At 41.1% G+C, this 282,264-nt stretch overlaps 5 protein-coding genes across 20 annotated transcripts; 3 read left to right on the top strand and 2 right to left on the bottom strand.

Moving 5' to 3' along the window:
• The first annotated feature begins 7,013 nt into the window (after positions 1-7,013).
• gcn1 (GCN1 activator of EIF2AK4) lies at positions 7,014-56,338 on the top strand. Its single transcript, XM_074669748.1, has 57 exons — positions 7,014-7,052; positions 9,061-9,163; positions 9,275-9,338; positions 9,466-9,597; positions 12,344-12,452; positions 12,554-12,652; positions 13,135-13,269; positions 13,970-14,147; positions 14,230-14,304; positions 14,408-14,536; positions 14,620-14,670; positions 14,757-14,855; positions 14,998-15,171; positions 15,256-15,408; positions 15,499-15,591; positions 15,680-15,755; positions 18,650-18,809; positions 18,969-19,158; positions 19,251-19,375; positions 19,454-19,632; positions 21,626-21,719; positions 21,799-21,912; positions 22,018-22,216; positions 22,297-22,449; positions 25,486-25,664; positions 25,900-25,980; positions 26,194-26,337; positions 26,597-26,721; positions 26,907-27,096; positions 27,176-27,246; positions 29,436-29,601; positions 29,704-29,898; positions 29,998-30,244; positions 30,327-30,448; positions 30,603-30,717; positions 30,911-31,090; positions 33,182-33,402; positions 33,514-33,582; positions 33,673-33,811; positions 36,251-36,447; positions 36,579-36,721; positions 36,809-36,926; positions 37,006-37,221; positions 37,324-37,488; positions 39,914-40,075; positions 40,155-40,247; positions 40,339-40,482; positions 40,567-40,836; positions 40,918-41,031; positions 42,711-42,941; positions 43,030-43,223; positions 48,782-48,896; positions 49,250-49,346; positions 49,587-49,735; positions 51,867-51,977; positions 55,318-55,539; positions 55,624-56,338. The coding sequence occupies exons 1-57, from the start codon at positions 7,035-7,037 to the stop codon at positions 55,747-55,749; spliced, it is 8,013 nt and encodes a 2,670-aa protein (XP_074525849.1). The 5' UTR covers positions 7,014-7,034; the 3' UTR covers positions 55,750-56,338.
• Positions 56,339-56,542: 204 nt separating this feature from the next.
• On the top strand, positions 56,543-77,308 carry rab35b (RAB35, member RAS oncogene family b). Its single transcript, XM_074669776.1, has 6 exons — positions 56,543-56,873; positions 61,087-61,137; positions 61,231-61,354; positions 69,857-69,981; positions 72,643-72,767; positions 76,192-77,308. Exons 1-6 carry the CDS (start codon positions 56,822-56,824, stop codon positions 76,318-76,320), a joined length of 606 nt encoding a protein of 201 aa, XP_074525877.1. The 5' UTR covers positions 56,543-56,821; the 3' UTR covers positions 76,321-77,308.
• Positions 77,309-85,209: 7,901 nt separating this feature from the next.
• bicdl1 (BICD family like cargo adaptor 1) lies at positions 85,210-123,872 on the bottom strand. 3 transcript variants are annotated; one of them, XR_012598259.1, is made up of 12 exons: positions 123,025-123,872; positions 121,790-122,005; positions 105,347-105,463; positions 102,860-102,871; positions 101,640-101,786; positions 98,467-98,646; positions 98,157-98,375; positions 97,850-97,993; positions 97,488-97,618; positions 93,701-93,821; positions 93,263-93,375; positions 89,726-89,861 (listed from the first exon to the last, which is right to left on the bottom strand). XR_012598259.1 is itself a non-coding variant. In XM_074669771.1 (11 exons), the coding sequence occupies exons 1-11, from the start codon at positions 123,415-123,417 to the stop codon at positions 89,685-89,687; spliced, it is 1,857 nt and encodes a 618-aa protein (XP_074525872.1). In that variant the 5' UTR covers positions 123,418-123,872; the 3' UTR covers positions 85,210-89,684. The 3 variants fall into 3 exon arrangements, 2 of the variants coding, with proteins under 2 accessions (XP_074525872.1, XP_074525873.1); XM_074669771.1 differs by lacking the exon at positions 93,263-93,375 and having other exon boundaries at positions 85,210-89,861; XM_074669772.1 differs by lacking the exons at positions 93,263-93,375; positions 102,860-102,871 and having other exon boundaries at positions 85,210-89,861.
• Positions 123,873-134,582: 10,710 nt separating this feature from the next.
• citb (citron rho-interacting serine/threonine kinase b) lies at positions 134,583-232,693 on the top strand. Of its 10 annotated transcripts, none has more exons than XM_074669752.1 (41): positions 134,583-134,876; positions 143,026-143,124; positions 146,607-146,750; positions 146,913-147,032; positions 167,215-167,385; positions 167,537-167,590; positions 167,692-167,745; positions 170,549-170,689; positions 173,185-173,310; positions 177,415-177,510; positions 177,766-177,882; positions 178,027-178,136; positions 179,114-179,288; positions 185,315-185,512; positions 185,599-185,652; positions 194,793-194,990; positions 198,603-198,796; positions 199,355-199,490; positions 199,578-199,682; positions 200,594-200,734; positions 201,054-201,161; positions 202,986-203,211; positions 204,642-204,800; positions 204,973-204,996; positions 207,814-207,984; positions 212,132-212,312; positions 212,735-212,823; positions 212,954-213,058; positions 216,065-216,234; positions 216,620-216,664; positions 219,848-219,928; positions 220,027-220,162; positions 221,884-222,023; positions 222,112-222,204; positions 222,302-222,410; positions 222,530-222,658; positions 227,114-227,194; positions 227,276-227,354; positions 227,430-227,618; positions 231,129-231,417; positions 231,505-232,693. In XM_074669752.1, the coding sequence occupies exons 2-41, from the start codon at positions 143,116-143,118 to the stop codon at positions 231,526-231,528; spliced, it is 4,971 nt and encodes a 1,656-aa protein (XP_074525853.1). In that variant the 5' UTR covers positions 134,583-134,876; positions 143,026-143,115; the 3' UTR covers positions 231,529-232,693. The 10 variants fall into 10 exon arrangements, with proteins under 10 accessions (XP_074525853.1, XP_074525852.1, XP_074525857.1 ...); XM_074669751.1 differs by having other exon boundaries at positions 201,042-201,161; XM_074669756.1 differs by having other exon boundaries at positions 143,026-143,141; positions 201,042-201,161.
• Positions 232,694-234,396: 1,703 nt separating this feature from the next.
• On the bottom strand, positions 234,397-281,144 carry mtmr3 (myotubularin related protein 3). Of its 5 annotated transcripts, none has more exons than XM_074669766.1 (21): positions 280,941-281,143; positions 277,780-277,851; positions 276,728-276,784; positions 275,695-275,784; positions 271,813-271,929; positions 255,747-255,829; positions 255,204-255,370; positions 255,023-255,119; positions 253,503-253,616; positions 252,010-252,200; positions 251,642-251,773; positions 251,412-251,523; positions 250,057-250,252; positions 249,782-249,967; positions 249,401-249,571; positions 247,672-247,817; positions 245,716-247,246; positions 245,517-245,627; positions 245,260-245,348; positions 242,380-242,406; positions 234,397-237,995 (listed from the first exon to the last, which is right to left on the bottom strand). In XM_074669766.1, exons 3-21 carry the CDS (start codon positions 276,728-276,730, stop codon positions 237,824-237,826), a joined length of 3,735 nt encoding a protein of 1,244 aa, XP_074525867.1. In that variant the 5' UTR covers positions 276,731-276,784; positions 277,780-277,851; positions 280,941-281,143; the 3' UTR covers positions 234,397-237,823. The 5 variants fall into 5 exon arrangements, with proteins under 5 accessions (XP_074525867.1, XP_074525868.1, XP_074525865.1 ...); XM_074669767.1 differs by having other exon boundaries at positions 252,070-252,200; XM_074669764.1 differs by having other exon boundaries at positions 255,023-255,370; positions 280,941-281,144.
• Between the last annotated feature and the right edge of the window lie 1,120 nt (positions 281,145-282,264).

The following is a 282,264-nucleotide window of genomic DNA, read 5'->3' as shown; positions in this document are numbered from 1 at the left end:
CTCAGTTCTGAGTGCATGTACTCCATCATCATCGCCAGTAGGTTGGTGTATTTTCACCAGAGCAGCTAAGTACAGAGATATTCAACGCTTGTTTTACCAACAACTGTGACGGCATCCTGCAGTATCTGCAAGTTCATACTTCCTTTCAGTATTAGAGCTTTACTCTCCACACAGTTACACTTTTATTATCCCATAAAATGTTAATACAGTCAGTTTAAATATAAGTGTATCTTTTCAGGGTTATAAGGGTGATAAGATATGGTCAAGTCGCAAAAGGAGTCATGAAGTTGCACCAGCTCTCAGTCCATGTGGTTCGGTTGAGGCCATAGAGAGTAGAGGAAAATCTACGCTAGCCAGCAAGGGCCAAGTGTGCCACAAATGCAGAAAATACTTGCCTCTTTACGGTCATTTTTGCTTGTCCCAAGCTAGGATAAAGGGAGGGTTGATATTGTGACATAAATATATCAAGGATCAGCAGGAGGTTCTTTAATAGTTGTAAACAAATTTACATCGATTTTTTACCCACACCCATTTGCTGCCTCCTATGACAGTACAGTCTTTGCTCATGACGTACTTCCTCTCTCCACAGCGTTCATGACTAATTTACATAACAAGCCATTTTAAAGTAATTGTTCTCAGGCATATCTATGATACATATGCATGGAGTCACCTGCGTGACCAAGAGCCTCGTCCATCTGTGACTGTTTTGCATGGGGACAGGGCCGACGGCAGCACTTGCTGCTTGTAGGGAAGCTTTCACATCAGTCTCCAAGTTTCAGAAAAACTGTTAGATTTGTGACTTTTTTTGAAAAAAGTCACCAGATGGGTCTGAAAAGCAGCTAAATTTAGCAATGAAGTTACTAAGTTAGTGCTTCTTACTCTGTCCGTCTTTCTCTCCCGAGCTGTCCCACAGAGCGTACCCACATGCCTGAAGCTCTTCCTTTTAAGGCTGAATTTGCAGCGTTTCTGCGTTTGCCGCTGTTTTCTGGTTGTGCTTTTTTTTAACCAAAGATTCGCGTTTGATGTTCATACAATAGTTTTGCTTCTTGAAGCAAAACAACTGCATGTTTTAGCCGTTGCATTTGCTTTTGAAAGTACAGGGTTCCTGAACATGGTATTGGTCATTACACCTGTCATTTCAGCTGTTGAAGTGAGTTTGGCCCTTGTAAGCCACCGTAGAAAACAACAGACAGAAACCCATGCCCACACAAATGCTCAAATTTCACAAACTGCTGGTCTTTATTAATTAAACACACTCCAACCTAACCAAGCTTAATGTATGGCCACAATGATGTCTTACACGAACAAAACAGTTGTCATCACTCAACCATCACTGTTGTTATGAGGAGCAAAAAAAACAGGAGTGAAGTATGTTTGTGTGCATGTCCACAAGACTCAAAAGCAAAGCAAAAGCACAGGCGCTGCTTGATGACGTTGTTCCTAGACAACATAGTCTACACCTTTACTGCGTCCCAAATCACATACTGTCATTAGTGCACTTACATGAAGTGCACTGCGTACACTCTGCACTTACCAGAACAGAGCACAAAATCTTACAGGGTAGTGTCATCCCAAATCAAACACTGTGGCTTCACACTTACCAGAAACTACAATCACATTTCACAGCTGTTCACAGGTGTTCTCCCGCTTTTCAGTGATTACATCCATCAACCTCTGTTTGATCCATCCCCTTCCTTTACATAGCCAACATGGCAACCATTGAGTGTGAGAAGTGTTCATCGTTCCACACTCAACTTTTGGGCTGTTTTGAGTGCCTCAGCTGAGAAATTAAAGGGAATGATGTTTTTCCTAACTGCCAGTGTATGCACTCAGAAGTGAAGTGCAAGATTTGGGACACAGCATCTGTCAAAGGCACATTTCATTCAACTTAACTGTTACAAAGTGTAAGTGTAAAAAAAAGTGTGTGTGTGTGTGTGTGTGTGTGTGTGTGTGTGTGTGTGTGTGTGTGTGTGTGTGTGTGTGTGTGTGTGTGTGTGTGTGTGTGTGTGTAAAATTGTTTTTTTTTATTAAACCAGACCTAGTAGTACTTCTTATAAGCGTACTTTGTTAGTAGTCATTCAGTTTTTAGCTGTTCTGGGGAACCTGACTGAGCCAGTATAAAGAGCATTTGATTGGCAGGGTAGAGACCGGTCTCCCTCTGTCCTGAGGAGCTAGAACTGAATGACTTGTAACAGCTGAGGCTTATGCAACCCTGTGTAGTCATTTTTCTTCACATCATTTCAGCAGCAGCTGTGATGGAATATTGATGGAAACTGTAATATTGGCACTTATTCAGTGCATAAATGGGTCTTTTTTTTACAGTGCCAGCAGGATCAACCCTGTTGTCTGGCTTCCAGAGAAAACTTTTATTTTTTATGTTCAGTAGGGAGGGCATGCAAATCTCGTTTGTCTCCACCCCTGTAGCCCAGAATATATAGAGGACTCACCTGTCGTACATTTCACCACCTTTACTGGCTTCAAAGGACTGGGGTTGACTACTGCAGCATGTAAGTGCCTTTACACTTCTGATTTAGATTAATTATTGCTCAAACTTTTCACATTATGATAATTTGTATGGGATGATAAAAGGAAAATAAAATCATGCCATTTCTTATTTGTGTTTTTTAGATGTTATATTTTATTTCTTTGCATCTTTGCTTTTTTTTTCAGAGCCATGAGTAGGAACTTCTTGTGCCAAAGAGAACAGCTCCACAGAGGAGACTTCCTGATCTCAAACAATGGGCTGTTCAAGGCTATTTTCCAGGTGAATTAATAAGTGTTTGCAAAAGTTTTCTTTTTTTTCAATGTAGGAACTTAAAACCAAGGATGCTGTCTATCTTATCTAAAGCCTTTGTTGTCAGTGAAACAATCTGTAAATGGTGTTAGAAAGTATACTCGTCAAGTTCCTATAATTAAAACACAACCTTTATATCAAGATTTTTTTTTTATGCTGTTTTGTGTTTTTTTCAGTGTTCGTGGTCAAGTTAGCGATTTTAATAACTGCTGAATGTCTCTGAACTGTTTGCAGGAGGACAGCAACTTTGTGCTCTATACCTGGAAGCCCATTTGGGCTTCAGACACCTATGGAACAGGTGTGACCCAACTGGTCATGCAGGAGGATTGCAACCTGGTCTTGTACAATGACCAACACCAAGCCAAGTGGCACACAGATACTCACAGGCCAAATAAGGAAAACCTGTGCCGTCTCCAGGTGACCGATGACGGCCGACTGGTGGTGACCAGGGATAATGAACAACTCTGGAGCTCCAACTGACGTCAAGAATCAAGTGGGCGCTTGAAACCAAGCGCTCTGAAATTTAATCTGCAATCTAATAAAAGCAGATTCTTACAGGGAAAGGTGCGTTTGTCATTCTTTAAGACTGGATGAGTTATTAAAGTTTCACTTGCATGCTCATCACTGTACAACTTTATCTGTACAAAAGTTTATTAATAAAATTGAATATCAATTTTCAAACAGTAGATTTCTTGTCATTTTAGCTTTTTACCAATAAAATAACAAAAACTCAAAAGGATACACATTCAGTGTGACTTACTGTAAATTACATTACAGTTTTTATTGCCTGTACACATATCTTAAAACAATTCAGTGTTGACACAGATTGTAATAACCAAAGATTATTTAGAGCAATGAATTCCTTGGTCATTATTTTTCTCTCTATTTAAGTCATGTTCAGCTTTTTTCATGTGGATAGACCACTCTCAGTCACTGCTACATCTTTTCTATCTCTATAAAACATCATACAAACTTCAAAACTTATTTGCAGTACTTTTCTTTTATTTCTTTTATTTTTCTTTAATTTATCTCTGAATTGAATTGATCTCAGAAAGTGTTGAAAAGGAAGATTGTGAGACAATCAGCTGAGCCATCACACCTCTAGTTTAACCTTTTACTAAGACCCAGTGTCCACATATATGGACATTACATTTCTGCCTCTCAGACCCATGATCCTTCTTTTTTTTTTTTAAACTTTGACCTGTAAGAAACATTTAGGGACACTGCCCATGTCATCTTTTGGTGAAATTACAACATTATTTACAACATTTTTAAGTACAGCAACACTACTAATAAACAACTAATTGAGAACGCATCACACAATTAAATTATCAAACTTCCTGACAATTATCAAGTTTAGTTATAATACTTATTATGTCTTACTTATCCCAGATGGCAAGGTGAATTAAAAATTGCACACCAGACGAAAGCTTGTGTCTAAAGAGGTTAAATGGCACTTAGAGTCATTAATTCCAGCAGTAACACACACTAACAAAGTTTTCTTTTTTATCAAACCAACTTTCTCATCACAGACTGAAATATGATGAACGTGTTATTAAAAAAACAATTGTAATCAACCAGAAGAAACAAAAGTAATTTATTTTTCAGATATACTAGAGTAGTTGGAATTGTATCCAATGAAGGTGCTTAAGCAAAATTCAATATCCTCCAAATTTTACTGGAGAAATCTAGTCAACTACATCAACACTTACACTGATGTACTTAGTTACCACATATTGAAAGTATAATTTGTAATCTGATCCAAATGTTCCAGCACAGACACACCTTGGCAGTCTTTACTTCCACCCCCCTGTTAAAAACATGTTGAATCAAAGAGCTTTTGTGTTTTAGGTTTTTTTTCCAGAGATAAGCCAGAGCCAGAATTCCCTGGCGTTCATGAGTCAGGTGCCAAACGTCTATCTTATCTAGTGCAGTTAAGTTACCCATATCACTGTTTCACCGTTAGGAAAATTACTCCAGCACATTTCTCTGGGTTAGTGAAACTAGAGTCACTGATGTATGGAAGTACACTATGCTTTAAGGTTAGCTTGCCAATCTTGCTACAGTTAAATTCTTTTTACATCCATTAGTTTATGTAATATAGGCCCTCTGCTATGTTTGCGTAAATTCTCAGGACAATTGATACTAAATTGTAGAAAACAACAGTTAACTCTCACTTTTAGTTGAGGATGCACCACAGGTATCAAGTATCAGCCTGATAAAGACTCATAAAGTAAGAATAAACAAACAAAAAATCATAAAAGCATGTAAACTACTTGAATATGTGGCAGAGAAACCAGAGATCAAAGGTTTAAAAAGACAGTTTGACAGTTTGCCGGTTTACATGCGTGGTGCAGGGAGGAACTCCACGCTTATAATGAAAGCTATGTAACTTTAACAAGGGACCACAAGGTGTCAAACTTTCTCAGTTTCAGTGAACACATTCATGTAGGTTCACATCAGGCTGAGCGGAGAGGCTCTTATGTGTTCACATTGGGCTACACAAATTTACAGTGTGGAGCTGACACAGCAGTATAAGCAAGGCTTAAGGATGTGAGAGACTTTGATAAGGACTGATCTGTGATGGTTTGATGACCCTGGTCAAAGCACATATGTGGGGTGTTCCAGGTCTGCACTGATATGTGTCTAAAATTGGTCCATGGTTGGTCAGTCGGAATACTAGTAAACCAGTGTCTAGTTCATTGGTGCTCGAGGCCCAGGACATGCAGTCTGATCCAGCAGAGGAGGAACTAGAAATCAAACTGTTGTGAAAATTGATGCTGTTTCCCAAAGAAAAGAGTCAGAATATAAAGTTTGGTTGCTTTTGGGCACAACAAGCACGTAAGCATCAGGACCAGATCATAAGGTCATCAGGGGTTTAGCAGAGTCTTTGTTTCATTTGGTCTGTTTTGACCTTGTGGTGCCCTGCAGGAGGGTCTGCACCAGGGGTCATTGACTACTTTTGTCTATAGACTATATTATCGACAGACACTAGGCGGAAGGACACTCTCATGAAATAAAAGTTATTTCTAATTGAAGGCAGGCTATGACACAAGCTACTTTTTAGAGGGCTGAATTAAAAAGGAAATGAATAAAGTAAAGCATTTTTTTCCATCAATAGGATATTTTTCAGTGATGGAAAGCTCTCCATATCAGGCCCACAGGTCACCACCAGTAGCTGTTCATTACCTTAAAGGCTCTATGAGGCTTAATCATTTGGTATTGATTACAGTGACACCTGTGGTCAGAATCGGTAGAGTTTTTTCTCGGAATGGAGGGCAGATCTTTTTTTATTTTTATTTTTATTTTTATTTTTTTTTATCACAGCTTTTCTTTGTTCAGGCAAACTTTGTCAACTTAGAGACTATTTCAACATCTCTTATAGAGTTCTCACAGGGCCTTACATTCACTTACAGCTGGTCTGAAGGAGGAGAAATGAAGAAAACAGTCAAAATTTAGCTCAACTTGTCGAACTCACCAAGGGAGGGATGTGGCATCCCCTCAGGGTCTTAAGACAACCTCAAACATCTCAAACTTCAGGGAGATAGCTATACAGCAGTTGAATCAAAGTAATGTTTTTTCTAACCACAAATATCACCCGACAGTGGAGCAAAGTAAATACAAATCAATGATAACTAATGTTAGAACATAAATATAAATGTCAGATTTTGGAGCTAAGACCCATTTTGCTCTGAAGGAAGTATCTGCTGAAAAGTTTCAGTACTTCAGTTTTGAACAAACTGGTGAACCAAAAGACTTACCATGTTGCTGATGTATCATTAGCAGCCGTCAGGTGCACTGAACTTATGGCACAAAGGGGTTAGGGTGCAAACTGCGTGCCCTTGGGCACACCACTGCACTTTGCACTGGGTGGTAGTCTAATAAATCTGTCAAAAGCACTGTACATAGTACAAGTAAGTCAATCACATGCAGCATTAATGAACAACAATTAAGTTACATTAAAAAAAAGGATATTTAAGAAAATGTTAAAAAAATAATAATAATAATGATAATAGTGGTTTATTCTAAATGCAACATTCATCTGAAAATTTGAGGAGAGTATTTGGGCTTTTATCGAAGAAACCTGTATTTATGAGATTTCTTTTCAGCAGATGAAGGGTTGTGGCCACATAAGTAAGAAATTTAAACCACCAAAAATAAAAAAAAATACAAGATATCAACAAGTGTAACTGACCCGGAAGTGATGACGAGAAGTCCTTCCTGTACCGGGACCGGCAAGATGGCAGCGGACACGCAGGTTTGTGTCTGTATTTGTTAAAAGTGGTGTATCCGGTTATCTAAAGGTTTACAGGTGAAATAAATCGTAGTTTTACCTTGATAAGTACCGCCTCCTTTAAAATCTCAGCGTGTTTTGATGGAGAAAGGAGATAATGGGGTAAAAAACGGGAATAGCTGCCCCGCTCAGGGCTACGTGTAGCCTCAGTGTGGCTTCATCCCTGCCTCAGTTTCTCACGTTAGACCCACAGCACTGACTCAACACTGATAATCGGCCATGGAAAGAGCCCTCTCATGTTTCTAGGTACAACGCGTTGTTCTCACTGCCAACTCATGCGAGGTTAAAAATAACGTTTGAACCTTACATCTAATTTTCGAGGCTCAGCAGCAGCAGACACTGTTCATGATGGTGAGACACATTCAGTCATGTGTGCTGTCATCTCTTACTGTAACTCAACGACATGTTTATTAGACACGTTAATGGCGCATTGTTATATCTTCAACACAAGTTTACCGTTGATTACATGAAAACCGTCGCGTGGGTAAGCTATAAGAAGTAATTTAATTCATGGGTAATTTCAGCAAAACTCAAAAGTGAAAGTACATTCATTCAGTGTTTGTTGCTCTACAAGTTACTCGTCCCGTTAGATAAGAAATATGAGTAAAACATGTAGCAAAAGCTCACAACAGATGGAAAGTCAAATCTGAGCACAACAAATATCAGATGAAGTGAGTCCTCCTCATATTCTTTGTTTTAATCTCCATTGAATATTAATGTTTGGTTTTCCACCTTTTACAGCAGTTACAGCAGCACGTCTCTGGGATAGTGTCTGTATATTTCCCAAGAAATTCAACACTTTTTTTATCCTATGACTTCTGCAACCCAAAACAAAGGCTTTCCTTTGAATGTTCAATAGGTTTGTCCGCTTTTTTTTTGACAACTCAACCAAATCTGCTGGACGAGGTTGTGGTCTGGACTTGAGGGGGGCTGTTCAATATTTCCAATGTTCCTTAAATCTCATTAAGATGGCTTTATTCTAGAGCATCATGGCAAAATGACATCTGTGTAGATATTTCATTTATTTTATTGATATTGTGATGAACAATTTAACGACAGCAGCTAAAACCTTGTAAATCTCGGGGGTTATTCTGGGACAAGAGACTTAGGTGTGCTGAGCACCCGGAGGTCTGCCAAGCAAGATAAATTTTACTATTTTTACCTTTTAACACAATTTCTATCCTAAATTTGTGAAAGAGAAGTTAAACATTTTCTTCTGTAAAGTCTGTGACTAAATATAAAAGAACTCCAATAGGACCACTAAAAATAGAGTCCTTTCTTTCTCTTTACTGCCAACCAAAAGCAATATAACCAAACAGTGCACTAATAAGAGATAAAAACAGATACATTGGTCTAACTTCCATCATTCTAGATAGATAGACCATTTTACCTTATACTCTTACCTGAACCTTAGAGTCTTGTTTTTTTAATAGTTTTAATAATTATTATTTTGAATAATAATCTAATATGTATGACGAGGCTGTACACACCCCCACACACATGTATTTTGGCAACTTTGGCTTTTCTAACTTTGTGAACCAAAATGTAATATAAATAAACTAACAGTGACAGTTTATTATCTTATGAAGTTATACATGTGGTGAGTAAATCTCCAACACTAACAGGTTTTACAGTTTAACTGTAAACCTCAGCAGTGGGTATATTAGGAATCAAACTTTTACATATTGTAACTCGCCACCTGAGCTTTTTTTTTTTTTTTTTTTTTTTTTTAGCCAAACAGGTGTGAAATCCCCCGTAACTGCTGGGCAGCTGTAGATATTTTCATTTATGCTTTGTCAGCTCTGCCCAGCAGAAATTCACAGACCTAATGAGAATATTACCTTTAGTTCCTCTTCTGAGCTTTGAAAAGATTTTAAAATGTAAAAGAAGAAAAAATTCTGTTGAATTTATCTTTTGTGTTTGACTGAACTAAAAACCAGTCGCTTGTTTTCTAACGTCACTTTTGCTCCAGGTTTCAGACACACTGAAGAAATTTGCTTATAAAGTGACAACAGCGAGCGTGAAAGAGCGGAAGGAGATATTCAGAGAGCTGAGACAGTGTATTAAAGACAAAGGTATGAATATATATATATATATATATATATATATATATATATACTTATTTTTTAAACTCTATTTTTAAAGAATAAATAAATTAACACCCAAGCTTCTTTATATGTTCCCAGAGTTACCGGAGCCTGCCATCAAAGGACTGTGCAAGCTCTTCTGTCTCACTCCTCACAGATATCAGTGAGTAGCTCTAGCCACAAATATAAAAAAGAATAAGTCTCAAAACTTTTTAATGATTCAGTAAATTCCTTCTTTATTGTGAGAATTTTGATCGTAAAGTTTGTGCATTGATGTGTGTGTTTCTCAGGGATGCCGCATCACGCAGAGAGCTCCTCTCTGTCGTTGCCCAGCTGGCTGAAAGTCAGCCCAACATCCTGGTCACCAGCCTCCTTCACTGCATCCTCAACAGTGGAGTAATCAACAAACATGGGGAGCCCAGGTACTTTTGTTTCATTCATTTTTTTTGCACCAAACTGTCAAACATCTGGTTATCAAATCTGTGTCGAGAGAGGTAAACCAGGCTCATACACAGAGAAACACAGCGACAATCAAAACACACAAGAATAATAATCGGCACAAATGAGCTGAGATAATCAAATAACTGGACTGGAAATGAATAAATGTTGGGAAAAATAATATATAATAAACACATAAATAAAAGAAATGAAAGAAAAAAATGTAAACATGTGAAGCCATTAATCTTCGTCGATTAAATGTAATGACAAATATCTGAGAGAATTCTGACCGTGTTCAATAAAAAGAAGCTGAAAGTGACAGGATACGAATCAATCTGGGAGTTTAACTTATTTATGTTGTTTACTAAAAGATACTTTTTTGTAAAGGGCAACCAGCAGAGTTATTGCCACTAATGAAGTTTTTAATCCAAGTTAAGGTTGGTAGAAAAAGTATTTGCCCTGACAGTTTTACCATGGGTCAAATAAAAAATATTAATAAGTAAGATTTACAAAGTTATTAAGGTTTGCTGATGATCTCCTGAAACTTCACAGCCATTTCTATGAATAAATTAAGATGCACAGCTCCAAACTCTTTGTTCCAACCTTTGTCTGTAAAGTCTTCTCATGTAAACAGGGTCAGTGCATGATTGGACAGTAGGATGGTCTGTAGAGATGCATTAGGTTGCAGAAGGATTCAATCATGGATGTGTCACAGGTCTGATTAATCAATCCATCAGGCTTTCTTTGCATATTCATACAACTTTTCAAACACAAAAAAAAGACTAACACAAAGGACTTTACAACACCTCCAACACCCCCAGTACATATGAAGAGCACAGCATGAACAAAGACAGTGCTGATAAACTGTGGAAACTAGGGGTGATCACTGATCTTTAAAAAGCCTGACCTGCCAATACCGATTTTTATTTTTTATTTTTTATAACTGACAGCATATGCTTTCAATGTTCCAATCTTATTTTATAGAAAATCATTGAATGGTACCTGTGAGACAATAAAATCTTTATGTTTTAACTTAAACAACCAATAAAGTGTCCTGAGTTTTAGGTCTTAGAGCAAAAAGCAACAATGGCTGGCTGTCAGACCTTCCAATCACAGATCTCTGATCACCGATAACCGATCCCCCAAAATTAAGGAAATCGGCACTGATCGATCAGCCAGCCAATTGAGAAAACACTGAAGGTAGAATACGATGTTAAAACACAGGATAAGAAAATAAAATAGGAAAATTAAGAAAAATTAATAAGATGAGAATATACTAGAATATTAAAGGCATTAAAGTGATACTCCAGGATGGAACAAGTTGGGTCCTATCACAAGGGCAGAAATTACTCCTACAGCAGTGTTTTTGTGCAGCAGAAACCCAGAGCGCTCGCACCAAACACCCCCTCCCTGCTCCTCTGCTGGTTTCCTCTGCACTCAGACGGGGCCATTTTTTACTTGACCAAAAACACAAATAAACGGACTCCCACCGAAAAAATCTGATATCAGTCTGCATTCACGCTTTATTTAGAGAATTTTCAGCGCGTTAGTTTCACACAAAAACACCGCTAAATAAGGCTCTAGTTCTCATCGTGTCTCTTCGTCCTGGCAGACTACCTGCGTTTGTTTATATCTGGCACGCAGCGCGCGGACTGATACACCAAGCCGCGAGCGCCTCGTAGCCAGCTGTGGCTCTGCAGCAGAGGTAGCACCGTTTTACGACACGATGAGAACTAGTGCCTTATTTAGTGGTGTTTTTGTGTGAAAGTAACGCGCTGAAAATTCTCTAAATAAAGCGTGAATGCAGACCGATATCAGAGATTTTCGGTGGGAGTCCGTTTATTTGTGTTTTTGGTCAAGTAAAAAATGGCCCCGTCTGAGTGCAGAGGAAACCGGCAGAGGAGCAGGGAGGGGGTGTTTGGTGTGAGCACTCTGGGCTTCTGCTGCACAAAAACACTGCTGTGGGGGTAATTTCTGCCCTAAACCTTGTGATAGGACCCAACTTGTTCCATCCCGGAGTATCACTTTAAGCAGGAACAGTATCAGAGCATAACAGAGTAAAATATACAATCCTGCATCATTTCCACAACAGTATCAGAAAAAGAACAGTGCTGTGAAATAAAGTTTTTTTTGCCAAGTTTACGTCTTTTGTAGGCGCTCGGACAACACTGAAAACACTCAGTCACTAAATGTGCACAAACACACACACACACACCACACACATACAAGCAGCAGCTGATGCTCACATGTCGGCATGGTGAGGGCGCGAGGAGAAAAGTCAAAGCACTGTTTGAAACAAAGCTGACAAAGATAAGACAGTACTTTACAGCTGTGTCTGTGACAGTTAAACTGTGCAGCCATTTAAAAAAACAAAAAAACAAAAATGAGGCTGAGATCTGAATTTTCATGGTGTCTGCACACACACACACATGCACACACAAGTTTTCCATCAGTCTGTGGATCACGTCGCGTTTTTCGGTGATGGAAAAAAAAACAGAATCGTCTGCACTGCTTCACTCTGACAATGACTGCACTGATTTTTATTGAATGACTAAGATAAATTGGATAAATACAGGTGAGACAGATGTTCATGTGAAAACAGAAAACACAAACAAAACACACACAGGACAATTCATAGGCTGAGAAAGAAAGTAGATGAGTAAGAAGATATTAGTGGTTATCATCCAGGTTCTCTGTTTGTAATGCTGCTTCTCTTTCTTTCATGTTCAGTAAAAGTTCGGGCTCTGCCGCCTTCGTCTGCCTGTCATGGACCTGTCTCCTGGTCCCCAGTGTGTTTTCTACCCAAGAGAAAAGAGAGGGGCCTGTCTGGAAGAAAATGGTCAGTTGAAGACTGTGTTTGTGTTTGAACTGAACAAAAAGACGTTTTATGAATGCTCTCAGTGATTGAACTTCTCTGCTCTGTTTTCGTCTTGGTCGTAGGTGGAGGTCCAGAGCCTTCTTGTGGCTGAAGTGCTGGGTGGAGCCAAAGCCATGGCTCAAAAATCAAGTCTCAAAAGTCTCAGTCACCTCTGGAAGGAGGTAAGTGCTGAACTTCAGTTACAAGAAACAAACAAACTGTAGTATCACAGATTTTACTCCGGTGTTCAGACTAAATGCTTTCTCATCAAAGCGACAAGTCAAAGTAAAATGAAACCAGTTCACAGTGAAACCTGGAACCGTTCAACAAACCCGGTGAAAACAAGTATCTTAAGTGTTTTAGTGTTCTTTTTAAAGACAAAAAGGTATTTTTTACCTTGACATGTTTCGATGTAAACGCTGCCGTCTTCTTCAGAAGCTGTCATCCAGAAAGCTGTGTGGTGTCTTTTTGTCAGCTGTCACCACACAGCTGTCTGGATGACAGCTTCTGAAGAAGACGGCAGCGTTTACGTCGAAACATGTCAAGGTGAAAAATACCTTTTTGTCTTTAAAAAGAACACTAAAACACTTAAGATTTCTAAGAAGACAAGATGAATCTAATCAGTGGAAAACAAGTATCGCTTGTATTTCATTTTCTCTGACAGAACTCTGGACTGGTCGATGAATACATCAGCACACTGCTGAGCTTGGACCAGAGCCCCACCACTTTGGCCATGCTGGGGGTGTGTGCTGACTTCTGCACCACCCAGAAAGACAAAGCTACAATAGAGAAGCACAAGGTAATTTTTTATCTAACAATATACCAAGCAATTATTCGTCTGCATGCAGCCTGACAAGGTTGACCTTGTAAATAGTCAAAGGTGTTGTTTAAAGAGGGGTTTTTGTGTTTTTTAGGCTTCATACTGTCCATCTTTACATATAATGCAAATAGAGGATCCTTAATTCTAGATGAAATACACCAAACTTGATGAGAAAATTCCTGAAAATTAGTTTGTAAACTAGCTTCACCTTGAGGTGTAACTTAATCTTGAAAAACGTTTTCCACGCAATCCAGACTTTGAAACAAGACCAATATAGGTTTTTCAAGATGCTACTTCTTAGCTTCCCGATTGGGTCGAGCAGCACTGGACTGATTTAAGTCTCTATGGCAACACCATGCCGGCTGACGAAGTTTAGTACTGAAAAGAGATATTTATGATGACTTACTCATTTCACAAGCCTAATAAAGATCTTGCGAAGATCTGGTGCTATTTCTAACCAGTTTAAAGACATATTCAGGGATTTCTACGTTGTATGAATGTGTTGAAGTTTGAAAATTTGCACATTTTGTCTGAACATCCAGGATTTTTATTTTAGATTCTTGTTTTAAACATGCCAAAGCAGAATACCCTCTCTTTAAACACCTTTTGCTCAGTTACTCTCAAAAAGTAAATTTACAGTCTGAGAAACAGATCTAAATATATTTTATCTGTTCCCCAGAGTGCCCTGTTGGACCTGTACATAAAGTCAGTCCTCATGAGCAAGACGAAACCCCGACAGCACATTTTGGATAAAAGTGGCTCTTTCCTGCGCCACGTTTCTCACTCTGAGTTCAAGGAGCTGCTTCTCCCAACACTGCAGAAGACTCTGCTTCGTAGTCCTGAAAACGCCATGCAGAGTAAGAAGTTGTCAGTGTCTGGTGTTTTCTGCGTTTGGCAGCGATTGCACAGTGAGTTAAAATGCTGTCTGCTGTTTTGCAGCTGTTTCTTGTCTCCTGTCTGCTGTGACTCTGGACCTGAGCCAGTACGCCATGGATATCGGAAAAGCCATCGCCAGTAAGGCCTTAATGCTTTATCTTGGATGAATTCTACTGCATCCAGCTTTCATGAAAAGACTCTAAGCTGAGGTGTTTGTAAAACTGCTGTGGTGTCTCTCCAGGCCAGCTGAAAGCCAATAACCCCCAGCTGATGGAGGAGGCGGTCCAGGCCATGCAGAACCTGGCACAGCAGTGCAGCGACTTCTCTGCCATGCAGGACATCGTCACACACCTCTTCAAGATCCTCGGAGGTCAGCTGGGCTCTGACTCTCACACTGATTCACTCACTTCTTTGAGTTTGTGTCTTTCTGATGCACGGTGTCTGTCACTGCAGGGTCTGAGGGAAAGCTCACAGTTGTGGCCCAGAAGATGAGCGTGTTGTCAGGTAGGAGGTTTTAGAAAGACGCTGTGATAATCCATATGATAGGACCTTAAAGATGTTAATAAATGAACAAAATGTTGTTCTTCAAGGGATTGCAAGCTGTAGCAACCATGCTGTGTCAGGAACATCCAGTCAGACTCTCAGCTCTGCTGTCACCGTGATGTTCATCCCGTATTTACAACAAGAAGGTAACGTTCCTCTGCCTTTTCTTCTTCAAAGAATCATCAAACTTGATTTTAGGCAGTTTTTCCTTCATTAAATCATAAAAAAAGCATTTACAGCAAATTTTCACCTTCAGTGTCTCTTGAATCTGATTTCATTTCCTTGCAGTCCACGAGGGCACCTTGGTGCACGCCGTGTCTGTGCTGGCCCAGTGGAGCAGTCGTCTCACAGTGGAAGTCCCCTCTGCTCTGATGGATTGGTTTAAGAAGGCTTTCACCCTGAAGACCTCCACCTCGCTGGTTCGACACGCCTACCTCCAGGCCATGCTGGGGGCCTTCAGAGGTCAGCGACACGAAGAGAGACGTGTTTTTATTTTCTGTGAAATACATCAATAATCAACTCCTTCTCTACTCTCTTTTTTTCCAGGCGACACTCTGGCTCAAGCGTCAGACTTCATTCCCTTGCTCCTCCAAACCGTGGAGAAGGCTGTCGCACAGAACTCCCAGCATCCCCTGCTTGCAGAAGGTGTTTCAGCCTCTGTGCTTTTGAGTCGACTGGCACTGCTGGAGTCACAGACAGGTGAGCTAAACAGCTTCTACGTCCTTACTCATCAAAACACCTGAAGAGTCACAGAAGTGACGGGAGCTGTCTGTTTTTGTGTTTCTGCAGAAGCAAAGTTCACCAGCTTTTGGAACATGATCCTGGATGAGAAGAAACCACTTTTCACCACAGAGAAGTTCCTCTCCCAGGCCAGCGAGGAGAGTAAGTGGATGATTCTGACTGGCTGAAAAGCTTTGGGAGGTTTTTTCAGTGTGAAAACATTAAAAAACTTGTTTTTTTTCCTCTTTAGCTCTGCTCACAGTGCTGCAGCTCTGTGAACGGCTCTTCCTGGATCATGCCCATCGGCTCAACTCCAACAAATCACAGTAAGTCTGTTTTTTAAACACCAAGAAAAGTCTTTCCTGAGAAATGGCTGACATAAGAAGTGTTTTACTCAATCGCCTACTTCGTGTATCTTGTAATTCCTTGGTGAAATGCTGTCTCCTGATCTGACTTAGCAGATATTTATACTTTCAGTATCTTTAATAGCCTAAAGTGGGTGTGTTTTGCATGATGTTACCACCATTGATAGCATTTAAAATCTATCTGAAATCTAAGTGTCATATTTTTGTCTTATTTTTAGTAGAAATGGTTTTATGAGACTTAACACGAGACACATTCACCTACCAATCCAGAAAAATGTCTTATCTAAGATATGAAAGACAAAAATTGACTCATGAATTGTTTGTAAAGAGAAGTCAGAAAAGATTACTGGAGTTTTTTGAAAAAGAATAATGCTTTAATGCACGAAAATAAAAAGGTTCATTTTTCTCACCACTTTCTTTGAGAAATTCAGGATTTTTTTTCTTTAAATATCTTACAGGAAGAATTTTTCGGGACTTGTGGTGTGAATGTGGCTCATAATAAGACGAGTGTATAAAGGTGAAATGTGTGCATGCTTATATCCACACACAGATCGGCATATATCAATCGCTAAAATCTAAGTACGTTCTTGCAAGTTTCATGTTGGAGCAGGGAAAATTTATCTGTGGTGGAGAACTATTAGATCATATTAGTACAGAGTATTTTCAGACAGACTAACAGAGGTTCAGATATTAATATTTACATAGCTAAATGTACAAGAATGTATCTAACTAGGGTTGCCACCCGTCCCGTAAAATATGTAATCATCCCTTATTTCACTCTTTAACGTTGCGCCCTGTTTTCAATCAATATGATCACAACTTGTCCTATATTTTCAGTTTGCCTTGAACGCAGCACCATTCTGCTCAAATTTAACATGACTTTGCATCTGCCCACTAGAAACAGCAGTTGGTTGATTTCAAGCGTGGAATAGGAGCCCATCATTAACTGGGTGACAGAAAGTCACAGGAAATCAGAAGTTAACATGTCTGTACCTGTGGCTGCAGCTGGTACTCTGCCCAGTGTCCCATTGAAAAGCAAAGGGTGCAAAAATACAGACGAGAGTGTGAAAATTGAAATGACTGGCTTGACAGAGTCAGTGAAATGAATTCAAAGGGCACGGTAAAATTTGTCGCCCAGTGCTTTCTGTGGCACATGGTGGCCTGTCGGACATGCGACCGCATGCAGCTGGAGAGCAATGTTACTGCAACATCAGGACAAACAAATACCAATGAGCAGTCTCACAGTTCTTCATACCTGAAGCATCTACAGAAACAGGTATCTCAGTCATAACTTATCAAATATGATTAATTCAGAAAAGTGAATCCTACTAAAATCTCAACAGAGTGAGATTATAAAAAGCTGTAAATTATATTTAAGCTCCCACAGTGTTTTACTGAATATATTTTCTTAGATTGGTTATTTCTCATCAGTACATCAAGAACACAGACATTTCATTAATACAACATGAAAAAGCTCAATACAACATTGATAATCAGAACCATTCATGATTTTAGAGAAAACAACAAAAGGAAAAAAGGACAGAGTACATTTTGAAACATATATTGACACATTTACATACATATTGACATGAAACTTTAACTAATACATTACCACAACTGGTGCCCCACTCTACTATTGGTAGACCCCCCCCCCCCCAGAAATAACTAAAAGCATTGTGGCTTCTAATAGATATAATCTAATAGATATAACAGATTATTTAATTGAAGTACAAATGAAGGATGTGTAAATAAAATTTTGAAAACTGCTGTAGTTTGCTTTGTCACAACCACGCTGCTGACGGCTGCAGGGATCTGCTCAGGAATGTGTTTTTTCTGACTCCTTAACGCGACATTTTCCAGCTGCCAAACATCATAGCTGCATTTCTCTCTATGGTGTCAGTCTTCAGCTCAGAGAAGTCTCTTTTTTTTGTAATGCGTCCCTCCATGTTGTAAATTTTGCCGGTTAGACCAGCTGTACCTTTAATTTTTAGGGGGGTGTTGATTTAATTGTGATTGTTTTCAGCCGTCACATTTATCAACACCTGATCAGGCTTACGCCGTGATTGGCCCTGGTACGCATGATTCATATACCACACGTGAACTTAGCTCTTTCAACACCCAAATCTGCCTTAGTTTCCAAGCAAGATTGATAAATGGGGGCCAATAAGATTTCTTAACTTCCCCTCAATAAATAATTTGATGCATTTTGTCCTAATCTGATAATTGATGAAAGGTCAGGCAACAAAAGGATCTGGATGAAATTTTCAGGAAATGTTCAAAATGGGATAAGGAAGAAGTGATTAAATTTTGGAGGTGATCTGGATCACCGTCTGGATCAAGGACTTATCTAAAGGATCCTTTATCATTGTGAGATAGGGCTGTTTTCACCATATGTGTATATAACTCCACCATAAATGGTCGGATTGCTTTGCAAAACAAAACAAGACAAGGTCACCAAAATTTCTGACAGATGTAAAAGTACAATCCAGATCCTGGTAATATTCTGGATACTAAGATCTGGAATATGAAAAATTTTCAACACTGTCAGGAAACAAATTATCGTACGAACCTGCAACTAACACCAAATTGTAGCACACAGTCTGCTGAAAGGGAGTATAGCATTAAAATAGGACTAAAGTGTTGGTGACAATCACAATATGCTTGGTGGAGGTCTGCACTCTCTGAGTGCTTTTCTAGTTTTTTTTTTTTTTAAATCAAGAATCGTCTTCTTAGACCTAAAATGAGGCACATTTGGTCAATCTGTATGAAATCAATTTTAAAGATTTGTTATTACTGTTGTGTTCTGCACACTACACGTGATCACTCATTGATTGCTTCTTGTGTTTGCTCTCTAGGATGTATCATCATGCCATCGTTGGGGTCCTGCTCTCCCGAAGCTGGCGCGTGAGGAAGCGAGCGCAGCAGACGGTCAGGAAGCTTCTCTCCTCTCTCGGGGGATCCAGTCTCGCTCACGGCCTGCTGGCAGAACTGCGGGAGGTCATCAGCAAACACAAGGTGGGCACTGAATAAGCTCCCAGACATCAAACACTTCTCTTGTTGTCTTTATTGTCCTTTATCAGCTGTCCAATTAAAGGAAAATGACACCAAAAATGTCTTTATCAGTAAAGTTGGTGTTTGTTGCATCTTGGCCTCATTTTTACTGTAACTTTTCAGGTTTTGTCCCAGGACGTGGTGGTGTCAGAGTCAGGAGAGCTGACTGAGCTTGGTCGTAGCTACGTTCCCCCTCGTGTGCTGCTGGATGCTCTGTGTGTGGTTTGCTCCTCGGCCAGCCAATGGGGCGACCCCGCCGAGGCTGAGAGCTTAGCCATGGAGACCCTCATCGTCACTCATCATCCCTCCATCGGTACATGAATCATTCAGTCATCCTCTCTGAGAGTTGATTACTGCTAGCTAGGTTTGATGTTTGGAGTATTTTCCTTTTCTCCTCTCTTTCAGTTGAAGCTCGTCAAGGTCTCTGGCCCGTCCTGCTCCACTCCATGAACTTGAAAACTGACGAGTTTATAGAAAAAAATCTGGACGCTATTCTGCCACATCTACTGGAGGCTAAAGCTGACAGCGAGGTGAGAATACTCTCTGTAATACTCTGACCTTAACAAGGTGGATGAATAGAGAGCTGAGGGTTCATGTCTTCTTCTCAGGCAGTGAAAAATGCTGTCAGCGCACTCTCCGGCATCTCCCCCAACAAGCTGCTGCCTCGGGTCATCACTCACGTCACTGAGGGACTTTCAAGACTTGCCCTCCTTCAGGTCACCAGAGAGGAATACGCCATCATGCTCACACCTGAGGGAATGCTGTATGACGACAGCATCATCCAGAGGTAACACTGATGCGTCAGGTCAAGAGGAAACAAGTGCACGACCATAAACCAATAGGTCTTTATTTAACGCACCAAATCACAACAAAACTAAACTGTCTAACCTCAAAGATGACTTATCTTACCCTCTGATTGAAAAAGAGGAGAACACATAAGATACAAGGCTGCTTGCTTTACTAACTAACTAACTCACTGAAATAGCCTGCTCATCAGCTGATCAAAAGTCTAAGACCACAGCTTAGAAAGACCCTGAAAACCCAGGAGCTGATTCCTCTGGAAGAAGTCCTTTGTCAGGCGCTCATTGTGACCTACAGCGTTGTCCTGTTGATAAACCCAGTCATTACCACACAGACCAGGGCCCTCAGTCACAAAGGAGGCCCCTGCAACATTTCCACAGAGCCAGCCGCAGTTTGACACCCCTGACCAACCTAACGCTGATCATTTTTGGCCATCAGGATGACTTCTTCAAGTTTGAGAAATCTCATGGCGTTAATAACACCCTGGGTACTGAGATTGTTCCAAAGTCTGATGCTAAGATGGAGGAGGAGACTCACATCCTTATTATGGAGGACTTGACTTTCAGCTTTACACCTACAAACCCTTGATCCACGTACGGTGGCGGACCCCTCTCCCGGCCTGTTTAATGGTCACGTCTGGCCCTTGTATTTGAAACACAAGAACAGAAGAACAGCCGCCTTTGACGCCCATGACCAACCTGAAGCTCCATTGGTCCATTGAAGGAAAAAGCCCCAGATCATGATGGCGCCCCCTCCACTGTGATGTGAAAACATCTCCAGTGGGATCTCCTGGTCATGTCAGTAACATGGGACATAATTTTTCTCCTCAGAGAATAAAACTTTCTTTACTTTCAATGTCCTGTGAAGACATTTTTTGAAGACAAAGACCAATTTAGTTTTTTCAGGGCCGATACTGATTATTGGCTCCAAATTTTAGTTATTAGCCTCCATGACTAATATTCATTTCCAGTAAAAAACAAAATATTGGCCTAAAAATTTTGAATATTACAAACTTCAACACTTAGCTTTATGTAAATACCTTTAAGCTTATATTTATTAAACAGCAGAAAAATAATTAACCTCCTAAGGTTTTCCAAGGTAAATTTTCCAAAATTGCAATATAACTGAAGTGGTATTATATTGTTGACTTATCTTTATTTTTGAATCAGAGCCAAAGTAACCCATTGTTAAATTGATTTCTCATCAGCTGTCAGATTAAAAGAACGACGGATGCCGATGTGCCTTAAAAATGTCAACTACCGGCATCAATAATCGGCCTTTCCATAGGTTTTTTTGTTCTCAAAGCTTTTCTCTCTCAGATGCTGTCTGATGGTTATGGGGCTGCAGTCAGCTCCAGTAACGGCCTTAATCTGGGTTGAGCATCGTCCTGGGTCATGACGGACAGCTAATCAGTGCCTGAGAATTTTTTCTGCGTCTCCCTCTGAACTTTTTTGACCCATTACCCTCAGGATCTTTGAAGAAATTCAAAGTAAATGTCTCACTACGTCCAACCTCAGCAGTGATGGCGTGTTGTGAGAGGCCTTTCTTTTGCAGCTCAACAATCCAACCACATTCAACGAGAGAGGTTTTTAGCCTTCACCATCGGGAGGTCATGACGGAGAGAGAATACCTGACAGCCTGTTTCACTTGAGTTGTTGTTTGTGATAAACTGCTCCCTCATTTCCTTTTTTTGTTTTTTCTCTTGTTTCTTATTTTCTCATGTGGAAACTTAGACTCTTTTTAAAATCCTACGATACAAAGAGTGAATTTATTCATTTTTCAACTGGTATCCAAATTGTGATCAGGTGTGCAAACAGCATTTATAATATTTACATCTCTTTCTAACTGGCTGATATCTCAAAGCGTCTAGCACTAAAACAACTCTGACACATTAAAGTAGAGGAAGACAGCAGGGCAAAATGTCTTTCTGTGCTATCAGCTCTTGTCCAATCTGCAATCCCTGTCTTTGCTTGCTGCAGTGCCCAGAAAGAAAGCACCAAGAAATCCAACATGAAGAGGGAGAACAAGGCCTACTCCTACAAGGAGCAGATCATTGAGCTGGAGCTACAGGAGGTAAAGTGCTCACACAACCAGGTAATGTTAGTTTGTGCTGTAAGTGGAGCTCACTGAGACTTATTTCTGGATACAACAGGAGATAAAGAAGAAAAAAGGCATCAAGGATGAACTGCAGCTCACCAGCAAACAGAAGGAAATGATGCAGAACCAGCTGGAAAAAGAGGCGGCGATCAGGAAGAAACTTCAGGAGGTACGAAGCTGAATGAGCAGAGCCATCTCTGTGTTATGAGCATCTGAGGCAGCAAGTTCTTCATGGATCCTTGTTGATCTGTTTCATCCTTCTCCTCTTCTCCAGATGGACGTGGAGCTGCAGAGCTTGGTGGGTCTGATTGAAGCCACCCTGACAGAGAGACCACCTCAGATCACCAGAGAGCTGCCGGCTGTCCTGCAGGTCCTCATGCCTCTGCTGAGCTCTCCTCTGGCTGCTCCTCGTATCCAGCAGGTCATCCTGGACATCGGAGTGTGCCTCATGCCCAAACACCTCCATCATTTAGGTACACGGCCTGTGTTTCACGTTATGTCAGAAAACACAGCCTCAGCGTCTCATGTTAAATGTTGCTCCTTTTCTTCTCAGCCGTGCTCGTGGGACACGTGACGCTGCGTCTGCTGAAGCCAGAGTGTGAGCTGGACGAGGCCTGGGAACAGGAGGACCTGGACACGGCAGCCCAACGCACCGTTCTTCTGCTGCACAACGAGACTGTGCCACAAAGAGATGCCAAATCTGGAGGTGGGCGAAGTCACTGACACGTTTGAGTTAAAAAACAACAACAACATGAGGGTTTTTATCTTTATTCTCCATACTGTAGAGATATCTGTTCAAGTCCTGCATCTGAAACCAAGATAGTTACATAGTTAATGAAGACAATGAAGTGAAGAGATTACTGTTACTTAGATTACTTCGATTACTGCCTGTGTTCTCCTGAAGCCGCTTTTGGTCGATCTCCACTGAAGTAGAGTTGAGCCGGTCATCTGGTGTATTGGGGAATACTGAGTTCAAAGTGGAGCAACAGATGCTCATTTTGTGTGAAGACAGTCAGCAGATACAGCAGAAACTTGGGCAACACAAGCACAACACGGTAGTTTGCGACGATTGTAACAACGGTGCTGTTGTCCTGTCGTATGCATAAAGTGAGAAGGGGAGTGTGACATCAGAGTTTCCATTGAAAACGCCAGCTTACTGTTTACATGGCAACGCTGTCAGGAGCGTTTCAGAAACATCCCACTCTGGAGGCCGTTTTCAAAAGTTTGCGTTTAGGTCGGCTAAACACTGTTACTGTGTAAATGCGAGGCAGAAATCGGCAGAAAACCGAGACCCTAAAACTATTGTTGTGTAATCGGCCCCTGTATTTTTGAAAAATGAAGTAAAAGTAAAATATCCATACACTGCAGAAATTAAAATCTAAGCAAGTGTTTGTCTTAATGTTTTGTCAAGATAAAATTTCATATTAGACCCTAAAAGGAGCTGTCTTTGACAAGTGTCTTATCTATTATCATGTTGTTTATACCTCTAGGATAAGAAAATAAAAATAAATAAAAGACAAAATGATGCCCAATTAGCTTGTAATAAAAAAAAAAGATTAAAAATCTGCCAATGCGGTAAGAATATTTTCCTGCGATTTTTTTTAAATAAGACTAATATCCTAAAATGATCAATTTTATTATATTTATTCAGTTTTTACTCCATTGGCAGATTTTTTTACTTTAGTGAAAGCAGGCCCCATATTAGTCTTTAAATATCTTAATATGAGACATTTTTCTGGGCTTTTCAAGTGGATGTAGTTCATACTGAGTCTAAACTTCCAACTTTATGGTAAAAGCATTTCATGGGGACCTCCAGTAATGTTAGAACCTGGTGTCAGGTCTTTGTGTGTTGCATTTATATGGGTCGAGCCAAGTCTGTAAATAACTTGCTGTGTGTCTCAAATCGCATACTTCCATACTGTGTACTCAAAATTGTCAAATTGAGTGTAGTAAGCATACTACATACTCACTGGTTTAGTGCGCGAATTTTGAGGGTGTAGTGATGTCCCAAATGGCATACTGCCTAGCGCCGTACTTACCGGAAATGACGACATGATGTCGACCTCTTCTTCTTCTGCGTCTAATTGTGACCGGCTTCCAGCGCATTTCCGCCAAATACCGCCACTACTTGCCCGCGAATTTTCAAAGCCTTTTCAGTAGTTTATTAAACACAGCTAATAACACGATCAGAATATCAAGATCTTCCCATCTTTCATTGTAATTACAATGGATTTCAATCGTGCTTTGCTACGCGAGCCAACAACATCTCCTCCTCCTCCTACTGGCTGAAGATGTCCTGGTGTGTATTGTTTATTTGTATTTTTACCGTGCTGAGCAAACGGCCACAGCTCTCTTCCGCCATCGCTGCCAGAGGAGGAAATGAGTGCGTTGAGTGTTCACAGCTGCATACTCAAAATCCGGGCCGATTTGAGTACATCATCCGGATACTTTTGCATACTCATTTTTCGCATACTATGCATACTGTTTTTCATTTTGATGCAGTATACTCAAAATTTTGATTATTTGAGTATGGAAGTATGCGATTTGGTGTCACTCATATTTCTGATTGAAAACGCTGCAAAGACCCACTGTGCTTCAGAGGCAGCACCTCACTCTGCAGAGCACAGCCAGCCGTACGTTCTGATAAAAGAGGACGTCCACATCCAGCTTCACTGAAAAAAAGTCCATTAAAAACTTCTGGATATGTAGAATAAACATAGTTATCAATACCAATACCTGGGCTTTAGGTATCGACCGATACCAGTGTTAAATAGTAACCTGCATGTCCTACTGTGGGATAAGACTGGTAATGTTTAGGTAAAAGGCGAAATGTGAGTACATGGAATTACTGAAGTCGACATCTTTTTATACTATGAAATATTTAAATTTTTACCAGCAGTTTAGTAAAAACATTCTTTAGAATGTGCAGAAATTAATATTCAATTGTAAACTTTTATACTCTGTAGGCAGTAAAAAAAAACAAAGAAAGTGCATCAGGTAACATTTCAATCAAATCAACTAGCCAAAAAAGTTAGTTAAAAAAGGGAGAGCTGGTTGCCTGGATCGGTGCAATGGATTGGCCCCTTCTCACTAATACCATGCTAGCTTTACGGGGCACCAATACACCGATACCACCGATCGGTATTGCTGCACCCGTACTTAAAACTCAAAAGCTACAACACAAAGAAGCAGATCTTATTGACTCCTACCCCTGATAGATTTTATCCTTGCTATGGTCATGTGCTCTGAGACAGTGTGTCACAGCCAACCTGTTGCACGCAGAGAGAATGTCTCCAAAGTATGTTTTAGACTGTGCGTTTGTAGACCTCTTGGGTTATTGAGCTGTCTGAATACTTGACTGGGGTATGTTTTGTTTTAAGTTTTCGTGGTTGTGTCAGCCTAATATCTAGTGTGTGACATTAAACGAGTGTTTACATCTGTAAATGAGACAATTTATAGTCCCATATACAGATGACAAAGGGGTGCTTCGGCAGTGTCCTTCCATCTTTTGTCCAAGGTGCTGTTAACCTTCATTTAGAACGCCCTATGCTGTTACAAACATTTTTGAACAGAAAACAATCAGAAAAGGCTGCAGACACCTTTTCAAAAAATAATTACCGGCTGAAGTTACAGAGGTGTTGATTTGGACAGGATTGGTATCACTAGAGGACCTTTGAGACCTCAGATTAAATAGGACATCCTTGTTTTGTAATGTTGAATTGATTGTTTTCTTTCTCTTCAGATTGTGCTCGTCTGTCAGCCCCGGCCTTCTCCTTCTGCTTCCCTCTCCTCAACGCCATGCTCAGGGAGTCCTCCGGCAGCACAGAGGAGACTGAAAACCTGATGGCCAAAGCCTTACAAGTCATCACTGAACACTCTCAGCTTCGAGCTGCTGCAGACAGTGACCTTGTTATTGATGAGGTAATCACATCCAGCTCCCTGTCAGCTTTGTTGTCTGTAACATGCACAGGAAGATGCCTGTAAAATGACTGACTGAAGAGAAACCTGTTTCATGTGCCCCTGTCTGTTTCAGCAGTTATGTCTCATATGCACAGTCTCTATATTCTGTTGGTGCTGCAGATTCAGATTGTATACCACATTCTTCAGTTTGTAGTTTTATACTTTCATGTTCTCTCTTTGTTTTTTCTTCTCTCAGAACGGTCCAGAGCTTCTGCCCCGTGTCAACATGCTGCTCCTACTGACACGAGTCATTTCCACAGCCACCCCCAGACTCCAGGTGAACATGAGATTAGACAGGGTTCACTTCAGTCCAGGTTTAACTTGCATTTGTTGCTTTTACCTTCTTTTTTTTAAAAATAACTTTTGTTTTGTTTCTGCTTTCTTGTTATCATTTGTCACTTTCTCCTTCTTTTAATGTTAATCCCTCTACCAAGTGGTTAATTTGATGTTCTGCAGACAGTTTGTGGAGACTCACCTTTTGGTGTTTCAGGTGTTGGCCTCTCAGTGCCTGACTGCGCTTTGTGCCAGCGCTGGAGGAGGAGACGGCTGCACCGTGGCGGAGCAGCCTGAGATCGACGTCCTGCTGGACGCACTGCTCTCACCCTGCTTCTCCGTCAGGGACGCTGCCCTCAGGGTGAGCTCAGCATCAGCTGATTGAGACGTTTGGTTCTGTCTGTGTTCAGCTAATAAATGCTGGTCTCCAAATGTGAAAGTTTCCTCCACAGATTCAGTTTATAGACAGCACACAGGCCTTTAACAGAGAGCATGGTATTGATTTAAAGATTAGAAGCAGCTCAATACAAATTTAATGTTAATGTTTGTTAAGTGATAATTAAACATCCTCATGTGGAGTCCTGTTAAAGTGTTTTTAAACCTGGTCTCTCTGGGCTCAGGGGTTGCTGGAGATGGAGTTCGCCCTGCCCACGGACAGCTCAGAGGCCAGTGGCCTCAGCGTGCTGCGCAGGCTTTGGGTTGCCAGGTTTGATGTTGAGGAGGAGGGCCGAGCCTTAGCTGAGCAGTACGTATCACACAGTTACTTTCCCAAAACTAAAACCAATGGGCCTCCTTCCTACATTGGTGTCTCTTTTCTCTGTCCTACAGCAGTCTCCATGTGCTCAGTCTTTCACTCTCTGAACTGTTTGTTTCCCTGAGGCCGTTCTTCCAGAAGAGTAAATTAATGATGGGCTTGTTCTTCCTCCTCAGACTCTGGGAGTCTCTGGACCTTCAGCTCGTGCCTGAGATCTGCTCCCTGCTGATTGGAGATGCCACCCACCATGAAGAAGCTGTCCGCTCTGCAGTTGCGGAGGCGCTGTCGAGCGCTGTTTCCCAGTACACAGACCAGTCTGCCTCAGTGCTCAGCCAGCTGACTGAGCTCTACCATAAGAAACTCTATGTGAGACTCTTCAAGGTTCTCCTAAACTATCTCTGTGCAGCAGTGAGTGTGTTTTAAACTGTGCTTTATGTTTTTACAGAGACCCCCTCCTGTGCTGGACGCTCTGGGACGAGTCATCTCTGAAGCCCCGCCTGATCAGTGGGAGGCCAGGTAAATCTCAGCATGAAGAAGCTGTACTTCGACTTTTTTAAGGACTCAGCTCATTAATGCACCATGCAGCACCTTAATGCTAACATCAGACTTCTGGAGGTCAGGGCAGACTTCACCCAGAGTCAAAGTCCTTGAAGTTGAAAATTATTATTTCTCCTTTGGTGGTAATTCTGTAGCTTATATTTTTATAAAATGAACAAGAAGGGTGAGCCAGGAGAAGTCAAGAAGCCACCAGGCGAATACAAAAAGAACTTACTTTTTTAAAGAGGTACAATCCAAACACAAGAGAAACAATCAACACACATGACCTGAGCTGATCAAATACATTAAGTTGAAATAAATTAATTAAAGAGAAAATAAGAAATACCTTATTACTCAAATAAAAAAGAAAAATATTGAAAAAAATATTGAAGGAGATTACACTTCATGAATTGAATGGGATGACAGTTTCTTTTTAAAACTTCTTAGAGTGATGAGCTCTTAACAGCAAGCATTTTGGCACATTTTAGTACACAATATTATCCAATAGGAAACAGAAACAGTTGGTTTTAAAATAAGTAATAAGATGAGGATGATCAACCTGACAGGGAGAACAGTAATGAATATGGGAGTTTATTTTTAAATTATGAATGTGAAGAAAAAGGTAAAAGTATATATTTGTGTATAAACACACACAAACACACACATCTGACAAATATTTTTGCAGTATACTGAAAGAACATTTATTTTCTTTTTAAGTGGGGCAGAGGTTGCCGTTGACTTTGAGTAAGTCTCAAATTGTGCAAAACGTTTTTGCAACAAATACAGTTTCTGAAGTTTGGATGGAAAAGTATTTGACCAAACAATGATGAATGTGGATAGACAAGAGAATATAAAGTTGATAAACAAGCTGCATTTACATTTGAGAGTTTGCTGTGTTTAAAATATTTCATTCCAGTCTTTTGACACTCTTGTAGGGTTGCAAAAAGATGGAAAAATTCCAGGAAATTCTAGGAATGTTTTCTACAATTCAATTTAAGTTGCTGTCATTTTAAATGAAGTTTTACAAAATTTCCAAAGAAATTTTGGATTTTTTTTTTTTTTTTTTTTTTTTCCTTGTGATGGGCCTGATTTAAAATGTTGCATTCAGCACGTTTGCGTGCATGCTTGTTTATAACAAAACAAAATGTTTGATATTTAAACTTAGATATGAAGAGATTAGAGCACTTTATATAAATTTATGTAAATTTAAAAAAATTCCCAACTTCAAAAATTCTGTAATCCTGCAACACATTCAATCTTAAACCTCCTGCTTCTACCTGCAAATAGACTTTTAATTTAAATTTTTATTTTGTCATTATCATATTATTGTTATATTTTATATCAATAGAGCTTATCACGTTTAAAACATCCTGCACATTTCACCAATTCTTCATTTGTATCATGTTCAAGTAAAGTAATTTTGCCATAAAATAATGTAAGTACACCAAATCAGAAAAGAACAGTTACAAGCTTATGCAAAGTTGTTTATGTATATACAAGAAACAACAAAGAGCCTAATATTAATCCCTGTGGTACACCACCAAAGGGCAACAGGCAACATCCAGTCAGTACAAATGAAGCCTGTGATAAAAATTGCTTTTCATCGAGAATCCGCTTGAGACTGACTGCAGAAAGACCAGGAGTCACGTACCCACCCAGCCAAAACAGACGTTAACAGCATTAAAAAGCATATTTACAGCCTGGTTCAAGAAACAGCTTGTGTCTGAAACGCTAATTTCACTATCGGCACACACTGTACTGGGGGTGGATTTTTTTTACTAACTCAGCGGTTTAGAAGTTATTGGGATCGTTTGATTTTCCAATCAGAGGCACAGCTCAGGTCACGTGACTGACAGGCGCCCTGTAGCTGATAGAAAGGAAACTCACAGCCGGCGTCACATCCAATGTGGCTGCCTCCGCAGATTGGCTTCATTTCACAGTGTCAGGAACAGACAGGTGATGTCAGCGGGGGCTTTGTCCATGTTTTGTACAGTCTTTGTATACCACATGTTGAATTAACATGTGGACATACTGCTCCCTTTTTGCACATGCAGCTGGTTAACCATGGGGGTGTGTCAGCTTTACACCATGATGCTGTTATTCATCGAGCAGAAAATCATGATTAGAGTCTTTTAATGTGACACAGAACATTGTCACCCACTCTTCAGGTGTGGAATCGCTCTGGCTTTGAACAAACTGTCCCAGTATCTGGATGAAGCTCAGGTCACTCCTCTCTTCCTCTTCTTCGTTCCTGACGCTCTGAACGACCGTCACACTGAGGTGCGGCGCTGCATGCTGGACGCCGCTCTCTCTGCTCTCAACACTCATGGAAAGGTACGAGCGACGTCTTAAACCTGTCACAGCCCTACAACACACATTCTTTCACTCATTACTTTAGTTTTTCTGCCTTATTTACACTCTTGTGTCTGTTTCCAGGACAACGTGAGCTGCCTGCTCCCAGTTTTTGAGGAGTTTCTGAAAAACGCTCCCCAAGACGCGAGCTACGACTCTGTGCGTCAGAGCGTGGTCATTCTCATGGGATCTTTAGCCAAACATCTGGACAAGAACGATCCCAAAGTCAAACCCATTGTGGCCAAGCTCATCACGGCGCTCTCTACGCCATCACAGCAGGTGAGACTGTCACACAGCAACCAATCAGCATCCAAGCCTTTAGGATATACGTGGCTTTGTGTGACACTAACTTTATCTTGACTTATTTTCTCTCATCAGGTGCAGGAATCTGTTGCCAGCTGTTTACCTCCTTTAGTCCCTGCTATCAAGGAGGATGCTGCTGGGATTGTGAGAAACCTGCTGCAGCTGCTGCTGGAGAGCGACAAATACGCAGAGAGGAAGGGAGCCGCGTACGGACTGGCTGGCCTAGTCAAAGGTCTCGGGATCCTGGCTCTGAAACAGCAGGACATCATGACCACGCTGACCGACGCCATCCAGGACAAGAAAAACTTCAGACGGAGAGAAGGTCAGTGGAGCTTCCCCAGCACGAGTGTTTGGTTTGTGAATTTCTGTGTCATTATTTTGTCTTGACTGTTTTGTCTTTGTAGGAGCTCTGTTTGCCTTTGAGATGCTGTGCAACATGTTAGGAAAGCTCTTTGAGCCTTACGTGGTTCACGTGCTGCCTCACCTCCTGCTCTGCTTTGGAGACGGGAACCAGTACGTCAGAGAGGTGAGAGGACAGATCCTGACCTGTTTGTCGCACCAAAAGAATCTACATTTGATTGTTTACAAACCTACAGAGTTCTTTTTAGCACCTTCTTCTAAAAATGATGATTGACTGTTGAGTTTTCTAACGTAACTCCACCTTCCTTTTTTTGTGCCAGGCTGCGGATGATTGTGCCAAAGCTGTGATGAGAAACCTCAGTGCCCACGGAGTGAAACTGGTCCTTCCCTCCCTGCTGGTGGCCCTCGAGGAGGAGTCATGGAGAACCAAAGCAGGTGAGGAGCTCCCTCCATGGACGGGGTTTCTACTTCAGAGAGAGACTTTTCCCTCTCTCACAGTTATAATGCCATCACACTAAACATACATACAGCTAGTTGCTTAGTTGATAGCTTCGAGCTGAGGTTTGTTGTTGTAGTTCAGTCAGTATAACATATGTACTGTTATCATCTATGCCTCTCCTTCCTCCAGGCTCAGTGGAGTTGCTCGGTGCCATGGCTTTCTGTGCGCCCAAGCAGCTGTCCTCTTGCCTTCCCAGCATCGTACCAAAGTTAACCGAGGTGCTGACGGACTCTCACGTCAAAGTGCAGAAAGCTGGCCAGCAGGCCCTTCGACAGATCGGCTCTGTGATCCGCAACCCTGAAATCCTGGGTAAGAGACCTAGTCTGGGTTCAGACTGGAGACCAGATTGACCACATACTTACATTCATCAGGCTGTGAAATATCTTTTCTGTTCTGTGTGGAGCTAAATCAAGACTGCTGTGATCTATATTAAAACTGATTGGACGCTGAATATCAGAGGTCCTCAACAGGGGGTTTGTGGCCCCAAGGGGGTCCGTGGAGATACTGCAGTGGGTCTGTGACTTTTTTTTGGTTGATTAGGCAATTTTTTATTTTTCAAGTAATAATACCCAAGTACTTCAGTTTTCACTCTTGTTATTGTCTTTAAATGTGGAAACACAGAGGCCTGAGATACTGTCTTTCAGTCAGAAATGAACACATTTAGCAACAGCTGCTCTCTCAAACTGCACACAGGTTCACTCTACAGTCACTTCTAGCTCTTAGAGGCAGACCTCCATCGCTGCTGCTCTAGTTTAACATTCTGCAGACAAATGTAATTCAAAAAGATCCTTGATAACCTGAAATGTCTAAGTTGAGTGGGTTTTTGATGAGCATTTTATATCAGTAACCCAAAAAGGCATGAAAAGGTTTGAGATCCATTGAGTTTTAAACATTGACTGTATATAGAGTGGGCAGTGTGGTTCCACCATTTATCATTGTACGGTTTTAAAGTCAAAATACCCCCGTCACAGGCGCCGCCATTGAAGCAGTTGTGCAGCCAGAGAGAACGTGAGGGATTCTGGGAGAAATTTAGTGGAGCCGGGCGACAACAATTTTTTCCTTCGAGAGTCTAATCACTTCTTGACTCTTCCTCCCGACATATTTTACAATCCACAGAAAAATACACAATAACAGCAGCTGTCAATCATCGTTAAACGTGACATAAAACCTAATTTTTAACCTTGTATAACTAATGAAAACAAAACTTTTCAGAAAAAAGAGGACTTGAATACAAGACACCCAGATAATATCTTCAAATCACAACAATCGGACATGAGAAACTTTCTACGAGGAGTATTAATTTTTTAAAGTTTGACCACACCCCATCTAGAATGACAGAAGGATGGATTTATTGACCTATACTACAGCCAGCCACCAGGGGGAGCAGTTTTTGTGGCGACCTCACTTCGAGCTGGACAAGATGACGCCCATTTTTTTTACAGTCTATGGTTTTAAAGCCCTGTGACTTTGCCACACTGCAATAATTTCAGTTTTAAGCAAATATTTAGGTCTAAATTCTTCATTATAAGATATATTTTTAGGCTAAAAAAGAGCCACATGCACCTGACAAGTCCAGAAAATTCTTATCTGAAGATATTAAAAGACAAATTTCTTATAAACTGTAAAAAATATATCTACCAATGGGGAAAGGAAAACTTTTTAATTTAGGTTTTCATATAAAGTCATTCTTAACTTCGTTTTAACAGGCATATTTTTTTCTTATCTAAATTCTTTTAAACTCTTTGTAAGCATTTAAGGCGTCATTTTTGTCATTTTGTTATTTGAAATGAGTCTTAAAACAGTTTTTCCATAAATAAGACAAAAACCTTTAAGTTTCAGTTTTTGCACTGTGCATGTTGACTTCTCTCATTCAGCATTTTTCATCTTGCCGAATTCAAACTGTATCAACTCAAAACAATTTTTTACTGCCTATTGTGAAGATTCCTCCCTATCAACTCTGTGGGAACTGGATCAAAATGCTTCTACAAACTGTTTGTCTTGAACAGAGATGTTCCAGTGCGACCCATTTTGTGTTGTTTGAACAGAAAAGTAACTTTAAACTGGCCCACCTGTCTAAAAGTTAGGCAAAACCCCAGAAATGGTTAAAATAGAATAAATCTGCTGAACGCAGAGTGTTAAATTGGTTTGTAAGTGTGGCTAACATTAGCAGAGTTAGCACCAGCAGCCCTCAGAGCTTAAATTCAACCTGCGGCAAACAAAGAAGAAATGAGCAGAATCTGAGGTCTACAATAAAAAGTTTTGATGACGAGTTTAACACACAGATCTACCCCTGACTGATGATCCTTGTCAGGTCTCGTCAGGTTAAAACCGTATGAATAATTTTGAACACTGCCTCTGCCTGTCTCTCATGTTTTAAGCGTGCTACTCTTCCCCTCACAGCGATCACCCCCATCCTGCTGGACGCCCTCACTGACCCCTCCAGGAGGACCCAGACATGTCTACAGACCCTGCTGGACACAAAGTTCGTCCACTTCATTGACGCCCCTTCCCTGGCTCTGATCATGCCCATCGTCCAGAGAGCCTTCCAGGATCGTTCCACTGACACGCGTAAAATGGCGGCTCAGATCATCGGCAACATGTACTCTCTGACTGATCAGAAGGTACACATGGTTTACTGAAGATCTACTGAGCTCACACTAAAATCTAACAAGCATTATGTGTTTTAAAGACCCACCTCTGGTTTGTGATTTGACGTGTGTTTCTGCTCACAGGATCTGTCTCCCTACCTGCCCAGTGTGATCCCAGGACTGAAGGCGTCTCTGTTGGACCCAGTGCCTGAGGTGTCATGTTTTAAAAACAGTATTTCATCATTTTTTGTTCCATCTTTTTGAAGATGTAGCTGTAGCTCCTCCTCTTCTTCTCCTCTCCAGGTTCGTACAGTTTCAGCCAAAGCCCTGGGAGCCATGGTGAAGGGGATGGGTGAGTCCTGCTTCGACGACCTTCTGCCCTGGCTCATGGAGACGCTGGCCTCTGAACAGAGCTCTGTGGATCGCTCCGGAGCTGCACAAGGTTGGTTCCTTCAGTCCAGGGGTGTCCACGTGTTTTTCATAGAGGGACACATTAGATTTTGTAGAAATAACCATGGACCAGCAGAAAACTCTATTTGTTAACTGTTTCTTTTGGGGATTTCTGTAAAAATCAGTCTCTCAGTGCTCTCAAAACTTCTTGTTCCATCATGACAGACTGATGAAACCAAACCTCACCTGTCCCTCAGGTGTCTCTTGATCCCAGATGATCAGTGGTCAGTTTTTTACAGTGAAACATGCTGCGTAAACATCAGCAAACTCTGCTTCTGACCAAGGAAATATTTCCATTAGGGGGCGGTATGGAGAAAATATGTCAAGATGTTTTATGGCAGGATCAGGATCTGGATTTTATCAGGATTGTTTTTCAAATTCAGACTATTATTGAGCATTTTCAGTCCCAAATATTTCTGATCCCAAATTCTGAATTATTTTTCTGCTCCATTTCATAACTTTTATCTGGTCTTGTGTTCTCTAATGTGTTTTTGAACTCTCACATTTTCACTTCATGATAAATTCATTCATTCATTTAAAGACGTCAGCTGTTAGAGTTGTTGAGTTTCTGCAGAATGAACAGAGCTTTAGCTTCATACAAGTAGCCTGTGCACAGTCCAGATGTAGTTTGGTGAGACCTTACAGATAGACTTTGGTTTAGTTTTTGACCTTGACAGAAAATGTCAATGTTCACATCATTTAGATCAGGGGCAGGCAACCTTTTCCATGACCTGTGCCACTTTAAAATACACTCAAGTGCCAAAACTTACCTCTTTCATAAAATCAATTGTAAAATAACTCTTTTTACAGTATTTTTGGAGTATTTAAACATTTTCACAGCAGTGTTTCTCCCTCATCTTTCTCCCATCGCTGTATCTTACCACAATGGCGACATGCAGGACTTCACTGATGTTAACGCTTTCACCCACAGCCAGGCTAAATTCAGGAGCATCTTTGTGAAGCAGCAGAATTTTGCTGCTGTGACACAGTTCTCTCTGAAAGGGGCGCCTGTTTGATTCTGGACATGGTTGTGTCTTTATTTGGCGGTCCATCAAACAAAAAACAACAGCAGTCAATAGGAAAGTCTCCTTCATATATGAGAGTGCTCTACTGTGCAGTGGGAAATGGTTTCATTCCTTTTATTGTCTGGTTTTTAACAGTACAGAACATTTTGAACGTGCTGCTCTCTTTAGCATACTATGCTAATACTGTTTTTACTGCATTCAATTTATCTGTCTCATCTCTAAAGTTTTTTTCATGTTTGGTCTCAAAAAGACGCTGCACACTTCATGTCATACACACACCACACTTTCACAACAAAGAGTGCATATCCCTAGATCTTGTCTGGCAATCAGTCCATACTCCCTTGGGTGGCTCGCTGTGATAACACCGCTAAATGGATGCAATCGTGAGCTAGCAGACTGAACTCCCAAGAGATTTGCGGTGATACACTTGCAAGTCATATTTCCACACTTGTTCCACACGTCTAGAGATACACCGATATGGATTTTTCAGGGCCGATACCTATACTGATCATTTGTAGCCAAGGAGGCCAATAACTGATATTTAAAGCAGATATTAATTTACAGTCAAAGTGAAAATATTAGTGTCAAAATTTTCAACAATACAAACTTCAACACTTAACTTCATTCAAATACCTTTAAGCATGAGTTTATTAAACAGATCCCAGACTTAGCAGCATGTTTTATAAAGTGAAATGAAAACTTAAAAAAATAAAAAGCTGAAGTTTACTACAGTAAATAAAGTTTTTCCAAAATTTCAATGTAACTGCAATAACTGTAATAACTGCACTGCTGATTGGCTGTTAACCGAGGCATGGCTCTGCTTGTAACCAATCAGATGGTACTATGGGTGGGACAGTGCTGAGGACTGAATAGTGACTGCAAACAACGGAGCAACTGTATCAGAGCTGCAACAACACAGTTTTAAATTTGTTTCTTATCCGCCGTCAGATTAAAAAAAAGGCAGATGCGGATATGCTTTGAAATGCCAAATATAGGCCCCAATAATCGGTCTGGCCTATAATCAGTCTATGCCTAGTAACGTCACAATATAAATTGTTATTATTATATATTTTTTTAATTTTAATGTAAGTGCATGTGCTCTATTTATTGTGAAGTTTGAAATAGAAATAGTTGTTTTATTATTTATTTTACTTTTTTCTTACTTTATCTTCTACATCGTCGTAATTATTCTCTGCGTGCCAACATAAATAGCCCCATGTGCCAGCTGTGCATCCCATGCCCTGGGTTGCCTTCGCCGAATTTAGAACATGATTCATTTCACTGATTAATAGAAAGATGACAGCTGGAGTCTGACTGTGAACATGTCTGCTCTTCTGTCTCTGAGTATCAGTATAATGATTATACATAAATGAATCAGAGAATAAGTCATGTGTGTGTGTCTTTAGGTCTGGCTGAGGTGATGGCCGGACTCGGCGTGGAGAAGCTGGACAAGCTGATGCCAGATGTGGTTCAAACAGCCAGCAAAGTGGACATCGCCTCCCATGTCAGAGACGGTTATATCATGATGTTCATCTACCTGCCTCTCACCTTTGGAGACAAGTTCACGCCCTACGTCGGGCCCATCATCCCCTGCATCCTCAAGGTAAAGAACTGAGGGTGTTTCTGTCCGTGTTCGATGACATTAAAAAACTGAAGCACACGCGCATGTGATATAAAGTTCTGATTCCTTTTTGGAGGTTTTCAGTCTCTCTTTTTGTCTGTCCTGACCTACAGGCTCTGGCTGATGAGAATGAATACGTGAGGGACACCGCGCTTCGTGCCGGCCAGAGAATCATCAGCATGTACGCTGAGACGGCCATCGCACTGCTGCTTCCCGAGCTGGAGCAGGGCCTGTTTGACGACCTGTGGAGAATCAGGTTCGGATGAAAGACACAACGTGTTAGCAGTGACAGGATAACTGTTTTATCAGACGGATTATGAACTATGTTGTTTTTGGTCTGTAGGTTCAGCTCTGTGCAGCTGCTTGGAGATCTGCTGTTCCACATCTCTGGAGTGACCGGGAAGATGACCACAGAGACGGCGTCTGAGGATGACAACTTTGGAACGGCTGCATCCAACAAGGCAGGACTACTTTTTATTCATTGTTGATCTTCCTTTTCTGCTGATGCTGCATCCTGACCTCTCACCTTTTCTACCCCAGGCCATCATCGGGGCTTTGGGTGCTGAGAGGCGTAACCGCGTCCTCTCTGGTCTATACATGGGCCGTTCAGACACTCAGCTGGTGGTCCGGCAGGCGTCCCTCCACGTGTGGAAGATTGTGGTCTCCAACACCCCCAGGACTCTCAGGGAGATCCTCCCGACCCTCTTCACACTCCTGCTGGGCTTCCTGGCTTCCACATGCCCGGACAAGAGAACAGTAATGCTCTGTTGTATTTGTAAAGCCTGCTAACTCTGATTCCCTGACACTTTGATTGTTTCCTGTCACTATTTGAGCACCTTTCTTTTTTTGTTGATCTAGATTGCTGCTCGGACGCTGGGTGACCTGGTCAGGAAGCTCGGAGAGAAGATTCTCCCTGAGATTATTCCCATCCTGGAGGAGGGTCTGCGCTCTGACAAGAGTGATGAGAGGCAGGGCGTCTGCATCGGCCTCAGTGAGATCATGAAGTCCACCAGCAAAGACGCGGTGAGTCCAGGAAATACAGTCATTCACATCTTCTTCATGGTCTAAAGCGGAGGTCTTCAGAGGGTGATCAAAACCCTTACTTCAGCTTCTGTCTGAAACACTTCATTTTAGCTGCTGTCTCTTTAAGGCTTCCTGCTCCTCAAACCCTCTTTCCTCTGATTGGCCAGCCGTCCTGAGGTCTGTCAGGGGCGGAGCTATGAGCAGAGGTTGATGTTTCAGTCCAGCAGTCAACACTGGCTCAAATTTGGGGAAAAAAATGAATTCACTTTGAAAGTCCTCACTCCTGTAGTTGAATATGGAGCTTCCTGAGAAAGAGAGTAAAAAACTCAGCTCACTTGTTTTTCGTCTTTTCTGTATTGTTCTCTTCATTTTTGTTTCTCTGTCTATCCTTCCTTCCTCCGTCTATCGCTTCTGAACTTTTGTCTGCATGCCGAGCTGCAATATGTAAAGCTACACTGGTGAAAATAGAAGCATCTCATCAATTTGTAATTTATTGATGATAGGTCTGGGTCTGTATGGAGGGATTATCAGTTTACGTCATCATAAAGATGTGCATGCATCTTGAGCGCAGAAGCAGTGTTTACCTCAGATTCATTCAAACGAGTTAACGTTTTTTAAACACTAAATTCAACCTGTTCTCAGCATAAAAATGTACGGTTCTTCTGTGGTCAGTTTAAAGAAACGATACTATACAGCACAGACAACGTCTATCAAGTTTTGACTGTCACAGAGCAACCAGTGTTTTGGAGTTAAAGGATAAGTTCGGTTCATACAGTTTTTACATTGTTTATAGAATGAAGTAGAACAAAATACTCACCCAGAAGGTTTTCCTGATCCAAGCAGTGCTTCGGGAGATATTTAGATCCAAAATCGTGCAGCGGACGTCCGTATAATGGGATCCATCGGGGCATAGACAGCGCCGCTCCAAAAACTGCATTAATCGTCCAAAAACTCATGTTTTTCACCAATATTTCATCATGGTCCGCTCTGGGTTAGTCCTCTGCTGCAGTCTGCGCATGTGCTGTACTTTCTGGGGAGCTGACTCTTTTCTTTGAGGGGCAAATGTAAACAAAGTCTTTGTCAGTTCAGAGGTCATTTGAGCCACACAGCGCTGTCTGACTGTAGCAGAGGACTAACCTGGAGCAGACCATGATGGAATATTGGTGAGTCACCAGTTAACAGGGTCACACTTTACACTGAAACACCAGCGACGGCTGCGGGTAAATAATGAACTCTGGTCGTAGTTTTCTGGATCTTTATCATGAACCAGGTGTCAGACTCAGCAGTCTGTGTGCTCTTTTTGGTTTGGGAGGGTTTCTGATATATTGACACATGTTTACGTCCTGGTCTGTCACAGTCTGGTAAGTGTCCACAGATAATGCAGTCATGAGCATTGAGTGAATGTGTGTTTTAAATTCTTCTCTGGGTACACGCCGGATTTCTCCGCTAAAAACGTCTGTCCACTTGCTAATCTCTTCTGTTCACTCACTGCTATTTCACAAACCTGGGAGCCGTTTACCATCTGTAAAGGTGATGATATTTAGTTTGAAAATGTTTTTTGGTGGTTAGCTCCTCCACGTCAGTTGACAAACCTTTGTACTCCGAAGTGCTTCTGCACCCACGTTGCATGAGCATCCGGCGTTGTTGATAAACAAAGAACCCCTCTATAGGATGTTGTTTGGGTCTGGACCCAGAGCCCAGTCTGCCAGCTGCTGACCCCGGTTTTAGACCACTGTATAATGGACCAGTGAGGAGATCCTTATGTGATGATCGCATCATTTCAGCAAGTCTCATAAAGTTCTTGTGCTAATTGTAGAGCATTAAGATCAGTTTAGGGATTCCTGCAACACGAGAATATGTAGAGGTTTGAAAGTCTATAGTAGCAAAAAAGAGACCAAACTATTTGAATTTTAACAGCCGCTGAATGTTAAATACTGAAAAAAACACCACATAATTCATGGCATTGAATAACTGTCCTGAATTCACCCATTTAGAATACAGATTCAAAAATTCAAGTTTTAACAACAAAAAGATTTGGGTTGCTCAAATTCATTTTGTCAATACAGTTCTAAATTTAACGCTTCAAAATTCAGATCCAAAAATTCAAGTTAAAACATTCAGATCACAACACCCGGGCTACCCTAAAATTAGCATCATGACTCTGCCTCAGTTGTCAGTTTGGTTCACTTTGACCTGAACATGTCTTTTGTATGTCTTTTATTTGCTTTCATAAAAATCTGCACACATTTTGTCTGAACATCCAGCATTGGCAACTTATGTCCATGTTTGGAATGTGGGAAAACAGGATAGCTCTCTTTAAAGTTATTTCTTCTTTGTGTATTCCATCTTTTCTTCAGTTCTCCTGCTTAGACCAGCAGTACAAGAGTTGAGAATAAAGCTTTAACCTGATCGTGTTGTGTCACAGGTGCTCGTCTTCTCAGAGTCTCTGGTCCCCACAGTCAGGAAGGCTCTGTGCGACCCGCTGGAGGAGGTCAGAGAGGCCGCAGCTAAAACCTTTGAGCAGCTTCACGCCACCATTGGTCACCAGGCCTTGGACGACATCCTGCCCACCCTGCTCAAACAGCTGGTGAGTGGAAACAGACATGAGTGTGACCTTTCGGGGTTTAAAAGAGGATCTGAAGACGAGGCTGTGACTTGTTTTTCAGGATGACGAGGAGACTGCTGAGTTCGCTCTGGATGGCCTGAAGCAGGTCATGGCAGTGAAGAGTCGCTCCGTGCTGCCTTACCTGGTCCCAAAGGTAAAGTTTCTGGGTCAGGCTTTCTGTTGGTTGTTTTTGATATCTTCTTGATGTTGATGACTAAATGTGTCGCCCTCTCTGGTCATTCCAGCTGACTGCCCCCCCTGTCAACACGCGAGTGCTGGCGTTCCTGTCGGCTGTGGCTGGCGATGCTCTGACTCGCCACTTGGGAGTGATCCTGCCCGCCATTCTCTCCTCCCTGAAAGGGAAGCTGGGCTCAGAGGATGAAGCACAGGTAGCAAACATGTTTCTGCTGCTCGTCTGTGCCAGCAGCTTGTTGTTAACCGTGGGATGTAAAGACTGAGGCTCTCTGTTTCAGGAGCTGTGCAGCTGTCAGACGGTGATTCTGTCAGTAGAGGATGAAGTGGGTCAGCGGATCATCATTGAGGATCTGCTCGAGGCCACACGAGGAGCTGACCCCGGCCTCAGACAGGCCGCCGTCACCATCCTTAACGCCTACTTTGCTCGAACTCGCCTGGACTACAGCGCCCACACACGCAGCCTGCTGTCAGGGCTGATCCGCCTTCTCAATGACTCCAACCCAGAGGTCCTCTCTCAGAGCTGGGACACCATCAACTCAATAACCAAGGTGAGCTGACGGCAGACTCTGTTGAGATCATTACTTTAGTTTTTCCAATATCTGATTGTGATTGTTTGTTTGCTTGAACAGAAACTGGATGCGAGCAGCCAGCTGGCTCTGATTGATGATCTGCATCGAGACATCAGATCAGCAGCTGCAGACGTGAAGGGCCAGCACCTGCCTGGTTTCTGTTTGCCCAAAAAGGTAAGAAGACTCTGCTTACATAGATGGTTTTATCTTTTATCCACAGCTTTAACTCAGTGTGTTTATGTAGCTTCTAGAGATGGAACAGTTTATGAAAATTTTTTTAAGCCATTTGGTTTACCTGACCTGGTTCTGGGCACGTGTGTCATTTGATTCATGTTTTTGTTTTTGTTTTTTTCTTCTTCCTTTTTTTTTGTTTAACACTTGTGGAGGGAGGTGTGTGAAGTGATTTTTTTTTTCAATTTCATTTTGAAAAAGTGTCTAGCGATCCAAAACACAGACAGTATCAGGGTAACATTCGTTCATTCCATATCCATTTTAGAATTCAAAATAGGAAAATGGATAACGACTTAATCCGTGTATGGTTCGTTCTTTCGTCATTCTGTTTCAAAACAAAATTAAAAAAAACAAAAGAACTCACTTGTTTTTTTGTTTTTCTGTTTTAAGACTAAAATGGAATAATGGAATAACAGAAAACAGAAAAAACACGTTTTTTTGTCCTGGTTTTAAAAATGGAAAAACGAAAAATAATAAAAGATTGTGTCAAAATTGTTTGTGTGATATTTTGATATTACATGTGAACAGCTCTATATAAAAATTAGACAACTAACTCACATTGAAGGTTTATACAGACATGCTCCTGAGCTTTTTTTTTAATATATATATAAGTAACAGATCGCTGACGTTCCACTCCATCTTATCTGCGTGCATCTGCAAACTCCCATGTGTTTCAATGAGACAGTCAGTGCACAGTCTGCTGCTGTCTGATCTGGTGAGTTATTTGTCTAATTTTTATATAGAGATGTTCACATTTAAAATCAAAATATCACACAAACAATTTTGACACAATCTTTTATTATTTTTTTGTTTTTTCATTTTTAAAACCGTGTTATTCAGTTTTTCCGTTTTGGTTTTAGAACAGAAAAACAAAAAAACAAGTCAGTTTTTTCGTTTTTTGATTTTGTTTTAAAACAGAGTAACGAAAGAACGAACCATACACTGATTAAAAATACCATGATAAGTCCATTCTCTCATATTCTAATTTAAATTTCAAAACAAAATCAAAAACAGCAAAAAATAGACCATTATTTGTCTTTCTGATTTTTGATTTGAAAACGAGGAATTGAATAACAAGTCGTTATCCATTTTCCAATTTCGGATTCTAAAACGAATATGGAATGAACGGATGATACCCTGATAAGACAGCCCTCCTCCCTCCCTGTTGGGATCAGGATAATCCTGTTTTTTTGTTTTTTATCAAAGTGATCCAAATCCTACTGAAAAGTTTTGAACAACTCAAACTGAAGGTTTGATTTAGATTATATCCAGGATTGGATTATATGGTCCAATCAGATTTCAAAATCCCTTTTTAACAACACATTTTCAACATTCGATCCAATCAGACAGACCAAACTCTGATCAGTTTACCTTTGAAAAACTGACCAAAGATTCTTGATTTAAAACAGATACTTTGATCATTTATTTATGTTAATGATGTTTTTATAAAAACAGTCACTGATTCAAGCCTCAGAAAGGATTCTCTGCTTCTCACTGATTGAATTATGTGTGTGTTTCAGCTGTAGGAATAAATTACATTCTTATTCCCAATGATTGACAGTCTGTGAAAGGATCGGTCTACACAGAAATAACTGCTGGTCTGGGCTCTGTCTTCTCCTCAGGGTGTGACCTGTATCCTGCCCGTGCTGAGGGAAGGAGTCCTCACTGGTAGTCCTGAGCAGAAAGAAGAAGCCGCCAAAGCTTTAGGAGGAGTGATCAAACTGACCTCCCCTGAGGCGCTGCGGCCCTCTGTGGTTAACATCACTGGGCCGCTCATTCGTATCCTGGGAGACAGATTTGCCTGGACGGTGAAGACGGCTCTGCTGGAGACTCTGACTCTGCTGTTGGCAAAGGTCTGACTCTGCAGGTCTCTGTGGCTCAGGTGGTCTGACATGAAGGATCAGAAACACCCTCTGACCCTGGACTGTGTTCCTCCTCTAGGTGGGCATTGCCCTGAAGCCTTTCCTGCCTCAGCTGCAGACCACCTTCCTGAAGGCTCTGCAGGACTCGAGCCGGGCTGTGAGGCTGAGAGCGGCCGAGGCTCTGGGCCAGTTGGTCTCCATTCACACTAAAGTGGACCCTCTCTTCACGGAGCAGCTGTCTGCCATTCGAAACGCTGAGGACTCTGGAGTCAGGTGAGCTTCCTGAGAGCTTTAAGAAATCATCAGTTTAAAGACACCCTGTCAGTCACTGAGCTGCATTTGTGCTATTTTTGGAAGAGAGTGTGACAGATTTGGCCTTTAGCATCACAGGCTTCAAAGTAGAAGATGTATTACACCACATTTCTCCACATTTGGAATAAGCATCAAGGATTATAGAGGTCAATGCTTCTGAGGAACAACAAAATAAGAACATCAAAGTAGTAATAAAAAGCCCAAATAGATAAGAAATTAGTAAGAAGCTGAATTTTTGGAAAACTGAACCTCTGATGTCAGTTGATCTCGGTGCAATCACCCTAGACCAGGGGTAGGCAGCCTGGGGCCCGGGTACCAAAGCTGGCATGTGAGGCGATTTATGTTGGCAGGCTAAGAATAATAACAATGAGGCAGAGGACAAAATAAACAAATAATAAAACTATTCAGTTGTATTCTATTTAGTGCTTTACAAGAATTAGAGCACACTATAAATGATCCAACATAAAAATTTAACAAATAATGTTAAATAATAGTTTAAATCATGACACAACAAGTACACGAATGTGTCTTGGGAGTGTGTCACTTCAAATCACATGGGAGTTCAGTCTGCTCGCTCGCAATGGCATCTCTTTAGTAGAGTTATCAAGGCAAACAAACCAAGTTCCAGTCATTCTTTACAACATAGTTGGACAAGGGACTGTGGATTTATTGTAGGGATAGACTGATTATCGGCTGGGCAAAGTATCGGGGCCGATATTTGGCATTTTGAGGCATATCGGCATCAGCCTTTTTTTAATTTGATGACCAATGAGAAACAAATTTAAAACTGTGTTGTTGCAGCTCAGATGTAGCAGTCACTACTCAGTCCCCAGCACTGTCCCACCCACAGTACCATCTGATTGGTTACAAGCAGAGCCATGGCTTGGGCAGTTATTGCAGTTGTATTGAGATTTTTGAAGCTATTTTTTCAAGTTTTCATTTAACTTTAGAAAACATGCTGCTGAGCCTGGGAGCTGTTTAATAAACTCATGCTTAAGGTATTTGAATGAAGTTAAGCGTTGGAGTTTGTATTGTTCAAAATTATGACACCAATATTTTCACTTCGACTGCAAATTAATATCAGCTTCAAATATCTGTTATCGGCCTCCTTGACGACAAACAATCGGTATCGGTATCGGTATCGGCCCTGAAAAATCAATATCAGTCTATCTCTAATTTATCGCCTGAGACAGCCGAAGATGAAGTCATATGCACCCTTTGCTGTAGAAGTGTGGTATGTTTGGACATCAAGTGCGCAGCGCCTTTTGAGACCAAACATGAAAACAATGTTAGTAAAGTATGAGAAACAGAGCAACACATTGAAAACTTTCTGTCCTGTTAAAAACCAGGCAGTAGAAGGAAGTTATACCATTTCTGACTGCATAGCTAAGTATGAAAAAACATTAGAGGAGACTATCTTATCGACTGCCTATGATTTTAAGAAAGAAGTAAATATTGGCACTGGGGCGTGAGTGTATTTTAAAGTGGCTCGAGTCATGGAAAGGTTGCCTACCTCTGCCCTAGACGAACAGCCTGGAAGCTATCGGTGGTGACTCTGTGGTCATGGTTCAGCCATGTTATTCCCCAAACTTCTTCTGGCTCATGGCTAGTCCTGTTAGCTCCTCCATCTTTTTTTAACCTTTAATAACCAAAGTTCTGCAGAAATTTCCAGCTGTTTGGCTGTAACTCTGGCACTGTGTGTTCAATCAGGAAAATTCAAACAGCATTGGGAAACTAAGAATAGTACTTTCAAGTGATGTATAATTTATTACAGTGATCATCATTACTGTGACACAGCCCCACAAAGTAAAACAAGGGAAATATTGCAAAAATGCTAAATGGCTGTGACTTCTTGAGGTTTTATCCAAATTAAAAAATTCCAACGCTCACAGAGAGCTGAGCTTTGCCAAAAATTTGTATTTGTTTGTTGTGTTTTTTTTTTTTCGTTACACTGCTAATATTTTCTTATCATGCAATAATTGTTTAATAGATGTTAAAAATTCAAGATTATGTATGATTGGAGAAAAAAAAGGGCCAAAGCATTCGCACACGGGACATTTTCAGATTATTTTAGCCTCAGTAGTTGATAAACAGTCCTCAGCTCTCTCCAACAGCACGACCACTCAAAGAAACCTCAGAGAGAAATCTGACAAGTTTGGCAAAAAAAAAAAAACTGTGAAGTAATGTAAAAAAAAAAAACAGGAGTAGAGGTATCAGGCTGCATACAGGTTCAGTGCATGCACACTGAAGAAGACTTTCCTCTATTTCTCTGACTGTTTTCCATCACTCAGATATCTTTATCGATTTTTTAAATGTTACACGCTTTGCTCGGTGTAATTTGTCTAAATCAATATGTTGAAACAAACTGAGAAGGACACTCTGGGGTAAAATTACAGCTCATGTTGCTGTGCTCTGTGGTGAGGTGTTCACTGCTGTGGTCTCTAACGGAGCAGCAGAGGTCTGAGGGGAGCATTTATGAGGTTTACTCTGCAGACTGAGAACAGGACAGGAAAGTTTCAGACAGAAGAAGCAGAAACCAGTTTCCACCAAGCCAGTTCCATCAAGCTCCAGTTTTTTTTGTGTTTCTCTGACCCCAGACCAGAAAAACTGGTTCCAGCTCCCCACTGGACTAGAAGAACGAGCTGCTTACATCAAGGACTGGAGGCCAAATTTACACGACCCAAAACTTAGCTGTGGCAACAACAAAAACCCACACCAGGGTGTAGAAAATACATAAAGAGTTCATCGTCTCCACGAGTGTTTGACACAGTTTTCCGTCTATAAATCCAGCACAACCAGCAATATCACCTTGTTCCTTATGTTACTTTGAATTTACTTTAGCATAATTTTACATTTTCTTTAGTTAACGAAAACTGAGGAAATAACAGAAAGAAGAGGTGAAGAACAGTTTTTGGTAAATGAGATAAAAATAAAAATGAGGCTCTACCAAAAAACGATAACTAGCTTTAACTGTTTGGTTAGTTTAGAAAACTAAAATAAACTAAAATAAAGGGAAAATGTCTTTCGTTTTCATCTTTGTTAACCTATCTCAAACATAATCTCACTTTTTTTTTATCTGCGTGGTGGCCAGACAGAACAACACTGAGTGACACGTTTTATCTTTGAGTGACACAATTTAACATTGTTATTTTTTGAGGATGGTTGTTCATCCATCCTTGGTAAAAACATTCTTTTATTAGTATGATGTTTTGAGTTTCAATAACACAATGCTTTTTCTGGCATTTTTTAATCTTGCATCAAATAGCTTTTCTTATTTATAAAATAGACTAAAATTAATGCTGGAAGCAAATACTGGACCTGTACTAAAACTTAGCCTTTTCAAAAGATAAAAATTGAGCTTAAGTCGAAAACCTACTTTAGAATCAAATAAAACTGAACTGAAATTGAAAAAAAGGTGTCAAAAGTAAAAAAAAAAAAAAAAAACTAAATAAAAATGCAAAACTATAATTGCCTTATTGGTCGAAAAGCCGAGCAGGGTCTAAGAGTTCTAAGTTTGTGTTTACTCTAAACTAACAGTAGGGCCACTCTAGTGGAAAAGGGGAAAAAGTGACCAAAAGTGTTGGTGCTCAGTGTGAAATCATCTTCTATAAGGAAGGAAGTGCCTCAGAAGAAAAGAAAGAAAACCTGTTAGATACAAGAATATTTTTCATGATTTGAAATTTATTCCTTAACTGTTCAGGTCATATAAAAGTGTGTTCTGCCTTAATCACAGGTACAGGTGTGAATGGACATGGAATTAGTTTGAAACTACCAGACATAATAAAACGTGTTGTCTTACAGATAGAGGTGATGTACATATTGAACGTACTTGATATATTGCTGGTTGTTGCACATGAGATGTATGAAATGACTATATCACGACTATGTTTTAAGGTATTAGAATGTAATTCTCTTCTCCTGAGTTTTGCTTCTTTCACTCCATGCTGCTCTGCTGATGCTCCTCTCATAGCAGGCAGCTCACTCCTGGCCCATTGTTTGGTGTTATTTTACAGCTGAATACCAAAATACAGTAAACTGTGATGTCATCAGAAAACATCTAAGGTTCCGTGTCAGCATCACAACCTTATACAAATGTGTAATAACACACCAAAAAGAGAACTATGAGCTGCAAGGTAAACAGAGAGAGGAGGTAAATCCCCAAACTACAACCATACCCTAGACTCAGAGAAAGAAGTCACTTTTTCAGCATGACCAACCATGTCCAGGTAGCTGATTTATGGATGTAAAAAAAAGATTAAGTCATCCTCAACTTGAATTTACTTTAAAATTTTAACATAATATAATATAAAAAATTAATATAATATAATATAATATAATAAGATATAAAATTATACTAATATTATATGATATTATATGATATATTATGATATGATATAATATAATATAATTTATAATATAATATAATATAATATAATATGATATAATATAATATAATATAATATAATATAATATAATATAATATAATATAATATAATAAGATGTGAAATTATAATAATATTATAAATTATATGATATAATATGATATAGTATGATATGATATAATATAATATAATATATTATAAAAAGATATGAAATTATAATAATATTATATGATATATGATATAGAATGATATGATATAATATAATATAATATAGTATGATATGATATAATATAATATAATATAATATAATGTAATATTATATAATATGATATAATACAATGGGATTCAATATAATATAATATAATATAATATGATATAATATAAGATAATATAATATACATTTTAATATGACTTATTTATTGGAGACACAACCAGAGGAAATACAATGGTATGAATTCAAAATATACAATTCTCTCTTTTTTGCCTAAACAAAATCAGAAACATTGTTTCTGTATTCAAAGAATGATAAAGCATTAAAATCAAGTTCAAACAGTGAGATTTTTTTAACATATTGTTCCTGATTCAAGTGAATTAAAAAGTCACAGAATAAGTTGGTGCTGAAATATAAACAAGTTAATAATTCAAAGTTAAAAGATTAAAAAACAAAACAAACGATGAAACAACAGCAACAACAAAAACAAAAGAAAAAGGAAAAAATCAATAAAAGAGTCCATTTTAACCTGAACCCCTAAAACTTTTGACAATGTGGTAAAACAGTCATTCCAAAATTGATGCAGTCTTGGACAGAAAAAAAGAACATGTGACTCAAAGTGCATGAAGAAGTATGAGATATTTCACATTGGTCTAATATTACATTTAAAGGATGTCAGTATGTGCTTAAAATCTCAGCATTTCAGGAAATAATTCTCAACCTTCTGTTTAATGCTTTGCTCATTTCTGTTGTGTGTGTGTGTGTGTGTGTGTGTGTGTGTGTGTGTGTGTGTGTGTGTGTGTGTGTGTGTGTGTGTGTGTGTGTGTGTGTGTGTGTGTGTGTGTGTGTGTGTGTGTGTGTGTGTGTGCGTGCGTGCGTGCGTGTGTCTGTGTGTGTGTGTGCGTGTGTGCGTGGATTCCTCACAGAGAGACAATGCTTCAAGCCTTAAGGTTTGTCATCCAGGGGGCCGGGTCAAAGGTGGACCCAGCCATCCGCAAGAACATCACCGCCACATTACTGGGCATGCTGGGACATGATGAGGTATGACAAGAAGAGCAGATGCCTCGCAGCAGCTGCAGCTAGAGCCTAGACAAGGATGTGTTTAAATCTGTGGCAGCGTGCTGGTTTGCTCCAGCACTAAGCTTTAAAAGCTGCTGAATGTGTAATAATGACCAATAATTGAAAGCATAGATTGTATGAAAGTGAGGAGAGATTTCACAGTGAGTGGTTCAGACGTTTTCTCTGTGATCACAGCAGAAAAGCGGAAGTCAGGCAGAGAGGATGTGGTTTTGTAAAAAGGGTTTTGAACCTTTATGTGAGAATGAAATATCTGACTGTCTGTGTCTGACTGTCTGTGTCTGTGTCTGTCTGTGTCTGTCTATGTCTGTCTGTAGGATGCTACACGTATGGCATCAGCCGGCTGTGTTGGTGAGCTGTGTGCCTTCATGTCTGAAGAGGAGCTGAAGAGTTTATTACCTCAGCACATCTTGGGTTGGTATTGAAATGCAGATATTGCATCATTTATCACATCAGTGGTTATCTTATTATCAGTCAGTGCCCTCATTGTAGTTTGTTACAACAGACGTACATAGAAAAAAAACTTGTAGTGACAAAAATAGGAGTTTATTTAAGATGCTGTCTAATTTTTTTATTCTTTTTGTAACACGCCTCATACTGTGACATTGAAGAGGTGTTGTGTGTTCTTACACCATGCTCATTTCTGCCCTTCAGCTGACGTATCTGGTGTGGACTGGATGGTGCGTCATGGTCGCAGCTTGGCGCTGGCCATCGCGGTCAAATCAGTTCCTGAGAAACTGTGTGGAGCTGAATATTGTGATACTGTGACGGAGACAATTTTGACCAACGCCACCGCTGACAGGGTGAGGACAGAGTTTCAGTGGCGCTCACTTCTCTGAACAAAAAAATAAAAAAATCTCACATCTATCATAAGCCGAGAAACCTGGTTGAGATAAGTATCCTGCAGAATATGTTTGTTATGATGTAGTTTCCACTTGTTTCAGTCGTTTGTTGTGCTTGTTAAGTAGCAGACTTAAACACAGTATTTTTATTTGACCTTTTTAAGGGGTAAAAGACCCCTAAAAATACAGGATGTTCATAAAGTCTCTTTACAATTTAACACAAATTATTACAGAAACAAATGGAAGGACAAACATGTGGAAATTCTAACTAATAAGGAGTAGATATTGAAGCTTTTTTTTAGATGATTTGATGAGAGAATGCTGAAAGGCTTAGGCCATATCCACACGTAGCCGGGAAACGCATATATTTTTATGCGATTACGCCTGTCGTCCACACGAAACCGCAGTTTTACGTCACCGAAAACAATGTTTTCTAAAACCTCCGGCCAAAATGGAGATTTTGGAAAACTCTGGTTTCATGGTTTCATGTAGACACCGGTAAACAGAGTTTTCGGTTCTTAAACGTCACAGCTGAATGACGGGGGCTCTATGGAAAAAAATGTTTATATGTTAAGAGTAGGGATGGGTACCGAAGTAGGTACTTTTATAGGTACCAACCGAATTTTGTCAAAAGTATCGGGTACCGATTCACGTAAAACCAAAAGGTACCATGTTTAGGTACCTAAATGCATCCTTGTGACTGTGAGGGAGTGGAAGAGTAGACGATTTTCCATGCTGGACATGAACACAGCATCGCAAGGTTATATATTGAAGAATAGATATATTAAACTGCAAAATATATGTATATTCTATTATTAAAGAAATTTATATTTTTTACCACATTACACAAAAAAAGTGCCAAAAATTGGTACTGTTGAGAACCGGTACCGATTGCCAGGTACCGGGTATCGGTACCGTATTGTTTCAAATGTGAAAGGTACCCATCCCTAGTTAAGAGTGTCTTTTGTTGTGTTGGTCATACCATAGAATGATTTGTTGCTTGTGTTTAGTGAATAATAATTCAGAAGATATTGGTCCAAAAAAATCACATTACATTATTTTCCAAAATCTTTCAGCCCTACAACATACCCCTGCAGCAGCTATATATATTAGCCTCTCCTCATTGAGGTGGTTCAGTCTGCTAGCTTGCTTGCTGTCCTCATGACTTGTCATAATGTTGCATCCTGTTTGTATCTTGTAGCTGACCCACATTCAGTAAACTGAAGTGTGTGGGCTGACCATTTTAAGACCAGAATATCAAAGGTAGTGGGAAGTGAAACGCTAAATTCTGAGTAACTGGTCACGATGAGGAGGAAAATCCCTCCCCTCAGATAAAGTCAGAGGTGTAAAATCTAAAGGTCAGTTATAGTAGATTAGTAAATGGGTCTGTTTTGAAGCAGTGAGAAAGTGATATAATAAAGTAGTTCATAAAATTAGCAGCTTAAGTCATTTTCTAAAACATCTTTGCACTAAAACAAAGTTATCTGGTATTATTAAACTGTGAAAAGAGATTTCTGTAGAACAAAAGGTTTTCAGTGAAGGTCTGAACCTGAAATCTCTCCTGGTCTTAATGTGACTCAAAGGGGACTCCATGAAGTGTCTGTTTACTCTCATTACACCAAGATGATAGAAATGTGTCATTAGTGAGCTTTCTTGTAGAAAATTGTTTTTTACCTTTGTACAGAGTCTGCCAAGCTGCTTACCCATCAAGTCTTTAGCTGAGCTCAACGCCTGGCTGTTCATTTCCACCACACACACGCACACACACACACACACACACACACACACACACACACACACACACACACACACACACACACACACACACCACAGTGGTATCAGTCTTCTTCCCCAAACTTTAAAACCACTATTTTAAGACAGAGATGTAGGAATATATAACCCATGGCTGAACACAGAAACAGACCAGTTTAGTCTGGATGTATTGTAATCTATATTTCTTTACCATCTCACAGAGGTATCAAACGTGCAGTCTGAGAGGGAGAGTGTATAACATGATGAATGTATGTAGTGTTACATACAGTAACTTACACAGGAAACCTGTTGCGTCATTGTGTATCTGCTCTCCTGACAGATTCCCATCGCAACCAGCGGGATCAGAGGGATGGGATTCCTGATGAGGCACCATCTCAGAGCTGAGGGAGAAGCTGTTGTTTCCCAGCGCATCATCACACAGTTTGTTAAGGTACATTTTTATCCTGCTCATGAGCCCAGTCTGTCAACTTCCTTTTTTTCTGAACTTTCATTATGGGGAAGTGGATGCCCGGCAGTCGATAGAAAGTGCTTCAGCTGACTGATTCTGTGCTTGATGTTGATGAAAGTTGTTTTTCATTTTTCTCACTCTGGTATTTGTTTGTCAGATAATTGGTATTCACATGTATTTGTAGCTGACCTGGGGTCAGCATATTTTCACTCATAATGATCTTTTAATTCACCCATCAATATAAATTCCCAGGTACCCTACATTTATCACCAAGAACCTGGGATTTCACATCAGCAGAAGTGAAGTGACTTTAACCCAATGAGACCTGATGCAACATATAAGTGTTTATACCTTTAAGGCAGGGTGCCACTAGTAGGTCATTTCAGATGGTGTCATCATTTTCAAGACATGTGACCAATTAAATGCTCTTTGATTTGCTGAAAGACATGTGGAGGGAGTAGAAAGTTGGTGTTAATTTTATTTCTTTTTATGACCAGCTTTTTGACGGCTGCACAAACACTCATACACACCTCATCACATCCAGGCTCGATTACTGCAACAGTCTCCTTGATGGCTCCACCACCAAAGTACTAAATAAACTGCAGCATGTTTAGAACTCTACTGCCTACCTCCTCTAGAGATCCCCCTCCAGAGACCACTTCACACCAGTCCTCCGTGAACTTCACTGACTACCTGTCAAATACCGGAACCAGCTCCAGCTTCTGCTCACCACCTACAAAGCCCTCTAAAAGCAAGCTCCCCCCTACCTCCTTCCAGGTTCCTCAGGTGCTGCACCATCTACCTTCTGAATGTCCTGAAGACCAAGCCCCAAGCCTTGGGTGACCGAGCTATTTCTGTTGCCACCCCTGAACTCTAGAACCCACTCCCAAACAGCATTAAAAATGCTCCAACCCTTTCTTATTTTAAATCTGCCCCCAAAACCCACCTGTCCAGACTCACCTTCCCCAACTAGTTCTGTTTTTTCTCCCTGATCACCTGCTGTAGCCTCTCTGAGTATTTAAAGACACCTTTTAGAAATGTGATGTTTTTTTAGGGCGTATTCAGACCAGCACTGCTTGGTCCATTTTAAACGGACCAGGGTTTGTTTCCCACCCTGCATGACTTTTCATGCAGGTGTGAATAGACACAAACGAACCCTGGTGCTGACCAAACAACCTGACTGAGACCCACTTTTTGAGGTGGTCTCGGTCTGCTTCCAAACTAACTCTTGTGCGGTTCATGGTTCTCCGGTGCAGGTCTGAATACAAACCAAAGTCCGTCTGAACTAACTACAGGATACATGCACCTTTTGGGCCTATAGAGCCACCAACCTAACCGTCTTTGGTTCATACCTGATCCTCCATCTTCTGTTTAGCCACGCTGTTGCTCGCATGTTGTGGGTCAGGACACACAGAGCATAGCGTCTCCTTGCCGGTGTTGTTCAGCCTGCTTTGAAGGAGCTGCTCTTGAAACTGAAAATGATTTTGCAGCTCTAATAAGAGCACAAACACACGTTTCCCTCCATTTCCAGGTCTGTATTCTGTGTGCCGCCTTTCTCAGTGCTGTCCAATGAGAGCACTGATCGTCACACACGTGGATGTGTTTACAGAATATAGTCCACTTGCAAAAAGTACAATCTGAATACGAACCGCACCAAACAAAAAAAATAAAGTCCGCTTTTGGTCCGGACCAAACAAGTGGACCAAAGGACTTTTCTGGTCTGAATACAGCCTTAATTATTGTTATTAGGATGGATGACACGGTCTGACCTGATGTATGAATTACCTACACATTGCATCCATTCTAAATAGGTTAAAGAGGTGGTATTGTCCTTTTCACTCTCTATACTGTCCCTCTGGTACCCCCACAGTAGCTTTACATGATTTACAGCTCAAAAGAATTCACTGTTTTTCTCTCACTGGTGTTTTAGAAAACTCGTGTTTCAGCATCTGTTTGAAACTCTTTGTTTTAGCTGCTGTCTCTTTAAGACTCCCTGCTCCACAAATCCCCTCCCCTCTGATTGGCCAGCCCTCTTGAGGACTGTCAGTGGTGGAGCAATGGGTTGAGACCTTTGTGTTTGAGGCCCAACCCTTCCAGTGTGTCATGAATCAGTTAAAGAGATCCTTATGAGATGACCCCATCATTTCAACAAGTCTTCTGAAGATCCCGAGCTATTTTTAGCGCAGAGTGTTTTGATCAGTTTAAAGACATATTCAGGGAAGATTCAGAAGAAGTAAGCAACCAGCAGATGAGGAAAGGACTTACACAGAGCTTAAGTTTCACACTGAACCTGACACCTGGCCCCCTTTAACACAACTCTTAGATAATGTCTTCAGTTGGGTGCATAATGTTTAGAAATGTTTCCTGTCATTCAGACTTAGTGTTGAGATGAGATTAAGTGCTTTGGCTGTACTTCATGAAGACCTCAGTTTTTTCAGACTAACAAGAATCAGTGTGTGCTGCCTGTCTGTGGAAATATGACAAATGATCCAGGCTAAGTCGATCCATCTAAAGTCTTAACTTTTGATACAAAACTATGAACATTGGTTAAAAAAAAAACAAAGTCTGCCTTAAATGTTAGCTGGCCCCTGTCAACATATGTCCTGTGCATTAAAGGTGTTTATTCCATGTCCTGGGTTCCTTCCTGATTCAACATAAAGTTTAAAGGGACTGTGAGGATTTTTTTATTAATCTTGGAAGGGACTTACTTCTAGATATATGAAGTTTGGTTGTGAGAAGAGAGATCTGTGTTTTTCTCAGCTGAAAACGATTTCTTTGATTAATTTTATAGTGATGGTGGACACAGGAGCCTAACTGTCAGACAGAAAAGGACAGAAGAGCAGAAGAAAGATAAACGTGAGAGTGATACAGTACGAGCTAAAGGCTAACACAGGAGCTAAACTGTTTTTGCTAATGTCCATCCAACCCACAGTCAGCAGTTATTCTGCAGTGGTCTGTTCAAACTTGAGAGTCTATCAAGGCTGCCAGTAGAGATAAATATAGCCAGCTACTAAACTACGGTACAAACTTACAAAGTTTGCTTGTTGTCACATTTCAAACAACAGCGCTACCTAACTGCTGATAAATACCTTTCCTTGTTGCATTGTATTTGGTAAAAAGGTGTTTTGAACAAAGAAAAATTATTTCAAAAACAAAACCCTATCTCCATTCATTTCCAAAACAAATATACGCCTTGTCAAGAGTCGTGTTTTAATAACAGTGTAAATAAGACTCCAGGCCAAAAGGTGTCACTGCAGTCAAAATGAAACAGACCCTCCTTAGAGTTTCTTTTAGTCAAAGTATGTTTTGTGTCACCATACAGTGTCTTCAGAACCAGTCCAGTGACATCAGACTGGTATCAGAGCGGGTGCTGTGGTGGGTTTTCAAAGACCCAGCTACGCCCTCCATGGAACCCAATCTCATCAAGCCCCTGCTAAAGAGTCTCCTGGACAATACAAAGGACAAAAATACCAGCGTCAGAGCCCAGAGTGAACACACCATCGTCAACCTGCTGCGATTACGCCAAGGAGAAGAAACTATGCAGGTCAGACAACACACTTTCCTAAAAACCATGCACATGATTCACTGAAAGAGTCCTTTGACTGACTTCCTGCTTTTTCCTTAACAGAGCGTTACTGCGATTCTGGATTCAGCCAGCAACGACCTGCTTTCAGAGTGTCATCGACGATCCTTGAAGAAAATTGCAGGCCAACCAGACTCCAATGAAGAGATAGATGACACCATTTTGACATGATAGAGCAGGACTGAGAAAAGAAGTGAAATGTCCCCACTATACAACCCCCAACACACTCATCACACATGCCTATGTTGCCTTTAATGGACCATGGCTGTAAAGGATTTTCCAACATTTCCCCCAACCAATAACCCTTTTTGTTCTCTTTTCATTATTTTAGCAATCTTTAAACCCAGTTTGTTGTTGTTTTTTTTAATTTGATCTCCTAATGACTTGGTTATACTCTTGTACCGACTTATCCGAGGCCAATTCCGTTTTGATGTTTCAACGTTTTGCTACCAAATTTACCAAACAAATTCAAACATTTAAATGCTGCTGTATTGAAAACAACATCCCTATCTTTAAACTTCATTTAGACGTTTGTGTCAGAGTTTTTGGGGGAATGCAACCTCTTCTTTCAGCGATACGGTTGTAATAAGGCAATACAAAATAAAAAGTATTGATTTCATGCTGTTGTGTGAGATGTAGATGAGTTTTCAGAGTTGTGTGGGGGTTCGGACACAGTAATCCAGTCCGTGTCAAAAGAGGGATTGGGAAAAGTTGCTTTGTTATACTTTGTGGATCGGGTTGTCCAGAATCACTCCAAATAATTTCACAGGGACCACTTAAAATATGTATGCAGATTATCTCTTTGAAGTTTTTTTTATATTAAAGAAGATTAGTGTAATTTGTAAACACAGATTAATGTGTAGTCTCAGTGCAGGTGTTTTAGTAAGTGTTGTAAATCATCTGGATAGCCCGGGTCTGCTGCCCTTCTAAGAGCATGAGTCTGTGGAGTGGCTCAGCTGTAGCCGGAGCCTGCGCAGTTAGGCCGGGTTAGAGTTGGGTGCAGCTCAAGCAGAGAAGGAAACGGTGTTTCCGGCTGTTTGAAGCGGAGGGAGAGGACTGCTGACGCCGCGGCACCCCGAGATATACGCCACCGGCTCTGGGGGGCTAACGATTTCTCGCATCGCTTGTGGCCCTTTTTTCGTTCATACCGGGGGGTCTGGGGGCCGGTTGTTTCTTATAAACCCAGGCGGTCGGACGGCAAACATAGTAAAGAAGCGACGGGTGTGAGCCACCAGCTACCGGCATGGCCAGGGACTACGATTACCTCTTCAAGCTGCTCATCATCGGTGACAGCGGTAAGCCAACGCCGGGGATGTGGGACGGGAAGTGGGCCTTGTCGTGTTTTCCTACAAAGTGCAGAAGAATAAAAACTGCTGGATATTTGCATTGTGGTTGTATATTTAGTTCAACTTTTGATAGTGTCTTCGTGCACAAATATGATTTGTTTTCTACACGTCCGCCATATTTTGTGGTGGCGTTGACAGGGCGGAGGTTGTGTGTCCGGACTGTGCATGTCAGCCGCTCAGGCCGGATATCGCTACCAGATCTTCAGGGTTTGTCACGGAAGAATTTCTGGCTTTGTTATTCAATTGACAAACACGTTAAATTGAGCACCACAGTCATAGAAACTCTGTAGCATTTGAAGCAACACAGAGGTTCCTAAACTCGTGCAATTTGCTATTTTCGTCCTGATAGCTCTGTTAGCTTAGCATTACACTTACAGGGTTGGTTATTCAGCTCGTTTATATCAGCCAAAGGTCTTAGGATGCTCCAATTCTTATCAGGTTAGGGCTGTTTACATGAACCAAGAGTAGTAACGTGTATTTGCTGTACAGGGAGATAAAACATTTTATGAAAATGCATTCTACTATGTGGCTATCTAGCATGATAGTGCTAGCCGCTAAACAGCGGAGGAATGCTGTACTGCAGTCCACTGTTGGCGTCCAGCTACTCAAAATACTACAACTTCAAACCCAAGTGGGTAGTTTCAGCTTTTTCACACTAATTTAAAGCGTACTTTTGCAAAGCTTAACATCAGAGACCACTTCATGACACCATGCCCTTGTTTGACTCATGCTATATTCACAGCAGACAGAAAAATAGTACATGCAATACGGGAATCCGTGCACAATCGATGAACACAGTCCTCGCAGCAGTAAAGTTTGAAAGGTGACTTTTAAGTTGATGCTTCACCTCCAGGGGTCGTTTAGACTAAGAGGGATGGAATTTTCTTTGAAGGCAGTGGTTTTGCAATGGTTGACTGTCCTTATTCTGGTACCAATCTATCAGCTTCTCACTATAAAGGCCAAGGAATCACAGCAGGCCCTTCACTGTTGATCACACACAGAAGCCACTGTCAGCTCAAGCCTGGAAGCACTATACTGTCCGTAGTGCCACACAGAGATTATTTAGTTTAGATGACTTGACCTCAGCTTCTTTGCAGCTGCATGCGGACAGATGTGCTCATAGAAACACATTGTTCACATCAGATATCCAAGGCGCACTATGGCAGAGTTTAAATGCTTAGCCATAGTTGTTGAACTTTAGGGACGCATCGATTCATCTTTTTAAATTCTGATACCTGGGCTTTGGTTGATACTGATATGATACCAGTATTCATTTATTATTCTCTATTTGTATTCTATGATGTTTAGTAGGCCTGTCACGATAACAAATGTTGCTAGACGATAATTTTCCAAAATATCATTGCCAATAAACGATATTATTGTCAATATTATTTTGATTTTCTTTTCCATTTTTTCATTGATGTAATTATGATAAATGGGATAATAAAGTGAGTACACCATATCAAAAGCAAGAAACTTTAACTTCCTAAGAGTATTTAACTGAAATTAAAAGGTCAGGATCTTTTAAATTAAATAAATTGAACAAAAAATGTAATAAATTTAACAAACAAGAAAGAGAAAAAAATACAATGAAAATGAAATGGACTCTCTTTTAGAAAAAAATATATGTCAATGAAAATAATCAATACTAATCAAAAACAATAAAACATAGACCCTGTCTCTGAAGAAAAAACAAAACTCCCCCCAAAAAATCACAGCAATAAAAACTATAGCCTAAATAAAAGGGAGTTTATACAGTTCCTGAATTGTTTGTAACATGTACTTTTTCCCAGTCAATCCGTACTGTCTGTCAAACATTTTGAACATTTCTGGCTTTCAACCGTATTGAAGGGCTGCATTTCTTTGGCAATGTAGCTGTCTTTGAGCGCCCACCATTTGGTGCTTTTATTTCTATTTACTTTGCAGACCAAAAGCCTCAGTAAGAGCGGATTGTCAAAGAATAAGGCTCCGCTGCACCTCCCCTTCTTCTTTTTCGTCGCCACTATTTTCAAACAAATGCAACATATCAGCTCGTTGGTGTTCATGAGCTCACACTTTGTTCATTCTGATAAAAAATAAAATATTCCCACACTGGGACTGTGGCAGGCGGCTTAAGAACCGTATCTTACGTGCCATCACTCATATTAGCGTGTGTTTCCTCCTTACCCCTCAGGACGCTCGCTTCAGCTCTCTCCGTGTGTATGCGCCAGCAGCTCTGTCTTCACCCCAAAGATCGCATTTTTGACAGATGCTCACTCGGCTATAAATCTGCTAAATCCGCTATAGAACCTATGCACGCGATGTTAGGAAAGATAGACGTAGTGAGCCATCTTCTCATTCAGCCTCTTTGGTGGAAAGAGAAGAGGAAAACAAACATGCATGCACGTGTCAGTTTATCGAGGCTGGCAAACTTACCGAGGATGTTTTTATTTATCGTTCGGTTAATTGATTTATTGATTATCATGACAGGCCTGATGTTTCAGCAACTTTAAGCTTTTGAACTGTACACCTAAATGACATAACGATGTATTTTAACTGTTCTAGTGACAATCACATTGATGATAGCACTAGTACATGGTTTTTGTAAACAGAAAAGAACATGGAACTGAGATGAAAAGATCTGCCCCTTTTCACAAATATTGGATCCAACTTTTTGGTCTGGACTAGATTGATGCATCCTTTTTTAACTCCTGGTCCATGTATAGAGTGGTGCTCCTCAAGCTCAGTTTTATAAAGGAAAACTCGGTTACATGATCCAGGCCCGAAGATTGAGAAACAGGGGATTGGGGATTTAAATTCTCAGGGTGATGGTGGGTTTTGTCCCGATAGCTGGGAACCACAACCTGTTGCAGCTTCTACAGTACTGTTGAGCTATGGGCTGCTCATTGTTTGATCTATAAAGAAAAGCGCTATAACATTGAATCCACTGGAACCTGAGTACTTCCATGTTGGAACCTATTAAGTAGGGCTGCAGCTATCGAATATTTCAGTATTTGAGTATTCTACTGAAAATCCCATTGATTAATCGAGTAATCAGATAAAATATATTTTTGTTTAGTTAAAGAGCAGTTATTTTTCAAATGAAAATTTTTCTCTTTAAGAAACAGAATTTTCTGATACAGCATGTCAGTAAGAACACTTGCTTTGATAGCTCCAAAATCTGTAAACACACTCTGACACATTTTTTGTGCCTTGTACATCTCATCAAATGTTGTGGACCCAAATGGCACCTGTTTCGTAGAATGACCCATTAGTCTCCAAACTCCAGAAAAGAAGCTAGATCTGTTGCTAGTTGCTATTTTGTATAAGAGGTAGCTTGAGGGGTCTGAAAACTCTCTTAATATGGCCTCAGCTCTATTTGAAATACCACTCTTTGATCTTTTTTAAAATTAAACGATTCCTCGAGGCAGAGGAAATTACTCGAGTATTTTTTGTAATCGAGTACCTCGAATCATTCGAGGAATCGTTTCAGCTCTACTATTAAGCATGAAACAACCGTTAAATGGTAAACATGCTGATATTCAGTGCTGTGGGTTGAGTCCTAACATAGCCTGGGCAGCAGGATCACTCCCTAACTTTGAGCATTGACCGGCTGAAGCAACTGCACTGACCCTTCTCTTTTTCTTTTTCTTTTTCTGTTGACCTCTCCTTCCTTCTCTGCTCTTATCTGGCTATTACCTCATGAAATCTGTTTATCATCCGTGATCATTTCTAAAACCCAGATGTACTCGATCCATTTCATGATCAGCCTCTGTAGCTCTGACGTAAGCGCTTAAAACTGGTTGCTCTCCTGCTGTATTGTTGAAACTGTGTTTGTACAAGCATCATCTAAATGCTTTAAATAAACACGTAGGGTTGGATACAGAGTTTTCTCACCTTTAATCCTGAAACCAGGACACTGTCTGATTAAACGCAACCAGATCTTAAAGTTCAGACAGGATGCTGTTCAGGTTTATGCCTAGTTTTGTTCACAGAAAGTTGAGATAGTCTTTTGATGCAGATACTCCGACAAAATCTCAAAGTCTGCCTCGTCTGAAGGAGGAAGTTTTCAACTCTGTTTTTAAATCTAGAACCTGCTGTAGTTTCTATTTGCGTCCTCACACGGCTGACTTTGTGGGAGTCCTTCTTTTAACCTCCATGTGTCTTTGTGTTTCCTCTCTAGGAGTGGGGAAGAGCAGTCTCCTCTTGCGGTTTGCAGACAACACATTTTCAGGTGTGGTTCTCTCCTCAGACGCTGCAGCATTATTTCCAGACTGTGAATTCTGTTGTTTGTCTCTGACCTTTTCATGTGAACGTGTGTTTGCAGGTAGCTATATCACCACAATCGGTGTTGACTTTAAGATTCGAACAGTGGAGATCAACGGTGAGAAGGTGAAGCTGCAGATCTGGGACACAGCAGGGCAGGAGCGCTTCCGCACAATCACCTCAACGTAAGTGGATCCACTGAGTTCATGCACACACCTCAGAGTGGGATATTTTCATGTTAAGCTCTTTATTTTCTGTGTTGAAGCTGAATTTGAAAGCAAAACCGCCTCTGTGTGGTTTCCAGATCAGTTATTATTTGGTGAAGCACTTTGTAGACTCTTTGAATGAGTTGGTGCTGCTGAATAAAACTGGGTGGAATTCCCCACAGACTAATTACAGATGTCAGAGGGAGGCCCTCTGTCACACACTGTAGTGCGAGATGCTGGTGAGGGCTGGGTGTTTTATCCCTCTTGTGCTTGCAGTTTGTGCCACACTGCTGTCCGTCCCTGTACCTTTAGATTCACTCTGATTTAGAAAGGACAATGGATTATTTGAGCGCTGCTAAAAGTTTACCTGACCCCCAAAAAAACAAAACATCGTGACTTAGCTGACACCATGTGGCTTTGTGTCTTTTCAGGAGAAATGTTGTATTTAAATGCTGTGACACAGAGGAGGGGATCTCCTCTGAAAAAAAAAATCCAGACAGAAGTCTGAGTAGAATTTGACCACCCTGAAAACCCTCTAAAACACACCATGACAGTGCAAAAACATTACACTAGAACAATCTAAGGTAGCACTTTCATCCACAACAAGAGCTTTTAAGAGCTTTTACTCTGCACCCTCAGCCCAGAAACAGTTGCAGAACTGCTGCAAGCTCAAGGAGCTGGAGTCCTTAAATGTTTTTAATCTAAAATGAGAGACGTGGAGGCAAGTTGTATGATATGTCAACGTTTTAACTCTTTGGACAATTGATTTCTTGAGTGTGATTTTAATCCATTATCTTGTGTTTTGTTGACTGTGTTTCGTCTCTTTTTGTGCTTCCTGTCTGTGACTTTGTGTTTTTGCTGTAGCATGTCTCAGGTCTCCCTCAAAAAAGAGGTTTTAAATCTCAATGGTACTAACCTTGTTAAATAAAGGTTAAATGAAATAACAACAGCATTAGTAATAAAAAGCTTTCTCACCATTTTAACATGGCTGCTGTTCCATTAAAACAGGCATATCAGGAGGAAACAACTTCATTTGAGACCTCTCAGAGCAAAGAAACCGAAAACCAGATGTTTTTTTACTGCGTGGTCACAAACTGTTACATCCAAGTTTGATTCCTGTGCTGAAAGTAGGGCTGCAGCTATCGAATATTTTAGTATTCCAGTATTCTACTGAAAATCCCATCGATTTATCGAGTAATCAGATAAGATACATTTTTGTTTAGTTAAAGAGCAGTTATTTTTCAAATGAAATTTTTTCTCTTTGAGAAATAGAATTTTCTGATACAGCATGTCAATAAGAGCACTTGCTTTGGTAGCTCCAAAATCTGTAAAAACACTTCAACACATTTTTGGTGCCTTGTACATCTCATGAAACCCGTTTCGTAGAATGACCCATTAGTCTCCAAACTCCAGAAAAGAAACTAGATTTGTTGCTAGTTGCTATTTTGTATAAGAGGTAGCTTGAGGGGTCTGAAAACGCTCTTAATATGGCCTCAGCTCTATTTGACATACCACTCTTTGATCTTTTTTAAAATTAAACGATTCCTCGAGGCGGAGGAAATTACTCGAGTATTTTTTGTAATCGAGTACCTCGAATCATTCGAGGAATCATTTCAGCTCTAGCTGAAAGCCTTCATCACCACTTGTGATGTGCATAGGAAACCGGTTCCTGTTAAGAATACAGAAAACGAAGCATTGACTTGATGCTAACATATGTGAGAAATTGCTTTGTCATGCTAGTGGTTAGCATACATTGATATAACTTCGGTTTTTAAACTAAATTTCACCCTTCATCTCAGAAATATAGCACAGTTAAGGCCTTTGTAAACAAAACTGAAAACTCCTAATGTCAAAATACTTTCAGGAAAATGTTTTTCAAACAGGAAGATTAGAGAAAAGTTACTGCAGGCTCATGGCTGAGTTCATTACAACTACAGCAAGGCTTCAAACAGCTCAAAGCATTGCTGTAACCACTACAAGACACTAGATGGCCTGCTTGAGTCAACAATAAACAACAAAACAATACGATGACGTCACGTGATGTGCAGTTTTTACTTTTTTAATTTGTGTACGTCCAGAGATATCCAAATCTATTGACCAATTTCATGTTTTATTTATGAACTTAGTAAAGTATTGTTGACAGAAACTATAAAATCAGATCAGATCAATGAGCAGAATCAATAAGGGCACTGGTATCAAAATCTTATCAAGACCCACCTCTACTGTTAGGGATCGGTATTTTTTCATTTTTTTGTTTCAGGGTTTCTGTAATTATTTCTACGAACAGACTGTATTCCCATTTCTCAGTGATTTGTTAAGACAAAAAATATCTCTTGTTCTAAAGATATGATTATTGTAATTATTGAATGGAGGAAGAAATCATCTGCCAATGCTCTGAACAACACTAAAGTCCTCTGAGCTCTGCTGTAAAAGGTGAGGGCAGAAGTCTTCGTACATCTTAAAATGCTGTCATTTGGCTGACTCAGCCTTTTCTGAAGAAGACGTGTGCTGCACTTAATGTGTAAACCAAGTCACTCCAAACCAACTGAGTTTAGTCCTCAGGAAGTCCAGGAGCGCTTGTTTGACAGCCGTCATTGGTTAGTCCTGCAGTAAGAAAAACAACAGGACACCAAATGTTTGCAGGAAGCTTCTAATTATCCACATTACTTCAAACTTCAGGGAACAGGGATGGTATTGAGAATCACTACTTTTTGGTACTGGGACATGATTTGTTAGTTACTGTGAAGATAGTGGACAAACATTCAGGCAATGTCATACTTCCTGAATGCAGCTCTATCTACACACGTCGACTGGTCCAACAGCTGACTCTTTACTTCACATCAGTCGACTACACATTTTGTTATTGATCTGAACTAAATGATTTAGTCACCTGGCTTTACCTGGAACATTTCAAAAGCTGGCATCTGAGCCACAAATCGATACGAGTGTGAGAAATATGTCCAACACTTCCCACCCTCCATGTCAGTGTCTGTGCAGGGAAAGACAGTCAGCTGAGTGTGTTTACATTTTTAAAGACAAGAATAAAACTTTAATTTTACTACAGAGAGGTGTATCATTACAACAAATTGTCTGTACAACTCAGAACAAGTTTGCAAATAAGTCACAAAGACAGTTATGATTAGTCAACAAAAGTCTTTTTATGAGTCTCACAGTTTACTGTCCTCACTTTTTAGGCTAGTATGTAAATATAATGCAAGTGACAGCTTTCTTCTAACTCCTAAAGAAATTCAAACAGGTTAGTTGTTACCTTTCCTAATGCAGAGCATCAATCACGTAAGGCTGCGATCATTATTCGTTAACTTCCATGATGATACACCTGAGAGCTGTAACCTGCTGCTTTCTCAAGTCACCTTTTCTCCACCTCCATGTCTGCACTCTCTCCTTTCTCCTGGGGTTTTTCTGTGTGAGCCGTCACAGAGCACATCTTGATTCAGGGTATAATGCCACAAAAAAAGCCGGTTTAGGTCACTATTTTAAAGTTTTGGTTTGACAAACACACACAGAGGAACACTCTGCTCAGCTGGAATCTGAGCTTTTTAGGACATGGACTTTATGACAGGTCTCATTTTAGTTTGGGTTCCTATGGCTCCTCAAGAGGTTTGATCTACAGTGTTTATCAGATCTATTAGACCACCACCCAGTGTGAGGTGTTTTCCTCTGCTGCCCTGTTTGAACAGAACATTACTGATCACTAAAACATCATTTAATGTTTCTGCAATGGCTAATCCACTAGTATGTGCAAGCTCTTCAATCAAAATTATTTCTTCAATGAAAAAAATGCATCTATTGTTATCCATGACTTTTCAAATGTTCTGCTGTACAAGAAAGCAGGAAAATAGCAAAGCACATTAAAATGTTTAACCAAATTCCAGTTCTTAACTCTCATTCCTGAACAGAAAAATATGTTTTAGTGGTTGTTTTGTTATTCTTGATTACCTTCTGGCTTTTCAGAGTATTCCAGTGCGCCAAGCCAATTTTTTTCTTTCAAAAAACTGAATTCAGTTTGAGAAAGAATCTGAGTTACAGAACTTAATGAGGCTGGATGGTTTACTAGATTTCATAACAGGTGGTCTGATAAATGTATTAAACACTGTATTTTTTCCTCACCTGAGATGAAATAACTCGGCACAGAGTTCATACATCAAACATCACAAAACTGTTTGAACTGTGTTTTTGACTGACTGATTGCTGAGTCATTGGCTTTTCCATGTCAGGGCTCTGTCTTTCACTCTGAATAGTAGAGAGTGGTTTTTACCTGCACCCGTCGTTCTTTAAAAGCACCACAGTCTGTTTCCTGCGGTGCTTTCACTGATTCAGTTTGGCCTTTTCCCACTCAGGTGTGTGTTGTCTCATGAGGCCTTGTGTAACTGTATGTACAGCTGTCTGATATGAAGACTGAATGGTCAAACTCCAGGTCCCCAGACTGTCTGACCACTACCTCTAACTATAGGCCCATTTATTTTTCATGTTAAATACAGATCTGGATACAGACAGATCCTTCTGTCTGTGCTCTGCGTTCATTTTGTCCGTATTTCCATTAAGCTTACAGATACGGTCCAAATGGACCAGTACCACCATAAACTAGAAGAAATAATGGCAGAACCACTGGCTGTTTTCCAAACTGCCTACTACACTAGCAGTGCCTACTATTTTGGACGTAACTTAGTATGTGATTGTCAGTATGCGAAGACTTGAAAAATTTGCAGTACACTAAAAAACCCTGGATATCCAACTGATCCAGGAAAATTTCTCATAATGGAATGGACCAATCTACCTGGCATACTGCTTCCCATAATGCACGGCGCTGACGCTGTTTGTCAATGCGGGTGGCAGGTTTCGGTGAATTACCGCCATCTACTGGAATGAGTTGGCATTACAACTTCAACACAACACTAATGTTAGACAGTCCATGAGATAGAAGTGAAGTGATGAGAAAGAAACACCTGTGAATCTTGTCACTTCTAGTTGCAAAAGAGGTGTTTACCTCTACAAATTCATTAAAGCCCATATAAACTATTAATTCACTTTTTTAACCATATGTGGATTATATGGAAGTGTATTTTTCACCAGCTGTAAAAATAAAAATCAAGATTTATTTTCAGTCAATGATATAACTTTTGGTGTAAGATTAGAAATCAAGAAGGATGATTCTGTGTGATATCATTAACAAAATAACTAAATGCAGAGATCTGCCTATAGCTTGTTTTGCACATTTATATTAAAGGCAAAAAAAACATCATCTGTAGCTCCACTTCTGAAACTGGAAACCAGAGTAGTATACTACTAAATAGTACAACAGAACAACAAAACAGTCACACCAAATACTACATGCAAAAGCAGTTGGTAGTTAATAGTGGTTTGAAAAACAGCCATACACTGTAAAAAAATAATGGACGTCGTCTTGCTCAGCTCTAAGTGAGGTCTCCACAAAATCTGCTCCCCGTGTTGGCTGGCTGTAGTATAGTTTAAAAAATCAATCCTACCAGTCATTCCAGATGGGCTGTGGTCAAACTTTGAAAAATTAATACACCAAGTAGAAATGTTTCTCACGTCTGATTGCTGTGGAGATTTGAAATTATCATTAGGCCTCTGTTTCTGTCTTTCATGCAAGATGTGCTTTGGCAACACCTCTTTTTGGGTTGCCATGTTTGTTCTGTAGTTTGTTGTAAAATCTGACCCTGGTTAGGGCTTAACCCCCCCTCCCAGTGGAAGTATTGGTTAACAGCAATGCCAATGTAAAGGACATATGAAAGTATGAGAGCAGTGACGGTAACATAGTTTGAAAAGGACAGATACATTTATATAAAGTTAGTATAAATGGGCCTTCTCGTGATTTATTCAGTCATTTCTGAGCAATAGTGTGAAACAGTGACTGCAGGCTTTGCCCCACAGTCCTCATGTCCTCTTTTCATGTTAACTCACTGTGATGAATTGAGGATTGTTTGTTTCTGATAGGGGTGTTTACTGAATAAATAAGAGGAAAGATGTCTGTGATGTTCTTTTGTTAGTGACTGAAGCATTTATAGAACAGTTTTCATATCCAGCATGCTTCACAGATTAGCTGATGAGACGGTGAATTGCATTTATTTAGCCGAGGATAATCACAGTGTGAATAGCTCCATGCCTATTGAGGACACGTTCAGTCAACACTAAATCCCCACATTGTGACAGTAGGCAAAAACACTGACACACACACTCACTCACACACTCACTCACACACACACACACACACAGTGAGCCCGACAAAAGCTTCATTGTGGTGGTTTGAGCGCAGCTTCTCTGGGGATGCTCCCTCTCTGGGGCCGGGCGCACCATTTGAAAGTCGTCTGTGTCACTCTCACTCGGTGTGTTGTGTGGGACTGATGCTCCTCTTAGTGTGTGCCATTTCCCCAGATTCACTCGCAAAATTTATTCTTACATGTCTGTTCTTTTACCACTCACATAAAGGAATCATCCGGGTTTTCTGCTGCAGGGTTGAACAAGTTGGCTTTCATAGTCTTTATAACAAGTTGAGTGTTTAGCACTATGTGAGGATGGTGGATGTAGCTGCATTGCTCTGCAGTACTCCTCCAAAACACATGAGGGCAGTGTGCTCTGTATAATGGTCAGATTGCCTGTTTCCTTTCCAGTATTTTAAGTTGTGGTTTGAAGTTTAACACTCTATATGGTTCAGGTAAAACTGATAGACTAATGTATATTAATAAAAAAAAAAAAAAAAAAAAAAAAAAAGATTTTCTCACTGCCAGGAATACTCAGAAAGAGGAAGATGCAGTTTATAGAGGCACTGAAAGCAAGAGCCCAATTAGACATTAACCAGCTGCAGTGATGTAGCTTTTATGTAGTTTATTAATTCACAGTTCCTCATGGAGTCAAGAAACGTCTCCTTTTCTCTTGTTTCTTTTAATAATAACCTACATGAAACATCCAAAAGAGGCTTGACTATGGCTGCTTTTATATTCTAAAAAAGATTCAATTAGGCCTGTCACGATAACAAATTTTGCTAGACAATAATTTTCCAAAATATTATTGCAGATAAACGATATTATTGTCAATATTATTTTGATTTTCTTTTCCATTTTTTCATTGATGTAATTATGATAAATGGGATAATAAAGTGAGTACACCATATCAAAAGCAAGAAACTTTAATTTCTTAAGAGTATTTAACTGTAATTTAAAGGTCAGGATCTTTTAAATGAAATAAATTAAACAAAAAATATAATGAATTTAACAAACAAGAAAGAGAAAAAAAATACAATGAAAATGAAATGGACTCTCTTTTAGAAAAAAATACATGTCAATGAAAATAATTAATACTAATCAAAAACAATAAAACATAGACCCTGTCTCTAAAGAAAAAACAAAACTCCAAAAAAAACAACAATGAAAACTCTAGACTAAATAAAAGGGAGTTTATACAGTTCCTGAATTGTTTGTAACATGTACTTTTTCCCAGTCAAGCCGTACTGTCTGTCAAACATTTTGAACATTTCTGGCTTTCAACCGTATTGAAGGGCTGCATTTCTTTGGCAATGTAGCTGTCTCTGAGCGCCCACCATTTGGTGCTTTTATTTCTATTTACTTTGCCGACCAAAAGCCTCAGTAAGAGCTGATTGTCAAAGAATAAGGCTCCGCTGCACCTCCCCTTCTTCTTCTTCTTCGTCGCCACTATTTTCAAACAAATGCGACATATCAGCTCGTTGGTGTTCATGAGCTCACACTTTGTTCATTCTGATAATAAACAAAATATTCCCACACTGGGACTGTGGCAGGCGGCTTAAGAACTGTATCTTTCGTGGCATCACTCATATTAGCGTGTGTTTCCTCCTTACCCCTCAGGACGGTCGCTTCAGCTCTCTCTGTGTGTACGTGCCAGCAGCTCTGTCTTCACCCCAAAGATCGCATTTTTGACAGATGCTCACTCGGCTATAAATCTGCTAAATCCGCTATAGAACCTATGGACTCGATGTTAGGAAAGATGGACGTAGTGAGCCATCTTCTCATTCAGCCTCTTTGGTGGAAAGAGAGGCGGAAAACAAACATGCATGCACGTGTCAGTTTATGGAGGCTGGCAAACTTACAGAGGACGTTTTTAATTTATTGTTTGGTTAATTGATTTATTGATTATCGTGACAGGCCTAGATTCAATGTAAACACTTATTTTAGGCTTTTTTCAGACAGAGGCCACACATATTGAGACATTTCCAGTGTACACAATGGTATGATGATGAAATCAAGGAGGAGTTAAATTAAAGCAGAAATCAAAGTTTTTTTTAAGAAAGGACCCAAAATTATTTCTGTTTGTGTCAATTTTACATTTTAAATGAAAAACAATCAGAATGGATCTAAATCAGAGCTGGAAGAGTGGATCCTTTGACTGAAAGGGAGATCTCTTTTCTTGGATGTTGAGATGTTGGTGGTATTTAATGATAACGGTCTCTGTTTCCTTCTGTCTGTTCAGATACTACAGGGGGACACACGGGGTCATAGTGGTATACGACGTCACGAGTGCAGAGTCCTTCGTCAATGTGAAACGATGGCTACATGAAATCAACCAGAACTGTGACGACGTATGCCGAATATTAGGTGAGTGCACGCTGCTGTGTTCACAAAACTGGTCCAGACTCTTTTTTTAAATGCAGACACCTTTGAGGTTACTTTAGGTCAGTGGTTTTCAGAGAGAGGATGTTTACCTCATGAGAAAAACTAAATCAGACCAAAATAACTGTTGGCTCCTGTGATGTGTGGGGTTGTCAGCTCCACTTACATGTATGAGAGTGTTTTCACCGGTCAGGGCTGCAGCTGAAGGTTCATCTCCCTCTCAGTACACCAAGAACTGTGCATCATTTGCTCATTGTCTGCTCTGTATCATAGTTTAATTCATGAAGCAGATCTCTTTAAAGATATAACAATGTGAAAATAACCACAAATCTCTGCAGCTCTGTGCAGTTTGTGACTGGAGTGAGCTGTCAGCTTCTCCACTTGGTGCTGCCTGAAGCTGCGCTGTGTGCTCTCATCCTGAAGGCACTGAGTTTTATCCATATGGCTATGTGATGATTAGTGCTGCACAATTTGCTGCTATATTTTGCGATATTTTTGGACAATATTACAATTTATGATTGTCATTTAAATAAATAGTGATGTAAGGCTAATGCTTTGGCTCAAAGTGATACTCTGGGATGTAACAAGTTGGGTCCCATCACAAGGTTTAGGGCAGAAATTACCCCTACAGCAGTGTTTTTGTGCAGCAGAAGCCCAGAGCGCTCGCACCAAACACCCCCTCCCTGCTCGTCAGCCAGTTTCCTCTGCACTCAGACGGGGCCATATTTTACTTGACCAAAAACAGAAATAAACGGACTCCCACCAAAAAACTCTGATATCGGTCTGCATTCACGCTTTATTTAGAGAAATTTCAGCACGTTACTTTCACACAAAAACACCACTAAATAAGGCTCTAGTTCTCATCGTGTCGTAAAAAGGCGCTACCTCCGCTGCAGAGCCACAGCTGGCTACGAGGCGCTCGCTGCTTAGTGTATCACTCAATGCAGCGGAGGTAGCGCAGTTTTACGACACAATCAGAACTAGAGCCTTATTTAGCGGTGTTTTTGTGTGAAAGTAACGCGCTGAAAATTCTCTGAATAAAGCGTGAATGCAGACCGATATCAGACTTTTTAGGTGGGAGTCCGTTTGTTTGTGTTTTTGGTCAAGTAAAATATGGCCCCGTCTGAGTGCAGAGGAAACCGGCAGAGGAGCAGGGAGGGGGTGTTTGGTGTGAGCGCTCTGGGCTTCTGCTGCACAAAATCACTGCTGTAGGGGTAATTTCTGCCCTAAACCTTGTGATAGGACCCAACTTGTTCCATCCCGGAGTATCACTTTAAAGGAACGTGCAGAGATTAATGATGGATGTGAAATATGCGTTTCTCAGTTGAGAAACTAGGGGTAAGTATTAGTAAGAATCTCATGATACGATTTGCTTCAACTTGGGTCACGAAATGATAAAATCTCAACATCACAACATTATACTATATAATGTATTTAACTGAAAACAAGTTTTCTATTTTATTGTGTTTGAAATAGAGAAAGTCAGAAGCAGTGTGACACATAAACACTCATCTTGAAAACACAAAGTGCATTATTGTCACTTTTATTTATTTATTTATTCACTTATATCCTTTATTTAACCAGATAAAAGCCTCATTGAGATTAAAATCTCTTTTTCAAAAAGGGACCTGGCATGGCAACTTCAACTACTGTGACATTAAACTAATGTCACAGTAAATGATTGGTTGAAAGACGTGGTCAGTTGGTGAAACTGGTAAATGTCACTTGGTGTAATCATTGTTACCCATAAAAAATCTAATATTGCGCAAAACATGACTATGATTATCATTTTATCAGTCTACTACACTGTAAAAATTAAACTTAAATGATTCCAAACTAACTGACCCAAGAATAGAGAGAACACATCGATGTTTACGGCATCAAAACCCACATTGTGTAGTTTAGGAATTAAATATTTCGAACCTTGAGATTATATTTATTATACAGTTTATGGCCAACAAACATGGAGGTAGCTCTCCACCGCCATCCACTGCAGTTCCAACTGTTTCAACTAAAATATGAATTTGAAGGTTAACAGAAATATTGGTTTTAAGAGTGGAAATATCAGTATTTTTTCACATCTCTATTAAGAACACACAAATTTATACTTTCTGCGTTTTTAATTCTTAAAATACAACTAAAAAAGCTAGCACAGTATTGTTTGCATTAAACTACAGTACTTGTTTAGTTGGATTTAGTTTGAAATGCTGTTTTTTTAAATGCTTTGGTTCAGTTAAGTTTTTTTATATCTTTTTTGCCCTTAATGCTGTAGTCTATTGATCCTGGGCCACTCCCACACAAATTAAAGTTGTGGATCAACCATCAGTGACCCGTTCCCAACCCTGCAGTCTATATTCTCAAACCATGATCCAGATATCACCAAAAAGAGTTGATTTTTTTCTGTAAGGTGGGGTGAGGTGAGAAAAATAATGTATCGACTATCTAAAGCAAAACAAACAGAGTATTAGTTTTGAAGAGAAGTTGTTCAAACAATAGTTTTTTTATTGTGAGAAGAGGCACAGCTGTTGTTTTTTCTTCCAGGGGATTCTTTCTTTCTCACTCTTTGAAAACCTTGATCTGGATCAGTTATTTCCAGCTCTGATCTCACTCCTGCTGATTCACTTCTATTTTTTTTCCTGTTCTCAGTGGGAAACAAAAACGATGATCCCAACTCGAAGGTTGTGGAGACGACTGACGCACAGAAGTTTGCAGAGCAGATGGGAATCAACCTGTTTGAGACGAGTGCAAAAGAGAACATCAACGTTGAAGAGGTACGTCACTGAAACCTTCGTGCGACCGTTTGCAGACAAAAATGTTTGTGTGGACGAGCACGCAGAGTCTTAAGACTCAAATTACACAACAAGTCTGAAAGCCTGTGTGTTCATTGTTTGACCGACGTAATGCGCAGAGTTTGCCTTAAAGAAGTCTCTGGAGTCTTGGTAAATGCTCTCATTTGTGTGCAGATAACTCCTCAGGAGATCAAACACTAACTGTGAAATCCAGTAAAACTGCTCCACAAGCAGTGTCTCCTGAACCTCACTCAGAGCAAAAATAGGTTTTTAAACAATTTAAAAAACACAGTATGGATACTTCATGTGCAGACTTTAGACGTGATGTTTGTGTTTAATGCTAGAACAAGCAGAACAGCTGCTAGCTGAGCGTTTTCTCATACATCTGACACCGCGGTCTTGGAGGTTTGTGTCAGAATCACTGAGTGTTGTGACCCTGACTCGATTATCAATTATCAGTAGTGTTTTTCCTCTTTTTTTTTAGCCAGAAAATGCCGGTCATATGTTGGTTTTAAGCTGGAGAGCAACTTCCTGCCACTGGCCACAGCCAATAAAATCTGCTGAATGAAGAAAGTGTAAATAAGTCCAGCTGACAGAAGCATTTTGCAGAAGTTAGGGAAATTTATGATTAAAGTGTGGACCTCAAGCTGTATGGGGGACTGAAGGCAGGCAGATGTAGCTCTGCTCATGTTAGCCACACTTTCTCCTCAGTTCTGAGTTTTCTGAGTTATTTCTGACCTTTTGGATTAGTGTTCAAATTTCAATTTAAAGAATTTCATATGGTCCTGTTTTAGTTTTTGTTCTGTCCTGGTTTCCCCAGAGTCTCTTTACACAATTTACAGTGCAAAAAGTCCCAGTTTTTCTCACATCAGTGTTTTAGAAAACTCTTATTGCAACCTCTGTGTGAAATGCTTCATCTTAGCTACTGTCTCTTTAAGGCTCTCCACTCCACAAACCCCCTTCCCTCTGATTGGCCAGTGTGTTAGAGGCCTGTCAAAGGCAGAGCTATGAAGAGGCCTCTGTGTTTGAGGCCTGTCCCTCCAACATGTCATGAACCAGTGATCTTCATGCGATGGCCTCATCATTACAAGAGATCTTGTGAAGATCGAATGTTTTTTGGAAAAGTTTTTGATTAAACAGATTTCCACAACATATGAAAATGTAGAGTTTTGAAAATTTGCACACGCTCAGTCTGAACATCCAGCATGTCACTTTATACCTATGTAGAAATATCATACATATATATTACATCTATGTTAAAATTCAGAACCTTTTTAATATTCTTGGAAAATCTTTTCAAATGTCAAGTTTCCTCTTTGAAAGAATGAGGAGTTTCTTAGTGATCTTGAAAAAGTCTCCCTTAAGCGCCCTTCACACCGCAGCGCGGTAACCGCCCAGAAAACCGCTCCTCTGCCGGCAGAGGCCCCTGAAATGCAGAGCGTTTTTCAAAGCGGCTCCTTACGCTGCAGCATGAGCATGGGGTAACAGGCGGCAGTGACGTAGAGGTGATTCGGCGGACATCACAGCAGAGCCCGCCCAAAAGTCCTTCACAACCTCAGACTGTATAAAACAGTTCACAACACTCCCTCCTCAAAAAACATGTCCCCCTGAGTAGTACCTTATAGTTTCTGTTTACTGTATACTGTGCATAAAGACTATGAAAGACACAATTCTGTCATCAAGAGAATCTCCCCTAGGAATAAATTTTAATGGCTGATTCAAGAATTGAACATTACTACAGACTGAAAAACGGAGGGTAAAATAAGGCTTCGTCATCCAAAGAATTCCCTCAAGAAATACGTTTCAATGGTTGGTTCCACAATACTACATCACTGCTGACTATGAAATGGAGGAAAAATACGGTTCAAACCCCTTTACTGTGAATAAATCAAATCAAAATTAATGTTTTTTAATGTTTTGAATGTTTCAATTTTGTTGAAATGTTGTCCCATTCCCAGTTTTTCTTCTGGTTGTCTTTGTAGGACAGTAGAGCAGTATTGTAGAGCTCTGGATATTTAGATACCAGCAGTATTAGCTCCTCCATTGCTTGTTTTGCCCCGTGAAGCCCGCTATTTCTGGGTTTTCTTTTTCCTTCGATGTGATTCCCAGGCGGCTGCCATCAGAAAGTTCTACACGCTGGACTCTGAGCGGCAGGGGAAAATCTGTGCGCGGCAACCGCTTCTGGGTCCTACTGCTGCAGCCAAAACCGCTTGCCGTCTGCTGCCCGTCCCTCTTTAAAATGACTGGAGGCGGCACGTTGCCGCGCGGCGGTGTGAACCCCCCTTTAGACATATGCCTCATCCTAATCCATAACTTAGAATGAGATTATCAGCACCAACATCACAGGTTATTTTAAATTGCTACTTCTTAGCCTCCCAATCAGGTCGAGCAGGACTGGATTAATTTACGGTACGTCAAGGCCCTCTAAGGCAACACCACGCTGGCTGATTGTTGAGACAAAAGATATTATTTCAGGAGCCTAACTGTCAGACAGAAACAGGACAGAAGAGCAGAAGAAAGATAAACAGGAGAAAGATACAGGAGCTAAACTGTTTGTGCTAATGTCCATCCAACCCACAGTCAGCAGTTATTCTGCAGTGGTCTGTTCAAACTTGAGAGTCTATCAATAAATGAAGAGTGAGGTTACTCTGCTTGGTAGATGACTGGCAGGACATAACCAGGATTCACTAACGGTGTACGTTATGGATACGTTGTAGCATCTGGCTGACAGTAGCTACTAGTATAGCCAGCTACTAATCTACAGTACAAACTGACAAAGTTTGCTTGTTTTCACGTTGTAAACACCAGCTCTACATTACCTTAACGTGTTCCGTTGTGTCTGGTAAAAAATAGTGCTGCACGATTTGGGGAAAAGGTGCGATTTGCGATTAGGTGGACAATATTGCGATTGCGATTGTGCTTGCGATTTAATAAAAAAAGTTGTGTCATGATGAGTCTACAGACTTGCTTGGTTATCATGGAGAAAAATCTGAATTGCATATGCTGACATTGCGATTGCGATTGCGATTGCGATATCCTTTTTTGCGACTACGTAATTGCATGTGCTGACATTGCGATTGCGATTGCGATAATCGTGCAGCCCTAGTAAAAAAGTTGTCTTGAACAAAGTAAGAAAAAAAAAGTAGAGAAAAAAAGATCTGATCTCCATTCATTTTTCAAAACAAACACCTTGTTAAGAGTCATGTCTTGTGTGAGACTCCGGCCAAAGGGGTCGTTACAATCCACTTTAAACAGATAGTGCCCGCAGTCCCTTTAAGGACTTCACTTATTGAGCACTGATGTTGTCTCTAGTCTGAAAAAAAACTGATCTGAAAACTCAGAGTTGTTTGAAATGATGTCGCTGATTGTGTCCTCACCACGTGGCTGTTTTTTTCCTCTCCTGCAGATGTTCAACTGCATTACAGAGCTGGTGCTAAGAGCCAAGAAGGAGGTGCTAGCCAAGCAGCAGCAGCAGCAACAGAACGACGTGGTCAAACTCACCCGGAACAGTAAACGAAAGAAAAAGTGCTGCTAGCGACCTCCACGCCATCCACAGGCCAGCAGCGTATATTCACACAAGCATACACACAAGATGGGACTCGGAGCATCTAAATTAAAGAGCAGATAAAGATTTAATAAATATACAGAGAAAGATAAAAACAAGTGGAAAATGTCCCCTTTGGACATACTAATCGTGAAGAAGACTTAAAAATGTACAGATTTTTATTTGACGTCAGATCAAGTTTTATTTGGAATTCAGCAAATGGGCACTATCGACCTGAAGTCCTTAACGGATCCACAAGCTGACTACCAACCGCCATGCCGGTCCAATTTAAAGCCACATAATCCCCGTACCCTCTTCAGAATCTCATCTCTCCTTCTCATTCGACTGCACATGGGACTTTAAGAGTTGAGTCAGACTCTGCGCCTGAGGAGAAGGAGGGCTCATCTTTTCTGGATTCTTCATTTCTAGTTTGATTTTGGACTCTGGGGGGGTTGGGGGGTAAAGGGGGTGGGGCATGTCTGGCTCACAGGGAGGAGTTTTCAAAACGGATGTCTGAGTCAAAGCGAGGTTTCACCGCCTCACCACAGCGTCAACATTTCAGACATTTCCCACAACTTATGCCAAGACAACATGAACTGCTAGATTTTGTTTATTTTATTACATCAGGGGGCAGATTATGTGAATAAGGATGATGATGATGATGATGATGATTGGTAGACGACCTTTAGAAACTGATGCAATGGACAGATGTGATGACTTCTCATGTGTTTTTTTTTTCTTTGTCTATATTTTGCCAAGCTTTGCACCCTCTTCCTCTAACATCGAGTCCTGTTGAGCCACATTAATGATTCTCTGTTTCTCTTTTCTGTGTTTTTATTTCTATTTTTTTAAAGTGCTGTAGAGCAGTCGAACCACTCCTGGAGCTCTTGGACGTCAGGCTTAGAAAGCTCTGTTCACAGTAGTCTTACCATGTTTTCAGAGTTGGCTTTTAATCCTTTTTTCCTCCATCTTTTTTTTTTTTTTTAAATAACGACACTGCCAGTATCATAAAGAATTTATTCAGAGCTCGTCGGAGAGTCTCATGGGACTGTTGCCGCAGTGGCCCCTGGTTTGCCCAGACGCAGGAAGAAGCGGAGTCTTGAGGTCCCTGTGAGGAAGCCTCCTCTTCTCCTCCTCCTCCTCCTCGACGTCTCTCCATCCCGCCCTCTGAAGCCCACATATCAGCACCTCTCGAGGCCATGGACTCCACTGTGGTGGAAACAGACTCGAGCAGCCGCCTGTGGTGTTAGTGAGCATGTGACACGTAGTGAAGAGTGTGGAGGAGCTAATGCCTGACATGCATTTAAGACGATCAATGTTTCACTGTATTTCCTCGGCTTGCAGAGTAATCGTAACCGTTGACTAATGTTAGCGTCTAAAGTCATGTCCTCCACTCATCCCCCAGCTCTCTGCTCAGCTGACGTGTTACAGGAGAGCGTGACAGACCAGGGGACGGTTACCGCCGTAGAGTCCAGCGTTAGCCCGGGTTTGTGGCAGGGATTTACACAAAGTCTGTTGAATTGGGAGAGAAAAACACACAGAGAGCTCTAAGTGTTGACTTTGACCCCCTTCCCTCTCCCTGGACTCTGGCAGCCAGTTTGGGATCTCCCCCATGACCTCCAGGGCCTAGGAACAGTCCTAAAACCTCACAAATTATGGTTTCTATTCATTACATGTATGTATAAATAAATATATTTGTGTGTTTATATTCAGTATAGAAGAAACACACATTAGCACACCAGACTGTGCATGTGTCCAACATGCCCGTGTGCGATGGTTAAAACACACTCGTCGGCTGTGGTTTTGCTGTACACTGGAGAAAAAGAGATGTACTATTCATTTTTCCCGACATGAATTAAATCAGTAATAAACGTTTTAAAGGAATAAATATTTGACACATAATGACCGACTGACTCATGTGTCAGTGCTTTTGAGGCTTGGATTTGTTTTAAACCTGTGTCTTTGATTTCTGCAAATAAACTTGTATGGGAGGACGTGTGCGCTGTTCTTTGGGCTTAGTTAGATCTGTTTCAGGAGGAAGCTTTAGCTTTCCTTTCTTTGCTGAAACATTTAGTTTCTTTCCTCATGGAATCTGTCTTTAACTCTCACCAATCACTTTTTACACCTTTGATTTCACTCCTTCATTGTTTATTAATGAAAACAGGGGATCAAAAAGCTTGTATACAAAGAAAATGACCAGGAGGGAAAAGTTCTTTGATTGGAGAATTGACGTTTCAGATCCCAGCCTGGGGTTTACATTATGAGTAGCGGGGCAGTACTTTGAAGACCAGATCCACAGTCTGTTAAATTGAGCCATGTGGTTTTCCCCCTTACTGCTATCAAACAGAAACCTGTTTTTATTGTAAGGCTTTCAGCTTTTCACTTTTCTCCTTGTAAGTTTTTCACAAATCAGACACCAGAGAGCAAAGACGGGTTTTTCTCCCCGTATGGATGAGGACGTATCTGATTCTGACTGTTGCAGTGTTCGTATATCTGCAGGTAAACTAAGGCTAGAAGTTAGACCAGGGGGTCCACAAACCTCACTAGCAAAAAAGAGCCATGTTACTTCATGTTACCTGGTAGGGCTAGGTGGTATGGCACTTTATTTATATCTCAATATCGACCTTTCACCTCAGCCTTGAGATGATGCTTTGATGCATTCAATCGAACCAGAACAGCAACACTAGATGATATTTTCTCTGTGATGTAATTTGGTTTTTACTACGGTGGCTGGTGGGTGTCAGACGTTTTTCAAAAGCTACTACACAAACGTGAGAGTAAAAACATACATGCAAAAGCCACAGAAATATAAAATCTGACGAAAGGTCATGGTGACTTCAGGAATCGTCAACGTTTTCTCAATGACTGGTGTAGAAAAAAAGAAAAAAACATTTAGCTAAAAATGTTTGGGTCGCTAAAAGTGTTGTGTCTTTTGCCAATCCGCTGACACAAATTGCCACCTCAGTTTTCCCCAAAGTGTTGTGTATCATCAGATTTTGAACAAAAACCTCCTTCCCTCAGTCAGAGCACTGAAGATGAGTCGTGGCTGGATCTTCCAACATGACAATGATCCAAAGCACACAGCCAGAATGACCAGGAAGTGGCTGCGTAAGAAGCATATCAAGGTTCTGGAGTGGCCTAGCCAGTCTCCAGACCTAAATTCAATAGAAAATCTTTAGAGAGCCGAAACTTTGTGTTGCTCAGTGACAGCCCTGAAACCTCACAGATCTAGAGAAGAGTTGTGTGGAGGAGTGGACCAAATCCCTGTTGCTGTATATGCAAACCTAGTGAAGAACTACAGGAAATGTTTGGCCTCTGTATTTGCAAACAAAAGCTTCTGCACTAAATATTAGCACTGATTTTCTCATGGGTGCAAACACTTATGAACCCCAGTAACATACAAATAAATGTAAAAAAAAATCATGCAATGTGAATTCCATATATCTTTTTTTAGATTATGTCTCTAACAGTGGAAATGCACCTATAATGAACATTTCAGACCTCTCCCTATTCTCTAAGTGGGAGAACTTGCAAAATTGCAGGGGATGTAAATACTTATGCTCCTCACTGTATATGTTTAAACCACGTGTCAAATGTCACTCAAGCACTTTTATTAACCCTCTGGGGTCAGGGGGTCAATTTGCAGCTGTTGACCGCTTTTGATTTTTAATATTTCACCTTAAAACAGCTGTTAACCTCGTCTCACTCTGTTTTTTTTTTCAGCACAACTCACCTGTGGGATTTTACAATTATTAAGTTGACTTGATTTAACGCTAGACCTAAAATTGACACACACAAAAAAAAATCTGAGCGGCAAAAAAGTTTTGTATTTTTTTTAAATTGGGGACATCACAGACATGTAACAAACCATGCACATGTTTAGTAAACAACACAGTTACACATATCTGTTTCAATTTGAATATAGGAAATCGCCAGGTATTTTTTGTACAAATATCTACAAATCTATCAGGTGTTAACAAGATAAAACACAACTATTTTGATGAATCGCCTCACTGCTCTGACATTAAAACAAAATCATTCACTACACACCAGTGATGTAATCTGAACACCCATAGAGTAACAAACCAATCCAAACTCACTTTCCCCTTCCACCTCTGTAACTCCCACAACTTCTCCTAACAAACATATTGTTTTGTGATTGGCTGATGTGGTGACTTGTGTGAGACATGGACAAAGTCCATGCAGCCCTGTTATGTATGCAGTAGTGAATGTCATACGCTGTCGCACCACAACAGTGAAGATATTGTGATATGACAAATTTCTATCATCAAAATTTTAGAGCAGTATGTGATAGACCAAGGCTCACCAACACAGCGCCAGTGGGCACCTGGGCGCCCGAAAGGTTTGTTCCATAAATCAACACTGGTCAAAATGGAGCTCCTTTCAGAAATTTATACATATTTCCTACCAAAATTGTTGTGCAAATCATTAATGATAATTGTGGAATAATAAACACTGAAGTGATCATTCTCCTACATAGTGTTACCACTACTACTACTAAGAAGTGATCTGTACAGCTTAGTTCAGGAAGTTTGTATCAGATAATTAACCCCTTGTACCACTTATCTCCCTCCAGTTACCCCTCTGCACCAAATAGGTTGAAGGCCCCTGTTGTAGACAGTATGATATGGCACAGACCTATTGCCTGGATTCAATTCATCCCAGAGCCACAAAATCTGCTTTACCTTCACAATAAAGACGATAAAGCCTCAGGTGCGAGGGAAGCTGCTGTTGACGTTGTAGGAGGTGAGGCAGAACGGTGACAGGCTTTTTTGTGAGATGTGAAGCATATGTAGTTCAGCAAAATGTCAAATCATGATTTTATTTAAGGTCTATTTCATTAATCATCAATAGCCTCGGTAAGAAAAAAAGAAAATCTTGATTATTTTTCAATATTAGGTTTGTATTTTTTAAAGCCACAGGAAGCCACTGCAAAGACGTCACAGAGCTGCATCAGGCTCCAGTGCCGCAGGTTGAAGACCCCAGAGTCAGAATGAAGTCTGAATCCCAGCTGCTCTAAACCCTCAGATCATTTAAAGCTCTACCCTCAGCCATCACTTGAAAAAATTAGATAAAACATTGGGATTTGAGGCCATGTGAGCAGCTGTTTTTCAAGTTAATGTCCTTCTCATTCAAACAGACTGACAATGGCCTTAACATGTCAATGATATAAACTGTGTTCAATAAACACACACTGTAACAGCTCCAGGTAAATGAAGGTGAGTCAGTGAAGTTATCTCAGTTAATCCTGAAGGTTTGATCAGGTCTCTGCCAGAAGAAACTTCAGGGCATCAGTGGTCTACATAAACAGGGACTGGATGTTTTTGTTTTAAAGATAATTTTTTGAGGTTTTGACGTTTTAACTCAAACTTTATGACAAAAGGGGAAGGAAGCAGATAGCAGAAGGTGGGGCCATGGGTTGGATTTGGACCCAAGTCGTCTTCTTAACCTTTGACTTGTCACTCAACCGTTTGGCAGAGCATATTCTGAGTCACTGTATCCCACTGAAAATATGTTGAATTGAGTAAAACCTAAGAGGGCCGTCTCTTCAGCTTGAAATAATTTTCTAATTTTCTATTTTTTTTGTGTGTGTGTGTGTGTCAGATCTTAGAGCTACAACGACATAAAAAAAATACAAAATGTTTTTTTTTTTTTCTTACTTTTTTACATGGAACATTAAAAGGTTTAAGATTAAATAGACTTCATATCCCTAGCATTTAAAAAGTGAAAGTTAGAGGGATAAAAGGGATGGAAATTAAAGGGTTAAAACACATCCTTGATATATGTCATTATACTTAAACTGCTTTACAGATGATGACTTGGTTCAGTCTTGACTGTAGCTCTTTACAGAGGGGCTATATATTGTCCCTGTGGTAGCTGGTACTGGTGTTTTAGAAACCCTTTATTCCAGCCTCTGCCTGAAACACTTTGTTTGAGCTGCTGTCTCTTTAAGACCGTATCCACACGAAGCTGGGTATTTTCAAAAACAACACTTTTGTCCACAAGCAGCGGATAAATTTGCCGGTGAATGCAGCTTGAAGCATGCCGAACCCATAATGGTCAGTGTTTTCCAGATGTAAAACCCGTGCCAGCCAATCAGAATGAGCCCCAGTCGTTCAGCTGTGACGTGACAGTCGTCCACTCGAAACCGTCAAACGAAATTTTCCAAAACCTTCACTTTGGCCGGAGTTTTTAAGAAAACATTGTTTTTAGTGACGTAAAGCTGCATTTTCGTGTGGACGACAGGCGTAAACATATAAAAACATATGCGGTTTCCCAGATACCTACATGTGGACATGGCCTAAGACTTCCCACTCCACGAACCACTTTCCCTCTGGCTGGATATCCCTCAAGCAGAGCTAGAGGCAGACCTTGATGTTTGAGGCCCACTCTTCCAACATGTCATGACTAGGGATGGGTACCTTTCACATTTGAAACGATTCGGTACTGATGCCCAGTACCTGGCAATCGGTATCGGTGCTCAACGGTACCAATTTTCTGTACTTTTTTGTGTTTACACGGTAAATTTAAATTAGCATAGTTATTCTTCAATGTTTAACCTTGTAATGCTGTTTTCACGTCCAGTATAAAAAAATCATCTACTCTTCCACTCCCTCACAGTCACAAGGATGCATTTAGGTACCTAAACATGGTACCTTTTGATTTTAAGCGGATCCGGTACTTTTGTCAAACTTTGGTCGGTGCCTATAAAAGTACCTAATTCGTTACCCATCCCTAGTCATGAACCAGTTAGGAGAAATGTAACAGCGTCAACCTTTACAGCAAGTCCTGTGAAGATCTGGTGCAGACAGATGAATATGTAGCTGATTAGAAATCTGCACACGTTTCATCTAACTATCCAGCATTATTACTTTGTGTCCTTTTTTAGAATCTGAAGGTGCAGAATACCCCTTCTTTAAATGAAAGGAAATCAGAGGAGACGAGGAGCTGATTGTAAATCTTTTATTTGTAAAAAAAAAAAGGAAAAAAAATCAATGCCAAAATACTGGTAAAATTGCATGATAAATCTTTTGAATAGTCTGTTGAAAATGAAACATTGCTGTTAGTAAATGATGAATGGAAGCACTCACATGGAGCACAAAGAGCCAACAGAGACTCTAAACTGAGTTAAGACGAGCAGCAGAAAACATCCTCAGTCACACCACTGTCTGCCTGTCTGTCTGTCACTGCGATACATACAGAAAACAACAGCGGAAGCATCAGGATGTTTACCAAAACAACACAAAAACAAACAACATTTAAAATGCTTTCATTAGGAAAAGGTGGAGCGCGCTGAAGACGCTCCTGACAGAGACAAACACTCAGAAAAGAAACAGAAATCAGGATCTGAAGCTGACAGAACTAAATATGAGATGTTTAAGGGTTTTTCTAACTAAACTCAGCTTCCTGCAGACAGGTGTGTTTATCCTCCTCACCTGTTGATCCTCAGGTGGAAGGAGATGCTTTAAACATTCAGCCTGACCTTTAAAGCCCTCACACTCTCTGATACTCTACTTTCTACCTGATGTGTGTGTGTAAGTGTGTGTGTGTGTTTGGGGAGTATTCACTGCCAACAGGGGCAGCATTTCACCTTTAACCTCTACCTTCAGAAAACAAGCTTCAACTTCTTGAATTATTTTCATTCTGTAAAAACCAGACGCGCCTCTCTTCTATCTGCTGATATAATCTGAGGGATTTTATTCTTCCAGATGTGTGGGGAGTTTAAGGTGGTCTGAGTTATTTTACATTTATTAGTTTAAGGTGGTCTGAGTTAATTAATATTTATTAGTTTAGGGTTGCTTCAATTAGAACAGTCATTTTACTTCTATTCATAACAACTCAGCGTGATGTTTGTCCTCGCTGATGCGTCCTTTTTGAGGTTCTTGTGTTAAAAAACCTTTGTGATAAAATAATGGATCAATCAACAATAATCTCAAATAAACATCTCATTTATACACTGAATTTTCCGTTAGGGTGTGTAGCGTAAGGTTTATAAATTCTGACAATCACACTGCAAAAACTGGACTCTGATCAAGTGTTTGACTCTTGTTTTTTTAGCAGAAATTGGCTTATGAGACTAAATTTAATCTTCATTCACTGTCAAAACTAGAAAAACATCTTATTTCAAAGAAATGAAATCTTCCAGTGGGGTGGTAAAAATGGACAAGTTCAGTTTCTTGCATTAGGACGTTATTCTGATTTCAATAAACTAAACAGATGCATTTTTCCTCCCTCACAGGCACATCTTTTCACTCTTTGTTAAACACTCTAGGTGTTTTATGTCTTTAGATGTCTTTAGATAAGGCATATTTCTGGACTCTTGAACTAGTACAACAATTTCTGAAATAAATGAAACACAAACACCTGTTTAGATTTCAGTATTTGCAGCACAGCCTTTAGTTTCAGACCTAAAGGTGAACTTTTTGGATCAGTTCTAAGACCTCTGAACAGGAAAACACCCAGAGATTTTTTGTTTTTGTTTTTGTTCTTGTTTCTACACCATTCATTAAGAAAGTGTCGACTTTCCTGAAATCACCATGACATTTAGTCAAATTCTATTTGATTTAGAGACTGGAATAGAGCTGAAAAAAGAGCTGTAAAGTGAATCTGTGGTGCATTTTGATATCTTATTGTCACTGCAAAAAAAAGAAAAAAAAAAAAACTGAATTCCAAACAAGTGTTTAAGTCTTATTAAGTCTTACTCTCTCATAAGTAAGGTGGCAAAGGAGTAGAAATTTTCAGGAAAGTTTCCTGAAAATTTCCATGGCAGTTTAAACTATGAGACATTAGAAAATTTCTGGGTTTTGCAACTTTAATCAGTTTTTTTTTTTTAAATTAGATTGCACATTCATTGACATTCTTTAATTTTTCCATTTTTTGCCTTTCTGTGAAAAAAAACATTCTTTGACACTAGGGATGGGTACCTTTCACATTTGAAACAATACAGTACTGATGCCCGGTACATGACAATCGGTATCGGTACTCAGTGGCACCAATTTTTGGTACTTTTTTGTGTTTATGTGGTAAAAGAAATCAATTTGTTTGACAATGAAATGTATTTTTTACAATTTAACATATTAATTCCTCAATATATAACCTTGTACTGCTGTGTTCATGTCCAGCATGGAAAATCACCCACTCTTCCACTTTCTTAAGTTTACAATGATGCATTCAGGTACCTAAACATGGTACCATTTGATTTTGCGTGAATCAGTACCCAATACTTTTAACAGAATTTGGTCGGTACCCATCAAAGTACCTTATTTGGTACCCATCCTTATGTGGCACTGAGGATAACCAGTCATTATGAGACAGCAGCCAATAAGGACGATGAGGTCCGTCTTCTAAATGAGCTGAAAGCACGACCTGAAGAGAGACTACACAAAAGATTTTGGCATTTTGGAACAGGAGTTTTTTGGGGAGGTGCTGAGGGAGCATAACGAATATATGTTGTCTGTTTTAAATACCTGATTCTTTTTTTATTTCACATTTTTGTTGTTCTGTGAATGAAAACTTTAAAGTCTCCAGTTTTAAAAACTGATTAGTGTTGATTATGAAGGTTGTATCAGACAGATTTTCATTTACGTTTGCTTATGACAAATATTTATCCCGATTTTCATGACAGACCCAGTTAGGAAAAATGTGTGATGTCAGTCAAAAAATATTGCATTGGACATGTTTTCAATGCCCGTCTGTTTAAAACAATCCAAAATGTTTGTACATGTCTGTGACCAGTTTTTATAAACTTCTCAAAATTCTCATTAATTCTTGTTGTTTCCCAGAATTTTAAAACCTTATTTATTAGACTTAATATGATCCACATTCACCCACAAGTCCAGAAAAACGTCTTATTTCAAGATGTTAAAGACAAAAATGACACCACAATTATTTATAGTCATCTTTCCATTAGGTAAGAAAAAAAATTGTTCGTTTAGTTTCTTTTAAAAATAACGTCTTCATACAAGGAGCTAAACTGGCAGATTTTCAACACTCAACATTTAGTTATGATAAGATTTTTTTTTTTTAAATAAGACATAAACACCTGTTAGATTTTAGTTTTTGCAGTGCAGTGAAATGTCCAAACCTCATAAACTCATGACTGTCATCCCAGCTTCGCTTCATGCCTCCAAACAGAGAAATGTGAGTGAATCTGCCGCCACCTCTCAGGGTAAGACAAACATGAAAAACAGCCTAAAAACAACAACGTATAGATATATTTCAGTCTAGAAAAGATTTTCATTCAAAAGGTAAGCTTTTTTTCATATAAATATATCGATTTTATCCAAACCTATTTGTCTTTTTATAAAAATCATTCTTTGGGTTGATCCTTCCCAACAACCAGCTGAGATGACAAGAAGACATCTGCATAGGTTCACACAGCTGCACGAGACGAGACACGAACACACGGCATGAGACACGAGACATGAGACATGAGACATGAGACATGGCTTCACCACACGGTGAGTCATTCATGATGAGAGCGTCAACAAACAGCGTCTCACACATGTGGAGTCACAGAAACGCCGCCTACAAAGGAAGCCCGGCAGCTCAGGAATCAAAGTGCCCATGAAGAAGTGAAGCGATGAGGATGGAGGTAGAACGTCTCGATGCGTGATGAACTAAAGTCACTCACATGTCGACCCCTTAGGGAGGACGTTTGATCTGACGTCTGTGTGACTGACCAGGAGATTTAATGAGCATGTTGTCCTTCCTCCACCTCAAGCTAATGTAAACATTTGATCAATTTGGTCGACTAGAAAGATGATGAACATCATGAAGACGATGTTGGACAGTGCCTTTTTGAGAAATGTTGAAACATTAAACACAAGAAGAAGAAAGAGTTTCACAAACAAAGATCGCTCAAAGGTTTATTCACGTGTCAGAGACGAGGCGAGACGAACGGTCACCACCAACAGGCCAAACTCTAAAGTGCTGGTTTTTATACATTCACTTCATCTGAGCGCGCTCCGTACCTGCTCACGCCGGGGGTGAGCTTTCTGTCACTTTGGTTATGACTGAACTTTTCCACAATGATGTGTGTTTTTATTCATATCCTAAAATAAAAATCTTTGTTCATTTGTTTACACATTCAGTCTCTAAAGCGTGATGTGGTCTGTTTATGTTTTGGTCACTGGATTTTCTGTTCAGGACAGGATTTTTTAAAAATGGAGTGGTTATTTATTTTCATTTTAAAACTGTAAAGGAAAGTGAAATTCAAGGCATGTTTCTTTATCAGGGTCAAGAATTGGTCAACAAAACTTAAAATAGATTTTGAAGAAAAGGGAGGGGTGAGTGCTGCACTGGGTCAAAACGTGTGATACTAAGGTAAGATCAGGTGCTCTTCAAGGATTCAAAGGGCAGGGGGATTTTTTTCATTTTGTTTCTGAAAACATGGAGTAAAATGTTAGAAGACAAAAATAACAGACACTTTTTTTGTATTGTGTGACCTGAAGTTGCCTTTTTAAAGTATGAGTGCAAATCGGGCTGTGCTGTGTTTCAGAAAAGAGCACCAACATACGACTTCTACATCTGATTTCCTGGGCTCAGGGTGACATGACTTTGAAAACCTGATGTTGACCGATTTTTGACCTGACAAAACAAAGTTTTTCATTTGCAGAAGATCACAGAAGATGTAGATCACACCAAAGTGGGGCAAGAAAGAGGTTTTTCTTCAAGAAATGTGAGGAGATTTTGTGCTAAAAACTGTAATTCAAGTTTAAGTTTTGAAAAAGTTACATTTTCAAAGAAAATTGAGAAAATGTCTTAAATGGTTACTTTTTTTGATTAAAAAAAAAACACAAAAAATCCAGTTATAGAAACATACACAAACTGGGTCACTATTTTGGGGGGAGAAAAAAGATTTTTCACTGACAAATGCTCATTTTAATTCTGAATCAGATCATCTGTTTAATCCCAGGGTCAATATTTGGTTCCCCAGCTGTCAAATTTTTAATTACCCATGACGCTTAGCAAAAACTAGTGTTTATGTCTTGATCTTAGTCAAATTTCTTAGTCAGGCATTATTCATCTGACAAGTCCGGAGGGATGTTTTGTGTCAAGATACTGAAACGACAAAAAAAGACGCCTGAACTGCTTGTGAAGCATTAGAAAACTGACAATCCGTGGGAAAAATGTCTTGAAACAATTTTTCCCACTTTGTTGGTAGCTTTTTTATTACTCCCTACAAGCAATTCAGGTGTCATTTTTGTCATTTCATATCTTGAAATAAAAAAAATTTGGTCTTGTCAAGTAAATACGGCTTATTTTTAGTCTTAGAGACAAATTTCATTTAAAAAAGGACATAAACACTGGCTTAGTTTTCAGTTATTGCAGTTTGTTTTGGAGCATGACATTATTGAAGTGCAGCAGGTCAAGAAGAGCATTTATGTTTCTTTAAAACTTTACAAAGACAGACTTAAATACAGCACAGAGCTGAGAGCAGCTGAGCTGTGATCTCTGTGTCTCTCCACTCTCTGGTGTCAAAGAGGTCACAGAGCAACCTTTCTCACAGCTTGAGGACAAATATTCACTTTAAAATAAAATACAATCAAATTTGGTCTTTTTGTTCTTTAAGTCACCAGATGTATGAAAGTGCTCACTCTGGGTGACGTGACAAGTTTCTCACTTTGATTGTAAGTTTGGCCTGTTGTGGTAAACTAAAGTAAATCCTCTCAGTAAAAACAAAAACTGCTGTCAGAACTTTTCTGTTTTTGTCAAACGTCCGCTCATTGAAACAGCACGCTGCAGCTCCTACACCTAAAGCTGTCTCCTCGTCTCATGAACGTCCTCTGAACTGGTGAATAAACCTGAGAGCTCACACATAGGCTGGCTGCTCTCAGAGGAGTCACACTGTGATGTCTCATCCTACAGCTTCAATGTTCCCATAATCCTCCAGCGTCCCGTCAACCCGCCCGTCTTTCCCCAGACTCTTTGGCCTGATCACTGGGACACGTCCAGAGACAGTTGGTACATCGTGTTCCCTCTCTGCATTGATGGCAGTGGGCTAGTGGAGATAGTTGTAGGCACTACAAGGAAACTGTCCTCTTCGAGGTAATTTTGTGACCCTGTTACTGTTCTGTCTTGAACCTTTCTATAAAAATAGGAGCCAAAGCCTCTGGGGAACCCTTTCCTCTCTGTCTATCTCTCATTGTCAGCAGCTGCTGATTATCAGCTAAAGAGGACTGATGGGACAGATTAAGTGCAATATAACCCCCCAAACCTCAGCGTTGTCACCCCTGTACTGTTTCCACGCCTTCCTCACCTCACATCACCTCTCCTCACCTCTCCTCACCCGTCTGTGTCTGTCTGCTGTGCGCAGGCCAATCCAGTGTGGCTCAGTTCTTTTTGAAAAAAGAGAAAAGTCTCTTGTCCCGGTCTGAGATGCGGTGAGCTCGCCAGGAGGACTGACCACTGTTGGCCCTGGATGACCCTGACAGGGAGGAAGGCGTGCTGCGCCACTCGTCCTGGTACTTGTCCATCAGCTGCTGGTCAATCACTCTGTGCATATCATCCTGAAGACGAACAGAGACACAGAGGAGGAGAGGGTAAGAGACGGCAGAGAGAGGTCATTTTTCAATCATTTCATTGTTTGCTTTTACTGAACATTTCTCTAATACATAAATGACTGAATGAATCATTCACAGAGTGACCTTCAAGTGTAAATGTAACCGACTGAAGTCAAAGTAAAAAATGCTTTCTTAGGTTAAAGCTTCTGAATATTTGAGTTTCCTCTTTGTCTCGATTTTGACATTTGTAGATGGTCCCTAGTGTGTCCAGATTGCAGGACGGCTTGTTCTAATCAGAATCAGGTCTAGGCTCACATTTTGACCTGACTGTTGTTGGAAAGAGAAGTCAGCTTTACCAGATCTCTGTTTCTCTGAGCAGTTACTGACCTGAAGGACCAACCTGAGAAAGGATTTGTTGTCATTTCATGAGCAGCGTGTTCTTCTCCTCTACATTAGCTCACCTGATCACTGGACCAGAGGTGTCAGCCAATCAATACTTACTTATCCTCAGTTAGGGTGACCATATGTCCTGTTTTGCCTGGATATTTCCTCCTTTTTGGTCATTAAATTAAGTTCAGAGGGATTTTATAATATTCCATAAAATGTCCAGATTTTGCCCATCTTGTTTTAAAGACCATTAATCTCTATAATAAAGAGCTACACTGGACCACTGGCATTGATTTTACAAATTCACCAACCCGTCAAGATGTGGAGCATGGACGCCACGTGCATCAAAAAAGGAAAAACTCAAAGATCAAAACAGAAACCTGCTCTGATCTCCTGCTCTTATTTTCTTTCTCTTTACTTTTGAGCCTTTATTTATATTTTTACATCACAAAAAAACCACACTGAAGAGTACCTCTGTTTTTATATTTGATAAAGATTTTGAGGCATTATTTATATTTATTTAGGAGATATTTACACTAAGGAGAAGTACATGTTTAAGCAATGGGCTCATTGTCTTTTCTTTGTACGCTTAGGTTATAGAAATTTTTCACTTCAAAAAGAAAAGTGAATGATTTCAATAAATATGGTTTATGAAGCTAATTTTGGTTTTTGAGTATTTTTGCATTGTCTCCAAGGATCTGGGTAGGGTTTCAGGATACCCTACTTAGAAATTGTTTAAAATCAGACAAAAAGCTCCTGAAGCAGAAACTGGAGTAAAAGTAATCAGTTATTTCCACCTCTGGTTCCTCTAAATTTCTCCAGGCTGTTTTAGTCTCTTATTAACATAAGAAGTTTCCATAGCACATGACTCTGATCCTCAAACATTTCACGATGTAGTTTGTGACTTTGATTTGTGGCTATGAGTGAGCTGAATAATTTGAACCCCTTTAAGAAATAATAAAATAATCTACTCACATTGTAGCTCAAACATCTGTTGTTTGAGTTGTTTTTCTTTTCAGACCAGAATCTCGTCACTTCTAATGTTTACATTCAGAACTATTGCAGGAAAAACCCACAGGTCCTGATCACAATAAACACCCTGAACCACTCTATCGGTCAGTTTGTTTACACGCACGCAGCAGTCAGACTAAGGTCACAGCTCAATCATACAGCCACAGCGGGGGGATCCAGTCTTTTGTGCTTAAACATGCAGATAAGAGAATAAGACTTCTGGCTGAGAACGACTCACTCCACTTCAGTAGGTGGCGCTGTTTTTTTCCTGTTCTGATAAGCTAAGCTGCGTAAGTATCAAACTAGTTTGGGTTCACTCAAAGAGGAAGAATCTAACAACCCCGGCTAGATGGATGCAGCTGTGGCTCTTCATGTTTTTATGTGTGTACATGCCATGGTGTTTGTTTGTTGTGTTGGAGCCACAGACTGCATGAGTTCAGCCAGGGATTGGAAATGATAAGGTATTGGTGATCCAGTACCTGGTAATTGGTACTGGTACTTAACAGTAACAATTTTAGGTACTTTCATGTGTGTTTATGTGGGGATAAATATTAACTTGTTTGACAACAAAATCTCAAAAATTTTCGATGTAACACATTCATTTTTCAGTATACAAACTTGCAATGCTGTGTTCATGTCCAGTAGGAAAATCCCCTACTCCACTCCCTCACAGTCAAAAGGATGCTTTTATGTATTGAAACATGGTACCTTTTGATTATGACCAATAGGCACTGGGTACAACAGACAGAATTTGGTCCGTATCTCTTAAAAGACCTAATCCGATACCCATCTTTAAGCCAAGTGACCCTATTTATCATGGTTATCGACTTCCTCCTCTGGCTGAACGCCAAGGCATTTACCTCATCCAGCTGTGTCAATAGAGCTATGCTTAGTCTGACTAAGCTGTTTACATGCATTTTAATAGTTCAATCTTGCGCTGATGAAGCTCATTGATTTCTGCACGTAAACGTACTGAGTGTGTTCAGGATCATGCAGAGGGTCATCTGCTGTACTCTGCCCTCCCTACAGGAGCTTTACACCACCCACTGCTTCAGCAGAGCAGACAACTTCCTTCACCTCTCAAGACCCAGCGCCCACATATGGGGACATTACATTTCTGCCTCTCAGACCATTGATACTTTGTTTTTTAAAAGCTATTAGTCACATTTAAGGACACTGCCCACATCATTTTTTGGTGAAATCACAAAATTACACCCACTTAATTAAAAAAAATCCAATGTATTTAAGTTCAGTAACACTACCAACAAACTAATAGAGAACTCATTACACAAATAATTTCAAAGACCAAGTGTGGTTATTATAGTTATTAGGTCGTATTTATCCCAAGTAGCAATGTGAATTAAAAATTGCACGCCAGACAAAAGCTCAGGTCTTAAGAGGTTAAACAACTCCTATGAGCTCTGACAGCACGTCTGCTCTCCTGAAGGCGGCTGGGGTCCATCTCATCATAGACGAACACACTCAACACCAGCGTCTCCTGCTCAGAACACGCATCAGAGCACGTTAACATCCTGTTATGTATCTAATGTGTGCACTTTGTGTAGGTTTGCATCTATTGTTATTTGTATTATATTGGTTATTTTTGTAGCCTTTTACACCAAATGGGACAACAAAAGAATCTGGATCCTTAGTTTCCTGGTGTGTCCCTGTCAGAGTAACAGGCCTTCAGCCACCAGGGGGCGCTGATGCCCCAGCTGCTGAATCTAATAGGAAAGAAGAGATGAAAATAGTTCTTGGAAATATAAATAAATCATGTTTGTTTTTCAGAAACAACTCTGTTACCCTGATGAAACACTGTTTGGAGGGAAGAGCTGAGGGACAGGTGTGTGCAGAGAGGATGGCTTTGCATGGATCCCTGTTAATGGTTCTGGAGAAACACTGCAATGGGCGTGTCTCCAAAGTTGTGTTACAGAAGCATGGAATGGCTCAGCATGGAGTGGTCTGATTGGTGCAGGGTGAAATGGCGAGATGGCGCAGCTCAGGCTCACCTCTAAGACTGGAGGGGGGTACCACAGGGGAGAAAGGGTGGTACGGAAGCTGAGAAAGGCCACTAGATCAGAAACCACAAGAGCCAAACAGTAAAGAGCCCTGAGGAGGCAAACTGTGGGCAGGGAGAAGAGAGAGGAAAGAGCTGCTAGTTACAGACGAGGGAGGAGGAGGGAGGAGGGCTCACACACACCAACACACACTAACACACTAACACACACTAACACACACCCTGAGGAGTGAGTGAGGGGTTAGCACACACTGTACAGACAGGTTAAAACACTTTAAACATGATATTAGGAGGGGAGGAGGGTTAGAGGTCACTCCTCATCTCCACGCTGCTCCCTCACCACGTTTACCTGACGTCACTTCATTCACAGCATCATTAGCAGCTTCATCAACTCTTTACAACACCCTCAGAGGGTCCCCTGTAGACCAACCTGCCAAGCTTCCAGCTGCTGCGACAGGTTCAGCTTCTGCTGGATGGCGTCCAGGAGCTGGCTGTTCAGAGACATGATGTCTATTTTACATTTGGCCAGTTCCATTTCCACCGCTTTCTTCCTGCAACACAGATTCAACAAAGACAAAAAGAGGGAAACAGTAAGTTTGGCTCCAATCTTTAAAGTTAATACAAGCCAAATTTACCTGACAAGTCCAGAAAAAGTCTTATTACAAGATATTAAAAAACAAAAATGACGCCTTAGCTGTTCAAAGTGAGCTGAAAGAAACTAACAGGGTAAGAAAATATAGCTTCTCGAGTTTCCTGAAACAAAACACTAAACAAGCACATGTTGCTTCCCTATTTCAGCTTTTTTCTCTTTACAAGAAATTTATTGAGATCTTGAAATAAGATGTTCTTTCCTGGTCTGACTCTGCTCCTCACGTCAGTTTGTTGTAGGTTTTGATGTGGTTTGTTTTATTTTGAAAGTCACTGGCTCTTTTTAGGTAGTTTCCATGCACTACTTCCTGTCCCACTTGATCTGCTCTACACAAATTGACAGATCACAGCTCTGACATCTGGCAAAATTAGGAGGCATATGTGTAAGCTACAGCCTCCTGAATCAGGGACACAGCTGGACCACATCAGAGCGTATCCAGTGTAAGCTGACTTGAATGGAAACCTATCTGATCCTGTGCAGTGACAGAGCAGAGCTAGACTGAAGACCTGTCTGGTGTTTTTTTGGCTGTTAAAGGGCTGAATGTTTTTCTAAGTCAGTGGTTTGGTTTGGAAGATATTCACATGATGAGTTTGTCCAATCAGATGCATAGCTCACGTGACTGACAGGTCTGGCACCCTGTAAATGTTAGTATGTGAAAACTTACAAAATCTGCAGTATACTAAAAATCCCTGGATGTCCAACTGATCCAGGAAAATTTCTCAGTATGCAACAGACCAGTCTACCTGGCATACTGTTTCCCACAATGCACGGCGCTAACGCTGTTTGTCTATGCCGGTGGCAGTTTTTGCTGAATTACTGCCATCTACTGGAATGAGTCGGCATTATTACTACAACACAACACAAACATTAGACGGTGCATGAGATAGAAGTGGAATAATGCAAAGAAACACCTGTAAATCTTGTCAGTTCCAGTCGTAAAAGAGGTGTTCACTTCAATTCAATAGCCCATATAAACCACTTATTCACTTTTTAAACCATACATGGATTATATAGAAGTTTTCATCAGCTGTAAAAATAAAAAATCCCCTTCAGATTTATTTCCAGTAAACAATAAAGCTTTTAGTGTGAGATTAGAAATCAAGTATAATGATTCTGTTTGATATGATTAACAAAATAACTAAAAGGCCAAGATCTGCCCATTGTTTGTTTTGCACATTTAAAATAAAGGGGAAAAAAACATCATCTGTAGCTCTGCTTCTGAAACCAGAAACCAGAGTAGTATACTATAAAACAGACCTAAAAGAACAGCCAAACTACATACTACAAGCAAAAGCAGTAGGTAGTATGTAGTGCCTACTACATACTAGTTTCACACTAAGCATGTAGTAGGCGGTTTGGAAAACAGCCTCAGTTCAGGAACAGATGGGTGATGTCATGGAGACGTCTTAATTGTACCAGAGATGCACCAATACCTGATCCAAATATAAGAAGACCAATTGAATAATAAAAACAATAGCACAATGATTTAAGCATGAACAATTAAAATAAATTCCAGAGGCAAGGGTATCAGGTATCAGCACCGATACTGACCCTTAAAGTTCCATCAGGTATCGGTGGGAAAGGATCAGTCACTAAGGCTAAACTATGATTTAGTCTACAGGTCATTTATGTAAGTACTGAAGCTTTGATTTAACCAAAATGCTGTTAGAAATTTAAACACTTAGGGCTCTAATTTCGTAGACCAGGCGCAAGCGCAGGCGCACCTGCCCTGCGCTGGCCTTCGCAGCGCGGACAGAGCGTGACCGGCGCACTTTGCAAGTTTCCTGCAGTGCCAAGAGAGGTGCAGTCAAGGCGCAGAGGAGTGCAGAGGTGCATGTCCACTCCTCCCTCCTCGCAAATGGCAGAGAGGGAGGAGAAAATCCGTGAGTGGGTTTAACACAACCGAGCGCTGTTTTCACTAATCAAATGAGCGCCTCTCCTCGCCTTTAAATGCGCTGCGGCCCAGGCGCAGCGTCTGATTGGTCTGAGTGATCCCCAGCACGCAGAAACAGTGCTGGTAGCGGAGACGGTCAGAGCCGCTGTGCCTGCAGCAGGAGAATGGACAGCGGGGCACATCGGAGGACACGAAGCGCGTCACCTTGTGGGCCAGCTCCCCGGACAGATTTAATCTGTTCCTTTGTCATTAATAGGAGAACAAAATGAAGAGGCAGTTACACAGCTGGCTTATCCATTCACAATACTTTTGATCCACCTGCACTCCTGGTTTGTCATCACCAAATAGCAGAACCTTTGGTGATATACTGTATACTCTCCCGGTGTCTCCGCCTCATCCTCCTTACAATAATGTACTCCATCTTTTTAGATCAGGTTAAAAATAAAGACTAAAACAGAGAAATATGGGAAATCAAGGGTAAATCCTGAGTGACATACATTTATTTTGTATCTTTTTTCTTCGTCTTTTCTCTCCCTCTTTTCTTTGAATTAAATGAAATGAGAGAACCAGATATATACTCAGTATCAGATGTTAAGGCTGTTTATTGTTTAATTGTAAGATGTGCATCAAACTTCCAGCTGCTGTCAGGTTAACTTTCCATTATGACAAATGGCTTTAATCTGACATCAGATGTGACGGGACAGTTAATATAGATATAAATGTATATGCTGGTTCAGATGGTTACATTAAATAGTGATTGCTGTGATTGTTTATTGCATTAAAATGTGCCTGACACTCTGGAAACCTGCCTCTGAGGCTTTGTTGACATGTTACAGCTGCGGAGGGTGTGCTCCACTTTGCGCCGAGAATAGACCAGTTTGGAGCTGGCGAGCTTTCAGCGCACTTTTTTTGGTACGAAACTGTCCCCGTGCCAACATGAATATGCCAACACACTGCGTAGGGTGCGCCAGGCTTGCGCCCCCTGCGCTGTGCCACAAAATTAGAGCCCTTATAGTTTAAACAAATATCAACCTCATTAATGCCATATGTACACATTTTTTGCCTTTTACCTAAAACATTACCAGTCTTATCCCACAGTAGGACATGCAGGTTATTATTTAACACTGGTATCAGATCAGTACAGGTATTGGTATCAGTCCAGAAAAGTTGGATTAGTTCATCCCTAAATATTACACAGTCAAAGGAGTTGACATGTAGACTAGAAACCAACTGATCCAGTGCTGTGACAGAGGGGAGCTGAACTGGAGACACATTTAGGCTGTAAAAATAAAATACTTTTTATTTCGTCGAGTTGTTTTCTTGCTCTTTTGAAATAACCTTGGGCTTGTAGTGAACAGCTTACTCAATGGAACAAATCAACACATTCACTAGAAAAAAATGGCACCAGTTGAAATAACAGTTTGCAATTAGCTTATTGCTCTGACTCTCTGACATGTGACTGATGTTGAAGTCAGTCTTTAAGAGTTAAGATGATTTAAAGGAGACGTGTTATTATCTTGGTCTTTGTGCCAACTGAGTCACCCACTCTGAAGAGGTTGTTTCTTCAGGTATTAGCATTCTAAGTGTTGAATTAAAATCATCTTTAATCAACGCCTTTGTTCTGTTGAATCAGCCTGTTCCAGCTTTGATCAAAGACAGTTTTGATGAACTTACTTTGCTATAGCATCGTCTCTGTCTCTGATCGCACTCTGAAGCTGCTCGCTCGGCTCTCGGATCGCAGCCATCGTCTTCAAGCGTTCGTTCTCTTCCCGAAGCGAGCAGGTTTCTAGAGACAGCAGCGCCATCTGCAGGCCACAAAAAAACAACAACATAGAGGCCCAAGAATTACAAAGATGAATTCAGGATGTGATTTATTCTCTTATGAATATTTAAACCAAGGCTTGTTAGTTGTTGTTGACCCACTTTAGCAGGAAAACATGGAGTAAAGCATCTCAGCCTCCACGCTGCTCTCTTTAAACAATCCTCTATCTGCTGTTTTGTTTTTCTTTGTACAGTTGTGTTTCTGCAGTCAGCACCTGGTTGTGTAGCTGAAGCGTCTCCTCTTCATTGTTTCGTTTTTTCTCCTGCTCGGCCTCGTACAGCTCTCTAACCTCTCTCAGCTCCTCTCCCAGCTTCCTCAGCTGCTCCTCCAGAGCCTCCTCGTCGCTTCGCCTCGAGCCCTTTAAACACACAACAGCAATTATTCCCCAACATATACTCAGTGTCAGCTCAAGAGCTGCTGCCAGCCACAGTTTAGGACTGTCAGACACAGAATCAGAGGGTGTGTGGCGTGTATTTCCAGATAATATAGGGACTTCATCCCATCAGTTCATTGTTTTCTACCGTGGACTCGTTTCCGTCCAGCAGGTTCTGCGTCAGCCTCCGCAGCTCCAGCAGGCTGGTGTGGAGGCTTCCAGTAGGCACATCCTTGGCTGAGGACGTCTCAGAGGACTCGTCCATGGAGGAGTCTGTTGACAGTGCTGAGTCTGTGACGTCGTTTCCCCGGAGATGAGAGCACAGCGAGCGAACTTCACAGTAGGCCTCCCAGAGCTGGAGACGCATCTAAACAGAGAGCCAGAGGGAGGGGGGGTGTTATCCAAAGGGAGGAGGGTTAGTGCTCAGTGATGATGTCAGTGACCTGCACACCAACTACCTGCTCTCGCTCCTGCTCCTGCTCCTCCTGCTCCATGCTCTGTTCGATCTCACACAGCAGGCTGGACGGGTGTGGGGTGAGGCTCTGGAGGCTGTGCTCCTCCGTTAACTCCTCCAGACGAGCTGTTAACTGTCTGTGGGACATCTGAACCTCCTGGAGCTCCAGCTGGTTCTGTCGTACCTGATTTAGAAACGGGAGAAGTCACCTTAAGACTGCAGAAGAGACAGCATGTAGAAATTAGATTACTGCTACCAGGAGAAACCAAACAAAAACAAAGTCTCATCACAAAACAGTCAGGATGTTACGTGCATATGTAAACAGAAGATTTGAGTGTTTGTGAATAACTCCACTGAAAATATGGCAAAAAAAACAACATAACAGGTGTTTAACCTGAAAGGATTAATTGTACAGAAAATAAATGCTAATTTCATTCCACAAGCCTGAACAGGATAACGAGCACACTGCTAAAACTGAAATCAAAGCAAGCGCTTTGGCCTTATTTTTAGAAAAAAAAAATGTCTTAATAGAGTTCATATGAGCCACCTTCAACTTTAGAAAAATGTTTTAATTCAAGATTTTAAAACACGAACGGCACCTGAGTTGCTTAAAGTAATCTGCCAATGATGTTAGAAAAAAACTGCTTTAAAGTTTCTTGTAGTAAGTGTTGTCCTGGGGTCTTTTGAAATCAAAATCTTTGCATCAAAAACACAGAATATTCCTTTAATACACAAAGTCTATTGACCCAAATTCCAAGAAGAAGAGAAAAAATCTTGATAATGGGTTGGATTGAAGTCAGACTAAAGGTGTAACACGAAATTGATGATACTTTCTTTGCTTTATGCTTAAAATAAAAGTAAAATCAGGCAGAATCATTTTCCCCCTAGAGGACAGAAGGTGTATGACACACATGGGGGGAATTATTAAAAGTAGACGTCTAAATTTTTCTAATCTAAGTGGCTGATTTCCTTTAACTCTTAACAGACAATTCAGGTGTCATTTTCCTGATCTTGTCAGTTGAATGTGTCTCATATTAAGTCAAAGAGAGTTTCTCCAAGAAATAAGACAAACACTTGCTCTGATTTTGTTTTCTTGCAGCAAGGTAAAAAAAATCATCATCATATCCTGGATCATGTTTTTATCTGGTTCCCTATTTACATGGTGCAGTTTAAACCTGCCATTGTGGATACAACCAGAAAATAGATACGAGTACTGAATTAGGTACCTTTATAGGTACTGACCTAATCCCGTCTGTAGTACCGGGTACCGATTCATGTAAAATCAAATGGTACCACGTTTAGGTACCTGAACACATCCTGGTGACTGTGAGAAAGTGGAAGAGTAGGCAATTTTCCATGATGGACATGAATTCAGTATTGCAAGTTTATCTATTTAAAGAGTGATTATGTTAAAATGAAAAACAGAGATTTTTTTATCAAACAAATTTATATTAATTACCACATAAACACACAAAAGTACAGAGAATTGGTAGCGTTGAGTACTGATACTGATTGCCAGGTACTGGACACCAGTACCGTACAGTTTCAAATGTAAAAGGTACCCATCCCTATCAGAAAATTTTTGGTAGTGTCAGTTTTTGGTTTTGAGCCCATGCAGTGATCTCCACTACAGAGTCATGTCTGTTTATAATACAGTACACCCTCAGGCCCTGAAGATCTAAACCATCATGTCTTGGTTTTGAACCTTTTGTTCAGAGATTTCTCCAAATATTCAGAATCTTTTAATCACATTCTGTTCAGTAGATGGTGAAATCCCAACACTCTTTGTAGTTTAACGCTGAGGAACATAGCTCTTCAACTGCTGAACGTTTTGTAGTTTGTCACTGAGTGGTGAACCAGAGGATCAGGTCTGAACCAGCTCTGAGTGACGCTGCTACAGGCTCAGACTGACACACTAAGCTCCTGTTTCCCCCTCTCCTCTATCCGTCAGTCTACTACTGGTATGGTTTTTTACAGTCTCATTATAACCATCACTACAACGCCAAACTATGGTCTCTGTGTCTGTTTGTGTCTGACCTTGGTCCCTTTCTCTCTGTCTGGCTTCATCCCTCAGAGCCTCTCTCAACATCTTCCCCTCCCTCATTGTTTCCTCTCTCTCTGTCTTTAACCCTAGCATAGTCTCAGCTGATGTCTATCTTACATGAGTCTGGTTCTGTCCAAGTTTTCTGCCTGTTAACCCTTTAAACTTTAAGGTCCCCCCTAATTGGGGGACTTTGCGGTCACTCTGCAACAAAAGACTTAAAAAAAACACTTGAGTAATTACTCTGAGTTGGTGACAGATACCAACACTGACACCTCTGAACAAAGTGTTCCCTTCATTACAACACCAGCATGAATCTAACAGATGTTGTAGAAGCAGTTGTACTATTTTCAGTTTGGGTTGGGTATGTTAGTTTCCAGACACCAAAAAAAAGGCAAGATGATGTTTGGTTTCTGTTAATAAAATAAAATTTGCTTAAGGTTAAGGGGTCTAGACTTGTAAATGTTTTTGGAAAGTGTCCTGAGATAACGTTTGTTATGATTTGTTGCTGTATAAATAAAGACTGGTTGATTGATGGACTGATACTGACATTAGGAGTTTGTCCAATCAGAAGCCCAGCTGACCTGACTGACAGCTGTTAGAGAGGCGGCTCAGAGCCCACCTCTTTACCTCACACTACTTCAACCAAGACAGCGTTCAGTTCAGCATTTTCAACATGCACCTGAAGACGATAGGCTCCAAAACTGCATCAGAAAGAAATACTACACATTTATTTCATACAGTCTGTGTGGGACTCATCCTCTCTGGAGCGTCCTTTTCAAACCCAGTCATGTGACCAGCATTTCAGTGTTGATGGTTTGGAGATATTCTTCCATTTTTAGCATTACACAACTTCACCAGTTTCCCGTCCCAGCTGTTTTAAAAAGTGTCACAGGCATCAAACATAAACTGGGCCTATAAATTTCATTTACAGTTCATATTTTTAACCATTTATAAGTTATCTTTCACTACTTTCAGTTACATAAAAGCTTTAAGTGAAACATACTCCATCAAACCTTGTATTCATGGCATCCAAACCTATTTATAATCTGGTTGTTTTCATTCACCCAGAGTTCGAAGCAGTCTAAAGATCACAGCTGAAACACTGTGTCACTGGTGTCGTTGGTGTGTTGTACCTGTAGATCCTTCTCGTGACACTGCCTCTCCAGCACCAGCGTCCTCTCCCTCAGATTGTCCACCGTACTCTGCAGCAGCTCGTTCTCCTCCAGCATGGCGCGCACTCGATGTTCCAGCTCCATCTTCCTCTCTGACAGCATCTTAATCTGACATACCAAAACCCAGAGTTAGTTTCTGTGGCGTAGCAGAAAAACCATAGAGAGTCTGTGTACCTGGTTAAAGGCTTGACTCTGAGGCGAGCTGAGCTCTTACACAAGATTAAAAAGTACTCCCACTGGCCTTAAGAATGTTTGTTGCCTAGCCACGGTGTAGGCGTACGTTGCCACCCTTGTCTTGAGGAATGTCTTGGTGATATGTGAGCTTCTCCACAAAGCTTGACATTAACTTACCCTTACAATCAATCTGCTCCAGCCGTCTATTTGAGGCCAGCATAGCAGACACACCACATCACCCTTCCTTCGTGGATTGTTAGCCCTGTTATCCCTGTTAGCTGGGAGCTGACGGCAGCTCTCCTCATTAAGCAAACATCAGTCCCGGCTTGTTTTTGATCCCTCCTGTTTCTGACCTACATCTGGTAACCCACTTCACAGAGCCGGGGCTTAAACATGTGGACCAGTTGTTTTTCACTCACACATGAGAATCCACATTTCCTGCTCGGGATATTTTTGGCGCTGATGCAGTTTCTGGTGGCAAAAAGCCATTAGTCATCAGCACATGTCACATAAAGGCAAGAGATTGGAAATGTGGGAGCACCAAGACATTGCGGTATACTCAGCTAAATTTAGAGCGGTAGCCGATTCTCCCAATTATAGCGCAGGCTCTGCAGTCAGGGTGTTTTCTGCCTGGCTTTGAAGAGAAGCTACACAGATAACATGTTTGTCCGGATGCTTTAACAGCCACATGTCTGCCTGGTATCATACATGACACAGAGGACATGACAACATCCACATGCTCTGGAAGCTTAGCATGTTTGAAGCCAAAACTCAGGAAACAGGGATTGCCTTGAGGATGAGGAAGATGAAATGTTAAAGTGTTGAGGTTGTAACAGATACTCTAACCCACCCAGTGAGTTCTTCTGCCTCTGATTAACTCAGTTAATGCACAGGAACAAAAGCAAATCCTGGAGTTAATCTTGATGCAATCCTTGTTTTGGTAGTAGCACAAAGCGTTACATGCAGCATGCAGCGTGGCCCACAGATAGCGCTCGATAACCACTCACTTCTAGCCCTTGCTGCTCCAACCGAGAGGGAGGAGAGGAAGAGGAAGGAGGAAGAGAAGAGGGAGAGATAAAGTTTGAAAGAGACAGTTCTGTATCAGCTGAGCCTCAGACTTAATCTCACTGATTGATAATTGAATTATAATCAGTAGCAGAATAAATTCATGAAATTTAATGATGATGCAGATTACAGGTCTGTAAAAGAAGACTGCAGATTCCTCCTTGTGTGTTGGTGTTTGTTAGAACGTAACACGATGCAGAGAAAAGAAACCGCTCCGCTGTGTTTTACCATAAGACTGTGAACATGTGCAAACGTCTCTTCACGTGTCTCACTCAGTGGAAGGGACCTGTTCCATTTCATAGCATCTCTCCATGTATGTCATGTAGGAGGGAGACACGTGTGAGAGTGAAGGATGCATCGTAAGGGCACAAGGATTTTCATTGAGGGGCCAATTTGCATCATATTTTTTTTCCAAAAAAATGTATGAATATTTTACTTGTGCCAACTGAGACTTTGGGAAATGATGCCAGATGCTGGGTACAGTGAGTCCCTCTGGTGGGGGTAGAGTTTGTTTACGTCTTGTCTTGCTGTTCAAGGCTCTGTGAGAGCTCCATTTGGTGTCCATGCAGTGACAAATGTCCAGAATCTGTCTTGTTTTTTTCAGGAACAAAGACTCCATTTCCCATGAGCACTTGCGCTCACTATCATAAAGACATGGCTCTTGCATTTGTTTTGGAGAGCAGATCTTCTTTTAACTGTTCTTTTCTCTTTGCAAGAAAGATTGCAACACAACAGGGTAAGGTATTTATTTGACGTTACATTGCGCTGTCCTTTGAAACATAAAAACAACTATTTAGTTTAGAGTCCAGAAGGTGAGCAGACAGTCTGTTTAGCTGTACTGACAGTCTGGTGCTCTAAGACATGTCTGTAATGTGTAACGTTAGTAAATCCTGGTTTTGTCCTGCCAGTCATCTACCAATCAGAGCTAACGTAACCTCACTCTACATTTATTGATAGACTCTCAAGTTTGAACAGACCACTGCAGAATAACTGCTGACTGTGGGTTGGAATGAACATTAACACAAACAGTTCAGCTCCTGTGTTAGCCTTTAGCTGGTGCTGTATCTCTCTCCTGTTTATCTTTCTTCTGCTCTGACCTTCTTTTTCTTTTAAACAGTTCAGCTCCAGTGTCCACTATTCCTTGCAAATAAATTAAAGAAATCCTTTCCGGCAGAGAAGAACACAGATCTTTCTTCTCACTGCTAAAGTTTGCCGGCCAGCGTGGTGTCATCAAAGAGACTATCAGTGTTCTTGCTGTAAATAGATTCATGTTCTCCCTGGAAACACCAACCTGACTGCAAACACTGATAGATAGCATTCAGAAATAACCAACTTTGGCTGAATATCTGTATTAAAATCACTTATAAAGTCCTCACAGAGCGTTTAAACCTCTAAAATTTTAATTCAAAAAGCATGAGCCCAGAAATAAAGAGACAGAAATGAGCCCAAACCCTCAAAAAAGTCAATAAAGCAGATCCAGCAAGAAGCCTGTTTGATTAATAAGGAGAAAACTTTAAAGTTTTGTTTTGTTAACCCCCTGTTTGCTGTGTTTTCTGTGCTCTGATCTTCTGCTAAGTCTTGTACTTCAAAGTCAGGCCCAAGGAGGTCAAGGTCCATTTTCATCTGGTCCTCTGCTTTCATCTCACAGTGTAGTAATTTGGTCACTGAAATGAATCTTGATCTAAATGTTGTGTACATTTAATTTTCTGTCAAGGTCACAAACAAAAACAAAGTCTATCAGTAAGGTCTCACTAAACTCAATCTGGACTGTGCATAGGCTCCTATCAAAAGCTAAGGCTCTGTTCATTCTGCAGAAACTCTACAACCCTAACAGTTGACTTCTTTAAATAAATAAGTTTAAAATGTGAGCATTTAGAAAACACACCAGAGGACACAAGACTAGATTAAAGTTATGAAATGGAGCAGAAAACAGTTCAGAGAGCAGGATCAGAAATATTTGGGTCTGAAAATGTTACTGGAGGTCCAAATTGTCAAAATCTGAAATACAATCCTGATAAAAATCCAGATAATGATCCTGATCCTGCCAAAAAAACATCCTGACATATTTCCTCCATATCGCCCCCTAATGGAGAACATGTTCCTTAGTCTGAAGCAGAGTTTACTGATGTTTACACAGCATGTAACACTGTAGAAAACTGACCACTGATCGTCTGGGATCAAGAGACACCTGAGAGACAGGTGAAATGATGGAACAAGGAGGTTTGAGCACACGGTGGGACTGTTTTTACAGAAATCACTTCAAGAAAATGGTAACAAATAGAGCTTTCATGTGTTACTGTTAGGGTTAATGATTATGTCAGGAAGAGCTGCTGGTCCTCAGTCACAAAATCAAATGTAGAAAAGTCTGCTCTGCTCTGAGAAGAAAAGTTAAATGGTTGTTGACATGTTCAGCATCAACAAGCGCTCACCTCAGCCTGTAACGTCTCAAGTCTGGTCATGTGCTGGCTTGTAGACATACTTTTCTCCCTGAAGTCGTCCCGTAGTGAATGGACCTGAGTGGACAGCTGCCTCTCCACCTCTGCAGCCTGGGAAACAAAAACAGGACAGAAACTGTCTTTAAATGTTGGTCTCTTTCCCAAAGTATTACTCACATGTTGGAGTGTCCTTGAGTGTCCAAGATTATTTGCTCCTGCAGTTGGTCAGAGGTGTATGAATGTTTATGAAGAGTTGATAATAAAACTTCAGTATATAGTTTTAAAAACAAAGTAATAGGAATAAGGATAAAAATAAGAATAAGAATAATTAAACGTATAATAATAATAATAATAATAATAATAATAATAATAATAATAATAATAATAATAATAATAATAACATTAATAATAATAATAATAATAATAATAATAATAATAATAATAATAATAATAATAATAATAATAATGATAATAATAATAATAATAATAATAATAATAATAATAATAATAATAATGTACAAAATGAAACGAACAGTAGAGGAGATAAAAAAGAAAGAATAAAAGAGGAGTAAAAAAGAAACGTAAGGAACTAAAGAATACATCATATAAAAGATTAAAAAGCACCACAAAATAAAGGGATAAATAATTAATAAATAAATAAATAAATACATAAAAAACAGTGGAACATTAGAATAGATTAAAACAACAAGATTAGAATTTGAGATAATTCACGGGAAAAAAAGTTAAAGGTAAAATGAAATGAAATAAATGCTGCATTTTGGAATCAATATAAGTCAAATTCACCCGACAAGCCCAGAAAAAAACTGATGCACAAGTTAAGAACTAATGATATCTGCCAGTGGGGTCAAAATAAAATTACTTGCCAAGTTTCTTGAATTAAGACTTTTTTTCATGAAACTTGGCAGAAAAACTTTAAACACCATAAGAAGAGTTTATTTTTTATCTTAACAAACAATTCAGGCATCATTTTTGATTTTTAATGTCTTCAAATAAAACGTTTTTCTGGACTTGCCAGTCAAGTGTGATCATTTTTCTAAAATAAAGAAATAAAAAATGAATGAATGAATGAATGAATGAATGAATGAATGAATGAATGAATGAATGAATGAATGACTAAGTAAATAAATAAATAAATAAATAAATAAATAAATACAGAGGCTTGCTAAGATTTTAGTTTTTGGGCAGGAAACTACCATGTGCTTTATCTTCACTGCCTCAGTGAAATGACTCACTCATCCTGCTGACTGAGGAGACAAAAAATGAAGCACAAAAACACTTAAACAAAGAGACTTATTACCTATTAAATTTTTCTGTATCAGTGTGTAATCAGTGCTCAGCTCCAGGGAAATAAACCTAACTCCATCATTTTTTCCTGGATTGGAGCTGATGTGATGAAGCAAACTTTTCCTCAGTTTAACCGCTCAGCCTGTAGGTGGCACTCCACACTGCGGCTGTCCCTCAGGAAGCTCTCACAGAGACGAGCTTTCTCACATCATTAGCCTCATCAGCTCACGCCTGTCTCTGGGAAACACTGGTTGTATCCTGCAGCTCTGATGTTCGGAGCCTCTGAACTTCAAACGCAGCCTTCTGGAGCTCAAAATAACTGAGTAGTGAAAATGAAATCAGAGGACGTCAACAGACCTTCCCATGACAAAAGCACAAAGTGTTCTCTCATAAAGGGTTTGTGATCTGCGACCTTATTAATCACACTGAAGGAAACAACAACAAACCCATCAGCGTAATGCTCCTCTAGAAAAAAACACTCTAATCATTTTGTTGCTCCAATTTAGAAACAATAGAGTGGACTACTTTGTATGATTAAAAATCAAATTTTCATTCATTAAACAGACGACAGAATTAAAGTATCACAGCTGTATAAAACAATTACAACTGAAAGACAAAAAAACATAAACAGAAAAGAAACAACAAGAGTCTATATGTGACATTTCAGTTTCAGATTAAGAAGAGTACATTTGTAACATATTATCATCATAAGATTAACACCAGAATGTGGCTGGAGAAGAAAAGAGTGCCGAACTTCTGATGAATGGAGTCATTTATCTTCTACATTAGAAATTTTCTCTGATAGAAACTGTGACATTAAATCTGAATGTGGGGAACAGCCGAGCGCTCATGAAACACAGTGTTTCACCACTCTCATGTATGAAAATGAAGTGTAGAGGAGACTGGGGTGGGTTGTGTTGTTGAAATTTTCCTTTTTCTGGTGAAGAGTGAAATAGAGACTTCTGCCGGCCATAGGGATGGGTACCGAATTAGGTACTTTTATAGGTACCAACCGAATTCTGTCAAAAGTTTCGAGTACCGATTCTTTTAAAATCAAAAGGTACCATGTTTAGGTACCTAAATGCATCCTTGTGACTGGGAGAAAGCGGAAGAGTAGACAATTTTCCATGCTGGGCATAAACACAGCTTTGTAAGATTAAATACTGACAAATAATTGTTAGGTTGAAAAAAATATATATTTTGTCATCAAAACAAATTGATATTTTTTACCACCGAAACACAAAAAAGTACCAAAAATTGGTACCGTTGAGTACCGGTATCGATTGCCAAGTACCGGGTACGAGTACCGTATCGTTTCAAATGTGAAAGGTACCCATCCCTAGCCGGCCAGCAAGGTTTTATTTTCCTTTGCAAAGAAAAAGGTCAGTCAACATGCGAGCGTTCAAAGTGAATAAAGACCTCAAACATAGTTCGAGCTAAACATTTATGCTTGAGAGAAACGCCCCCTGGAGGTACTCTTCATGGCCCTCTATCTGCTGCAGGAATCCACATTGAGACAGAGGCCTAGAAGTTGGGCTGAAGGTGTGATGACAAAAGGATCAGGAAGCTTATTGAGGAAATGGGGAGACAGGGTTCTCAAATGGTGAAAACAAAAGCAATGAATTTGCAGTTACACAACAGGGCCTTGAAGCTGGGTAGTAGGTGTGATGACAAAAGGGTCTGGAGGTTTATTGAAGAATCAGGAGATGGGGTGTCTCAAGCAGTAAAAACAAAGATAATGAAATTACAATTACAGTTGTCACACTTTATACTTTTAGTTAGTTACTCAGGTCTTACCCAGAGTCTTTCCTAAATCAGATAGAAGCTCAGGGTCTAATTTTTGAATCTAACAAATCATTTTAACACAAAGGTCAAACCATCAAATCCAACACTGTGACAACCAGCCCTATCAGGGTCTGACTCTGATGTTAGCAAAGGTTATTTCATGTCAAAACTAACATTTATTAAAGAAACATCTGTTACTTTGTTTAAAGAAAAAGGTTTTAAAATCCATTAAATCTTTAAAATGCTCCTCACTGGCCTTTGTATTTGTCTGTTTGGCAAATAAAATGAAGGATTTTATTGGCAGGCATGTCAGAGAAAGAGGTGATTATGTGGGTTTTACTTAAAGGATATAAGACCAAATACTTTAACACTGACATTCTTTCTTAAGGACAAAATGAGGTCTGAATTGCTCGTAACTATTAAAAAAAACTGCCAATGGAACAAGAGAAGAGTTACTTGTATGACGACATTGTTCTAGTCTCAATTAAATTTTCAAGCAATTTTTTCTTGTTCCATTGACAGATTTTTTTACTGGTTACAAGCGATTCAAACCTCATTTTTGTACTCTAACTTGAAACAAGACATTTTTCTGGATTGATAGGTTGAAAGTGGCTCATATCGAGTAAAATAAGACAATTTTTACTTAAAAAAGACAAAAAAACTTGATAAGATTTCAGTTTTTTGCAGTGTATTTCAGCATCGGTGATTGTTGGCTTTCAGTCACCAGCTTAAGTGAGTCACACTGAGACACTAGTGATGCCTGTTGCTGAAAACTATTGCATGTATTTTCTGTAAACAACCTCATTTAACCAGTTTTGACCACAAATAAGTCACTGTTAGTAAAGTTAGTAAAGTAAATAATTAACTGCTGATACTCTGAGTCCAGTTTTTACTTTGCGTAGTTCATTTTTAATTTTCATATGACTGATCTGTCTAAACAGTTGAGTATGTGTGCAACTGGTTGTATGGTTGGAGGTGCCTTAATTAATCACCTCATGTACGCTGATGACCTGGTGGTGTTTAGCCCTAGCTCAGCTGCACTCCAGCAGTTGTTGAATGTGTGTGCTGTGTACGGTGAACAACATGATATACAATACAACCCTGCTAAAAGCGTCATCATGATTTGTCAAACTAAGGAGGACAAGTCTTTAAAGTTTCCTGTTTTTACATTATCTGGGGCTTCTGTAAAAGTATGTGATACTATTAAATACCTAGGACACATCATAACTGATCGTCTATCGGATGATGAGGACATGTATTGCCAGTGCAGGCTGTTATATGCTCAAGTGCCAAATTTCTCCTGTTGCTCTGTAGAGGTGAAATTGACTCTGTTTAGAGCGTATCGTTCCTCTCTGTACACGGCACATCTGTGGGTGGGCTGTAAAAAGGCCAGCTACAAAAGACTTATGGTGGCATATAATGATGCACTCAGGCTTCTCCTAAAAAAGCCGAGATGGACCAGTGCTAGTGACCTTTTTGTGTCTAGCCGGGTTGATACTTTGCCCGCTGTCCTGAGGAATTTGATGTTTAAATTAATGAATCGGCTGAATGACAATGTTGTGATTTTGTTTTGTTCCAGTCCTGTATATAGCACTGTTAGATACTCATCTGTGTTTTGGAAGCACTGGTATGACTGCCTCTTACAAGTTTAGAGGTTTTAATTGTTTTTGTATTCCTGTTTTTAGTTTCTGTAGTGTGGACCATAAGTCTGGAATAAAGTTTATCCATCCATCCATCCATCTATCTATCTATCTATCTATCTATCTATCTATCTATCTATCTATCTATCTATCTATCTATCTATCTATCTATCTATCTATCTATCTATCTATCTATCCATCCATCCATCCATCCATCCATCCATCCATCCATCCATCCATCCATCCATCCATCCATCTATCTATCTATCTATCTATCTATCTATCTATCTATCTATCTATCTATCTATAAAAAAGTTAGGTTGGAGCTGAGGTAATGACCCAGGGCAACATAAGGTTTAGAAAAAATGAAGCCTAAATGGAAATGCTAAAGTTGCTGTTCATTGAGAATCTGCTGCAGAAAGACTGGGAACCAACAACACACCAAGCCAAAAACTCAGATTTTTAGGGCATTAAAAATATATATTTAGAGCCTAGTTCAAAAACAGCTCGGGTCTGAAATGCCAATTTCCCTATCGGCACACACTGTACAGGGGAAGTTTTTCTAACTCAGTTGTTTAGAAGATATTAGGATCATGAGTTCCTCCAATCAGAGACACAGCTCAGGTCACGTGACTGACAGGCTCCCTGTGGCTGTTAGAAAGGAAGGTCAAAGCTGCGTCATATCCAACATGGCCCCCACCAACAATCGTCTTCATTACTCTTTAAATGGAACAGACGGGTGATGTCCTAGAGACTATGTCCATATTTTATACAGTCCAAGTCAAATATGACACTTAGGAGTCAGTATAGAAACTAGATAATGAGATGTTAAAACTATGAGTAACAGAAACAGATTTCATGTTCACAGTTAAACTACAGTACATTATGAAACTGTTAACTATGATAGTTATTAACCCTAAACTACAAAATCATTGTTATTCTGTTGTATTTGGAGCAGTTCTCTGTCTGGACGCAGTTTTCTGGCTCCTTTTTTATGACCAAGGTCTGAGACTCAGCGGTCTGTGTGCTGGTCTTTGTTTTGGGAGGATTTCTGGTTTATTGACCGGAGTTTATGTTTTATATTTTACAGTCTGTACACGTCCACACATACTGCAAACATCAAGTGACCTGTGTGTTTATACTCCTCTCTGGTGTACACACTGGATTCCTTCACTTCCTCCTCTGAATGTCTGTCTGTCTGTCTGTCCTCTTGTGGACGTCTTTCATTCTTTCACTAAAGTGATCTTATGTTGGTAAAAAACTGTATTTTTTGTTTGAACCCCCTCGTGTACAATGACATATTTCACAACATAGCACACCTGTTGCTAAAATGCATGCATAGCCATGACTCAGTTTACAGTTAAAGGATAAGTTTGGTTTATACAGCTTTTACATTGTTTATAGAATGAAGTAGAACAAAATACTCACCCAGAAGGCTTTCCTGATCCAAGCAGTGCTTCAGGAGATATTTAGATCCAAAATCGTGCCGCGGACGTCCGTATAATGGGATCCATCAGGGGCATAGACAGCGCCGCTCCTAAAACTGCATTAATCGTCCAAAAACTCATGTTTTTCACCAATATTCCATCATGGTCGGCTCTGAGATAGTCCTCTGCTGCAGTCTGTGTCACTCCAGACAGCGCTGTGTGGCTGTACTGACCTCTGAACTGACGAAGACTTTGTTTACGTTTGCCCCTCTGCACATGCGCAGTACTCTTTGGAGAGCTGACTCCACTTCCTCCTTTCTTTGAGGGGCAATCGTAAACAAAGTCTTCATCAGTTCAGATGTCATTACAGCCACACAGCGCTGTCTGGAGTGTCACAGACTGCAGCAGAGGACTAACCCAGAGCGGACCATGATGGAATATTGGTGAAAAACATGAGTTTTTGGACGATTAATGCAGTTTTAGGAGCGGCGCTGTCTATGCGCTGTCTATGCCCCGATGGATCCCATTATACAGACATCCGCTGCGCGATTTTGGATCTAAATATCTCCCGAAGCACTGCTTGGATCAGGAAAACCTTCTGGGTGAGCATTTTGTTCTACTTCATTCTATAAACAATGTAAAAGCTGTATACACTGAACTTATCCTTTAACAACCACAAATAACAAGAGATGTACCTGGAATTATCAGGGATATATGAATTAAACATCAGAGGTGGCAAACAATATGTCCAAACTTTTTCAATGAGTAGCATAACTTGTAGTAAGACAACCAGCTCCACCTGACCCCTTGGCAAAGATTTTGTGCAATCAACCACATGCTGGGTACCTGAAACTAAACTCTAACAAAGGTATCAACCTCCTCTTTCTAAAAAAATAAAGAACTCAAATGTAGAATGTTTAATCACCATAAAATAACAATACAAGAACAACATCCACTTGAAAAAATACTCTGACTCCTGTGAGTCAGTGAGTTAGTGAGTCAGTGAGTTAGTGAGTCAGTGAGTCAGTTAGCATTTCACAGTGATAGATTCTTATATTAGTTCAATGAATAACCACAGCATCTCTCTCAGACATGAAGCCTCCTTGTCGTGCTTCTCTGATGCTTTCACTCTCATGTGTTCTCAGTTGAAGTATCCAGATGTGGCTCAGTGTGACAGCTGCATGTCCTTTGCACTGTGTGGGAAACAGCTGTGCGGTCATGGAGGCTGGTGCAGCGTCAGGGCGAAGTGTTAATGTGACCCACTGACACTGAAAACCACACAGCTGACCACAGACTGTGGGTTTACAGTTACTCACTTAATCTGCTGCACATCCCACAGCCGGCATGACGGCAGGAGCAGACGAATCAGACCGCTGTGGCAGAATCCAGGGCAGAGAAGTAGGGCTGATGCTCGTCTACAATCTGACACGTGTGAGCTGTACGCTCGCTTTACAGAGACACGCCAAAACATGGAGTCCACAAATACAACCACACACACACCTACATGTGATGTAGAGCCACATATCAACCTGATGAGCATGCAAACTCCACACAGAAAGGCACCTGTTCACCAAGGGAATTGAACCAGGAACCTTCTGGATGTGAGGGTAACCGCTACAAGTCCAGGCATCATCCTGCTGTGTTAGATAACAAGCTATCAGGGGACACAGAGCACGCTCTGAGCAGACGCACCGCAGGGCCCTCGCAGGTCCTTGGAGGCACACCAAACTATCTTTACCCTCGCCTCTCTGTACAGCACGTCCCCATGGTAACAAAACATGGAGTATCAATTTGCATGTTGTCACAGCAACCAGGGAGAGGTGGGATTGATGAAGCTACGACTTGTGGCTGGTGTTTTCCTTAGTCACATCCTCAGAGCACTGCCTCGTCTAGACTAATGGAGGATGGGCAACCCCACGCTCTGATTGTTGCATAACGGACGCTCAGGTTGATACAAGCTGCGAGTCAGAGAGCAGATCTTAAGAACTGCAACTTCACTAAGATGATAAAGGGCAGATTTTAGTTTTAAAATCAAACTTTGCGTACTTAATTTGTTAAAACCTTGAATTATTTCCCTCATACTTCCTGAAACATTCATTGTGATGAATCAGCAGCTCCAGTCGGGGTCTGACTGAGAAAACTCCAGATGTTGGAGAGAGATAATTGACTGTGGTCATTCAGTACGCTCACCCTCGTGCTTGAGTCAGTGTCTTCAAAGCCGTCTTTAAGCCGGTGTGTAAATGTAATTAGAAAAAGGTTCCCTCCCTGCATTTTCTCTCCGATCAGATTAGGTCTGAGTAAAAGCTGCTCTCACACTCACAGTGCTGCAGACGAGCACACACCTCACATCATATCTACTCATCAACCAATGGGAACATGTCATCTCTGGTTATACTTTTATAGTTCTGCTGACCAGTTTTTTTAAAAAAGAAACACAAAAGTACACTAAAGCAGCCAAAACAGGAATAGTCTCTTTGTTTTTTTCATGAATTCAAGACCAAATGTGCTGACAGAGCACATATCCTCAAAATCTGAGCTCTTCTTTGTGAAATAACATCCACAGCCTGCTCTTATTCATGAAGTGGAGTATGGGTTGGAGTTGTTGTGGTTCCTAACTGAATGCATATGGCCACGCTATTAGCTGGGATTATAGCCTAATCCCCTTAGCACAGTATTTTACTCCATGTCTTACATCACTTCCTGTGAGGTGCCCTGCCTTTTCAAGGGCGTCTAAGTGCAGCCAGCCTGAAGGCTCTGATCAGAACCGATACCTTGGCTGTGAGAGTGGGGGAAGCTGGGAAAGCTTGCTGCTTAAAAAGCTACTCATTCACTCATAATAAGGTATATATTATTAATTTGTGTGAAATAAAATACAAACAAATAAATAAAATCTAAAATCCAGGGAGAAACTAATCAAACACCAATGAATATAAAAAAAATATATCAATCATTAGCTTTAAATACTAAAATAATTCTGTTTTTCAATTTCAAATTAATTTCTATATGCACATTTCTGCATCTGAAAGTAGTTCTTTGTACCTGAGTATTTTTGTGCAAAGTTTTGAGTTACTGAGTAAAAAACAGCATGAGGGATCCAAGCTGTCCATCAACAGTGTGCCTGCAGCTGATTGGCTGACATCCCCGGTCCGGTGATTAGGGGAATAAAGTGGAGAAGGAGAAGAACACACTGCTCACAGTGAAATCACAACAGATACTTGCACAGGTTGGTCCTTCAGGTCAGTAACTGCTCAAAGAAACAGAGATCTAATAAAGATGACTCCTCTTTCCAACCACAGTCAGCTCAAATGTGAGCCTAGACCTGATTCTGATCAGAACAAACCGTCCTGCAATCAGGACACTTCATAATGAACTCTTTGAACTCACAGCAGGCTGTGGTCACATCAATGCTCTCCTGTTGGTTTTACTTCATCTATCAGCACAGGAAAAGACGTTCTGACTGCATTTGGAGCTCAGATTTTACTGACATCAACCCCCCTCACTCCACAGCCCCTGATTTAAAAATAACCAATCAAGACTTTTTTAAGTCTTTGTTCTGTCCCTCTGGTGCCACCGTAGTAACTTTTATTTCAGCATCTGTCCAAAATGCTGTCTCTTTAAGGCTCCCTGCTCCACAAACCCCCTTCCTTCTGATTGGCCAGCCCACTGGAGGCCTGGCAGGGAGCTGGCTGAGCTATGGGCAAACCTTGGTTCGTGAGGCCTGTTAAAGCTTGATATATAAGACCCGAAATGTAACGATGCTGACCCCAAAACGTACACTGCAAAAAACTAAAATCTTATCAAGTGTTTTTGTCTTATTTTCAGTAAAAAATGTCTTTTTAGACCTAACATAAGCCACTTTCACTTGATCAGTCCAGAAAAGTGTCTTATTTTAAGTTATTTGAAGACAAAAATGAGGTCTGAATTGCTTGTTATGAGAAAACAAAATCTGCCAGTGGGATAAGGAAATATACTTGTATTAAGATATTTTTCTAATCTTGACAAGCACTTTTCTTTTGTTTCACTGGCAGATTTTTTCACTTGTAACAAGCAATTCAGGTGCCATTTTTGTCTTTAAATAACTTGAAATAAAACACTTTTCTGGACTGGTCAGTTGAATGTGGCTCATACATATTTTTCACTGAAATAAGACAAAAACACTTAGTATGATTTCAGTTTTTTGCAGTGTAATAACTTTTTCCCAAAATGTTAAAATTCACAACATATTACATTTTTAAATTACTTTTGAGACCGTTAGTTACATTATTGACCAGTTATTATATTTTGGGCTTCATTACATTTTTTTTTAATTACACTTCAGGTTGTTGTTAATAATCAGGCTCTAACAAGGCCCTCCCCTCTAAAGTGTCATGAACCAGTAAGGAGATCTTGATGTGCACTGCAAAAATCTGAAATCTTATCAAGTGTTTTTTTTTTCTTATTTCAAGTAAAAAAAAAAAAAATTTTCATTGTTGATATAAGCCACATTCACCTTATCAGCTCAGAGAAATGTGAAGTTATTTAAAGACAAAATGAGGTCTGAATTGTTTGTAACAAGTAACAGACGTGGAACAAGAGAAATTTTGCTTGTAAATTTGCTTGAAACTAGAATATTGTCTCAATACAAGTAACATTTCTCTTGTTACAAGCAATTCAGATCTCATTTTAGTTTTTTATTAACTTTAAAAGACATTTTTATAGACTTGTCAGGTGAATGTAGCTAATATTAAGTCTAAAAATACATTTTTGATATTATTTTTTTAAGACAAAAACACTTTATAAGATTTCAGTTTTTGCAGTGTGATGACCTCATCATTTCAGCAAGTCTTGTCAACAAGATCTCGCACATTTTTTAGTACGGTGCACTTTGAGCAGTTAGAAAATCTGCTTGTCTGGTATGAACATCCAGCATTGCTGCTTTATATTCCTGGTTAAAATACAGGAAGATTACCCCCTCTTTAAGTTGACTTTACAGAGACCTTTTACTTTTACTTCTGTAGATTTTCAGATTGAAACTGTCAGCAGAACTCTGTTCAACAGTTCTACCTACAAGTCTTTGATAACAGACTCCTAAACACTTGCTCAGTTATTGGGGAAATCCACAAAGAGATGCATCAAGCTCATGATAGGCCTCACGTTACCGTCAAAGAGTTAACTTCTATAAGAAATAAGGGCAGCAGATGAAAATAGCAGGCCTTTCAGAGACCTCACTCCTGCAGGATTTCCTCAGGGAAGTTTCACATTCCTGTAATTCACTCAGTGCTGTAAACATTTAACGTCCACAGTCCATGCTTTGTACTGAACACAGACAGAGAAGGAGGAGAAAGAGAAAGAGGAGAAAACGAGAGACAGAGCAGGCGCTGAGGTTGATCATATTCTGTTTCCCTCCAGGACAGAGGTTTCTGGTGAGGGGTCAGGAAACACTGACAGAGGAGGCAGATTAATTCAGAAAAACACAGATGTATTTTCTAAAGATCAGCTAAATCAAGTGTCTCAGGCCCTTTTTTCAGTTTTACCAGTGTTCAGGTTTGTGTTCAGTGTATTCCCACAGCCTCAAGACCTCTGATATTTCCTCTGTCTGCCCATAAAACTGAACCCTGAGATCTGGATCGATACGGTCAGCCGTCCTCATAATTTACTCAGGGCCACACAGACATGCTACTATGACATAATACAGACCCCTCTGAGTGAATGTCTTTATAGATCTGATACACCCAGAGTTTAATCAAATAAAACGCAGTCTAATTATCCTAAGAGCCAGCTCCTGCTTCAACCCATGGCCACTGAGAGGTTCAGGTTAGAACAATCCTTTGTCGCAGCATGATGATGATGACGGGGTCGGGGTAAAAGGTGGATTTATTCTGATCAGGATAAAAAGGAGAGACTCTCTGAGAAGCAACAAGCTTCAGAACAACTTCACAGAGCTTTCTCTGAGCTGAGCTGAGAGTCTCTCAGGACAGGATGCAACATGGTGACATAAACAAACCTGCTGGACTGAGCGAGCCGACCTGCAGCTTACATCACCCCAGGTTATCAAATCAAATTCACACATCACAAACTTCAGTCTCAAACGGCACAAAATAATCGATCACATCTTCCTCTGACATCCTCTGGAACAATAACAACAGGACATCAAAGGATGAAGGCCAGCTGCTCTGTGTGGACTCCATGTCCTTGTTTTACTATTAACAAGACAGAATGACATTATTCTTGCAAGCATTCAGGTTTTACTTGAGGACTCTCATTGTTATCCCACATTTTCTTCCTAGTAAAGTCTCAGTTCTCTCACATCTTTGTTCATTAATGACACATTTTAGTCTTTCTTTTTACTGATTACAGTCTGTCTATGGAACTGTAAGGTGTTTCTCAGGCATTAAGATGAAAGTGATGAAGTTTCCTCCAAGACAACAAGTATCCTACCCCATTAATTCCATGAAACAATAATGGAAAGCATAGGAAAGAGCTGCTGGTGAACCATTTTCCGCACTTATGGGTAAGAGAAAGAGACAAGGATGAAAGCACAAGAAGGTAATGACCAATTCAAAGGTGGGGAAGCAGAAATAACAAATAAAGGCAGATAAATACAGGGGATTCAAGAGCACTAAGATATTCTACTCAGGTACAGTTACTTTAATGAGTTTTGACTTTAGCAGAAGTCAAAGAAACAGTTTGTTAATACACTGAAGTCAAAGTAAAAAGTCCTCTCCCTGTGCTGATAGTTAAAGCCTGACCACGTGGAGAGCATTAATGTGACAACAACATAGGTTGAAGTTTCTGAATGATTGAGTTTCCTCTTTGTTTTTGTGCACTATGAGCTGATGAAATATGAAAAGTCCAAAATGTCCCATTTAAAAAAAAAATAGTAAAAAGTATGGCGTTTTAAATACGAATTGCAAAAGTTACCAGAGCATTTTTGCTTTAGTTACTTCTTTCCCTGAGATTTACACAGGGTCACAGAGAGTCAAGATTCTTTCTGTGGCTAAAAGTGAAACTACAAGTAATAATTGTGCAAAGAGCTCATTATCATTAACCATTTGATGCCTGTTTCAAATTTGTGACATACCCTGTCAGGTCTTGATGCAGCTGAGGTTACCTCTGTGTGCCTCATATTCTTCTCATACCAAGGATCATATCAAATTCTCTCTATATCCCAATATATTGTTCAGAGGGTGAACTCATTATATCTATATATATCATCTAACTTATTTATTACTATTGTATTTGCTACATTTAAATTCACAATCCTTACTCAATTTAGCATCTGTAAGAAAGCAAAAACACACAAAAAACGTATTTTATATCATTGTAAATTAATTCAAGAAGAAAGGGGTTAACTAATTTCCTTTCAATAAAACAAAACAAAACAGAAATGGTGGTCTATAAAAGTCAAAATCCCCACATTTCTCTTCTTTTCTTTTTTGCTCCTCCCTGGTTTTAAGGTGTTGCTCAGTAAAAACTGAGTCATTTATTGAGTTCCTTAGAAGAGCTGAACCACCTGAACTCTGACTCAGTTTCCCCAGCCACACTGACTTAAGAGATAAAACACTACAACCACAATTCAAGAAGAGTTGAATATAAATAAGATATAACAACAAAAGCAATAAAATAGTCTAAATATTGAGTCTGAACAGAACTGGATGGTTTACAGATCATTTAAACTCTATGTTTGATTTAAATGAGATCAAAGACAAGATTTCAAATAATAAATGAATTTATCCTGCTCATCATTTCAGGGCCTAACGTGTAATACATTTCTGTATCATGATGCTCTACATGTTTTCAGGAGGTGACCAACTGGGACTGCAGTTAGCACCTGGACCCCTCCACTACCAACCCCACTGCTCCAAAAACCTGTTGTTTAGGATTTACAGTGCCATCCCAGATGTGTGGGCTTCATGGGCACCAACACATCCTCATACAATCACAAATGACAGCTTTACAACAAGCTGGTTCAGACTGACCACAGAGCAGAGGAGTCCTCCACTTTGCCTCAGTCACTATCCATCTCTGAAGACCTTCTTTCAAAGCTTGGAGCCACAAGCTGTGAGTAATATATCAGCAAGCAGTAAAGCAAACATGGAGCTAGCAGCTGTGCTAACAGCTAGCCTCGACCTTTTTCTGTAACAGCACACATTTCTGGTCGCTTCATGAGTAAGAAGCTGTGTGAAAGTGACACAAACAGGCTGTATTTTACTCTATAACTCTGGGAAATTTTTCCTTTTATTCCGGAGAGGGGTGAAACTGTGATAAAGCATAAAGCAAACTGTAACCGAGAACAAACTTAAAGTTTAATGTTAGTGCTAAATGCTAACTTGGCTCTTTTTCTGTTAAAGCACAACCAACAAAATGTGTACTAAGGCAGCACAAAAGATAACCCCAGCATTCTTAAGAAAATGTTCTTTCCATGTGGGGTTTCAAAATTAATTTAACAATTAATTAGATTAACAAACGCCACATATGGAGACCATAGATTGTTTTGACCCCTGAGTGTTGCCGTAGAACGTGAACGTCTCACAAGATCTGTGATAAGAACATTGCAAGCCTGAAGTATTTTTGTAGTTTGAAGTTAGACAGTTCTTTTTAGACCAGTTTGATTTCTTTTTGTTATCTTTACATATTTTAAATACAGCTAAAGTATCCTCTTTGAACTATTTCAAATTTGATACAAGGTTTGAATAGTTTTCAAACCCTGAAAATCTGTTAAACCATATTTTTCACAGCAGCCCATCTCTTTAGGATTGAGGTTGTACTTCACAAGGACTCTAAGCTCACTTTAGTGAAGCTACCACCAATGGCTCTGAGCAGTGGTGTGCACAGGTGGGGACGGGATGGTCTAGCTTGCCTTTTGAAAAACAAGTGCTAAAGTGCCCGTTTGGGAGCCAAAACAGGCGCTAAAGAGCCAAAACCATAGACGATTTTAAAAAAAGTTAATCTCTCTCTGCTCAAAGTAGGATCTTCGCAAAAACTGTCCCCTCTGCTGACTGGCTGTAGTATAGGTAAAAAATTCTGTCTCTGTGTCCGTATTGTGTTCAGGTCCTCTTTCTTCTGAAAAGTTTCTTTTACATTTGCTATTAGAGGTTAAAAACGGGGTTTTATGGCTGCCATTCTTGTAGTCTTGGAGAAGATTTGTAGTTTTTCGGGAATAGTAAGATATGTTGGGAAGGGGAGCCAAGAAAACTTTAGAAAGAAAGAAAGAAAGAACAACTTTTTTGTTGCACACAAATTCTCTATTGCAAAGACTCTGGCTGCACAATGGCAGCACCTCTGACTGGGAGTGTTTTGGCTTCAGAACTGTTCAACAGTAAAAGACAAAGCTGAGCTGTCCATTGGTTAGCAAATCGCACTAAACTGTCCCCTTCGCATGTTAAAACATAATCTGCTCTCTTAGGTGGCACAAACGGGCACTGTGTGGCCCCATGCTCTCAAAAAGTCTGTGCACGCCACTGACCTTGAATCCAACGTAATCTGTGTGCTGTCTCCTCTCTGCACCTCACCTTTCCTGTTTCACCTGCACTTTCCAACAACCTCTCATAAAACCCCCCATGAGCACATGTTGAATACAGTCTCATACTAACCCCAAGGTCTGCTATTGCCCAGACCCGCTGACCCATCAAATCTGTTCAAAACTCACCTTCCCAAGTTAGCTTTCAATCTGTGATTGTTCTGTTGCTGTTGTTTTGTGTGATGGATGTGATGAAGTACTCCTTGTTTACTACTGATTTGAACAATTTTATAGCCTTTAAGCTTTGAGAAACACTCTATAAACAGAATGCATTATGTGCTTATCTATGCATCTATCAGCTGTCTGTATAAACAGCAGTCTGAATGAGATTTATGAGATCCTTGAACTCTGTCTGCGACTTTTAAAATACCAGTCAGTATTCTGAGAGCAGGGTCCAATCATTCTAAATTATTCAGCTATAGACCTTATGAAAGCTTTACTTAAACATTGATGAGTCAGCATAAATCATGTAAAGATAGAAACAGGCTGGATGGAGATAAATCGCCCTGAAGGCATGATGGGTCCTCAATGGGCTCAGCATCTCTCTATCGTTTCACTCCAGCTAACTTGAACTGGACTGGGAGGCCCTGAGGCTAAGACACTTACTCACACACACATGCACACACACACACTGGTTTGTCAGTAATTAAGAGATGCTGGCGACGAGGGCATTAAAAGCAGCCTTAAAGTCACAGGGTGCAGTGACTTATTCAATCTACTGAATGCATACGGGCTGAGCAGCCTAAAGCACATTAACACACAAAGAAAAGCACAGCCTCACCCTGTTTAGTTGCTCCAGCAGTCTATGATTCTGTTCAGAGAGCTCGCTGATGGCCTTGGTCTTGTCTCTGTCAGCATCTCTCAGCTGGACCTGGTGGCGCTCCAGCTCATCCTGCAGCTGCTGGACGTCTGTCTCCAGTTCAGCCACGCGGCCCTCCCACTCCCCCTCTCGACTCTCTAGACGCCGACGCAACTCATGCTTCTCTTGCTCCAAGTGCTGCATGTGGAAGAGGGTACAGTCAGTCACATTCATAAACTGAGAGCTGAGTCTTTCTCATTTGACACAGTATCATTTATGATGGAATAATCATTTAGAGGTTTTTATTTCCATCACTGAAAGATTTCACTTAAGTATTCAAACTGACGTGCTGTTGACGTCACTGTTGTGCAGTATTGGCTTGACTCCTGTGCCCACAACCAGACACCACATGTAGTCCTTTGAACCAGTTTTCACTTTGGAGTGACAGTTTGGCCTACAGGAGTCTCCTCTCTATTCCCTGGGTGGCACCAAACAGTGGACAGATGCACTGCACCACCAGAGGCTGCCAGAGTCCTGATGGGGGTTGTTGTTATGATTAAATCTAAGGATGAAGCAGTTGGCATCTATTAGATGACTGTTTTCATCTCTGAGTAATTGTCTGAACAAAAGGAGGAACCACAGAGAATCTCAATGGCATCGCAAAACATCACAGAGAATGAAACCAGGACAGAAAGGAGTACTATTCTGAGTAAGATGTGAAGGAGCAGCTCTTTTCTTTGACCAAAGATAAGAGCAGATGTACAGTAGATACAGTGAGGCCTTGGCAGCTAGGGGATTAGTCTTTGTGTCTCTGAGGCCACGTGTTGGCCTGTGTAAAGGATTTTGAAATACAAAAGAAGAAGAGAGTCTAGTGTAAATATTACAGGTGAAATAGTCTTAAAGACTATGAAACACCTTCAGAGACTCTGAAAAAGGACTAATATCAGAGATACATGTAGTGCTGAAGCATCCTTAGATTGTTTTTCAGCTTACAGTGGATAAACTGAGAGCCTCTCCTAAAAAAACAATCATGTAAGGTGTACCCATCTACGCTCAGTAGTTTGGTTGTAGAGCACAGCCTCACAGGCAGCAGACCTTCCTAAGTTTGTTTACACTGCAGAAAACTTAACAAGGCCCATCATAGTACGGCATTTTGGGATCAAACCAATCCGTTAAAGGGCAGCAGGAGAACTAGAGCACATTAAAATTAGTTTTACCTCTAACTTCTCATTGAGATCTTTGTGCATTTTTTCATATTGCTTGGTCAAGTCTTGGTTTCTCTCCAGCAGCGCTTTGCCGAGTTTAGCAGCTAAAACCAAGTCTTTTTCCTTTTGACGGAAGAGCGACAACAAGTCTGCGCTATGCCCCACGGAAAGCGTCTCCACGTCCGACAGCTCCCCCTGGTCGCCCCTTTCCCCGGAGAGCATGGCCAGTTCCTCCTCCAAGGCCATGCCGAGGCCTCCGGAGCTGGTGTGCCGCAGAGGTTGACCCTGGTAGCCGCCGGGCTCCTGGGCGGCGGGGCTCGCTCGGGGCTCCATGCAGTCGCTGTCCAGCTCCAGTGGTGCTGAAACCCCGGCAGACGTCTGCATGTCTAGGCAGAAAGCGGACATTGCCGCCCGGCGGAGGAGAAGCCAACAGATGAGAGCTAACTGATTTTACTCCGGATGAACCCACCCTGATCCGACAGGGATGGGCTGACCGGACCTGCTTACAATCGACAAGCCATCCATCATTCCCTCAGTTCTGAGGTGGATCCAGTTAGATTGTAGAAAGTCCTCTCAGGTTCCTCGCCTTCCTCGTCCCTCGTTAACCAACCAGCCCGACTGTAGCTCAGATTGAATCCCAGCAAAGCCAGCCTCCTCTGCAGCTCGCCGACAGCTCTGTTAATAATCGGACACAAAATGTTCTTATCCCGGGATAAACCGCCTCGACGATCTGAGTACAGTGGTCGGTCGGTCAGGATCTAGCCCGCCTCGGGGTTCTGTGCCCCCCATAATGATCGGCCTGTTACACCGGAGGCAATTTACAGTCAAACAGATGAGCGCGGTCCCGAGAGCTTCTCAACCTCCTTTTCCATCCAGAATGCGCGTGGACGACGCGGTAGTGACGCCAGCTGCGACCTGTTACAAACGCGCAGGCCATTGGCTGAAAATGATAGCGCCATATTTTGGTACTTCTCTCACAAATCAGTGGCAGACAGATGATAAGCACGTGAAGAGATTATAGCACACCGCCTTGAAAATGATGCGCCAGCTATCGGCAGGATGAGAAGGTTCGAGCAAACAGCATTGAAATGGCTGAATATTAAATATGAGGATGTGATTTGAAAAAAAAAAAAAAAAGCAACCAATGCACTTCTTTAAGACCACGACCCTATTGTCAAAAACGAAATTAATTTCATTTTATTCAACTGTCATGGTCAGAAAATTACATTTTGAACACTTTTTACTCCATAAAGCTGAAGTACATCAAACCCCTTTAGTAATCCCCTGCTGTTTTCATCTTACAATATATTAATGTTAAATAATGTTGTTTTCTGTAAGGTACACAAGCCAAACTAAAGTAACCTATATCTAGTAATTTCACTCTAAAGTACATGTGGACTGTGCATAGGCTACTTTTATAAAACTGAAGCTCATTCTACAGAAACTCAACAACTCTTAGAGACGACGTATTTAAATGAATGGATTTATTATGATGTGAAAATTTGAGAGTTCAAAAAACATTAGAGGACACAAGACCAGACTAAAGTCATGAAAAGGAGCAAAAAAGACAAAATAAAAGGCAAATATAATAATTTATAATGCAGGATAAGAAATGTTGTTTGAGGTCAAAATAGTATAAGAATATGAAAAACACTACTGAGAAAATCCAGATCTTGATCCTGACATCAAACTTCCTGGCATATCTCCCCCATATTGCCCCCTAATGGAGAACATGTTTCTTGGTTTGAAGCAGAGTTTGAAGAGGTTTATTCAGCTCGTAACACTACAGAAAACTGACGACTGATCATCTGGTATTAAGAGACACCTGAGGGACAGGTGAGGTTTGGTTTCATCAGTCTGTATTGATGGAAAAAGGATATTTGAGCACCCTGAGTAACTGGTTTTTAGAGAAATCACCAAAAGAAATATTTAACAAATAAAGCATTTACACATTACTGTCAGGGTTAATAATTATGTCCGTAAGTCCTGCTGGACCTTGGTGATTTTCATAAAATCAAATATGTCTCTCGTTGAGAAAAGTATGATCAGCTGTGATTTCGGCCTACTTTAAACCAGCTCATATTAACCTTTGGATAGCCTTGGAGTAGTCTGCTTTTTGCCACATTTTCTAGGTGGCATGACCATGAACGGTATATTTTGGCTTAAAAAATACACCATGCATTAATATCAATTGAAATTCTGAAAAGGTTTATAGTTGTTTTTTTATTTTTTATCCAGTGTCATGTTTTCAATAAAGCTTTGCTTTTATCTTATGCTGACTTTGCAGCAAGGCATGTTCACCTCCATCATTATAATGCAGCTAATATTAGTAACTTGAAGATTAGGGAGTTTTGTTGAATAGAAAACTCTAAAGTTAGTCATTATTCTTAATTTGACAGTTTAATTAGCACCTATCATAGTAAATACCTTATGGAAATTGAAACAAGTGCATGCTCAAACTTAATAAACAATACTGAAAGTAAAAATTTCTTAATTAAACTCTGCAATACATAAAACTTTTTTTTTTTTGACAGATTTGATTAATCATATTATTTGCTCATTTGCTGAAGTCCTGCAACAAGAGGAATAATTCAAAGGTTACTCTGTCTAATTTCATCTATAGCTATTAATCCCCAAAGTAATAAGAACTCTGATCAAAAATACAGATTATGAATTATGACTTCATTCCTGTAGTATTGGTATGACAACCTAATAAATGTGAAAATGGATGACATAACTTTTCCTTCACTAGATGTCCGTGGTTATTTATGTCATACAGGAGAAACCGGCAGTAAAAGCTATAATCTGAGGTTGAGGCTGTGGTTAGGACATGGTGATAAATTCAGTAATAGCTTTGTTGGATACATTGGGTGGTTTTATGAGTGGGGGATGGAGGGGGGAGATGGGGTGAGGTTAATGCTGGGGGAGGGGGCATCAGTTGATGAATGATCACAAACAAAGCCAGATGAGCTGATAAAGTGAAAAGAAGTGGGTCACAGCCAGCTGATCTCCTGTCCATATAGCTTTAGGGGGCTTTCGGGGCCACCTCGTAGATAAAGGCTGATTTCCTCAGAGCACTTCAAAGCCTTAATGCTTTAATAAACCACTGAGCCAAAAGAAACAAGCAGCACATTGTAGGTTTTACGTGATGCTGTAGATGTTGGGTTGACTGTAGAAACAGAAAAGACAACAATTACCTTTATGTTCTAAAACTGTACATTGAAAATTGTGTAATAATTCAACAGAAGTTAAAATAAGACAGACAGCAGATTAATCCTGAGGTGCCACAAAGAAACAATAAAAATAGAAATTTGCTTGATTTTTATTTGTTTTGTTTTTGTTTTAATATTACTAAAGAGGTCATCAGTCTGTGGGGGTGTAAAGAGTACTAAATATTTTACTTAAGTTCAATTTTTTTTATGAAATTTGACTTGAGTAGAGGGTAAAGTATTAGTCTGTAAGTCTACTGAAGTAAAAGTAATGGGTGTTTTCTAAAACTCTGCGCCTGCCAGGCCTCCAGAGGGCTGGCCAATCAGAGGGATGGTGGTTTGTGGAGCAGGGAGCCTTAAAGAGACAGCAGCTAAAGTGAAGTGTTTCAGAAGCTGATATAAGCGTTTTGTAAAACATCAGTTGAAGAAAAAATGTGGATTTTTTTGAGCTATGAATTGTGTAAATTTATTACTGAGGTACCAGAAGAATAGAATAAATACTTAAAAAACACAACACTTCCTGTTTAAAGTGGCAAGTACTTCTTTTTGAATCAGGAAATGTGGAGTGGGAGGGGGTTACAAGATATCAGTACAATATGAGCTCTAAATACAGTCAGAACATCTCTTCCTGTGCTGATAGTTGAAGTCAAACACTTTGTAGACACTCCCTACATCAACTCACAGCCCGATGTAATTTCAAAGAGTTCACTATGAAGTGTCCGGATTGCAGGACAGCTTGTTCTGATAGGAAACAGGTTTGGGCTCAAATTGGAGCTCACTGCGGTCAGAAAGAGGAGTCAGCTTTATCAAATCAATGTTTCTCTGAGCAGTGACTTTTTGAAGGGCAGGGGTGTAAGATGAGAAGAAAAAAACATCCAGGGCAATCTGAAGTACAGAAGTGAGCGTTAAGTTCGCCTTGTTTTCAAGGGCATTTCAGCATGTGGCACTTAGAGGGCAGTGAAGGGTGTTTTGCCAACCTGAAGGGCACTTAAGCACACATTTTGGAACTCACTGTCTCTGAGCAGCTGCACGCACACTGTTGATGGACAGCTTAGAGCGTCTCTAGTTCTTTTTTTACTTAGTAACTGATGAAATGTTGTAAAATACAAAACTTGACACTAAAAACAACTTTAAAAAGTAAAAGTGTGCAATAAACCTCCTAGTCACAGCTAGTGAAGTAAATGTTACTTTCACACCTGCTGGTCTGCCAAACTGGTCCAAACATCTCTACTTGTTTTTGTTTTTTCTATGACTATGGCTCCCTCTGCTGACAGAAAATTATATTACAATCAGATCTCCCTCATCTTTGGTAAACAACCAACAACCTACTCATATTCTTTGGTGAAAAAAAAAGGTTATTTTGGGATAGATTCAGACTCTGAATGCTCTGAATCTGCTTTCTTTTAATGATGTACGGAGCTATGAGGTTGTCCTGAGGAGTACATTTTCCTGAGGAGAACATTTCTTGTGACAGCTGTCTGATACTCTGATTAAAAAAAGGCAACCTCCAATTCCCTGGGTGCATTCAGCTTCACTAAGTATGCAGAGCAGTAACTTCCTTGTACTTCATGTGCTCTGCTTATATAACACCAACTCTTAGTCACAAAAGCTTTACTCTGCCTTTTTTCCCGACTGGTGCAAGGTTTGACTCCCTGTTATGTAACAAAATCATGCTCTTCAAACCTCTAGATTGCAGCATTTCTCTACGAGAGGCATGACTGCACAGAAAACATGAGATATGAAAAATAAATGAGCTGTTGTTTCTGTGTTTTACCAGTGGGTGGCAGTGTTCTTACACTTTGATGCTTGAGAAGGCTTGTGTATCCTGCTGAAGAAGCACTGCTGTGACAGCCTCCCTCTCCTTTGTTTGTTTGTTTGTGCCATTTCTTTACACTTTACCTCTTTAATAAGCCTTGATTTCTTCGTTATGCAAGAACAAAACGGTGACAAAACTTGAGTTGCCAAGGAACCCTAAATCAATTCAAAACTTGCATTTAAACCAGTGGAATCCAGAGAAAACATATCACAGTTGTGGTTGTAGTTTTTTTTATAGGTAGCTCAGAGTTAAGCCAGGATTTGCTTAATAGACATACAATACCTTGTTGCTTGGTAACATCAGTCCGATGCCTCTGCTCTGCCTCTATCCAGGACTCCACACTGTGAAAATGCAGCCCTGTTCAGCGCTGAAGCAGAGCTGTTCAGCGCTAATCATAATCAGTATAATAACTATCATAATCAAATATGCTAAGTAAGTGCCTGCAATTGTTTTCAACATCAGCACATCTGGAATATTTTAGGTCTGCAAGTCTGAAATGTGTTGTTATTGTATCTGTGACTGCTTTTGTGACAGGATTTTTATTTGTTTTTGTTGTAACTGTACTGCTGCAGGAGAAGAGACCTCACTCCCAGTTGGTTCTCCCTGCTAAAAAAAAAAAAAAAAAAAAGAGGCTGAATAAATAAGTTAACTCTGGACTGTTTTTTATTCATTTATGCAAACATAATGAAATGAGCTCCTCTGGTTTCATTTAGCGCTCACTGTAGAGATCCATGAGGTTTTTACAGCAGCTGTGAAGTTTTTTAAAGGGTCACGTTGAAAGAGCTCTAACACAATGGTTGATTATGTAACAGCACACACTAAAAATATATATTTCATTTTCTATTTATCTCCATCCTTCATCTCGAGCATGTCTGAGGATCAGGGAAACCTCGCTCTGAGCTCTGCACTGTGCATTAAAAGGCTGTCGACAGACGCACTGTTTCTTTGTCAGATTACACCTACAGATCTTCTTGTTGAGAGCAGCTGAACTAAAAAGTCATCTGACGCAAATGGTGAGAGACAAATTCTGACAGCAGGAGGGATGAGTACAGAGGATTACACTGGCCAGGGTTTGGGGTTACAGGTACATACACACTCTCTTATCTTACACGTCTTACCCAAAGCCTTGACATGACCTTGTCTGACCTGCAGTCATGAATGTGTCACAAACATCAGTGTGTAGTTCACACCAGCTGCCCTTGTTCCCCGTCTGCCTCCGTTTACAGTAACACTCATTGATTGTACAGAGCCACGCTTCCACCTTCTAAACATCTTGTCCCGTCTGTTGAGCTGATGTAGCACTGCTTGCCAGGTTAGGTTCTGCCATCTGTTACTGTGTGTGGAATCTGTCAATGTGTGTGTGTGTGTGTGTGTGTTCAGTGTGTGTATATATGTGTATGTGTGTGGTATCGCGCTGACGTGTCACTTGGCCTACATTAGTATAAAACAAGAAAATTAAAGTGTGTGTCAGACATCGGGGACCTTGTTAGGTTGTGACATGACATGAACTACATTAGCTTTAACACCGGTTCAGACAAAGTGCTTTGTTACATCACAGTCAGGAGTTTGAGCTGCATTTACAATCCACTGTTTAACTCCTGAACAATACACAGCATTTCAGCTGCACAGGGTCAGAATGTTTTACTAAAAACATTTCATTTTAGAGCCTTGTAGAGAGTTGTGGATATGCTTATAGGCTTATCCTAATGACTATCACATCCTTTAAAATCCCTGTTAGAGCTTTCGAAATGATCTTGAAAAAGTCTCCCTTCTAGATATATACCTGATCATAATCCACACTTTGAAATGAGATTATCAGAGCCTTAATAGGTGGTTTCTAAATGCTATTTATCAGCTTCCTGGTCTGTGTTTTTTCTCTGTTGAAACCAGCTTCTTGGATTTATTTTGTAGTAATTGTGGACACTGCCAAAAAGAAAAAGGAGGTCAGAGCAGAAGAAAGCTACACAGAAGTGTGATAGAGCACGAGCTAAAACATGGGTTAAACTGTTTGTGCTAATGTTCATTCCAACCCACAGTCAGCAGTTATTCTGCAGTGGTCTGTTCAAACTTGAGAGTCTATCAATAAAATGAAAAGTGAGGTTATGTTAGCTCTGCTTGGTAGATGACTAACAGGATTTACTAATGTTATACATTACGGACACATCTTAGAGGATTTGTGGTAACACCAAACAGGACACTCAACCACAAACTGAGTTTACAAAGTTTGACTGTTGTCATGTCTAAACAACAGTGCTACATGTCTGTTAAAAAAAAAAACGAATTGCCTCATTACTTTGTATGTGGTAGAAGTTGTCTTGAACTCCATTCATTTGCTTAAAAAAAAAAAAGTATGCGTTGGTAAGAGTCACATCCTCATGGTAGTAGGTGCAAGTGCTCATGGGAGATAGAGTCATTGCCCCTCCAAAAACACTAGCTTTTATGGATAGTGCTCACAGCACCTTTAATTAATCCTGCAGGGCCACAGGATGTTTTATAATAAAACAAAACGCATGAATTATAATTTTCTTTTTGCACAGCTCTACACAGAAAAAACTGACATGTAAGAAGTATTTTCGTCTAAATTTTTGGTATATTTGTTTTTTCATACTTCTTATGAGCCACATTCACCTGACAAGTCCAGAGAAATGTCTTCTTTCAAGACATTAAAAGGCAAAAATTAATTGCACAAAAATCACGTCTCTCAACTGGCTTGAAACAGAAATGAAAAATATCAAGTTGTTCTTGATCTTCTTTTTCTTTTTAATACAAGCTGTGTCCCTGAATCAAGAAACTGCTACAGAGGAATCCTGGGGAACACCAAAAGTTGATGAATGGCCATTAGTGTAGCCTCATAATTAACCTATGTTTGAATGAGAGCGGTCAGAAGAATCAACAGAAACCCATGTATTTTTGTTTTATCACCATAAAAACTGTGCCAGAGTAATTTTGGAAGACATGGCAGTACTGTACTACAACATTACTGTACTTTACTTAACTTAACATGTTCTCAACCAATGTACGCAAGACATGGCTAATTGAACATTCATAAGACAAACGGGAAGTAAGAGCTGGTTATATGCTCAAGGCAATCCAGGCTCACAGTAGTGGAGACATAACTTAGGCTTTAATACAGCAGGCAAAGTAACTCAAACCAAATTCACAACCTACTAGGCTATAAAAAACAGAGGACAACACTTAAATTTGACTGAACCAGAAAACTCTTTTTATTTCACGGCGGGGCTGAAGCATAATGGCTGGCTGTTAATGTTTAAGGTGACCAGGAGTTGCAACTGAATTCATCATCTTTTGAGGAGCAAAATCATTAGTGGATGAGTAACACCTCAGATAGCACATACTTTTTCTGATGGATGCGTCCATTGATTCTTACTGCTTTGTCAAATTTTGATAACGCTGTTTTTTTATTCCTTTAACTGTGTCCATTACAGTTGTGTCTATCTAATCCCACTAACGTTACCATGTTAACAAAGCCTTCTTTCGTTTTCTTCTATTCTTAATTAAAAATTGTAGGGGGGGGGCATATTTTGATAGTTCAGTTGCCCCCCATTAAACAATGCTCCCAATCATTAATAAATCATTAATAAATCATTAATGTTTACCTCAATACCCCTGTGTAATAAATCCAGGCCAGTTTTATGTGTTTTTATTTGTACATTAGGGCAGGAGCACATTTTGATAATTCAACAGCACCCCATTAAATAATGTCTCAGTATTTACAGGAAGCCAAAAAATATTCGCGCGACACTGACGTGTTGCGCATGCGCAGCCCCAAAAAGTAGCAATTTTCAATGTTAAGCTGAAAATGACAGAACACCTGTTGTTTCTCGCGTCTGGCATTTTCCCTACTTATTCAACGTCTTATCATTGTCGATTTCACGTCAGCGGCTCTGCTGTTGTGTGGGCGGGAGCTCGGAACCGCGTCTTCTTACAGAGCAAAGCACTACCACACAGAGTCCGCCGGCATCCTTCAGATAAGTTATAATTTCAGTGAAAGTGGTAAAAAATGACGATGCTGTCGCATGAAATGTGTCGTGAGTAAGGAAAAAACCGAATGTGCCAGCTAAGAGCCCATTTCCCGGCTGCCAGCTTTAGTCGTACTAAAGGTAACTCGACTAGCCGCTAACTGCTAACAGTTGTGACTTCCACTTCTACAACAGAATGTAAATCAGTGTTAGGGTGGGTATTGACAACCAGTTCCTGTATAGCGGTACAAACTGGTCACCTTTCGGCAATACTCACCGTTTTGGATCCCAATTTCTGTGATTCATGTAAATATGCATTAGGTTAGAGTTCATTAGTTTTGACCTTGTCGCTTGGTATTTTCTGTAGTGGTGTCAGCTCTTAAAAATGAACTTCGAGCAACATTACAGAGGAGAAAGAGGCTACGAAACTGACTCAGGCTGAACCAAGACAAAAAGACAAAGTTGAAGTACAGCGGAGGGAGAGGCCATGAAAGAAAGGACAATCACAGCTGCTAAGGTAAGCTTGTTAATGAAACTAAAGCCCGTTTTGACTGCTGTGTGCAATAAAGTTAACAACACATGAAAGCTGCATAATTTTCAAGTAGATATGGTAACTAAATTGCCTTTAATTTTCCTGATATCCGTTCACTTTAAATAGCTAGATTGCCATTACTCATGAAAATACTGTAAAATGTTGTATTTTTCACATACACAGAAAAAACGGTATCTGTTTTTCTTTCTTTTCTTTTTTTTTTTTTTTAATTTGTATTCAGCCTTGGTCATTTTCCTCATTTTCATCCAGACTTTTTAAGGTTTATTAGATTATTTATTATATAGACTCCTGCCTCATCTGAAAAAGGAAGACTATAATATAGATTAAATATCTTCACAAGGTTTTTCTGTACACTGAGCCGTGAGTGGTTTTCAAAACATTTTCATCTGTCAAAGGAGGACCTGGCACAAAGAGTTTGGAAACTGTTTTAGTCAATATTCAGTATATATTAAGCAAGGTAAGAGTATTACATGCAGGCAGTGCAGGGGAAATCTTGGGAACTTGTTTCCTAAAGTAAAAGAATAAAATGTCAACTTTTGCAGGAATAATCCTGCTCAATCGTTTCCCACGGCCCTTTTACATGTGTGTCAGTGTATGTGTCTGTCTCCACCCCCTCCTCTGTCAGTATGTTGATGTTATGGTTGTATCAGGATGTCCAAGGCGGAAAGTAACCATGGTTTCAACAGCCAATCACAGAGCACCCAGTGCCCAAGTGACTTTGCATGTTGATGATCGCGAGTGTAGGCTGATCAGAGCAGCTACGATAGTGGACAGTTGCACAAAGGAGGAAAAACAACCAAAGTGAAACAAACGCCAAACAGAAAAAGCTTTTTCCCTAGATGAGGGTGAGCTTGGCTTGACTTTTACTTGCTTTCAGGCACTTGAAGAGCGGCTGAGTTAGCTTTCTGCTAACCAGGTATGTGTCAGATACTTGTGATCAGCTTGTGCTAACATGTCAAGTCAGGTGCACGTCTCGCTCCCACGTAGAAACGCGAACAGGGGGTTGCTAGGATAGTGAGTGTGTTCACGTAGTCACAGTCAAGGCTGTAGGTGTGTGCTGCCGCTGGCACTGAGCCAAAGAGGAGGAGCCCAGTTTGAATGTTGTGTTGACTAACAAGTAATGAAAATCCCTGCAGACCCTACCTTTAATATTTTGAAATAAGACATTTTTCTGGACTTGTCAGGTGAATTTGTCGCATTAGAGTCTGGTGAGAGTTTTCACTAAAAATTAGACATTAACACTTGCCTCTTTTTTCAGCCTAACATTGAAGAAAATTAGTTCATTTTACAACTCTTATTATACTTTATTTTGAACCATTCACCTCAAAAAGTCTTGAGATAAAAATGACAAAATGAATTACAAGAAAAAAACAAACTGTCAACTTGCTTGAAACAGAAATTAATCAAGTCTTTTTCACCTCAATGACACATTTATTCTTTTACTCTTTACAAGACATTCATACATCTTTTTATCTTTAATATCTTTAAATAGGACTTTTTCATGGACATTACTTAATTAAGACATAAAACACTTGCTCAGTTATAAACTTCTGCAGCGTAACATTGGGGAAAATGAGTCTATTTAGCTTAAAATGGGGTGTATTTTTATTTTTTGCATGATGCATTCACAGCTTCTTCACTTTCATCTCTCTCAAAGTGTTCACATTGCTTTTTACTTTAGGATAAAATGTCCTTTTCCTGTCACGCTTTTGATCTCATCAGTAAAGGTTTTGAAGTGAACTTGTCTTGATGTTCAGTCTCTGATGCGCTCTAGTTCAGCTGTGATGGGCAGTTATCTTCAGTAGTTTGGAAGCTGGCTGCTAACGCAGTGTGCTGAGCCACATGTAATAGCATGATGAGAGACAGCTGCTGCAGAATAGTGAGTTGAAGAAGAAGAAGGAGTTGGAGGGTGATGAGGGTGATTGGTTAACAGAAATGAGAGGGGGTGAGAGCTTTTTCTAACTCTCTACTGTATGTGATCATCGCTCCACTGCATTACTCCACAATGCCGTTTGACTGTCGTCCTCCCCCTCCCTCCCTCTCTGCGCTCCTCAGATCCAGCTCTCTGGAAGCAGTAATCTCCACACGCTCCTGCTGCCTCACAGCTCGCTGCGCTGCCAGAGCACATCTCTCTCTCTCCTCGGCTTCACTCTCTCCCCAGTGAGGATGACATCCCCGAATTTGATGAAGCAGCGAAGCTCTGATTCCGGCTGGTGGCTTCCGAGGGAGACCCCTCATGAACGGGCTTTTTGGACGAGGTGGTGCTGCGTCTAAGGAGCTTCATCATCAGCTGTATCAATCTTTCAGTGAGTACTTTGATATCTTACTAATAACACAGCTGCTGTCAGAGCCAGAGGAAGGAGAGAAAAGATGAAATCCCTGGTGTCCCTGTAAGGATAACTGCTCTGCTGTGTGACTGTTTTGCTTCTGAGAATGTTGCAACTATTACCATACTGACAGATAGACTGACACTTCAGCTCAGGGTTTACTGAGTGACGATGGCAGCGGTGGCAGCAGGATTATGCAGCAGCTGTATCTGGAGTGAGCGCTCTTCTTGGTCACGACACTGAAATGCTGTGTCTTTGTTTGCTCATCTCTGGTCCTCGCTCTGCTTACTGTAGCATACACTCATACAGATGGCTATCAGTCCCTGGGGTGGCATTCAATCCCTGCACTGTTCGTATATGTTCATAATAAGGGGACCACATGCTTTTCTCAACAACATGATGCACACTGAGCAAGTTTGGGCTCTAAGTTCAAGAAATTGTTTGTCTTTTCCCTCGATGCTTCTGTAACGACTGGGGTTAAGATTTGTGCAGAAATTACGAAGTCAGCTTGAAGAAAGCATGACAAGATGAAGACCGTGGTTGCAGGGAAGTATCTCTATGGTAACAGCAGGGTTTGCCAGGAGAAGAAAGGAGAGGAGAGAGAAACTTGCTGCTTCTTTTCAAGCTTTTTGAAGAAGAAATTCAACAAATACACTTCAAAAACTGAATCCAAGCAAGTGTTTATGTCTTATTTCTAGAAAAAAAACATCATATCAGACTCAGTGTGAGCCACATTCACCGAACAAGTCCAGAAAATGTGTTGTCCCATCCTATAGAAAGATGTTTTTACTCATAACAAGCAATTCAGGCATCATTTATTCCTTTAAATATCTGACAGTAAGACCTTTTTATGGACTCTTTAGGTGAACGTGGCTCATATTAGGTATGATAAAATGTGTTCATACTCAAAATAAATCCTAAACCATTGCTTGGATGTCAGTTTTTTCAGTAGACTGCATCAGCTGAGCTCATTGAACAGGTGAGATCAGGGCAAAGAGAGCCCGACTGAGCCCCACACCACACTCAGATTTTGTTGTCGACAATCTGTTTTTTTTTTAGTTTGAAATGAAAGTACTTCTCATGTATGTAGTATATTACTGCGTTGGTGTTTTACTTAATCCACATTTCCATTCTGTGGAGGAAGAACAAACCAATGTATAATGATCTGAGAGATACCTGTGTGTAGCAAAAGGCCACAAAACAGACCTCTCAGTGTGGATTGTGATAAGAGTGAAAGCGAGGGCTCTTCTGCTCCATACCCTCAAGTATCATTTTCCCAAAAGCCTCCTTGTGAAGCCCACACAGATCCTATTTGTCGTCTGGATTTGTCACGTAATGATAGACTGAATATTTCAAGTGCTTTACCAAGTGCTCCTGTAGATTGTGATATTTTAGCAACTTGACTGTTTGTGTACTGTCAAAGCATAGGGTGCGAGCAGCTTAAAAAAAGGGTGATAAAATGAGGATGGTGCATCCATCAGGCCACTGGGATAAAAATCACCACCTGCAGCTCCTTCACACAGCAGGCAGCTTCATCTAAAGTTACTTTAAAACACACTCACCTGAAAAAAAACATATATCCATATTCACACAAGAGTTGGGCATTTCAAGTTTTTATACTATTCATACAGTCACAGGATACTATTCAACTATTAATCATAAAAAAAACCCAAATCAAAACTGGGATTGGAATGGTTGATTAAAGAGTCGCCAGGAACTAAAGACGGGTGCCTTTCTCATTTGAAACGATACAGTACCGATGGCCTTTACCAGGCAATTGGTACCAGTACTCAACGGTACCATGTCCAGTAAGAAAAATCAACTAGTGTTACAGTACCCCACAGTCACAAGGATGTGTTTAGATACCTAAACATGGTACTTTTTGATTTTACGTGAATATGTACCCAGTACTTTTGACAGAATTCGGTTTGTAGCTACAAAAGTACCGAATTCGGTACCCATCCCTACCAGGAACTATTCAGGGATTGATTGAATAGACTATGGGGACAATTCAACAATGACACCAAGAGCTGTTCAACAATTAATTGAGAAATCATGGGGAACTATACAACAATAGGTTATATAGTGATCAAGAACTATTCAAAATGTATTGGAAAGACACTGGAAATTCTTCAAAAATTGATTGAATAGACACCAAAAACCTTTAACAATAAATTGAATAGACACTGAGAGCCATTCAACGATCAATCAAATAGACTATTTAAGGATTAGTAGACAATGGGAACTATTCAACGATTAATTAGCAGTCAGTAGGAACTATACAGCCATTTATTAGTAGTCAGTAAGAACTGTTCAACAATTGATGAAATAGTAACACAAGGAACTTTTTAATGACTAATTGAATCGATGCTTGGAACTGCCCATAAGAAATAGATTAAACACTGGAACCCTTCAATGATAAATGTAATAGACATCAGGAATTTCCAACAAGTCATCAGGAACTCTGCAATAGACAAATCAAATAGACACTAGGAACTTTTCAACCATCAACCAAATAGACACCAACCATTCAAAAGTTAATCAAATAGTTACCGCCCCTTCCACTGAGTGCTATGTCTGTAGCCATTTAGACTTATGTCATGCTAGTTCTGCCCAGCAAAGTTTGCACATGACCTGTTTGTATATCAAACAAGTTCTTCAAAGAGACTTTTGTCAAATGACACTCTGGCTCTGATTCCCACAGAACTGCATCACTTTGACTGCTAGATGGCTTTCTTCTTCTGTTGTTTTATGTCACTACGTGGGGGTTGTAAAAATAATCAGAACATATTTCCAAAGTAGAAAAATAGTCACATGAGCCATTCAAACTGTAGTATTTAACCACTGGATGATTGAACTATTTGAATATTCAAAACTCACGACTCACACCTTTACCACACTGTAATGGAAATTCATTAGGAATACAGAGGTATCACTAAAAATGGATGCCACAGATTCAGTGTTTTTGTATTTGGCTAGGTGAGTCTACCTGCTCTTCAAAGTATTAATATGCAAACTGTGGAGGCCTGTAAGGGCATACTAGAATCTAAACGATGCAGCCTGGTGGCATCAGTAATTTGTTGTTATGACATTAGTATTTAAAGGTCTCTAAGTGTTTTTGGAGAGGATATTACTGAAAGATTCTGTGCCACTACAATGTAGCAACAGGTCGGTGATTCACTGCTGCCTACAGCCCAGTGCTGTAACTGTGGCCAATGGTCACCCTGCAGACTGAATGTAGAGCAACACCATGACTGGGATGCAACCTCTCTCCACTGTCCTCCTCTTCAACAACCATGACTCACAGCCCAGCTCACATTATTCAACCCACAAGAAAGAGCCCTCAACAGAGTTGGAAGCCAATGTTCTTCACTAAATGTTTCTGCTTGGTTGTTTACCAGCTCGAATAAACAAGCCACAGAAATATTTCCTATTCCAGGTACTGGAACTGTCTTGCCTGCACACGTTGTAAAAGAAGCTGAAATGTGGGTTGATTTTCATGTTTTTGGATCGTCTTTCCTGCTGTTGTCATGAGCTTTATAGAGAACGGTTATTAGTAACTGCTCTCAGTGAACTCATTATTGCAGAGGAGGGTCCCAGCTGCACAGTCTGTTACCTCAGCCTTTATGAACAGTCAGCTAGCACATGGGTCTACAAGGAAGAAAGACAGATTTAAGTCCCATCTGCTGCTTCATGCTAGGATGGCACAATCATCTTCACTAATCGCTTACATTTAAAGAAAGTCCTCCACTGTCAAGACATAAACACCACTACATCATGTCTGTGGACAGAGAAGTATTGAGTCCATTTGTTGGCAGCAAGCAAAGACTGTAATGTATGGACATACCATCACCTTTTTCCTCTGATACAAAGAATTTAAGTCCATTGAAGATATGGGCCAAATTGGAAATGCTGAACTCAACCAAGATTCTTTCGAGTTAATACAAGGTGGAGAGACAGGACTTCATCCTCTTTTTAGAAAGCTACAGGGTGACCTATCAGCCAGGTCAGCCATCCTTTGTATGGGCAAAACTTTGGGGTTTAACAACTTCAATAGAGAAATTATCCAATCAGACTGTGATAGAAATTTCCTACTGTCTTATGTTTCTGTTAACCTTATCACCATAAATTGCCTCTAAATGTGTTGAGATTTGTCACAAACCTGTTTTTGCTGCCTCCTTGAACAGTCAAGACTGTGTGTTTTATGCAGTATAAGGGGAATGCTTACGCTGACATCCTAAGCTGAACCTATTGGTGTTGGGATAGCCTTCTTGTGACATACACTGGAGGTGCTATCCCCAGTTACCTTGGCAGGTAACTGTACCTATTGGCCAGGAGCAGACATCATCGGTGGTGCACAACCTTCATAGAGTGTTTTGGCCCTCAACCACAACACTCTTTGGTTGGTTGGCCAGCACTGGTGGCCAATTCACTGCTTGTCCACTCCTGGCCTCCAGCTTTCCTCCTCTTGCTTGCTCCAAATCCAGCAGGGGGCTCGTTGTGCCATCCTACGAGCTGCCCATTTCTGCTCTGTTCATCCAGGCCCAGAGCAGAAAGAAAGCAAATGCCACGCTGACTTGGCTGGGAAGCCCCTGCAGCCTATCTCCACAGGGGAAAGCCATGCCTGCTGGCCTTTGTCATGGCATTCCTGGATCAAGGAGTGATACTTTGAAGCCTTCCTCTTGTTGGCCTCTTCTCAGCCCTCATATGGCACTGTTAGCTCAATCAGAATGGAGTAGCTGGAGGTTGGTGTGCACCACCTCTGGGAACTGCAGCCTCCTTCCTTCATCGACACTCATCTCCCAGGAGCTGGTCTGCAGCAGGTTAGGCTTTGGCCTTGAACTTGGTCCCTTCCTCGACAAAGGTGAATGTTCTCCCTGGGGTTCTGCCAGCTGGCCTCTTCTTGCATCTCTCCTACAATGTCTGCTAAAAGGAGAAGAACTTGGTCATAGCGCCATCTGTATCGCCCTTGGGTAAGGGATGTTTTATACCCTGACAGTATGTGTGCCAGTGACCCGTCTCTCCACACAGCTTCCAGTGAGAATCCTCTCTGAGCCCCCGTGTCAAAGGAAGGGTGTCACAGAGTACAGAAGGAAAGATATACAGTAGGGTTCCAGTACCCATTGCTCTGGCAACATGACCTTGCACTTGGGCAAGTTCCATTTTGTCGAGGCTCCTTGGGATCTTTTTTTCTACTGCTCTGGCCATCCGTAGTTCGTCCTCCCTGGTCTGAATCTCTGGCTGAACCATCCCTTGCACTGTGTCTGCACTTGTGTCTCACCACTGCCAGGGCTTTGCTGACGGAGGCATGGGCTTCCGATGATGTTATGCAGCTTCAACTGCTCTGCGTTGGCAGCCTACTGGTGCCTGGTTGTAGCATATAATACCAGTAATAGATAGACATAGCATCCTCAGAAATGATAAAGGATGAACACCCAGAATGGCCTGTTAGTATTAACTTTGCATTACACTACCAGCCAAATGTACTGTTTGTTACTTCTCAATTGAGTGATTCAACTCAAGTTCATCTGAGTCTCCTTGGGTTTCTTCTTCAAGGGGTCAAGCATCCTTACATTTCCTCAGCACAGACCCAAACTGTTTCTTGGAACTGGCTTCTTAAATGTGTTAAGTTTTGCTGTAGAGACTGTGTTTTTTATAATTGGTTTGTATGTGGTTTTAAGTGTTTCTGCAGAAAGCCTCAAGTGGACACTTGAAAAAGACTACTTTTTTTTTTTAACACATAGGCTTTTAGACCTGGGATAGATCTGAGGGCTAACATGGAACATGCACCAGTGTAACAGGCCAAATTAACCCCCCTTCCCAGACTTTACTTGGGTATACCTTGTTCAAGGCCCGATTATACCACGGGGTATAAAATGGCTTGGTTCAAAATATACCCCAGATGTAAAACAAGTGAAAGTGGTTTTGTGTTTACTAAGTGTGTGATTCAAGGGAGAATAATCACTATGAATGCAAACAGCACATTAAACATGCTTGTTACGTCTGGTTCTGCTTGAGGTTTCTGCCTGGTAAAGGGAAGATTTTCCTTGCCATTGTAGTTTGCCAAATGCTGCAAAGTGCTGTATTCATGTTGGTTAAGATGAGAACGTCTAATAAATTGAAAATTGCACTATCTGCAACTGAGCTCCATTCGGATTTTCATTATAGTTATCACAACATGAGGCATCTCTTAGATCTGAACTGTTTCTTTGAACAGCTATCATCAATTAATTGAATAACAGTGATAGTTTTGACTCTAACTTAGTAGTATCACATTAAATACATTTCAAAGCAGCAATAGCATAGATGTCAAAAGATTACAAAATAAATGATTAATTGAAATCTTTATATTCACTTTTTCTAGAACTATGGAAGATCAGTTATATCACCGGCTGTTGGCACCTTTTAACGATGAAAACTTTTTGTTCGTGTTACTATTAGAGAAGATTATTTGCTAAAGTAAACAGAGAAATATATTTGTTTAGTTTTGGAAATATAGTGAAATATTTACTGATTTATTTACTTGACAGACGGTATCAACCCCTTCCATCCATCGTTATAAAGAATGTAAGAGCTATAAGATGAACGAGCTAGCGGTGCTAACCCTGTACCAGAGGGAATACCATTAGGCAGAGTAGCATCATTGTATGTACGAAGACATGGCTAACTGAGCCAACACCTGACACGGACGCCACATTGGGAAGAATCCCCTTCTCTGGATCTGTGGAGGTTAGGGATGGATACCTTTCACATTTGAAACAGTACGGTACCAATGCCCGGCACCTGGTACCAGTACTCAACGGTACTAGTTTTCTGTACTTTTTTGTGTTAATGTGGTTAAAAATATCAATTTGTTTAACAAAAGAATATGTTGTTTTTCAATTTTTTTCTTCAATATATAACCTTGCAATGCTTTGTTCATGCCCAGCACGGAAAATTGCCTACTTTTCCACCCCCTCACAGTCACAAGGATGCATTTAGGCACCTAAACATGGTACCTTTATTTTATGTGAATATAATAATGTGAATTATGTGTCGGTACCTACAAAAGAACCTAATTCGGTACCCATCCCTAGTGTAGGTGGTGGCTGACACTCTGCATGGGCCACTTTAACTCAGGGTATAGTGTGGACGGAGGGGATATTTTGGCCTGTTACATGAGGGCATATGAGGTGTCTGTGGTTTAATGTTGAAGCTTGCTTATTTTAATCTCTGGGAATCAAACCTGAAAGGCAAAAATAGCTTCTCAGCTGGTTTCAGAGCAACATACAAACGGAATATTTGACACATCAGCTCCAGATAGTAGCACGAATATATTTTAATGATGTGATGTGGGCTTCAGCATGTGAAGAGCAAAGCTAACTTCAACGTTCTGCTTGTCATGATCACATCTCAAGTCAAACTGTGTCTAAGAACATGAGAACTCAACTGTACTCATTTCCATCCACATTCGCCTCTACAGAATGTGTTCAGTCCTCTGGGCAGCAGTCTGATGGTTATTTCCTGTTGGTCACACACACATACTGGAAAGAAGATAAAAATCAACACTTCACACAAACATAATCATGCAGCAGTGAAAACACCTCGCGATCCTTGAATTAGCTGAGCTTGTTTTCAGCGTTTTACTGTAGGGAGGAGTGGGAGGTGAAGCTCTGCTTTTAATAGACATTCTCCCTCTGTCGCTCATTCTCCTGCCTGCTGCTTGATCACAAAAACTGCCAAATATATCCAGTGGTGGTAAAAGAGGCTGTTGTAGGAACACGAGCGAGCTATTTATAGACCATGCAGAGCTGGGATATGAGCACATATTTGGTTTGCACATTATGGATCTCCTGTGGTATACAGATTATCTTAACTGTGAATATCATCTGCGTGATGATGGTAATGAATAAAAGGCTCAAGTATTACTCTGTTATCTAACGCAGCTCTCTGTTCTTTCAGGGTTTTGATGTTTGTTTGTTTGTTGTCCCTGCTATTAGAGCCAGTATTACTGAAACACATCTAATAAGGGCAAATTTTCTCAGCGAGAGTAATCATGAAAATATCCAGCTTTGATAGCTTTTAATTTGATTTAATGTCCTGAGTTTGCATAACAAAAAGATAAAATCCACCATGTCCTTTCCTGCAGATCTGTGACTCAGTCCACCATCTCTCTGGATAACACCATCTCACCTGAAAACACCACGTTAGAGTCAGAAGAGCCAGAACTGCCGGACACATGTCACAGGTATTACTCTTCACAGGGTAAGACTTCCTGAATGAGCCCAATCAGCCAACTGTTTGTTATTTCGCCTTCACACTTTGGCTGAGCCATGTCTGTGTGTCTCTCTGTGTGTGTGTCTATGTGTATATAACAGTAAACTCAGTCACCCTCTGACTATTAGTGATCATGGAGCTGTCCTTCTGGTAGAGCTCTGCTACACTCACTACACTTATGTCTGATTTTCACACCTTGGCTGACATCACAAGTCAAAGTCTAAGAAAAGAGTGTGAGGCACAGAGGTGCTCTGAAATGACATGAAAATGATGCACGCTGGAAAACAACAGAGATTCATGTAGGACTTAAAGTGATTTACAGTCATCATGGGGACAGATGTTTTTTTTTAATAGTCAGATTTCAGATCATCACCATGTGCTTGCGCATAGATTCATACATAAAGGTTTGAAAACAGCATCACATTGACCCTTAAATGATCTACATGTTCACAAAGCTTCTTGTAAAGTGGTCGATGAAAGAAAAAACATGAATGTAGTTTGTGTCTTAAAGCCCAAAGTGTTGCCCTGCGGAAAGCAAGAAGTGATTCTGAGGGATTAAATGTGAGATTAACGACGACCTGGAGCCAGCGCTGGAGTTTGATGGAGAGTTTTTGTGAACATGTGTTTGACTCTGAGTCATGTCACCAATTCAGCAAACAGAGGAAGAGCTGTGACCGTAAAATCACCCAAAGTGTATAAGTGATATGCACTACACACACACACACACACACACACACACACACACACACACACACACACACACACACACACACACACACACACACACACACACACACACAAACAAACACAAACAGAAAAAACATTAACGGCAAAGATATAAAAAAAAGAAGACCATAAAGGATAAACAAAAGTAAGAATGAAAGAAAAAGATTTAAAAGGAAGGAAGACAAGAAAAAAAGACATGAAAGAGGATGAGAGGAAAAAAGAGTAAAAAGAAGAAAAGAAGATTGGAAGAAAAGATGTAAGAAAGAGAGAAAGAAAGAAGAAAAGGAAAGAACAGAAAAGGAAAGAATGGAAAAAGGTAAATAAAAGATGAGAGAAAATAATAAAAGAAAACAAAGGACGAAAGAATTAAAAAAAAGGAGTGAAGAAGAAAAAATCAAAGGAATATTCTTTTTCTGCAGTTTAATAGGGATCATTGATGTCTTCATGAAGTGGTAGTAACATGTTTTGGTCCAAAAAGCCAATAAATCAAGCACAGCAGCATTGTTTCCAGGCTCTCATAGCCCCTCTGTTCAGAACGCTCTAATTTAGTGGGCGCGGCCTTCATATGTAAATGAGCCATCACTGATACCGCCCCACTCTTCTGCATCACTGAGAGCGGGGCCACGAGCTCCGAGTGCACAATGTTGAGAAAACAGTGAAGCTCCTTTACCGTAACATTACAGGCCAAAACAACAGGCTAACCGCAGCTACAGTTAGCATCCTGAAGCTAACACAGAGACAGGGGGGGACACTGAGGAAAAGCTCTTACATCTGCTCCACAGCACACAGCATTTAAAGCCATGTCCACACGTAGCCGGGTATTTAGGAAAACGCATATGTTTTTATGCGTTCATGCCTGTCGTCCACACAAAACCGCAGTTTTACGTCAGCGAAAATGATGTTTTCTAAAAACTCCAGCCAAAGTGGAGATTTTGGCTCCAAACTGCTACAATAGTGGCGCCTGTGACGGGGGAAAAAAACTCTGGTTTCATGGTTTCGTGTAGACGCAGGTAAACAGAGTTTTTTCGGTTCTTAAACGTCACAGCTGAATGACAGGGGCTCATTCTGGTTGGCTGACACAGGTTTTACGTCTGGAAAACATCACCCATTATGGGTTTGGCATGCCTTGAGCCGCACTTACCGACGAATTTACCCGCTGCGTGTGGACGGAAGTATTTTTAAAAACAAGTGAGGGGGGATATTTGGATATTTGAAAATACCCAGATACGTGTGGACATGGCCTAAAATACTCACATTTCCAGGGTCCAAGGTTTGTTGGTGGATGGTTGGTAATGCGCCTGGATTCAGGACCAGTCTATTCACTAGCCCTCTGTTGTACTGTCCAAAGTTGGAAAAGCAGTCGGCAGTGAAGTGACTAGCACACTCATGCAAAGTTTTACTGAGTGTAGCTGGCCTCAGCCCTCATAAATGAACTCTAGCCACTTAGTCTTGTTTTCTTCCAAGATGGGAAGCTTGTGCATGGAACTATGTGGCTGTTTACAGCCAAAAACAGAGCAGTGATGGCCCTTCAACTTCAGCATTCTCCTCCCTGCTGCAGGAGAGATTTCTCTCCAGGGGAGGGGGGGGAGGCTGTGGAGGTATCTGCTCTGGTGGACCAATCAGGCCAGACTTGCTCCTGATTGGTCAAAAAAGGGAATTGCTGACGTCGGCAAATCCCCAAAATCCAAACCTATCTTTTTTTGGCCAGGATTTTACATTCACAAGCACTACTAAATACAGGTTTTGTCATTAAATATCACATTTTGTGGGCTGGGAGGAAAGCCAAAGACCCACAAATTTAACTAAAAGACTTAATAAAGTGATTTTTGCATAAAATGGGACCTTTAAAAAGAGAAAAGAAGAAAGAAGGATGCAAGAAAACAACATAGAACAGGAAAAACAAAAAGAGAGACAGGAAATTTTGAAAAAAAAAAAAAGAAAACAAGAAAAAAGGAAGTTGTGAAAATGAAAAAGATGGGAGAAGATAATGAAAGGAAACAAAAGAAAAAGTAATTAAAGACTGAAAAAGGAGTAAAGAAGAAAGAAAGAAGCAAGAAAATTAAGTATGAAATAAAGACTAGAAATTTTGAAAAAAGAAAGAATAAAGAAGTTATAAAAAGAAAGAATAAACAGAAGGAAGAAAAGAATGATAGTATACAGAATGAAGAAGGAAAAGAAAGAAGAAAGAATGAAATAAAAAAATTAGAAGAAGGAAAGAAAGAAAGAAGAAAATAAAAGAGAAAAGGAAAAAGAAACGATGAAAGGCATAAAAAATGAAAGAAAACCAGCAGAACCAAATAAATGTCTCACTTGTTTCCTCAAATTCAGATTCAAATAATTTTTCTCCCAAAATGTGAAAAAGGAGAAGTTTAGACTTTCTAATCTTCTCAAAGAAAAAAAAAACAAATCCTTCTGGGGGAAGATATCACGACAGAAGGAGAATAAAACTACTCGGCACAAAGAAGGAGAGATTTATTTTTTCTCTGATTATTTCTTACTTTCTATCTCTCTGATCATTAATGTAACTCTGGTTTCTGTGTGTGTCTGTGATTAATCACATTTTGATGTGTAAATATGTGCGTATATATCTTGAAAACGTAGAGAGTTATACGATTTTCTAACCCCTGAGACCCTTTCAGAGACTTGATTTTGAAAAAAGCTCCCTGATGATTCTTTGAGCATCCTGACATGTCAGAGACCTGGATCCATGCTGTGCTCTCGTTCCAGGTTGAGCAGGAAATCTCTCTCGTCCAGAGGAAGATGTCTGACCTTGAGTCAGTGCTGCAGCAGAAGGATATAGAGCTGAAGGCCTCAGAGACCCAGAGGACAATCCTGGAGCAAGACCTGGCAACCTATATCACAGAATGCAGCGTGAGTAGAAACTACAAACTGCTCTCAGCAGAGTCAGCACGTGGCTAAACAAAATGAGCATGAAGTGAAAAGACAGTTATTTAAAAATCTGAAGCATTTAGTTCTGGGTGGTGGACCCCACTCTCTGTCAGCTGATGGAGCTTGTGTATTTCTTGGTTTCAGAGTCTGAAGCGTAGCTTGGAGCAGGCTCGGATGGAGGTGTCACAGGAGGACGACAAGGCTCTGCAGCTCCTCCATGACATCAGGGAGCAAAGCAACAAGCTGCAGGAGATCAAAGAACAGGTAGGATGACTTCCCCATGCTGCATGTTGTGTGCTCTTAATGTTTTGGGCGTGCCACAGTATGAAGGGTCGAGCCACCAGGCTGAACGTTGGGACGTAGGTGTTGATTGAAGCGTGATGTTGGAACCCTGCAGTCAGAGCTCAAACACCCACAGCAAGTGGAAAATAAATCAGAATCAGAAATACTTTATTTATCCTGGGAGAGTTTGGTGATTACAGTTGCCTTTATACACGGTAATGTTCAAATATCAGAGTCGTAACAGAAACCACAATGCCAGTTGATCTCCATGTAATCCTGGTCAGCCTAGATGGTCTAGAAGCAGCCCATGATGATATGGTGGTCGGTAACATCTTGCTGCAACCATGTCTCTGCAAACAATACCACACTGCATCCCCAAACCTTATTTATCAGAGGTCTCTTCCTTCGTGTAGTTTTTTTTGCTCCCTGTGCGTCTTAAACATAGACTGTATAAAAAGTGAACAGCGTGGCTCCGCCATTTATCATTGTACGGTTTTGAAGCCAAAATTCCCCCATCACAGCCGCAGCCATTGTAGCAGTTTGGAGCCAGAGTCTGCACAGTAGAGACTGTGAGGAATTCTGGGATAATCTGAGTGGAGCTGGGTGACAAAAATAATAACTATTTTTTTTCTTTCGAGAGTCTAATCACTTGACTCTACCTCCCGACATACTTTACAATTCCTGAAAAAAAATACACAACAATGGCAGCTGTCAATCATCATTAAACGGGACCTAAAGCCCTGTTTTTAACCTCATATAACTAATGAAAACGAAACTTTTCTGAAAAAAGAGGACTTGGATACAAGACAGCCAAATGATATCTTCAAATCACCACAACAATCAGATGTGAGAAACATTTCTACGAGGTGTAATAATTTTTTGACCACAGCCCATCTGGAATGACTGGAAATCCGTATTTTTTAACCTATACTGCAGCCAGCCTCCAGGGGGAGCAGTTTTTGTGGAGACCTCACTTCAAGCCGAGCAAGCAGGCGTCCATTTTTTTTTACAGTCTATGGTCTTAAACATACAGAGTTCTACAGACATCTCCAGCACTTTGGCCTATAGGCCAGTCTACCTGTAGAGCTACATAAAACAAACATAACAGCAACCCCTGATCACTAAATAGGAGGTTAATGAGGAATTGTTAAAACTGCAGTTCATTGATTGTCCACTAGAGGCTGGCTGCAGAAAGATCAGAAACCACAAACTGACGTGCAAAAAAAAAAAAAAAAGCTGGAGGTTGAACTTTTTGATCTCTAGGTGTTTTCAAGGTGATTAAGGACGCGGTCACACTGGCAAATCGTGCCATGCCTAAGCACGCTTCAGCCCTAAAGCAAGTTTCGAGTGGCCAGTGTGTCCAGAAACGTGCCGTGCTTGAGCACGATTCACTTCTCTGCTTTGGCACACTTCAAAGAGGTGGGCTTTGGCACGGTTTACTTCATGCACGAGCACAAGCACGCGGACAGCGCGTGTGATCCATGACGTATAATCACCTCAAGCGTATATCTCAACAGTAATTTTAAATGAAGTGAGGTGATGGAGGACTGTGTCGGGCCAAAACGACTTACCATGGGACCAAAAGTCTCTAAAGTTGTAGCAGTGCTCTCTGTGTCTCATTGTGCTGACTCTGATGAGATCGCGCTTCATGTAAACAGACGCTTCACGATGACGGACGGCCATGTGCGCGTGTGATAAAGTCTGGTTCATATTGGGGTAGTGTGACCGCCGGCTGTACTCACCAGCTGGAGAACAGCGTTGCAGGGGGGCAATCGTGCTTAGGCACGGCACGGTTTGGATAGCCAGTGTGACCGCGCCCTAAATTTACAAGTTTTTACCATGCAAGGGCACGTTTTGACCTGACTGACGGGTGGGCATCCTGTAGCTAAGGGTTTCAAACTTAAATTACCTGAGGGCTGCTGAGCATCTAATCTTGTCAAAAGGAGGCCACTTCAGGTGTTCCACAAAAAAAAGTGAAAAAAAAGAAAAAAAAAACAAACTGTTGGAACAACTGTACTTCTCAACATGAACTATTCTACAGTTAGTATTTCCACAGGCTTTTCTTGCTGAATGCTTGCTGCCAGACACCTGTTCTTTATTTTGTCTCCTTTCTTGCTTTCTGGAATACAGTTTGTTGTGTTGACAGCTCTTTCTTTAGCTATTATTGTGTACTTTGCATACTGCTCCACATGTTTAGCTGAATAATGCTGCGCGAGGTTGGACTCCTCAAGGATGGAAACTTTCTCTTTGCATATGAGACAGGTGTGATTTGCATTTAACTCCACAGAAATATTTATTCTCCCACTTCTCCTGAGACAATCTGTGCCTCACATCAACCCTTTTTTTGGCCTTTGAGAGAGATACTTTTAAAGTTTTAAGGATGCAGACAGTGTGCTTAATGTATGTTTTCTAATTTTCATTTTTTTCACTTGGGCTCACATCAAGCAGCAACCTCCAGTGTAAGAATATGAGACAATGAGGAAGTGCTAAAATCTGCTGTTTCTCGAGTGTTTGGTTGAGGCTGGCTCCAGGAGTACAGGAAGTCACATACACACCAAGCCAAAAAAAAAGCTGTTTCCAAAGCAGAAATTAACCTATTTACAGCCTGGTTTAAAAAATGTCTCCTGTCTAAGTCGCTAATTTTACTATTAGCACACACTGTGAGGGGGATGAATTTTTTTCTAACTCGGCCGTTCAGAGGATATTAAGGTTGTGAGCCCAATAAGAGGCACAGCTCAGGGTCACATGACCGGCAGGGGACCTATAGCTGTACACAAAGCCCTTGCCACTACCAATATGGCCGCTGTAGCCAATGTGCTTCATTTACCGTTTCAGAAACAGACAGGTGATGTCGAGGAGACTACATCCATGTTTTATACAGTCTATAGTTCACACACTGGCTATGCTGCATTTAGGGTAAACTCTGAAATCAGATATTTCTTCCCTGCTCCTGGCAACGGACCACACTTGAACGCAGTGGGCCAGATTTCACTTTAAGTTAGTATCAAGTGTCTGGCCCACTTTCTTTGAGCTTGAGATCCCTACTGTATCTGTCTGCAAAGAGGCAGCTGTAAACATTTTGATTTGCTCTGTAAAGATCTGCCTTCTTGGTTTGGTGTGTTCGTGGTGTTTCTGCAGCCAGCCTCAAATGGACTCAAGATAAACTGCAGTTTTATCACTTCTGCACTGACTTCATTTCTCATGGCTCTTGGTCCTGGCACAAGGGCATCAGTTTGTTTTGAAAAGTCAGGGGCACAATAACTTTTATCAAAAGTAACTTTTGAGAAGTTCTGGGGCGATAGCTGTAATTTTTTTTACTGTAAGGTTTCATAAAATACATCTGCGTCGTAGGCTTGTTTCATATTTTAAGTGATGGTCACCTTGTAAGAGCTTAGCCTGCACTTTCAGATGAATTCCCCTACCTCCCAAAATCAGCATGTCGAATACATCACCTGCATTTCAGGATTTACAGCTCGGGGCCAGCACATAAATAAATGAAACAACCCTCATCAGAAGAAAGATGAAGGTTTAAGCAATTAAAAAAATAAAAGAAGGTTATTGTTTGTTATGCAATAGCGTGGGGATTCGTATTCCTGTCCATGTTTCATATTTTTCCAGTCCACTCTGGTTGCTGAAAAAGGGGTTTCATACCAGGGACGTGAGTTGGGATTTTCACCCTGGTACATCCCTCCTAGTCTCTTTCACAATTTTGTTCATACTTCTAGATTTAAGTATCTCCCACTATCTGTTCCACCCTCACCACCTAGCATTTGCTACTGGGATCCCCATCCTTGAATTTCCAGTGCAGGATTTTGTCCATATTTGCATTTATTGTCATTGTTGTATCAGAGATGGAAATGTCATATTTCACGTTTGGACCAAAAATGACACATCTGCCTGCCACCATCAGCATGATTTTGAATGACGAAAAACCCTAGGGTGATGGGTCCACCAGAGGTATTATCAGAGGAAAAGGCACCCATCGTAGCACTCTTCAAACTTGGCACAGATGCAAATCTGAAGCAGCAGCACGTCCTTTTTTTTTTTAGCCTCGCCAAGGTCTGCTGCGACTATTTCAAACTCCCAGCATGCCAAGGGTACGTTCAGGAGCCTCTAAATTTTCTGTGCTACTGAAAATAACTGGGCTTGCAATGGCTTACACATGAAGGATTTGTGTGTGATGAGGACAAAATAACCCCTCAGAAAAAAGCGAGGGGACACATCGCCCCCTAACTGACGCCTGTGTCCTGACATATGTAACTGGTGGTACTGATTATGCTTTCCAATAACACTTTGAGAAACCTCCAGGTGTTCGACCAGTGACTAAAGGCTTCAAAACTCCTTGTTAGAAACAAATGGGTGATGTCACCACCAGGACCACCACACGTCTATGATGTAAACAAAGCAGGGTTTCTGAAACTACACTAACAACAGCAAAGGCAGAAGAAGTTAGAGTTGCACTTCTCCAGAAAAATCTGTCCAACTCTTCCTAACTGCAGGTCTAGAGAGGGCACAGCTCAAAGAAACCGCCAGAGAAAATCCGACAAGTTCAGTTGAGAAAAGGAACGAATGCACAGGAGCATCTGTGACAGGCTGCATGCTCGGGCATCGCCTGGCGCCTGTTACTGTGGCCTTATGTCGATAATATCTCCTTCACACTTATATAACACTATCTGATACCATGATGAAATCCATCTTCAGTCTTCCCTCAGGCTGTGGAAACTGCAGGAAAGTTTGGATGAAGACTTTAAATGTACTATTAATATGTAATTGAGTTAATTATTTAATTTCATATTTCAAATCTATTTTTCATATGTCAGGGAAAGTGATGCAGATCATCTCTGGATGTTGTGTAATCTCTGGGTTCAGAGGCGGTTCAGAGTGGATCTCTTCAGAGAGGTGAACACTGTGAATGGACGATGAGCTCTGTTGTACATGCTGCAGTTAAACACTCAGGTGACGGTTGGGTTGCATGTTATATGAGTGTGTGAGTGTGTGTGTGTTTTTATCCAGAATAGACGCACAGCATTAGAGAAATCCTCTCCCAGGCATTATGCAGCATGTTTTTCACTAAAAGGTAATAGAAAAGCAACCTGTTTTCCACAGCCTACACTTGTGCCGGTTACCAAGCACTGAATACATTGTGCAATGGTTGCTATGGTGACGAGAGCCATATACCTACGAGTGGTGAGAGCGCTGATGCAGTGGGCAGGCTGTCGTGATGAGGTGCCGAGGCCTTGGTTCATACTGCTCCATGAACAGAATATCTCCATCATCACTTGACGGAAGTGAAAGTGTCTCCAACAGAGAAGCATCCAGCCCTGACAGAGGAGAGACTACCACTTTTTATCCCCTCAGACCCTCCAGGTGGATCAGAGTTCAGTCTTCAATAACTGACTCTGTGAATACTCTCTCCAGGTAAATAATGAGATTAAAGAGCAGCATGTCCCATCGAGTCAGAGTCACAATGGAAATGATCAGACTTTGCTGAAATCATGTCAGATGGTGCAGAGTTAGTCATTGGGGCTGGATGAAGAGAACTATTACATATTGGGGGCCAAAATTTGTTGGGTTCATGGGTTGGGGGTGGTTAAGAGTAGTGTAATAGTGTCAGTGTTGCTACTACCTGGAGTGTGCATGAGCAGAGCCTGGATCTACTGAACCTGGCAGTACTGCCTGGGATGGGGTATGGGCAGTGAAACCTGGCTTAGAGGGGTTGGTTCTTGGACGCCAGAGCTTAGAGCCTGCATGAGTTGTCTTGGGCCCAGCCTATTGAAACACTAGTCACTCGAAGTGTCCACTTGATAACCCCAGTGATGTTTTGGCTCTTGCGGACCATCTGTCTCCAGACTTTGGTTTGAGGACTTAAGGATGTGGGTAGTCGGTCAGACTTATCAGCAGAACATGGGTTTCTTCACTCAGCAGTCATGCCGGAAAAAGCAAGTGCTCATTATAGCTAGGGATGAGTACTGAATTAGGTACTTTTATACATACCGACCAAATTCTGTCCATAGTACTGGGTACTGATTCAGATAAAATCAAACAGTACCATGTTTAGGTACCAAAACACATCCTTGTGACAGTGAGAGAGTGGAAAAGTTGACAATTTACCATGCTGTACATGAACACAGCATTGCAAGGTTACATATTGAGAAATAAATATGTTGAATTGAAAAAAAAAAAAAAAATTATTTAGTGCTGGGCAAGTTAACGCGTCCATCTATCAACGCCGTTGAATATTTTATCGCACATTAGTGCATGTTCCTCACATGCTTTTATTTTGTAAATGTCTGTTGCTGACTGCGGTGGAACCGAAAGTGAAATTGGCAGAAAAACACGATGAGTAACCAAAACAAGCATGGAGAAGAGGGGCAACGCCACGGAACTTAAAGGCGCTCGCCACTTAGTGTATCAGTCCGCGCACACGGCGTGCCAGATATAAACAAACGCAGGTAGTCTGCCAGGACGAAGAGACACGATGAGAACTAGAGCCTTATTTAGCGGTGTTTTTGTGTGAAAGTAACGCGCTGAAAATTCTCTGAATAAAGCGTGAATGCAGACCAATATCAGATTTTTTCGGTGGGAGTCTGTTTATTTGTGTTTTTGGTCAATTAAATATGGCCCCGTCTGAGTGCAGAGGAAACAGTCTGACGAGCAGGGAGGAGGTGTGTGGTGCGAGTGCTCTGGGCTTCTGCTGCACAAAAACACTGCTGTAGGGGTAATTTCTGCCCTAAACCTTGTGATAGGACCCAACTTGTTCCATCCAGGAGTATCACTTTAATGCCCTGACAGTGGCAATAAGCTTTAATTTTGTATTTACATTTTGTAAATTTGATTTGCACTAAATATGTGATTTAACTATTACTGTATAACAAGTACTGATTTAGTGTTTGAATGACAGATGTTATGGCACTTTCACAATGCGATAAATTATGATTAATCAGGGAAATCATGCGATTAATTACAATTAAAAGTTTTAATCGTTGCCCAGCCCTAATTTTATCATTAAAAACATTGATATTTATTACCACATAAACACAAACAAAAGAACTAAATTTTGGTACTGTTGAGTGCTGATACCAATTGTCATGTTCCGGGTGTCGGCACTGTATCTTTTCAAATGTGAACCGCATCCATCCCTAATTACATCCATCACTGTTGTTTGGCTGGGCGGCATGGTGGTGCAGTGGTTAGAGATGTTGCCTCACAGCAATATGGTAACTAGTTGGATCTGGACAGGAACTTTTCTGTGTGGAGTTTGTATGCATAGTGTCTGTCCCTCTAAATGGTCACTCTCAATTGCTCTTAGGTGTCTCTGTGTGTGATCTTAGTGATGGGCAGGTGACCTGTTCAGTTTAGACATGCACCGATCGATCAGCTGGCCAATTTTCTTAATTTTGGGGGGTCGGTGATCAGAGATCGGTGATCAACCCATCCTTACATATGAAACTTGATCATATATCTCTCCGGGAAGGTCTGACAGCCAGCCATCGTTACTTTTTGCTCTGAGACCTAAAACGCAGGACACTTTATTGGTTTTTTAAGTTGAGGCTGAACGATTTTGGAAAATAATCTAATTGCAATTTTTTTGGACCAATATTGCGATTGCGATTTAGCATGCGATTTTTGGTGGGATGTTAATCTTCTACATTATTCACTGAACACAAGCAATAAACTGTTCTTTAGTATGACCAACACAACAAAGGATACTGTCGAAAAATATAAACAAGTCTTTCCTGTAGACCAGGCCTACATCTTATGATGAAATGAGATGAATTGATGCATAAATTGATATGAATAATGTATCTTTAACTACAATCACAGTAAAATATTTACTGATTGATTTAACTTCAAGCCTTGTAGACATTTAAAATTATCAACTTCTTTAAATAAAAACAGAGAAAGGAACAGAGCACTGCAGAATAGCAGGCCTGGTATGAACAAAACACAAACTAAAGTGAAGAAACGTAAATAAAAACAAAATTTTGGCTCAACCATGGGAATATGTAAAGTTGTGGATTGCACTTTTTAAATGCACTGAAAGACTTTTTAATTGCTGCCTTTGCGATTTGAAAATTACATTCTGTTACATTGTGATGTCGGTTTAAATTTGATTAATTGTTCAGCCCTAGTTTAAGTTAAAACGTAAAGATATTTTTGTTTCACAGGTAATGTGATATTCAATAAAATAAGATTCGAACTTTGAAGGTATATGCTGTCAGTTATAAAAAATGAGAAAATAAAAAGCACCCCTAGTTCAGTTGTACCCCTCCTTTCACTGAGGACAGCTGGTACAGACTCCAGGCCTGTGACTCTGAAAGGGAAAGCAGTAAAGTTAAATGAGTTCATTTGGTTCAGTTGCACCAACCCAATAAGTACCAAACATGTCTCGCATTGACAATGAAGCTGTGTGGAAACAGTTTTTGTCAGGATTCTCCCTTGAAGGCTTCATCTCTCTTTGGATCTTGACAGAGAAGGTCAAGTCTTGCCATGAGCTGCAACCGCTACAACTTAAAGAGGGGGTATTGTGCTATTTTTAGTCTTTATTCAGTCTCTCTGGCTCCTTGTAGTAGCTTTAAATGATCTGCAGCTCAGTTAATCCCTATTTTTCTCTTGCTGGTGTTTTGAACCTTTATTTTACTCTCTGTTTGCAACACTGCTGTCTCTTTAAAGGGGACATATCATGCTGATCCCTGATTTAATACTTACATATAATATAATAAATTTGAAAACAAGACCTTACACCCCTTGAATTTTCAAAAAAGGAGATATTGTATTTTTTCTGATATCCTAGAACGAGATTTGATGCCTCTGAAAATAGGTCATTGCCAGTTGGCCGCGAGATTTTGTCCTTCATGACGACACGAGGATCCTTTCTTTTTATTGGAGTAATCTGATAAAGCAGCTCCTCCTCTGTGATGTCAGTTAGTCACACAACCGCCACCGAGGGATACACCCACCAAAACCGAGTATAAATAAAGCTCCCTACTAGCTCTGGCTAACTTGACTGAGTGCTAACATAGTGATGAACTGACGGTAGAGGCGATCTTTAGACTACACTTTGAGCATGATGGATAGAACAGAGAAAAGTGAAGGAGCAGGATGGAGCCCTGTTATAGAAATAGTTTATAGGTGAAGTCTGCCTATATTTCCATGTATAAACTATACATGTTACAGTACCGGTTTGACTCACCACACTGAAGCGTCCTGAGATGATCTGTGTCGAGGTGGATTTTCTTCCTCCTGAGCTGCAGAACCGTCCGGGTCTGACTCCGGGTCCAATACAAAAGGACGTATCCTACACTCTGCCATTTTATTAGTGCTATTAATGCCTTACGGTGAAGTTTTGGCAAACGGCAAACTTGCTCGGTCTGCTCCATTCAATGTGGCGATTTTGTAAATACTGCCATGCTGCAAAAACCGCCCCCTGGCTCTACCCCCTCTGCCCCTCTGATAGAACTGACCAATCAGAGCACAAAGGGCTGTGACGTTGTGAGGTTACTGGAGTTCATTCTCTAGACGGAGCGTTTCAACGAGATCTTAATAATGGCCTAAAATGAGCATATTGAGAACGCTATTGTGGGACAATGAAGGAACTAAATGACTTGTACTGAGGGCAGAAATGCTTTACAGGCATCCTAGTCTGGCATAGTGAAAAGGAGAAACAAGCATGATATGTCCACTTAAAGGCTTTCTGCTCTATAAACCCCCCTTCTCTCTAATTGGCTCGCCCTCTGGAGGTCAGACCTTGGTGTTTTAGGCACACCCCTTCAATGTGTCATGAATCAGATTCTGGGATTTTCTGAAACATGTGAATATGTCAAGGTTTAAAAATCAGCAGGTTTAGTCTGAACATCCAGCATTGTTACTTTATATCCATGTTTATAGTAGGAGAAGAATAATACCCCTCTTTAAGAAAGTAAAACAATGTTTTTAGCAGCAGTTCTTTGGTGAGTACTGTCTTAAGATAATAGCACAGCAGATAGACCTGGTTTCTCTGTTGGCTTACCAATATCCTAACTAGTTTGAGGATTTTGATTTGACATTGCAGCTTTACATGAAAAGAACTCACCTTCCACAGAAATGTCAGGCTGAAAATCCACCATGAGTTTTATTTCGTGTTTAGCCCTGCATCTCATTTGGCTCGTACTGAGGACCTTTGGGGGCCCTCAGGAGAAGCTGACAGATCCTTTTTACTCAGAAACTGTGCTATGCTAATGTAAACTCCACCTTGTATGGCTGAGCCTGACAAGCGTGGTTTAACTTTTTATTCACCCTGACACTTGAGTTCACAGCCTCACACAGCAAACAGACTGGATAATGAGGTCGGATTGCATGGATGATAAGTTTGGTTCATCACCTCAGTCTCTGTCTGCTGTCAGGCTGTGTCAGTCAGATGTATCAGCGTGTGTTTGCCTTCAGGTTGTTTTATTTATGTACCCATTTATGTAATGTCAGACATCATTGTTTATTCCTTATACATATTGATTAATGCTCCCATTTTCATCACCTTTGTACGTGATAAAAAACTGACATGTTCTTTGAAAGGTTCAGAAACCCGTCCAGGGGGATGACACTCTGTGTGTCAGCAGCAGACTAAAAGTTACTGGTAACTTCTTTAATTAAGATTTGTGTTTCTCCAGCTTTGTGAGGACTGTTCTTTCTCTTGCGCATGTTTCCTGGCTCTGTGTCCCCAGTGGTGCTTCCCAGCAGGGCATTCACGCCAGCCAAATCCAGCATTTCATCTTGAAAAGCATCTGTCACCCACGCTCTGTCATACAACTGCAGTGTTTATCATTCTCATGCAGGAGCCATGCGATGTTGGAACAACAAACAGTAGAGATTGTTGATGGATTTATTTTCAGAGAGAAGCGATCCGTGCCAACGCTCGTGCATCCTGCAGACACATTAAAGAGACAGTTTCACTAGTTGCTCATGAAAACATAACGCTTTGAAGGCTGATTGTTTATGTGTGTGATGATTATGGGACGTGTGATTGACAGGCTGCAGATTTAAAATGCACAAAGGACATTTTTGCTGGTGCACTGTCAGCCTAAAGGGATGGTTTGTTTAAAAGGATATTTCAGTGTTTTTGGAACAGGGGTTTGGACAAACAGCTTCAAGCTAGGCTACAGTTCTGTGCAGACAGGGCCAAGTCTGCCTCTGTGGGCTCAGATCTGTCGCACTGAGGGGAAACAGGGAGCAGTTTGGGAACCAGCCGAGGGGCATAGCCACAGACTGTCAAAAGTGTGTTTTTCTGAATTAAAAAAAAAAAAAGACAGAAAAAAACAAATCCAAATTGCATGAACTGAAATTAAGAGTTGAATTTTGGAATTTTAGGAACATAGTTGAATGATCAAGTAGATTAAAATACAATTTCAAAGCCACAACACTCAGCTTTAAGATAGTAAATAAAGTTTCAGATCATTCTTTTCAAACTGAGGGCTTAATATTCAATATTTATTCAAATTCAGTTTCTAGTGGCAGATATCTAAACCCATAATCCAGGTAGTTTAGTTAAAGAAACTGACTCAAACACATATTTCCATTTAAGTTTGTGCTCCAAAAAGTTTTATTCATTTTTTTTAAAGGGGCATAGGTGGAACTTCACTGTGGGCTAAGTGTCACATGCTCTTTAGTCTCTCCTCTAGCACGATGGTGAAGTTACACAAGGAGAAATGTGAACCCACTGATGTACAAACTACATCCCATCATGTAAATCAGATAAATAACATAAGGCTATTTAGTCTGTCAGATTAAAAAAACAAGGTATAGACCTGGTTTATAAGAGAGGGAACTCTTTATCACTTAGGCTGTGATCTGGTGCTGTATGGAAAATAAGATAAACCGGACTTTCAGGGGGACAGGCAACTCCCTCTATACAATGGTAGGGGAAACACTGACTTGACATTTGAATCTTAATTTTGCTTTATATTAGATGTCATAATATCTAAGATTACCCAGCAGAGATAGTAATATCTGAATTTTATTTCAGGTCAGTACCTAACAGTATATCTGCTGATATAAACATATCATGTGGACAATGTGTTGTGCCACAATGCAGTTAAAAAAAAGAGAGCCAAACACTTTCTTTAAAAACAACCTCCAGTCAGCTTCTCTGGTTTCCTGATTTAACTCCGGAGTATATGAGAAAGACAGAAAATAACAGTGTTTTTCAAACCCTTTTTACACGGCAATGTTTCATCTGAAAACGCCAATACGCATTGAATTGGACATTTGCATTAATATTGAAATGCTGAGGTAGTGAAAATACAGTAGTAAGCATGCCAGGCCTGTAGGTGGCGCTATAACTGTCTTGTCCAGAAGCAGCTTTTAGTAGATCTCAACTGAAGAAGAGTTGAGCCAATCATCTGGGCTGTGTCCGAAATGGCATACTAACATGCTACATACTACATGGTCGTTGTGTATATACTGTATACTACATACTATGAGTATGATTAGAGTGCCAACCGTTTACACTGTAGTATACTACTCTGTTTCCCATGATGCATTTCAAAACCTCCGACGACAAAAATTGGAAGCACACATAAGTCTATGGAAGCACACCAGGCTATTAAATATCTCAGTTGATTCCCCATATTTGAAAGTTTTAAGAACATTTTAGGCGAGAAAGTCATCACGTAGAATACCAAAATGTGGTCATTTGGGCCATAAAACACAGGGATACAAATTTAATTTCGACATTTAGGACATTCCGTTAAGAGCGCCAATATGCTATCGAGGAAACTTCCGGTCCACTCCAAAACAAGAGCCCAATTTACAAAGAACTTAAAAGAGATAAAGGGGTGCTTTTATTTTGAAAACGGGAAGTTCGCTAGTGGATTATTTTTAGCTAACACCGGTCTCAAGACGAATTCATCTCTCTTCAAAAAATTAAAAAATGTTTACTGCTCGCAGACACCGAAGACGATCCGTCCGTCGCCTCAGGCACTTTATTTCTTTGTACTTACGTTTAGGTTTCCCTTTAGAGCTAAGTCCATTTCAGTTGCTTCTCATCTTGTCATCTCATTCTGTATTTACGTTTATAAATACGGGGCTCGCAATGCATTATGGGGCATGTCAGTAGTATGCCCACCTCCCATACTTAAAATTTTTACCGATATAGTATACATCCGGGTATTTCTCGCGCACACAATCTTTTCATACTTTTTAATGTGAACGCACTACATACTATTTTTGACGTCACACTTAGTATGAGTAGTACGTTAGTATGCCATTTCGGACACAGCCCTGGTGTATTGGTGAATGCTAAGAGCAGAAGTGGAGCAACAGACGCACATTTTGTTAAAGACAGTCAGCAGATCCAGAGGAATAAGCAGCACAAGCACAACAAGGTAGTTCGCAACCATTGTAACAAGGGGATTATGGAATTCATGGCTGCCTTGTTGTATGGGCTCATGCGAAGTGGAGGGTGATGTCAGCGTTTCCACTGAAAACGCTAGCTTACTGTTTACACAGCTACAGCCGGAGCGTTTCACAAGAAAAATTGTCATGGAAAAGTCCATTTAGCCGTAGCGTTAGCCATAGGCACAACTGCAAATAAATTGGCCAGCTAACTCACTGCACCATGAAAGTGACGCTGGTGCAGAATGTCATCAGGGGAAATCTCTATCCTACAAATTCCAATTGCACCTAAACAGATATACACCTAGTGAGCGGTATAAATGTGACTGAGAGAAGATCAACAATTTTATTTTTTTTGAATGAAAGAAACGTGGTTACATGAATATAGAATAAACAAACAACTGTTATCACAGAGTCAATCAGATAACAAAGAGGAAGGGAGAGTTTGGCCAAAGATCTTGAACAGAGTAAACGTGTGGTGTTTCTTAGCTCACAGCTGAAGACCTCAAAAATAAAAATTAGAAACATGAGAGCAGCTCTCCAGGAAAGGCACTTTTAGCAATGCTCCATGTACTTGATAATTAACTCTACAAGCAGGTGTTTGATGAACTCCAACATTTCACCACACAGATCTTAAAAAGACCCAGATGCTCAAAAGCAAAGAGAAAAGCAATCATGCTAGAAAGTAATGCATAAGCATAATGGCCACCATCTTTAAAACAACACATGCAGTAATCCTGCTGTTAAAGCCTGTAATAGTGTGTGCTACCTCCATTTGATTTAATGCTCTGTTGGGGCATTAACCTGATGATTCATACTTTTTTTTCACTATTTGTACAAATGGCCTGATCAGCTAATGGCTGAACATGCATTCAGGCTCAGGAGCGTTGATGTAGCCTTCTCAGTTTGTGGTCATTACCTTGAATTTCTCCACTAAGTAAAGTGGGATCTGGTCTGCTCTCCCATCAGTGAAGAAGTTTCTTCGCTTTTACCTCTGGAAACTTCAGCTCACACAGGTGTCCCCATGAAACCACATGTAATAGGCACTTTTATAATCACTCATTATTTAGTCTGGTTGTATGTCTCTTTGAAGCTGGAACCAGAACCAATTAGCCGATCAGTGCGCTGTGGGCAGAAGAGCACATCTGACAATTCGCTAAATGAAGCTAAAATGGTCCGGACATCTTTTGTTATTATGGCTTTTAAATGAGCTGAAGATGTTCTATGTCTGAGTGCTTTGGCCCCTTTTTCCAGTAAATAAACTTTTTTTTTTTTTTTTTTTTGCAGTTATTTTTGGGGCTTTTATGCTTTTGATTGGAGAAGAATAACATGCAGGAAATAGGCCACAGGCTGGATTTAAACCCAGGCCACCCACTTGAGAAGGACTCTAATGGTGCACTACCTAGACTGCTAGGCTGTCTGCACTCGAAACTTGAATTTCTAACATCTGGTAAATGATTTAGGATTGATTTACTTTTGAGTTTAGACAGAACACTGGGATTGACAGAAAGCACAGCTTCTTAGCTTTATGTTGCTGTTCTTATTCTTTTGGATTGGGCAAAACTCAAGAAGTACCCCTTGTCTGTGTCTTTTCTGACAGTCTAACTTGTGTTGCTCATACACATACACATTATGAGTGATATGTACCCATACAACCCCACTTCAAATTAATTGAAATAATCCTTTAAGCATGTAATGTGCAGTTCTCTCATCCAAACTTCTTTATCTTAAAAAGACAACTAACAAGAAGCTCACTTAAAGGAAGAAAAAAGACATCTTTATCCATGCCAACATATTTAGCTTGTAATCGTCTGACTGGTCAGCCATTCACACACAGGCCGTGTATTAAAACCATTTGGCAAACAGATGAAGTGCAGGCTAATTGCAGCTGGCCTCAGATTAATTGGAGTCAATGTGCCGGATACTGCCAGGTTAGTGAGCGCAATGCCGAGGGAGAGAGACAAGAGAGGGAAATGTAGCAAACACAAAAACCTTATCATGAAAAAACACAAGGAATTCTGAAATTTTGAATAATTTCTTTCAGGAGATGAGACTAAAAGGTTCAAAGCCCAAAGGCATGAATGCTGCAACTAAGAGATAATTCAAATACTTCTTTTTAAATCTATTAAACCAAAATTAAAACTAAACACATTTAAATCTTTGTCGCTGTTTTAGACAACAGCCTGTCATATCATCATCATTTTAATGTTTACAAGGAAAAAGCTTGTAAACTCTGTTATTCACTTTTAGTGTTTTAAACCAAACCTTATTGACAGAATCCTTGAGGCCTTAACTTTACCTCAGCTGAGACTCTTATATTTTCATTTATGTACATTAGCCTTCCTCATAGGTCTTCCTCCTACCTTCGGTTGAGGACAGTTAACATGGTCTGGTTTACTGGATGAAGCAAACATCCATTTTTGGATGAGAAGAGAAGAGAGCTTATGAACTTTTCACTTTATAACCACTTAACAGGGGTAAAAATAACTGCTTTTTGAAGCTTTTTATGTTCTTGCCCTTTCTAGAGGAGTTTTAAAACCACTATTTTGAAAGTGAATATTTTTACTTTTTGTGTGTAGTTTTGTTCCTTACTTCATTTTACATTTCATTAGTAATTGAGTTAAAAAAAAACAAACAAACAAACAAAAAAAACCGAGAGGCTCCAAGCTGTCCATCAACAGTGTGCCTGCAGCTGATTGGCTGACATCTTTGGTCCAGTGATCAGGTGGTCTAACGTAGAGAAGAAGAGAAACACACTGCTCATACTGAAATCACAACAGATCCTTCAAATTTCAGCTTAAATCTGATCCTGATCAGAGCAGGCCGTCCTGCAATCTGGACACTTCATAGTGAATTCTTTGCTCATCAAATCAAATTAAAAAAACATTTGGACCATACCTGTGGATCTTTTTCAAGATGAAATAGTTCTGACAGTAGCTCAAAGTATCCTCCATACTGAGAGCTTTGAAATGGCACCATCAAGGTTTTTTTTATGTATTTTTTTATAAGCTGTCGTTAGACCAGCAGGTTACTAGCTTTTTTTAGAGGAAGATATATTTAACATAGATGATTCATTCAGGAGCAAGACTGTGGGGGTGCATGGCACTTCAAAATCCAAGATTTTTGCCAGCACAGAGCTGAGCAATTTTCACGAGCGAGAAATGTCTTTACATGTCCAAAACACACGTATGAAAAGTCTATCAGAACACGTAGTAAAAAGCGATGACGATTTAAGTTTCATTAAAAACCTTTTCCTGAGGGTGAGACAGGTTCTGTGTGAGAAGGTTAGATTAATGTGTTGATTATTTGGGTTCTTAAAGTGTTCACAACACATTTCCATATGTTGTCCCAGTCAAATGGGCTGTGCAGCTCTAACAGGTTGAGATCTTTGGTCCAGACTCGTTCAATACTGGAAGGTTCAAATGAAGAGACAGCAATGCATACAGTTTAGATACTAAAGCCTCTGTTTGTTCTTGAATGTTTAAAATAGTGATCAGGCTCTGTATTTTGAGTAATTCATCAAGAATTGCTCTGAAGTGAAGATACGGAAAAAAACAATGTCTCCGGCAAATCACCGAAACCACATACATAATTAAATTCAGTCGGTTCACTCTGATCTCAGATGTCTGCTGAAGACCATATTTGTGATAAAAACAGAATCCCCCCTGTGAGTAATGGGTAGCTTTTGAAAATTGGGCTATTAAGATGCCATTTAAGAGTTGTTTTGGAATCCTGTTCTACATCTCTCACCAGGTCAACAATAAAAATGATCCAATTGGTTTGATTGTCTTAAAAAGTGAGTCCCAAACTGTGGGCCGCAGCCCCCTGGTGAGCTGTGAAGGTATTGCCAGTGGGCCTCCAAATCATTCCCAAAATAGTAGGATTTGTGTGCATGTGGCTCATACGTATTAAAGGATAAGTTCGGTGTATACAGCTTTTACATTGTTTATAGAATGAAGTAGAACAAAATACTCACCCAGAAGGTTTTCCTGATCCAAGCAGTGCTTCAGGAGATATTTAGATCCAAAATCGTGCAGCGGACGTCTGTATAATGGGATCCATCTGGGCATAGACAGTGCCGCTCCTAAAACTGCATTAATCGTCCAAAAACTCGTGTTTTTCACCAATATTCCATCATGGTCGGCTCTGAGATAGACCTCTGCTGCAGTCTGTGTCACTCCAGACAGGGCTGTGTGGCTGTAATGACCTCTGAACTGACGAAGACATTTATGCTTGCCCTCAAAGAAAGGAGTCAGCGCTCCAGAAAGTACTGCGCATGCGCAGTACTTTCTGGAGCGCTGACTCTTTTCTTTGAGGGGCAAACGTAAACAAAGTCTTCGTCAGTTCAGAGGTCAGTACAGCCACACAGCGCTGTCTGGAGTGACACAGACTGCAGCAGAGGTCTATCTCAGAGCCGACCATGATGGAATATTGGTGAAAAACACGAGTTTTTGGACGATTAATGCAGTTTTAGGAGCGGCACTGTCTATGCCCAGATGGATCCCATTATACAGACGTCCGCTGCACGATTTTGGATCTAAATATCTCCTGAAGCACTGCTTGGATCAGGAAAACCTTCTGGGTGAGTATTTTGTTCTACTTCATTCTATAAACAATGTAAAAGCTGTGTAAACCGAACTTATCCTTTAAGTCTAAAATGACGTTTTTTTTTGTTTTTTTTTTACTGAAAATAAGACAAAAAAACTTGATTAGAGTTAATTTTTTTTTGAATTTATCAAAAGAAAGTTCCTGCACACTGGCCAACTTTCTGAAAGAAAAACTTTTGCGACGTTTTGCTCATGGACCTTTTTTAAGCAAATGTCAAATGACATGTACAGGAACTTTCTTCTGATAAATTTGGACTTTGCTGTCTTTGTTCAATGCACCTGCCCGAGGAGTGGAAGTGTGACTGTTCCATTTTTTTGCATTGCAATTAGAAAAGTGGGCCCCGAGTTGGTAAAAGTTGAGGACCACTGGTCTATGGGAATGTTAGTGTTAAGTTTAAACTGGCTAACTTCCTTTAACTGAGGACTGTGCACTTCAGTTGTTTTAATGCTGATGATTTGTTTTAATGATGTTTTACAATGCTTTTATCTTTGGCTGTAAGGTGACCTTGGGTGTCATAAAAGGCACCTCCAAATAAAATGTATTATTTTTGCTATTTTTATTATCATTATAATTAATATTATTGTTATTATTATCATTATTATTGTTATTAAGTAATTCTCTTAGGCCACATGGTATTGCATGGTTTACCTCTGTAGGTTTCCAAGATAGAGGTCTCACCACAGCTTAAGTTCTGCTCTGATTACAGACTTGTGGTAGAGTTGTTGGATGCTGAGTTGTGTGGGGTTTTAAAACATGAATGTCTTTTTTTTTACCTCTTCGAAGTCAGTTTGATACCCTGTGTCCAGTAATGGATCAGGCCAATAAGATGCTGGATACAAACCCTATCAAGCGTTTTTTTCTTGTTTTTAGTAAAAAATGTCTTTCTAGACTTAATATGAACCACATTCACTTGACCATTTCCGAAAATGTCTCATTTCATGTAATTTATTGACATAAAAAGGAAAATGGCCCAATTGTCCAAAACAATTACACAAATCTGCCAGTGGGGTTAGAGAAACGTGGTTGTCAAGATAAGAATAATGTCTTAATACAAGCAATGTCTGACCCTATTGGTAGATTTCTTTACTGCAATTTAGACCTTGTTTTTGTCTTTTAATAACTTGAAATAAAACATTTTTCTGGACTTGACAGGTAAATGTGGCTCAAATTAAGTCTTGAAAGACATCTTTGCTGAAAATGACTGAAGATTTTAGTTTTTTTGCAGTGCAGAAATAGACAGGGATCATAAATGCAAAACTCCAGAGTAGCTCCAGAGTAAACCATGATTTCTTTTGTGTTGGTGTTAAAAAAAAGAGAGATCCCTTCAGGCTGAACTCAAAAACATGTTTGTGTTTGTTCTAAAAGCAGAAAGCTTAAATTGTCTATTAGAATAAATCAATGTAGAAAGCTTTATTTCTGTAACACAGTTACTGCTTAATGAAATGTTGATGCATTTCAATTAAGACTGATTGATCATTAATGAGAGGCCACATCAGTGTTCTTTAAACTCAGCTGAACGACCCACCGTAGGTTTTTCTTCTATTTGTGCTCGTTCAGTCTGCAAACACACAAACTGTTTGAACCCATCAGAGGATCACACACATGATCGTGAACTTCTGCAGATGTCTTTTCAGGTGTCGGCTTCACTTGTCCTAATCTGTGTCAGCCGAACATCAGTGTCACTGGATGTCGAGCGGTGTTACTTTTTATTAGGCTGACAGACGGCCTGTGTGCTCCGTCAGCTGATGAGGTGTTTGAAATCAGATCTGAAAGGCTTAAACAGACGAGTGCTGTGGTTAATTAATGTTTTCTTCACTCCTCATTGTTCCTCTGTACAACATGTGTGGTTGTTTCTGCTCCCACATAGACAGACTCTCTGACAGATTTAATGCAAGTTTTGTGTCTGTCATCGCTATGTTGGAATGGATTTAATGGGTTTAGTTAGAGTGTGCTTCATTTCTTGGTATTTGTTGGCCCCTGCAACAAACACACATTTCAGTCATGTGACTTTTTGGGGAGTTAAACCCTGATCAAACTGAACTCCTTACAGATTCCTCCCTTTAAGTTGGTTATCTCATTGGAAAAACCTTCTCTTATTGCTCTGCAGATCTTTTCTTTCTGCATGTCAAGTCTTTTTTCTGCCTATTGACAACATCTTCACACCCGGGACGACTCTGTGCTCTGTCTGCAGGAGTATCATGCTCAGCTGGAGGAGATGCGAGTTTCCATCAGACAGCTGGAGGAGGACCTGTCTGCCGCTCGGCGCCGCAGTGACCTGTACGAGGCTGAGCTGAAAGAGTCTCGTCAGTCGAGCGAGGAGCTGAAGAGAAAGGCTGCAGACTACCAGCACAGGATACAGAAGGTCTGTGGTGTTAAAAAAACATCCTGAGCGTCACACACAGAGGGGACGCAGTGCATCTGTTCGTAGGGCCCAGACTCATGCAGTCACGTTGAGGTTTTAGCATTCACAGTCATTGCTGGATGGAGTCTCAGGGTTTCTCATGTCTCCACAGGCCAAAGAGCAGGGCAAAGCCGAGGCAGAGGAGCTGATGGCCAAGTATGAGAAGGTAATTCAGACGTATTAAGAAACAGAAACTAAAAAAGTCACCAGCATAGACTTAATGTTTGACTCTGAACACGTCGTAACAGCTCAGTCTTTCTCTTTCAGGCCAACACTGAGCAGCAGATGAAGATCCAGGATCTTCAAGAGAAGCTTGCCAAGGTGACATATTTCCCCCTGAACAGATTCATGAATCACTGATGAGCTTTAACACAAAAGATGTTCCAGCATTTGTCATTTCCCGATGATTGTATAAACACCCTCGCTACCCTCTCTGACCTCTTTTCTCTTTTTCTAGTTGTATTTCTAAAAATGTGGTCGACAGTCACATTTGACTCCTGACCCAGGAACAATTAAGCTTTCCTCTGGACCTGGAGTTTCTGACAAGATAAAAGCTGTCAGACCATCAGGGTTATTCAAACCCTACCTGTCCTGTCAAGAGTTCATAACGCAGATATTCAAAGCTGACCAAGCACATGAGAGATGGAAATACTTCTGACTCTATGAAGGGGAGGTTATAAAATCCTCAGGCAGACAGAGAATTTAACAAAACTTAATTTAAAATTAAACTGCCAAAACCAGAAGCACCTGACAGAGGGTTAACTCCAGGACTGAAAAAAAAATCCTAATCTTATTGTTCTAGAGTTAAGTTAGATTAAAGTCCTTATGAGCAGGATTAAAGTGAAATTAAGGACGAGGTCACACTGGCCAATCGTGCCGTGCCTAAGCACGCTTCAGCCGTAAAGCACGTTTGGAAAGGCCAGTGGGACCGCAACTGTGCAGTGCTCGAGCACAATTCCCTTCCGTGCTTCGGCACGCTTCAAAGAGGTGGGCTTCGGCACGGTTTACTTTATGCACGAGCACAAGCACGCGGACAGCGCGTGCGATCCATTACGTATTATCACCGCGAGCGTATCTCTCGACAATCATTTTTTAAAAAGTGGGGGGTGTTAGAGGGGTGTGTCGGGTGAAAATGACTTAATACAAGTCCAAAAGTCTCTAAAGTTGTAGCAGTGCTCTCTGTGTCTCATTGTGCTGACTCTGATCAGATCGCGCTTCATGTAAACAAATGCTTCACGATGACGAAGGCGGACTGTGTGTGTCTGACACCCGCTAAAGTCTGGTTCATATTGGGGCAGTGTGACCGCCAGCCGTACTCTCCAGCTGGGGAACAGTGCTGCCGGGGGGCAATCGCGCTACGGTTTGGATGGCCAGTGTGACCGCGCTATAAGTCGTAATGTATGAGATAAAAGTCTGAGTAAAGGATTTATTTGCAAGATAGAAGTAAAAATTAATTCTTTATGTAAAAGTTTAGTCAATAAAGTCTTTTTAAGAGATTAAAGTCAATGTAAAGAAAATATTTTATATAAAATATTAAAGTAATAGAAAAATCTTGAGGTATGATATTAAAGTTGAAAGAAGTCTTAATGTATGAGAGTAAACTGAAGTTGAGTTTGCAAATACAAGATTAAAGTCATTGGAATTTTTTATGTACAAGATTGAAATTGAAGAAAAGTTCTCAGATTAAAGTCAAGTCATAGAAAAGTCTTTATATGCTAAAATTGAAAAGGAGTCATTATATACATTAATAAAGGGTCTGTGAGAAGTTTCTATGAGATCTTGAAAACGTCTCCCTTCTAGATAAATGCCTGATCGTAATCCACACAGTGGTCTGTTCAAACTTGAGAGTCTATCAATGAATAAAGAGTGAGGTTACTAAACTACTTACAGTGTTAACTTGTTGTCACGTTAGCCTACAGATACGTCAGAGCACCAGGCTGCCGATAGCACTACATTTAGCCAGCCACTACAACGTTTGCTTGATGTCAGGTCTAAAGCCTTAGCACTACGTAACTATACTAATAAAAACCTTACCTTGGTGCGCTGTATCCAGTAAAAAGTTGTTTTGAACAAAGAAAATTTATTTTGATCCGTTGTCCATTTAATACCAAAACAATCACACGCCACAAGTGTGTGTGAGAGTTCGAGCCAGAGGGTGGCGAGCAGGGATGGGTACTGCATTGGGTGCCTGTATAGGTACCAACCAAATTCTGTCTGTAGTACCAAGCACCAATTCACATAAAATGAAAAGGTACCATTTTTGGGTACCTGATTGCATCCTTGTGACTGTGAGGGAGTGAAAGAACAGGGAATTTTCTGTTCTGGACGTAAACACAACCCTGCAGAGTTATTTGTTGGAGAATAAATATGTAAAACTGAAAAACTTTCAGATTTTATGATTAAACAGATCCATATTCATTACCACATTAACACAAAAGCACCAAATATTGGAACCATTGAGTACCGATACCAATTGCCAGGTACCAGGCATTGGTACCATATTGTTTCAAATGTGAAAGGTACCCATCCTTAGTGGCTAGGCGGTCCAAATAAAACAGAGTCCTAACAAAGTCCTAATATATGATAATAAAGTTGAGGTTTGGCCTGTTTTTGCATGATGAAAGTGGAAGAAAAGTCTCTGTGTACAAGAGATAAAGTCTTGATAAGAGATTGAAGTCTTATCTCATTCCTTTTGTTTGAGAATAATGCCAAAACAAAGTCTTTATGTGTGAAATTAAAGCTACAGTTTATTCCATGTAAACAAGATGAAAGTGTGAGGGAAGGTTTTATGTTCTGAATAGTCCTCACGGCGCCTTTAAGTGTGGCCCTCGTCCTCTGTTGCAGTATTATATAACGCCAGTGTTGCTTTGAGCATGTAGTGAATTTTTCAGCTTTTTAAACTCTATTTTTTTAAATGGATGTTTTTTTGTCTTTGTTTTAGTTTTGTGTTTGTATAACTTTATTTTAACTCAGTTCATGTTTTTCAATCATTCCACAGAGTAAAGTTTATAAAGACTTTGGGTTTTTTTCAGCATCGGTTGGGAAATCCTGTAAATTTAGATATTAATTTCATCACTACTGTGTTTTGATTCTCCCTTTGATCGGTATTTGTTGTTGACCCCAGTCATTAAAGGCCAGTGCTGATGCCACAGACCTCCTTCAGACCATGAAAATGGCCAAAGAGCGCTTGGAACGAGACCTGGAGCGGCTTCAGAACAAGGAGGACTCCAGTGACAGCCTGCGCCGACGCCTTCGAGAGACCGAGGTACACACACGCCTCTTTTATCACACACAAACAGCCCATTATACACTAACTGAAGGTATTCTGGTCTCCCGTGTATCATCCTGTTGTGTCAAAGCAACATCACAAACCTCTTTGTTGAGTGTTTCATAAATAAATCTGCTGAGCAGGACGAGCCCATATGTCCACATGTAAACATGTTAGTGCACCTTCTCAGACACATGGCTGTAGATGGCTTTTTTTTTTTTTCAGATAGCCTGAGTGTGTTCTCCGAGTGTGCTAAAAGGGATTTCCTGTTGTGAAGAGATGTGTCTTGTCCTTTTAATTTCGTCACACTGGGTAAAAATAAACCAAAGGGGCCCACAGCTGAAAAAGAATTCACATTTTATTCTTTCAAACTTCCACCTGTATGACTGCAGAGTCCGCAGCTTTGAGAGCTTAACGCTTTTATTTGTGCAAACAGAGGTAAATCTGTTGTTTATCTTTGCAGAGCCTGTAATTGTTTCTTCAAAGAAATGCAGCCACTGATACTGATGAAGCTGGTCAGTCTCCTTGTGACCTTTCAGGGATTGAATCTGCTTTTCTTCCCTGAGGCTCACCTCGACTCCTTCAGATTACACCTACAAGCTGGTTCACTGCTCTTTAGGAAGCAGCTTCAGCACATGTGACTGTAAGAAATGATGTTGTTTGCTGTGCAAAAGCTCAAAACTGAAAAAGATCATCTAAAATGTTACTTTAAAAAGTGTCCTGATGTTTAACCAGAGCATAAAAGAGCAGAGAGCAACCATCTTCAGCCAACCACACAGAGGTCTGTGTGAGATCCACTGAGTTTTCAAACCAGCAACCTCCCTGTTGTAGGAACACACCAATAAGCCAACCCAAAAACAGACAAAAACAAACAAAGGATAGAAAAAAGACTAAGATACATAAATCAGGAATCATGAATACTTTATTAATCTCAGGGGGAATTTGGTATTACCTTTGCAACAGTTGGAAATAAGATGTGATAATGACATACGATAAAATATGTGTTGGGTATATAATAGAATAGGCAATTAAGTGTCAGTAAGTACCAAACCAATAAGTACTAAACCAGATAGGAACTATTTACATAAGGAGGTAGACAAGGCAAGATGAATTATTCTAAACAGATCTCCTGGATCCTGTCTGCCCACAGCAGGTGAAGTTCTTCCAATGCGCCGTTGGTGTCTGTTAGCTTTGTCAGCCATGTATGTAATAGCATGATGCTTCTCTGCCCTCTGGTATTCTCTCTGTTGCTGGGTTAGCACAGCTAGCTCGTCCATCTTATTGGAGACAGATCTTACGTTTCCAATAATGATGGATGGAAGGACAGGTCAATGTCGTCACTACTTAGCTCACACCTGAGAACCAGCATGTCGTCCTCACCTCCTTCTCCTCATCTTATGGGAAACATCAGGTCTTGCACCAGTTAGCACTGACATGCTACAGGCTGCTAACAGCTAATTTCACATGTAAACAATTCAGCCATGGTTACATATAGGATCTCCAGACAAACACAGGAGAAAAAGTAGTAAAAAATATCACTGAAGAAAAAACCAGTTTAGTGTCTGTGACCAACAAATGAACCAAACAAAGTAATGACCCACTCCGATACAAAGATAATGAAAAAAGAGATGAAAAAACTACAAGAAACAGACAAAGAAAACAGAGCTGCTGCTACAGGCATCCACAACCAACAGGGAGGCGCCTAGCATCATATCCCAACCTAGCATAGGAGGGCTAATTTCATAGGAGAAAGCTAAAAAGCTTGTGCAAGCCCTGAGAGACACCAGATGCATCGGCACCTCCAGTCCGTCTCCACTCTGTCACCAGATCAGATCAGGTTTACATTCAAGTCATTCTGTCAACATACACTTGATCTGCTCTGTTGCGGTTCGGCAGGTTGCAGATAATACACAGCCACCCTATTTTTGCCAGATGCTGGGGCTTCGACTCGTGAATTCACCATAGGGAAGATCGAACAAGACAGGAAGTCCAGCATGGAAGCAACCTAAAAACACCCAGTGACTTTCAAAATAAAACAAAACATCTCAAACCCAGACCATGCTTAGCTTGACTGCGACAACAAACAGAAATAATCAGTGGAGCCACCAGGAGTTGACAGGTCTGAGGTTTTACAGCCCAACATGAATGAAGAGAGGCTCATCAGTGGAGTTAAAAGGGAACCAGAAGAGAACTTCCTGGTCTTGTCACCCCAACTGTCTGTGAATCATGCAGCTTGCTGGATTGAACAAAAAACCTGAAGTTGCCAAAACACTCATATTGAAGAATTGAGAATATTGAATTTATACTGGTGTCAGATCAGATCGTTTTCAGTGCCAGCTGATACCAAACCCCAGGTCACAGCAGTGACCTGTGGTGTCAGGACATAAAAAGTTGGATTGATGCATCCCTCACTTTATGCTGCATTAAATAAACATCAGGTACATCTGTGGATGATTTTGTCTGTGATGCAGTATTTATGTGGTTGTGTTCAGGACGGCAGGAAGACTCTCGAGAACCAGGTGAAAAGGCTTGAGATCGTCGAGCGCCGGGAGACTAAGCTGAAGGACGAGATCCAGAGCAAAGGCCAACAGATTCAGCAGATGTCAGAAAAGATCATGGTAATTCACCCTTCACTGAGATAATCACTGCAGCTGTGGGACAAAAACATGGCTTGATGTCATCACTGCAGAGGATTTATCATTTCAAAAAGACCTCAGAGGATTTATGGTGTGGTATTTTCATGTTTGATTAAAAATTCTATTTACAAAGGGCACAAAGTTCCCCTGCATAATAAAAAGTTTCACTTCATATTGTCTCATTTGAATCTCTAATACAGCCACGGTACACCCACACAAGTGCTCTCAATTACTTCACCTAATTAGTGTGGGCGTGTTCGGACTGTCTTTGGACAACATGTTTCTCTCCCTCCTGTTCGTTCAGTTGCATCTGTAAGGGTGGAACAAAATGTTTGTTAGCGTGGTCTGAAATACAAAATGTGTTTGTTGTTGGTCTTCATTGTTGAGAAGCCTGATCTGAACTCCTCTGAGCTCTGAACAGTGGAGAATAAAAGGGGAAGTATTAACAGATGATATTTTGGTTATTAGGTTATAGTATTGTGTTTCATTGAGCAGCCAGAAAGGATTCACAGTGCTTCACTTTTTCCACATTTTATGTTACAGCTTCATCCCAAAATAGAATTCATTTTTCCCCTCAAAATTCACCACACAACACCATCATGAAAAAAATGTGTTTTTGCAAATTTATTAAAAATAAGAAACTAGGACACCACATGTACACAAGTATTTACAGCCTTTTCTCAATACTTGGTTTATGCACCTTTGGCAGCAGTTACTGTGTCCAGTCTTTTTGAATATGATGCCTCCAGCTTGGCCCATTCCTCTTTGCAGCACCTCTCAGCTCCATCGGGTTGGATGGGGAGCGTCGGTGCACAGATCAGATCTTTACAGAGATGTTTGATTAGATTCAAGTCTCACCACTCAAGAACATTCACAGAGTTGTCCTGAAGCCACTCATTTGATACCTTGGCTGTGTGCTTAGGGTCGTTGTGCTGCTGAAAGATGAACTGTCGCCCCAGTATGAGGTCCAGAGCGCTCTGGATCAGGTTTTCATCCAGGATGTCTCTGTACTTTGCTGAAATCATCTTTCCCTCAATCCTGACTGGTCTCCCAGTCCCTGCTGCTGAAAAACATCCCCACAGCATGACGCTGACACCACCATGCTTCACTGTAGGGATGGTATGGTCCAGATGATGAGCGGGGCCTGGTTTCCTCCAAACATGACGCCTGGTGTTCATGCCAAAGAGTTCAATCTATGTCTTATCAGAGCAGAGAAGTTTCTTTCTACTGGTCTGAGAGTCCTTCAAGAGCCTTCAGGGAAACTCCAGGTGGGCTGCCATGTCCCTTTTACTGAGGAGTGGCTTTCGTCTGGACAATCTACCAAACAGGCTTGATTGCTGCAGAGATGGTTTTCTTCTAGAAGGTTCTTATCTCTCCACAGAGGAACGCCAGAGCTCTGACAGAGTGACTATCAGGTTCTTGGTCACCTCCTTGGATAAGGCCCTTGTCCCCTGATCAGCCAGCTCTAGAAGAGTCCTGGTGGTTCTGAACTTCAGCAATTTACAGACGATGGGGGCCACTGGGCTCACTGGGACCTTTCGAAGCAGCAGAAATGTTTCTGGACCCCTCCCCAAATTTTTGCCTGGGGACAGTCCTGTCTCTGAGGTCTACAGACAAGCCCTTTGACTTCATGCTTGGTTCTCTGCCATGGACTGTCACTTGTGGGACCTAATGTAGACAGTTGTGTGCCTTTCCAAATCATGTCCAACCAACTGACCAGAGGTGGACTCTTAATTTAGCCGTAGGAGCATATCAACGATGATCAGTGGAAACAGGATGAGCCTGAGTTCAATTTTGAGGTTTGTGGTGAATCCTTATGTTCATGTGATGTCTTAGTTTTTTATTTTTGATAAATTTGCCAAAAAAATATTGTCATTATGTGGTGTTTGTAGACTTTTGAGGAAAAAAATGAAGTATTCCATTTTGGAATGAAGCTGTAGCAACAAAATGTGTAAAGTGAAGTGCTGATGCATTGTTCAGGTGCATATCAATAAATGATTTATTTCACTGGTTGAATTCAGAAAGTGACTCTTGGATATTAAATAGATTCACTATAGAATGAAATATTTCAGCGTTGATGTCTTTTGATGGTGATGAGGATTAAAGTTGATGGTTCTGCTGAGGTGTTATTCAAGCTCAGGTTGCTTTAACAGCAGTCTTCAGCTCGTCTGGTGCCTCTCATCTTCCTCTTGATGTTACCTCATAGATTTTCTCTGGGGTTCAGGTCCAAAGGGTTTGCTGGCCAGTCTGGTTTCTTGACTCACCAATGTAAATGACTTTCCTCTGAAAAGAGGACTTTGGACCACTGAGCAATAGTCCAGTTCTTTTCCTCCTCAGCCCAGGTCAGACTCTTTTGACATGGTCTCTGGTTCAGGAGTGGTTCAAGTTTAAATTGTTGTTAAATTCTTTGATCCATCTCAGCATAGAGCAGTGTTTCTCAATTCCGGTCCTGGGACCCCCTGCCTGCATGTTTTAGATGTTACCCAAATCCAACACACCTGATTCAAATGATCAGCTCGTCATCAAGCTCTGCTCCAGCCTGATAACGAGCCATTCATTTGAATCAGGTGTGCTGGAGTAGGGTAACATCTAAAACATGCAGGGCAGGGGGTCCCAGGACCGGAATTGAGAAACACTGGCATAGAGGCTCTTCATGCTCTGACTCTAGACTCATTCCGCTTGACAGTCCTCTTCAGTCTTTGATTAATCTTGTTTCCTCTTCTTCTACCTCGCTTCTTCTTTTGCACTGATCCAGCACTCTGTGAACAGGAAGCTTCTTTGTCATGTCTTTAGCATCTTACTCTCCTTGTGGAAGGAGTCAAGAACTGTCTTAAAAAAAACTGTTATGCCACGGCCACACCAAACGCAAACAAATTTAATCGTGCGACACACCTGTAACGCACCTCGTGAACACACAAGTCTGGACACTGGACTATTTTGACAAGCTGAGGGGCGCCTGTTCCTGGAGGTCTCCCTGGGGATAATGAAGGGGTCGAGGAAAGAGAGGACCGCAGAGAGCTTCCATCCTTTCCCTGGCTCTGCCCCTGCCCCGCTCTTTCCTCCTCTCTATCAGGCTCAAAACTCCACTGAGGAAAACACAGTCGGACTCAGTGATGACCCATGCAGGAAAATCCAGCTGGGAACGAGTGTTTACAGAACTTGAATTCAAAACCTGTCTCCACAGAGACTTTCACCCAAGCCTGCTCCTTTTTTTCCGGTCTCTGTATCGGTTCGGTGTATCGGTGTTCTTGTATCCTATAACTCTGGATAATGACACACTGCGCAGATTATTTTCTCCTCCATCTGCCATCAAATTGATGACGTCTGAGGGCATGTTATCGCTGATTGGCTGCCGCGGCACAGCCTCCTTTTTCAACTCGAGCGTTTAGGCGTCTGATGCCCAAACGTGCGACGCTCCAAAAGCGCCTACCCTCCAAATGCCCCAAACACAGAAACGCGCCAAATGCGTCCAACACGCCATCCGGGGCAAATCAGCGTCTAAAGGCGTCTTTGCATTGACTTTGTTTGTAATCTCGATGCAAATTCGTGTTTGGTGTGGCCGTACCATCAGTCAGATGTTTTCATCATGACTGTGTCCCAGCCATGTGTCTACGGTTGGGCCTGGCTGGGCCTGGACACTTCTTGCCTTGGAAAGGACGTGGAGGGGAGTGTATAGGCCTACTGTCAGGCTAAATGCTATTACTATATGAATGAATTTGATTGTGTGGCCTATCCACTTTTATTCAGGTCCTGCTGCAGGTTAATTTTTGGCTACGTCACTGCTGTGTCCCCGCCTGAACCAGACTAAAAGACCATTTATAGGCTTAGGAAACAGCTGTTTCCAGTTCATCAGCCAATCAGTGTGACTCCATTAGTTTATCATATTCAACTTCTTAACCTTTGCCTTACTTCATGAGAAACTGAATTTTGAGATTTCATTAACTTTAAGCCATAGTCATCACAAATAAAAGAAATAGATATTTCACTCTTTGTGAACTGAATCTGTATTATTTCTGAGTTTCACTCATTGAAACATGTTAACTTTTTTGAATGTGCTCCATAATGTTTGTCTGTTTATATGTTTAGGAGCTGGAGGAGAACCTGAGAGAGACTCATTCCACAGCCCAGCGTTTGGAGACTCATCTGAAACAGAAGGAGAAGCTCTATGAAGACAAGATAAAGGTTGATTTTAACAGATCACATGAACACTCACTCATATTTTGTCTCAGTGGTGCTGTGTATCAGCAGCCATGTATATCCTAATGTGTTGATCTCATAGGAAGCGCTCTGAACCACGTCTGGTGGTGACATCTTTTCTCTCTTAGTTGTGGGTGTACTCTCTAAGCTTGTAACATCTACAGTATGTCACCTTCACATTCTCTGTCCTGTAAAGTGATATCCTGGTTATGGTTCTGTGGGCTGCCTGGCATTGAGCAGGTATTGGAGGCCCAGATGAAGGCGGACATGGCGGATAAGGAGATGCTGGAGTCCAGTCAGAGCAAGTATGAGGAGGAGGTGCGGGAGAAGTGCAGCATCATCAGTGAACAGAAGGCGGTAAGGGATGACCAGCTTGGCAGTGACACTATTTCAGAAGTCTTATCACACTGACATAGATTCAGAGCAGGAATAATGAGACGTCATCTGGACGCTTTTAACTGTGTGATGTGACAGTTTACACTTTCCTTAATTTCTGTTCAGACTATAAATGCTATGGACTCGAAGATGAACAGCCTGGAGCAGAGGATCTCTGAGCTGTCTGAAGCCAACAAACTGGCAGCCAACAGCAGCATCTACACCCAGAAAAACATGTAAGTGTTGATGCACAAACTTTTCTTTGGTGGAAATAAAAACTTGCAAGTTGCAATGTGTTATTCATCCCTTTTAGTGTCATATAGATCAGGAGTTCCCAAACTTTCAGCCTACTGCCCCAGAATGGCAGTACCATACATGTTGACACAGCTGCATTACACAGTTGCTGCAGATTTGTCGGCTGCACATCCATGATAAGAATCTCCTGATCCACCACATCCCAAAGCTGCTCTATTGGATTGAGATCTACTGCTGCAGAGTCCAGGAATCTCATCTTCATCTTCAAAAAACAGTTTGAGATGATCTGAACTTTGTGACATGCTCAAGTGGTACTAAGGGGCCCCAAGTGAGCCACGAAAATCTCCTCCACATCATTACACCACCAGCAGCAGCAGCTGAGGTGTTGATACAGGGCAGGATTGATCCATGCTTTTATGTTGTTTCCTTCCAACTCTGAGCAGAAATCCAGACTCATCAGACCAGGGGACATTTTTCAGTCCTCTATTGTCCAGTTTTGGCACGTCCTGGTATATTGTAGCCTCAGTTTCCTGTTTTTAATGACAGGAGTGTCACTCGGTGTGGTGTACTCAGCAGTTTGTCAGACACTCAGATCAACAACAATGCCTCATTCCAAGTCCTGTAAATCACAGTTCTTCTCCATTCTGATGCTCAGTTTAAAGTTCAGCAGCTCGTCTTCATCATGTTAAGTAGCTGCCTTCTGATTGGCTGATTAGATATTTGCATTAATGAGCAGTTGTGAACTTATTAAAGTGGTGAATTTATTAACATGATAATGGAAGCAATTTACATTTGTAAATAGTTTTTGTTTTTGGGAACCACTGATGATAGATGATGGTGATAGATTATGAAAAGTAAAAACTGTGAGGAATCTTGATTTTGTGCAAAGACTTTATTTCAAGGCAGAAACCGTGTTTTACTGCCTGCTTTTAAACTTCCATTTGCGTGGCTCTGACAGGAAAGCCCAGGAGGAGATGATCTCGGAGCTTCGCCAGCAGAAGTTCTACTTGGAGTCTCAGGCTGGGAAGTTGGAGGCCCAGAACGCCAAACTGGAGGAGCACCTGGAGAAGATGAGTCAGCAGGAGCAGAGCAGCAAGAGCCGTGTGGCAGAGCTGGAAACACGGCTCAGAGAGGTGAGGAGAGATCAACCTGTTGATTTTGCAGGTAGATCATTGGATGAGGCTGACACACAGGCTCAGATATCACCCTTCATATTCTGGTGTTGTGTTTTCTTTTCTTTCTTTTTTTTTAACTTCCACAGGAGGTTACATAAAACACACTAAATTAAGTTGGCAAAGGAGTCTTGTGTCTGTACCAATCTAGCACCAAATATTGGAAATACGCCTCGCTGCTTTCAACCCTCATGTTGTGTTCTGATAAAATTTGACCAATTTGAAAGTTCCTCCCTTTTCCTTTTTACCTGCACTCTTGAACACTTGATTTGGAATGTTGCCTCTGATGCACTTTCTTTGTTTTCTGCTGAATTACCAGTCTACGGGGTAAAAAACATTACAATTGAAAATTAATTTCTGCACATTCTGAAGCACGTTTTTTACCAAACTTCTGGTAAACATTAAAATATTTGTTATTTTCATTAAACATTAACTTCAGCAATTTTATCCACTCCTTTTGCAGTAATGCATTTTTCAAGTCACTTTGTCAACCATTCCTTGTGTGGCAGCATCTCAGCAGGTTGATACAACATAAGTGAGGCTCTTGATTACATGTTTCATCACAAAACTGATGAGGAGAGGGACCAGGAAACTAACAGTGACGATAGACTATTAGAGGAGGAACTGTAAGAAGCAGAAGACAACACCGGTCTATTTAGTAGCCGTCTACTAAACTACAGAATAACCTGACAATGTTTGCTTATTGTCATATTTCAACCAACAGCTCTACATAGCTGTTGATAAATACCTTACCTCATGGCGTTGTACCTTATAAAAAGTTGTCTTTAACAGAGAAAAGTTGTTTCAAAAACAAGATCTGATCTCTATTCATTTCCAAATTAAACATGCCTTGTCAAGAGTTACGTCTTCACAGCAGTGTACTTACCACTCCGGGCCAGAGGTGTCGCTGCAATCCAATTAAAACAGATCCTCTTTGCAGTCCCTTTAAAGGGGACATATCATGCTGATCCCTGATTTAATACTTACATATAAAATAATAAATTTGAAAACAAGACCTTTCACCCCCTGAATTTTCAAAAAAGGAGATATTGTATTTTTTCTGATATCCTAGAACGAGATTTGATGCCTCTGAAAATAGATCATTGCTAGATGGCCGCAAGATTTCGACCTTCATGAGGACACGAGGATCCTTTCTTTTTATTGGAGTAATCTGATAACGCAGCTCCTCCTCTGTGATGTCAGTTAGTCACACAACCTCCACCGAAGGATACACCCACCAAGAGCCGAGTATAAATAAAGCTCCCTACTAGCTCTGGCTAACTTGACTGAGTGCTAACATAGTGACGAACTGACGGTAGAGGCGATCTTTAGACGACACTTTCAGCATGATGGATAAAACAGACAGAGAAAAGTGAAGGAGCAGGATGGAGCCCTGTTATAGAAATAGTTTATTGGTGAAGTCTGCCTATATTTCCACGTATAAACTATACATGTTACAGTACCGGTTTGACTCACCACACTGAAGCATCCTGAGATGATCTGTGTTGAGGTGGATTTTCTTCCTCCTGAGCTGCAGAACCGTCCGGGTCTGACTCGGGGTCCAATACAAAAGGACGTATCCTACACTCTGCCTTTTTATTACTGCTATAAATGCCTTACGGTGAAGTTTTGGCAAACAGCAAACTCGCTCGGTCTGCCCCATCCAATATGGCGATTTGTAAATACTGCCATGCTGCAAAAACCGCCCCCTGGCTCTACCCCCTCCACCCCTCTGATAGAACTGACCAATCAGAGCACAAAGGGCTGTGACGTTGCGAGGTTACTGGAGGTCATTCTCGAAACGGAGCGTTTCAATGAGATCTTCAGAATGGCCTAAACTGAGGATATTGAGAACGCTATTGTGGGGCAATGAAGGAACTAAATGACTTGTACTGAGGGCAGAAATGCTTTACAGGCATCCTAGTCTGGCATAGTGAAAAGGAGAAACAAGCATGATATGTCCTCTTTAAGTTGACAAAAGACATTTTAACACAAAATGTTATATTTGTGTCATTACAATCTTTATGAATAGTCTCATTGGAACAGTCATTTTTGATCAGGAACACACAGATGTTCAACATGTAACAAACACAACATGAGGGTTAAGGGAATAATTATGATATGGCACAGAGTTCAACTGTGTTGCAGCCACTAAAACATCAGCTGAGGTGTGTTGAACACTTGGGCTATGATCAGGTCTGTGTCAGAGTCGCTGAGCAGGACACATAATGTAAGAGCACAGAATGGGTCGAGGTTGTGAACAAGGTGAATTTATTGCAAGCGGCCTGGTGATTGTGTGGACAGGGTTGGCTGGGTAATCGTGGGGTAAATGGAGCTGGTTGAACAGGTTGAAGAGAGGCAGTGGAGAGGCTGACAATTCAGGAGGTCAGAGGCTGGGCAGTGAGTGGTGAGGGGCTGGAGACAGGAAATTCAGAGAAAAACACAGGGTTAAGTACTCCAGGGAAAATCACTGAAAAAATGAGCCAACTATACGGAGAGCAGGACAATCTGGCAACAAGTGGAGTGAAGACCGGAGCTGAGGTGAGGCAGGTTATCTGGTGAGGGAGTGGAGAGCCCATCGCCTGTGGGAGCACCAAAACAAAACACTGCCACAGCAGGGACAACAGACATCTGTGCATCACAAGCCCAGATCATAGTTATATTATATTATATTATTGTAAAACATGTTTTGATATTTTGAGTTTTTTAAACTGAACCAAAGGACGTCAGTAGCTTCAGGGTGTAATCTTCCTGTCAGAGCACACAGCACAGAGATCTACAGCTGATGATTTGAGTTAACTCTCACTATTTAATCAGCAAATCAGATCCTGCACTGTGGATAGATGTTTCTGTTTGATCTGGAGAGAAAGAATGGGAGACAGAGAGAGAGAAAAGGGAAAGATAAACTGATCAGATTAGAGTAGGTTTGATAAGATGAGAGAAAGAGAAAGAGCTCATACACAGCTAACATGGGAAGCATGGGTGTAACCACAGAAAAAGAGATGAGCATCAAAATCTAGATATTACCATCAGACCAGGCTGTAACTGGCATCATCAGAGGAATATGCAAACTGCCATGCAGAGCGATGTCTCTGCTAACAAGAGCAACGTCTGGAAATAACTCCATAAGAGCTCCAGCGCTAGTTCAGTGCACGCCTGTGTCTGTAGTATGAAATAACTGAATCCTCTTTATTATTTGATCAATCAATCACTTTCTGTATATGCAGCACTAAACCACAACAAACGTTATCTCAAGGTAGTTTAAGCAACCAGCTACTAAGTCCACGCACACTGGCTGCTGCTCTTTAGGACAGGTAACCAAGTCATGAACATGAACGTGATTGGCTGATATTCTTTTTGAGTCAGAGGAGGTGAGGTTGGATAGATATAGAGTTATAGTGAGCTGTCCCAGGCCTGTTGGAGACCAAGAAAGATCTATGGTCTATGGGTCTTTGAGTTAAAATAGAATAGAATAGAATAGAATAGAATAGAATAGAATAGAATAGAAAATAATTTATTTATCCCCAAGTGGAAATTCAGTAAGAGTCACAGCAGCAATCAAGAAAACAAAAGTAAGAAAGTGTAAAGAAAGTGCAAAAAGGTCTAAAAGAAAATAGATGATGTCGGCTTGTCCATCATTCTCCAGTTCAGCCAGTCTCCACCTCCACAGGGTCCGGGACTGAGCTTCTTCAGCAGTCTGTTCAGTCTCTGTCTCCTGGATCCTGTCTGCTCACAGCAGGTGAAGTTCTTTCAATGTGGCGTTGGTGTCTGGTGTTGGCTCCGTAAGCCATGTCTGTGAATAGCATGATGCTACTCTGCTTTCAGGTATTCCATCTGTTGCTGGATTAGCACAGCTAGCTCATCCATTTTATTGGAGATAGATCTTACGATCCCAATAACGATGGATGGAAGGACAGGTCCATGTCGTCACTTCTTAGCTCACACCTAAGAACCAGCACGGCGTCCTCACCTCCTTCTCCTCACCTTTTGAGGAGACATCAGGCCTTGCACCAGTTAGCATTGGCATGTTACAAGTGCTTGGACTGCTAACAGCTGATTTCACATTTAAACAATGCAGCCATGGTTACATGTAGGATCTCCAGACAAATACAGGAGAAAAAATAGAAAAATATCACTGCAGACAAAACTGCTGTAACAAGCAGCCACAACCAACAGGGCGGTGCCTAGCAACCTATTAATAATGATGATAATAATAATAACAATAATAGCAAAGTATTGTTATTCTTCTAGGTAGACAGTGTAACAAAGCTAACACTGGAGAGATGTGCTGTCTACTCCTAGTCCCAGCCAGTACTCAAGGTGAAGTGTTGAGTCTTGATGGACTCTGTTGGGACAGTGCTGATAAAAGAGAATTACAGTAATCCAACACAGAGGTGACAAGAGAATGGGCTTGTTTTCCTGCTGTCCTTGAAGTTTGTTGGATGTGAGAATTAAAGGATGAAACCTGATCAAACAGAGCTCCCAGGTTCTTAGCAGTGGTGCTGGATGCTGAGATTACGGCCATCCAAGGTAGTTATCTGGTCAGAGAACGCTCCTCTGAGTTGTTTGGGCCAAGAACAATGATGCCAACTTTTTTTGAGTTTTGCAGCTCATCCTGGGCCTTTATACATGTTCCGCCATAGCAAGTAAAATGAACCGTTTGTACTAATGGTAGAAAGAAAAAAGGATTAGTGGTGTGCATGAGCCAGCAAACAGAGCATTGAATTTAATAGAGGTACACCCTATCATTACAGGCACTGACAGCAGGATTACCGCACTTTGTTTGGCAAAGTCACTTTTATGTTTCTTAGTTTATTTTTCAAAATCATCTGTATGCTCAGAAATACCACACGCTTTAACCTGTTCAAGATACTTTTCCCAAAAATGTCTCTACATCCTTGTTCTGATGTTTGACGAATGACCAGCAGGAACAGCTGTTTGTTTACTCTTTAATCTTCAGATAAGATGTCCATTTCTTTAGTGGAAAAATGTATTTTTCTTCCTCTTTCCTCAGTGATACTGTTACTGCTCCAATGTTCGTCACTGTTTCTGTGGAGTATGAGTGAGCATTTTGATTTTGATGGATAGGGATTTTCCAGGAAGTTCCCCTGGGTGTATGACGTTCTGCACCTGCTTCACTCTCATGGTGCAATTAGTTAACTGGCCAAATTTTGGCAGTCGTGCTGCTAATGTCACAGCCAAATTGGCTGTTCATCATGAATGAGGGACCTGCTTGTGTAATGACTGGACATGCATACGGGCCCTGATCCTTAGCTCTTTTAGGTATGGTTCTAGTGTAGTTAACCGTCTGGTTTCTTCGGGTTTCGTAGGTAGATATAGCTTAGTGTCATCGGCATAACAGTCAAAGTTTAAGGGGTGTTTACCCATAATTTTGCCCAGAGGAAGCATATGTAAGATGAAAATAAATGGTCCAAGCCCTGAACCTTGAGGAACTCCATACCACACTCCATAGTAGTAGTTTTTCTAATCTCTGTAGGAGGATACGATGATCAATAGTGTCGGAAGCTGCTCTAAGATTCAACTATAAGGTTATTGATTAGTAATAAACATCTTTGTGATGAACTGGAGATTGACCTCATCTAAATGCACACTCTAGCTGCTTGGTGTGAGGATTTGTCGACGTGATGTTTTATATTATTGTTAGAGTTTCAGACAATCCTTGGTATTAGAATTAAAGCTAAATCAACAAACCTGTTGGAATGACCATTGCATTGTCTGGTTTTTGACTTTGGATGAGAGGCAGCAGCAAAAGCAGCTTGACCACTAAAAGAGAGTATTTTTCTTGCGCACTTGTGACCAAGTCGTGATCATTGAATCTCACAAAAGCCTCCCTTATTTTAACTTAGGTGTAACTGAGTTTCTGGCTGAAGCAGAAATCAGTGCAGGGTCCATTGAGTTGAAGTGTCTGAGTCTTCTCCTTCGGGGTGAATCACATCAAATGTCTCTTTTCTGTCTCCCTCCTGTAGATTGGGCTGGAGCATGAGGAGCAAAAGCTGGAGATCAAGCGTCAAGTGACGGAGCTGACCCTTTCACTGCAGGAGCGTGAATCACAGATCAGCAACCTGCAGGCAGCCCGCCACGCTCTGGAGGGGCAACTACAGCACGCCAAGACCGAGCTGGAGGAGACCACGGCCGAGGCTGAGGAGGAGATCACCGTCCTGAGAGTGAGAAACGGTCGGGGAGTAATGTGGAACATGCCTCCTCTCAGGCTGTGTGATTCATATTGTGTCCCTCCGTCTCTCTCTGCCAGGCACACAGAGATGAAATCCAACGCAAGTATGATGCTCTGAGAGACAGCTGCGCGGTAAGCTGCTCATCCTTTGTGTCCTTTGTTTCCTTTTTTCACTTAAAGAAGCTGTAAATGTCACCGCACGTACTTAGAGCAGCTTCACCATTATCACAAATAACTGGTTTCAATAAGTGGACATGGCTTTTTAGTCCTGAGAGAAGTCTGTCCTACTAACATGAGGCATTTCTGGTTTCCACATGATTTCTGAGCTTTTAAGAAGAAAGATCACACCAAGTTTTTTAGAGCTTTCCAGACACCTTGTGACCCTGGTTATGAAACTTCTCTAAATCTGATATCATGGTGTTTCACATCATTATTTTCATGCTTTTCCCTCCTGAACAAAAAAGCCAGAAGATTTAGAATCTAAAGTTTAAAAAAAGACCCAATGTGAAGACAAAATGACCCACCATGAGCAGAGACCTTTGCTGAGACCATGATGAATGAAAGAGAAGGAGGAAAAAAAAAAAAAGAGATGGACAACGGGTGCATCCGAATAGTCCTTTTTTGATAAGGAACCTTCCTAACTGAAGAAATGACCCGGAAGCATTTAAGCGTCGGCCATGATAAGTGCTGTTCGAATTCTCCAAAAGTTAAGGAAAGGAGGGTCGTTGCTTCCTTTAATATCTCCTTTAGCTTAGGAAACACCGGACCATCCTTTTCAAAAGGAAAGATGAAGAAACGCCCCATAATGCCTTGCGGCACGTGACGTGTATAAATACGGCTCCTGTCAAAAGTTTACGGAAACTTACGATGGAGAAGAGACGGAAATTATGTGAGAGACTGTTGCTTTTCTAACATTTACCATCATGTGTCTGCCTGAATGTGTTAATTGTGTTCACAATGTGTGAATGTCAAAAAGATTTATAACCCGAAACGTTTGGTTGCAATTATGAACTGAAACGATGAATCGCTAGTGATAGAAGTAATAACGTTTATTAAAATCAATAAAAGAAGGACAAATGAGGACTTTTACAATACTCCAAATATGATAAATTCAAACGATGTTCATAATGATATATGTGAATGAAACAGGGGGTGTAGTGTTTCTGACAGTCTGCTGTATTATCCAAGACAGTCCTCTTGTGTTATCAGGCTTCAGACTGTTAACATTTATAGATGCTTTCACGAAGCTCACAGCTGTGAGCAGGAAACACACACTGTATGACCACAGACAAAACACCATCACAGGTAAATCCTCTGATCATGGATTGTTAATGTTAACCGGTCACGAAACGACCCTGTGAGATAAGGCAGGGGACAAATGCGCTTCATGTAGTTCATTTTCGAAACATTGTAGTTCGTCGTGGCATACCTACGTCACAAGTAATTGCCGTCACATAAATGTGACATCAAAGTGAAAGTGCAGTCGAATTCCTCTTTGGCCGCAGTTCTCCTTTCCTCTCATCTTTTCCCCTCCTTCCCTTGACCCTGTGACGTTTTTTATCGGGGTTAAGGTAAAGTGGATAGGAAAGGACTCAGGAAGGACTATTCGGATCCACCCAGAGTCTGCAGAGGTGATGATGATGGTGCCAGCAGCTAGGGTCTGGCAAGTCTACAGCAACCATGTGGAGGAACCTGCAAGACAAGAGAGCTCATGGCCCAAAAACACCAGAAGCGTCACTGGTCCGGCTCCACTCCATCAGGGCGCTGGATCAGAAAGGTTTCCATTCAAGTCAATGTGTCAGCTCACGCTGGATCTGCTCTTTTGGTACCTACACAACAGTCCAATTTTTGTCAGATGGCAGAGCTGCGAGGCGTCAGTTTAACAAATAACAGATTGAACAGGACAGGAAGTCATGCACGGAAACTACCTAAAAACACCCAGTGACTTTCAAAACAAAACAACCCGTGAAAAAACCAGATCGTATTTAGCTTGAGTACGACAACAAACCCACATAATGAGTAAAGCCAGACCAGGAGTCAACAGGTTTGAAGTTTTATAGCCCAGTATGAACGATAAGAGGATCATTGTTGGAATGGACAGTGCAGGAAGTCCTCATTCTTATGACTCCAGCTATTTGGTGATTTGCAAGATGCTGGAATGAGCATGCAGCTGGTGTTAGTTGGCGTATGCAGACAACATGCAACAGAACGGAGTCAGACCGGAGTCACATCTGGTGAATTCCTGCTGTCAGGGGCTCCCAGAAAAATCTCTAATGAGACATTACAATTTAAAGTTAGACTGACAGATAGATGAGAGAGGGAAACATGAGCTCGGTGTGTCGGTCTGTGTCAGTCTAAGCCTGTAGCAGCATCACTGAGAGCTGGCTCAGGCCTGATCCAGATTTAACTATCAGCTTCGTCAAAAAGGAACGCTTGAAGTCTACTCCTAAAGGAAGAGATAGTGTCAGTCTCCTGGACCCTGACTGGTTGATGAGTCCAGAGAAGTGGAGCCTGACAACTGCAGGCTCCACCTCCCATACTACTTTTAGAGACAAAGGGCAGGCTGCAAATAGCACAGCACTATGAGCTCTCTAAAATGAAATGGTTCATCACCATTAAGCGCTTTCATTCTGATGTGTGTGTCACATGGCAGCCTCTGCTGTCAGCGTGTGTACAGAAGTGGAATGAGTGGGTGAATGTGACATATGATGTAAAGCTCTTACAGTGGTCAGAAAACTCAAGTCTGTTTACATTAAATATAGCGTACTCACAGTCTTCTTTAAAAGGCTTGTTGGATGTAGCTTCACGTAAACTAAGGACCAAAGTTAACGCGCCTGATGACCCAAACTTTTCTTGGTTTTAAATTGATTACATTTGTTTCACGGCCACAGAGACCAAACATATTGAGTCCTCCCTGGTCCCAGGCCAGTTTTTGTGTTTTTCTTTATTACATGAAGTCATTTCTCTCTTATTTTTATTACTGTGGAGCCTTTGTGTTCCCCTCACTTTGTGGTATGGATATGAGTGCTTAAGTTTCATATACCACAAAGAAACACAGAGATGGCCGTGGTGTTCCTTCATGCCATTGCCCTACTTTTGAGATCCTCCCACTTGCAAACTGTTCAGAAAGCACTGGCCATAGATTCAGCTGGCCCGAGTTCAGCTGTGACAAGCAGAGCTTGAAATGCCAGAAATGCTCTATTTTTGCCTGGCTAAGAATACGACTTCAGTCCATCCATTTGTCTGTTAAACATTTTCACCAGAGCACAACGAGCAGACACTTTTTTGTATCATTTAAGGTAGTCTGGGTAGGTTTGTAGTCCTCAGAGAAGGATGTGTACCTCATCCTGAGTCCTGAGTACCACAGCAGTTCAGATCCATCTCATCATCCTCTCCTCCGCCTTTGTGCGCTCTATTTAGCTGTCACTGTTGGATAATAGGAAAACATACTTTGAGAAAATCTGTGGGAGAGTCTGAACAACTTTTGCCAACCCTTGATTTCCTGCTCCTTCCAGTTCGCCAAGTAACTCAGCCTTTATTTGCACAAGGACACTGTAAAAACTGGAAACAAAGCAAGTGTTTCTGTTTTATTTTTAGTAAAAAGGACTTATTAGACTGATTATGAGCCACATTCACCTAACAGGTCCAGAGACATGTCCTAACTTAAGAAAGTAAAAGCTATTAAGAGTGCCTGAATTGCGTTTGAAGAGTTTGAAAAAAAAAAGCTACTGATGAGGTTAGAAAAATTTTAGCAGACTCAGTACGTTATCATTTTTCACCTTTTTATGGGACAAGGTAGTATTCTTGGCCACTTCTGCACATCCTGACAAAACTGAAAAAACTTACTAAAGTGATGAAAACTTAATATTTCCTACGGTGAAACTCTAGGGTCAAAGTTTTATATTTCAAAGTAGTTCAGTGATTGCTCTTTAAGGAGTTAATAGACATCTATTTTTTTGTCATTTTGCCCTCAGATATCTTGAACTAAAACATTTTTATTGGAGTTGGCTCATATTAAGTCAAAAAAGACATTTTTTTCACCAAACAAAAGAACAGGAACACTTGATTAGATTTCAGTTTTGTAGTGGAAACATCTGCCTATGGAGGAAATCTGCTTTGTGTCCTTGAAGTCAAATAACTATACTCTGACTTGGAGACACAAAAGAGTAAGATAAGAATTTCACACTGCAAAAATGCATATTCACGCAACTGTTTGTCTTATTTTAGTGGAAATGTGTCTTATTAGACTCAACACGAGCAGGAAACCAAACAGGTACAATATTTCTCCCCATCTAACTGGCAGATGGAGTACATTTTGTTAAGTTGTGACTTTGTCAGATGAACGTTGCTCATTTGTTAATCCCACTGGCAACAGGAGTTGCAGCACTTTTTTTTTTTTTTACTCGGAATCTCTTGAAGTGTTGGTTTGACTTTTGGTAGCTTATTTAAGTTTAGATGAAATAATAAATAAAAGATACATAATAAATAAAAGATAAATAGATAAATAATAACAGAAACATGAAAAAAGTCATACATATTATGCCCTGAAGATGTTTAAGGAATTGCATTGCATGCACTTATTTTCAGGGAAAAACTGAGATTTTATAGGTTTGGACTAATAAGACAGTTTTTACTATACAGTGGGGAAAAGAAGTATTGAATGCTTTAACTTTTTACTCATCACATTTATTTCCAAAGCTGCAATTCAAACAAAAGTTCTACCAGACATTGGTATTAACTCAAATAATCCACACATGAAAAGAAATCACAATGTTCAGGTCCATAAATAATGATTATGTGGAATTAAGTACGATAACACAGGAAAAAAGTATTGAACACACCATGGAAAGGATGTATACTTTGGCAAGGAAATGCACCATACCACCTGAAATCTGTCATTAATTATTACTTAAACTTCCAATTAGTGCAAACCAACATCAGCTGGGCTAGAGCAAATTGATGGTCCCATAAAAAAAGGTAGTTTTTTCATCAAGCAGTTAAATACGACACACCTCATGATGGGTAAAGGCAAAGAGCTCTCTGAAGACATTCACAACCTGATTGTTGCTCAGCATCAGAATGGAACTGGTTACAGACTTATATCAAAGCACCTGAATATTCCAGTCAGCACCGATGGGGCCATTATTCGCAAGTGGAAGAAGCACCACCTTACCATCAACAGGCCACGCACAGGAGCTCCTTGAAGATTTCTGACCAGGGAGGCAGAAAGATAGTCAGAAGATTACTCAACAAGCAAAGGACCAAAAAAAGAAAAAGGCAGCAGGTACAATTGTTACAGAGAAAACAATAGGCAATGCACTCCACCGCCATGACCTCTATGGACGCTCAGCCTGCAAGACTCCATTCCTCAAGAAAAGGCATGTTGAAGCTCGTTTAAAGTTTGCCAAACAGCATCTTGACAAGCCTGTAGAATACAGGGAGAATGTTGTCTGGTCAGATAAGACCAAAATTGAACTTTTCGGCTGTCATACTACATACCATGTTTGGAGGAGAAATAGCACTGCACATCACCCAAAAAAACACTGCACCAACAGTGAAGTTTGGAGGTGGAAGCATCATGGCATGGGGTTGTTTCTCATCTCATGGTATTAACAAACTTCATACAATTGACGGAGCAATGAATGGAGCCATGTATGTGGAAATTCTTGATATGAATCTGCTGCCATCCACCAGGATGATGAAGATGAGACGTGGCTGGACCTTCCAGCAGGACAACGATCCAAAGCACTCGGCAAAGTTGACTCTCAAATGGTTTCAAACAAAGAAAATCAATCTGTTAGAATGGCCTAGTCAATCACCTGACTTAAATCCAATTGAACATTTGTGGAAAGAACTAAAGAAAAGGGTTCACCAGAGGGCACCAAAGAATATTCCAGATTTAAAGACAACCTGTGCAGAGGAATGGGCCAAAATCACACCTGAGCAGTGTGAGCGATTAGTTCAAACATACAAGAAGCATCTGGAAGCTGTCATTGCAAACAAAGGCTTCTCCACTAAGCATTAGATGAGTCTCAGTTAGCGTGTTCAATACTTTTTTCCTGTGTTATCGTACGAAATTCCACATAATCATTATTTACGGACCTGAACGTTGTGATTTCTTTTCATGTGTGGATTATTTGAGTTAATACCAATGTCTGATAGAAATTTTGTTTGAACTGTTATCTTTGGAAATAAATATGATGAGAAAAAAGTTAACGCGTTCAATACTTATTTTCCCCACTAAGTACTTGCTTACATTTCATTTTTTAGAGTACATGTGCAAATAAAGACATAGTTACTTTACGTGTTGGAAGGAGCAGGAAATCAAGGGTTGGCAAAAGTTGTTCAGACTCTCCCACAGTTTTTGTCAAAGTATGTTTTTCTATCATTCAACAGTGACAGCTAAAAGGGAGGTCTTGGTTTCCATATTATTACAGTGTTGGTCGACAGCTTAGTGCTCATATCCTTGAATTATTTTGTACTGGGCGCTTTTCCTCTTTGCATTTGACATTAAAGGTATCCCGCTGCACCATAATCAGGTTGATACGTCGTATTGATTGGTTGTGTTGTTATGTAACTGATGTAGATGGTAAATAGACTGTAAGCTCTGTCATTCCTCACCGTTCTCCGACCACCACTACTGTTGCTGTTTGCAGTCGAGGAAATTATGGGACAGATTTACTACCTCCCTTACTGGCTTATTATTTTCTTAACACCCACGGCCTTCAGAAATAGTGCCGAGCAATGAGCATTCAGCCGCGCTGAGGACCAAATGCCCCGGATTTGATGTACTTGAGGACTTCATGTTGCCTATAAATTTGGATGACAGATGACTCAAGTAAATCTCGAGGCTTGCCAGATCACCACTGTATCCCTTCCAGAGTCGACTTCCCCGCCCTGCTTTGAGTATTTAGTTGCTGCTGTCAGTCCCCTGCCTCGGGGAAGCAGAAGCACTGAGTCAGAGCAGCACAGACAGCTAATTTATGTACTTAAAAGCTTTGCCTATTTCCCCACAGCCACTTGGAAGTTGTGCGTGGTACACATGATCCCATGAGAGCAGAAAGTGAGGGGCTCCTGACAGGCAGCCTCTAACCCTCATTCTCTGCTCAGTGCGCTGTAATCACCGCTGATGAGGAGAACAGTCTTATGCTGATGAAATGATTGGCCTGCTCTTTGCTCTGAACGCTTCCAGAGTGAAACAAGTAGCCATGCAAGCAACAAAATGATTACTGCATTATATCACTAACCCAGATATCTGTGTCATGTAATATGCAGTGGTAGAATTTAGACTGTGTGGGGTGTCAGGACAAGTTTCCTGTGGATGAGCAATAATATGCACAATGCCAGCCTATATAATCTGAAGCTGCTACTGTAAGGGAGATGGGTCTGAATATGTGATGATGAGGAAATGTACAGTTATTCAAAACATGTTCATTAATAAGTAACACGTGAGCTATATTTAGGGCTCTTTCAGAAAGTCAGTGCGTCATCTAATTTATGAACAAACAGCATTATTTATGACAGGATCAGCTGTCATCCATTTTTCAGACACTGAATGCAAATTATAGAGAAGTGCAGCCTGAAATCTAAGCATCTGTATATGTCTTCATTCCTCTTCTTATCCGACTATATGAGCTTAATCATGACACTATAACTACTACGAGCCTCTTCACCTGACAAGTCTAGAAAAATGTCTGATTAAAGATACTGAAAGAAAAACATCCACTAAAAGAGTACACACTTAAAACCTGTTTGGTTTCTTGCTCATGTTAAGTCCAATTGGACATTTTTTAAACTAAAATAAGATAAAAAGGTTTGCTTGGATCCATCTTTTGAGGTCTAAAATACTAATGCTTCACTTGAGTGTCACCAAAGTTCAGTAAGTGTTTTAAAACTCAAAAATTTCTTCTTTTTCAGATTTTTCAATAAGAGGTTTCTTTCTGTTTCCCTGCAAAAAACTGAAAGTTAAACAGGTGTTGGACTATTTTTTTTGTAAAAATGATCATATCAAAGATAATATGAGCCACATTCACCTGACAAGTCAAGAAAAAAAGTCTTGTTAAAGGCACAAAAATACCTGAAATGATACATACTAAAGGGGTAAAAACCTTCAAGTTGTTTGGTTTCTTGCTCATATTTAGCTGTGACAGACATTCTTTTATTAAAACAAGACATTGATATTTGCCTGGATATCTGTTTTTGCAGTGTGAAACACTAATCTTATACTTCTGTATCATTAATATCGGATAGCAGTATTTTTTAAGCTTGAAACAGTTCAGCTTTTACTCATCTTATGATGATTTTTTTTTTGTCATGACCAGAATATTTTTCAGATTTTTTGCTGCAAAACTGAAATTTATTCAAGTGTACAATTTATCATAAAAGTTAGGGATGCAAGATATATCAGTATCAGCACATTAGCATCAGCAGATGCATAAAAGTGGCATCTAGAAGGATCTTTTAAGACCCAAATTATATTGTTTTCTCTGACTATGTAAACACCAAAACTACTTAAGAAGAGTGGAATTTCTTCTTTCATGTCTCTCTTCCTGTTTTAGATCCAAAAAACAGACAACATGTACTGTTTTGATTGCATTCATCTGGGGCGCTACATCCTTTGATCCTCTTCATGTTTATCTTTTCTCACGATCGCTCCGTTTTCTCTCTCTGAATTACCTCAACACATCATCTCAGATATTTTTTATTTTTTATTTTATTTTTTACCAATATTGATATCGGTTAATATCGGTTATCGGCCATAACAGTAATATTAATATTGGATATTGCTATAAGACAAAATTTTCATATCGGTACATCCCTAATAAAAGTCGTCTTATTAGACTTAAAGTGAGCCACATTCATCTGACAAGTCTCGAAAAAGTCTTATTAAAATATATTTTAAAAAATGACATCTGAATTATTTAAGAGTTTCAAAAATCGGCCAGTATGGTAAAAAACCAACTTATTTGTGTAGTTCCTTGAATTGAGACGTTGATTTTGTTTCGATAGATTTTGTTTTGATAAACCCCTTTGGGAGTTTGCTTTGTTACTCTTTACAAACAATCCAGGAGTCATTCTTGTCTTGTGTATCTTGAGTAAGTCATTTTGTCTCAAGCCTAAGACCTGTCAGACATATACGACTCATATTAGTCTGAATTAGATGTTTATTATTAGAAATGAGACGTAAACACTTGCTTAATTTTAAGAACTGTGCAGAGTTGTTTTTGCTCTTCCTTCATCTCGTGTCCTGCTTCACCGTCCACCTCCTGCAGGTGATCACCGACCTGGAGGAGCAGCTGACCTCGCTGACTCAGGAAAACGCCGAGCTGAACCGCCAGAACTTCTACCTGTCCAAGCAGCTGGACGAAGCCTCGGATGAGAGGGAGGACCGGCTGCAGCTGGGTCAGGATGTGGACAGGCTGCGTCGGGAGGTGGCAGACCGTGAGATGCACCTGAACAACCAGAAACAGGTGGGCTCAGCTTTGGATGTTTGTGACTGGGTGTTTTCCCAGCTTGTGTGTGGATCCAGAAAGAGGCAACAGTTAATTCTGAATTGGATGATACTGGTGTGATGTTTTGATTTGTTGAAGGGACGGGCTGATGGTTTTTACCTTGTCCAGATGTAATGCAGCAGATGACTGTCAGAGACGCTGTCACAGGTAGAACAGCTCCATGTGCCATCATAAGTTGACAACACAAGTTTCTGAGACAGTTTGATTCACCCCCTCCCTGCCTGACTCCCACTCTCCGTCAGTCAGACGCCAGGTTCTCACTTAGTCACATTATGTGATACCTCCACACTACCTTTGACAAATGACCTAGACATCTCTCCCAGCCCTGACAGTGTTAAGTGTAAATCAGGCAGGAAAAACCCTGGGAATATTTCTGTGTTGCTCTGTGTTCTGGATGCAGTGAGAGCGAGAGCGAGCATGCGAGCGAGGAGGCTGTGTGATGTGTGCGCGGCCCCTGTGGGAGGATTGGTGTGTGGGTGTGCAGCAGCGCTCTCGGTCCTGCTGGTTGTGTAACCAGCGATGGAAGTCATAGACGAGGGATGGGGTGGTGTGTGGGAGGGATGTGTCATCCCCATCACTCCCAGGTCGAGTCAGCTGTGGAAGCGTTGGACTTCAGAGGGCCGTGGTGTTGCTGCAGCACCAGCTCGGGCTATATTTGTCTCCTAATGCTTTGTCCAAGGCAACACATGAAAACCAGCTCTTTGTGGAGGCTCTGAGAATAACACTGGAGAAGCTTCAGCCTGCAAACGTGTCATTTAATGTAATGTTAGCCTGTGTCTGAGGTTGGTTTCTGTTTTTAGCCTGCTGCTGTTTTATGCTCATTAGACTCCTCGTGTGACTAGTAAAAAAAGATGTTTCCTGTTGGAGAGTTTGAGTCTAACCCTGGTGTCTGCAGAGCTGCCCACAGGTTGTGGTGGGAGAAAGACAGAGGAGTGGACGTCTTGTTGTTTTGTAACATTGCTTTCTTTTTGATACAACTTTGTTTAAGAGTTAAAAAATTACAGATCAACCCTTTTAACATCACATTATTAATAACATTTATGAGCTGTACGGTGTTCTCATTTGGTGATGAAGATCCATGAGCTTTAATGCTGGTTCTGTACTCATATGATCTTCTATTTTCATGTCAGTGTTTTTCTTTTGTTGAGTCGTTTTGAGTTTTAAAGTCCACTTAAGTGAACACAGGGTGATTTTAGGACTTTTGCTCAGCATCTCGAGAGCTTAAAAATTGAATGAAAATTCAGCATTTATTTCCTACACTTAGGATTTCTGTTTACAGCAGAAAAACTTAATAACTTGAGCTTTGTTACAAAAGATATTTCAGGAAATGAATTTTGGAATATTCTGTGTCAGAAAAGTAGCACTGATTAAAAAAAAGTGACTCATAATATTGCATCTAGAGATGGGTACCTTTCAGATTTGAAATGACACGGTACAGATGCCCGGTACCTGGTAATCGGTATCAGTACTCAACGCTACCAAATTTTGGTACTTTGTGTATTTATTTTTTTTCAATTTAACATATTTATTCTTCAGTATAAAACCGTATAATGCTGTGTCTAGGTCCAGCGTGGAAAATCGCCTACTCTTCCACTCCTTCACAGTCAAGGATGTGGAGTAATCAAGTAGTGTAAGGCACTACTTTTTTCAATAGTAACGAGTAATGGGTAACTCTTTACTTTTTTGAATAACGGACCCCAACTCTGGTGTTTAGGTACCTAACCATGGAACCTTTTGACTTTTTGTGAATTGGTACCCGGTACTTTTGACAGAATTCTGTTGGTACCTATAAAAGTACCTAATTCTGTACCCATCCCTAATTGTATCAGTTATTAAGTTTTAATTTTTCATATCTACGTTCTCTGAGACCTTAAAGATTTTTCATCTGATTTCTCATCAAAAATAACCTTTGGTAACATCTGTGTTTTACAAAGATGAGAGATTTAGCTGTCTTAACTATTGTAGCTAGCTTATGATAGTCAATACTGTTACATTTCAGAGGCTCTCTGCCACTAACACTTCTGAAACCCCCTGCTCTGTTTTATCAGGTACCTGTGTCTGTGCCATAGACTGTTTATCAGGGCTGTTTTTGTCCAGAAGCTCTTCCTGACATATTTATTAACCATTAAAGTATAGATGCACTAATACCAACCGCTGGTATCAGTTAGCGGTGCAACAGTGCCCCTCAAAGTTGGATCGGCATTGGGAGAGATCAATATTGCCGATCCAGGCAAACAGTCCTATGCCTTTTTTTTTTACCAGTGCTCTTTGCTACTTGATTTGAAATGTTGCCTCTGAAGCATTTGCTTTATTTTTTTCTCTATTACCAGTAAACAGGGTATAAAAGTTTAATTTGAAAAGAACTTGTGCACATTCTGAAGAACTGTTTTGATGGTAAACATTGAAATATTTGATAATTTAAATAAATATTAACTTCAGTACTTCCACCTACTCATTTTTTGCTTTTTACCCAAAACATTATCAGTCTTATCCCACAGTAGGGCATGCAGGTTATTATTTAACACTGGTATTGGATTGGTATTGGTTGATCCAAAGCCCAGGTATCAGTATCCAAACTACAAAAGTTGGATTGGTGCATCCCTATATCAAAGTAACATATGAATGCTCTATTTGTTAACTTTTTCTTTCAGTGATTTCTGTAAAAATCAGTCTCTCAGTGTGGTTAAACCTCCTTGTTCCATCATCACAGACTAATGAAATCTAACCTCACCTGTCCCTCAGGTGTCTTTGATACCAGATGATCAGTGGTCAGTTTTCTGCAGTGTTACGTGCTGCATTAACATCAACAAACTCTGCCTCTGACCAAGAAACATGTTCTCCACTAGGGGGCGATATGAAGAAAATATGTCAGGATGTTTGATGTCAGGATCAGGATCTGGATTTTATCTGGATTGTTTTTCATATTCAGACTGCTTTGACCCTAAAAACATTTTTAGACCCACATATTTCTGATCCTGCTCTCTGAGCTATTTTTGTGCATCATTTCACAACTTTAGTCTGGTCATATTTACTCTGATGTGTTTTTGAACTCTCACAATTTCACATCATGATAAATCCATTCACTTAAAGGCGTCAGCTGTAAGAGTTGTTGAGTTTCTGCAGAATGTACAGAGCTTCAGCTTTAGACAAGTAGCCTATGCAGAGTCAAGATGTAGTTCAATGAGATGTTACTGGATAGACTTTGAATTAGTTTGTGTGTCTGACCGAAAATGAAGATGTACACATGATTTAGAACATGACTAAATTCAGTGACATGATTAATACATTGTGAGATGAAAGCAGGACATCAGGTCTGACTTTGGACGTGTGCTGTCTGAACTGGTTCTTGGATAAAACCAGTTGTAGAAAGAAAGGAGGGTTATCTTTTTCCTTTCGGGATTAACTAGAGGAAGATGCTTGATGTATAGTAACACTGTTACCTGCTGAATGAAAGCATCTGGTGTAAAAATGCCCATGACTAAATGTTTGTCCATATTGGTGCTGTTGAGTTAAACTGGTGCGTTAGAAAGACACTGAAGTGTTTCTCTTGTAAACCCTGATCTCTAACAGAACCTTGAGACGCTGAAGACAACATGCACTATGCTGGAGGAGCAGGTCCTGGAGCTGGAGACTCTGAACGATGAGTTACTGGAGAAGGAAAGGCAGTGGGATGCCTGGAGGTCAACACTAGAAGAGGAGAAGAACCAGGCTGAGAGGAGGACCCGGGAGATCCAGAGACTGCTGGACACCGAGAAACAGAACAGGTTCTGAACACAACCCCACCACCAAACTGACCTCTGAATCTTTCGTCCAGTTAGAGCTGTGTTTTTTTCTGTTTCTGAGGGTGACTGGGTATGAATAACATGGTTAACATGCTCAGATGCACCTGCTCTACATGTTAATGAGCTGAAGAGCTGTTCTCCTCGTTGTGTTTTCAACCAGGCATGAGCAAACCTAAACACAAAGTGCAGAGAGATTCTTTTTTTAAAGACCAGAGAGAAACTCTGTTTCTGCTCCGAATGTTGCCGTCAGTTTTGGATCTGATTTTCTCCACCTACACAAACCGAAGCAACAAGTCTAGAATTATTCTCCAGGGTTTGTCAAAAGGTATTCTGGGAAATACATAATTTTTATTTTTGAGTGTATGTAGGCAGGCAGGTGATAAAGTCTGAGTACAAGAAGAGCATATTAAACACTGATAGAAGAAGATTTCAAGTTAAAAACTTTTGAGTCTTCACCTAATAAACCCTCTGAACATGAACACTGGCGTGTTCAGGAACTCCTCTCTTTGAGTGTTCAAAGTTGTTTTCTCTTTGTTTTAGGCTGCGTTCAGAGCAGCGATGCTCTGAGTCGCGCCAGGCTGTGGAACAGGCCGTCAAGGAGCACAAAGCTGAGATCCTGGCCCTGCAGCAGGCCCTCAAAGACCAGAAACTCAAAGCTGAGAGTCTGGCTGACACTGTGAGGCTTTCCACACTGTTTAATAAGTGTTTTACTAATTTAAGTCAGCAGCTGTTACTGGAAACTCATCCTGCTTTCTGTTCTCAGCTGAACGATCTGGAGAAGAAGCACGCTATGCTGGAGATGAACGCTCGCAGCTTGCAGCAAAAACTGGAGAGTGAGAGGGATTTGAAGCAGAGGCTGCTGGAAGAGGTGCACGTCCTGTTTTTACCTACTTTGACGTGTTACATTCAACATTTATACATTTCTGCTGCTGGGGTAGACACAGCTCAATCTATTTTACAACGTCAGGGCAGTTACATGTCAAATCACACTGGGATCTGATAGAATAGAATAGAATAGAATGGAATAGAACAGAAAATGTCCCAGCTGCAAACAAGAAAACAAAATTAAGGAAGTGTATGGAAATAGAAAAAAAGCTCCATAAGAAAATAGAAGCTGACAGCTTGTCCATCATTCTCCAGTTCAGCCAGCCTCCACCTCCACAGGGTCCAGGACTGAGCTTCTTCAGCAGTCTGTTCAGTCTCTGTCTCCTGGATCCTGTCTGCTCACAGCAGGTGAAGCTCGTCCAACATGGCGTTGGTGTCTGGTGTTAGCTCTATTAGCCATGTCTGTGAATAGCATGATGCTACTCTGCCCTCTGGTATTCCCTCTGTTGCTGGGTTAGCAAGGCTAGCTTGTTCATCTTATTGGAGATAGATCTTACATTCCCAATAACGACAGGCCCATGTCGTCACTTCTTTGATCCCCTCCTTCTCCTCACCTTGTGGGAAAACATCAGGCCTCGCACCAGTTAGCACTGATTTGCTACAGGGTGCTAACAGCTGGTTTCACATGTAAACAATGCAGCCATTGTTACATGTAGGATCTCGAGACAGTAAAAATATCACTGAAGACAAAAACCAGTTTGGTGTCCATGACCAACAAATGAGCCATACAAAGTAATGACCCACTCCAAATGCAAAAATGACAAAAAAGAGATGAAAAAATTACAAAACGGACAAAGAAGAGAGAGCTGCTGTTACAGACAGCCACAACCAACAGGACGGCGCCTATAAGATGATGAACATGAAGATGATGTAACATCTGGTTTCCCTCCACAGCAAGAGAAGCTGCAGCAGCAGATGGATGCACAGAAGACCCACATCTTCCGTCTGACCCAGGGGCTGCAGGACGCTCTGGATCAGACCGACCTGCTGAAGACCGAGAGGACAGACCTGGAGTACCAGCTGGAGAACATCCAGGTGCTGCTACACACACATCCTCCACAAACCTCACACACAAACAGAGTGCAATGTGATCAAGTTTCTGCTCAGTTAAGGAACAAAACACACACACACACAATGAAGTGCTGGGCTGGGGTTGAATCTGTGGTTTGCAGTCCTTGTTTCTCCCCCACTGTTCTGTCACTTTGTTCCAGCAGTGAAGATAAGGATAAAAACATGTTTTACCCCACAGCATACGCCCCCTGCTCTCTGTCCCTCTGTCACCCTCTGTGTGTGAAGTGAAGTACTTGAGGAGAAATTCATGGCAGTAGTGATGTTCACTTAGCTCCACCTGCAGGCTGTGTACTCTCATGAGAAGGTGAAAATGGAGGGGACCATCACCCAGCAGACCAAGCTCATAGATTTCCTTCAGGCCCAGGCGCACGGCGGCTCCAAGAAGAAAAAGGTCAGAGGAGACAGTGTATTTATGATTTATATCTGTGCATTAATTCTTATTTATCTCCTAACTGAGAAAGTTTTCAAAGAAATGTAAATACACTGATGTCAGACTAAAAAGTACGTTTGTCCAAGTGTGAGTTATTAAAGAAGTCTCACTTTTAAATATTTGCCAGTTCAGAATCCACTATTTGAAATAAGACCTTTAACACCAAAATCTGTTTTTTTCAAAAATGCTTTTTCAGAGTATCTGTGGTTGTGTTGTATTTTCCTGAGTGAACATGAATCCTCTTGCCCAAAAGTCTCTTTGATGACACTACACACTCTGACAAGGTTTGGTAGTGAGGAGAGAGATCTGTGGTGTTCTCTGCTGAAAAGTATTTCTTGGATTTATTTTGTAGTGATGGTGGACACTGGAGCTGAACTGTCAAAATGCAAAAAGAGGTCATAGTAGAAGAAAGCTAAACAGGAGAGTGATAGAGCACGGGCTAAAGGCTAACACAGGAGCTAAACTGTTTGTGATAATGTTGATTCCAACCCACAGTCAGCAGTTATTCTGCAGTGGTCTGTTCAAACTTGAGAGTCTATCAATAAATGAAGAGTGAGGTTACGTTAGCTCTGATTGGTAGATGACTGACAGGTTATAACTAGGATTCACTAACATTACTTGTTACAGACACGTCTCAGAGCACCAGGCTGAGAGGAACTCTAACAGATAATCTGCTCACTTTCTGGACACCGGATCAGTGTTTCTCAAATTGGTCTGCCAGGGCCCTCTTGTGGTCCTCCAGGACTAGGAAAAAAAAAAGAGAAAAGTTCACCAGGGCTCACAAAGTTTCCTTGGACTTCCCCCTCCTAGAGAAAGCTAAGCTAGTTTCAAGCTAACGTTACTCCATTAAGGAGCCTTAAGGGAAATCACAGTGTATCGGTGGCTTAAGACAAACACTAAAAAGAAGTGAGGAAGAGGGAACCTCAGATAGTGGCTGTAGTGTGTATTGTTGACACCCTGAAGCTAATGTTAGTGCCAATGCTAGTTTTCCTGCATCAAACTTGTATGATGTGGGTTTATAATACCTTAGATTGTAATCTGGGCTGTTCATCTGGGGCTATTTAGCTTAGTGGTACCTGAGTTTTTTTGTTTGCCTGCTTGCTTGTTTGTTTGTTTTTTTAGGGGGTGGGGAGTGGGGCTGGGTCTTTGGTCTGAAAAAATTTGAGAAACACTGTCTCAGAGCACTGGGCTGTGAGGAACACTGCTCTCCTTCTACAAACTGAGTTTATAAAGTGTGATAGTTGGCAAGTTTCTAACAATAGTTCTATGTAAGTACAGATAAATACATCACATCCTTGCTGTGAATCCTGGGAAAAGTTGCCTTGAACAAAGTAAAGTAGGTTTGATCTCCAAAACAAATGCACAGAGTCCCAACTTTACGACAGTGGGTGCTGGTGCTTACAGGAAACGAGGTCTTATTCTGAGAAAAAACACTACCAAGTCTGGCCACAGGTGTCACTGCAATCAACATAAACAGTTAGTCCTCACAGAGCCTTTAATGGGAAGCTATAGTTGACGCCTTGTTCCTTGTAAGAGTCTCTGATTGTGAAAGTCTTGAATTTATTAACCTTACTGCGTGTTTTGATTAAACCCAGAGAAAAAGAGACTGACTAAACGATGGGAAGTACAAGTTGTTTTGAAATTGTTCAAGTTAAGAGGTCAAGATTTGCTTTACAAGCTTTTTGATCAGAGGATGACGCACATTCACTTAGAGAGACAAAGCTGACCGAGCTCATCCCTGCTTTCATACAAGTGATCAGAATGTTCTCTGCTCTCATACCTCAGGGTCTGTTCGGCCGACGTCGAGAGGATCTCTTGGCCGCCATGGCCGCTCAGGCCCAGTCTCAAGGCCAGAGTCAGAGCCCCGTCTCTCCCGTGCCCCCCATCCAGCCGGTGCCTCTGCAGTACAGCGACATGAAGTCAGCTCTGGATAAAGAGCGCGCACGCTGCTCCGAGCTGGAAGATGCTCTCCAGAAAATGAGAGCGGAGCTGAGATCTCTGAGGGAGGAAGGTGAGACGGCTCCTCTGCAGCAGCTTAGACACACTTTGCATGCACATCAGTGTTCACGCTGTGTAGTCGATGGTAAAGACACAGTATCTGAGTGGTTCTATAATTAGGGGTACATTTCATGTCTATGGGGTATACTAATCAATTTTACTAAATATTCATTTCAAGCAATGACAAATTTTACAGTGGGTAATTTAGGTGACATTTCACTTTTATTTTAAACAGAAAGTTAACAGATTCCATCATTTATTAAGCAAAAAATGCAAATCATGTGTTGGAATTTGCAGTTGTTGTGCCATCCGATTTCTCAAATGTCAAGTTTGTTTTTCAAAATTAACACCAGAATACATGTTTGTGAATGTTAATTTTAGCACTATTTGGTGAAAATAATAATTAAAACATGAAAAAGGTGTTTTAAAAACTATTTTGAAAATTTATATAGATAAAATATATTCTATTTTGTGTGTGAGATATCTGCGTCAACCGTGTTGAGAAAAAACCCTATAAATCAGCAATGGTTCGCTCCAAAGTCACATGACTTAAATCAATTGAAGTCACATCCTTTTTGGTGGGAACCATGAAGAAAGTGTGGCATGTTTTAACTCCTCCTCATCAATATTTCATCAAAAATATATTGTCTGTACATGGGGCGCATTAATTGATCATCAACTGTGCACCAACATTTTCTGGTCTTTTCTGACTATAGGTGTTATAAAGAGCAAACTGTGAAGATAATGAGCAGAAATATTAGGTGATGGAGGTCAGGTGGTGCCATGTTCAAGGTCTGCAGTGAGCACAAGTCAAAAAATGGAGTAAATGTCAACCGTGTAACCAGGTGTTGTCAACTGTGTTACTGTGATTTTAGAGCCATAATTTTTTAAAATTTTGTCTAAATGATGAGGGAAATGAATAACTCTAAATTCAGTATAATATGGATTTATGTTGAAAAAATTGTCACAACTTTTGTCCATAACACAGCTGACAAAATTATGCTCCAAGATTTGTTTTTGATACCAAAATATTTAAGATTTCATTAGAGCTTGAGCTTGCCAGCTAATGAACTTAGTACATTCCAGGTGTATCATTTCCAATCAAATAGAAAATGAAACAAAAAAAGCACATAGTTTTTTTTTTTTTCCACTTTTTTTGTATACCTGAAATGTTCCTCTAATTATAGAATCACTTATCAGCTCTGAACAGTTAGAGAGCTGTTTGCACAGAATGGAGCATGGACGTACTTCAAAAATGGAAAACTTAGCAAGTGTTTCTTTCTTATTTTAAGTAAAAAATAATTTTATTAGACTAAATATGATCCACAGGACCATTTTTTATTAAGAATAAAATATAAACACTTGCTTAGGTTTCACTTTCTGCAGTGCGTTAATAACAAAAAGGTCATTTATAATCTGTTTAATCGGTTTTGGTCACCCCAGCGCTCCAGTATAAGGATCTGAGCAGCTCCTCCAACCAGTCGTCAACACGTCAGCAGATGGTCATGTCGTCCATGGTGAAGTCTCCTGAGCACCAGCAGGGCCCGACCAGCCTGGCCCCCTCCAACTCTGGACGCAGGAAGGAGACGGCGACGCCTGAAGGTGAGTGGTGATCCTATGCTCGCTAATCTCTTTGACAGAGAGTTTTGTGGAGGTCTGTAGCTTTAAACAACGGCCCTCATCCTCACACACACATTGACACACACTTCAGATTTTACTGGCAAAGGATCATTATGAAGCTCTCACTATCCTTTTTCTTTCACACAACTTTCAGAGAGAAGGAGGGTCACTTTTGAAAGTAAGTTATCCAAACTCATGGTTTCTGCAGTTTGGTCTCTTATCTCTCTTCTTGTTTTGCCTCATCCACATCTTTAATGGCCAGATTTTAAAAGCTCTGCACTTCAAAACAAAACAAATCAAACACCCACCAGGCCGGTCAGGTGAGAAGTGGTCGAGTTTATTCTCCCCTCATCCGTGCACAGCTTTAGAAATCTGAAGCATCTTATATTGGTTGCCAAAGCTTAGCCTCTGCTCTTCAACTCACCCAAGTCCCACCTAAACCTCTAACCATACACTCTCCCAGATGTTCTGTGATAAACTCTGAAATACACCAATCACTGTTTGAACCCACACCCTGAAAAAGGTGTTATCCAGTCATCTTATGAGACAGCAAGGTAACAACACTTCTCTTTAGATGAGCTTTGATAACTGAGAGAGGTGTAGAGACTGTGTCAGATGCAGAAAGAAAAGAAAAAAGATAAGATGAACAGAAATAGAAAATATAAACTGTAGCCAAGAGCAACACATGGTGCTGTTACTGTACAGCAGATGTTCATCATCCACACACTTAGTAAACTAAGTGTTTACAGAAGGAAAGAAAAACCTTCAAAGAGTCATAGACTAACATTAACTTTACGTTTTGTTTTCTAAAATGTGTTTAAACAAAAAGGTAACTATCAATCAGTGTTTACGCTTTAAAGTTTAACATGTTTTTTTAGCGTGTACGTTTTCCAAACACACTTTATGTTTACACCAACACATCACTGTGTTAGGAAAAACCTCACACTGCAAAAACTAAAATCTGAATGCATGGTTATGTCCAGTTTCTAGTGTCAGACTCAGTTAGAGCCACACACTTTTTTTTACCTGATTGACTCGCTGATAACAGCTGTTTGTGTATTCTTGTAATAAAATCTCCTTTTCTTCCTCTAAAAAAATGTTTTTCTTGATCTTCTCTCAGTCATACCATTACTGCTTGCCAGGTTTATCACTGTTTGTGAGTGGCAGACATGCGCAGTTCAAGTTTGTTTCATGGGGTTTTCCAGGAGGTTCCCCTTCATTATGACATAATCTGCATCTGCGTCTCTTTCATGGTGTAATTAGTTAACTGGACAATTACTTGCAGTTGTACATACAGCTAACGCTGCAGCCAAACAGGCTGTTCCATAACAGAGCGTTAGGACTAATGTTCCCATTTGTTTAATGACTGAACGTGCGTACACGCCCTGATAAATATATTAATGGACAAAGGGAAAAATACGCTGTCCCTAAGGTGACATAAACAAGTACCTCCCCGTGCACACAATCCCACATACTTCTGTTTTGTGTACATCTCTTGTTGATAAATGAAAGAGATAAAGTGATTAAAAATGTTGTTTCTCCTGTGCTAAACAAACTGCAAGTTCTCAAGTTATGTTTTAGTTAACAGTCTGAAATTCTGATAGCATGAAGTGGAGACTATGGTCTAGCAAAGCTCAGTGGGTTCCTCTTTCGCCAAGGTTGAAATAAAGCTTGACTTAACCCCTTAAACCATAAGATCCCATGATGGGGGGACTTTTAGAAAAAAGAGATTGACAGACTGACTGGGGCTTCGGTGGTGCCAGAAGGCAAGGATTCAAATGTACCAGTCAGTCTACACTCCAGCTCTCACCGATGGCCACAGGCTGTGGGTAGTGACTGAAAGGATAATATCGCCAATGTAAGTGGCTGAAATGAGGTTTCTCCACTGGGTGTCTGAGCTCAGCCTTAAAGAAGGGTCTGGAGCTCGGAAACCTAGGAGAGGCTTGGAGCAGAGCTCAGAGCGTTTCCAATGAGTAATGCAGACACTTCAGTGTAGAAGCCTGTGGTGCCCACGATGGCGTCTATGGTCTCTTCAGCAAAGTTACTGCATTGAGTTGACAGAAGTATTTACAAAGCTAAACCAGTTTAATCCTAAAATGTTTCCCAGCGAAGACCTTAGCAGTACAAAATATGTATGATTTCTTCCCCTACATTTTGTGCACTTATTTATGATGATGATAATAATAATAATAATAATAATAATAATAATAATAATAATAATAATAATAATAATAATAATAATGATAATAATACTAATAATGATAATAATAATAATAATAATAATAATAATAATAATAATAATAATAATAATAATAATAATAATAATGATAAAAATAAATAATAATGATAATAATAATACTTTTTCTTTTATCATATTTAGATGGGAAAAATGGCTGTAAGGCACTGGTTGGTCTCAGGTGTGCACCTATCAGGTTACCGTGTGTACTGAAAATTTCTTGTGAGTTTGAGTTGGTTTCTGGTTCATCCAGGAACCTCCTTTTTCCCTCAGCCCATGTCCTCTTGGGTGCTCAGTACAAAAAATATCTGAGTTACTTTTTAGTATCTCATAATAAAACATTTCTTTCTGTAAGGTGAATGTGTCTCATACTAAGTCTAATAAGATGTTTTTGTTAAAAATAAGACATAAATCCTTGCTCAGTTTACGGTTTCTGCAGTGTGGGGTGTGTGGAGCTCTGGACATGATGTGAACATGATGCTGACTGGATAAAGCCTTAAAAAGAAACAGTGAGTAGGCACAAGAAAAGGGATTGATCAAATCAATATTCTTTTTCAAGCATTCTGTCTTCAGAGTTTACTTGCTTATGCATTTTGCTTAACATCTTACAGTTCTGTTGGAAACCTTCTTTTGTTGAACTGATTTCATAGCGGGTATGGCATGGTGCTCTGAGGTTTTGAAGTGATGGATGCTCCTGACACAGTAAGGCATACCTACCAGAGCTGCCTGGCCCTCACTGTGTTCCCTGACTGTATTCAGAGTATAGCCGTCGCTTGAAGGACAGTCAGAGAGACAGAGAGAGGGACAGAGAGAGGGTGGTGCACCACAACACTGCTCACCGCTTCACAGTGGGACTCAACATGAGAGCTGCCAAGTGCACCGTGTGCCTGGATACAGTGCACTTTGGTCGCCAAGCTGCCACCTGTCTCGGTAAGTTACAGCTCTGAACCACATGAGCCACCATAGCTCTGTGTAAACTCTAACCGTGAAACATCAAACTGTACTTCAGTTACTTTTTAAACTAATTAAAGAAAATTCAGATCCTATGGAAGCCCTAAAAGGTCATTATTAAATGCATTTCATTTTCTCTGTCCTCTCAACATAAAAAGTTGTTTTCTCAAGATCATGACTTATTTTCTTGTTATCTTAAGACAAGAATTTTCATTTTACAGCATTTTCAAGATAATTTCCTGGCAATCTGTAAATCAAATCTTTATGATGAATCAACCAGGAGATGACGATCCAAGCTGTCCTTTACTGCTACCCATATGATTGTTGGAAGTGAAGTCCATTTCTGTGTTCCTTTGTTTTCTTCATGGAGTTGCAAAAGCAGGAATACATCACCAGAAAATTAGCTTGTTATCTTGAGATGATGAGATAATTTATCCCATTCCCTTAAGAGGGCAAGATTTTGAGAGAAAAACTAAAAGAAACTTGGAATCTTGAGACAGTTGTTGTAGCACTTGAGTCAGACTCCAGTTGGACTCTAATCCGGGCATGTAGGACTTATGACTCGACTCAGACTTATGCGCTACGCTACATTGTGATATGGAGGACTCAGGCTTATTTGTCAATGAATACTTTGTTAATATTTATTATTTCTTTTGGTATCAGGTCCTACTAACAGATCAGTTTTCAGGCTACGGCTGGTACTTGTTTGTTTACCTTCATGTAGCGCTGTTAACAGACATCTGTTCAGGATACACCCAGAGAAGCAAGTAGATTGCCACGCTAATGTTACTTTGACTGTTGATGATTGTCATAAGCTAGCTGCTGAATAATGTTAGCTTCATACAATTCATACATACATTGAATTCATTCATACATTCATACATTCATACAATGGTTGCACAATGCTTGGTTAAGTTGTGGTCTGTTTTTAACTTACATTATATATTCTGACTGCAGGTGCATTCTGCTTATAAAGAATAAATTAAATGAAGCGTGACATAATTGAGCATTTAATGTATACATCATAATTACAGTCTGTGAAATTAGACCAAGGTTTGTCGTGAGCTGTCACACTGTAAAATTCAGATCATCAGACACTAATGTTAATTAACTGAATCTGTTTTCTGCTCATCAAATTGTCCAACACAGTCAGTCCAGGTTCCAACATGGGCTAAGGTACTGGGGTCTCGACCTGGATCGAGGACCCGACCCTGACTCAGCTTTTTTTTGTCTATGTTGTTTTTTATGGTGACTTTGACTCGAGCTGTAGTGACTTGACTACAACACTATCTTCAGATCTTGACTTTATTTTCTCTTAATCTTGACAGAAAAGCTAATTTCTGGGTTTCTATATGCTCTTCATAAAGAAGAAAAACAGAAACATGCTTCACACTCCTCAAGCATGTGGGCCACCGCAGAAAGGCAGTTTTACACCATGCCTTTAAGCTGACAACAGCGATCACTTTACTGATTTGATTTTTAGATCCCAGAGAGATTATTTTGTTATCTCAGAATTGTTAGTCAAATTATATTGTTAAGTAGATAAATAAATCAAGATCTTGGAAAAAAAAAGAAAGTTTTCTCCAGAAATAACATGCAATTAATATGACCTTTTATGGCTTCCATAGAATTCAGCAAATTAACTATTATTTTGCTCTTGTTTCTCCTTTTGTGTAACTTTCAAATATTTTAATTCAGATAATAAATGGGAGTGTTGTCATGATGTGTTTAAACCCTCTTTATGGTCCATGCTGTCCCTGTTTCTTTTCCATTGTGTTCTGTTCATCATGTCACAGAGAGAATAATACAAATCCTGTTTCTCCTACAAAGCAAAAATGCTCTGTCAATGTTTCACCCATAAGTATTGTCATGAAAAGTTAGATTTTAAGTTTCTTTTGTTTTTTTCATTCATTGCATCAGTCCATTTTGAGGTGTCTGAATAAGACCAGGGATGTCCTGATCAGCATTTTTTGCCCCTGATCCTGATTATTTAATCTTGAGTTTCAGCCGATACCGAGTCCTGATTCTATTTTTGGGTTTGGAGATAAACATCACTGAAAAAGTGAGAAAGTGAAGCAGCGCAGTCTTTTCGTTCCTTGTGTTAACAATACTGAATAGTAAAAAAATAGTTAAAAAAAATAGTTAAGCTGAATAAGTCCATTTAACTAAGTCCAGTTAGTTTTTAAGTTTAAACCCTCTGGATTCAAAACTCGTTGGTGGGATCAAAATACCATTTTTTTTTTTATAAATGACTGGCATTCACAAGCCATTTGTCCAATCCAAACACTGAAAACACGTGAGTAATCACCAGATTCTCAAGTTTCCGAGGGTACATGAATGTATCACATACAAAGCTGAAAACATGTCTTAACATGACGCAAAAGACGGGAGAATTTTATCAACACCACTTTGAATTTCATGTCTTCTCAAAACATTTGCAGAAAATGACCGGTTTGCTCGCTAAATTTAGTTGGAAAAAGTTCTAATCTTCTGACGGCTTTAAGCAAACCCTGAGTGGTGGAGATGTATTACAGCAACGCAACTCTCCAAAGACAATGGCTGTTTCCCAAAGCCCAGGTACCTTGCCTTGCCTTGGTCTGATGTGGGCGTGGGCAGGCATCCACATCATCAGTCGCTGCCCAAGTGCTGTTCCAATGTTCATTTCCTCCGGAGGCGTATATCCTCCGTTTGGTTAGCATGTGGCTAATTGACCAAGGATACACAGGTGTATCCTTTGCTGCCTTGCCATGGCTATAAATACCCAACATGCAACACGTAAATCTACAAAAAAAACTCAAATAATGGAAGAAAAAGACACATCAGAGAGAGACGCTCCAGCGGAGGTGCGCGGTAAATTCCAATTCAAATGTAAGTAACAAAATACACCTCTGAAAATAACAACTTATACCATGTCCAACACTTGACTCTTTTGTGTGTCACTCACGTAACTATAATTACTGAGAAACTGCACCTGCAGAGTGTCAATGATGTGACATTAAAAAAGCAAAAAGCATACAAAAGTGGCAAGCCATGACAATATTTGTGGTTGCTTTAGCATACGGTCTACTTTCCCGTTATTATAAACTTTCCAAGCACTGCCCACAGTGCAACACGTTATGTAAGACAGTGTAACTCCAATTACATAAACATTTGTGACAGGAATCTGATGGTAAAATATGCCTTTGTAGGCTGTTCCATTAGCATCTCTTTTCGAGCAGAGGCAGGACACTTGCCTTGGATTGGAAGGAAGTGGCTTGGAAGGCACTGCCTTCCAAGGCAAGGTACCTGGGCTTTGGGAAACAGCCAATGAGAGGATTCAAACCTACATATTAGACACCAACAGGACTATCTCATGTTTTTTCCCTTTCATGGAAATATTTATTTTGCAAACTGGATTACAACTTTAACTGACCTGAACCATCCATGGCAAGCTAAATATGGCTGCTGTTCTACGTCACTGTACCAAACCTTATTTTATCAGTCTCTCATCAACTTTACGAGGTTGGGCTCGCTTAAAGCGCTCGGTTTTACTGACGCCTTGGTGTTGGGCAGCAGTTTTGGCTTTTAGAGGGCTAACGTGACGGTTGAGAGGATCGGCTAGAATTCCCGATTTAAAAAATGCCAAAATTGGCCCGATCCAATACTCAGGATCGGGATTGGGACATCCCTAAATGATGTTCAACTGACAAGCTCAGAAAAATGTCTTGTTTCAAGAAATTTATTGGGTAAGAAAAGTGGGGCTTGTTTAGTTTCTTGAATTGAGGGATTATTTTTCTTTCAACACACATGAGAAGTACCTTCTTGTTGTTTCTTTACTCCTTTAAGATTTGAAATAAGACATTATTTCTGGATTCATCAGGTGTATGTGTCTTATAGTTGGTCTAGTTAGACAATTGTTGCTGAAAATAAGACATAAACACATGCTTAGATTTTTTTTGCAGCGTAGCGATGTTAACTGAGACAATACAAAATGTAATCACGCCGCTTTAAAAACATGTAAACAGATAACATACAGTACTGATACCCCTCTATGTTCTCCTGATGTTGGTCAATGAGGCTGTTTTTGAGGAGCACTGAGCTTAAGTTTCACCGCTCTATCTCTCTAACAATGTTGCTCCCTCTTCAGAATGTCACGCCTTGTGCCACCCAAAATGCTCCCCCTGCCTTCCAGCCACGTGTGGCATGTCCAGCGACTGCTCCCTGCATCTGTCTGACGGCCTGTGCCGGGACAAAGGCAGCTCCCCAGCACCGCCGCACAAAGAGGCCAGCGGCCACATGCATCTGGAGGGCTGGATGAAGCAGCCCAGGTCAGCTGAGAGCACACACTGACATCACTGTGTTACTGATGTAGCTCTCTGTGTCTCTGTTCGTAGTTATTCAGAATCAGAAATACTTCAGGGATGTATTTAGACGTTTTTCTATCATCAGGACGTGTGTGGCTCAGAAAAGTGTTTGTTTATGCAAAGAAGCAGACGTAAAGTAAGAAAGGAAAAGCTGCTCAGAAGCTTGTGGTATCCTTCAGACCTTTTCCAAAACACTTTAAGCTGTTTCTTCTCCACCCACTCATCAAGCTCATGTTCTGAACACAAGTCCTTTCTTCTTTGTGTTTATCACTCCGTCTCTGACTGAATCTAATACCCAAACCCTTTTACTGAGGCTTTCCAGGAGTGTCCTGCTGTAAGGCAGCTGAAATCTTTTCATCTTTGCTGTTGTTTGTGTGTGTGTGAAGGAACGGGAAGCGAGGCCAGGGCTGGGAGAGAAAATACGTGGTCCTGGACGGAACCAAAGTGTCCATCTACGAGATCGAGCCCCGAGAAGGTTTCCTCCTTTGACACGACCCCACGCAGACACACTGATCTACCACAGCTGATGTGCTTATCTCTGGACACAAGCTGCCTCTGAAGCTTTTCTCTGTGTGTGTGTGTGTGTGTGTGTGTGTACGCTTTAGATTCAGTGAAGCCCCTGGAGGAGTTCGACCTGTGCTTGTCAGATGGAGAGGTGGTTGTTCACGGAGCTGTGGGGGCCTCTGAGCTGCCCAACACTGCCAAGTCAGGTACTCTGGATTTTAGAGACAGACACAGGGGATATGGGACTCACTGGAAAAACAACCACACAATGCAAGTGTCAGAGTGTTTAAAGCAGATGCTAATTTGCAACACCTATCCTTAAAGTGGATTTTAAAAGAGGAAAACATTAAAAATCATATTGCACAGAAAACGCTGTAAACCATGATAGTGGTTATCTGATTAGTTTTCCACATTCAGTTTTGTAAAATTTACCAAGGTCCAGCAGCTTTTTCTGACATATTAACCAACCTTTTAAGTAACACACTCAGTTTCTTTCAGTGATTTCTGTAAAATCAGTCTCTCACTGCTCAAACATCCTTGTTCCATCATCACAGACTGATGGAATCAAAACTCACCTGTCCCTCAGGTGTCTCTGATCCAGATGATCAGTGGTCAGTTTTCTGCAGCAAACTCTGCTTCTGATCAAGGAACATGTTCTCCATTAGGGGGCGATATTGGAGAGATATGTCTGGATGTTTTTATGTTAGGGTCAGAATCTGGATTTGATCAGGATTGTTTTTTATATTCAGACCATTTTGACTTAAAACAAAATTTTCAGACCAAAGTATTTCTGACTCTGCATGCTGAGCTACTTTTCTGCTCCATTTCATCACTTTGATCTCGTCTTGTTTCCTCAGATGTGTTTTTTGAACTCTCACATTTTCACATCATGATAAATCCATTAATTCAAAGAAGTCAGCTGTAAGAGTTGTTGAGTTTCTGCAGAATGTACAGAGCTTTAGGCCTTGTCCACACATAGCCGGGTATTTTCAAATATTAATGTCCTCTCATTTGTTTTTAAAAACATTTCCATCCACAAACACACAGTGCAAATTCACCAATAAGTGCGGCTTAAATTGTGCCAAACACATATTTGTCATTGTTTTTCAGATGTATTTTTGTTGTCATTGTAATCATCAAGGTAAAGAGCTGTTTGGAAGGTCCACCATATATTGCACCAAAGAAGACCAGATGTCATCAAATTTGTCAGATGCTCCCTGCATGCTTTATCTAACTTTTTCCATATTTGTGAAGTAAACCATTTCTTGTCACCATTGACTAACAGAAGGAGGGTGTTTAGCTTTCCAGTTGTTAAGAATGCATCCCCTTGCCACCAGAGTGGCAAATGCAACTGCCCTTTTGTGTGAACATGATAGGCCTTCCTCAGACCTGGCTACTCCAAAAATAGCTGTTATGGGGTTACCGTGAAGCTCTATACCACAAATCGATGACATACTTTTAAATACAAATGACCAGAACTTTTTCAGATGGTGGCAAGACCCAAACATATGTCCTAAGGACACAGACAGCTGACATCTAGGACAGACAGGGTGAACTGTGGTGTACATCTTTGCCAGTTTATCATTAGACAGGTGGAGTTTATGAAAAACCTGAAACTGAATTAAATTCATTTTCACACAAAAAGAGGAAGAGTTGATTAATACTAGAGACTTTTTCCAAATCTGATCTGGGATGAGTTTGTATGTATCCCTCCCACTTAATTTTGGCATTTTCCCATGAATCAGGGCATATATTTTGTATGAGTTTATAAATGGATGAACTGAGTGCTTTTTTAAAAGGATTTAGTTTTAGAATTTTTTCAACATGATCCATCTGATTTAACCCAGAACGTGATACAAAATTCTTTGCCGCAAATATCCGAACTTGCAGATAGCCAAAATAATGTTGTTTAGGCAGATTAAACTTTATACACAACCCTGACTCTGACTCTTATTTGGTGGCATTGTTTTTCAGACGTGAAACCCATGCCATCCAATCAGGATGAACCCCCGTTATTCAGCTGTGATGTGTGAGAACCAAAAACTCAGTTTCCCAGCATCTACACAAAACCACAAAACAGGGGTTTCCCAAAATCTTTACTTTGGCTGGAGTTTTCAGAAAACGTAGTTTTCAGTGTCATAAAACTGCAGTTTCGTGTTGATGACAGGCCTAAAAATGTATGTGGTTTCCCTAATACCCAACTACGTGAGGACACGGCCTTGGCTTCATACAAGCAGCCTATGCACAGTCCAAATGTAGCTTAGTGAGACCTTACTCGGGTGTCTGTGGAGTCTTAAAACAAATTAAAAGTTGATAAATCAACTGTGGGAAAATGAAGGCCCTTAAAAAGTATGAAAAAAGTCTTAATTGTGGTTTTATGAGGTATTAAATTTTATTGGTGTTAAAGCTTTGACTCCAAAAGTATCCATGAATATTTTTTTTCCTCCTCGTGACTGTCCCCTTATTAAGCTGTTAAGCATCAGGCCTGTGATGTTGTCAGCTATTGGAGCTTGGCAAGATGGACATGCAATGAATCATTCAAGTCCATCTAAAACGCCTCAGAGCCGCCTGCTTTCATGTCATCAATGACGTGCTGATGGAAAGCAAATCACACAGTCTCAGGCACATTTCCTAAATTTTGATAATGATGAAATAAGTTTTTGTTTTTCAGCAGGTTGGCCTTAAATAGTTGCTGTTACTTCTTGTATGAGAACAAGAATGAGAGTGTCAATAAACTGGCCAGTAGTTTCATTTATTCTGTCAAGCTTTATTCCTTCACAGCTTAACTTATTTCCATTTAAATTCAAACCACAACTGTTGAAGATGGGTTGCTACCGACAGCTTAAAATTGCGATCAGGTCTTAAAACTTTTTGAAAGGTTTTTAAAAAAAGTCTTCAAAAGGTATTGAAATTAACCTCTGGGTTTCAGCATACACCCTGTAACCAATACACTTTGGTTTGGCTTATACTGACGTTCAGTGGTTCTGTCGCAGGTAACTCTTGGCTTGAGGAATAAGCTGACTTAGTTTCTAAGTTTAATGTCAAACAAGTGGCATCAAGCTTTTTCATGAGCAGGTTTTAACTGATGCATAAATAACAATGTCATCAGCATACGACACAGAGTGTGAGAGCTCCAGTTAAAGTTAATTTCCCTCTTATTAATTGAAGAGTAAGCATCTTTCCCCTCACACTTCCTGTCCTCTGTCTGTCAGATGTACCGTATGTCCTGAAGCTGGAGTCCCGTTGTCACACCCCCTGCTGGCCTGGACAGGCGATCTACTTCATGGCCCCCAGCTTTCCGGACAAACAGCGCTGGGTGGCTGTCATGGACTCTGTGGTGGCTGCTGGGCGAGCCTCGCGAGAGAAAGCCGAGGCTGACGCAGTGAGTATTTCTGAGCAGAGAATGGACCGGGGCCTTTGGTCCTCCATGTCTGCTGCTTCGAATCATGATCTGTGATGACCAGAGTCAGAAATAGCCGACATATCTTTGGCTGTGGTCATGCTGTTTCGCTGGTTGGGGGCTATTCATGAGCGGCAGATCTTTCAGTTTGATTTTCAGAGTTTTAATGGATAACCCCCAGTTCACATGTATGTGTCATTAATTGTCCCCTTCTCCTCTCTCCTTCTTCCTTCTCTCTTTCTCTTATTGTCCCTCTCACTGCTGTCTGTTGCTTTCTCATCGTGTCACATTGTATGTCCGGTATATGGGCGTGTTTTGTTAATTTGCCCTCTTCTGCCCATCCCTCTGGGTTTCATTGCACATATAGGCTGCTGTGTCCAAAAGACAAATGGTTCTGTCTCCTCTGGTCCAGGTAAACACTAACGTAGACAAAGACACTCAGACTTACTAACCACCACATAGACCTGCATATCCTCCATCAGGCACGCTGTGGTGCATGAGTCTGTCATGGTGTTGTTGGGTCACCCTGCCCTCTGCTCTCACTTCACCTCCTGTCACCAGTCCTCCCTCTGAGCTCTCCTCTGCTTCTGTGTCACATCCTGTACGATGTCTCTGTTCCTACACTTTGGATGTTGCTTTAAACTCTTCCCTTCTTTTGGTGTTTTCCTGTTTGAACCTCAGTGCACTACTTCAACAAGATGTTTGATCATCTTTGTGTTGACCCTCCTCAGCAGTCCTGAGTGGAGGACGAGGGATCAGTCAGTGGGTTTTGAGCTGCTAGTGCACTCGTCTGTTTTGACCCCGCTGTCCACTGCACACTCTTTAGAGACTGGGACTCAAGTCATGTGACTCATCCCAGATAAAACGTCATAAATCCTGCATCATGAACCTGGCTTCACTTTCCATTTTGATGATCAGGAGCTGATAAATACTGCCCTGAAGCTCATTCAGTCTGTGTGACAGCTTATGTAATAAGAACAGAATGATTTGGCCTCTAATCATCGGTTTAGTGAGTCAACGGAACAAATCAGATCAGCTGATTAAAAATTTCTCAAGAGGCTGCTTTGTTGGCTTTGAGTACATGGTAACGAAATGATCTTATTTAAATGATTAACCTTCTGTTGTTGATGTGAGTGAAAAATAATCTTATTCCAAGTGTCGGCCTGACTCTTAAACTATAAGTACAAGTAATAACCATCACAGGTAGAGTTGGGTATTGAATCAGGTACCTGATTCTGAACTGAATTCTGTCTGTAGTACCATGTACTGATTCACGCAAAATCAAACGGTACCATGTTTCGGTTCCTAAACACATCCTTATGACTGTGAGGGAGTGGAGGAGTAGGCGATTGTCCATACTGGACTTAAACACAGTATTGCAAGTTGAGTTTATCACAGATAGTCTCAGCTTTTTGATAGTCCACACTTTAAATTGCCGACTAAACTTAAAGAGGGGGTGTTCTGCTTTTTTTTAGGCTTTACTTTACTGCCTTTGTAGCAGCTTTACATGATTTATAGCTCAAAAGAATCTTTCTCGTTCTGTCACTGATGTTTTAGGAAACCCTTATTTCAGTCTGTATCATTTCATTTTAGCAACGGTCTCTTTAAGGCCCCGCTCTCCACAAACCCCCTTCCCTCTGATTGGCCAGCCCTCTGGAGGCTTGTTAGGGGCCGACAAATGGGCATACCATTGTGTTTGAGACCAGTTAGGTGATCCTTATGAGATGACCTCATCATTTCAGCAAGTATCATGACAATCTTGTGCTATGTTAAGAATGGATAAACAAATAAATTTGATCTACATATATAATTTAGTTTTACCTACCTTTAATCTCAATTACTGTAGAAGTTCCATAAAAAAACTCTTTGGCACCACAGAAGTCTACGCTCTTTACTGTAGTTTCACCACCTGTGTTACAGACAACTGGTGCTTGTGCTTTGTCTAGTTTTTAAGATGTAATTATGATAAGATGAACCTTTTTTTGTTATTTAATGGCAGAAAGCAAACAGCTTTCAGATGCTCTACAAACACCATCTGGTGGTTATATCACATTACAACAATGGGCCGATGAACAAATGAAAAAATTCATTTAAGATAAGATTAACAGTCACTTGAACTATTTGATCATTTATTATTGAAGGAATAGTCAAAAACTGTAACTCATCACCAATGAGTATGTGGAGGTTTAAAAATCTGCATGTTTAGTTTGAACACAGAGCATTGTCACTTTAAACCCATGTGTAACCCTTCATGAACTACCCTATTAAGTCTGCCAGAGCTAATCTTTAAATTTTTACTAGTGCTGTCAGGCGATTAGAAAAAATAAATCTAATTAATTACAGGATTTCTAATTAATTAATCTAATTAATCACATTTTAATCTCATATCTCCTTGAGGTCCCAAAATAAAGAATTTGAATTCCAGGACATTAAAATTACATTAAAAGACATTAAAAAACAAACATTTAAAATTAGGTGGGAATATATACAACACATTTTTAGGTACCCTGAGGCATAAGGAACAAATGAAAAAAGTGTTATGGTTCTATCTTTACAAAATCTACACAGTCCTGCACCTAAGATAAGCTGATTTGATTTTTAGGACGGTTTTTGCTTCTGTCACCTTTTTTACTCGATGTGGACTCAATTTTCACTGCAATATGAACTTCTATACTTCTATGAGGTCAGGAGAACCAGGGCTAAAGGCTAAAACTGTGAGGAACTATGTACAAAACACTTAATTCAAGTCTTGGATCAAAGAAAAGTGAAGTATTTTCAGTTTAACATGCTCTGAACACACAAACTGTTGCTGATTGGTGCAGAGCAGCCCCAAGCTGAAACATGACACCAGGAAGATGGAAGAGTTCTTCAAAGAATTGTTTAGATTTAAATACAGGACATAAATTGATCATTCAGGGCTTGTTTACTGCAGTAAAGAGTGTAGAATTATCTGTTTTTTACAGAATTGAGCTAGAGCAAACGATTGATTTTCTGCAGATTTTCACAAAGGACGTGTGAATAAACGAGATTTGGACGGCAGTCCCCCCCCCCCCCCCCCCCCCCCCCCCTCCCCCCGTTTAAAGCATGTTGCTGACTTCACGTGTGATACATTCAGGTACCGTCGGAAATTTGAGAATCTGACGAGAACACCACTTTTTCCAAGTAGGACAAACGGTTTGGTGGAGGTGTTCACTCCAGTTTTTTTTGGGCTACACTCTGAACCTAAATAAACAGAGACTTCTTTTATGACCTCTTTTTTAATGTTTATTACCAAAGGCTTTAAATTATTTCACCAGATTTAGTAAGAGCTTATATTTTATTTGACTGTAGAGTTTTACGCAGATGTTTGATTAAACCATTTGAGGAAAGACGGCATCAGGTTGTTGACAGTGTTCCCTAAACCTGAGTTTATTCAGGGGCCCCTTGTTTTGGCCCCTCATGAATGAGCCTGACGCTGGGGATGGACATGTGACTTAGTCCCGCCTCTTCCACTGTTGACCTGTGCACAGTCCTGCAGTTCTCCTCCTCCGCCTGCCCCTGTTGTCCTGCTGAGGTCTGGACTCCTCTGATCCTTGGACTCTCTCTGCTCTTACAGAAGCTGCTGGGGAACTCTCTTCTGAAGCTGGAGGGAGACGACAGGCTGGATATTAACTGCACCCTCCCCCTCACAGACCAGGTACTGATACCCATCACCAAGGTCAAACAGACGTTCTTGTAGGAGTTTATCTGTGTCACCATACGAGCTGATTTCTGTGTTTTCTTTCTGTGCTGCAGATCGTTCTGGTTGGCTCTGAGGAGGGTCTCTACGCCCTGAATGTTATCAAGAACTCTCTGACCCACATCCCTGGCCTGGGGTCAGTTTTTCAGATCCACATCATTAAAGAGCAGGAGAAGCTGCTGATGATTGTTGGTGAGACGTCCGGCTCTGTTGACTTTAACAGATAACTGTCTGCACTTCATCAAAATCAGACTGTGACGACTCTCTGAGAGATCCTGAAACAGTTCATCAGGAAACTATTCACAGCCCTTCACTTTTACACATTTTGTCATGTTACAGCCCCTTTCCAAAATCAAATCATTTTTTTTCTCAAAATTCAAACACCCCATGATAACAATGAAGTGAATTATATGAATAAAATGAAATGATTGAAAAATAAAATTTCTTGCAAATCCATTAAGACAAAAAACTAAGACATCACATGTTCATAAGTATTCACAGCCTTTGCCCTGAACTCAAAATTGAGCTCAGGTGCATCGTCTTAGAATCAGCCACCGGTCTAAACCGAGCATTCAGGGGAGAAAGGCCTTAGTCAGGGAGGTAAACCAGGAACTTGATGGTCTGTCTAGGCTCCAGTGGTCTTCTCTCTCTGGAGAGTTGAGAACTGCCATCTCTGCAGCAATCCACTAATCGGACCTGTATGGTAGAGTAGACAGAGGAAGCCACTCCTTTGTAAAAAGGCTAATGACAGCCCACCTGGAGTTTGCCTGAAGGCCCCTGAAGGACTCTCAGACCAGTAGAAACAAAGTTCTCTGCTCTGATAAGACAAAGATTGAACTCTTTGGCACTGAACGCCAGGCATCATGTTTGGAGGAAACTAGGGATGGGTACCAAATTAGGTACTATTATAGGTACCAACCGAATTGTGTCAAAAGTTCCGGGTATAGATTCATGTAAAACCAAAAGGTACCATGTTTAGGTACCTAAATGCGTCCTTGTGACTGTGAGGGGGTGGAAAAGTATGGGATTTAAATTGAAAAAGTTTTATACTTTACTATTAAAAAAATTGATATTTTTTAGCACATAACCACAAAAAGTACCAAAAACAGGTACTGTTAAGTACCCATACCGATTCCCAGGTACAGGGCATTGGTACCTATTCGTTTCAAATGTGAAAGGTACCCATCCCTAGAGGAAACCAGGCACCGCTTATCACCTAGACTATCCCATCCCTACAGTGAAGCATGATGGTGTCAGCGTCATGCTGTGGGGATGTTTTTCAGCAGCAGGAACTGGGAGACCAGTCAGTAGTGAGGGAGAGATGAATTCAGCAAAGTATCCTTTGGATAAAAAAAAAAAAAAACTGCTACAGAGTACTTTGGACCTCAGACTGGGGCGACAGTTCATCTTTCAGCAGCACGACTCTAAGCACACAGCCAAGATATCAGAGGAGTGGCTTCAGGACAACTCTGTGAACAGCTCAGCCAGAGCCCAGACTTTAATCTGATCAAACATCTCTAGAGAGATCTGAAAATGTCTGTACACTGATGCTCCTCATCCAACCTGATGGAGTTTGAGAGGAATGGGCCAAGCTGCCCAAAGAGAGGTGTGCCAAGCTGGTGGGATCATCTTCAAAAAGACCTGAGTCTGTAAATGCTGTCAAAGGTGCATCAACAAAGAATGAACTAAAGGCTGTGGATACTTGCGTTCATGTGATCACTTGGTGATGTCTGCTGCACTCAGTGAGTGACCACAATAAGAAGATTTAAAGGAGCATGAAGTCGTTTTGGTGAAAGCTCTCACTGTTGTTCAAACAGTGCCTGTGAAAGTAGAGATCTGATAAATCCTGTTGCTCGGGGTGACTTCAGAGTAAAGTTTGTTTGTGTGTGTGTTTGTGTGTGTGTTAACTCCAGGGGATGAGCGAGCTTTGTGTCTGGTGGAGATTAAACGAGTGAAACAGTCTCTTGCCCAGTCTCATCTACCCAGTCAGTCTGAACTGGCACCTTACATCTTTGAGACGGTGAAGGGATGCCATCTGTTCTCTGCTGGAAGAGTAGGTCCTCCTGTCCTCCATGAAAGCACAACATGCTCTCTGTCTTTGGTAACTGTTGGACTGAAGCAGCTGATGTCACCTTTCGCAGGTGGATAACGGGCCGTGTATATGTGCTGCAATGCCAAACAAGATCACCATCCTGCGCTACAACGATAATCTCAACAAATACTGCATCCGGAAGGTGTGTGTTATTCCACCAAACAATACATCCTCACACACCGTCAGAAAACACGGCAGATATAGATTCACTTCCACAATCTCTGCTTTTCACCTCATAGGAGATTGAGACTCTGGAGCCCTGCAGCTGCATCCACCTGACCAGTTACAGCATCATCATCGGCACCAACAAGTTCTACGAGATCGAGATGAAGCAGTTTGTGCTCGAGGGTGAGGTCGCAAAAATGAAACATCAGCATTTAAACAAAGATCATTCTGAGAAGAGTCATGACTCCCTCATTGATGCAGACTAAAGTGTAGCTCTGTCTTCTGATTCTCCTTCTCTCCAGAGTTCCTGGATAAGAACGACATGTCTCTGGCCTCAGCCGTGTTTGCAGCCTCCTCCCACAGTTTCCCCATCGCCATCATGCAGGTGGCCAGCAGCCTGCAGAAGGAGGAGTACCTGCTCTGCTTTCATGGTGGGTTTTAAACAGACATGCTCCGATTGATTGGTCGGCCGATCGATCGGTGCTGATTCCCTTAAATTTGGGGGACCGGTGATCGGCCCATCCTTACATATGAAACTGATCTTATATTCCTCCGGGAAGGTCTGACAGCCAGCTATTGTTGATTTTTGCTCTGAAACCTAAAACTCAGGACACTTTATTGGTTGTTTAAGTTAAAACATAAAGATTTCATTGTTTCACAGGTATTGTTCAATGATTTTCAATAAAATTAAAGCTGCAAGCAGCGATGAACGGGCCCTCGCCCTGTGTGCGCCAGTCGGAGTGTGTCCCAGCCGCCACATTTGCTGTCCCAAGGCTTGCCAACTGGAGCATGTCCCAGCTGATGCATGAGCAGCAAAATGTGGCTCCGCCAATAGCCATAGGCTTAGGCGTGAGAGTTAAGGCCGAAACTTTTGAGGCCCGTAGCTTAAAGTAGCTGGACAGGCTGCAGATATGAGCCCCTGGGTGGCGCTCTGGAGCATTAATGTTTGTGCATCCACTGATAGAAATGCAATCAAGCTGTGACACTGAACCTCCGTGTGCATTTTGGCCCTGATCCAACACTGCACCAGAGAGTCATTAAGGTTTTGATGGAACAGTTAAAGTGGTCAACTTTGACTGTTATTTGTGGCCACGCCCATTGACGTAGCAAAAATCCGTTTGGAACATATCATTCAGTGTGTGTAGTGTGTGCAAGGCAAGTTTGGCGTTGATCTGATGAAAAACCTAAGAATTGTTCCATTTAGTCTGAGGCTAAAAATCGTCAAATACATACATGAGCAAATACATAATAATTGACCAAACCAAACTCAGTTTATATTCCTCCTCATAGTAAAAAAATTTAAAAAATACGAAAATGATCTCCAATAGGTCCATCACTCTCAATGATGGTTGTTCCAGAAGTTCATGTATTAATTTTTGCATGATTTCGATGTTCAAACTCTTGAACACTTCTCTTCTGAGGTACTAGCAGCTTATGTGTTCTTCTCAACTTCTAAGCCATTCACTACCCTTAAGTTCTTCTTTGGACAAAATCTTCCTTGGATAAATACTAAATTAAAATAGGAGTGCAGTTTTACCTTTCTTTCTGCTTTAATGATTGTTTCCACAACATACAAACTTAAAATTGTGTGTCCGCCGGCACACCAATCTGCCCTCCAAGTCCGCTTTTATACCGTTAAACCTAAACTACATTCCCCTTCCCCCAATTTATTAAATATGTCCATGTCTCCTTTTCTGTTGGTCATCTATCTTCTTTAATTTAAGTTAAGTTTTAGGTCTGTTTTTCACCTTTTCCCTTGCTAGGCGCTGTAGCTGTTGCACCCACTCTTCGCTCTCTGCTGGCGCAGCGCAGGTGGAGAGGCCGTAGGCTCGCTCTGCATCTTGTGGAGTGTTGTTATCCCTTGGGCCATATTCCTCCATCACGAACACCTTTGCTGGGAATCGGACTTGTGACTTAATACCTTTCTCCTTTAGATGATTTCGAATGGGCATGAAGCCTTTCCTTTGCAATTAAAGCTTTGGTGTAAAATCTTGGTCCAGGTAGATGCGCTCCCTGCAGTAATGAATCTCTTTCCTTCCCCATAATTATGATTATTGATCTTCACTGTGGGTAGTGTACTCCAGCCAAGTTTGGAGTTGATATGTCAAAAAACCTCGGACTAGTTTGTTCAAATACGTAGCCCAAAATAGCTAAATTACGATGTTTAGGTGCAAATAGTGAAGTTTGTGTTCGGAAATCACGTTAGCCGTAATAGACTTTTTTGTAGAGCCACGCATGCTTGTTATGTACACCAAATTTCAGGGCTGTAGCTCAAATTAGCCCAAGGGGCTGCAGTTTTTAGCCCCTTGAGGGCACTATGGAGCGTTCATTTTTGTGCAAGTTGCAGATTCATAAATTTTTTCGGGCATGCAAATTTTTGGCACACGCGCGTTCACATTTTTGCCAAGCGAAAGGCACGCAATTTGGGGTTGTTTTGGCAGAAACAAATAAAGCGGAAGAATAGTAATCGCAAAGGTTTCAATAGGGCTCTCGCCCAACCTGCGGTTGGCAGGCTCGGGCCCTAATAAGATTGGAACATTGAAAAAAATAAAAAATTGGCATCGGCCCCAATTGGTATCTGCCGGTCAGGCTTTTTAAAGATCAGTGATCGGTGATCAGACAGAAAATTGTGATCAGTGCACCCCTAGTTTTAAATAATGGTCATTCTACATGTTTTTTTCTGTCATGTTTATAAAGCAAAATCTAACTTTTCCCTGTGTGGAGAAACATTCTAAGCCAGGGGTTTTCACACTTAACAGCTCGTGACCCCAAAACTAGCAGAGTCAGAGACCAGCTGTCGTAAAACACAGGCCAATCCAAAAACTGGGAAAAAAAACAGGAAAATAAAAACAAAAAAATGGCTTGAGATACTTAAACTAGCTGATCCTTAAAAAGCAGTTCTTGCGCATGTCTTCCTGTTTTTCCTAATTTAATCTGCCTCCAGCGTTACTATGATGATACTGATTAAGTCACTTTCAGGGGCTGTCAAGGTTAGTCCCTTCATGAAGCATTTACGCAGAGACCTTTTTTTAAAAAAATGTTTTTTATGTCTGATTAACTTGCGTTCCGTGATTGTCTTTGAACATTCCTGGTTGCACTGCACGAGTATCACCAGCAGAAACAAAGGAGCAGGAATTAATAAAGAAAGAGTAAAAGGTTTGGCTAAAAAACTGCTAGACAGTTCTCACCACAAGAGGCTGTCGAACCAGAGCATGACCATGGACCGCATAGCATATGAACATGGTCTGTGTGATGTCATCCGTTTGTTTCTCATACAAAGTTTTGGACCACATCATCGAGGAGCTGTATTGTAAAAATCTTGAATCAACCAAACTTAGTTTGAGTTAGGATGGGGTAAAGGGGCAGGTCTTTGGCCTCTTTGCAGACAGCTACAAATTTCCAGGCCGAATTTTGTGAGGTTTTTGGCTGAATGAACTGGAGTTTGTGTCACTAAAACATACACATCATAATTTAAGACAAGAGCCTACTGCTTGAGTGCTACCTGCTAGCTTAGCACACAGCTGACGCTGAGAGCCAAAGACAGGCCACCTGAAAAAGTCTACAAGCAACAAACTCTCAGCAATGACAGCTGAATGATTGACTGAATCTAACATGGTGATAAACTTTGAGAATGAGGGTTTGTCTGAAATTACAAGCTGGAAAATCTTAAACTCTTACACTCTTAAAAGATGAGGCTGTGTAGAGATGTTAAAAAACTGCAGTTCTTTGAGCGTCCACTTGAGGTAGTCTGCAGAAGCACCAGAAACCACATTAACACTCACTCATTAAAAAACAATCCCAACAGTTAAAATAAACATGTTTACAGCCTGGTTCAAAAGTCATTATTAAAAACAGTCCAAGTGTCTAATTTTCTATCAGCTCACGCTGTATGAAGGATGAAATATTTTTACTTGTCATCTTGTCATTTTTAAAGTTATCGAAATTACAAGTTTGACCATTTAAGGTCATGGGTGGCTTGACTGACTGGTGGTCACCCTGTAGCTTTCTGCAAAGAGGCTTAAAACCCACCTCTTTACCTCATCTTTAATAAGTCAAGCTTTTCCAATATGGCCTCCATCAATGATGGGCTGCAAAACTCTGTGTTAAAAACAAATGGGTGACATCATTCAGTGATCCACTGACTATATGTCCCTCGACAGCCACCATTATAACCAGACCCCAGAATTTGTTATTACCTCGGACCTTAATCAGTTTTCATGTTAAAAAAAAGTCATAAAAACTCAAAAAATGTTCAAACATGTGATTAAGAATGTGATTTAAGCAAATCTTGAGTCAAACTTCATTTTGAAAACCAGTTGTTTGACAGACCTGCCGTATTCTTGTAGCATGCCTGAGTTGGCGTTAGCTTTGGATAAAACAGATGATGTGACTTTATTTCAGCTAATTGCTTTATTGAGATGTAAAGTCAAAAGTCCAACTCCATGACTTCTGCTTGTCAAAACATTTTCTGATAACACACCATCAAACCCTCAGGCCAGCACAGTTTGGAGTAGTTTAATCTGCTGTGCTGGTATGAAGCAGATACACACGGCTATGTAAAGCTCGGGCACTCTTATGTCCTCGTTTTTCCTCCTCTTCTCTGCCAATTTCATTCAGAGCACTGCAGGGGGCAGCATCAACACATCTGTCCATCAATCGTCTTTATCAAACTAAACCTTAAACCATGAGAACATTTGTTTGACTGATGTTCCTCATGTTGACATGATGCAGGTGGGGTTTATGGCATGTACTGAAGCCAGTCAGCAGGGGGAGCTCTAAATCTTTTGGCTTCAGTCAGCATGTATTGAACTCTAGGTTTAGGTCTTATGTTTGTATTTTGTAAAGGCAGGTGGAGTGGTGTTCAGTAATGTGTGTGTGTGTGGCAGAGTTTGGCGTGTTTGTGGACATGTACGGACGAAGGAGCCGCACAGATGACATCAAGTGGAGCCGTCTGCCTCTCTCCTTCGGTAAGAAACTTTTTAACTCTATTTACTTCATGTCACATCAGTTTTCAGCCAAACAGCTTCTCATTCTGTACAAACCCACAGCTTACAGGGAGCCGTACCTGTTCGTCACCTACTTCAACTCTCTGGACGTGATCGAGGTTCAGGGTCACGCCTCGCTCTGGTGAGAATCATGAGCTTCCTCAGGAAACGTTCAGACTGTTTAGTTTTTGGTTGTCAGCCATATTTCCAACATCAGTGTGTGTGCTCCCAGTCCCACAGTGCTGGCCCACCTGGACATCCCCAACCCTCGCTACCTGGGCCCAGCCATCTCCTCTGGAGCCATCTACCTGGCCTCGTCCTACCAGAACAAACTGCGGGTCATCTGCTGTAAGGGCAGTCTGATCAGAGAGTCTGGAGAGCTGCACAGGACCGGCTCCAGCAGAGGGTCAGCTCCCTCCAGAGTATTCACGAGCAGAAAACGACAGTGTTCATATTATAACATAGAGACAGATTAAAAACATGTTCATGTCTAGAGGTGTGTTCAGAATAACAGCAGCGTGTTCGAAAACACTGAATCCTTATGAAGGGTTTGATTTCCATACACACAAATGCATCAGGAACACTGCAGATTTTTAACAAAAGAAGAAGAAAAGATGAGCTTTGTTAACTTTACAGGAAGTTAAAAAAGAAGATTACGCCGCTGAAAAAATGTAATTGTCTGTTTCTTTACAAACACAAACATTTTCTGAAGAGACTGAAAAACAGTGTCAGGCTGCTGCTTGCTTACCGCTGTGGTTGGGGTTGTGGTTTTGTTGAAAAACCCATTTCAGCTCCTCTTTGACAACATGACCTCTTTAAGTGTTTTGATGTTTTCATACTGATCCATTGACACTTGCACCGCCATGTTTAGCTGTCCCCACAATGTGCTGTGGCTTCAGCTCAGAGTTTGAGGTTGATGTAGACCCAAACAGAACAGTTTTGCTTTCATAAGTTTCCCAAATGTTACACCAGTCTTCTTTAGGCCTGTCGGTGTGTTCTTGGGCAAACCGTAACCTGTTCAACATGTTTTGGAAGCCACTGGACTTTATGAAAAAGGCTACTTGCCGTTAGCCTGGCTTCATGAGAACAGGACTTTCTTTAAATGCCCTGGCGCTGAGCTGTTGCCATTGTGGCTATTCTTTGACACATTCAAATGGTAGTTTTTCAACTTCTTTTAAGTCTTTCTGGTTTTGGTTTCCGCTTTAAAGCTTTTGAGACCATTTTAGCTGAGCAGCCCATACTTCTTTATAAACTTAGCACAAAAAGTAAGGTCATTTGTGATTGGTAGACTTTATCTTTGATGGAACAAGGGCTCTTGCTAATGAATCTTACACTGTTGAAAAGTCCGTTTATTTACCCTCTGAATGGAGCCACTTTTGTGAGGAAGGTGTATTTGTGGGATGAGCAGCAGAGTTGCGTGTGTGGGTCGGGCCAATGCCAAACAGCTTCTTCTGCTGTTGCTTGATTCGGGTTTGATTGTTGGAGTCTTTTTATCACTGCTAACAGTCTCACTGCAGAGAGATATTAAGGTGAGATCTTGCAACCAGCGGCACTCCAATCCCTCCACAGTCTAGGACTGAACTCTATCCTCCAAGATGACCATTCGTGCCCCCACAGCACATGGTTTCTGAGAGACTACTTCCAGATTCTGAGGGTGGGATCCCACATTTGGGATCATCTGTGGCATGCTTCTCTTCTCAGACTGACCAACAGAACCACGATGGCAGTGGTGTGCACAGGCTTTTTGCAGGGCAGGGACCAAAGCAAAAAACAAAAACAAAGGCCAAAATAGTAGGAATTACTTATGTAGTAGGTTGTTTGGAAAACAGCCTGTGTATGATTGGTTCACAGGCTACCTTAGCCGCGTTCCCACCAAGCAGTCCGGTTCTGTTCGTCTCAGTACGGCTCACATTTTGTGGCATTTCCACTGACTAATCCCGGGACAGAACCCCAAATAACTCAGACGAGCCATGCCACTTTTTGGGATTCTTTAATATGAGTGTCAGACTGAACTGATCCACACTCGAAAGGTGGAGCAACACACTGCAGATGGTTGATTGGTCTAAAAAATCGTCACTTACCATGTGACAGCGGCTGTATTTCTCCTGGCAGCACACAGTCTTCTCTGAAACAAAGCTTGATTGTTCTTTGTATCAAAGAGCTACATGACAATCACAGAAAGGATGAAATGCTGCATGTCCTCCATCTGTGCTCTTTGTCTACTGTGTTGCATTTTTCTTCTTTGTTGGATTTATTAGCAGGGTAAACTACTACAGCATCACGCTATTGTTTAACAGCTGCTGCTTTCGGCTTACACATCGCCTACCACGAGAGAGCACAGTTTGATGTGGAAACGCAAACAGGATCAGGCTTCACAGTACCAAACCGTGCCAAACCGTACTGAACCAATCCAGACTGCTTGGTGGAAACGTGGCTTTAAGCTTTTCTTTGTTAAATGTTTAAATCATCCAATCCACCAGTCAGCACAGAACAAGAGTCAGCGAGCTGTTTGGCCTTGGCAGAGATGATTTGGCAAATTTTTTATTGGCACAACCCAAACACTCAACTCTGCAGCTCATCCCACAAATACATGTTCTTACTAAGGTGGCGCTGTCTAAAAGAGAAATAAACAACCATACTTAATTAAGAAGCAACAAGGAAGAAAAACTCTACCAAGCACAGATTAATTCACTTACTTTGCTACATTTCTAATCAGTGTATTAATCAAAGCACTCTGTTTCTTTCACTGACTGAGGTTTTCAGTGAGGAGTAACTCGAACCAGTGTGTTCAACATCTGCTGCCTTTGTTCTTAATCCAGGGTCACCTATTTCACAGCTGTTTTTGAATGAATAACCTGATTGAATACTGCAGTTATTTTGAACACACTCCTTTAATTAATGAATCAGCTCTGTGCTTGGTATGACTGATGGGTCTGTTGGTTTTTGGTGGCATCTAATGTAGTATTCTCCATGTTGAAGCAGAATTACAGAAACAGAAACTGATCTGGTTACTTTTTTTATTCTGAACACAGCTGTACGGCCCTGATGAAACGTTATCTGTCAGCCTTGAAGTGATACTCCGGGATGGAACAAGTTGGGTTCTATCACAAGGTTTAGGGCAGAAATTACCCCTACAGCAGTGTTTTTGTGCAGCAGCAGCCCAGGGCGCTCGCACCAAACACCCCCTCCCTGCTCCTCTGCCGGTTTCCTCTGCACTCAGACGGGGCCATATTTTACTTGACCAAAAACACAAATAAACGGACTCCCACTGAAAGAGTCTGATATCGGTCTGCATTCATGCTTTATTTAGAGAATTTTCAGCGCGTTACTTTCACACGAAAATACCGCTAAATAAGGCTCTAGTTCTCATCGTGTCTCTTCGTCCTGGCAGACTACCTGCATTTTATATCTGGCATGCCGCGCGCAGACTGATACACTAAGAGGCGAGCGCCTCGTACCCAGCTGTGGCTCTGCAGCGGAGGTAGCGCTGTTTAACTACACAATGAGAACTAGAGCCTTATTTAGCGGTGTTTTTGTGTGAAAGCAACGCGCTGAAAATTCTCTGAATAAAGCATGAATGCAGACCGATATCAGATTTTTTTGGTGGGAGTCCGTTTATTTGTGTTTTTGGTCAAGTAAAATATGGCCCCGTCTAAGTGCAGAGGAAACCGGCTGACGAGCAGGGAGGGGGTGTTTGGTTCGAGCGCTCTGGACTTCTGCTGCACAAAATCACTGCTGTAGGGGTAATTTCTGCCCTAAACCTTGTGATAGGACCCAACTTGTTCCATCCCGCAGTATCACTTTAAAAAAACTCTGAGATCAGATATTCTTTTTGATTCAGAGGTCAACAGCGCCACCTGCTGTGAGGAACATGAAGTGTTGTGTTGACAGTCTCCTTATCGCTGTCTTTCTACAGCAGCCCCAGTAAGCGAGGCCCCCCGACATACACAGAGCACATTACCAAGCGTCTGACCTCGGGCCCCGGCAGCCATGACGGCCTGCACCGGGAGCCCAGCACTCCACATCGTTACCGCGAGGGCCGCACCGAGTTCAGGCGGGACAAGTCTCCAGCTCGGCCTCTGGACAGGGAGAAGTCCCCGGGCAGGGTGCTGGACAGCCGCAGGGAGAGGTCTCCTGGGAGGTTCGGGGACAGCAGCAGACTTCATGCTGGGTCTGTGCGGACACAACTGGCCCCTGTGAACAAGGTAGAGCGGGTCCAGTTCTCGAAAGGGTCTGGAGGTCTGGTGATCTGGCGCTGGTGAATCTGACCTTTCCTTCCTGTCATCTTCCAGGTGTGGGATCAGTCTTCAGTTTGAGTCCAGGTCCAGAGATCCTTTGGAGAAGCCTTGATCCGCTCTGAGTGCAAGCACACACACGCGCACACACACCCCTGGTTGCCTGTATATAGTCCAGTCTCTCAGTAGTTCCTCGTTCAACAACATAAACCTGCACTGGGAGACGTCTCCTGTGACAATCCACTTTTCTGACTCGTGCTTTCATGGAGAGATCCCGCAGCGAGAGGGCGTCGGGGATCTTTGCTGAGCCGCAGATCTATAGAGTCTACTTTCTAAGATATAAAGAAGTTGTATATATTGCTGTGTGAGTTTTTATAGATAAAGGGAATAGTCGGCTGGTGAGGCCATGTCTATTTTTTTTAAAAAATGAGTTTCTAAAGATGTTGCAGGGATGTTCTTAACGACGTTGGTTCAAAATAATAATATCAGCATTTCACTGGGATCTGATGGCGTCGTGTACGGTTTCTTCTCGGCGTGGAGAATCAGTGGGTTACTCATGAATGACGATGAGGACGAGGTCTGAGGAGGCAACGCTTTGCACAGGAGGTCTGAACAGGCGTTAGAAACAGGATCTTGTCATACAGCCAGTCTTCTTTCCTTGGATCAGGTCGGTGGTCCTCTCCACTCTGAAGCCTTTGATAATAACTGCATCTGATTGCTTTATTGACCGTCGTCGTCCGGCCATAGTTTGTAAAAAACAATTAAGCAATGTTTAGCTCCAAGTGTTCCTTGTGTTGTTTGAAGCAAACTTTAAGATCAAGAACCACGCAGCTCTGCTTCTGATGCTGGACGTTGTGCGGTCAGGCTGGCTGACGTCGCTTCAGCTTTGCTCTTAGTCCGCCCGCCGCCACCGCCGCCGCTGCTGCTACTGCTGCTGCTAACTCTGGTACACATGTCCCGTTACCGTGCAGTGATTATGAAGTCTAGTAGCTGTCAGGGGTTGTTTTCTTTTCTAGTATCGTTTCTTTAGAGCCAGTAAGACCACCACCATTCGTCACATCAGTGAGCATGACTAACGTAGAGCAGCACTTCTGGATCTTGATTCTCTCTATTGGTTGTTCTTTTCTGTCATGTATTCACTTGAATTTGCATTCAATAAGTAGACATCGATGTAAGACAGTGATTTAAGGTTTTCTTGATTTTTCCGGGCTGTGTAACAGCCCATGCATTAAACATGATAACCGTGTCTCACTGTGTGTGGGTGTGTTTTCTCTGTCAGGAATCAGACTTCAGAGTAGGTTTATCTAGTTTATTTCTCATTGAATTCTACAACAATGTAATGCTCTTTAAAGTAAATCCAACAAAACAAAATATTCAGACTGAACAAGGAGCACTTATTGTTACAGGAAATTGCTATGTACAGCTACACACTCCTCTGACAGACATGAGAGGGTTCAAAGTGCTTATCAAACAGAAGGGAAGAAGGAAGAAAATCAAAAACAAAAAAAAGCCAGTGATCCCTTTTGTGAGAGACCCGTAATAAATCTGCTTGGCACCAGTCTCCACCAAAAGAGACACATTCACACACACTCACACACACACACACTTGCTCTCACACACACGCTCACGTCGAGTGATTACTGGGCCGCTGCAGTGACGCCTCTAAAAGCAAAATCAGCGCGAGTGAAGAAGAGAAACACAACAAACGCACACCAAGAGAGTTTCTTCTTCTTCTTCTTGGGAGGTGGCGAGAAGCGAAGCGAGGGATCATCTGTGTGGGCAACGTGTGTGTGTGTGTTAAATGACCTGTCCAGCCTCACTACTGGGTACAATACTGAAAACACACTTTCAGTTTACGTCTGATGCTCTCTGTGGCAGTGTCTACTTTATGTCATGTGCAAAAAATCGCCTGTTTTTTTTTTTCTTTTTAAGATAATTCACATTTATGGATTGTTGAACGAGACAAGTGCTGGGCCTGCATGCCTCTGTGGTGAGGGCTGATGGGAAAAAAGAAGAAGTCATGCTTGTTTCAGTGTTTCAGAGGGAGGAGAGACAGAGCGTTGGTCTCAGACTGAAAAAAGGGACAGAGCAATCAAAAATTAACAAGTCGTGTTTTGTGTTAAACCTCAGGACATACATCTGTTCATTCGTTCCATGAACTGGATTTAGAGGCCAGGTCTCAATTAGCAAAAGCTAACACATGTTAGCATCAGTCAAGGGTCATGGCTTAAATACACCACAAGTGTCTTCAGAAATATCCAGCCATCCTATTGGATGGGCGGGTGGACAGGAAGTCAACCTGCCTAAAAACACCCTGTGACTTTCAAAATAAAACAACTTTCAAAATCAGTTTGTGTTTAGCCTGACTACAACAACAAACTGACTCAATGGAGCCAGACCAGGAGTCATTAGGTTTCAAGTTTTACAGCCCAACATGAATGAAAAGGGGATCATCAGTGGAGTGGGAAGTGTGGGGACTCCTCGGTCTGTGACTCCAGCTGTCTGTCAGTCACGCTGCTTGTCAAACTGAACGCCCAGCCGGTGTAAGTTGACAAACGCAGTCAAGATGCAGCACAATGGAGCGGAGCTGAACTGCAGATACACCTGGTGTACTTAAAGGAAAAGAAAAAACGGTCACAGGGAGCTGCTGCACATTTGATGCCTGAGCTCCACTTTAAATAAAGTCAGAGAGAAATGAATGTTGAGCTGTTAATGCCTCTTAATGAGGCACAAGGCGCAAACTGAAATCAAAAGAAGTGTTTCTGTTGTATTAGATTTAATATGAGCCGACAAGTCCAGAGAAATGTCAGATGTCAGATATCAAACGATAGAAATAACACCTTAAAAAATCTGACAATGGGGGAATTGCTCATCAAGTTTCTTGATATAGGAAACAAAGCAAGCATTTTTTTTCCCTTTTTCTGTCTTACAAACGTGTATTGCAGTTAACTTTCTCATGAAAGTGGATTTTTTTTTAAAATTTAGTTTCCTGTTTTTACAAGATACTATCTCAAAAAAAAAAAAAAAAAACAGGATTCACAACTTGAATCATCATGAATATGCCAATGCATTTGGGCAACAGAAGCAGCGTTTAGCTCCATACATACAAATGAGTTATCGTTCTTTAAATGCTAAATTTAAACTGTAACTAGCTTAAAAATGTCTGGTTAGTCTGTGTTGTGTGAACTAATATTACACCATGGAGTCAGCTCCTATCGAGTTCTAATCGTTACGGAACAACCTGTGTTTTGGCGATAAGAGCGACTATGCTAACTGGTGACTCTCAGCTGAACGTGTCAGTGATTGTAGGCTGAAAGTCTCCAGTTAACTGGGTCACACTTTACTCTGGAACACCAGCGATGTCTGTTATTAAATGTGTTTTCTTTAGCCAACCCCAGAAAACCAGGTTTGACCACACATAAATAATATTAACTGCAGATAATCTAAATCCAGTTTTTACTCTGTGAATTTTATGAAAAGTTGGTTTGGAGCCGAGGTTATGGGAAGTCGTTATTTAGGTAAAAAAGTGTGTTTTTGAAAGTTAACGCCCAACCATTAAAACTTTTTAGAAACTTTTTTGCATTTCAAAATCCTGCTTTAATAAGACAGTATCGTGTAAAAACAGGAGGGTTGTTTCTTTTCCAGTGAATGCAACACGCCAATCGATTTTCTTACCCTGTTTGCAGATTTTTAAACAATGCAGGTGCCGTTTTTGTCCTTTAATATCATCGAATAGGACTTTCCTTTCCAAACTCGTCAGGTGGCCGTGGCTCACATTGAGTCTATTTTTACTCACAATAAACAAACACTTGTTCACATTTCAGTTTTTGCCGCGTATGCACTGCTTGTTCAAGTGTTTGTTGGTGTTACATAATCCACAGCGTCTCTTGTATTGAGAGTAAACACGTCCTAATTATCTGTTCACAGCAGTGAAAAGTGCTGCCGCTCTGAAAAACAGGGAAAGGAGATAATTCTGTTCGTCTGATGGCTGTAAAAACATCACATCACACTTCATTCGTCTCACTTTAGCACCACATTCAGCTCAACACCAGGATGTGAGGAACAGGAGATTACAGCTTCTGTCTCATCAGGAGGAATCAGGGGGAAATGACACACTTGATGCATTTTTCTGATAGTCAACGTTTTGTCATCCACACAAAGAGACGGAGGACGACGGAGTCTGGCAGTTACAACAACAAAAAAAAAGATTTGAAATCAAACGCCGTGGTGGTGCGAGGAGCCCGACTCACAGCAGCCAAACTCCATGAGGTGAATCTGAGCAAGCAGAGTCACTGTGGAGGTGGAGGTGTGTGTGAACGTGTGTGTGTTCATAGAGGTAGTGTTTGTTTGGAGATGGGTTTAATGGAGTAATGTGGATGTAAATGTGTGTGTGTAGAGGGGAGATTCTCTTCTGGGTTTGGACTGCGTGTGTTTGGATCATGTAATGAGTGACGGTGAAGCCCCCGCGTCATATAAACACTGATTATCCTGCGGCGTTTTTTAATTGTCTGGAGAAAAAACAGCAATTCAAGCACAAAACCTCAATAAATTAAACTAGGAGTCGCATCGGAGAGGGAAAAGAACTGCAGCATTAAAACAGGACGCCCTACCTCTCTATTTAAAAAACACACCTGTCGTCTTCAACAGGCTGCAAAATATACGTTTCTTTCTGCATGAATACGAAAAAGAAAAGTGAAAAAAGCTTTTTGGTGACTAATTACGTGAGCCACTATTCAAGGATTCAATACATTTTCTTAAATGCTATATAGTATCTGAATATATTATCTCATTCATTTATTTTACAAAATGTGTTTGTGTGCTCGGAGGTCACTGAACGGGCGTGTTCGGCTGAGCGGCTGTCTCAGTGAAGTCACCTCTCCTCCAGCCAATCAGAGCGGAGATCACACGTGAGGTCACCTTCAGAGAAAGAAAAACTCACTCACTCCAAAGGACTCGGCTGTGGATGTCTGAGTGTTAAGTTGTGTCGCTCGCATTTGGCGTCCCGGAGAATGTATCCAGCTCCCAGTGCCTGCTGGGTAAATGAAGAGTGAAGGGCATGAAAGTGTGGCTGAAAGGAGAGATTACACACTCGCGCCGTCAGTCAGTCAGCGCCCGCGTCACGACCGATCCTTAACTCATCTGCTGTCTGACGCGAACCGACAACGCCACAACACATCAGTGTTCGCTTCCAGCGGAGCGGAAATAACACGGTGTGTCTGCAGCGGCCGTCAGAGGTGGCGTTCAGACGTCTTCAGCATGACGGTCAGCTTGTCACCGAGGTTATCGAGTGAGGAGACTCTGACTGTGGGCGAGGTGAGTCCAGCGTTTTCTGATCTGCACGATCTGAGAGAAATCCAGAGGAGCTCTAAAATAAAACGTGCTCACTGAGCCTAGATTCAGCCCAGGCGTGTTAAAGGATCAGTTCACCCAAAATTAAAACTAAAGAGGAAAAATATCAGGATCACTCTTTTCAGTAACAGAAAATGAATCCAGGTTGTCACCAGACGGGCATCCTGAATGAGAGAAGAACTGATCTGTGTTATGAAAAAGTTCTGATCCCAAACTAAAGACCTCTATTAGGATCAGACTGACTCACTGTTGCTGTCACAAGCAGATTAAACTGAGTTACAACAGTTTTTACATCACCAAACTTAATTTCTTGAGTCTTTTTTCAAATTTAAATCGTGAAACAAAGTGTTTCAATGCTTTTGACCTTTCAAAAGATGAAATTCAGTGAGATATTTTGCTGTTTTATTGATCCGAGGCAGCAGTAAGGTGCAGTTTAAGTGTCAGCAGAAAGTCTGGAGATTTCAGAACAAAACTTGGAGCTGAGGGTGAAGCTGTTGGATGAACTGAACCTTGATTTGAGCGTCAGCGAGTCAGATATTTGAGGCCCTGGCAGGACGCCCTCATGTTAATGCTCATCGTGTCCCAGAGAGATGGCGTAGTCCAAGCAGAAGAGAAGACGATGAGCCGAGCGGTGATTGGGTGAACTAAAGCCTTCAGAGAGACTTCAGCGACACAGTGAGACAACCTCGTCTGCCTGCCTGGTCCAAGGCACCAGGACGTCCGTTCTCACTCCTCTGAGCCTCTGAGCCTCTGAGCACAGACCGCTCATTGCAAAAACCCTCTTTGTGTGCTCACACACACTCACACACACACTCACACACACTGTTCAGAGCGCTCTGCACACCATTCAGCTGTTCCGCGAAGACTTCCTCTGTATATACACATTAAACTCCACATCTGCAGCACACACACACACACACACACAAAGTACATGGGACATTCTGTGTAGCTCATGTGCTCTTCTTCAGCAGTGTGTCAGAGGCCGGCGGCCCGGCCCGGCTCTCCTCCTGATCCGGTCCTGGTAGACTCAGTTGGAGCTGGCAGTGATGGGTTTCTCCAGCTCCAGGTCCAGAGGAGCCGGGCTGAGCTGCAGGCTGCCGTAGCACGTCTTACACACACGGCTGGGCTCAAACAGCTGCTGGCTTGGCACGGGGATCTTCTGGTCGCAACAGCTGGCACAGAACACGTTACCACAGTTCCTGCAGGGAGACAGAGATGGGTCAGTGATGGAGCTTCAGATGGTCCTCCTACTCCTCCACCCACCATGAACCAAGACTTAAAACTGTCCTAACTGTTGCAGGGTTTGTTCTACGTCCAGTTAGAGCTGGACTAAAGACATCTGAGATTTGATTCATTCAAATCTAGTTTAAAGTCTGCTTGAAGCTCAAACACAGGCTCACTTATCCTGGGAAAAAAACACCATCATGATTTAAAAAGGTGGAGAAAAGAGAAAAGAGGGAGGAGGTGACATGCAGCAACGGGCCAACGTAATCAAACCTGTCACTGCAGCTTGTGCTCAGTCTAAGAAGACGGTAAGACAAGAACAAGGTGAGCTGGAATCAAACTTTTGGTGGTGTTAAAAGTTAGTAGAATGTGAAGTTAACTACAGTTTCATCAGTAAACACGTCAAACTCTGAGTTGAACATGGCTTATAAGACAAGCATTTCTTCCTCAGGACACAAAGGTCATGTTTGCTCGTTGTATCGATGCCATCAGATAAAGCTCAAACATCCATCAGGCTCTGTGAGGTCTATTCGCGTGTCATTGATTACAGTGACACCTGTGGCCAGAATTGGAAGTGTTTTCATGGGACTAAAAACTCACTTTCCCATGAGCGCTATCACCAACTGACATGAAGAGGTGACTCTTACCAAGGGGTGTGTTTGTTTTAAGGAGCAGATTTTCTTGTTAACTCTACTTTTCTCTGTTGAGGACAAGTTTTCCCAGGATGCAAAGTGATGAGGTGATGTGTTTATTTGTAGTTACAAGGGGTAGGAGGAAAAATAGATTCACTTAAGCACCTAAGCATTAGGATTTTTTGTTTAATGATTTGGAAACTGAGAATTTTTGTTCAATTTTTTTTTCAAATTTCAACCCTGCATATCAGTCTGTTTATGAGCTGAGTTGTAAAAATGTTACCTCTTTTCTCTGCCTCATGTGATGTGCATTTTATGGGAAAATACAGCTCCCGATATAGTGTGTGGACATTATATCATCATTTAACTTTTTCACATGGTCGGGTGTTGAAAAAACAAACTAAAAACAGAAAAAATCAGAAATATCACAGAACCGTCACCGACGTGACATTAGTTTATCCTGGTTATGTCCTAGCAGAGCTCATCTACCAACTCCAACCTCACCAAGCAGAGCTAACGTAACCTGCAGGCTGAAAAATGAGGCTCAGTCTTGGACAGATGTAAAGTCCTCAAACTGAGTTTCAGATGGAAGCTCATTCTCATCATTTACTCACAGAGCCTCGGCCTTTCTAACCTGAGGTTTTTTCTTCAGCCTGGTTTAAACCTCTGCACAGACTCTAATGGTTTCCTGCACAGTCATGTCTAGAGTCCATGGTGTTGGTGAATTCTTACATATTACCAGTTTACAGATCTAACACATCCTCTGCCTGTTTCAGCTCATCAAACCACAGCTACAGAATAAAGCTTTTCATGTGGAGGAGGAGCTGGGTAATGCTGACAGGGCTCCAGAGTCTGACCAACATTTTTACTTTAGTGGCACTGGTGCACCTATCACTGCCCGAGTGAAAACAGGTTTGTTTTTGTTTTTTGGGGGAAGTGCATCATCTCTCTGTGTGTTCTCCTGTGACTGAGCTCACACTCCTTGTAGACTCATATTGGGTCTACACCACTAAGAGACAGAGTTTGGGCGGGTCTTTGCCTCTGATTGGCTGTGGTCCTGTTCACTCACTGCTATAAGTTGTGTGTTGTGAGCGAACTTAGGACCAGAGCAGCCTGACTGACAGGAATATAAATGCAACGAAACTAGGGAAAATAGAGAGGAAGAAACACTGAAGTTTTTTGCATTAAGAAAATAAAGCCCACTGTTACAACCAGCTCTGCTACTGTCAATTCATAAAATCAGCTCTACTGAGAGTCCATCCAGCCAAGACACGCAGCCCTCAGTACCTAGAAAGATGCAAAGCCCTGGTCAGACTTAGAACCAGAGGAGACAAGTGAGTCTGGGGTAGACCCAGCCCCGGACACTCAAATCAAAAAGCCCAAATATATGTTTGTACTTAAGACAGTTTCCCTGGCTGAGGAGGGAACAAATGCAATGCGTCTGCTGTCAGGATTGAGGTCAGAATACGACCAGTAACAGTGTGACAGCATAAAGGGATTATTTGTTTATCAACAACCCCGGATGCGCGCACAACTTGGGTGTAGAAGCACTGCGTAGTATAATGGTTTTTCAACTGATGTGGAGGAGTTAACCACCAAAACATTTTTTTTTAACTAAATATCATCCCTTATACAGATGGTTAACAGCTCCCAGGTTTGTGAAATAGCAGTGAGTGGACAGAAGAGATCAGCAAGTGGACAGATATTAGGTGGACAGATGTTTTTTAGCAGAGAAATCCGGTGTGTATCCAGAGAGAAATTTAAACACACAACTGTCACTCCATGCTCATGACTGCATTATCTGTGGACACTTACCAGACTGTGACAGACCAGGACATAAACGTGTCAATAAATCAGAAACCCTCCCAGACCAAAAAGAGTACACAGACTGCTGAGTCTGAGACCAGCTTCATAATAAAAGGACCAGAAAACTACGTCCAGAGTTAATTATTTACCCGCAGACGTCACCGGTGTTTCAGTGTAAAGTGTGACCCTGTTAACTGGTGACTCTCAGCGTTAATCACTGATACTGTCGGCTGAGAGCCACCAGTTAGCATGGTTGCTATTAACTCCAAAACACCAGTTGCTCTGTGACGGTCAAAACTTGATGGACGTTGTCTTTGTTGTCTAGTATCGTTTCTAAAAACTGACCACAGAACAACCGTACATTTTTATGCTGAGAACAGGTTGAATTAAGTGTTTAAAAAACGCTAACTCGTCTGAATGAATGGAGCTAAACGCTGCTTCTGTAGCCAAGATGTGTGTGCACTTTATGATGACGTAGACTGATAATTAGAGGTGTCCCATATTCCCATATTGATATCGGATATCGGTCCGATATCAGCAAAAAAACAAGTATCGGTATTGCATCGGAATGCATCTAAAATCTCCGATATAAGCAGTTTCTGTTACCCATTGGTTATTAAAAAAAGGGGCCAATTTTCCTCATACCTACTGTTGCTGACTACTGCTCTTTGTTTGAATAACATCACTTAATCAAGCCTTTTCTAACATGACAGACATACTACAAAATAAGTAATAAAAGTATGCATGTTTAATGCTGATATGGTATCGAATTAATATCGGTATTGGCCAATACTCAATGCTGCAGTATCGGTATCGTATCGGAAGTGAAAATGTTATATCGGGACATCCCTACCGATAATCTCCGTGACAAGTGTGTAGAGAAAGTGACTCCTTCCTCTATCCGTAAATAACTGTGCTTCAAACAAAGACAAACATGTCTCTACACCTTAATATTGTTTAAAAACCATTCACAGTACAAGAAACTTATGGGGAGTGATAAAAAGATGACCCTATGGTATTAAAGAAGACACAATGAAAAATTTGGGTGCACCTGAATTTTTGGCTCTGGTTCAACTCAGTGCAACTTAAGTGTTAGTCTGGAGCCCTGGTTTATAATACTGTGACTTTTTCCCAGAATAGAAGTGCAGGGAAGAAGAAGAAGAAGAAGAAAAGGAAGAAGAAGAAGAAGAAGAAGAAGAAGAAGAAGAAGAAGAAGAAAAAGAAGAAAAAGAAGAAGGAGGATGTAAGGCAATACGTTGCAAATATCTTGCAGAATCTTTTGGACCATTGTTTCAACATGTACCTACATTTCATGGTTTCATGGTACACCTACATTTTAAGACACAGTGTTTGAAGCATCAGCTCAGAAACATGAATCAGGCTTATGTCTCCAACGTTTCACACCACAGCGTGGACTAACTCTCAGCACCATGCTGTGCTCCTTGCAGGTGAGATGCAGTGGGCTGGTTTGGGGCGACATGCTGCCAGGGTCAGGGGATCAGGATCAGGGGATCAGGGTGGTGGGAGGGCAGGGTGTGGATGAGGTGCTGTGGTGGGATGAGGAGGGTAAATTTACAAGAATCTTTAAAATAGTTTGTCTTCTCAATTTTTACGGTTCAATCAGCCCCTGACCAATCCCAGCTCTCCCACCGTTTCTAGCATTGTGTTCACAGCTACAGCCAATCAGAAAACGCTACGTAGCCACACGGGTGCTGCGGGAGGAACATTCACGTTAATGCATCGCACACATGAAGGGAGATTTCCCCCAGAGTTTACTGACAACCACAGCAGACTGGAGGCACTCCGTGGGGAGGGGAGGGGCGGGTGGAGTGGGGTAAGGATTAGGAAGAGGACGATGCAGCATTGTCAGGTTTAAGGGTGGAGGGTGGGGTAGTGGGGGGACAGGGGAGCCAGATCTCACCAGACCTCCTGGACAGGCTCCCTGCCACTGTGGAGGAGAGGGGCAGACAATGGATGAATACCTCCACCTGAGCACAGAGCACGCTCACACACTTACACACTTACTGCTACAAGATACCAGCTGCTAGGACACAAAACTTTAGACTTCATGTTACACTGAGCTCTACACACAGTGTGGAGAGGACCGCTCAGCCTCTAACAGTTTAAACTGTCCTCAAACTGCAGCTCAGGCAAACTAACAAACTAACAGACTAAAACATGTCTGTTTATTTTAACAACCTCATTCAACAAGATTTTGCTGATGTAACCTGTTGTTAAAAGAGTTTACTTTGCAAACTTCAGAGCATCACAGCTCTCTAACTTCTGTGTGTGTCTCTGTGAAAGGTATTCAGCACACAAAGTGCATCAACGCTATGGATGAAATCCAGCTGCAGTAAAAGAAACAAAATTTGCTGAAACACTTGGTTTTCACTGTGTGAGTAATAGTCACACTACCAGTAAAAAGTTTTAGAACACCCCAATTTTTCTTATTTTTAAAAAAAAATCTTTATTCAAATGATGCAGTTCAATGTTTCATAATAGTCTGAAACAAATAAAGAACAAATTAACGACCCTGTCAGTTTCCAGTCCCAGTTTCTGAGTCTTTGGATACTGAAGGAAACTCTCCTCACTGAGCTCACCTTGAATTTCTCTGAGTTCATTTCTTCAGGGGAAAGAGCAAATTCTTGAAATGTTTTGACACCCTGTCTTTCTGTCATCATGAATTCCCTTTTCCTACTCATTTTTTGGACATTACATGACTTTCTGCTGGATAACACTATTTGATAATGCTGACCCATGAGGGTCTGGTACCACGCTGTGTTCAGTTCTGCTTTTAAACACAGAGGTGTTTGGAAGAAACCAAGAAAACTTGGGGCACCTGTCGGAACTGCTAGCACCAGATTGGAAGTCTTGATCAATCTCTATTACTGCAGATCAGCTTTAAAGGATAATTTCGGTGTATACAGCTTTTACATTGTTAATAGAATGAAGTAGAACAAAATACTCACCCAGAAGGCTTTCCTGATCCAAGCAGTGCTTCGGGAGATATTTGGATCCAAAATCGTGCAGCGGACGTCCGTATAATGGGATCCATCGGGGCATAGACAGCGCCGCGCCTAAAACTGCATTAATCGTACAAAAACTCATGTTTTTCACCAATATTCCATCATGGTCCGCTCCGGGTTAGTCCTCTGTTGCAGTCTGTGTCACTCCAGACAGCGCTGTGTGGCTGTACTGACCTCTAAACTGACGAAGACTTTGTTTACGTTTGCTCCTCTGCGCATGCGCAGCGGAGAGCTGACTCCACTTTCTCCTTTCTTTGAGGGGCAAATGTAAACATAGTCTTTGTCAGTACAGAGGTCATTACAGCCACACAGCGCTGTCTGGAGTGACACAGACTGCAGCAGAGGACTAACCCGGAGCGGACCATGATGGAAAATTTGTGAAAACATGAGTTTTTGGACGATTAATGCAGTTTTAGGAGCGGCGCCGTCTATGCCCCGATGGATCCCATCATACGGACGTCGGCTGCAGGATTCTGGATCTAAATATCTCCCGGAGCACTGCTTGGATCAGGAAAACCTTCTGGGTGAGTATTTTGTTCTACTTCATTCTATAAACAATGTAAAAGCTGCACAAACCGAACTTATCCTTTAAGTTGTTAAACGGCCTTTCTGTTGAATTCTGAAATGTTCATTAATTCTCAACTTTGCGGTAACTAACTTATCTTTTTTAACCTCTGGCAGCTCACTGCTTACTTTGTGCCATTTCAAGCTTTTCAGTGAACTGTTTGGATTTCAATTAAAAAATGGAAAAACTGGGGTAATCTAAACTTCTGATCAGTAGTTTAAGTAAAATACACTTCAAACCTGATCATTGTGGACTTTGGAAACATAGTTAAGAGTTGGATTAAGTAAACCAGATTTGCAAGTCACTATAGCTGCATCTGAGTTTCTTAAGTAAAGCGTACAATACACAAGGAGTTATATCTTTGATATCAGTAAATAAACGTGTTTGCATCAAAGAATGAGAGAGTTCAACAGGAAAAAAAACTGGAATCAAAGCAGCTGTCTGTTTTATTTTTTGTAAAATCTTTACATTAAGTTAGATTTAATGTAATCAACATTCACCTTACAAGTCCAGATACATTTTTTCAGTTTTGTTTGTTTTGTAGGTGTTGTACTCTGGCTGTATCTTAGGATTGTGTTATCGTGCTGCTTTGTTTGGGACTGAAGGACAGTGATCCTAGTCTCTCCTCAGCTCTCAGTCTCTCTGCTACACACACTCACTCACACACACTTCAGGAAGGATAAAGGACAGCTGAGGACCAACAAAATCTAAAAAGCAAAACGATTTCTTGCAAATTGATGTTTTTAAATTCCTTTGAAGGGTATGACCTTTTTGGAAACGATCAGAAAATGATGTCTTCCTTCTTCTTTCAATATAATTATCTTTTTATTTGGCTCTCACTCACTCACCCACTCACTTAGTGTCATCTCTACAGTCACCACATCATTGCTGCTCTCACTCTCTGCCTGCAGCAGCTTCATGGGCTGAACTCAAAGCTAAACAGTGACATCTACAGGCACACACAGTCCTCGTGTTAACAGGAAATGAAGGCAACTTCAGAGCAGGAAGTTTAATATCCCAGTGACAATAATTATCATGATACTTTGATGAACTGATATTTATGCACAGGCTCAGACAGGATGTGTCAGGACACTAGAAGCTCCATATGAACACAGGAGGAGAGGGCTCACACTGAGTATATATCCCTCTAGGAGCAGGTGAGGAGAAGGAGAGGTTTGGGCCCCTGCAGACAGAGGCTCCCAGTTCTTACCTGCAGTGATGCTTCCTGGTGGCGAGCCAGAACCTGCTCTCACAGCCGTAACACTGGGCCGCCAAATGGTCTGGGTACCAACGTGTCACCTGTGAACCACAGACTGCTCTCAGTTCCCAGCTCTTATCTACAGGACAGTCCTCCATCCATCAAATAATACCCCTTGCCACCTCTGAACAGGTCTTAAATCTTCAAACAAAGTTTAGAAGTGTTGTGTTGATCTGTCAGTGTCTTTATACCTGAGTCTGCCTGCTCACCTCAGTGTCCTGCTTGTCCACCTGCTCCCAGCTGGCCTCAGAGAAAAACTCTGTGCTACAGCGTGATAAACAGTTGGGGTCCAGGTTGTACTCAGAGTCTGTCATTGAGGTCTGCATGAAGGGGGACAGGAGAAGGGATCACACACACATGAAGAGGGAGTGCAGATGAACTGAACAGCTTACTGCTCTAACGTCTTACCACTTCATCTCCCAGGTCTCCGTTGATCCTGTGGGAGCCGGCGTGCTGCTGATTCTCCAGACGGCACCACAGCTCTTGTACCTGTTTCTTCAGAGTCTCCACCTCCATCTGATGCCCCGCCTCGATCTGCCTCAGTCTCTGCTGGATGGCATCCGTGTGAAGCGTTAGTCCATCATCATCCAGATGGCTTCTGGACGGCTGCTCCGGGCTGTTGGCTGCCCTGCCGAGCAGGGCGTGGCACCAGCGGTGCTGCGAGCAGCTTCCTCTGGGATGGAGGATCAGGGAGTTGCAGCTTGCTAAGGACACCTGTCTACTCAAAGGGGCCTTGTCTGCGTTTCCTTTAGCACAGTGAAGTCCTGTGCAGGGCTCCCCCTCTGAGTTGTCGCCGTTACAAACCCCATCCCTGCTGAGGTCGCCGCTGAAAGACTGAAAGGCACTGACAGAGGGGCGCTTGCTGCCCCCATTTAAAGTCCTGTAAAAGCCATGCTCACCTGTCTCCAGCCCCTTCTCCTTCCTGGAGCAGGGAGGGTTGCTCCTGCCTTCGCTGCAGGGCTGACGACTGGGACAAACAGGGGAATGTGCTGGAGGCTCCAGCCTGCTGCAGGCCTCTTCAGTTAGAGTCTCTGTGGAGCTTTCCATCAGGGAGGCTCGTTTATCTACCTGCTCAGCCTGCCCCACGTTGGCCTGATCGGATTCAGCGTGAGGGCAGGGCTCCTCCACACCTGGCTCTTCAGGTGACCTGTCTGAGAAGCCATTTGTTAAAGTTCTGTGAGCCGCAGGCTGATCCGGCTCACTGGGTGGATGTGAAGGCTCCCCTTGTTCAGAGGACTCCTCTGTATCCTGCTCCACCACGTCACCTCCTGAAGGAGTGACCTCAGCAGCCTGTTGATCCAGCTCCTCTGCCTCCTGTGCAGCTGGAAGTGGAGGCACGTCCTCCTCAGCCTCTATTTCACCATTTTCTGGATGGTGTCCATTTGACAAAGCTTGTGTCTGAATCTCAGTGCCATTGACCTTAGCGTGCATGTCCTCCTCCTCCTCCTCCTCTTCCTCCTCAGCTTGTGCTTCTTTCCCCAGCTCTGTGTCATCAGTGTTAACAACATGTGTGGACACTGAACTCTCCTCCACCTGAACTTCTGCTCCAGCGTCCTCTTTAGTAGCCTCCTGGAGGATGTTCTCCATCTGACCCTCGGCCACACCCACCACCACAGAAAGCCCCGCCTCTTCTGCCTCCTCCACGGTCTCTGCTGGGCTCCCGGAGGCTCCCAGGTCTGAACGTGCGACCCTGGGCTGAGGGCTCTCATCCAGCTCAGAGTCCCCTCCCTCTAGGCAGGGCCCCACTCCGTTAGGCAGCACCTCCTGATCTGGGCTCCCTCCTCCCTCAGGCCCCACTGCCATGTTGAGTTCCAGAGAGCGCCGGTGGTCCTGCCATTTCTCATTGAGGCTCGGGTCACTGGAGCGGCGGTTGGGAGCCAGAGAGCTCCCCAGCTCACATGCGCTTGGCAAGTTGTCAAAGGATCGAGTCTTTGTACATCTGAAGGGAAACAAGAAGAGAATTATACACTGGAAACAGATTCTCTTACATAACAAGTCCTCATGTTTGACGTTCTGTGAATCAACCTGCAGCTGCTTGTCAAAACACTGATTTCAATATTATGTCATCCAAAACAAAAGAAGAGAAGTGCAGCTCACTCAAACTGAAAGAAATACACTCAGACTTGTTCTCTGTAAATTAAACTCGCTGTCATGAGCGCTGTGTTTCATGAAAATGAAACGTCCTGTTGCTCTTCTGACGTGAAGCTGAGCAGAGGACAGAGCAGACTGTGGCAGTTACAGCCTGAGCAGAGGAGGTTTCTTAAGCAGTGGAGATCAAAAGTCAAGCTCCTCCGACTGTGGGAGTCCTTGATCTTACATGAGTGCAGAAGAGAAGGGGGTCAGGTTCCAGCACGCCAGGCTCACCTGGCCAGCGGCGTGTCCTCCGGATTGCATCCAGGCACAGGGTAGGGGGCGCAGGAGTCATCTGAGGGGGTGGTTGGAGAGGAGCTGGGCAGGTAGACTGCTGTCCACAGCATCAGGTTGCGCACATGACATACGGGGTGGAGAACCTGAAACAAGAGCTGCAACGTCACTGAGAGCGTCATCGGACAACAATAAGACATAACCAGAGAGGAAAACTACCCCTGAAGTCATTCTTATAAAATAATAAATAAATCATTGCTTTGGTATGTGGACACTCAAGTATGATACACCATGTGTCTTGTGGGGACGGTGTTTTTACTTTACTTTAGGTCTGTGCTGTACTCTTTCAGATTGCTTCTGCACCAAACCAAAACATCTTTGACCCGTGGTTTTGTCAGGCGCTGTCAAATGGTTTTCTTTACAGGGATCATTCAAGTCCCTGTGAGAAGTTTCTAAGTGATCTTCAAAAAGTCTCCTTTCTAGATATATGCCAGATTGTAATCCACACTTTAAAATGAGATCATCAGCACCAGTCGGTTACAGGTTATTTCAAAATGCTAACTCATAGCAGCTTTCCGAGCAGGACCAGATTGATGTACAACAGGTCCAAGTCTCCAAGACAACATCACGCTGGCTGATCAAGTTTAGTAGTGAGAAGAGAGATCTGTGTTTTACTCTGCTAAAAATGATTTCTGTGATTAATTTTATAGTGATGGTGGACACAGGAGCCTAACTGTCAGACAGAAAAAGGACAGAAGAGCAGAAGAAAGACAAACAGGAGAGAAATAGAGCACGAGCTAGAGGCTAATTAGCTTTTAGCTTGTGCTAAATCATTCTATAACACAGGGGCTAAACTGTTTGTGATAATGTCCATCCAACCCACAGTCAGCAGTTATTCTGCAGTGGTCTGTTCAAACTTGAGAGTCTATCAATAAATGAAGAGTGAGGTTACGTTATCTCTGCTTGGTAGATGACTGGCAGGACATAACCAGGATTTACTAACGTTACATGTTACAGAAATGTCTTAGAGCACTGGGCTGTCAGCGCTAAATATAAACAACTACTTAACTATTGTGCGAGCTGACAGCGTTTGCTTGTTGTCACGTTTGCCTACAGATACATCGTAGCACCGGGCTGCCGATAGCACTACATATAGCCAGCTACCGAAAATTTACAAAGTTAGCTTGTTGTCACATTTTACACAACAGTGCCACGTGACTGTACTTATAAACACTTGACTTCCTCGCATTGTATCTGGTAAAATGTTGTCATTATCAAAGAAAATCTGTTCCAAAACAAACACGTGCCTGATTAAAAGTCACATGTTTACGACAGTGTGTGTGAGACTCAGGCCAGAAGGTGGCGAGGCAGTTCAAGTAAAACAGATCCTTCTCTTAGCATCTTTAAAGAAGTTCATGGTTAAAAATTATTGATCTCTTTGTAGTTTTATGTTTAGAAACGATTCTATTTTTCAGTTCAAAAACCCTTGCTGACTTTCTCAACTTAGCCTGACCCTCAGCTCTGCGGTGGTTCCCAGAAGAAGAAGCCACAGCCATTTTTCAAATCCCCACAACCCTTTCCAACTTGCTTTAAATCTTGAGGTTGTTTACTTTTTTAAATAACCAGAGAGTTATGAAGACAATTTTAAAATAATTAAACACCCCCGTGAGAAAGAGAACTGCTCCCTGAAGGACTTCAAACTCAACAGAGCAGCAAACAGAGGACTTACAGTCTCGGAGTGTGAGGAGTACAGCATGTTCTTCAGCGTGCGGTTGGCCGGTCTCAGCAGGGACCAGACAGAGCAGGTTCTCTCCTGAACATGGCGGTCCTCCCTTTCCTTTCCACTGTTACACAGGAAGGTGCCGAAGAGACAGGAGTAGGTGTGCTGCACAAGTTTCACCTGTAGGTGCAAACAAAAACATGCAAGGGCTGGTTTAGTCAGCACAGGGACGACGGAGAAGAGATAAAACAGCAAACTGGTGATGATTACAGGAGTTTGATGCTCAGAGACAGAATGAGGATGTGTGAGAGCTGCTCTCTGAATCACATGAAGCCTCCTGATGAGACCACAACCCCATTAAACTCTCACTAATAAACCTGATCAACGCACCAGGAAGGCCTCGTTGAACTCAAAGGAGCAGGGGAACTGCCTCTGCAGCTGGTGAACGCAGTCCAACCACTGCAGGAAGACCGGGCAGCGTTCATTCAGGTCCTCAGAGTTTTCCCCATGACCGCATCGGTCTGCAAATTTGTGGCCAAAGTCCAGCCACTCTGTCTCCACCAAAACCTGGAAGCCCTGCAAAGAGACAGATATGGTCCAGATATGTCTACATGCCAAACAACATTTACAAACAAACCAGAGATTGAGCCAAAGCTCCTCTGTACCTCAATAGTGCGGTAGTACGGGTCCAGCAGCAGCTTGGATAGAGCAACGATCTGAGGCGTGCGGTCCCAACCATCAGAGCAGTGCACCAGGACAGGTCTGTGGTCTCTGTCCACGGCGTTCACCACCAGCAGCGCCGCCTTCAGCAGCAGAGACAGATGCTGCAGCCACTTGGTGCTCTCCAAAGCAGAGAGCCAGCTGTAAACACGTGGGAACAGAGCAAAAACAGAGGAGGAGGAGTCAATGAGTTTATCAGGTTAAAGTCTCTGTTATCATTTTGAATTATGCAAAAGTGTTTTGTCCCCACAGTGAGTTTTTTGAGGTATGAGCTGTCTCTCTGACAATTCTTTCTTTGAGTTGAGAGGCAGATTCAAATACCCCACTGCTGGTGCAGTAAACGCCACAGTGTACGCTGCAACACCCGCCCTGCATTACTTTAAGCAGTTAGCTCACAGAGGAAGCATCAGTGTTGTAAAAAAAACGTTGCAACTGGGCACTCTCTAATAACACTGTCCTACTCATTTTATGAACACTCAGAGGGAGGATGAAGCAGAGCTCTCAAGACAGGTTTTCATCAAAGACCTGCAGATAAAAGTGAGGAAAGAGTGGCAATAAGGGCAAAAATCAGCAAATAAGATTCAGTTATTCAGTTTAGCCTTTCTCCACCACCTTTGCAATAAGCGTACTGTGTTACATTCTATTGTAATGTGTGCTTCTATACAGTATTTTTTATTTTTCATTGAATATAATTTAAACACATGTATAAAATTGGTTGTGTATTTTCAGGGTCAACAATGTATTATTGTGGGGTCTAAAAAATCACTAAATATAGCGTCAGCTCTATGCGATACATCAAAAGTTCGGGCGAATTACCACTCTTTAATCTTTAAAAGTTTAACGATTCCTTGAGGTGCAGGAAATTCCTCGATTTTTTGTAATCGAGTTACTCGAATTACTCGAGTAATCGTTTCAGCCCTAATGTAGAGCTTAGGCAAACCTTTGTCCAAAATACAAAGTTCTACAGGTGTTGACTGTGTGATCTGGTTACACAGGGTAAGCTGGGATCTACGTTCAGAGGGATTTTTAAAAGTTTCTTTCGTCTTTCCTCGACATGTGACTCAGGGACACATCATGATGGCATTTAGTCCAGGATCCAGATGGAAAGAGATCACTAACTTTGGGGTTTGGCCAGGGTTTCAAAATCAGACACAGATGTAAATCCAAAGGCCAAACCTACACTACCCACAGTTACTAACGCAAAGCTTCACAGCCTTTGGTTCCACAACTGTCTAAAGAGGGTTAGAGTTGCACCAGAAGAAAACTGTGGTATTGCTCCAGACGTTACAAAGAAACCTACTTGGCTGGGTCGGGCATCTGGGTGCAGAGGAACCGCAGAGACTGGAAACTCTTGCGGATGGAGTGGATGTTAGCCATGCCCATAAACACCACCTCACAGTTGGGATAATACTCTGAAACATGAGGACATGATGTTAGAGACAACAGAAAACACAAAGAGCACAACAACCACATCTTACATTTCCTGAGCCGTCCCAAATGTTGACCTGATCCAGATCTGAGAAGACCTACCTGGGCATTCGCAGCCTCCCCCTTTGGCCCTGTTGGCTACAGCAGCAGCATAGGATCGTGCATCCAAAATCAGTAACTTATGGGGCTGGATAGCCAGTGTCTCCACCTCTGAGCTGTTTGTCATGGAGGATTCTGATAAACACAGAGCATAATTTTCTGTTTTAACCACAACTGAACAATCCACCATGAAAAGCTTGGAGACGTTAAAGTTTGTGCGCCTGCTGCTTCAGACAAGCCCTGACCTGATCAGACACTATTCATGCAGATAAGACTGTGGCTGTGAGTGTGTATTCACCCTGAGCTGTGTGCATGTGTGTAGGTATGTACAGTATGTCAGTCAGTGACTGCTACTTAGTGTGAACTCTTACCAAAGTCAGTGTCAGGCAGGTCAGAGCCGTTAGTGTAGCCTCCATTAGAAAGGTGCTTACGGGAGCTGCTGTCTACCGCGCAGGCCTTGGCAATGGACTGCACCAGGTGTTCGTCGTCGGCGTTCCTCCAGCCCCACCAGCTGACCTCTGGCTGGCCGCAGCGGGCGATTACAGCCCCAGTGGTCTGGTGCCTGTAGGAGTCAGATAGAGGATGTTAGATCAGCTTAAAAACAAAGTATTTCCGTTTGACTCTCTTTTATTCATCCTGAAAAAAAAAACAGATTAACAATCCATTATATATTTGCATATGTTGCAGAACAGTAGGTTTTACCTAAGGACTTCACTGCTTTTTTTTCTTTTCCAAATATATTTAACATCATTCATCAATACACAAATGTTTTTGGATTCTTGATTTTCTTCATACTTTAAAGATGCTGTGAGGAGGATCTGTTTTAATTGCTCTCCCTTGCCACCTTCTGGCCCGGAGTCTCCGCACACTGGTGTAAATTACTTTTAGTGAGGCGTGTGTTTATTTGTAATTAAATGGAGATCAGATTGAAGCAAATTGTCTTTGTTCAAGTCAACTTTTTACTGGATACAACACGCCAGGGTAAGGTATTTATCAGTAAAGTTACAAAGCACTACGGTTTGAAACGTGACATCAAGCAAACGTTGTAGCAGCCGGCTACATGTTAGCCCGGTGCTACGATGTATCTGTAGGCTAACGTGACAACAGGTAAACACTGTCTGTTTCTAAGTAGTTTAGTAGCCGTTTATATTTAGCGCAGCTGACAGCCCAGTGCTCTAAGACATGTCTGTGTAACGTTAGTAAATCCTGGTTATGTCCTGCCAGTCATCTACCAATCAGAGCTAACGTAACCTCACTCTTCATTTATTGATAGACTCTCAAGTTTGAACAGAGCACTGCAGAATAACTGCTGACTGTGGGTTGTATTAACATTATCACAAACAGTTTAGCTCCTGTGTTAGCCTTTAGCTCGAGCTGTATCTCTCTCCTGTTTATCTTTCTTCTACTCTTCTGTCCTTTTTCTGCCTGACAGTTAGGCTCCAGTGTCCGCCATCACTATAAAATTAGTCACAGAAATTGTTTCCAGCAGAGAAAAACACAGATCTCTGTGTTTTATCTCTTTTCACTACTAAAATTTGTCAGCCGGTGTGGTGTTTTCATAGAGACTTAGACATGCCGGCTGACGAAACTGGACCTGGTCAGCCCGTCCCGGGAGCTAAGAAGTAGCATTTTAAAACAACCAGCAATATTGGGGCTGAAAATCTCATTTCAAAGTGTAGATTATGATCAGCCATATATCTAGAAGGGAGACTTTTTCAAGATCACTTTCAGACTCCTCACAGCCCCTTTAAACAGAGCTACGTTGTTGCTTTTTTCTCCCTTTTACAAAGACTGCTGAGGTGATCCAAGCCCCATCACTGACAGACACTGATGTCTCAGCCGACAAACAAACAAACACACCAACCTGTAAACCACAGAGGGAATCCTCTTCCACGAGCGGAAGGCTGCCACATTTTCCAGCTCCTTGTCAGTGATCCAGGCTGGCACCAGGAGCTGCTGAGGATAGCTGGGACAAAGCCTGGACCAGGGAGGGGTGCAGAGAGACAGAGTGAAGTTAAACAAGGAGACAAAGCAGCAGGAGGAATCTGGGTTAGTTATAATGGCTAAACAAGGAGCCTGCAAATTAATTCCACTTTGTTTCTCTGGGTCGATAGAGTAAACACAAGACAGAAATACCCAAATCATTCAGCACAGTAACTTCTGCTATTAAAGATAAAATAATAAAACATACAGTATGGACTCTAAAAGAATTGACTCTTCCACTCCCTCACAGTCATAAGGATGTGTTTAGGTTAGAGATGGACTGATATGGATTCTTTGGGGCCGATACAGATACTGATTATTTGTAGTCAAGGAGGCCAATAACTGATATTTGAAGCTGATATTAATTTGCAGTCAAAGTGAAAATATTGGTGTCAAAATTTTGAACAATACAAACTCCAACACTTCACTTCAATCAAATGCCTTTAAGCCTGAGTTTGTTAAACAGCTCCCAGACTTAGCAGCATGTTTTATTAAGTTAAATGAAAACTTAGAAAAAAATAAATAGCACACAGCTTTCACTGCTGATCGGCTGTTACCCGAGCCATGGCTCTGCTTGTAACCAATCAGATGGTACTGTGGGTGGGACAGTGCTGGGGACTGAGAAGTGACTGCAGACAGTGAAGCAGCTGCATCAGAGCCGCAACAACGCAGTTTGGAATGGGTTTATTATCGGCCGTCACATAAAAAAAAGGCTGATAAAGATATGCCCCAAAATGCCAAATATTGGCCTCAATAACTGGCCCGGTCGATAATCAGTCCATGCCTAGTTAAGGTCCACAAACATGGTACTGCTTGATTATACACAAATCTGTACTCGTTACTGCAGACAGAATTTTGTTGGTACTTATAAAAGTACACAATTAGGTACCCATCTCTACTTAAAGGTTCCCACACTGTTTACATTAAATAGATTTTGTTTTGTTCCCAGGACAAAAGTTCTTGTTCAGGTCGCTAAAATTCCGTAAATTGCGTCCAAACATCAGCGTTTATTGTTCGTTGGTGCTGTGTCAATGCTTAGCTGTCTCAATTAAATCAAGAGGGACCTCAGCACAGCTTGAATCACAGTACGGCACCACCTTCAGAGCCCCCGTAGGTGGAAATAATCGATCCAAGCATTGTTTGAATCTGTATCAAATTGGGAAAAAATAAACTGTAACAAACTGATAAATCAGCTTTTCACTCTGCCCTGAAAGTCTCCATCCATACACATCTTATCCTGGGCTCAGCTCTTCATCATATCAGTGAGTACAGAAACACAACACAGCACTTACTAACACACACAAACGGAAACACTTCAGTTCAACTCCAGCATGAAACTAATCTATTTTTTTGAGAGAGAAAACCGCAGCGGGAACCTTCGGCAGCGAGAGCCTTCATTACCTGAATTTGCTGTTGATGTCAGATATCCTCCAGGCGTTCTGAGTGTCAAAGCCCATCCTCTCCACCTCGTTTTTGAACCAGGATGTCACGTGTTCCCCTGCAGACAGAGGAAAGGTGTCTGATGAGCCGAGAGCTGGATGCATGCTCAGCTGGTGAACACATGCAGGAGGTGGTGGGTTACCTGGTCTGCACAGCTCTCCGTGCTGCTCCTTCTCTCCAGCGTACACATCCATGCACCAGGCGTGGAAGGCAAAGGAGAAGAGGTCCTCCAGACGAGACGGGGGGCGCACTACGGAGTTCAGGCGCTTCAGCCATTCCTGACACTGCTCGAACGTGGAGAACTGACACCTGGGAACACAGACAGTCATTATATTACACCACTGGCTCACTACAAACGTTCAATATTAAGATACATGTAAACAGGAAAGACTGATTAAAACACAGCATGTAAGCACAGAGAAACACACAGAACATCCTGATGGACGTTTCAACTATCGTTTGTGTACAGCTCCATTTCTCATATCACAGAGACATCAAACAGGCTTTTCATTGCAGGTTGTAAAACTTGAGGGTGTCATTCAGGGATGGGATTGGCATTTGACAAACAATCAGACTCCCTTTTGTAATTCAAAGTAAAGTAAAATGATTTGTTTTAACCAGCTCTGTCATGTTTGCTGTGAGCTCCAACACCATCTGAAAGATGAGGAGAGTATAAATATCTTACCTGATGACTTTGCAGTCCTTACAGGTGACGTGCAGCTGGAACATGTCTCGACACTCTGCACATTCAATGAGCTGAAGAGGAACCTGTAGAAGAGGGAGACTGAACATCAACTTCACACTCTTTTAAACACTGATAGAAATGCACCAATCAGAAATGTGCAGTCAGCATGAGTAGTGTTATAAGACTGTGGATCATGCTTTAATCTCTACTGAAACATCTGGATTTCCAGCTTCAGAAGTCTGCTGGTTAAGGTTTTCCATTGCACCATTGCAGTCCAAACACACATAAGTTAGCTCTGGAGAAATATATGCAGTGATAATTCAACCATGATTTGTTTTTCTGAGATTGTTGCATGCGTGTGCAGAAACTTTTTAATTCTGAATCAGCTCAAGCAACTAATCCACGGTTTCAGCGATGTGTAAATGATCATGGAGCACCATCATGTAAGGGATAATGCCCGACGAGGTGTCCATTATCAGAAATCAATGGACGACGCGGAGGCGGTTGCTTCCGTGTCGTCCATTAATTATAACATGGTCACTTGTGAAAGAAATACATGTTTAATCAATAATTAACATGTTAATATTGTTTTTAGACCGTTAAAATCATTCGTTTTAAACAAGAAGCGGCTAAGCGGACTATTTAATGTCACTCATTGTGAGTCGTTGCTAAGGTAACCTCCTCTGGCCACAGAACCTGCAGCTCGGTCGGCCGCAGTTGTTGTATTAGGCCTCATCAGTGGAGGGAAGTGAGATTATTGCTTGATGTTACCTGAAAAAAGTGTGATTTCAGAGGGCAAGTGCACCTTTTATCGTTTGTGTATCCAGAGAATGATGTGATTTTTTTTTTTTTTTAAAGAATCAAAGTCAACAGATAGTTCACTAAATCGTTTTTATTGCAAGAAACATTGTCCACCATTCACTATGACCATTAAATGTGCTATCAAGAAAGTAAGTTTATCCTAAATTGTTTATTTAAATATCCACCATTCACTCTGATCATCAGCGATGTTAAGTTTCCGTCACCACGGTCACCAACTGCTGTTTGATCCAGCGCAGTAATTTAGAACCATCGGGCTATTTGACCGGAACTTCTGTTCTAGGTGTCCATTATCACCTTTTAACGGACACCTTGCAGCCAATCAGGATCGAGTATTCACCCAGACCACGGTATAAGCCCAAATAAAGGCCGCTTGCCTTCAGAATTATGATCTTCTTTGCCCAGATGTTTCAAATCTAAATTATATTGTACAGGGATCTTGTACACGCATGGAAGGATTACATCGTGATCTAATCCAATAAGAGACAGAGCTTGTTTACAATACTCAGATTTCTTCATCGTGCACAGTGGAGTTCAGCCCCAATGCACGCACATAAGACACAGTTACTGAAGAAAATCCATTGAGTCAGCACAAGCAGAAGAGCCCCCTGTCACTCTGTGTGGTTTATATTAACTTTTAACTTCATCCTGATCAGTTTGTGGAGACCTGAACGATGATCGGAGCTGTGATCGAGCTGTTTATTCACTCACGACCAGCTGATCATTAATCCTCTGCTTCTTCAGGAGTCACTTTTCTGCTGTCCCTCTGAGACTGGAGTACTGGTTTGGCTATCCTTGCTCTCATTCTTTAAAAATCTAAAGAGGAGTTTTCCTCCAGCTCTGGTTTTCTGCCTGTTAGCTTTCAGAATGTGCCCTTGTGCAGGGACGTGTCCAGACTTTCAGACTGGGGTGGCACTATGAGAGCAGTGTAAGGGTGGCCAGGGTGTACACATATTCAACTCTTTACCATTTATCCTCTTTTAATTCACTCTTTACGTTCACAAATAAAAGTAACTATGACTGTATAAATGTTATATTCCAGTGTTTGATTTCAGTGTAGAAATGTATTTTACTTAAATATTCTTCATCGAGTCTTATAAATTTAAAGTCATTTTTAAGTCCAGATAAATGGTGGCATTAGATAGTGCTACATTATGTTTGTGTGAAAAAAAATTTAATTAATAAAAGTTTTAAGCTGTGATTTTTTTTTTTGTCTGTTAAAAAAACCTGAGAAAATCGCATGGTGAACCCAGTATTGGAAATCGTATTGAATCGTGAGTTGTGTGTACCGTTACATCTCTAGTTTGGAAACAACTATCCTGAGGGACCTCATGAGAGGGCAGCTAAAATTCAGAGTTTGACTGTGTCTTACAACCAGACTTGCACAGCTCAGGTGATGACCGCAGCAGCTTCCCTTTGTGTGGTGGGGATACTGGCAAAGAAGAAAAAGCCATCCACAGACTGGGAAACGGTGAAAGACTGCATGTTGGCCGTTGTGGAAAAAGACGCTAAAGTTCAGACCAGAGTGACATCTGCTATTAAACAGGTGCCGCTGTCTGACAGGTCAAACCTTCCTAGGTTTGACATTCTCGCTGTAGATGTCTTCAAGACCATAGACTGTACAGTTAGAAGCTGATAAAAGAGAATATACAAACTATTCAATATCCAAACTTCTGAAAGCCACCTCATTAGAGCGTAAAAACATTTGATCAAAATTTGAAAGGTTTTTCAAAATTTTGGTGTTTCTGTTTCCATTTTTCACTACGATATTACAGTTTTGCACAATTCTGGGTGTAATGGAAACACATTAAGTGTTTCCACTGAAAATTCCAGCTGACTGTTTACACGGCAACAGTGGTCCCGGCGTTTCAGAAAAATTTCCCTCTGGAGGCCATTTTTTAAAGTTTCTGTTTTAGGTCGACTAGAACGCTGTTTCTGTGTAAAGAAGAGGCCAAAACGCAACAAAACCTTTGCATTTCATCCTAAAACCATTGCTGTGTAAATAGCCCCTTAGCTGCTGTCTCATTCAGGCTCCCTGTTCAACAAACCCCCTTCCCGGAGCTTTGGTTTACAAACAGATTGAAGGATTTCCAGGAAATATGAGTATATATTGCAGTTTGAAACTTGCAGCTCAATGACTTTTATCATAAAGGTTTGACGTAAATGTATTAAGAAGTAAAAGCCTGCAGACTTCCTTCCTTGTGATGCTTGTTAATTAAAACAAGAATTGATATTGCAGACAGGATTTCTTAACTAATTGGTTAAAACATGAAGAAGGAATATTTGGTTTGCTTTGTTGTGGCAACAGCAGGGATTAAAAGTGGAGCATAAGAACAGCTCCTGAAAAAGGCAGATGTGTCATAAAAAGGCACCTGTTGGTTCCCTGATCTGTGTATTTATACATGTGTGTATCAAAAATGTGACTTAAAACATTGAAAATTTTAATTATGTTTGATGGGTTGTTCTTTAAATTTTAACTCTGGCATTGAGCACACATAAACCAGATTCTTTGGGTCTATTTGAGCAGTTGAGAGAGACAAAGTGATGAATTCCTTAAATGTTATTTCACAGATTCAGCGACCCTGACTTCCCTGACACCTCTTGGTAGACTTCCCCTCAAACCTACCTCAAGAAGGAGGGTTATTTAAGAAACAATTATCTATGGTTAACCATAGGTTGCCTTTGGATGTCGGTGTCACTCGTTTTGTTGGTAGCCTTTTGGACAAAAAATCCATAGTATAACCCCTTTCATATAAAATATAAACATAAGGGCTTTTAACGGTTGTGAACTGATCAATTTCATTGACTTCCATAGAGAATTATATGCTTATTGATCTGATTCTTTATCAATACCCTTATCATTTCCTCTTTTGAATTTTCTCTGCAAATAAGTAGCTTTACAGGTTTTCTGGGTCAACAACATTTAATTGAGTTTATAAGTGAATAAATATGAAATTGGTCACTGGATCTGGATTTCTCTGGACCTAAATATACAAAAATAAGTAAAAAATGCACATCATGTGACGTTGATGTACTGTTTTGTGATTTATCATTGACTCAAGTAGGCCATCTAGAGTCTCAATATGGTAGTAGCATTATTTAAAGTTGTTTGGAACCTTGCTGTAATTATGAAGCCAGCCATGGGCCCGCATCTAACTTTTCTTTCATTTTTCTGTGAGTATTTGACTTTTTGAGTTTTCAGTATTTCTTACAAAGACTTACTGTGATATGTTTCTGTGATGTAAGTTAAATTCTGTTCTAAAGCCGAAGTTATATCACTACATGCTAACCGCTAGCATATCAGTGCAATTTTCCATGTACATTAGCATCAAGCTAACACTATTTTGCTTTTATCGTTTTTGGTAAATAAGGAGATTTATACCATGTGGAATGTATTAAACGTTAATCTCCTGTAAGAGAGTAATGAATATTTTTATGTGTGATCACTTCTTCTTTAAAACTTCAAACTAAAATTCCTGATTCACGCTTACACATGCGTGCACAAATCCACGAATAATGCACTCAAAAGGATTCATAAATGTTGAAAAAAAAAAAAGTATTTGTCATTTGTAAACCTTGCTGCACTCAGTGTGGATTTTTGATTTTTTGTTAGTGATTAATTTCTGTACTGAACCCTGTTAAGAAAAAGCTACATTCAGTTACTTTATCCCTGCATTTCTAAAAACAAGAAATCCTTCTTCAATGTTGTTATCCTGATTAAAGTCAGATTCATGTGGGAAAAGCATCGTAAACCACAACACATAAACACATAAACACATAAACACATGAACACATAAACACATGAACACACACATCTTTATACCAAACAATCACACCAAGATGAGATACAATAGAAAATACAATAGAAACAGCTCAAAGATCAACAAGTTCAAAAGCATTTGTAACTTTATGCACTCTGTAATGTTAAAAACGATATTTAGAAAGCACAATTATTGTTTTTTTTTTATTTGCACAACACATTTTACTACATTTGAAGAACATTTGAAGAACATTATAATAGGGGGATTGTTTTTGCGCTGTCTGTGTCTCATCAAATGTTATATAAAGAAACACAGACTACACAACAACACACATGGGGGTCAGTTAAAGGGGGGCAAAGGGGGCGTCATGAGGTCACTGGTGGTGACTGAGGGGTCTCCTGTTTCTCCTAAAAAGACCCAGGAACCTTTTCCTCAGTGACCTCTTTGGTTTTTTTGGAGCTTCGTCAGCTGCTTCTGCTTCCTGATCTATTGGCTCATCAGGGGTTTCCACAGCGTCCTCCTCTGAGGTTGTTGTTATTAGCTCCTCTTCCTCCTCCTCTTTGGCAGCAGCCAGCTGGATGTTGCTGATAGTCTCCAGGAGCGAGGTCTTCTCCTGCTGCCACTGGGCCTGTTGTTTGTCTAGGTCTTCACGAGCTTTTTTCAGAGAGGCCTTCAACTCAGAGGTCTCTATCTGCCGTGCGAGGAGCTGTGACCTGTCGATCTCTCGATGACATTTCAGGACCATCAGCTCCATTTGGGCCCCGTGCAGCTCAGACACCGTCTTGTTGGTGTCTCTGGTGTGTTTCTCCTGGAGTTTGGCTTTTTCCTCCTCCCACTGAAGTCTGGAGTTCTCCAGGTCCTCTTTGGCCTTGCAGAGATCAGTCTTCATCCTGCTAGCGTCCCTCTCTTGAACAGCCAGGATGTGGGACCTTTCCTGATCCCAGATTTTCTGGAGTCTCTCCAAGTCGTTTTGGACCTGGTTCTGGGCTGCCTGCATCTTGTTTCTCTCCTCTGTGTGTTTCTCCAGGAGATGAAACCTTTCTTTCATCCAGTCAGCCTTCATGTTGTTTGCTGCTTCCTGGGCTTGTCTCTGAGCAGCCTCCATCGTCCAGGTTGTCTCCCTCTGCTGTTCCAGGAGACGGGACCGTTCCCCCTCCCACTGCTGCCTCTGAGTCCTCAGGTCCTCTTGGGCCTGGGACAGAGAAGCTTTAAGGCTGGAGGTCTCTGTTTGCTCTGAATGACGAAGAGCTCTTTCCTCCTCCAGCTGCTGCCTCTGGGTGTTCAGCTCCTCCAGGGCCTGGTGCAGGGCAGCCTTAAACCTGCTGGTTTTTTCTTTTTCTGAATGGAGATCAGATCTTTCCTCCTCCAGCTGCTGCTTCTGAGTCTTCAGCTCCTTCAGCTCCTCCTGGGCCTGGTGCAGGGCAGCCTTCAATCTGCTGGTTTTCTCTTTTTCTGAACGCAGACGAGATCTTTCCCCCTCAAGCTGCTGCCTCTGACTCTTCAGGTTCTCCTGAGCCTGGGACAGAGAAGCTTTGAGCGTGGAGGTCTCAGTTTGGTCTGAATGATGAAGAGATCTTTCCTCCTCCAGCTGCTGTCTCTGACTCTTCAGATCCTCTTGGGCTTGGTTCAGGGCAGCCATCAACCCGCTGGATTTCTCTACCTCTGAAAGACGACTGGATCTTTCCTCCTCCAGCTGCTGCCTCTGAGTCCTCAGGTCCTCTTGGGCCTTGGATAGAGAAGCTTTGAGCGTGGCGGTCTCCTTTTGCTCTGAAGGTTGACGAGATCTTTCCTCCTCCAGTTGCTGTCTCTGGGTCTTCAGCTCCTCCTGGGCCTGGGACAGAGAAGCTCTGAGCTTGGAGGTCTCTTCTGTTTTCAGGACCAGGCTCTTCTCTGTGTCTTGGTGCCTCTGCTTCTCAGTCTGAAGGCTCTCTTTAACTTTCTGCAGCTCACTAGCTGCTTCCTGTGCTTTGGCCTCATGAGTTTTAATCTGATCTTTGAGCTGCTCTAACTCATGAACCAAAGTCAGTTTTTCTGCCTCAGGTTTTGAGACTTGTCCCCCTTTCCTGGCATTGCTGTGAAACTGTACCTCAGGGATCTGGATCACAGCCTGTTTGGTCTCCTGTGGCTTTGTGTAAACCTTAACCAAAGGCTTTTTAACACTGTTTTGCAGTCTAGCAGAAACCATAGCGCTGTATGAAAGTCTTGGTAAAGGAACAGGCTTGTTGTGTGTTTCTGCTGGCTCTGACTGTGCTGGTGACTGGCTCGGCTGAGGTCCAGCCTGAGGTGTAGGCTGGGGTCCAGGCTGGTCTTGGGACAGGGTCTTAGGTGGCTCTGCAGGCTTTGGTGTTTGAGGCGCCGCAGAGTCCTCTTTCCCTTTGTGGCAGCCCTCTGCATTTAGTTCCTCCTGAGTTTTCTCTGACGTCAGGAGAGGAGAGGATGCTGCTGAGTTGTCCTCTGCCCGCCTTATGTTGTTCCTCCTCTTCTTTTTCTTCCCAGCGTAATATCTTCTTATCTCCTCCTCCTCATCAACCTCAGTCGGTCTTTCTTCCGGCTGAGGGACAGGTTGGGCTTCATCAGGCTCACCTTGGGGCAGTGGCTCTGTTGACTCTGCAGCCTGTGATGTTTGAGGCGCTGCAGAGTCCCCTCTCCATTTTCTGCAGCCCTCAGCATCCAGTTCCTCCTGCGTGTAGTCTCTGAGCAGGACTGGAAAGGATGAAGCCAAATTGACCTCAGTGTGCATTTTGTTCTTCTTCTTCTTGTTGAACTTCCTGCTCTCAAAGTAGAAGTCATCCAACTCCTCCTCAACAACCTCAATAGGTCTGGCCTCATATTGAGGTGTCTGAGCCTGGGGGTAGACGGGAAGAGGTTTGTAGCTCTTATTTCTGCCTTTTCTGGCAGATTTCTTTGACTGTTGTGTGTTTTCTGACATTGTGAAAGTATTTCTTTCTGCCAGGATTCGCTCAGTGTGTCTCTGTGTCTTGCTCTGCTTGCTTGACTGAAGATACTGAGCTACAGGTTCTGATACACTTATACCCCTTCTACCAGGAACCTCTGTGACATCACATTCTATTGTGACATCACAACATGTGCCCTTGATCCTGTGATGTCACAATAGAATGTGATGTCACAGAGGTTCCTGGTAGAAGGGGTATAAGTGTATCAGAACCTGTAGCTCAGTATCTTCAGTCAAGCAGAGCAAGACACAGACACACTGAGCGAATCCTGGCAGAAAGAAATACTTTCACAATGTCAGAAAACACACAACAGTCAAAGAAATCTGCCAGAAAAGGCAGAAATAAGAGCTACAAACCTCTTCCCGTCTACCCCCAGGCTCAGACACCTCAATATGAGGCCAGACCTATTGAGGTTGTTGAGGAGGAGTTGGATGACTTCTACTTTGAGAGCAGGAAGTTCAACAAGAAGAAGAAGAACAAAATGCAAACTGAGGTCAATTTGGCTTCATCCTTTCCAGTCCTGCTCAGAGACTACACGCAGGAGGAACTGGATGCTGAGGGCTGCAGAAAATGGAGAGGGGACTCTGCAGCGCCTCAAACATCACAGGCTGCAGAGTCAACAGAGCCACTGCCCCAAGGTGAGCCTGATGAAGCCCAACCTGTCCCTCAGCCGGAAGAAGGACCGACTGAGGTTGATGAGGAGGAGGAGATAAGAAGATATTACGCTGGGAAGAAAAAGAAGAGGAGGAACAACATAAGGCAGGCGGAGGACAACTCAGCAGCATCCTCTCCTCTCCTGACGTCAGAGAAAACTCAGGAGGAACTAAATGCAGAGGGCTGCCACAAAGGGAAAGAGGACTCTGCAGCGCCTCAAACACCACAGCCTGCAGAGCCACCTAAGACCCTGTCCCAAGACCAGCCTGGACCCCAGCCTACACCTCAGGCTGGACCTCAGCCGAGCCAGTCACCAGCACAGTCAGAGCCAGCAGAAACACACAACAAGCCTGTTCCTTTACCAAGACTTTCATACAGCGCTATGGTTTCTGCTAGACTGCAAAACAGTGTTAAAAAGCCTTTGGTTAAGGTTTACACAAAGCCACAGGAGACCAAACAGGCTGTGATCCAGATCCCTGAGGTACAGTTTCACAGCAATGCCAGGAAAGGGGGACAAGTCTCAAAACCTGAGGCAGAAAAACTGACTTTGGTTCATGAGTTAGAGCAGCTCAAAGATCAGATTAAAACTCATGAGGCCAAAGCACAGGAAGCAGCTAGTGAGCTGCAGAAAGTTAAAGAGAGCCTTCAGACTGAGAAGCAGAGGCACCAAGACACAGAGAAGAGCCTGGTCCTGAAAACAGAAGAGACCTCCAAGCTCAGAGCTTCTCTGTCCCAGGCCCAGGAGGAGCTGAAGACCCAGAGACAGCAACTGGAGGAGGAAAGATCCAGTCGTCTTTCAGAGGTAGAGAAATCCAGCGGGTTGATGGCTGCCCTGAACCAAGCCCAAGAGGATCTGAAGAGTCAGAGACAGCAGCTGGAGGAGGAAAGATCTCTTCATCATTCAGACCAAACTGAGACCTCCACGCTCAAAGCTTCTCTGTCCCAGGCTCAGGAGAACCTGAAGAGTCAGAGGCAGCAGCTTGAGGGGGAAAGATCTCGTCTGCGTTCAGAAAAAGAGAAAACCAGCAGATTGAAGGCTGCCCTGCACCAGGCCCAGGAGGAGCTGAAGGAGCTGAAGACTCAGAAGCAGCAGCTGGAGGAGGAAAGATCTGATCTCCATTCAGAAAAAGAAAAAACCAGCAGGTTTAAGGCTGCCCTGCACCAGGCCCTGGAGGAGCTGAACACCCAGAGGCAGCAGCTGGAGGAGGAAAGAGCTCTTCGTCATTCAGAGCAAACAGAGACCTCCAGCCTTAAAGCTTCTCTGTCCCAGGCCCAAGAGGACCTGAGGACTCAGAGGCAGCAGTGGGAGGGGGAACGGTCCCGTCTCCTGGAACAGCAGAGGGAGACAACCTGGACGATGGAGGCTGCTCAGAGACAAGCCCAGGAAGCAGCAAACAACATGAAGGCTGACTGGATGAAAGAAAGGTTTCATCTCCTGGAGAAACACACAGAGGAGAGAAACAAGATGCAGGCAGCCCAGAACCAGGTCCAAAACGACTTGGAGAGACTCCAGAAAATCTGGGATCAGGAAAGGTCCCACATCCTGGCTGTTCAAGAGAGGGACGCTAGCAGGATGAAGACTGATCTCTGCAAGGCCAAAGAGGACCTGGAGAACTCCAGACTTCAGTGGGAGGAGGACAAAGCCAAACTCCAGGAGAAACACACCAGAGACACCAACAAGACGGTGTCTGAGCTGCACGGGGCCCAAATGGAGCTGATGGTCCTGAAATGTCATCGAGAGATCGACAGGTCACAGCTCCTCGCACGGCAGATAGAGACCTCTGAGTTGAAGGCCTCTCTGAAAAAAGCTCGTGAAGACCTAGAAAAACAACAGGCCCAGTGGCAGCAGGAGAAGACCTCGCTCCTGGAGACTATCAGCAACATCCAGCTGGCTGCTGCCAAAGAGGAGGAGAGGGAGGAGCTAATAACAACAACCTCAGAGGAGGACGCTGTGGAAACCCCTGATGAGCCAATAGATCAGGAAGCAGAAGCAGCTGACGAAGCTCCAAAAAAACCAAAGAGGTCACTGAGGAAAAGGTTCCTGGGTCTTTTTAGGAGAAACAGGAGACCCCCCAGTCACCACCAGTGACCTCATGACGCCCCCCCCCCCCCCCCACCCCCCCCCCCCTCTTTGCCCCCCTTTAACTGACCCCATGTGTGTTGTTGTGTAGTCTGTGTTTCTTTATATAACATTTGATGAGACACAGACAGCGCAAAAACAATTCCCCTATTTTAATGTTCTTCAAATGTTCTTCAAATGTAGTAAAATGTGTTGTGCAAATAAAAAAAAACAATAATTTTGCTTTCTAAATATCATTTTTAACATTACAGAGTGCATAAAGTTACAAATGCTTTTGAACTTGTTGATCTTTGAACTGTTTCTATTGTATTTTCTATTTTCTCTCATCTTGGTGTGATTGTTTTGTGTAAAGATGTGTGTGTTTATGTGTTCATGTGTTTATGTGTTTAAGTGTTTATGTGTTGTGGTTTATGATGCTTTTCTCACATGAGTCTGACTTCAATCAGGATAACAACGTTGAAGAAGGATTTCTTGTTTTTAGAAATGCATGGATAAAGAAACTGAATGTAGATATTTCTAAACAGGGTTCAGTACAGAAAATAATCACTAACAAAAAATCAAAAATCCACACTGAGTGCAGCAAGGTTTACAAATGACAATTTTTTTTTTTATTATTATTATTTTTTTAACATTTGTGAATCCCTCCGAGTGCATTATTCATGGATTTGTGCAGGTATGTTTAAGTATTTCACGTGTTTGCAAATCTGTTCAAACATTTGTGGATCAGTTCATGTATTTTTGGATACATTCACTCACACATTGGGATTGGAATTGAAAATCGGTTCCTGTTGAGAATCAATAAGAAATGTTTCAATCCATTGATATCGTTAGACTTTGTGCTTAACGATTCCCTTTTTGATTCTTTACACTGTGCCGGAGCTGCTGGACCTAACATGGACTAGTCAACCACAGCTATCTTAGCTTAGCAGCTAGACGTTTCTCAAGAAAACTCTGAATCAGGAATTTTAGTTTGAAGTTTTAAAGAAGAAGTGATCACATAGAAAAATGTTCATTACTCTCTCACAGGAGATTAACGTTTAATACATTCCACATGGTATAAATCTCCTTATTTACCAAAAACGATAAAAGCAAAATAGTGTTAGCTTGATGCTAGTGTACATGGCAAATTGCACTGATATGCTAGCAGGTTAGCATACATTGGTATAACTTTGGAATAATGCCACTTTTAGACTCTAGATGGACCGCACCGACCCACTCTCTTTTTCGGATGACCACCTTTATGAAAGTTACCGGTTTTCCAGGGAGTGGTTGGTCGTATATGACACTTTCTACAGGTAGTTAAAGGGAATGAAGAACTCTCATTGCCGTAGTAAGATCTTCAATGCCACCACTTCTGTTCCATGACAATATTTTATTGCTCGTATTAAAATTGTGATAGGAATTCATGTAGGGCTCGTGTGGGCTACATGTCACACAAAAAATGTAAACACGATAGGAATGAACAAATGAATAGATTCATCTAAGAAATAAATTAGGTATGTTGTATGTTACAGTAAAAGTGCATGGTGAACAGTGCTATTTCAGGATGATAATGGCACAAAAGATTTTTTTTGCACTACACCACTACACTTACGCATTTAGACTGTCAGCAATTTTCTGCCAGCACTCCTTCCGTGCTTCAGCAGCAGCGACGGTGCTGCTTTTAACGTTAATTACATGTTTCATCTCGTCATACTTCCTCATGATCACCTCCTGCTCCTCCTGAGTGAAGTATGCGGTCCTTCTCTCTCCGGCCTGCTCTGACGCTCCAGACTGCTCCATGTTCGCGATTGGTCAGATGCAGCGGGCTCTGCCTTATACGCGTGCACGTGCTTATTGCCTAGCTGGATCCACTTATGAGGTTGATAACCAGCGTCGTAAAACCGTGTAGCGAGACCGCCGGCTACCGCGCTCAGTTCAGCGAGGTAGCTCCAAGGTTATCTCTCTAGGCTGAACTTGCTTTGTAGCACAGGGCCCTGAGCTGTGGGGCTATATGTGTCACATGTAAACATGCGTGGTGGAGGAGAAGCTGAGCCGGCAGGTGAGGGAAACAGGGGAATAATGGCAGAGCAGGAGAAGCTGTTCGTCCAAAAATCTCCAGAGTTTAGGAGTATTTCACGCTGAGTAAAAGCACGCAGGGTTTGACAAAAAATGACCCTACATACATTCCGTCATATGTTGTGAAATTCATGGTATGTCTTTCAGGACTCAATTAGTCTTTTTATCAAATCGTCACCCAGTTTAAAAACCATGAGGAGTTCATTAAACCAACGTTAGCATGAGCATTAGCTGCTACAGATACTGGGCAGAGGGGGTGAACTGTTTGACCTGCAGGTGCAAAAATTGAGGACACATTTTTATTTATTTGCCTTTTTGGCCCACTAGGTTCTTTTTCTGATGACATAATAATATATTTTCTGTTATTTTGCCCAAACTGTTGATTCTTTGCGTGACAATACATTCATGCCATTTTTTATACTGAATAAATGTAGCATCTTATCAGTTTAACTTTGTTCAAATATGATGTATCTTAGGCTGTTTATTAAGAGCAATATTTAACATTTGGACAATTTTCTGTTTCTTTATGTTTTGTTAATAGATCACGGCAGAAATGAACTCATTTAGCTGTGTGTAACTTTGGTACCAGAACCTATTTTCCCTCACAAGGCTTATATGTGCTGCTCATGATACTATCTGACTGACTTGACCTGTGGTTTGTGAAAACTTTTTGAAGGTCAGAGTCAAAAAAACATGGCACTTACAGCACGTTCTTGCCAGTGAGGAGGGCACTGGGTCCATGTTTTTACAGTCACTTCAGCATACGTTTTTGCTTCCTTAGAGGACACTTCAGAGCTTTTCAGCTCCCAACAGGGCACTCTATCATGTTCCGACCAGCCAAAGTTTATCTGCATTTCCTTTTTGGCTCAAAGCTAGAGTTTTATCTTTTGTAGGCAAACAACATCCAAAGTACAAAACTGTCATGTGCTTTTGACTTTATTGCACACATTTGAATACTTTAGGGAAATACTGTCCATGCTTCTGACCAGGCCCTGTTAAATAGCTCAAAGCATTTTCAGTAGCACAGTGGGTTTTTATTCAAAGTGTGGCTTAAGCTGCTGTGCACAAACACACCAGAATGACCGCAAACCATTACAGGGTGAAGCCCCAAGTCCAATGGAGGGTTAGTTCCTGATCACTTTCTTTTTTAACTGTTTCAGTTAAACAGGCAGGGCTCTACAGGCAGTACAGACAGGCACCACTCCACGCCATGCAGCTCTGCTCAGTACTTACTGACACCTCACAACAACAACCCTATCCAGAGAGAAACAGAGGGAACAATAATAAAAGTGATGCATGGGATTCTTTTTTAACCAGGGCTGCAATCACAGCACATTCCAGATGTTCCGGCGTCCCACTGCTGCAACTTAATTCATGCCCTCTAATCTACATCCCCCTGTCCTGCCACCAGTGAAATTCCTGGGATGCTTTTTAAGAGACTATCGCTCCCTTACGCCCACCCAGCTTGATTTGTGAGCTTTGACAGCACAGCCATGTGATGTAGATACCTCATCAACCCCAAATATGTGTGAGGAGAAGGTGGGCTGTGTCTAATGTGAGCCCTGGGAAGCAGTGTGTGAGCCAAGAACCAGAGGCTTTCTGAGGTTCGGCTTTCCCTGGCAACTGATGACGGGCGGCCAGCGGAAACAAGGAGCACTCTGAGGAGAGGAATCAGCAGAGCACGAGTTTGTTCATGACTGCACACTTTTTGGCTTTGGGTGAATCAGAGCAATGCAGGAGGAAAAGTTTGGCATGGTTAACTTACAACATAACATCCTGCCTCTATGAGAAAACAATCGAGAGATTTACAGTTAAAGCTTAGAGGCAGACATAAATAAATGCAGAGAGAAGACTAGGAGAAATCAGGTTGTGGAAATTAAGGCTCCAGTAAGAATCCTTACTCCACATCCTGCTGCTGCTGTGACTGTTTCTTTGGTTGACAGTACAGACACTCTGTGGTGCCCTTACATTTCTCTGTTTCTGAGAAAATCTAATACTTTACATCACGACAAACCCCAAGTCATGGGTAAACACAGGACTAGTGAAGCGCAATTTAATAATCTATCGCTTCAATCAAACTGTTTTCATTCCCTGGCTCGTGGTGTTCCCTCCTGAACTTCACTGTCTCAGAAAATGAAATAACAGGCTGGAGATTGAAAAAGAGCTCATGACTTATCATTGTTCAAATTTTCTGCATTCACATGTCAGCAGCAGGGGATTTGAGAACAGTGGGAGCTATTCTTTACGCATTTAGAGCTTTCAAGGCAAAAATTAACAGAAACCACTATGGTATCAAAAACAGCCAGTCTCTTTCTTGAGGGGATATTTCAGTGTGTTTGAAGCAGGGTTGTTTGAGTTACAGTTCACACGTAACTGTATTTGCAACACACAAATATCGGTCAGCTTGACCCCTTTCACGAGAAACATAAAAGCTAGTCCATTGTCCTCTGTGGGGAAGTTCTGCCACGCAATTTACCAAAGTTGGGGAGGCTGCATCGTGAACGCTCATTTTGGTACAAGTGTACACTCTACAAAAATGTTTTCAACACTTTACTTTTCCACCAGAAAGCAAGTTTGTTTTGGCCATATTTGCAGATGCATCTTAGACGTGCTCTTCCGCCTGCAGCGCACTGATCGCTTTTCACAAACCTGCAGGCCTCAAAGAGACAAAAATACAACCAAATTAAAAACTAGGTGATTCTTACTTGAGTCACAAGTGGAACTTGGTAACATAAGTTCTTCTGGACTTCACTGCCACACACTGCCGTACTTAACTACGAAGTTTGTTACAAACTATATTCAACATTCAGGAACCAAACAAAACTGAATGGAAGTGTTTCTTTAGAGTAAGTGTTTTGCTCTCACTGTTTTTGTAGTAACACAACTGACTGTATGATAAAAGGACAAAGTCTCAGTGATGTCACCCATTTATTTCCAATACAAAGTTCTGATGACCATCCTTGTTTTGATACCTTCTAAAGCTACCTTCAGAAGGTTGGGGTTAAAAAATTCACTCCCCGAACAGTGTGTGCTGATAATGAAATTAGTGATTCAGACCTGAGCTGCTTTTTTAACCAGGCTATCAATATGATTATTAATGCTGTTAAAGTCTGTTTTTTTGTCTTGATGAGTAATTGGTTTTTTGTCTCAAGCAGACGCAGGAGCAACTCCATGTCAAAGTGATGAAACAACTTTTACTTGGGCGTTCACTAAAACCAAGCTAAGAGTTAGAGTTTCTCAAAAATAGCTAAATTACGTCTGATGAGATTATTAGCCTAGCTTTGTTGCTGTTTCTGCCTCAAGTTTATAATCAAAGGGACCGAGCTGACCATCCTCTGTTGTTGCTGATGTAATAAAGTGATGAACCCCACTCCAAAAAAAACAGAAATATCCCTTTAACACTGAGAAACAAAGAGGGGTCAGAGCGGAAGAGGCTGGGCTGCTATGGATCCCTTCTAGAAACTCTGCAACCAAGGCAACAGCGAGTGCAGAGAGGCAGCAGAGCGAGCAGGCTGGTCTAGAAAGAGAGGGGATGAAGAGTCATGCAGCACTGCTGCCTGTGTAAATCAGCTCTGAATGGCCTGATCGCCACAGTGCTGACACAATGGACCCGACTCTGTCCATTCACAAACACTGCCCAACACATCAACAGTCTGTGGTAGAGGAACTGAGGTTCGTTCTTCAGCTCGTCTCTTCAACAGGCTCTGACTGTGAGGTTTATCCATCACTTTCATACTTACATTGACAACAGATTCTTTGAACTTGATGTGGAGACGGTAGTTCGACGTTGCGATGATTGCGTCCTCTGCTCTTCCCACATACTCTGTGAACTCCCCGTGCAGCTCAGGAAAGGGCACCTGGCAACCACAGGAGATGAGACATTTCAAACAGAATGCACAGAGCCACATAGATCCACGGTACTGATACATACATACAACTAGGGCTGCTACAAGATTATTTTTAAAGTCGACTAATCTATCGATTATTTCTTCCATTAGCCGATTAATCACGGTTATTTTGTGTTTCAACTTAATATGGCCTTTAAAATGTGCAGACCTTTATAACTAACCTGTGTGTTGCATTTTCACTGCATTTATCCAGAGTTAGGTTCTCTCCTCTGATTGGTCAGCCCTGTGTCATGTTTGTTTGTTCGTCTTTATTTCATTCATGATGACATAAAAAAATATAAGTAGGTACTATACAAAAAAAATCTCAAAATGAATGAAGCAGGTAACAGGGAAATGAAGTTGTTGTACGCAGTGTTGGACAGACCGCTTATTAGTGACTTTGGGCTTATTTTCTAATGTTTATTTGTTTATTGGGGCTTTGCTCTCTGTATGATCCCGCCTGACTCTCTCCCAGCTCTCCATGACAACGTGTTTAGTTTCGTTTCTCTACATGCGCTATTACGCTCATGCGCACTCCGCCCCTCCTCCTCCCTGCTGAGTGTTACCGCTGCAGTGTGAGCTTGAGAGTGAGAGATCCATCAGATAAGTGTCCTCTCTTTTCAAAAGTTAGGGGAGTTTTGACACTAGTTTGTGACTCAGGTCCAGAAAAACTGTCTGTAACAGAGAGTGAAGGAGACTCTCTAAATCACGCTAAACTCCAGGAGCTGTCAGGCTGTCCAAGGGGGAGATACAGAGCCTCTGTTTGCGCACAGCGCTCTCTGGGAGTGGAGATTTTTCCTCATCAATATTCCTCACGTATGAACTTAGTGATCTTTTCCCATAAAAGTATCCAATAACACATCACCTCATGCTGTGAACTGAAGTTAAAAATGAGTGTTACCCCCCGGTATTTGATTTCACTTTGTGACATCGACGATGAAAACAATAATACCACGCGTCAACTATTAAAATTTGCGTCGATTAATTTTTAGCGTCGACTAGTCGATTATGTCGACTAATCATGGCAGCCCTACATACAACTTAAAAATTGCTTTCTTCAAAGGATCCCAAATGACACCTGAAGAAATACTAAATACTATATATAAATAGTATTTAATGGTAAGAGAATGTGATGGTACACAAATTCAAGCCTGTCATTTATTTGCAAAGGATGCGCAGACAACATCTGAAATGTCTTGTTTCATGAAAAATGCACGCTCATTTTTAATGTGATGAGAGCCACACTTTTCTTAAGTTTGGCCTGAAAAAGTTTCAGGAGATTTAAAAGCAAAATGTTGTCCTATTCTTTCCTGATGTGAGACTTCAGCCACTCAACACTTTGGTGTCGATTGACTTTTTGTTTCATGATGCGCCAAAAACTCTCAACGGGTGAGTACAGGCAGGTCAGATTAGCACCTGGACTCTTCTACTACAGAGCCATGCTGTTGTAATATGTGCAGAATGAGAGGTGGTATCATCTTACTGAAATGTGTAAGGTCTTTTCTAAAAAGTCTTTTTCTGGATGGCAGCATGTTGCTCCAAAACGTGTTTGTTGTTCAGCACAGATGTGTAAGCTAACCATGCCACGGACATGTATGATCCCTGGTCCATCAAGGGTGCTGGCTTTGAACTGTGCGCTAGTAAAATCCCGGGTGGTCCCTCTCCTCTTTAGAGCAGAGGATGCTGACATCTACAAAGAGAATGTCAGATTTGGATTCATGAGCCCACAAACAGTTTTCTGTTTCACCTCACTCCATCACAACAGGCCCAGGTCCAGAGGATTTGCCAGCATTTTTGCAGTGTTTCCTCTTTACATCATACTATTATGTGTGGATTTAAAATTAAAATGACTATTCTGAGCCAATGCGATGACTTGCAGAGTCATGTTATCTGTTATCAGTGCTTCGCAGTCCTTTTTTAAACTTTTTTTTAAGTTCTCTGTCGTCAAACCTAAAATGAGCAGATTATTTCTATTGTAGCAAAAACATGTTGGAGTCTTATTATTTGATATATTTTCTACACACTTTTTCCTACTGAATGCTTTAATTAAATGAATTCTGTCATGACCAAGGTTATAATAGTTAACGAAAACGAAACTAAAAACGAAAACTAAAATTTAAAATAAATTGCAGTTAACTCAAACTAATAAAAACTAGAAAAGAAAACAAAAATCATAAGTAAACTAAAACTGTATCTTGTGTTCACAAAACTAACTGAAACTAACTAAAATTATGCCTTTAGTTTTAGTTTCTGACAATATTAATAGCCTTTAGAATTTAAATCAATCCGACACATTTTCCCAACCAATGGTACGACAGTTTTAGGCAGTTGTCAGCGCCGTACAGCACCATCATAGTGACGTACTGGGACGTGCCTGTTTACTGCACTGACTGGCTGTGCGCTGTGCTGCGATGAAACGTGGTGGAGCAATGAATCAGAGCATCTGTAATAGTTTAATTGCATGTGTGTCTGCCTTTAACTGTATTTAAGCTCATATTATCTTGTTACAGAGTCCAAGTTTCTAAATATTTAAGCTCATATTATACTGTTTTATATAGTTATTGTTTATATTATTTTTATGTAATTTAGGTTAACATTATTTTTATATAATTTATGCTGATATTTTTTATATTAAGTTTATATATTTTTTTTGTGTTAAAGGCAGCTGCAGCCAGGTCAGTATCAGCATTGACTGAGCAGTGAGCACTATGTTGGACTGGATAATAAACAGTATTACAAAATATTTACTCTGACCTTTTTGAATCCTGCACCTGGTTAATAAGGTATGAAAAAACTAAAACTAAACTGAAACTAAACTAAAACTAAGCCTTGTTGCAAAAATTAAAACTAAATAAAAACTAGAATGCCTGCTCTCAAACTAATTAAAACTAAACTGTAATGGAAAATAAAATTCAAAACTAACTCAAACTAAACTACAATGACAAATCCAAAACTATTATAACCTTGGTCGTGACATGATGAAATAGTCATAAATAGAAAACAGATCCAGTTTTTCCCTATAAAGCTTAAAGAAACTACTCTAAATGGCTTCCCTGGTTAAATTAAGGTGAAATTAACAACAAATTATCCAGACGGTTAGGCAAGTAACAGCCTCTTAGTTCTGCCTTTAGCAGTCCGTGTAAAAGGAAGCAGAAAACACTGCCACGTTGTCTTTTAAACTAATTTGTGCAGGCTGAGCACAGCAGTTGTAAGGTACTGAGGTAGAGAGCTGTTTGCAGGCTGTGACAAACAGGCCTGCAGGTCCACAGAGGAACCAGTTCTCCGTCCATGATACCTTTTTTAATCAAAACAAAGCTACGGGCCTCACTCTCTAATATAGTTTCCAGGTTTGATGGCTACTGGGTCAAAGTATTTAAGTTAATTATCTGTTAATTGTGACTAATTCCAAATCTTTACTTGAAGAAACCAAAACAGAGTCAGAGTCACATTTCCTCCTGTTTCCTCTTACTCAGGGCAGCAGATAGCAGAAGTACAAAACACAGAGAATGAGATGGTTCTTTTTATGTTTACATCGTTATAAATAACACCTTCCCTTTAGGGCTAGCCAAAGTGAAAGTAAGCTTAAAGTGACATGTTACATAATCATCATGACACAACCACGTGTAAGTAACTGATTACAAAGAGGAGACGCTTCCCTTTATTGACAAATAACCGTCAGGCGAACTGTTTGTTTTTATGACAGGAGCTACAGAGACAGAGCTGAGTCCTCCTCACCTGCATGTTCTCCTCCTCTAAGACAGGGGACTTCTTGGGGAAGATCTGATTGGCCTGGATGCACTCCAAGCTCTGCTGCCCCTCCTCCTCCTGAGGAAAAGAAGCTTATAAGTGATAGTGAACCAGTAACAAACTTTAACCACAACTTCATCACATGCATACTGACACTTCGTTGTCACAGTTTCACAGTTTTGAACTCTGCACTGCTTTTGTTTGGCAAGTGAAAAGACTTGCTCTTTGACACCTCTGCATTTTTGGGGGTTGGTTGGTGACTGGCCAGAACTGACAGCTCTTGCTAGCAGCTATAACTGCTGTGGCAGCTTCCTGTAGCTGCTGGATGTGCCCCCAAAAGCTTCTATAACCCAACAATAACAATAAAATAATATGGGAGCTATCAGAGCCACCAAAGCTGCTCAGGCAATGGTTGTTTCCACAAATACTTCAGATCTTATGGCATCATCTGAGAGATTTAATGAGCAAGACTTCTTTCCAACTAAATGTTCAATTGAGGCTTATTTATCACAGTCACTTCTAGTTACAACAAGCTGTGGTGTTGTGTGTGGCTGTCACATCGTGATCAGTAAAAAAAGTGTAGAGGCTTTATATGTTGCACGATGAACATATCTCTGTGCAGGCTGTCTATCATTTGGGAATGTAAGAGGTAGGTATACAAGCAAAGTCACACATTTTCCCTGAGGGCAAACTGGAGGAAAAAAATGCCTAGCTTTGTACCGACAGGTCGGAAAGAGTCTATGAACTGTGTTTGGTTGGGCTCAGAGTTTAGTCTGGACAGTGTTCAAAGAATGATTAAGGTGGCCAAAGAGATAGCAGATAAACAGACAGCAACCAGGCAGCCTGGTGAATGCTGGCTAAGCATAAGCTGATATAAACACGGTAGTAAAGGCTGGAGGACCAGCATGCTGAGGCCAACCAAGGGGCAGCTGGCACACAGCAGCATGCCAAGTTCACAGAAACTCCCACAAATAAGAGACTTTAGTGGTAACAGTCAATGTGTTGAGTAAATGAGCTTTACCATGGCCCCTGTGAAGGAGTGTGGGTCACCCAACGAGGAACTCCGGCCTGGGCCAGTCTGTTCCAAATAAACAAATAAGATTATTAGTTATTGTTATGGGGAAAAAAAGCATCTTCAGAAGCCACTAACTATAAGCACATAATGACAGGAGCCATTACTTTATGTCTTCTGTAGTGAAAGAAAATGACACATTCCTAATATTTAACAAAACGCTGTAAAGCAAACATTGCAGGATCAACATCTTTATCTAACTCGGCGATCTTGAATATCGTTTTTTTCCAAACCCTGCTTAAAGTGAGCCACTGTTCTGACTTAAACAACACTATTTAAACTAAACTGGAACAGCTATCAGTGGACTGGCTATCTTGACATTTTCAGATTACAGATTATAGGTCAGTAAGAGACATTTCTGTCATTCCAGTGTTTATCTGTGGAGCTAAAAAAGTATTCCTAGTTCTGATACAAATGACTGTTGATGGACAATCTTTGAGAAAAAAATAAAATGACCTGAATTGTATTCATCTTCAAGCTTTTAACCACTGTTCTGGAAATATTTTGTTTACTAAAATGTGATTGCTACATACATAAATCAAGGTACTATAGATTGAGTGTTGAAGATAATCCAATCCTTAACCAATTTCTCAAAACAAAACTAACATGTTTTGCTCAAACAGTTTTTAGAGCTTCTTTTAGCTTTCAGACAGATTTTTAAGAATCCCACTAAAGAAAGGATGCTCGGATTAACTTTCAAGGTCTGCAAAACTGCTAATGTTTTGATTTTGTGCTAAAATATCAGGACTGGAAATATTTCCAGTCTGTCCAAAAGGTATTTGGGATAGCCAATACAAACAATGTGGCCCATCTGAGACCATGTTAGTCTGTCACGGTCAAAAACTTCAGCATCAACTAAGTAAGACTTGGCTAGTAATGGCAGAATGTTCAGCTTAAACCAGATGAATCAAAAGTCACAACTTCTGATGGTCTGAGTAAAAGAAGCAGCCTAAAAGTGTAAAACAAAAAGACATATTTGAAACATTACATCACAGACTTACCGCTAACGATTAGTGGCGTCGAGCAGTCCCTATAATCCTGTTTGCAAACTCTCAAAAGTAAGATGTATGTATCTGTGGAAAAAGAAGACAAACATGTGCCTCAGCAAAGGATTTCCATGTCTAACTTGTGTCTATCGAGCAAACAGTCGACTTTTTTTTTTTTTACTGAGACATTTAGGACACAAAAGCTCTTTGATTCCCTTTCAAGTGTTTGTCAAAGTAGCTTGTACATAAGCTCAGGGATACTGCTTAAATTCAGTTGCAAACAGAAGAAAAGGGCGATGAGGAGTTAAAGCCTGAACTCAGACATGGGTCAGTCATGTGAAGTGTTTATCTTGTGTTAACCTTCACAAATAAGAAAGAACACTTGATTCAAAATAATATCTTATATAATGTCTGGGTGAGTTTTATGGTTAAAGGACAGGTTGTTTGTTTTTTCCTAAAGTTCTACAGTTTCATTTAGCAGATGCTTTTGTCGAGGTAAGCGAGGTAAAACGCTTGATCTTTTTGTTTCTGATGTGCTCGAACATCACAAAAGGGGTTGGTCGTGTACACATTTCAAGGTACGTGGTTAGTATCAGCTTCCCTGGTCTACAGCAAATTTGTCTGCAAAAATTTGATTCATAAGCACAGGAAAAATGCATAGCTTAGGCCTGTCACGATAATCAATAAAATCGATTAACCGAATGATTAATAAAAACGTCCTCGGTAAGTTTGCCAGCCTCGATAAACTGACACGTGCATGCATGTTTGTTTTCCTCCTCTCTTTCCACCAAAGAGGCTGAATGAGAAGATGGCTCACTACGTCTATCTTTCCTAACATCGGGGTGCATAGCGGATTTAGCAGATTTATGAGCTTCTGTCAAAAATGCGATCTTTGGGGTGAAGACGAGGCTGCTCGCGCGTACACACAGAGAGAGCTGAAGCGAGCGTCCTGAGGGGTAAGGAGGAAACACACGGTAATATGAGTGATGGCACCAAAGATACGGTTCTTAAGCTGCCTGCCACAGTCCCAGTGTGGGAATATTTTGTTTTTTTATCAGAATGAACAAAGTGTGAGCTCATGAACACCAACGAGCTGATATGTTGCATTTGTTTGAAAATAGTGGCGACGAAAAAGAAGAAGGGGAGGTGCAGCGGAGCCTTGTTCTTTGACAATCCGCTCTTACTGAGGCTTTTGGTCTGCAAAGTAAATAGAAATAAAAGCTCCAAATGGTGGGCGCTCAAAGACAGCTACATTGCCAAAGAAATGCAGCCCTTCAATACGGTTGAAAGCCAGAAATGTTAAAAATGTTTGACAGACAGTACGGATTGACTGGGAAAAAGTAGATGTTACAAACAATTCAGGAACTGTATAAACTCCCTTTTATTTAGGCTATAGTTTTTATTGTTGTGTTTTTTTTGGAGTTTTGTTTTTTCTTTAGAGACAGGGTCTATGTTTTATTTTTTTGATTAGTATTAATTATTTTCATTGACATGTATTTTTTCCTTAAAGAGAGTCCATTTAATTTTCATTGTATTTTTTTCTCTTTCTTGTTTGTTATTTGTATTATATTTTTTGTTTAATTTATTTTATTTAAAAGATCCTGACCTTTTAATTACAGTTAAATACTCTTAAGCAATTAAAGTTTCTTGCTTTTGATATGGTGTACTCACTTTATTACCCCATTTATCATAATTACATCAATGAAAAAATGGAAAAAAAAAAACAACAACAAAATAATATTGACAATAAAATCGTTTATCTGCAATAATATTTAGGAAAGATATTGTCTAGCAAAATGTGTTATCCTGACAGGCCTAGCTGCCATATTTCTTTACCCATGTTATCTTTAAAATCATAAATCCAAGTATGGCTTTTCATAATAGACAGCCTGTTACGTATCTCAGTATACAGGCCTGCAAATAGTTGTTAAGGTCGGTCACTCCGGCAGAGACTGAAACCTGATCTGAGAAGGTCAGTGACTAAACACAACTCAACACACCATCTATGTAACATTTAAGATGCACTAATATATGACATGGCATTGCATCCGTGTCTAAAGAGGACACCTGAACCGTCTAGTCATTCAGGGTGGCGTGAAGCTCCCTGGGGAAGTCATTACCTCACTCACTGGGGAGCCCAGTTTGTACTACTGGTGCTATCCGATAAAGCATATCTGCCTCACACACAGGGCTCTATTTACTGCAGCGGGCTTATGACCTGTGGCTGCGGCTCAGTCTGGATCTGAGTTCAGAGTTACACAGGGAAGGCTAAGCCCCTTAGAGCCTTAACGTTACTCCTGTCCCGTGACTGGCTAGCATGCATCACAGGCTGCAACAAGCTAAGAGGCTCCACCTTTAGATTCATTCTGACAAATTTAACTCGTTTACACTGACTGTGTGGATGTATTAATATTACATTAAGCTAACACAACTAAAGTTTTGGGTGGGATATTGTTCAGGACAGTGGCACAAAAAGGATTATAGTTAATTCAAACAGTGAAAACAATTATCGCACTATAGTTATCGTTAGCTGATGTTGTAGCTTCATACAACAACTGCACAAGTGTTGAAGCCATTGCTAACTAAGAAGCGTTTATTAAAAATATTTGAATAATTGCGAATGTTTTAAGCACGGTGATTTAAAGTCATGCAAAGACTCCTGCTCTGGGTTAAAGTTTAACTTGTCCTTTGCCAAAAAAGCCAAGTCCTCTGCAACTTAACACATGGAGAAAACCTTTAATAGCTACGAAAAAAGTCAGCTACCGACATAGTGTACGCTGACAGAGGCAAACATTAGTTAACTACCAGTTTTAAACGCAAAATACCGAGCTCGTCACTGTGCGTTATGTTAAGATTGTGCTTATATCCACAGTAGCTTGCTAGCTGCCGTCAATAGTTAATCAAGATAACACGTCCGCAAGCAATGATAGCATGCTAACACTTGACTTATTAAAAGTAGAAGTTTAGACAGAAAGTAGATGGAATTTGTTTCTACTAAGTAGCGGTTTGTTGTTCCGTAGTAATCTCGCAGGACTTAGAAGTTTCCGTTTCCAGCCGTGGCACAGACTATCCAGTAAGCTGCCTAGCTAGCGTTAGCTTGTTTTTGTTGTTGTGAGATGGAGGGCGGAACCCAGAGAGGAGGCCTCTGTCAAAACACAGACAACCGGCGCACTCACCAGTGAAAGGGCCGATGAGAAGTTGAAAGCCAAAGATTCATCCGAAGCCTGTGCAATTATGGAGCAGCAAATAAACCTCAAGCAGATAAACATGAGTCATATCAAGGCCGAGGCCAGCTTCACTGCGTCCCTCTCCTGCACCGAGTCGTCGTCGCCATCGTCGCGAATTCTCCAGCCCAACAACCTACGTGGGTGTATTACGTCATCGCGTCAGTGTGATGCTCTGGGCGGGGGAGGGGCTCACACACATACGCCATGCGGCACAATCATGTAAACATTGGGTCTGGTACTCCCCGTTTAACTGACTTCAGACACTGAACTCAACTAAACGGTCGAGGTCTTCGGATAATCACTGTACTTTGATGCAGCAAGTACTCAAAATATAATAATCACTTCAAATATATTCGGCTGTCACATACTAAACTGAATTTTACATGCAGGTTGATGCTTTACGTTGCTAGAAAAAAATGCGAAGGCCTTCGAATTACCTCAATTCTTACATAAATTAGACACAAAATATGTTCTGATCTTAATCTATGTCACAAATATAGATAAACACAGCCTGCTTTCACTAATACCTGACATATTTTCATGTTTTTAGTGAACACGTGTTAACATTTATAGTCAAGGGTGGAAAAATTATGTATACCCCTCAGCTAATGACATCTCCAAGAGCTAATTGGAATCAGGAGTCAGCCAACTTGGAGTTCAGTCAATGAAATGAGAATGGAGGTGTTGGTTAAAGTTCAACTTTAACGAAGTTAAGTTTAACTTTACAGAACAAGCTGTCCTGCCCCATAAAATAAAGCACACACCAGATTTGGGATTGCATTACCCAAGAAGCATTGCCTGATTTGAATCATGTCTAGCTTGAAAGCATTGTTGGCTTGTATAAAGCTGGAAAGGGTTACAAAATATCACAAAAACTCTTATTGTTCATCAGTCCACGCTGAGAAAAACTGTCAATAAAAGAAGAAAATTACACTCCCTGCAAGCGGTTGTCCTGTAAATATGAGCATAAGAGCACAGTGCAGATTGCTCAATGAAGTGAAGAAAAATCCTAGAGTGCCAGCTGACTTACTGAAATCTTCAGAACATGCTTACATCTCTGAGAACAAATATATGATATCTTAAACACTAAACAGAATGGAGTTCATGAGAGGAAGCCACTGCTATCCAATGAAAATGTTAAAAGTTTACTTTGTTCCACAGCACTACTGGCAAAATATTCTGTCGACAGATGAAACCAAAGTTGAGTTGTTTGGAAGGAACACACAACACTATGTGAGGAGGGAAAAAAGGCACAGCACAACAACATCAAAAC

Source organism: Halichoeres trimaculatus, unplaced genomic scaffold, assembly GCF_033239565.1.
Source record: "Halichoeres trimaculatus isolate MK-OKI-2021-1 unplaced genomic scaffold, fHalTri1.1 fHalTri1_scaffold_5, whole genome shotgun sequence".
Taxonomy (NCBI): domain Eukaryota; kingdom Metazoa; phylum Chordata; class Actinopteri; order Labriformes; family Labridae; genus Halichoeres; species Halichoeres trimaculatus.
The sequence above is the reverse complement of the archived record's forward strand: the minus strand, read 5'-3'. Positions and strand labels throughout refer to the sequence as shown.

Coding starts and splice junctions, on each gene's coding strand:
- gcn1 (XM_074669748.1), top strand. Junction 15,756..18,649: donor CTCAACTCCAACAAATCACA/GTAAGTCTGTTT, acceptor TTTGCTCTCTAG/GATGTATCATCATGCCATCG. Junction 40,483..40,566: donor GCTCAGAGGATGAAGCACAG/GTAGCAAACATG, acceptor TCTCTGTTTCAG/GAGCTGTGCAGCTGTCAGAC.
- bicdl1 (XM_074669771.1), bottom strand. CDS start 123,417: ATGTCCGCTTTCTGCCTAGACATGCAGACGTCTGCCGGGGTTTCAGCA. Junction 97,619..97,849: donor CGCTTCAGCTACACAACCAG/GTGCTGACTGCA, acceptor TGTGGCCTGCAG/ATGGCGCTGCTGTCTCTAGA. Junction 93,822..97,487: donor AGAGACGATGCTATAGCAAA/GTAAGTTCATCA, acceptor TCTGTGTTGCAG/GAAGAAAGCGGTGGAAATGG.
- mtmr3 (XM_074669764.1), bottom strand. Junction 253,617..255,022: donor GACATCAACAGCAAATTCAG/GTAATGAAGGCT, acceptor TCCCTGGTCCAG/GCTTTGTCCCAGCTATCCTC. Junction 245,349..245,516: donor TGGACAAGCAGGACACTGAG/GTGAGCAGGCAG, acceptor TGTGGTTCACAG/GTGACACGTTGGTACCCAGA.
- rab35b (XM_074669776.1), top strand. CDS start 56,822: ATGGCCAGGGACTACGATTACCTCTTCAAGCTGCTCATCATCGGTGAC. Junction 56,874..61,086: donor GCTCATCATCGGTGACAGCG/GTAAGCCAACGC, acceptor TTTCCTCTCTAG/GAGTGGGGAAGAGCAGTCTC. Junction 61,355..69,856: donor TTCCGCACAATCACCTCAAC/GTAAGTGGATCC, acceptor CTGTCTGTTCAG/ATACTACAGGGGGACACACG.
- citb (XM_074669751.1), top strand. Junction 194,991..198,602: donor ACCTGAACAACCAGAAACAG/GTGGGCTCAGCT, acceptor GATCTCTAACAG/AACCTTGAGACGCTGAAGAC. Junction 198,797..199,354: donor GACACCGAGAAACAGAACAG/GTTCTGAACACA, acceptor TCTTTGTTTTAG/GCTGCGTTCAGAGCAGCGAT.